At 37.1% G+C, this 288,358-nt stretch overlaps 1 protein-coding gene and 1 long non-coding RNA gene across 3 annotated transcripts; both read left to right on the top strand.

Moving 5' to 3' along the window:
- Window positions 1-31,090: 31,090 nt before the first annotated feature.
- On the top strand, window positions 31,091-207,731 carry ADAMTS20 (ADAM metallopeptidase with thrombospondin type 1 motif 20). 2 transcript variants are annotated; one of them, XM_027591605.2, is made up of 40 exons: window positions 31,091-31,448; window positions 31,999-32,360; window positions 43,959-44,121; window positions 62,018-62,274; window positions 86,198-86,281; window positions 86,776-86,900; window positions 88,228-88,268; window positions 97,437-97,542; window positions 99,374-99,520; window positions 101,541-101,682; window positions 103,269-103,373; window positions 108,228-108,373; window positions 109,578-109,696; window positions 109,857-109,993; window positions 112,154-112,271; window positions 114,514-114,609; window positions 116,021-116,187; window positions 116,339-116,468; window positions 122,499-122,625; window positions 124,133-124,343; window positions 124,475-124,639; window positions 125,122-125,286; window positions 126,087-126,206; window positions 126,797-126,904; window positions 127,824-127,988; window positions 128,097-128,387; window positions 129,058-129,219; window positions 130,653-130,829; window positions 135,503-135,550; window positions 156,416-156,583; window positions 165,060-165,233; window positions 165,309-165,479; window positions 170,404-170,604; window positions 171,157-171,286; window positions 171,501-171,595; window positions 171,681-171,775; window positions 172,292-172,425; window positions 185,305-185,396; window positions 203,591-203,695; window positions 206,191-207,731. In XM_027591605.2, exons 1-40 carry the CDS (start codon window positions 31,358-31,360, stop codon window positions 206,278-206,280), a joined length of 5,730 nt encoding a protein of 1,909 aa, XP_027447406.1. In that variant the 5' UTR covers window positions 31,091-31,357; the 3' UTR covers window positions 206,281-207,731. The 2 variants fall into 2 exon arrangements, with proteins under 2 accessions (XP_027447406.1, XP_027447405.1); XM_027591604.2 differs by lacking the exon at window positions 135,503-135,550 and having other exon boundaries at window positions 109,578-109,759.
- A 45,594-nt stretch (window positions 207,732-253,325) lies between these two features.
- LOC113921373 lies at window positions 253,326-267,780 on the top strand. The gene is made up of 4 exons (XR_003519658.1): window positions 253,326-253,481; window positions 257,747-257,842; window positions 258,481-258,649; window positions 267,693-267,780. It is a non-coding gene; the product is annotated as an uncharacterized LOC113921373 (long non-coding RNA).
- Window positions 267,781-288,358: the final 20,578 nt, after the last annotated feature.

The raw sequence follows: 288,358 nt of genomic DNA on the forward strand, positions 1-288,358 counted from the left end.
AACTATGATCCAAAGGTTAAATAGTGCCAGGCACCTTTGAAGCCGGTGTGCGTTGTGACTGATCTGCTGGCCTGGTTTGTTGGGCTCTCCAGTTCTCCCATGTCTTCCTTCAGCTTCTCTAGGGTCCTGGGCCAGGCAGGTGTGCAGCCCAGTGAAGAAAGGGATGACTCCCTTCTTCAGGTCATCTGCATCTCAAATTTGGAGATGGTGAGAGGCAGATGTGGGGGCTAGTTTGTATTCATGGCTTTCAGGTACCAGTTTGTCCTCAGACATCCCCTCTTCGTGTTCAGATCACCAGAACCTTGACCTATAGTGACTTCGGGCCCACCACCAGAGGCAGAAACAATGGTCATCTATAAACTTTTTCATTAACTCCTAAACTTTCATAAGGCCTCATCTCTGTGATAATTTGCTCATTACAATTATTAATAGTGTTTCTATTTCCCTGATCAAATTTAACTGATAAACTTGGGGAAGACTAGAGAGAGGCAGCTGGGTTGCATGTGTATCCAGTAAAAATGTCTGGGGATGCTATGACCGTCTGTAATTATAAAGAATGATTAATCAACTTATGAATCGTGTTTCTATTATTGTTCCCTTTGAAGGGTAATCAGTTATCATCTTAAATAGGACTATATAGTATATGTGTGAGTCATGTCCAATGATAAACTAGGGACATACTGCATATTCAAATGACATTATAGCATAGTTTTCAAGTTCAAATTCAGATGTTATAATTTAGATAGTCACTAATCACTCTAAAGATTTTAGTTCAGTCCCACAGATGATGAGGGTTCTGGCCTATTCAGTATTTTTAACACATTCTCTATCTAGTATAGAGAGGCACTGTGTCAGATAGTAAGAACTTAATTGTAGGTAAAAAAGACAAATCCCTTGCCCTTAAGATGTTCACTCCCTGGAGGTATTGACTCCTCACAATCCTTTATACTTGCCAGCTTGGCCATCCATCACCGTGACCGGCAACTGAATGTCAGACTTAGAACGTGACACATGTTGAGCTCATTTTCCCAGGCCTCTCTCTGGTTCTTGACTCCCAGGATTTCAAATCCTTGCCTCTACTCTCTTGGATTCCAAAACTGCTTCTGTGGCTTCCATCTATTTGGGGAACTTTGATTTTCAGCTTTTTGGATTTCAACTTTTCATTGAGCTTTGCTCCTTCCTTGCCCCGATACCTTCTGAAGACTTTCGCAGTTCTGGCCTAAGGAATCCAAGGAACAGGTCAGCCCCAACCTCTCTCCTTGCTGAGGAAGTGAGATTTAGGTAAGTGAGGAGACAGAGGTGAAATGCAGAATTGTAATGGAATGAAACAAGTGCTCTACCATTCATGCACAAAGTGTTATACATTCATAGATGGTGATGTAAGCAGTGCTGTAAAGTGTGCCCTCCATCAACTTCCTGCCCCTATAGCTACGTATCTACATCTGCATGCTGTTATTCTTCCATTCATCCTACAAATATTTATTATGCAACCACCCTGAGCCACCCACGCTTGTAGATTTCCCTCCATATTACAGATACCTCTTCTGCTGTTTCAGGCTACCACCCACACTCTGGAGGATCAATATATAGCAGTGATTAAGCAAGTGGAGGTGATCTGCCTGGGTTCAAATCTTGACTCACACTGCTGTATGCTTTAGTTTCTTCAGCCATAAAATGAGGATAATCACAACACTCAACCACCTAGGAGTCTTGTTAAGGTTAATGCAAATAATGCATCAAAGCCCGACCCCAGTGTCCGGAACAGAGAGGTAAATACTCACTGTGTGTAGCTTATTATTATTAATGATCTCATCTTTTCATCTGCTCTCAGAATAGTTTTTCATTTTTCCATATTTTTAATCTTTTTTTTTTACTGGTTTCTTCCACATCATATGGCCTACAAAAATACGCTCACGTCTTATATATCATTAAACATCCTAATTCTCAATATCTCCTGACTTCTACCCTGATGATTCTTTTCTTTATAATTAGAATCAGAAATATTGACATTCAGTATTTTTTATTTCCTTTTATTCAATTCACTTTTCAGACCTTCTAATCATGCTGCTGGTCCTGACTAAGAGCCCTATTAATTTCCAAGTCCAAAGATCATGTTGGCCCTCATTTATTGGACTACAGCATTCCTGAGATCCCCCCCCCCCCCCCGCCTTTGGCTTTGGCAACCTGCTCTTTCTGGTTATTCCACATTTTGAACCATTTTTTCTTAGTCACTTTTGCAGATTCTTCCCATCCATATACAACTGGTTTTAGAGTTCTGTTATTTCTAAGTTCTTAACATATCTTGTATCTTTCCCATCCAGTCTTCAGACCACAGTTGCCTTAGCTCAGATCTTTATTATATCTTATCTGAATCATCACAGTCGTCTTCAAGTTGGTCATGCCACTTAGTTTATTGGCCCCAGTCCTTATTTCCTTTACTGTAATGATCTTTCCAAAATACAAATGTAATACGTTGTACATTTCCCAGGCCAAAGCAGTGAGGAGATAAAAATGGGCATAACTTCAATATCAAAATAGTATTTCTCCTCCCCCAAACTTACAATGCAGTTGTATTGCATTGTTGCAGGTAAGTTGCACCTCCCAATGGTGGGAATGGAAGCTGGTGCAGCCACTCTGGAAAGCACTAGGAAGGTTCCTCAAAAAAGTTGAAAACAGAGCTACCCTTTGACCCAGCAATTGCACTACTGGGTATTTACCCCAAAGATATAAACGTAGTGATCCGAAGGGGCACATGCATCCCAATGTTTATAGCAGCAATGTCCACAATAGCTAAACTATGGAACGAACACAGATGTCCATCGACAGATGAATGGATAAAGACGATGTGAGAGATAGATAGATAGATATAAATGGAATCCTACTCGGCCAACAAAAATGAAAAATCTTGCCATTTGCAATAACATGGATGGAACTGGAGGGTATTATGCTAAATGAGGTAAGTCAATCAGAGAAAGACAATTATCATATGATCTCACTGATATGTGGAATTTAAGAAACACAACAGTGGATCATAGGGGAAGAGAGGAAAAAATAAAACAAGAGGAAACCAGAGAGGGAGATAAAGTATAAGAGACTCTTAACTATAGGGAACAAATTGAGGGTTGCTGGAGGGGAGGAAGGTGGGGGGATGAAGCCATTGGGTGATGGACATTAAGGAGGGCATATGATGGGGCGCCTGGGTGGCTCAGTCAGTTGAGCGTCTGCCTTCGGCTCAGGTCATGATCCCAGGGTCCTGGGATCGAGCCCCACATCGGGCTCCCTGCTCCGCAGGAAGTCTGCTTCTCCCTCTCCCACTCCCCCGTTTGTGTTCCTTCTCTTGCTTTCTCTCTCTCTGTCAAATAAATAAATAAAATCTTTAAAAAAAAAAAAAAGGAGGGCATATGATGTAATGAGCACTGGGTACCATATAAGACTGATGAATCACTGACCTCTACCTCTGAAACCAATAATACATTATATGTTAATTAATTGAATTTAAATTTAAAAAATATTTTGAAAAACAAGAAAAAAAATTAAAAAAAAAAACAAGTAAAAAAAGAAAAGAAAAACCCCATAGAATTCCAATAGAGGGGAATCCTACAATATACTTGGCCAGTCCTCCTTAAAACTGTCAAGGCCATTGAAAATAAGGGAAGTCTGAAAAAATGTCACAGCCAAGAGGAGCCTAAGGACACATGACAACTAAATGTCATGTGGTCTCCTGAATGGAATCCTAGAGCAGAAAAAGAACACTAGAAAAATACTAAGGATATCTGAATAAACTATAGCTGTTAGTTAATAATCATGTATCAGTATTGTTTCATTAATTGTAAACAGACGTACCACATTAATGTAAGATATGCATTATCTTGGAAACTGCAGGGAGTGGGCATCTGTTAACTCTATACTATCTGCTCAATTTTTCTGTAAATCTAAACTATCCTAAAGAATAAAGTTTAATAAAAAGTAGCATTCCTCTTTTTTTTTTTTTACTCCCCCTCCCACCCCGATCAAAGAAACTCTAGTTTCCTCAAATTCTTCTCCAGATATGGGAAGCTGGGGGCCAGTGATGTTTCATGTGTGCTCTAGGTAGTTTTTTTGTTTTGTTTTGTTCTATTTTTAGGGTTGTTCTGTTGTTGTTGTTGTCCACTATTTTTCTTCTCTCTTGTTCTAGCTCCTAAAAAAAAACAATGCCTTCTGAAAGATCTGGAGTCCTTACCAGGGCACTGATGCCAATGCTGGTGTCCAATATTTAAGATGCCAATGTCCTTGCAAAGCAGCCAGTACCTTTCTTCCTGCCAAATCTACTGACTACACTGCTGTTGATTTGATGGTATTGTCTTAGGATCTGAGCCCCATGGGAACCTTGTGAAATAGTCCTTTTAGATTTCCTGCTTATGACTGCAGTTCTTTCTTCTTGGAGCTCAGGCATCAATCCATAGAGGCTGGAAGGAAGGCTAATCAGAGTGACAGATACTGCACTACTACATTTAGAACTACTTCTCAATTCTCTCACTGACTCTAAGAGTCCTAGGAACTCTTGCTTCTTATAGATTGACTTATTTCCCAGGATATTTCTTGACGATTCATGCAAGCCAATTACTGAGGACCTGGGCCACTAGCCCTTAAAACCTGCCCAGACATGCTGAACCGGAGGGTGTAAACAGCACAGGCTCATGTTACATAAATATGATCATGTTGTTGCTGTTTAGAATTCTTTAATGACTTCTTTTTGCCCCTTAACATGGCCTTACAAGGCACTCTCATATCCTGTTTTAGTACCTCTTTCCACGCCCAACCAGAGACAAACCCTCCTCCAACTTTCTGGTTCAGCCACATTGAATTATTTTAAGCACCTGCATTTCATGAATTCATCAAACTTCTCAAGTCTCCATGCTTCACCGTGATGTTCAGATTGGGTTAGACACCCATGCCTCACCATCACCCCAAAGTATCATACTATCTTTACCTATTTTTATCACTGCCATACTCCATTATATGAGTTATTTTTTGATGTTTAACAAATTACCCTGAAACCCAGTGCCTTAAAATGATAAACATTTATTAAATCATCAGAAATTCAGGCATAGCTTAGCTGGGTCCTTTATTTCAGGGTCTTTTACATGGTTACAATCAAGGTGCTGGTCAAAGCAGTGGTCTCATCTGAAGGTTCAACTGTGAGAAGGTCCACTTCAGACCTCACCAACATCACTTTGGGCAGGTTCAGTTTCGTATAGGCTGATATCCTGAGGGCCTCCGTTCCTCCTTGACTGTTGACCGTAGGCCTCCCTCAGTTGCTTGGTATGTGGACTTCATAGGGTACCTCACAACATGGTAGCTAGTTTCCATCAGAGTGAGGAAGACAGCAATACAGCATGAACAAGGGAGAAACCAGTCTTTGCAATCTAAATGCACAGGATTACTTTAATCCTATTACTTAAAAGTGATATGATACATCACTTTTGGCATAAATCTATTTGTTATGTTCAGCCCACATTCAAATGGACGGGATTACACAAGAACATAAACACCAGGAGGCTGGGATCCTTGGGAGTATTTTGTGGTTGCCCTGTGGAGGGCAATAAACCCCTGCTCATAATTGGTTCACATGTTAAGACAGGTGACACCACACATGCACCGAGATGGTTTATAAATATTTATTGCTCACATAATAGGTCTTTCTGAAGAAAGTAGGGCAGGCACAAAAGCCAGTCTGGAATGTCTTGAGAGAAGAGAAAAGAGGACAGTGGCTTTGGTTTTTCTTGTGGTGGAGAGTGGGACCTTAGTGAGGATTCCCACATGAACGGATTCAGGACAGTTCGAACTTTTCCATGAGCAGTAATGATAGAGTCAAGGCTTCTTATATTCTTGCTCTGATATGGAGCAAAAGGGAAAGGAGGAAGTCAGGGCATGAAAGCTGTCAGAAGTCAAATATCAAATGAAGTTGGAGTCATTCTCCTCATCACAGGGGGCTATTTTAGAGGCTGTCTACCAAATCCTTTGTAATATAATTGCTTATTTACTAGTTTGTCTTTTATAAGATAAAGAGTTATTTTATTTTTATGTTTTCAGTACCTGGTGCAGTGCCTGACCTATGGTTGCAATAAATGTTGGTCGAATGTGTAACTGAATGAGTGAATAGACTCTCCCACCTCTCTTGATCGTTGTTTATCCCCTGTTGTGGATCTAGTGTTCTTTCGAGATTCAGCTCAAATATTATCTCCTCTATGATGGCTTTATTGATCCATTTCCCCTCCTCTCTCTGATAGAACTGACCACTCTCTTGTTTGTGCTCAACTGCACTGGGTACAGATTTCTTCTTAGAACTGACAAATGTAGCATTTATTTCTTTACATATTGTATTCTTTACTAGTCTGCCCACTGAGGGTAAGAACTTGTCTCGTTATAAACATTTGTACTCTCAGTATCTGGTATGATATCACACACCCATTTTAGTTAATATCTCACAGAGGATTCAATTAATTCCACTATGGGAAAAGGAGTAAGAGAAAGCTAAATATAGGAGGGGTGTTTAATCTGGGTCTTGAAGAATAAATAAAACCTTGACAGGAGAGGATACAGAGGTGAGGAGGCTTTGGAGGCAGAATATTCTAAATATAATAAGTAGCACCACAAAAATCATCATGGTGCATTCAAATAATAGTAAGATTCAGCTGGCTGGAGATGAGGCTAAAAAGTTAGGTTCACATCCAGCTTGTAAAACTTTGTAGGCTGGTACTTGAAGATTTTTTTAAAAACTTGGGTGCTGTTGTTAATGTAAGTAAATCTATTCTAGAGAAATAATTCTGATGGCAGAACAGAATGGATTTGAGTAGGAAGTAGACTGGAATCAAGCAGGGATGGGAAAGGGGTGGTTTGACTAGGACAACGTGAACTCTCTCTGGAAGAAATCAGAATGTAGAGAGAATGTAAGCATTAGCATTCTGAACACTGCTGAGAGTGATCCAGCAGTCTGAGATTTGGGAGGTATGGAAGCCTGAGAAAAGTCCACCGAGGGAGTGGTGGGGATATGTAGACAAAAGAGATAAAGACAGTGGATAAATAGACCAAAAGAAAGAATTATCAATTATCTTAATAATTAATCAGTTGCTATCCCTGATAAAGACTTTAGCCCACTTGGCAGTTCGGGACACATATATTTTAAAATTAAGACTAATGAAAGGAAAAAAAAGAGAAAAGAAGAGAAAATCTGTCATGTCTAAAGCATCAAAATAGATACAGAAAATAGCTTTTCCTGTCTTTTTGGGACTAACTTTGTAGAAGTATTTTATTTCCCCAATACTACTTTTTTTTTATTCTAAAAGAATTATTAGAAATTTCTCATGTGGCATCTCAAAACTATTTTCTAGCATGGAATTTCATAGTCGAAGTTTTGCATTCAAAGAAGAACATTGAGGTTGTTACAGGCTATGCTATCTCCATGGGTAATTCTGAGAAAGAGAAGGAGACATGTTTCAAGGTCTTTGGTGTGCCTAGCTTAAGTTGGAGTCTGAAGGCATTCTGATTAGAATCCATACTCCTATATGCAGTAATGGTCACCCCTGGCTAGTGAGGCAGAAAATAGGCCACGGGACAGAGAGATGCCCATTAGCTCTATTTTAAAATTCCTATAGCCCTTCTAGAATTTTGTATGGAATTTGTTTTCCAAGGATTTTTAGAATTTTAGAGGTGGCGGTAATCTCGGATTTCACCAAACCTTTTAGGGGGACTGCTCCCATAATACCAGTTGTGATTTTACTGTTGGACAATTAATAAAAATGCAAAGTAACAAAATGCTTTTCTGAATTTGATAAGCCCTTTAAATGAACTCACATTTTACTAACAGCGATAGCACCTGCACACATTTGAAGACATTAGTATTACATGTGTTTGTGTGATAGTATTTATTCTGTTATACATTTGATTTATCTGACCCTTTGTAGCAACTTCATGCACTGAAGGGTTTTTTGACCCATAGGTTAGAAACCGATTTGGCCCAAATTCCTTATTTTACAAATGGGGGAACAAAGGATTTGGAACAAGTCATTTATATGAATTGCTCAAGGTCACACAGAGTTCTAAGGATAGAGTAGAGCCTAGATCTTCTGACCTTAGACCAATTAATACAATCCCCAAATAGCCAAAGGCATTAGACCTGCTAACACAAAATTAAATGATAATCCTCATGCTAAATGGGGTGATGTATCAGTGTTATGCTTCAGAAGGTTCTCTCAGACTTGCAACTTTCTGGCATTTTGGCATATCCTAGGAGGCTTTATATTGCTGCTGACAGTTAAGAATCATTTTCCTTACAGTCATTATTTGAGGCAAACAATACAGAGAGCTTAAGAGTCTGTGTATGCTAGATTCTCTTTGCGAACCCACACGCCCACACACTCAGTACCATGGTTCAGTTTCTTTCACATTAGTGCTCCCCCCCCCCCCCCCCGGGAGTCGGAAAGATGCAAGAAGGAAAATAAAAGCCAGAAAAGTGTGTCATGCAGGAAGAGGAACTAAGGAAGGGTCAGAAGGGTAGACGTTTGCGATGTTGAACCTATGCGCGGATGGCTCTGTTCCACCGATCCAGCTGAAAGAGTGTATTTGAAGTGGCATAATAATTAGGCTCAAACATTTACCCTCACTGTGCCCTTCAAAGAAAAAGTTTGGGTTGAACCTTGGGGCAATTCATTTCAATGATTTTTAGACCTCTATAGAATACAGCTGCAGATGAGAAATCTCAAGAGAACTAGTTTTTTTCCCCTTTGAGAGCTAATACCACATATTTTCTGATGAATCAGAGTGTGGGTGAAAGCAACCTCCTTTAAATTTCCTTTCCGTTACTTATTGTTTGTGATTAAATGATTACTTTCAAAACTACGGAATAAAATGATAGTTAGGCCTTTTTTCCTGAACTTATATATTTCTTAAAATTTTATTAGAGGATATACTCTCTGGAGACAGAAATTTTAACTTATCATACATAGATTCTAAATTTGGCATGTTGTTTGTTTCAAATAATGAAAACCAGGAAAAAGACAATCACATTGCAGAATTAAAATGTAGATAGTTGTCACCTTTTTCATTAAATATATCAGATATTTTTCTTTCCTTGATATGTGGGTGAGTTTTACAATTCATGTGAGTTTGATTCAGATGAAATAAAAGTTTAGACGCTATACTTCTAGAACAAAGTTAACATATAATCTTATATATAACAGACACTCTGTATTGTCAACTGAAAAGACCTTAAATATTTTTAAGGGAGATGGATTTAAACAAACAGCCATTTGCTGACACTTAAGATAAGCACTTTAGAAGTATACAAGAGAGTGTAATGTTATGTTCTGGCACAAAGCCAGAATGTTTTATTTTCTTACCAACATTTTATTTTCCTGAACTCTAAAAGAAGTGACAGGTTATTTTGTCTGTAATGGTGGTTATTTTCAACTTCAAAAACCTTTCTGTGATCTTAAAACCTTATAATTTGTTCACAGTTACAAGTTAATACAGGCACTGAGCAGCATCTGTATGTAATTTTAGCTGAGAGATATAGTGGGAACTTTTAGTCCTTCCAAACTTATTTTATTAGACATGCATTGTCTAGAACAAGTCTGCTGCATGCTTGGTACCTACCAAGTTAGCTACACTCCAATCTGTTGTTGGAAATGTGGACATTTATGTGTCTTTGGGAGTCTTAGTGGCATCCCACGTCAGTCTTGTTCTCTGTTACATGGAGAACTGGCAAAGAAGAGAGGAAGGAAGGAAATACTTGTACAAAACCTTGGTATGCCAGGCTCTGTAGTAGTGCTTTCTTATGTTCTATCACTTCAGTCTGAAGAAAAACTCCCCTCTCCTTTGATGCTACACCCTTTTAGTTATTCCTTTGCTGGGTGTTGCCATGATACTTCCTTTTTTAGGCAGTGACTGGCCAGCTCCAGCTATTCTCCTCCTCTCTCTTTCAGGGATTTCCCTGCAGCATGAATGTGGCTTTACTAGAGATGTGGGATTTCATACAAACTAGTCTGAAGAGAATAAAAATAAGTATGTGGGCAGGGCTCCTCCTCAGAACTCTTCACATCACACAGAGACTAGGACTGCCTTCATGTAAGAAAGAAATCCTATGCATAAGTACTGTTAAAGTGGGGTAGAAAATTAAAAACAAGAACAAGACAAGGGAAGAGTGTCTCTGAAAAGAGGATTTAATTTAGTTTTTTTGTTGATGTTTCAATTATTTAAAAAATGTATGGAGTTAGGAGGTATCCAACTTTGTAATGAAGTTAAAGTTGGAAAGAGTCTATCATTTATGTGATCTTAGCATAACTGTGAGCAATGTCAATTTAAAGATTATAAGTTGGAGAGATAAATGATGGGAATTTTATTCATTTTCCAAAACTATCTGCCTTATTATATCCAGTCTTTATATTTGCAATTGTGCCTAACTGTGGAAAAAAATGATAAAAGCAAGTCTTACCTGGTACATTATTACACAAATGGATTAGGTGCAACTTTAGATGGAGTATCTTCTTTTTAGAAACCTAAAGGTGTGTCTGTCGCTGAAAAATAAAACCAGCGACTCTGCTTGTTATTTTCCATGCAAGATTCTTGCCGACTGGCAACGGGGACAGAGACTGGGGTGCTTTGTGGTGGCAGCAGAAGGCTGGAAGTGAAAAATATATAACAATGCCTCTGTTATCTGTTTCCAATTCTTGCAGCATAGAGCTGGAATCCAGAAAATTTGCCGCCTTGAATAATTCAACTTTCAAATCTGTTGGTATTTTATGACAATTTTGATTTGCTTTTCTTTAACATTTTAGACTTTGCTTAGTTTTCAACCACAGTTTTCCCCCCTCTGCCTTAAATTCTTTTAGTTTAAGAATCAGTGTGGTGATCTCCTTTAGAAATACTAAACAAGACCATCTAGTCAGAAACAGGAGGTACAGAGAAAGATATATGAGAAAAATCAAAAACAACTTCTAAAATAAGGAGAAGTCAGCCTGAATTTTACAAAGCTTTATGATTTTATAATGACTCTCTTACCCCATTCTAACGTTCTAGGGGAGCTTTAGACCTCACTTCTTGCCCAGAATCTCCTTTGTAGATAACAAGCTTGCATGCTTTAAATATTTATGGGGGACTCTGGAGTGTTACAGAAAACAATGCAGCTCCTAGCACATGGACTATGAAGCTAGAGTCTTCATTAGTGTCACACGTGGTGACAGAGTTGAAATAAATAGTCTAAAATAGGCAAGCCTGGTAAGGCTGGATCAGCTAAATGATGATAAACATTCACATGTGTCTTCCCAATATGTATTCTATTGTGTATGTTTGTGTTTTCTTTTGATTTATGAAAATAATTTTTGTTTAAACAGCATGAAAATGTTAATAAAGAAAATTTAAACTGAAAAATGTAATTACTACCTTCCTTATAAAACTTGTTTTTTTCCTCTGCTTCTCTCTGTTACTCTCTCTCGCTCTCTCACACACACAAACACACACACACGCACACATATGCACGCGCACACAAATGCACACATAACCCTAAGCTTGTCTTTGCTGGCTTTCATTCTCTCCTTCAAAACTGGCTTTCTCCGCATGACAGTGAACATGGCTGGTAGTAGCAGCTCATGTTGTAAACATGATAGCTTCATAACTCCAAGGAAAGACCGGCTTTCTCTCTTCTGCTTCTGTATGTAACACTTCTGTGGAATAATGCTGATTAACCAGGTTTGAGTCTTGTGCCAATCCTTTACACAATCCCTGTGGTTAAAACAATGGGACCCTTTGAATGATGAGCCTGGTTCATGTGCCCGGGACTGGCAGCCTCGCTGATGTCAAAAAGTTTAAGCAGGGGAAGACCAGCTTCACAAAAGAAGGGCTTGCATTTACTAGAAGAAGGGGAAAGAGGCATGTTTAGCTGAGGAAGATATAGATGTCTATTTGAAAAAATTTGAAAAAATAATTAGGAAGATGGCGAGAATTGCCAGACATGCTGTTTTGTAAGAGCTGGTAATGACGCACTCTGCAGATGACAGTGTGTTTATTATTTATTCAACAGGCATCTATTAAGTGTCCCTAACCCTTGACGTGCAGTTTCTCCTGAGCTGAGATATAGGAGTGATAAGTAGCCAAAAGTAAAATCCAAACTCCTGTCCCTGGTGAAGTAACTTACATATGCTTCTTGTGACTTTTAGAGTGTTCTCCGGCAGCCACAAAAGGTTTCTATAGTTCCTAATTATGACTCTGTGATTCATCCAAGACCACTGCTCAGGCTGGACATCATGGACACAGCTGCCTTGTTGATTTCACTTCCTCTGTGCCTGCATACACACTAATCCTGCACACTTCATTGTTGGCCTCTCACCTCACTTCTGAACTGCAGGTGGACCCCAAGCAGTCTTTTTCTTTTTCTTTTATTTTAGAGAGGGAGAGTGAGTGGTGGGAGGGAGGGGCAGAGGGAGAGGAAGAGAGAGAATCTTAAGCAGGCTCCATTCCCAGAGCCGAGTCTGACCCAGGGCTCTATCTCATGACCCTGAGATCATGACCTGAGCCAAAATCAAGACTTGGACACTGAACTGGCTGAGCCACCCAGGCATTCCCCCAAACAGTCTTTTTCTGCTGGGTCTTCTTCCTCCGTCAGACAACTTTTTTAGAGGTTAGGTAGACAAATCTCTTAGGCTGAAATCTGACTTACTTCAATGACATTTGCTTGGTCCACCAGGACTCGTGCATCCAGGTTCTGCAAAATTCTGGAAATGCAAGCTGGCCACTTCCACGACTGCCCTCTTTTCTCTCCTCACTTAGCAGACAAAGGCAACTACAGCCATGCACCACCGCCAGACTGCTCCAGGCCAGAGTCAGATTCATAGATTCCTCACTCCAGTCTCCAGGGATTCATTAGATTCCCTCAGGGACTCTCATACCTCACTCTTGTACCCACCTAGGATGAGCTAAGGAATTTATGCAGCTAAGGAAGCATCTGGTTGGGGATGAGATGCCAATTGACGTTCCCTATGAATATGCCACCCCACCAGTCTATCTAAAGATTTCTCTTTGCCCCCTATCACTAGGGAATCATCCTCCAAATTGCCCTAGAAGGAATGCCTCTCTAATAAATCTAGCCTTATCTTCCATAGATTGTTCAAGGATGGCTTCTGGAACAGTTGGTAAACCTATCAGTAAGTCTTGTGATGATGTATCCTTGAGATCGTAGACATGGCACTTTTTATCCATTGACCTCAGATCTGGGGCCTCAGCTGAAATTCCAAAAACCTGGAGAAGTGCTATTCAACATTCTTTTATATTTGTAAATGTGAATATAAAGAAAAGGTTCTCAGGAGGAGTGTGGGCTGTGGAGCAAGAGAGTCAAGATCCAAATACAGAGTCTACCACTTCTTAACTATAAGAGGAACTCTCTATCCTTCACATTCCCCAACTGGAAATGCAGATGCTAATTGTACCCATTTTCTGTAGTACAGTTCTGTGAGTGTTAAATGAATCAATAAATTTGAAGGGCTTAGGTTAATGCTTTCTCATATCTGTCTCTCTAACTCTCATATTTACTCTCGAATATTTGGCTACTATCATTTTTTTCTCTTTTGGGTATTCTCCCAAACTTCTTCTTTTTTTCTTTTTTTCTTTATTTTTCTCCCAAAGTCTTCTTATAGTGGCCTTTGCTTCTTGATCCTCTCACATTACAGGGCGGGGGGAATAGTGAGGGGTATTAAGACAAAATTTTTCTCAAATATCTGAGTTGAAAATATATCCTCTATGTGATCAATGAATTAAAATAGATTCATTTCAGTTTGGTCAGAAGCACTGAGATGGAAAATGGATCCAGTCGCTTGACTAAGGGTGAATTTCATTCATGAAGTCAGTGGATTGGAGTTAAGTTTCAATTACTAGCAATTTATGTATCAGGGCTTATGGTTTTCAAGAATAGAGATTGTTGGGCTGGGGATGAAGACATCCGAGTTCAATTTATGGTTTGACAATTAAAGGATATGAATTCTCACTTTATTCCCTGGGCCTTGGTTTCCATATTTGACAAACGAAGGCGTTCCCCTGACCGGGCAGACAGCATGGAAAAGAGTGTGGATCCTGGTGACAGAGAGAGCTGGATCTATATTAGCCCTGCCACTTCACAATCTGTAATCACCAGCAAGATATTCTGCCGCTCCAAGAATCCTTCCCTTAGGTGCAAGCAGAGGATGCTAATAGTACTTGCCTCTAAGGTTGTTGTGAGGATTAGAAAATTCATCTAAGTGCTGATCTCAGAACATGGCACATAATAAGCATCCCAGAATGTTATTGTTAATGATAAATAGCAACTTTCATTTCTTGTTTTATGATGAAGTCCATGGACATCACTGAAGACTGTGAAATTTGTAGTTGTGCTCACTACCTTTCCTGAGTTCAGCTCTGATATTTGGCTACTAACTCCTTCCACTGCTTACCTGATACGTTAATTAACTACAATGATCTCCTTTTGGTAGCTGTATTTGGGTCTCAAATTTTAAGTACATATTCCTGTGAGAAAGTAACACATTGAAAGTACGTGTATGTCTTTCCATGTGCAATTTGCCCGTAAGTAGTCTACCTTCCATTTCCTTTATACTTACACTTTATACTGGTTTCTTTTGGTCCTGAAGATAAGGGGACCATGCTTTATTTTCACAGCGGATGAAGAAATCCATGTGTTTAGCACTGATTTCAATACATATTTATAAAAATGTATTACGTTTGCTACATGCTTGCCCTGTTAGGTCCTTGGAGCATAATGTAAAAAGACATGATCACTGCCTTCAGGAGGCGTACAGTGATATTACCTAGAAATATGAGAAATCTTGGGTCCCCTTGGAAGTTTCAGTATTTGTGTATTTAAATTGATCTTAAAACCTGGCAAAAGCTATGTAATTTCCATTAAGTGGCAAAATCTCAGGAATCCTTAGAAGTACCATTTTATTTTTCTCAATATCTTTTCTGTGGGGTGGTGGGGTTCTGTTGAAGAAAATGGCCTAAACAGCAGTCTAGTACCACTTCAAACTTCTCCAACCTTAGGTGGCTTCTCCATACTTCCAGGCCATCCTTTAACATTTCCCTCCCTATCTCCCTCTGTGGCCTTAGCAGGACCAAAAGACCTTTCAAACCTTCTCAACTTATCCAAAACCTCTTACCCTCTGCCCTGCCTTTCCTTTTTAGAAGGTAACTTAGTTACATACATCACAGGGAAACTTGGAGTCTAAAAGTGGAATTCCCTCAATTTCCTGCCTCCGCACTGATGTATTTATCGAATTATGACCCAACCTTTTACCAGCTGGTTATCTCTTCCTTCCCTAGACCAAACCATCCACCACTTCCCAGGGTCCCATCCTTGCTCCCCTTTCTCCTCTCAATCCTAACTACCTGCTTTCTACTGGCTTCATCCCACCGGGTTTTAAATAGACTCAGGACACTCTTAACTTTAAAAAGTTTAGAAGACACAAGCCCTTTTTCTACCACATATCTCTCAGAGACCGTTCTCTCTTCATAATGAAGTGACTTGAAAGCACATCTGAGCTCACTGTCTGCACCTCCTCAGCCTCTGTTCCACTTTCATCTACTCCAGTTTCATACCAATGGCTCCAGCAAGGTCATCAATGATTTCCTTTTCGTGAAAGCAAATAGATATTTATCACTCCTCATTTTATTTGACCCCCCCTCCTGGTTGACTACTCTTATTCTTCTGGAAATACTTTGGCTCATAGTTCAATATTCTGTCCCAATTCTTTAAGACACTGTCTTAAAATGAACTACCCTAAAGCTTGTTTCCAATCCCAGTTGTAATAAACAAATCCCCCAGAAGTGGACATATCTCTATTCTTGTTCCTATATTCAAAAAAGGGGCATGGGAGCAGGCTTGGGGGGTGGGGGAGAGAGAAAGAAAGAGAGCATAAATGTCCCTAATATGCATCAAGAGATGATTCTGGGGCCAAGTTTTAAGAAAAGTGGCTGGTGGAGATCTGTGGTTACATGGAACTTAGGGATGACTCTGGAAGTAGTCTCAGTATTGTATTAAGTCAAAATAGGTACACAATGAGAGATAGAGGATTTAAATAAGTTCACATGTGGGGCTTTGTAATAATAATTGCAGAATCATACCTACCAGTTCTCACTGATTGGCCATAGATGTGGTTTCCATGGTGATTTCACACATAGCTCAGGCTCCCCACGCTGCTCCTCCTACCTTCATTGTAGCTTACATTAAATGAGACAAAGAGCTAATAAGAGTTATTAATAAATATTTCAATGCTATAAATTCTTTTTTTTAAAGATTTTATTTATTTATTTGAGAGAGAGAGAATGAGAGACAGAGAGCATGAGAGGGAAGAGGGTCAGAGGGAGAAGCAGATTCCCTGCTGAGCAGGGAGCCCGATGTGGGACTCGATCCCGGGACTCCAGGATCATGACCTGAGCCGAAGGCAGTCGCTTAACCAACTGAGCCACCCAGGCGCCCTCAATGCTATAAATTCTGATACAGATCCTAGAAAACCATTATCAAAAATAGATAATTAGGGGCACCTGGGTGGCTCGGTCAGTTGTGTCCAACTCTTGATTTCAGCTCAGGTCATGATCTCAGGGTCATGAGATTGAGCCCTGCATCAGGCTTGGCACTAGGCATGGAGCCTGCTTAAGATTCTCTCTCTGTCTCCTAAGGCCCCTCCCCGACTCTCATTCATGCTCTCTCTCTGTCTTTAAAAAAAAGAAAAAAGATAATTAGCCTACCATTTCTTATTTTATATTTATTCAAGGAAATGAGTATCCAGATATTTTCAAAGTTCCAAGTCCATATGGCACAGCTCAGTGTGCTTATTAGAATCTTTGTTTCCTTCTAGCAGAATGGAGAAAGGATGATGTTAAGAGATGATAATATATTATTTGCATTTCAGCAGTGTTTCTAATTTGGATACCACAACCTTTGTGTATTCTCAGCATAATCTCATAGGGAAGAGAAACTTATGATAGCACTTATGTGTATTTCTCTAAAACCATGTGAGTGAAGAAAGATTGTGTTAGGCTTTCCTTAATTCCTGAGAGTTTGCTCAATTAGCTATTTCAGGCTGAAAATCATTTTATCCTTTGAATAGTTTTGGTCAAGCAGATTATGTGATAGATTTATAGATAATAGATTATGCTCATAGTTTCAAGAAAGTGTGTAGTATTAATTCAACAAAACAACATTTTGTTTTTACTATGCTATGTGAGAGGGACCATTGCTTTTCCTGAAAACAGATTGAAATTTTCTTTTAGAATTTCTCTTACAGTCATTAGCAAAATATTTGAAGACCCTCAGTGGAGGCCTTGAGGTATTTTAAGTTTTGAATATATTCACTACTCAGTTGGAAGTAAGTATGCATATTGGGCAATGGGTTAAAAAATATGTGGTAATAAAATAGGTAAATAGGTAATAAAATAGGTAATAAACTAAAATGAAGAGAAATTCATATGGTTACTTACATGGCTCATAATTGGGCTCTGAAATGTACACTTTTCCAACCATTTTTCTTGCACTTTTAAATAAAATTAGGAAAAGCGAACAATTGGAAAACTGTATAGAATTATACTTGTTTCATAAGGTGTTTTTCTTACTTTAGTTTTCTGTAAAAAGTACACTCCTTGACATGAAATATATTTTGTTCTCAGTTTGCTTGTGTGCATGTATGAAGTCACAAAGACAATTGTGTTTCTGTTAAGAGTTCATTTCAGTTTTTATCACCTTAATACTTAAGGAATTATTTCTATATTTGTGTAAAAAGATAGAACTGAAGAAGTCAGTGTGCATAAATTTTGTTTCTATAGAACATCTCAAAATAAACCGTGCAATGCATACTTTTCTCTCAACCCTGTATATGGAATCTGGTTGACCTCATGTAATTAATCTGAGCTTCACTGACCTCCTTTGGATGCCAGAATATTTATTTCAGCTTTTGACTCCCATCCTATCTGTTTCATTAAGGAATAAAGAGTTATCTTCAAGTTCCTGTATTATATCCCAAAGTGCAACATCCATTTTTGCTATCTTCCCGCCATAACAAAGAGCCAATATTCATACTGACCTTCTTCAGCCCCACCACTTCTTCTTGTTCTCTGGTGTATCTTAGGTATTTTATACTTTATCTCAAATTATAAAATTACAGACAAATAAAACTTCAGGCTTGTAAATGGCTACAACGTTTTCCAGTTCAGTCTTTGCAGTTCATAGGTAAGAAAACACATGGAGACCTCAAGACTAAGATATTTGACATATTTGTTCTTTGATGTGACAATGTCTTGAGCATCACTCTAAGCAGTCTGTAGTTTTAGAAAATAAATGATTATGTTTTTTAAAAAATGTGGTAATATATATTGAAATGAAAAAGTCTGCATGAATTTTTGCTTGGTGTCATATTCTCCTGAGTGCAGACATTTACTTGACTCTTTGCAGACACCACTAGTCTTATATTTAAACCATTCAATCATCATCATGTTAGTCTGATGGGTTTCCAGGCACCTCCCCAGCTAGAACATTGCTGTATTATTAGCTCCTCCCATTGCTTCCAGAGTTTTGTAATTCAAGCTGGACCTTAGAGAGAGCACTCCTTTCTTCTTTAGCCCTTGGAGTGATGCCATCCTTCCTTCCAACTGGATTGCTAAAGGCTCCTTGCCTTATTTTCACCTCATATTGGTGGTATTGCATTTTATTTGGCAGTCAGTCATATCATGGGGGTCAGCTTCAAGACTGTCTCCTGTGTTTTCTGATCTACCATTTGTTATTTCCTGGCAAAAAATTCTACTGGTTAAATGCCACACTGTCTATTTCAACTGAACACCTTCTTAAAAGAAAATTACTTCTGATTTTCCTAAATACAGTATATCTTTGCCTTAGCATAGAATTTAAAAAAAAAGTGGTAATAATTCTTTTGACCTTTTATCCCCTAGTAGATTTCTAGAATTTTGTCTCATTAACAAAATGAAATGCAAAATATATTCCTTATTAAATACTTGTCTAGAAGGAAACATCTTGTTAATATTGATTTTAGACCATAAACTATCAAGAACTTGTTTTCAAGAGTATTTGACCAAAAGACCGAATTTCAGAATCAAGGCACATCAGTTTATTCCATTATAAAGACCTTTTAAGCAGATAAAAATTGTCAGTGTTTAGAAAAACATTTCCTTTTAAAGTAGTTGACTCTTCCAATTGTATTTCATTTTCATGAAATACTAACATCTGAATAGAAAGTCAATTGATGTATTCAGTGAGAATCCACTGTGTCAAAAAATACTTTTATCAAGAAATCCTATAATATATTTTTTTAAAGATTTTAATTATTTATTTGACAGAGAGAGAGAGACACAGCGAGAGAGGGAACACAAGCAGGGGGAGTGGGAGAGGGAGAAGCAGGCTCCCCGCCGAGCAGGGAGCCCGATGTGGGACTCAATCCCAGGACCCTGGGATCATAACCTGAGCCGAAGGGAGACGCTTAAAGACTGAGCCACCCAGACGCCCTAAGAAATCCTATAATATTTGTATTGTATTGTATTGTATAAATCCTATAATATCGTAGTAAGGTTACGGACCTTAACATGCAGTATAATATAAAAGGTGAAGAAGTTATAAATAAGATGTAAAATGATGATTAAATTCATAAGAATTCTACATTCTCCTGAGAAAACTTAGCATTACATAGTTTAAAAGAAAACGAATGAATTATTCATGAATCCCTTAAAATCGAGAAAAATTTATTAAATTTTCCTTTCCTTTCCTTCCTTCCTTCCTTCCTTCCTTCCTTCCTTCTTTCCTTCCTTCCTTTTCTAACTTATGAGTGAAATACCATGTAGTTAGCAATGTGTTTTAATTAAATACAAATATGTTCTTTGGAGGAAAATATATACCTCTTTCTTTCCTTTTTAATTTTCATTTTTATCATTTTTTGAAGATTTACTTATTTACTTGAGAGAGAGAGTACTGAATGCCAGTGGGGGGCAGGGCAGAGAGAGAGGGAGAGAATCTCAAGCTGACAGCCCCCCCACAAGCATGGAGCCCAACATGGGGCTTGACCTCGCCACCCTGAGATCATGACCTGGGCCAAAATCAAGAGTCAGTCACTTATCTGACTGAATCACCCAGGCGCCCCTTTCCTTTTTTATTTTTAAAAGAAAAATTCAATATGTGGTTAAGTGACAGAAAATAGCCATGGAAGATATTTATTGTTGTCAAAATTTTCCTGATATTTTTGGCTCATGAGATTCTAATTATAGGCTCTGGTTATTGGATTAACGTGGGTCTGGGAGGAATTAAATATTTAATTACCTAAGGGGCGCCTGTGTGGCTCAGTAACTTAGGCCTCTGCCTTCGACTCAGGTCATGATCCTGGGGTCCTGGAATCGAGTCTTGTGATGGGCTCCTTGCTCAGCAGGGAGTCTGCTTCTCCCTCTGCCTGCTGCTCCCCCTGCTTGTGCTCTCTCTCTCTCTCTCTCTGTCAAATAAATAAATAAATAAATAAATAAATAAATAAATAAATAAATAAAATCTTTAAAAAATTAAAAAAAATTTAATCACCTGAAATTCTTTTAAAGTTTTTCTACATAGGGGGATGCCTGGGTATCTCAGTCAGTTAAGCATCTGCTTTCAGCTCAGGTCATGATCTCGGGGTTCTGGGATGGAGCCCCCATTGGGCTTCTTGCTCAGGGGGGAGTCAGCTTTTCTTTCTGCCCTGCCGCTCTCCTTGCTTAATCATTTAAAAAAAGTTTTTCTACATAGGTTTTTCTCTATAGTAAAATATTTCAGTTAAAAATGTTTAATATAGTATTGTACATACACATATACCAGAAAAATGATATATGGCATTATGATATGAAAATATACATCATAAGAGTCAGATATATGAACTTTCACAAACCAAATCTACCTGTGCAACTAGAACCCAGATCAAAAAAGAGAATTTTACTGGCATCTTAGAAGTCCATTCATCTTTATTCCAATCTCTATTCTCTCTACCCCTAGGGTTAGGCACTATGTTGACTTCTAATGGCATTGAATAGTTTTGCCTGCTCTTGTATATTGCATAGAGATTGAATCATGCAGTATGTATTATTTTGCGGGGTGCCGTAGGGGATCTGGGTCTTTCTATAAACAATATTTTTATGAGATCCATTTGTGTTGTTGCATGTCGTTGTAAGATTGTATATTCTCATTCTGGTTAGAATTCCATAGTGTACATATAGCACAATTCATTGCTCTATTGTACTATTGATTGGCTTTTGGGTAGTTTCTAGATTTTGACTATTGCAGAAATCGTGCTTCTGTGAACATTCTTGTACATCTCTTTCTCCATATTTATGGATGCATTTCTTGTGGGGATATGCTCAGGAGTTATACAGTATTTATATATGCAGCAGTTTCCAAAGTGATTGTAGTGATTCGTACTCCCACCAGCAGTGTCTGAGAGACAGCTCCAGTTACACCAAGTCCTTGTCACCATTTGGTGTTTTCTTTTCATTTTTTTCTATCTTTAAATTTATTCATTTTGCCAGTGTGTGGTAGCATCTCATTGTGTTTTTTATTTGCATTTTCTTCTTGACTAATCATGTTGAGCGCATTTTCCTATGTTGGCTATTTTGATATTTTCCTTTATCAAATATATTTTTAAGTCTTTTGACTATTTTTCTGTTTGGTCATCTGTCTTTTTCTGATTTGATGGAGGTTTTTCTAATGTGTTCTGGATACAATTTTTTTTTCAGATAAATGTATTACAAATAATTTTCCTCACACTTTCTACTCTCTTAATTGTGTCTTAAAAAGTTCTTAATGTTACCATAATTCTAAGCTGATTCCTACCTACATATATTTAGAAACTAGGCCTTTGTCATACATATGACTTGCAAATAATTTCTTCTACATTTTTTATTCTTCTAATAAATAATAAATAATAATAATATCTTTTGATGAACAGAAGTTCCTAATCTTACTACAATCCAGTTTATCGTTTTTGGTTGCCATGTATTCTTCTAAAGAAAGTTTTGCCTACTCCAAGGTCATAAATATGCTATCCTGTTTTCTTTAAAAGTTCAGTTGCTTTATCTTTCACATTTAGATTTGCAATCTATCTGGAATTGATTTTTAGGTATGTTGTAAGGTAGGAAATCACATTTTAATTATTATTACTTAAGGCGTATGTGCTCATTGTAGAAAAACATGGAAAATAGACATTGGAGGGGCGCCTGGGTGGCTCAGTTGGTTAAGCGACTGCCTTCGGCTCAGGTCATGATCCTGGAGTCTCAGGATCGAGTCCCGCATTGGGCTCCCTGCTCAGCAGGGAGTCTGCTTCTCCCTCTGACCCTCTTCCCTCTCGTGCTATCTCTCATTCTCTCTCTCTCAAATAAATAAATAAAATCTTTAAAAAAAAAAAAAAGGAAAATAGACATTGGCTGTGATCTACCATCCGAGAATAAAATCACTGTTACTGTGGTGTATCTTTTCACACACAGCTTTTGTCATTATTTATTAATTTCATTACTTTATGGTACTATTGTAAAACTTACTATTCATGTTTTTATTCCTCTCAGTTATGTAAACTGAGAATAAGAAGTCTAGTTCTTTTTATTGGAAATTCACTCATCACCCATGACAAAAAAACAAAACAAATCACAGAAGTTTGTCCCTAGGATAGCATGAGTACCTTTTTTATTTTCAGCTTCACATATTATAAGCTAACTTCTCAAGTGGACTTTGAATCTTCCTTCTCCTATGACAAATTTTCCCACCAAAGTCAGTTAAACACATTATTTTTAGTATAACTAGAAGGCCAATAGGTTTTTTCTAACTCTTTCATTTCTGCCAGTATCTTCATCAGTTCCTTTATTCTGCTTTTTTTAAATCTTTTACCAGTATTTGAATTATTTGCTGAATTAATATTTCATTCCTTTTTTAAAGTGATCTAAAATTTGTTGTATCTCTATCCCGTATGTTCAGATATATAGCTTTTTATTATTGCTGATTTTCTAAACCAATTTTTCAACATATGTTTGCGTTTTCTACTTGACCAAAGACTTTTAAAACTTCCTCTATAACAAACTTTGATTTTTCTGCTTTTGTTATACTTTAGTTTTATTAAACTGTGATCAGAGAATGTTGTCTGAACTACTTTTATTTTTTGGAATTTATGAATGTTACACACTTATACAAAAAGTATATTTTAAGACAGAACTATTTTATTAATTATATTATATAGGTCTTCCCTATTCGCACTTACATTCTTGCCCTTTTACTCTGTTCTGAACTGATAGGTGTGAATTAAAAACTCTTACTACTAAACTGTTCTTTCCTGTCTTCTTATAATACTCAGTTTGTGCTACATGAGGTTGTTACTAAGATACATAGTTATATATTTATAACTGCCATTTATTTTTATCTTTCTTTTTCATTTTACTCTAAATATTTGCATTCCATTATGTTATTCAACATTTATATCAGTCTTAGTTCTAAGTTAAAATTATTCAAAGCTCATTTTCCATCATTTTGCCAAATTCACCCATTCTTTGATTGGCTGCATTTTGGCCACCAGAAAAATATTCTCTGAGTTCTTGCATATTCAAAACTGTTTGTCTATAGTATGTATTTAAAGGACAGCTTGGCTGGATACACTCCTTTGTCTCACATTTTCTTTCCTTGAGTATATCTATCAAGAATTTCCTTCCTTTATCTTCTGATGTTGAATGTTGCAGTGGAGAAATATGAATATAACCTATTTATTTTATGCCCATAAATAACATTTATTTTACCTCACTGGGAAAAAACCAAAAACCAAACCAAAACAAAAACTTCATTTTAAAGCACCATAGCTTTACTATTGTTAGATTTACTATGTCTTGATGTTGACCATTCTTGGTCAATTCTTTGTACCCATTGTGTCTTTCCAATACACAGATTCAGGTCTTTTATTTCAACAAAGACACTTTTGAATTATAACTTTAAAACATGTTCTGTTTATTTGTTTGATTTTTTTTTCTTCAGAGGCTACTCCAAATATGTGTATGTGGATCCCTAATGCATATCTTTTCTACTTTTTTTCTCCCAAATTCCCCCTCCGTCCTTTCCTTCCTTCCTTCCTTCTGTCCTTCCTCCATCCTTCCTTCCTTCTTTCCCTCTTTCCTCTCTTTATTTCCATTTCAATGTCACTTTTCCCATTTTTTCCCCATATTTTCTCCCCCTACACACACACTTTCTATTCTCTCTAATGCTGTTTTCAATTTGGTTAAGATGCTTTTCCTTCTCTACTTCTTTTTTGAATTCTGCTAAATCATATTTTATTTCTTCCTGTTGTCTTCCTATATCTTCCCTGGGTTCCTATACTTCTGATTTAGGTCTGACTTCAAAAGTAATCTCTTAATTTTTTAATAATCCATAACAAAATGTTTGGTCACACTTTTTATACGCTCCATAGCAAGATTTTTCTGGTCTGTTTTCTTCACCTGCAAATAAGTTTTGGTGCTCTTTCCCAATTTCTTTCTTATAATACACTGCTTTGGTTGTGTGTAATCCTTTTCAGAGAAAAAGCAAAAAAATACACCTCATCCTTGAATTAACTTTATTTTCCTGGACCAGCTATTTGTTGGGCTGAGATGTACAGAGTAGCCTTCTAGCTACTCTCTTTCTCTGCTGTCACAGAGACAGGGTGCTTTCTATAGGTCTGGCTCCTCTTTGCTATTATTTGCATAGTCTACTTCCTCTGTTTCTCTGGACCAAACACGGTCCAGGAGGACTTCTGCTAATGGACCTGCTCATGTACACAATCTTCGATGTTCCACACAAGGACTACAGCTTTCACAAAACAGGGTGACCACTCACCATCAGAAAGTTAGTTTTTTTCTTTTCCTGTGTTACTTGATATGTGTCCCTGCTGAGCTGTCTTGCTCCTTTCTGAATATTTTCTTTACTTCCTTCACGTGGCTTCTACCTTACTTGGTTATCATAATTGGTATATGACCTGGGAGTTATCATTCTCTTTTCTTAAATTTCTAGGAGGAGATGGTGAACCATCCTGATGTGTGCAGCAATATTCACCTTTTAAGTTGATTTTCTCACTATACTCAAACGATATCAAATAGTTCAGTCTTGAAATTAGTGCACATACCTGGGAAAAAATTCCAGAAGAATAGGGAAAGATCACCCAACAGAATTAGAAGTAATCCTGCCCCTGGCTCTTGCAGGGATGGGAGTAGTGCACATTCCCACTAACCAGACTGGAAAATCTCTCCAATAATGAGCATTGGGTAAGGTACATAGAATGGCCTTGCTTTGGTAGTGGGGAATGATTATGCTTAGGCTGACCATTGCTTCATTCTTGCTCAATAAGTTTTAAAAGAAAGACCAGGAAAAGATCTATTTCCAGGAAACCTAACTGCATCTCAGCACAAAACTCAAGAAGATTTGTAGGAACACAAATCTATCCAGCACCCACAAAGGTAAAATTAATCCAATCTAAAACTATCGGGGTTTAAAGAAGCAGGAAAGTATGACCGATACTGAGGGGGGAGAATCAATTAATCAAAACTGACCAAGAACTGACCTATATTTTAGAATAGACATCAAAAGAATGATTATAATTGCATTCCATATGTTCAAAAAGTTCAGTAGAGGCATGTAAGATACAAAAAAGGCCCAAACTAAAGTTTTAGAAATAAAAATGACAGTATGTGATATGAAAGATACAGTGAATACAATTAATTACAAATTAGACATTGTAGTTGAAAAGAACAGTGAATTGGAAGACAGCAATAAAAATTATCCATTTGAGACCAAGAAAGGAGAATTTAAAGCAGTAACAGAGTTTCAGAGAGTTGTGGGACAACTGTGTGCTCTCTCATGTATGGATAACTGGAGCCTTGAAGAAGAGAGGGAACAAAAACTTATATTTGAAAAATAAAAAACATACATATTGGTTACAAAAAATAATGCACTATATGTTAACTAACATATTTAAATAAAATCTGAAAAAAAGAAAAAATAATGACCCCAAATTTTACAAATTTGATGAGAATAATAAACTCATAGTCTCCCAAAACTCAATGGACTCCAAGCATAAGAAACATTAAAAAAAAAAATCACATTAATGTATACCATAAATAAATTGAACAAAACTAGTGATAGAAAATCTTAAAAACAGCTACAACAAAAAGATATCTTATGTACAGGAGATGAGGACTGATTTCTTGTTATAAAAAATGCAAAAGACAGTAGATCAACAGCTTTCATATTATAAAAGTAAAATAATCCTTTCAACCCAGAATTCTATACCTGGAAAAAAATAGTTTTAAAAAATAAACTTGATATATGGAAGTGGGGGATGGGGTAACTGGGTGATGGACATTAAGGAGGGCATGTGATATAATGAGCACTTGGTATTATATAAAACTGAACTCTACCTCTGAAACTAATAATATACTATATGTTAATTACTTGAATTTAAATTCGAAAAATACAAGACGAAATTGAAAAGAAGCGTGGTCAAAAAAAGAAAAAAAGAAAGAAAGAAAGAACTCATCTCCAGTAGAACCTGCACTACAAGAAATGTTTAAGAAACCCTTTCAGGCAGAACAAAAATGATACCAGATGGAAATAGCTGTTTAAATAACAATAATATCAATGCAAAGTGGGATTCGTAACATATGCAAAAGTTGAATGTATGATGACAACAACAGCACCAAAGTTGGGAGGGATAGAATTGAATTTGCATACTAGAAGGTAGTCAGAGATAAGTTAAAGATGAATGTTATAAATCCTAGGGTAACCACCTAAATAATGAAAGAGTTATAGCTAACACAGATTAAGTGGGATGACAGAACACATTTAGTTAATCCAAAAGAAGGCAGAAAAAAAAAATAGGACAATAAGAAAACAAATAGTAAGATGATAGACTTGAATTTAAATATGTTAATTATTATATTAAATTTAAATGGTATAAATACCTAATTAAAAGCAGATGGTAAGATTGCCTGGTAATTTGCCTATTCTTTTAGGTTATATAAATTTTAATATTAGTACTTATTTATACAATGAATAATTACTTTTTTTCTATTCCAGGAGGACACAGTGCTGGGGATACTGCCTCAAACAGCCTGTTTGTAATCTCTCCTCACATGACCCTTACAATCTGGTGTAGAATGCAGACAAGTAAATAAAAAATTAGAACAGAGTGTAATAATTGCTTGGGCAGAGGAGCTTGATTCATTTTTGCATACCTGGAAACAACAATGCTTTAAAAATTGACATAATGACCATAGCTTGTACTGTTTTAATTATAATGATGGATAACTTCCCATACCTGCTACAATATATAATGTTTCTACTTAGCAATTGGCCATTTGTAATTAAGAATGGAGCAGCATCTGTGGGATTTCCTGCCAAACCCACTTCTGTGCATTTATCATTTCCCAATTCTATCCCCCTATTAGGTCAGTGGTTCTCAAGTGGGGCCAGTTTTGCTCCCAGGGGACATCTGACAATGTCTGGAAATATTTGGGGTTGTCACAACAGGGGTGAGAGGCTATTGGCATTGAGTGAGTAGAGGCTAGGGATGCCGCTAAACATTCTCTGTTGAATAGGGCAGCTCCCCTCCTCCCATAACAAAGACACACGGGGCCCCAAAACTCAATACTGCCTCAGTTGAAAAACCCTAAACTTGTGTGAACAATTCGTCCCAGTTTGCCCAGGACTTCCCAAGTTTTAGCACTGAAAGCCTTGCATCTCAGGAAACTCCCCAGTCTCAGGTACACAGTGAAGATTGATTACCCTACTTCCAACCTACTAATATTAGAAAAGCAGTCTCTCCGAACCATGAGAGATGATGGACTCTGAAAAACAAACTGAGGGTTCTAGAGGGGAGGGGGGTAGGGGGATGGGTTAGCCTGGTGATGGGTATTGAGGAGGGCACGTTCTGCATGGAGCACTGGGTGTTATGAACAAACAATGAATCATGGAACACTGCACCAAAAACTAATGATGTAATATATGGTGATTAACATAACAATAAAAAATAAAAAAAAACAAAAAAAAAACAACAAAAAAAAGAAAAGCAGTCTCTCTTCAAATAGCTGTTCCTTTTGGTATGAACATCAGTCCCATACTATAATGTAATAAAAATCATAATCAGCATGAACATGAGTTGAATACATTTTGTCCAATATTATGCCAAGTGTGTTACCTGTATTATCTCTTTTAATCACCTTAACAATTGCATGAGATTACTATTATTACCTCCATTTTACAATTGGTTTACAGAGTTTAGGTAAATTGTTGAACTTTACACAGCTGGTTGTGGTAGAATTAGTTAAAAAACAAGATCTATCTTGCGTATAGTGATCATATTCCTGCTTTGCAAGATTGAAAATATTTTCTCTACACTGTACAAACCTCACAGCATAGCTTGAATTTATAATGATGATTGTCACAATTACAAATCAAACAAAATTACATTTAATATAACTATGGCTTTCATTTTTTGAGTTGTTGCTGGTTACAGCTGCACTACATCAGATTTGAGCTGGTATGAAGAGTATAATTTTCTTATAAAAAGTATGGAATTTGAAACCAAAGACATTTGAGTCTAACTTGATATATGATCTGGGTAAATTACTTAATTTCTGAGTTCTGTGGGGGGAATGTGTAAGTGAAATGAGGCAATCTTTCTAAAGTCCCTTGTATAGTACCTATATGTCAAAGAAATTCCATAAGCGGTAACTATAATTATCAATGTGAGGAAATTGCTTGATTCAAACGGCATAGATTAGTTTACTCAGGGCATTTTCATTGGGAGAAAGGAAGAGAGACAGACAATATGAATATCATAACAGTTAAGCCTAATATAATGAAAAGACATTGAAGGCAGAAGGGATTTGTGGAAACCCAGCTTATTTACTTAGATACTGTGTGAAAATGTAACATTTATCTTCTATAAAATGAAGGAAATAATGCTCTTGACTGCACATGGTAAAGATTATAATACCATAGAATTCGCATCTCATACAGCTTCCCACTTCTTTAATAAAAGGTAAAACAGTCCTATTTTTTTAAAGATTTTATTTATTTATTTGACAGAGAGAGACATAGCGAGAGAGGGAACACAAGCAGGGGGAGTGGGAGGGGGAGAAACAGGCTCCTGCTGAGCAGGGAGCCCGATGCAGGGCTCAATCCCAGGACTCTGGGATCATGACCTGAGCCGAAGGCAGATGCTCAACGACTGAGCCACCCAGGCACCCCTAAAACAGTCCCATTTTTAAAACAGAATTTCCAAAAACCTAGAACAGGCTGAAAATCAAATATTCCATTGCAAAAACTACTTTGAGTGACAAATATTCAGTAACAGAAATGAAGTATTTATTTTGCCTTCATTAAGTAGATAGCAGTTCTATTTTGTTATTTGTATGAAGGAAAAGTCATGGCTCCTGATGTAAAGATACATTTAGAGCTGCAATGTAATTAAAATGACTCTAAATTACAATGTACTGAAGGTAACCACTAAATAGATAGGTGTGGGTAAAGTCTGTTTTTGTTTTGTTTAGAGTAACAGTATGGTTAACTTAGGGGAAGAAAAATTAGATGTCTGTAATTCTGTGATGGATGAAATGACACTTGTGAGGAAGGGCTACAAAAAAAGAGGAGTGATTGTGGAAGAATGACCATCACTGAACTGGGTAATTTCCTTGATAAAAGTAAAATTAAACACTCCTTCCTCAACAAGATTTGTTCACATCCGTGGTGAACAACAGATGGACCAAGTGTATGATATAAGAGCTGGAGGCATGCCATGAGAGGTCAATTCAAAGCAAACAGAATTATTTATTGTTGAGAGTTCAGGGGAGAAAAGGCAGCCAGGAACTAAATTGAGAGTATATTCCTCTGTGTTTGTGAAGATTTATCCATATATTCCTTTACTTTTTTTTTTTTTTTTCACATTCTTTCTCCCCCTTGGTTGGATTTCAAGACCATCGGACTCCTTCCTCCTCTTTTTTTTTCCCACACAGGCGACAGAGAGAAGCAATATGGAACCTGCAAATCAAACAGGTGGATTTGAGAAATAAGAAAGTCGTTCTGAAATGACACTGCTTTCTGCTGCTACTGAGGTTTATTTAATTTAACAGACACCAGGTGACACAATGGGATCCAGCACTACAATAATTGTTAAGAATGATGAAGATAATTGTGGATATGTGCGGTCATTTGGATATCATAAAGAGTGGACATATTAATACTGTGAAACTACCAGCAGAAAGTCTTGTAAAATGACATGCAGATACAATGGCAGGGGCAGATACAAATTTTGTGGGGCTTGACGTTTCTATAATTTTGGGGGACTCTTTATACAAAATTAAGTACGAAGATGAATATTAAAGGGAAAAAAATCACAAATACTGGAACTGTGGAGACTGAGATCCTTTTCATCTCGAATTTCTTTAGACAACTGCCAGAAATTCACCCCCACAGTGCTTGCTCACTGCAACCTCACATTCCCCTCTGCCCCTATGATGCTCTTAAACTCCCAACAACTCCTAGAATACACAGGGGCCCTCGCTAATGAGACCTGGTCATTAAGCTTCATTGGAGTTATCCCTTGCCTACAGAACCTTCCCGCTGTAGCTTATTTTATCTTGCTCGAGAAGTCTAAAACTACCGTGAAACATAAATAACAGAAACTTTCCAACCGATGCTTTTCATTTCATTGTAAGAACTAAAAACCTCACACACCTATCACCTATTTGAACCTCGACCTCACACAGCTGGATGATGTCCAGCTGGCCCTCGGACTAGACACACCACGTTGCTCTCCCAGCGCTGGAGCCCGCGGGGACCGCACTCCTCGTGCGGCTGGGAGCTGGGGGCGGGCTGCACGCGGGAGGGCGAGCCCGGGCCGCGCCTCCTGCTGATTGGCCGGGCCCGGCCCCTAGAGGCGGGCTCTCCCCCCGCGATCGCCCGGCCTGGGGTGGCTATATTGGCACCGTTCCTGCTAGGTCGAGTTGCTTCCTCGCGTTGATCTGGACTTAGGGAGAAGGCGTTTGAGGGCAGTGCGGGCGCAGGAAGCGGAGCGAGGCTGCCGAGAGCGAGCCAGGAGCTGTGGGGCTGCAGTGCGATGAAGCAGCGGCTCAGGGAGCGGAGGCTGGTGGTGTGGCGAGACGGTCCGGCCCGGGGCCGGGACTGCTGCTCCGGAGGCTGCTGAGACGCCTCGGCGGTCGGCGCAGAGCACGGCGGGCGAGAGGGAGGAGAGGCTGCGGAGCGCGGGGAAGCCGGGCAGGGCGGCCGGCGGCTCGGGTTGGCCTCCCGGGTTGGGATCCCCCGGGTGGAACCATGCGGGTGGCCAAGTGGCTGACGGGGCTGCTCTACCAGCTCTCGCTCTTCATCACCAGGTCTTGGGAAATTCACTTCCACCCCAGGCAAGGTAAGGTCACTGCGGGACGCCTCCACCAGCGAGGTGGGGGCGAGGGGCCCGAGTGGGACAGGCGGACGGTGTGGGGAGGGTGACTCAGCCCCGTTGTGGGGATCCTGGTCCTGCAGGGGCTCGCGGGACTCCGGGATCAGCCAGCCCCAAGCATCCCGAGAGGTTGCGGCTGCGCCGGGTTTCGAGGAATCGCGCGCGCTGGGACCGGTCTCGCTCCTGGGACCACGCGGTGGGGGCGCGTGGGGAGAGAGAGGCGCGTGCGCCAGGACGGCACCAGTTGGCGGCTGGGAAGCAAAGAGGGATGGGTTGTTCGGGGCCATGAGTGTCAGGGTCTTTGCTTGGAGAGGTTGGAGCAAGTCGGGGGTGTGGGAAAGCAGAGCACGTGTGTGTGTGTGCGTGCGCGCGCTCTCGCCAGCTTGTGTGCATTTGTCGTGTCCCCGGGTGTATTGGGACCTGGGGCGTTTGGTTGAAGTTTGGGGTCGTGGAGTTGGAAACGCGTGTGTGTGTGTGGGGGGGGGGGCGCTCAGTGGCCATATTTCTGTGGTTGTAGAAGCCCTGGTAAGGACGCTGGTCTCCTACGAAGTGGTGACCCCCGCGCGGGTCAATGAGTTTGGCGAAGTGTTCCCCCAGAGCCACCACTTCAGCCGGAGGAAGCGCAGCTCGGAGGCGCTGGAGCCCACGCCATTCAGGACCCACTACCGAATCAGCGCCTACGGGCAGCTCTTCCAGCTGAACCTGAGCGCGGACGCGGCCTTTTTGGCCGCGGGCTACACCGAGGTGCACCTGGGAGCCGCGGCGCGCAGGGCGGAGGAGCGCAGCGTGGTGCCTCCAGATCTCCGCCACTGCTTCTATCGAGGCCAGGTCAATGCTCGCGAGGATCACACAGCGGTCTTCAGCCTCTGTGGAGGACTGGTAAGTGCCCTCGGGCCCCTCCGGCGTTTTTCTTGGGATCCAGTTAAGGGCTGTGTTAATGGAGTTGGTCAGTTGGGTTTTTCCAAGTTGATGGTTGGTGACCCTAGAGGTCAGAGGAGGTTATCAGAGGGATTAGCACCTAGATGAACTCAGGCCGGAGGCCACTCTTTCCTGCAATGGCGGGGGGTGGGTGAGGGTGGGTTGGATGATGGGTTGTCTCTACCTGCTGCAAAACTGACCCCTCTGTGCAAAGCTGGGGAGACTCCTGAAAATGTCAGATCTTGAGGGAGTGAGTCAGGGAGTGGCCCTTTGGGGCCTGTGCCACACGTGAAATGTCTTTTCATTCGGGAGGGCAGTTGACTTCGCTGACACACCAACTCCTGACCACTTAAGCACTCCCCTGAATTAAATCTCCTTGAATTTAGAAGGAAATGAATATATATAAAATGAAAATCTCAAAAGGAAAAGTTGGCTTTCTTGATAGTATGGGGATGTCCATAGAGGCTGAATCTGCCGGTGTTCAAAATGCAGTACATTTGGCAGTATCAATAAAGCCCTAGTGCTAGCAAGTAAGAAATGATCATTAGAGTGACAGGAGTAAAAAATGGAGATTTTGTGTAGAGGAAGAAAAAAACTTTATTGTGGAGAGAGGAAATGAAATAAAATAGTGGGTTCTTTGTGTTTTGTTCTTCTCCCTTGAAGGCAGAGGTTCTAACCTTTTTTTCTCTCCTTAGCCATAAACTTCTTTAGTCCCAGGAAACTTAGGACGTTTTCTCAACGTACTTTAAATGTGTAAAATGTTAATTGGCCTCCATTTTAGTACTAACAGTAATCAAAATGTTACAAATACTACAACTTATGGTTTCATAATACTCTTCATTAATGCATTAAGTGATCTATTGGGGAGGGGTCTATTTACTGTGGTAGTGATAATGAGTATAAACTCTCCAGATAGCTACATCAACTCTGATACAAAGGTATCTTATTGATAACAAAGTTACAATGTCTGTGGCTTTACCTACAATAATAATTAAAGGAAATGTTAAGTATCAGAAGTTAGTGAAAATAGGTCTAACACTTTCCCATCTAAATTTATGAAACCCCAGGTTTTAATAGTTTTGTTAAAATAGATACTTCATTAACTCCCGATTAAAGACCTGTTCAAGAAGAAACAACTAGGAATTTGGTTACTGGATTCTAGCATTCAAATGCAATGCTTCCTCTCAGGTTAATTGATGTAGGATGTCTTCCTGGGTGTGAGTTTTGGTCATTACTAAGTAAATTTCGAGGGTCTCCTTGCTCTTTTTTCATGCTACTTTGAGCTACAGTTACATGGAATGCCTTGAACAATTTCCTTCTTTTCTGCTGTGTTAAATGTAGAAAGCTTGCAACACCAAAATGGCAGAAACACTATTTACACAGCCGCCTATATATCAAAGGAAAGAAAAATATTATTTTCTAGAACCTTTCAGAATGGTTAGCTCGTCTGGAAAATTCTAGATTTACTACCACAATTTGTCATGGTTAATGTTTTCTTGATTTAGTATTTCGCGGCATGGAAAAACATTCCAGATGGGAAGCATTATTAGTGATGTTTCTGCTCATGTTGATTCATAATGCTGGTGTAGTTCAAATTATTATTCAGTATCCCCTTTTTGAAATCAAGAAACAGTTGGAAATGTTTTTAGGTCTTGACTGGAGTTCATCCTCACCCATTACTGTGCCAGTTTGGATATAGTTGTCTAAGTTATACATTATTAATCTGACGCATGTATGCACTTTGCTTTTGAAAGATTTATTGCCCTTATCACACTTAACATTTTAAAAACTTATTTTATACCTATGTGTTTTAATTTCTTTGTAAGGCTGCATTGAGGACATCAGTCATAGTAGAGATAGAATTAGCTATAGATACATAATAGATATTAGCTATGTATTTATGACTGTGTACCTTCTTTCTACCGAATAAATCATTAACTTCCTTTAGAATAATGGTGTCCTCAAATAGCTGAACCCTTGGTAGGTCCTACAGTCCATTTGTCATTATATGCAATTCTTCTTAGTCTTTAGATTTGGATAAAATTGTACCGACAACCTGGACCAGCTGGATTGTTTGCAGATCAACCTTGATACAATGCCTATGAAGTTACTACTGTTAATCTTCTGGCCCTTCTCCTTCTTGCTTCCGGACTGATATTTGACTTTGTGTATGTGACTGTGATCTAGCTTTGACCTCTGTCAGTGCATTAAACATTAAGATTGAAGTTTACTGAGGGATTGTTAGAGCCAGACTTAAAATTTAGAGTTCTTCTCTAGTTTCTTTTTTTGCTCTAAGTTTGCTTTTAATTATAAATGAATATTGTATTTTCCTGAATATATTGAAATGAGCATGTGATTTCCTTTTTTTTTTTTTAAAGATCTTATTTATTTATTTGACAGAGACATGGCGAGAGAGGGAACACAAGCAGGGGGAGTGGGAGAGGGAGAAGCAGGCTTCCCCTGGAGCAGGGAGCCCGATGCGGGGCTCGATCCCAGGACCCCGGGATCATGACCTGAGCCGAAGGCAGACGCTTAACGACTGAGCCACCCAGGCGCCCCGTGATTTCCTTTTTTTTTTCCTGTTGTGTATTATCCCCTACATTGCTAGATTCAAGCATACATTGACTACTGATGAACACTGACCCCATAGCAGGCCATATTGTTTGTCCTGAGGTCATTGTTTGGGAGGAAGGTCGAGAGCTGATCCTTCAGTTCCTCTAGCTGAATTCTAGGCCTGAGAACTTGTGGCCTCCTTCACTCAGTGAGGCTCCTGGACGTCCCTCCTGGGCTCTCACTGGTGCTGCCTCTCCCTGCGAGGTCTGGCTGCAGCACTTACCTGATCTGTCTGGTGGCTGCACTGTGCAGCCCTTATCAGTCACTTTGCTTCTGCTGCTGTGCCTTCACCACACAAGGTGGCTTAGTGATGCTGTTGGTAAACTTCCAGAGCCCTCTACGGGTCTGAAACCCTCCATGGCATTTGAAAGTCAAGGGGGACTTAGTTCTTCCCTTTACCAAATTCTGCCACAGCTCTAACTTTGTGGGGGTGTATATGGGGGGGAATCCCTTTCAGAGGGTCCCTTCCCTGAATCCCAGTTAGCATGCTGAAGCATTTCTCTTGGCAGTTTCCTTAAACTAACATGTCTTCTGTCTCTAGGATCTTAATCCTCGGTGGAGAAGTTGGCCCATGTACATCTTGTCATGTTTCTTATGTCTCCCGTCCCCCTTTTCTTCCGGGAATCCATGAAGTTCCCCTTTCGAATCTTGTTTAGCTGGTCAGTTCCCCTCCCATCTTCCTACTTCAGGTAGCATCTACCCTCTCTTTGGTGGCTACTGAGGAATGTATTTTAGAGGAAGGGAATGAAAACCAAAATGCTTTCAAAATATCTATGTGCAACCATTAAAAAAAAAAAATTGACACATGAATTCCATTTAGTGGAATGCTAGTGTTGCTTTAACCCTCAACATGCAGACTTTAATTTCTATATAGTTATTTCTTTTTTCCATTCTTAGAAGTCTTGGTATTTTCATATTTCACTAAATCACCGAACCATGACTAGTACTTTTAAGTGTTTTGGGCCAAGAACCAGAAGGGTCTGCCAGAAGTTTTGTTTCATGTGTGTATAACTTCTGCTTTTCTGTTTAATTTCTCGTAAGTATAACATAATTCAAACAAGTCTAAACAGATTTATTCATTTGTAAAATCTATAGTAGATATGAAAATGGAACTGAATCCCAAAGTTACCTGTAAGTCATAATGGCTAATCAAACTCTTTTTAGTCCACTGATAAACTGTCACAGAACATATAGTTATCAGGTCTTAATACCTCTCTATTCAACTTTAAGCTTCGTTTTCATGGTCCTATTCTCGATCTTCTCATAATGTTAGCACTATTGCCAAAGTAGAGGTCAGCATTTTAATGAGCTGAATTTTGGGTGCATATTGTCAGGATGGCATGTATAAATTATACAGAGGCTTTTCCCAACAACCTCTGTGCCTACTAAGCCTCTTCTCATGTTACCCATTGGGTTCCCTTCTTCCAAAGGCCCTCAGGGACTAACCCGACTGCCTAGACTGTTAACTTCACTATTTCTTGGTGGGATTTGAAGCAATGCAGTTTTTTTGGTTGAAAGAAACCATTTCCAGATGTCATAAAACCAGACATTGCATCTGGCTTCTACAGTGTTCTCTCTTCTGCAGTAACTTGCAGTGGCGCTGTGTACTTTTTTGAAGTTTCTCCTAACCATTCTGCAGCATGTCAGGCACTAATGCTCTGATTATTGAGTTGCTTTAGTGACTTCTTGTTCAGTTTCCATAAGGTTATTTCCTATCTGTGTCTTTACTGGTTTTTGTCTATTCTGGGAAAATTTTCTGAACTTCCTATTTGCCCACAACTAACACAGCTCCAGATCATTACATATGCCATTCTGTATTCATAATTTTTTGTGGAAAAAATTCATAAGGACCTCTTAGTTATTCACATACTCCATCAAGTACTCCCATACAAGGAAGAATTTCTTATGCCTCTTAAAATTCTAGTCTTTGTCTAGGTCTCCAAGAAGCAGATGACAAGATGGGATTGTGTGTGCAAGCATTTTATTTAGGAGAAGTGCCCACGTCAGAGAAAATAGAGTGGTGAAATTTGAAACAGGGAGGATGAGACTGTTGGGGAGAGGCATCCAAGGCTGCTGGGGAGTCTAAGCAAGGTTCAGCAAAGCTTGCCCTGAGCCAAATTGGGCTGGGAGAAGAATCTCCAGCCTAAGGATGAGTGTACCTTTAGTATTGTCACACTCCATTACTAAATGGGAGTAGCACTTGAGAGAGAGATGGCTGGGCTGCGAACAATGATGGATTTTAAACCCCAGTAGCTGGGGCTCCTAGCCAATTATGCTTAGCATTCTCAGGGCCACCATATACTGACACCAGGCACACAAACATTTGTAGTCTGTTTGATGCTGTTGAGAGGAATGTGGAAAGTGCTCTGTGAACTTTGAGGAAGGAGTAAGGGCATTGAGACCTGTGCTGGAAATAGGACTCTCAACTGGACTTTCAGGGATGACTCCATTTGGATATGGAAAGTCAAGGGTTGCTTTTGGCCCTGTGCAGCTGGAAAAGCAGGTGGATTGGGAGGGAAGGGTAAGGCAGACCTCACCTCAAGGCTTGGACTCACTGTGAAAGAGTGAGGCTGGAGCTGGGATTGTGGGTTGGTTTCATGTGGTAGGAGGGGCCTCCCCTAATGCAGTACTGTGAAGGGTATGGGGGAGGCAGAGTCACTGAAAGGACCACTCTTTTAGTGTACCATGGGTAGGGAAGAGGAGCCCCTTGAAATAAAGTGGTTGTAGCAGCGAAGGGGAAGAGTGGTTGCCTATAGAAGGTATGCTACTGTAGACCAGAGGTTCTCAACTGGGGGCAGTTTTGTCCCTTGGGATTCTTGGTGATGGTTTGGAGACCATTTGGGCAGTTACAATTGGGGGTGTGTATAGTGGATGCTCCTAGCCTCTACTGGCTAGAGGACAGGGATGTTGCTAAACTTACCCCAATGCGTAGAACAGTCTCCTACACAAATAACTCTAAATGTCAGTGCTGGAGTTGAACAGCCTTGCAGAAGACACATTAGAGTTTTGGACCCTAAAAGGAGATCAAAATGATTTTTGGCTTGCTTAAATGACTGCATGATCCTGTGACCATTAACCACAAAAGATAATGACAGAACAGGTGGCAAGTAAGAGCTAATTCTAGAAACACGTGTTTGGTTCCAGAATAGGTTTATATATTATTCACAATACTTTGAGTTTATATTTACTTTGTCTAGAATATCCTTTCTCTTAAACTCTTAATCCTTCAGATCAGTTTTAAGCCTTTCCTTTTCCCTGATCTTCTCTAGACAGAACTGACCAGACCTGCCTTTGTTCCACTACTGGACGACTCCTTATACACCATATATTGAATTGTGGTTGTTCACACTTCTACTTTATTTATAGATTTTAAGTGCGGAGATGATTGTAACACCCAATACAGAACATAAAAATGCTCGATACATACATGGATGGATGAGCTAAAGCAGCTTTTAATGTGCTAAGTAATTAGGCTAGTTCTTTACATCAGTCATGCAATGCAAGAAAATTATTTTAGCAATTTTAGTTGAAATACTTGAACATACATTAAAAAATTGTGCATAGGTTAAGTCTTAGGTATCTAAGTGGTGTCATTCTTATGGGGTTATATCGTACCTTGTTACCTGAGGCTTTATTGTTTTGCTCATACTTCCTGTTTTCTATAAAATATACTTAAGCTGTTCAATTCATACTACTATTCAGGGGAAGAAAGGTTCTTTTTTCAACAAATACTTAGAAAGCATTCATTATATACTAACCACTGTTAGATACTGGTGGTACAATAATGTCATTATAAGAGCATTCAAATATTCATGAGCTACATGAATGCTTTATTACCACAGTAATAGCATGAAACCATTTTGGCTCTTGTCTACCTTAGTCCAAAAGTGACACACTACTTCTATTTACATTCTACTGATGCCTTGCTCTACTCAGATGCAAAGGGCTAAAAAATGAGGGGCAAGTAATAGGACCAGGAGCAAGAGAGAATAGATACTGTTGATCACCACCAGTCTTTACCACAGGCTGTCCTTTTATTCACCCACTGTCCTTTTGTTCTCTTCCTACACATCACAGTCATCTTGTCTACAAGGAGACAGCCTCACAGAGGCACTGTCTTTATCCCCAGCCCTATATACAGCATGACTGCAACCCTAATCTTCAACTTCCTCTGGAAAGAAGAGGCACCTATTAGTAACTGATTTATAGCCATCTTGGACTTCTTCTGCAGAGGGGCTGTGGAGATCTATGGCAAGAGAGTTCCTTGATTCCCTTCCTTGATTCCTCTTTCTGGGAAGTCCAGTCACCAAGGCCTCCGTTCTGCTCTCTGCGAGGGTCTCCATGGCTACATCTAAGCTTCTGGGAGGAGGCTGTCAGGCGGTGGGAGTGGGGACAGTTTTCAGGAATGCTGAGGTAATTGAGGGTCTATGGATTATGTTACAACTAAAGCAGTCAAGGCTTCTTTAGTCTAGGCCCATGGTTTCTTTGACAACTTAATACCTCAAAACCTTAGTTGACTTCTGATGGCAGATCAAGTTTTGGTAATTGCTTCAAGTTAGTTTTCTGTGACAGTTGCCAAAGTCTAAAAGGCATTTATGTTAAATCTGAATGTTAACAATATCTCCTACTGAAAAGCAAAGTATCGTATTCTCACCTCACCAATAAGCTCAGTAGAAGTCCAGCTGTGCTCAAGTAGAACAAAACCACTTCATGGTTTTGGTAACTTTAGGGAAACTTTGGTATATGGTAAACTTTACGGAAAAATACAGTGGGAGATAAGAAAATAAAGAATATTTGCCTAAATAATTGAAAAGTACATATGTTAATTGTAAATCGTAAGAAACTAGAAAAAAGGCTATAAATATGACATGGTCTGGCAGGTGTATGGCATGTGTCCTTCTAGATTTTACATATTTTCAAGGAAACTTGACAATATTTCAACAATTGATCATGAAGATACTTCCATTATACACCTACAAAACAGTTCTGAATGATTTCTTACAAGTTCTTAATTGTTATAATTTTGGGTTTTATGTATCCAGATATTTCAGTAAGAAGTCAGGAGAGACTGTCCTGAGAACCACTCCCTAGATCCCCAAGAATGTTGACCATTCTTTTCACTTTTAATGAGTTCCTGTAACTTCAAAAACACCTCTGTGCCTACAAGAAAGAGAAATATTACAGAATTTATTCCTTGTTATTGATGTTGCTGGGACATTACTTGCATCAGACTCCCTTGGCTACCTAAGGCTTAGGTGGATGAGTTCAGAGTCCTTTTCTTGATGCTTATGAGCAAGGATTGGCGAGAGTGTTCTCTTTTTTGGGGGAAGTATATGTAGCGCATTTTTTCTTTGTTGCCCCTTCTCACTTTTATGCTGGAGATCTGGAGTTCTCCCATGGAAAGGGGAGTACGGAATGCCGCTAGAGGAAAGAAAGACTCCTCTTCTTGAAAACCTTAGAATTTTCTACTTCAGGCTTGTGGAACCAACTAGATTTTCTTCATGTTGTTGATTCATTCAATGTGTGCTTATGTATAATATGCTATTTCCTAGGCTTCATCAGTGGTGTTATAATGAACTGTTTGGGAGAAAAAACCTTATGCATCAAACGGAGGATCCCAAAGCAAAAATGAATCTGAGTTCATCTTCACGATCTTTCATTACATAAGAGTTGCAGTCTGCCTAGGGGAAAAAGGGTGGCTGTAACATTTGTGTTTTTAGTGGAGAATTTTTCATCCCATTTCAAAATCATTGACGTTTTAACACCTTGCCTTTCTCAGGAAATTAGGTAGATTTATTTCTATTTTGTTCTACAAGTCATGGAATTGAGAGTCCGATATGAAGTGACTTGCCCAAGTTTCTGTAAGTGCAAACACAGGACTCCTATTCAGGCTCCTATTATAAATAGCATTAAACTGATTCTCATTGTATGACTTATGAATAACTACCACCATGAAGACTGAAAAATTTAATTGCTGGTGATCCACCCCTGAAATTAAAATCTAATTTTATTAATTGTTGAGAGCAATTTGTTACTAAAATTCTCAGTGGAGGCTCTAATTGCCTTACTCAATCAGACATTATTTTTGAATGTTCTGTAGTTGCCAATACTAATGTGATAACTGTAAACAATTTGGGAAAAGCGTCCAAATGATTTCTATATTCTACTTGTTTTTACTCTTTAATGAAATCTGAGTACATTATTGGTTGTGGCTATAGTACATGTGTTATGAAGTAACATTTTGGAAAAACAATTACATATATGAAAATACTCTAAAAATAAAAATTTTGACCTATGAGAATAAATTGGAACCAGTTGTATATATAATCACTTACTGCCTTTCAGTACAGCTTGGCAAATAGATCATTGCTCCAATAACTGGGAAACCATTGCCCAAGTGAAAACTAGTTTTGCTGCTTTTAATAGTCCTTAAAAGAAAGTGGAATTTGATTGGCATTTCTCATGAATCAAATTGCAGTGGCCCTCTGCAGATAGGCAGGTTGCTAAAAATACGGCATGATCTAAATATAATTCTATGAACCACCTGTTTTAAGTCCTCCAATTTCTTACCAGGTTCCTTTCCAAGTTGAAAAAAAATGCATCCTTAAGAGCCTTTAGGCAAAGCTCTAATACTTTTACTTGAACAGAAAGTCCTCTGCAACAGGGTGGATTATAGAAAAAATGATAGAAGTAACATTAAGTTCTTCATGGATAAACACAGAGGAGCCACTTTGAAGACAGATTATTCTTGAAGTATTCTAAAACATAAGGTTCTTGTTGAAGAAAAGCCTTTGGCTTATAAAGGCCATCTTCTAGCACAACGTAAAAGGAGGTTCTGATAGACTCTGGATAGAGCTGTTCTCACGTCCATGTGGGAATTCAAGTTTGACCCCTGTGTAGTCTTATTGGAATGTTAGGATAGAAATATAGAAATTAGATCTTAATCCAAAAAGAGTATAAAAATTTCCAAGGTAGATCTTCAGTATAGCTTGGGAAAAGTAGTTTTGCATTCAAAGTAGTTTTGTAGATGCATTTAGGTATGTAATAAGCCACCTCATGTCTATTGGTATCTTTTACCAAGATACAATCACATTTCCCTTCTTCAGCATGCTTTTTTAAAAAGGCAGAAAGCAATTTTTCCATGGGTTCAAAAATAGTGTCTTTGTTACTTATAAGCATACTTGAAATTATTTTTTTCTGGGAAGCTACAGGGAGGTGGAATTTTGTTATATATTGAAAATAAGTGATTTGTAGTTAGAGTTGGAAAACAGGAACTGGTAGAATTAGATATGCTAGAGCATAGGCCTCTAGAAGAGTATCCAAGAAATAATGGGAGGTCTTCTTGTACCCTAGATGGAATGTTTATTCTTTGTAACCACAGGATATTCCACTGTATGGCTATACCATTCTTTATGTAAATAGACATGGTCAGTGGTCTTTGAATTGGGTCTTTTTGCAGTTTTAACATTTCTGGAGTCATTTTGATAAATCCTATTTTACCAGAAAATGATCATAAATTCTCCCTCACTGTCTATTTTTTTGCTTTCCTCAGGCATTGGCATCTTGTAATCTTTCTCTTCCAATTGTCATACCATTGCTATCACTATAAATCCAGTTTTGTTACCTCTATTTAAGGTTCCAGCCTTTATCTTAGAACTGCTAGCATTTTTTTTTTTTTTTTTTTGCCACCATCTATAACATACAATATGTATAGGCAAAAGCTCTACTCTTATGGAACCTGATTTTAGTAGTATCGGACAAAAATGAGGTAGTGATAAGTGCTTTGAAGGATAATGAAACTGGGTAAAAAGGATAGATCTAGGAGGTGGGGTGATGAATGTCGAACAGAAACCAGTGGGGGGAAGTGCTTGAGGCAGAAGTTTAAGCGCAAAGGTCCTGAGGTAAGCATTTTCTTGTCGTATGTGAGGAATATCAGAGGCACCAGGAGCTCTAGAATGAGCTAAGGTGGAAATGGGAGAAGTCACAATTGTTGGTCACCTGTGTGTTTGGAGGGACACTGGGGGAAGGGTGGGCACATCAGGACATTGTAGACTATGATAAGGACTTTGGATTTTACTGAATGACTTACTCATGTTTGTTTGAGTGACATGATCTAGACTTGAGAAATTACTGTGACTCCTCCATAGAGACTAGACTAGGGGTTGTTGGTTTATAGAGGAAACAATGTGAGGTTAGATCATGGATGTGGTAGTAAAAATTGGCAGAAGTGGTTGGATTTCAGTTATGCCTCAAAGGTTGAACCATCAGGATTTGCAGATGAATTGAATGTGGGATGTTAGCGTGGGCACAAGAGCCCATCCTTGATTTCTCTAAGAACTTCTGGCCTGAACCATTGGAATAATACTGTTGCCATTTACTGACATAGGGACCATTGAAGAAAGGGCAGGTTTGGGCTGAAAATCAAGAGTTTGGCTTTGGACATGTTCAGGTTGAGAATGCTACTAGTTATGTAAGTGGAGATGTTGAAAGACAAGTTAGATAGTGGATTCTGGAATTCAGAAGGTAGATCTTTGTGAAAACTCTTCAGTGGCTCCGCATTGCTTACAAATTCTAAATTGCTAGCATCACCTTTAAGATCTCTTATCTGACCCCAGACAACCCTTAAGTCTTGTCTCTCGCTCACTGCCTTATATAGACCAAGCCAAACAGGCTTTCTTATTATTAGAATGTGTGATGTTGTTACCTATGCCATTGTTTATACCTGGAATGCCGGTCATCTCAATTCTGCCTATTAGAACACTGCCCAGTCTTCATGACTCCATACATAAGAGCATGAAGGGAACCACAGAAAGGAAATGTTCTAGTCAGTGGATGACACTTAGTGAACAGACTTCTGGAGGTCCTGCTTCTGTGTGTGCTCACTTTAACCTGTGGCACTGCATGCTTTCCCTTAGCAACCAAGTTAATTATTTTCTTTGTTTTCAGATGGGAACATTTAAAGCGCATGATGGTGAATATTTCTTAGAACCTATAATGAAGGCAGATGGGAGTGAACATGAAGATGATCATAACAAGCCACATCTTATATACAGACAGGAATTAAAGAGCAACTATTTTCTGCAATCTCACAAGCCTTGTGAAGTTTCAGGTAAACTATGAAGTAAAACTTTTTTGGTAAAATTATACTATTTAAGTATTTCTCTAGGTTATAATTGACATATCTTCCTTAAATATGGAAGTATATTTTAAACAAATTTTCTTGGCCCATAAGGACCCATTAGAAATTAGTGGCTGTGGGCAATTTTGTAAATTAAATTCAGATCCAAAAAAGTATTCAGTATGGGATTTGTAGCAAATAATCATAAACTTCTTACTTCAATCAGTTAGTCACACTAGTATGCTTTTTCTTAGCAAAATTTTAGATAATTGAGCAAGCTAAGTAACAATAACCCGTTGCTCAATTTTGTACCGTTTCAACTTTATATGCAAAAGAAACCCTTTTATAGTTGTCTCACTCTTGCTCAGCATGGTTTTTGAGGTTTATGATGGTGTGTGTGGAAGTTCATTCTTCATTGCTATGCAGTATTGAGTACATTACAGTTCATCTATCCATTTTCCTATTGATCAACTTTTGGGTTATTTGCAGTTTGTCATTATTATAGACAATGCTTCTGTGAATTTTCTCGTCCTCATCTGCTGTGTTTGAGATTCTCCCAAGTATACACATAGATAGTAGAGAATTCCACATTGTTATGTAAAATGGTTTTTGAGTTTATACTTACACGAGCATGACGTATATTTTTTATTTTTTTCCTACAAAATTCAGACTAAAGATTTATAATGGATTAGAAGGTAGGAATCCTAGGTATCTATAAAGTATAAATCTGTTGGTAGTAAAATATTTGTGCATTGAAGTCCTAGTAAGAGTTGTGTCCATATATGTACATGAATCTTCATATCCTTGTCATTCTCTGAAGAATGGAGAAAGGCACCTGCAGTTATCATCAAAGTACAAAATCTAGACAAAGGAGTGGGATTAGAAAGGATTTATTTGAGATTGTAGGTGTCCATAAACTATAGTTCCAAACACTGCAATGCCATCTGTTTTGGGATATAATGATATGTAGGCCTTTGAAGGTTTTCTCTGGGAATGCACTTCTTAACCTTTGCTATTATAAGAGTGCCATTTTGGAGTGGTTCTCACTGTGTGTAAGGCCGTGTTTTAAATCTATTGACATAATAGATGCCTTTCTTATGCTTTTAATATGAGCATAAGGGTTTCATTTTTATGGCTTCAAAGAAAACACAAATGGGTACAGCTTCACAATAGAATTCTACAGAAGGCAGCTTATGCTTGTTCTGATCGACCATTCAGGAGCAGCTTGTTTAATGAATTGTTTAGCTTCTTAAGAAAACCACCAAGTAGACACTCTGAATGCATAAATGTTTCACATAATGATATGCAGGGTTTTGCATTCACACTCAGTGTTCATTATCAGAAAGAGAATGGTACAAGAAAAGCCAGAGTCTTTTGTTTAAAACATTTTTTATACTAAAGATTTATTATAAAAAACACACAAAAATAGAAAGTTATGGAATTGTTTTTTTTAACCACAATGTACTTTTCCACAACATTTAATTACTAAAACATTGAAGGCAGTATCCATTCTTTTCAATTCTTAAAGTACCTCCATTTTAAAGTATAATTAACATACATATCTTTAATCACAAAGCAATCAATTAATGGCCTAAATAATTAGCTGCTAATCATCATTTTGTTCGTAAAAATGGAGAGTTGTGAATGTAATTAGTAAAATGTTGTCAAAGGCTTTTTCTTCCCCAATTCACACACTATTCAGAAATACTTGCAGGATCTTATATTCTATAGGTGAACATTCATGAGAACCTCTTCAGATAGGTTGGCTTAAAGATTTAGCATATGAACCAAAAAGGTTAAGTGGAAAAGGAAAAGTCATTTTTTCCATATGTCTGTTGATTGTCTTAATTCATTATTGCCCTAAAATGGTGCAATTCATAGCAGTTTCAGCCTTGATGAATTAGGTTGTTTTCAGCATCAGATTTCACCGTGTGCCTTGAGGCCATACCAATTATATTTGGTAGCCAAACCTAGCTATTGTGGATACCAGGCTCCCAGGTAGACCTCAGACATTGTCTAAGTAAAATTGAGTAGAAATGGCAAAACACACAGAAAATCCACAAGGTGAGCAAACAACCCCTGCACCCCCCACAACACTACCACCATCTACCCTAACAAAACTAAGACCTCAGAATGCGGAAGCTCTGAAAAGGTTGACAGGAATGAAAAATCTTCTGGATTTTAAGTGTAGTTCTATTGCTTGTCCTCCAAGGCAGAGCAGAAAGAAACACAGAGAAACTGTGTTTCTCAGACCCAGTAAGCCCTGCTCCCTTTCTTCCACTGCCACTCTGTCGCTCTCATCTCCGTGTCATGGGGTTAGGAGCTTAAAACATTTGTTCTATTAAACAGGACTTGACATGAGTGAAAATGAAATGTCCTTCAATGGGTTTTAGATGATGTTGGCCAGCTTTAAAGTTTCTGTGCTTTTCCTAGTTTTTTTCTAAATTTATTCTTTCTTAGTCTTTGAGTCCCTAATATGTGCAAAGGATTGTACTGGGTAAGACTTGAGTGATTCTCTTCATTCAGGTTCTCAAAGCCCAGTGGGCGTAAAAGAACACAAGAACAGAAATCACAAAACAACCAAGGCAGCCCTGTGTTAGGAGCAATATTGTATGCAGCTCAAGGGGCTGAGAACAACTGCACTGGGTTTTTACCAAGGAGGTGATATTTAAACCACTTAATCTCCATCGAGAAGGCTTTCAAAGCATTTTCTAAGCAAAATAAAAAGGGTGGTCTTGGAGGGGGACTTGCATTAAAAGTACCCAGGATTTGTTTTGATCAAGTATGGTAAAGTGACAGACATGGAGATAACTGCCTTTGAAAGCATTTACTTAAAATTTGCAAGCGAAGGGGACATGCCCCATGACAAGCCACGTGAGGAAGCATCTGGGTTGGTCAGGAGGCAGAAAGGAGTGTGGGGAAAGCATTAGGCAAAAGGGTTTTTTACTACAGTGGTGGGAAGTTGTTCGGTGGGGAGGGCCTCCGTTCGGCAGAAAGTAAAACCGATATTGGGGTTTGTAGTTGGAGGATTTTTTAATGATTTTAGTGTGCCTGTGAAGACAAGTGTGCTGGTAGACATAAGCATTGCATGGTCTGGTCCCGTGGTTGAAGGTCAAATCAGAAATTATTTAATCCATACACGTTAGAACAGGTCTACAGAGTAGCGGGGAATAGTATCGGTATGCTCAGAGTCCTGACGTGTGTGGAGAAGAGCACGGGAAGTAGGGGACATGGGGCTCTGAGGGCCCACAGATGCACATCTGGAAGGACTGTAGGATTTTGTAGGCTATCCCATAAACATCGAGGAGACAGTTTTAAAGCCGAGACATCCTATGATCTTTTAAGGTATCACTCAAATGGCAGCTTTACTTTTTAAAGATAATTTTGGATTTGAACGAGAAGAGACCGAAGGCCAAGGGACTGAATCAAAGCAGCTATGTTGTTGCCAAAGGATTCAAATGTCAAGTACAATGCACATAAAAGGGTAAATTGAAGATAATTTCCTTAAAGCTTTTTTCCTCAGCTTTGAGATGGTAAAAGCTTGATTCTGTGTGTAATCTGTATGGATAATATTCCTGTGAACATGTGAGAATTCTTGTAAATTTCATTTACATGCTGATTAAATCTTTAAATGGGAAATAATCTGTATCAGTTTGGGGGAATATGGATGTCTGTAGTGTCAGCAGAGGCCATAGTTGATGTAGGAAGCTGGGAGTCAGGGAAAGAGTTCTTCTGGCTTTGAGACCTTACCTTTCTGGGTCTTAACCTAGAGTAGGTAGTAAATGGCTAATTTAATGTTTCAGTAAAGGTCAAGTTTCCAGGTTTCTAACTTCAGTATCTCACAGCTATAGGGACCAGGCAGTTATAAGACAAGAATAAAGCAAGGTGCCATTAGGACACTGAGGTATCCACCAGGACATAGGGGCATGCTTCCAGCAAAAGGTGCACAGGGAATGTGAGACCAGTATTACCAGATCTTTTGTATTTTATAATTTGAAAATCTAAGATCTTTGTGTGGGGGGTGGGGAAGAAACACAAGAGCTGCATTTGGCTGGTTAGCCACCTGTTTACAAAATCTTAACTTTCCAAGGTCTCTGACCATGGCCAATATTTTGAGCTAATACATTTGTTAATGGTGTTTTTAACAGTCAGCTCAAGCTTTTAAATACATAAATAACTACAGAGAACTCTTCTGCCCACCCTTTACTAAAACTACTCTCAAAGATCACTTATGACCTACTTGCCAAAAGTAATAATCTCACCATTTTTAGGGAATATTTCTCACTATTGATTGACTTTTTTTTTTTTTTTTAAGATTTGAGAGAGTACCTGAGTGGGGGGAGGGGCAGAGGGAGAGACTCTCAAAGCAGATTTCCCGCTGATCATGGAGCCTGATGCGGGACTCAGTCTCACAGCCCTGAGATCATGACCTGTGCCGAAATCAAGAGTCGGATGCTCAACTGACTCAGCCATCCAGGCACCCCTGTTGATCGACTCTTAATGTAATTATCCTGCACCTTTGGCTTCTCTGACCTAATTTGCTTCCACCTTGGCTTCTTTGTTAGCATTCTTCCCATTTCTGTCCCTGTTGGTTACTGCTCTCCCATCTTCTAAGTATTTTTTTTAATTTAATTTTATTATGTTATGCTAGTCACCATACATTACATCATTAGTTTTTGATGTAGTGTTCCTGAGTCATTGTTTGCGGATAACACCCAGTGCTCCATTCAACATGTGCCCTCTTTATTTATTTATTTATTTTTAAGGTTTTATATATTTGACAGAGAGAGGCACAGCGAGAGAGGGAACACAAGCAGGGGGAGTGGGAGAGGGAGAAGCAGGCCTCCCGCGGAGCAGGGAGCCCGATGCGGGGCTCGATCCCAGGACCCTGGGATCACGACCTGAGCCGAAGGCAGACGCTTAACGACTGAGCCAGCCAGGTGCCCCAACATGTGTCCTCTTTAATAAGTGCTTTTTGTGGCCACTGTTTTAGACCATTTTTAATCGTCTGCATGATTTTTTTTTTCTACTTCCCTAATTAAAGGATACACCCTTTAAATGTTAACTCCACCTTGTTAAGATTAAATCTCAGGCCTACAGTTGTCTGCTGCTCATGTTTTGTTGGGTGTCTCAGTGGCACTTGGATCCAGTACATCTAAATCTTGAAGCCACCACTCTCCTCCACCTCCTTCTCCATCTGTACCCATCCCCACCAAAGAAGCCTTTTTTTTTTTTTTTTTTTTTTTTTGGTGGTGGGGAGGTCCAAATTTATCTAAATCCAAACACCTGCCAAAATGGAAACTTAGCAAGTGTTACTTTTTGAAAAAATCCTATTATCTAGAGAAGTGTATTTGGATAACAAATTATCTGCCTCAGGCATTCACATCTCCCTTTTGCTTTGTTAACTTTTGTACACTTCAGAATATTTTCTTAAGTAGTTATTCTTCAGTCTTATTAGTAAGGTTCTCAAGTTAAATTTTGTCCCCAAAGAAAAATCCTAAATTGTGAAATTTGACACATTGAGCTTTTGAGATTGTGAATCCCCTGCAGTACAGCTGCCTAATGTGGATTAGAAAAGTGCTCTTCATGGTCCCCTTACTGATCCTCAAAGTAACTCTGAGCTACGATCGTTCTTACAGATGTGCTCTCTGAGGGGGAAAGCCTAGTAGTGGTGTGACTGTTGTTCCACCCACACAGGGTTCTTACTAGTGGACTTATTTTGCCAGTTGCCTGCTTTGCCTGTATAACGAACTTTACATGTAGTAGTGTATTCCAAAGAGAAGAATTGATCTGCCATATGTGATACTTATTTTGTGTTAAATCTGTGACAGTGTCCCAGAGATTTAAAGTTCTATTTTGCCCGAAATCTTATATTATCTAGTATTTCTAATGAGGCGGTAATTCCCACATCGGGTGAATTATGTGAAATGGGTAAATGAGGAAGGGAATCAATATGCTAGGAACCAGAGTCAGGTTCATTTTGAAAACCGAACATGGCAAGTAACTTGAATCCCTTACATTTTAGGTGCAGTAACAACAGTTCTTTCTAGGAAGAACTACCTGTCTGCTCTTAAGAATAAAGTTTTTCTAAATCTTTTCTTTATATAAGGATTATTTATACTATATCGTCAAACTGGAAAAATTGGGTAGAAATTCATTGTCAGTTTTGAAAGCAAGGTTTTTTCTCCTTGGTGATTTCTCTGTGCTAGCTTGAAAATGAATAGGAGAGGATTCTGAATCTTAAGGTATAAGAGAAACTATCCTAATCATAACCCTTAATTGGAGAGTAAGATCTGCCAGTGTCTTGAATATAATTGTGTCCTAGTACTTTAAATCAGTTACAATTTTGTCTCCTTCCATGGTTTGTAAAATAAGAGCTTCTCATTTGCTGCTAGTTGTAGGTTTTTGTTTTTTGTTTTTTTTTACTCCTGTCACCTTATTCTGGTTCATGTAATTATCAAATCTGCTGAGGAGGGACTGAGACTGTGAACCCTTTGAAATATACTGTGCATTTATTCTGTTCTACCTCCATTAAGAATTTTTCCATCTTTGCTTTAAGTTGGTGCGCTTCCTGTTTTTGAAATTCCTAGGTAAGATTTCTAGTCCCTTTGCAACTTGGTAAAGTTCCTGTGAGTTTTCACTTGACAGCAATGTAAGCCTCCACTGCTGGGATTGGATACGTTTCCATTTACCCTCCTAGCACTGCTTGTTCTTCAGTGATCTACCACCTTGTATGTCCTTTGGCTTGTTTCATATTTCGTCAGTTAGTCTTTATGCAATATTCCTTAATCTTTTCCTTCCATACCATCTCAAATTTATAAAAAAAAAAAACACAAAACCTTGCTTTACACTAAATAGGAGTTGATTTAAATACTTAAGATGTTCATTTATACAAATAAAAATATGATTAAAAATGCGGTTAGAGTCATTCATTTTTAGGTCTTTCACTAATTGTACATTCTTAGACTCTTGCTTTGTTGAAAATTGCTATTAAATTGTTTTATAATTAGCATCTTAATTATTTTTTTGTGGCTAATGTACCTGCTTACAATTTTGTAAGATTAAGAATGTGGTCTCTGGAATCCCGAGCTATGGAGTAGCTCAATTTAGGGGCTATATTGTTCTGCATGTAATTAACACTGTCTTGCATTGTTCTTAAATTTGTTATATACCTCTGCTGTCCCACCTATTTGAAGATTGTTCCTGAAGGTAAAAGGTGGAATTTTATTCCATTTTTTTTTTTTTTTACATTCTTCACAGCAACTAATACTGCATTATGTATATAATAACTGCTGCACAAACAGATGATGACTTGTTAGTATCAAAATAACCTTTCTGCTCAGTCAGGTGTGTAAGACAAGGTTCATTCAGAAGATGATTTGGGGCCTCATACGAAGATGTAGATCAGATGGGGAAGTCAGAGAAGGCTAACCTGAAAAAATTACTCCTTACCTGAGGCCCAAAAGCTGAGCAGGAATTGGTCAGAAGAAAGGGAGAGGGCAAAAAGTATTCTAGATGGAAGCAATAGCATTGCAAATGCCTGGAGAGGAGACGGTGCTTGAACCACTTAGAGAACTAAAAGTAGTAAAGTGTGGGATACCAGGGGATGGCAAGATGATGTGATGCTGGAGAGGTAAGGAGGGGCAAGCCAATGAAGGTATCTGTAAGCCTTGTTAAGGGATTTGGGCTTTAACCAACACTAATCCAGTGAGTATTGGGAGTCCTTTCCCCCGGTAGTTCAAACTAAGGTCCTGGTATAGGGTCTGATTGTTTTTTTTTTTTTTTTTTTTTTTTTTCCTCCCCTGACCTGACTTGGCCTGGACCATTTGCTGTTATTGGTAGCAGAGCTGTAATCAGCCAGACCCACCCTGCTTGTGGGGTCAAGACAATGCAACTGGAATCATAGGCTGAGTGGCGGTGCAGGTATCCAAATTGAAACTGGGGACTGTTAGAGGAATAGATGCTGGGTAGAGAAAACGAGAATGTGCACCAACAGGTGAAGAATTGCGATTAGTATTGGGAAAACTGAGGTACTTTGAGCACTACAAAAGGAGATGCCCCAAACGTGCAAGTACAGAATGAAGGATATTCTTGACATCAGTAGATTAATAGCTACACTTGTGCTGAGAGGTGGAATGGATACAGGGCTGAGATATTAGTAACTAACATACAGGACCAGTAACATTCTTAGTGTGAAACTGTTTCTCGGGTTTTAGGTTGATTCACTTTTCTACTGTATGCAGTAATTCTGTATATATTTTAGCAAATTGGGATTATCCACTTGGCTTTTTGGGACACACATTCCTCAGTTGGAAGGCCAAGGGTAATATTCAGGTTATGATTTTCAAAATCTTATCTTGCAACAGCAAATAGAAATTTCTGAATTCTCCTTAGTATATCCTCTGCTAGTCCTGGAAGCCTCAATTCATAGCATTCAGCTGGGAAGAAAATTGATGGTGTAGGGTCAATAGTCTGCCCTTTGTCTCCCACCTCCTGGTGGGCTGGGAGAAGGAGAAGGAAAGCAGGAGCAGCACAGTGGTAAGACAGGTTCAGGTTTTCCCTGTTCCACGTGTATAAGTGAAGAAAAAGGCTGCTAAGGGGAGATACTTGTTGTTCTGCATTAATAGCTCTGGAGGCTGAGGCCTCAACCTTGCCCCAACATGGATTTGTTTATTCATTTGTTCCTTCATTTGTAAAATATTTATTGAGTACCTCCTCCACTGAAGCTACAAAGGTGCTGGGGCCTGTTTAATATGTCCCATAACCAGCCTGTACAAGTATGGGGAGGGAGGGAGGGTGTAGGAGATGAAGTCACAGTGGTAGTGGGAGGCTAGACTGAGTAGTTAATGGGTGGATCCAGGTTGTGGGACCTGAAAACTAAACAGACGAGGGGGGTACTTTAAGAAAAATTATGAATGTAAAACCTCGAGGATTCTTTTCAAGGCCTTGGAAAGGGATTTTGTAAGTGAAAGGCCAGAAGTTTAAACTTGCTTTTGGTTCATGGTGAGTCCACCCCAACACATAGGACATTGTAAATCACAGTAAGGATTTTGGCTTTAATATTGGAAGGATTTTGAACAGAAGAGGGACATTGATCAGCCCACATTTCAAAGGGATCACACAAATTGTTAAATGGAGAAAAAGACCAGCAGAACAAGGGAAGAGCAAGGAGGGTTTGGAGGATACTGCAGTAATCATGCCGAGCAAAGATGAGGTCTTGGATTTAGATGTAGCCACATGCAGTATATGTTTTGATGGTCAAGCTGACAACCGGGGCGGGGGGAGAAGGTGACTGTTGAGACTTAAGAGTGGTCAGATTATTCTAAGTAGTTTTTTAATTTTTGCCTGAGCAAATGGAAGGATAGAGTTTTACTGTGAATGGGGAAGGCTGTGGGAACTACAGGTTCAGAAGGAATATCAGGAGTTTTTTTGTTTTTGTTTTTGTTTTACATTTTGGGTTTGAGCTGCTAGTTAGATGTCCAGAGGGAGACAAGTCAAGTAGGCAACAGAAGATAAGTTGGAAGGTTGGTAAGGGGGTCTGGACTTGAAATAACAGGAATTAGAGTATCCTCCTATATTCTAAGGCTGTATGAATTCGCATAGGGAATAGACTAGAACACAGAAGAGAAAGTCTAAGAACTGAACTGTGGGGCATGCCAATGTTTAGCACTTGGGGAGGTGAGGATTAAACTAGGAAAATTTAAGAGAAGAGGCCAGGAAGATAGTAAGAAGACAGGAATGTGTGCCCCAAAGCCATGTGAAGACTTCTCAAAAAAGGTAGGACAGATTAATTGGCTAAATGGTAGGAATTCAAAGAATATGAAAATCTGGAACCAATTATTGAATTTTGCAAAGTAGGATGATTGGTGACCTCAAATGTGCTAATTGAAATGGGTTCAGTATTCTTGGCATGAATTAAACTTAAGTATTGTGAAGAGACTTAGATGAATTATTTTTAGGCTGCCTTTGTTGGGAACTAATCCTGTTGTGAAAACCTTCTTTAAAAAAGTCCTGTGTTTAAACTTTGGGATATAGCAATAGATAAAAAAAACCTATCTGAAAATAAGAGCTCAATCTGTCAATTTTAAATTATTTTTGTCAAAAATCCCGAAATAGTGCACTTTAAAAAGAAAAAAACTATGAAAAGCAATAGTAAATAAAACTTTATTTTGTTAAAGTTAGCAGATACTTCATAGGAACTTTAAAAATGTATCACTTTTATTCAGAAATGTGTCCCTATATGTAGATTTATTTTGGACTTCTGTTGGTCAATGCATTGTGCTACTACCATACTATATTTAAAACAAACTCTAAGGTCTGAAATGTGGTAGAAGAAGCCCTTGACTTGGTCAAGGTTGTCTTGGTTATTTACCCTTTGCATTTACATATAAATTTTAGAATCAGGTTGTTGGTTTCTGCAAAAGGAAAAAAATTTTTAGATTTTATTGATCAAGAGATCAGTTTGGTGAAGTGATATCTTTATAGTGTGTCTTGTAACCCATCAATATGGTATATCTTCTATTTCCCACATAATAGTTTATATATCTTTATAAAGGTGTTGTGTATCTTTTTGTTACTGAGTATTGGGTGAGATTTTTTAAGTGGTGTGATTTTTAAAATTTCATTTTTTTCTATATAAAAATACAGGCAATTTTTGTTTTTAATCAAACTTGATCATATATTCTGATAGCTTATCTGTTGATGCTTTTGGATTTGTACATGAACAATCATGTAGGCAGCTGTTTCTTTCCAATCTGTCTACCTTTTATTTCTTTTATTGCACTGGCAAGGATTTCTAGAATGAAGTTGACTAGACATGGCAATAGTGAAAATCCTTGCCTCATCACCAACTTTAGAAGGAAAGCTTTTGACATTTTCTAACCTGTGCAATGTCTGTGGAAGTTCCCCTACATTTCTAGCTTAAAAATTTTTATTATGAATGGGTGTTGAATTTTATCAAAACTATTTTCCTCTGCATATACCTCGATGATCATGTATTTTTCTCCTTTGTTCAGATAATTGATTTTTTAAAAAAGGTTTTTATTTTTTAGATTGTGCATGAGCCAGGGGGAGGGACAGAGGCAGTTGGAGAGGGAGAGAAACTCAAGCAGACTCCATGCTGAGCATGGAGCCCCACACAGGCTCAATCCCATGACCCTGAGATCATGACCTGAGCTGAAACTAAGAGTCAGACACTTAACCGACTCAGCCACCCAGGTGCGCCCAGATAATTGATTTTCAAATGGCAAGTCCACTTTGTTTTTACCAGACTAGGTTTGGTAATTTCTTTAGAATTTTTGTATGTGTGGGGCGCCTGGGTGGCTCAGATGGTTAAGCGTCTGCCTTCGGCTCAGGTCATGATCCCAGAGTCCTGGGATCGAGTCCCGCATTGGGCTCCCTGCTCCTTAGGAGCCTGCTTCTCCCTCTGCTTCTCTCTCTCTCTCTCTCTCCCTCTCTCATGAATAAATAAATAAAATCTTAAAAAAAAAATTTTTGTGTGTGTGTTCATGAGTCAATTTGGTTTGCAATTTTTCCCTTGCGTTGAAAGCAAGAAGATGGCCTGTTGAAGGGAATGAATAAAATGATGGGTATGTGAGCCGTATAAGGATGTCATCATTTTTGTTTTGCTCGCTTAATATTATAGATCTACTGACTAAACAAGCGAAGATAACTCAATAGACTTGTGGAGAGCAAGAACTGTAAATTTTTCTATCTATAGTTTTAGATTACTAATCAACCATATAGCTCATTTTACAGTTTTCCTTTGGTCTACCAAACACAGTTTAATTGCAAATGCTTAGTAAAGTACATTTTAATCTTTGGCTCTCTACTGCTTACCCATGTGATAATTCCTCATGAAAAGGAAGTAAAGACTTTAATTATTTGCAATTAGAATCTGATTCAGTATTGCTGCCCTATTTAAAGACCTGGAGACGGGAGATTGGGCTGCTCTCGCAATGAGTACAAATCCAGGGGAAACTGCACAAGCATGGTCCATGCTCTTGGCTGGTACCAGCCTGTGTTCTACTGTTTGTGAAGATCATTACTGCTGCAGTAAGAGTTGGGCCCATTGCCAGGTCAGGCGACAGATACACTTTCATGTAGAGAATATCCAGACCTTTGGACCTACCCCCAAGAAGGCTGCTTTCTTGGGCTTTTCTTTCTTGGAAGAGAGCCAGAAAACTGAAGGGCTAAAACTCCCTCATTGTGACCTGTTAGTCTGCAGTCTACAACTTTGTTTGCATATACATAAATGTACCTAGATGTTAGATTAACATCCTGATATCAAGATTGACAAAAATATTCTTTTTAAAACGCAGTGATCGATTAAATTCTGAGATGTACCATAAAATACCTATTTGAAAATAAGAATTTAGTATTCTTATACAGTATTCGGTATCAATGACTTCAAAGTTTTTTTTTCCCATGTATCTCAAACCAAAATTAGTGGACTTAATAAAAGCTGAGAAAAGCAATATGAATAAGTTAATTCCATAATACAGATATTAAGTACTATTATGATTTCAGAGTTTTAATTTTTAACATTAGTCAGTGACTGGCTTTCATTAGACCTAAGTTTTTTAATGTTAAAATTACTTTGAAAAATACCATTAGTGTTTTCTTCTTAAAAACTCTTAAGCAAATATCAAAGATTAGAAGAATATTTCACATGAGAATTCTACTTTCAGTCAAAAGTTATTTCAGGAATGACAGGTCTAGGTGGAATTAATTATAATGGCCAGAGTAGCATTTGACAAGAATGAGTTGAGGTAGAAGGTTAGATTACCTTTTTGATTTTTGGGAGTTATAACTTTATTATCCACAAAAACATTCAAGACAAACTAATAGGAAATACTCATGCTGATATTTTTAACAAGTTAGTGCTAGTGTGGAAAAATAGTATTACAGCAACACTTGAATGGTGATAGAGCAAATAGAGGTTTTAATACTTACAAATGCCCACTTTAATCTAACTGCATTTTGGGAGGTATTAGAATAGTTAGTACTTAAAATGACCTCAGTGCATTTTTGGAATGATTCTACAGGCACGAGGCAGACTGTCCAATAATGTGGGAAATCTTGTAGTTCTGGAGCAACTCCTCTAAAGTTTGGACAACAGTTAAAAGGTTATGTGTTAAATCATGAGAAGTGGTGGATTGGCTGGGCAGCTCAGTCCGTTAAGGGTCTGACTCTTAGATTTCAGCTCAGGTCATGATCTCATGGTCATGAGGTTGAGCCCTGCATTGAGCTCCATGTTGAGTGTGGAGCCTGCTTGGGATTCTCTCTCCGCCTCTTCCTCTGCCCCAACCTGTGCACCCTCTCTCCCTTAAAAAAAAAAAAAAAAAGAAATCATGATAAGTCAATATGGGTTAGAATTGGATTGCCATGAAGGCTCATCTGAAGGTAAGAAGATAAGATTAATAAGGTAGAATTCTGTACTATTGTCAGTTTTATTATGCTATATTCTAACTTTAGCCACACTTGCAAAAAAAAAAAAAAAAAAACGCACTAGAGATCGGTGTTCAACATGAATTCTGAATAAGTGATTTTTCTTCAAAGAATGAAATGTTACATTTATTTGCATTTTCAGATGCTATTTTCAGATAAATTTAACTCCTGAGACTTTCAAACATCCTTCAAGAAGCCATAGAGTAGGAGTTTGGAATATCATAATTGGCATGTATATAGTTGTCCCTTTAAATTCTTACACTTGTGTCAGTTGGCTAATTTATCTTAGTCTCACTTTGCTTAGAATTTCTGATAAGGGACAGGATTTGAAGTTGTGGAAAAAGCACTCAAAGGATTACACAGTTTTTCTATACCCTTCGAGTGTAAAGGTTGGGATGCCAAAAGCTCAAAAGAGACCACCAGTGTATGTTCCTTTCCAAGAAAGATAATCCTAAAGGTTTTGAATTTATGAATGAATGTGTACCTGTATTCAACTCCTGATCTGTGTAAGGATTCTTGATTCAACTTGTTAGGAAAACCTGTCTTCTACATCTTTGGAGTGAACTGATGGGGTGGCTTCTTGAGAATGTAGGTGAAGAAAGGGTATTTACTCTAATGCTTGACTTGTGTGCTCTTTGTCATGTCAGCCCACATAGCAGATGGAACTAGAATTTCTTGCTGGGTGTAGGATTAATGGGTGTAATTTGGGGGTTTCCAGTGTTCTTTTTCTCTTTCAGGGCCTCTAGAGTGAAAGGACAGTACTGGATCTGTTCCAAGTCTATGCACAGTAGAGCTGAATGACTTCATATTCAAATCTTGGCTCAGCTCTGATTCTGTAATTCAAGAGGCACTAGACCCCATATATTTATGAATATGACTAGCTAGTTCCTCTTTTAGTTCTGTAGGAGACATCATTTTCCGTTATGACCCTGGTTACTAAATTCTTAACATTCTACACATATTACCACATATGACCTTTAGAAGAGTCATGTGATCTGGAATTCTCATGTAATATTGAGGAAATCTGAATTCATTTCTTTGTTATGCCATTTATTTGGTGGCTACTGAAATTGCATGTAACCTGTGTCACATGTCTGTTTTAAAATGTGCACTATAATAGAAACTGATTCAGGGATGCAATGAGGACTAGTGATGTAATGATTCTTTTATGTTTCAAGTTCTGACTGGTCATGGGCAAGTCCATATTCTGCACATTTATTGCTAGTGTGTGGGGTTCTAATTAACTGGAGAACCTCTTTGAAATAAAGCTTTATAAAATACTTTATAAGCTATGTGCTATAATTCTATAAGGGTGGTGATTTCTAAAATTGACAAATCATGGAGACTATAGATTTTCATAAGTCTTTGTATTGAATACTAAGATTTTAAAAAATGTTCCAGAGTTATTTTATTACCTGTTACCTGGATAGTTGACTTTAACTTTACTGTTTCCCACTTTCTTCACATATAAAATGAGGACTCTAACAGTACCTACCTTACAAAATTAATAATAAAGGAGATAACTTATATGAAGTATACCAGTATCTGGTACATGGTAAATTACTCCTTAAGTGCTTATTAGGTTTATTATTGTTCATAGTAGTATTAATAATACAACTCCATAGCATGGCATAATAGGACATATAATCCAGAAAAGTTTAAATCCTGAGGAAATAAGTTAGATTTCATAATATCTGATATCACTATTTCAGGGCACACACAGTTCTTTGAACTGAGAGCCCTGTTGGCCATTTAACCAGTGGTTTAAATGCTGATGATCCAGAATAAGCTTCATTTGATTTTATGCTCATGTTCAAAATAGTTACATGCTTTTGGAGAAGTATAAAATTTGTTCCTGTGGTCCAATACAGAGCATTAAGTATCAGTTCTAACCTATGTAGAGACCAGAGTATTTTACTTGCTATCAGGAAAATCAAAAGCAATCTCTCCATCTTTGAATTGCTGCTATTGTACATCACAGAAGTATTCATACCCTGAATTTCTGGTCTTACAAACCTTTTGTCCCTCAGTGTGTTCCTTTCTTCCCTTTCTCTCCCAATTTTCTATCCATCCTTTCTCCTAATTTTTTTTTTCCTCTCCATGAACATTTGTTGAGCACTTACAAAAGGCATAACCCATTGCCCAACAGTGTTCTTGGTGTTTAAAGAGTTTATAGCTTGTGGGTAGTGCTGGTATGACAACATTATTTAGTGGTGGGCTGTGGGGAAGGACTTGGACTTATCAGTGTGGATCAGTGGTAATTTCTCAAGATAAAAGGGATGCTCCTGAAAATGAATTTTGTGGATGTGAATGAAGAATGAAGAGGGGTGGGACAGGGGTTGAAGTTGGTGAGGCCATTTTGGAGACTTTGTTTAATTTTGCATTAATTATTCTAATATTCTAAGGTGAGAAGGACCTAAAAGAGCTTAGAGACCTGGACACTGTTGACAATAGGAACAAAATAAGGAAAGAATTTAAAAGCGAAATGGCAAAACATTGTGACCAGATACAGAGGGTAAAAGGACAGGAAGAACTCAATGGTAGTGCATGGTTTAGCGTGAGTTATGCTTATTAGGAAGTTACTACTCATAATAATAGAGCAAATCTGGGAATAAGAAAAGAAAATTCAATATTGTATAATTTGAATATGAAGTGCCAGTAGGGCGTTTATGTAGAACTATGGGTTTTTAATTACATTGTTTAACAGCAAATTTTTTAGTAGTTTATATTAGGGATTATTTTCAACAATCTCCTTGTGTTCTATGATACACTGTTCTATTAAAAGTGTTATATTTATAGATGTAATTAAATATCTTATGTTCTGGTGGGCAGATTATCCATTGTATGATCTTGATTTGGTGGGTATGGTTTGCTCTAGATTATTTTTGGGTCCTAACACACTTGCTATTAATAAAAGATGGCACATCATTTAGCATTTGACTTGGAATGTAAATAAAGACAAGTATTTCATAAAGATGACGTAATTGACAAATGAGCTTTGAATAATGCCCAGTTGGATATTTGGAAAGGTCATTTTATCATTTGTTAACACTGCTTAATTATGAATATCAAAACATGAGATTAAATGTTTAGCCTATAAAAGTTATAGATGCTGTTTTTAAAAACATGGGTAACTAAAAAATTACAATAATAAAACAAATTTATTGCAATGGCTTAATGGACACGGAGATGTTAAAGAATTAAATAGTTCTACCCACCTTCTAGTCCCCCTCCAATACCACAATGTTAAAAGTTTGAGGTGTAGGTTGCCTGGGTGGCTCAGTTGGTTAAGCGACTGCCTTCAGCTCAGGTCATGATCCCGGAGTCCCAGGATCAAGTCCCACATCGGGCTCCCTGCTCAGTGTGGAGTCTGCTTCTCCTCTGACCCTCTCCTCTCATGCTCTCACTCTCTCTCTCAAATAAATAAAATCTTAAAAAAAAAAAAAGTTTGAGGTGTATACTTACATACATTTTTGGCTCATTATATAAATTTTTATGGCTAAAAACTTGTGTATTCTTCAGAAGTTTCTACAAAAATAAGATCATACTATACATATTACTGACACTTAAATTTTTACTTAAAAACACATGGACATCCGGGCGCCTGGGTGGCTCAGTTGGTTAAGCGACTGCCTTCGGCTCAGGTCATGATCCTGGAGTCCCGGGATCGAGTCCCGCATCGGGCTCCCTGCTCTGCAGGGGGTCTGCTTCTCCCTCTGACCCTCTTCCCTCTCATGCTCTATCTCATTCTCTCTCTCAAATAAATAAATAAAATCTTAAAAAAAAAAAAAAAAAACACATGGACATCCATATCAGACCCACAGACCTAATTCATTTTTTAATAGCTGAATAACATTTCATTATTCAGTTTTTCCTGTGTTGAGGTTGTTTGAAAAGTCATAAAATGAGTCTCTTGGGACTTTAGTTATAAAAGCCATTTATATGCAAAAGAAAAACAATGAAAACTTTCTTCCTAATATTCATACTGTATATTTCATTTTATTGTCTTACTGCTTTAGGTAGCATTACCAAAATAATACTACCTGGTAGTAGTGAGAGATGTCATATTTTAATACTTGTTAGTTTGGTATGTTACTATTTAAGAATTTAATAACAAATATCATGAATATATGAATCAGTATGAAATGCAGGACTTGGAGAGCAACCCATATGCAGCCTCTTGAACAGTCATGCTGTTTAAAAAAAAAAAAAAGACTTGGATTTTGATTTTTCTTAGGGCAATCTATGAAAATGAATATTTTATTACTAGTAATAGTGATCCTCGTGATACTGCTGCATAATAACACTGTTTAACTTCTTTTTATCCTTGTATTTCACATTGGAAGCAGATGTGTATGAAATTTTTGGCTATTTTATGCAATATTTTTAGTCCCATCTGACTTAATGGCTCTGCATTATATTCTTTTTTTCCCCCCAGAAAGTCAAATAAAGCAGACCACTTTACCCCTTCACAACCACAGCAACATGAATGATCTTAATGTAAAGAAGGAAATGGTTTTAGGATATCCTTCAAAAAATAAATCCTTGGAAGATGAAAGAAGTCAGTTACATTCCAGGAAAAAACGTTTCTTATCCTATCCAAGATACGTGGAAGTCATGGTTACAGCTGACGCTAAAATGGTTCATCATCATGGACAGAATCTGCAGCATTATGTACTAACTCTAATGTCAATTGTAAGTAAACTTGTCCTTTAAACTTTCTAAGATGTTTAATATTTTCTTCACAGTTAACTTAAGAATTACTTGAGCAACTTTTTAACACTTGAAAATCTCTGAAAACACTTATTAAAAATACTTGAATTAGGGGGCTGGGGGGATGGGTTAGCCTGGTGATGGGTATTAAAGAGGGCACATTCTGCATGGAGCACTGGGTGTTATACACAAACAATGAATCATGGAACACTACATCAAAAACTAATGATGTGATGTATGGTGATTAACATAATAATAAAAAATTAAAAAAAATACTTGAATTATTCTTTATCATGTGAATGCTTTCTGCCCCTTAGTGAAGGGTAGCACTGATCTTTTGCCCCTTGAATCTGATTTTTAAACCCTCTTATTTCTGAACAGAAGGAAGGGGATACTATTTTGCTGTTGCTACACTTGCCAAATCAGAAATCAGAGCAAATGATACTTTGTTTTTTAAGTTTTTAATTCCAGCATAGTTAACATAGTGTTATATTAGCTTCAGGTGAATAAGTATAGTGATTCAACCATTCTATACATTATTTAGTGCTCATTGTGATAAATGTACTCTTTAATCCCCATCACCTATTTCATCCACCTCCCTCTCTGGTAACTATCAGTTCTCTATTGTTAAGGGCCTATTTCTTGGTTTCTCTTTTTTTTTTTTTTTTCCTTTGCTTGTTTGTTAAATTCCACATGGAAGTGAGACCATTTGATATTTGTCTTTCTCTGACTTAATTTGCTTAGCATTATACTCTCTAGCTCCATCCATGTTGTTGCAAATGGCAAGGTTTCATTTCTAATGGCTGAATAATATTCCATTTGTGTGTGTGTGTGTGTGTACACACCACCTCTTCTTTATCCATTCATGTATTAGTGGACACGGGCTATTTCCATAATTTGGCTGTTGTAAATAATGCTGCCTTAAACATAGGGGTGTGTGTATCTCTTTGAATTAGTGTTTTTGTATTTTTGGGCAAATACTCAGTGTGATTACTGGATTGTAGGGTATTTCTATTAACTTTTTTAAAAAATTTTTTTATTATGTTAATCACCATATATTACATAATTTGTTTTGGTGTACTGTTCCATGATTGTTTGTTCATAACACCCAGTGCTCCATGCAGAATGTGCCCTCCTCAATACCCATCACCAGGCTAACCCATCCCCCCACCCTCCTCCCCTCCAGAAACCTCAGTTTGTTTTTCAGAGTCCATCATCTCTCCTGGTTCGTCTCCCCCTCTGACTTACTCCCCTTCATTCTTCCTCTCCTGCTATCTTCTTCTTTTTCTTTTTTCTTAAAATATGTTGCATTATTTGTTTCAGAAGTACAGATCTGTGATTCAGCAGTCTTACACAATTCACAGCGCTCACCGTAGCACATATCTTCCCCAATGTCCATCACCCAGCCACCCCATCCCTCCCACCCCTGACCACTCCAGCAACCCTCAGTTTGTTCCTGAGATTAAGAATTCCTCATATCAGTGAGGTCATATGATACATGTCTTTCTCTGATTGACTTATTTGACTCAGCATAATACCCTCCAGTTCCATCCACGTCGTTGCAAATGGCAAGATCTCATTCCTTTTGATGGCTGCATAATATTCCATTGTGTATATATACCACCTCTTCTTTATCCATTCATCTGTCGATGGACATCTTGACTCTTTCCACAGTTTGGCTATGGTGGACATTGCTGCTATAAACATTGGGGTGCACGTACCCCTTCGGGTCCCTACATTTGTATCTTTGGGGTAAATACCCAGAAGTGCAATTGCTGGATCGAATGGTAGCTCTAATTTCAACTGTTTGAGAAACCTCCATACTGTTTTCCAGAGGGGTTGCACCAGCTTGCATTCCCACTAACAGTGTAGGAGGGTTCCCCTTTCTCCGCATCCCCGCCAACATCTGTCGTTCCCTGACTTGTTAATTTTAGCCATTCTGACTGGTGTGAGGTGGTATCTCATTGAGGTTTTGATTTGGATTTCCCTCATGCCAAGCGATGTTGAGCACTTTTTCATGTGCCTGTTGGCCATTTGGATGTCTTCTTTGGAAAAATGTCTGTTCATGTCTTCTGCCCATTTCTTGATTGGATTATTTGTTCTTTGGGTGTTGAGTTTGATAAGTTCTTTATAGATTTTGGATACTAGCCCTTTATCTGATATGTCATTTGCAAATATTTTCTCCCATTCTGTCGGTTGTCTTTTGGTTTTGTGGACTGTTTCTTTTGCTGTGCAAAAGCTTTTTATCTTGATGAAATCCCAATAGTTCATTTTTGCCCTGGCTTCCTGTGTCTTTGGTGATGTTTCTAGGAAGAAGTTGCTGTGGCTGAGGTCGAAGAGGTTGCTACCTGTGTTCTCCTTTAGGATTTGGATGGACTCCTGTCTCACGTTTAGGTCTTTCAACCATTTGGAGTCTATTTTTGTGTGTGGTGTAAGGAAATGGTCCAGTTTCATTCTTCTGCATGTGGCTGTCCAATTTTCCCAGCACCATTTGTTGAAGAGACTGTCATTTTTCCACTGGACATTCTTTCCTGCTTTGTCAAAGATAAGTTGACCATAGAGTTGAGGGTCCATTTCTGGGCTCTCTAGTCTGTTCCATTGATCTATGTGTCTGTTTTTGTGCCAGTACCATACTGTCTTGATGATGACAGCTTTGTAATAGAGCTGGAAGTCCGGAATTGTGATGCCGCCAGCTTTGCTTTTCTTTTTCAATATTCCTCTGGCTATTCGGGGTCTCTTCTGGTTCCATACAAATTTTAGGATTATTTGTTCCATTTCTTTGAAAAAAGTGGATGGTATTTTGATGGGGATTGCATTGAATGTGTAGATTGCTCTAGGTAGCATTGACATCTTCACAGTGTTGGTTCTTCCAATCCATGAGCATGGAACGTTTTTCCATTTCTTTGTGTCTTCTTCAATTTCTTTCCTGAGTATTTTATAGTTTTCTGAGTACAGATCCTTTGCCTCTTTGGTTAAATTTATTCCTAGGTATCTTATGGTTTTGGGTGCAATTGTGAATGGGATCGACTCCTTGATTTGTCTCTCTTCTGTCTTGTTGTTGGTGTATAGGAATGCCACTGATTTCTGTGCATTGATTTTATAGCCTGCTACTTGACTGAATTCCTGTATGAGTTCTAGCAGTTTTGGGGTGGAGTCTTTTGGGTTTTCCATATAAAGTATCATATCATCTGCAAAGAGTGAGAGTTTGACTTCCTCTTTGCCGATTTGGATGCCTTTGATTTCTTTTTGTTGTCTGATTGCTGTGGCTAGGACTTCTAATACTATGTTGAATAGCAGTGGTGAGAGTGGACATCCCTGCCGCGTTCCTGACCTTAGGGGAAAAGCTCTCAGCTTTTCCCCATTGAGAATGATATTCGCTGTAGGTTTTTCATAGATGGCTTTTATGATATTGAGGTATGTACCCTCTATCCCTATACTCTGAAGAGTTTTGATCAAGAAAGGATGCTGTACTTTGTCAAATGCTTTTTCTGCATCTATTGAGAGGATCATATGATTCTTGTTCTTTCTTTTGTTAATGTATCGTATCACGTTGATTGATTTGCGGATGTTGAACCAGCCTTGCAGCCCAGGGATAAATCCCACTTGGTCGTGGTGAATAATCCTTTTAATGTACTGTTGGATCCTATTGGCTAGTATTTTGGTGAGAATTTTTGCATCCATGTTCATCAAGGATATTGGTCTGTAATTCTCCTTTTTGATGGGATCTTTGTCTGGTTTTGGGATCAAGGTAATGGTGGCCTCATAAAATGAATTTGGAAGTTTTCCTTCCATTTCTATTTTTTGGAACAGTTTCAGGAGAATAGGTATTAATTCTTCTTTAAATGTCTGGTAGAATTCCCCCGGGAAGCCATCTGGCCCTGGGCTTTTGTTTGTTGGGAGATTTTTGATGACTGCTTCAATTTCATTAGTGGGTATAGGTCTGTTCAGGTTTTCTATTTCTTCCTGGTTCAGTTTTGGTAGTTGATACCTCTCTAGGAATGCACCCATTTCTTCCAGGTTATCTAATTTGCTGGCATAGAGTTGCTCATAATATGTTCTTATAATTGTTTGTATTTCTTTGGTGTTGGTTGTGATCTCTCCTCTTTCATTCATGATTTTGTTGATTTGGATCATTTCTCTTTTCTTTTTGATCAGTCTGGCCAGGGGTTTATCAATCTTGTTAATTCTTTCAAAGAACCAGCTCCTACTTTCGTTGATCTGTTCTACTGTTCTTTTGGTTTCTATTTCATTGATTTCTGCTCTGATCTTTATTATTTCTCTTCTCCTGCTGGGTTTAGGCTTTATTTGCTGTTCTTTCTCCAGCTCCTTTAGGTGTAGGGTTAGATTGTGTATTTGAGACCTTTCTTGTTCCTTGAGAAAGGCTTGTCTTGCTATATACTTTCCTCTCAGGACTGCCTTTGCTGTATCCCAAAGATTTTGTGTTTTCATTTTCATTGGTTTCCATGAATTTTTTTAATTCTTCTTTAATTTCCTGGTTGACCCATTCATTCTTTAGTAGGATGCTCTTTAGCCTCCATGTATTTGAGTTCTTTCCGACTTTCCTCTTGTGACTGAGTTCTAGTTTCAAAGCATTGTGGTCTGAAAATATGCAGGGAATGATCCCAATCTTTTGGTACCGGTTGAGACCTGATTTGTGACCTAGGATGTGATCAATTCTGGAGAATGTTCCATGGGCACTAGAGAAGAATGTGTATTCCGTTGCTTTGGGATGGAATGTTCTGAATATGTCTGTGAAGTCCATTTGGTCCAGTGTGTCATTTAAAGTCTTTATATCCTTGTTGATCTTTTGCTTAGATGATCTGTCCATTTCAGTCAGGGGGGTGTTAAAGTCCCCCACTATTATTGTATTGTTGTCAATGTGTTTCTTTGCTTTTGTTATTATTTGCCTTATATAATTGGCTGCTCCCATGTTTGGGGCATAGATATTTACAATTGTTAGATCTTCTTGTTGGATAGACCCTTTAAGTAAGATATAGTGTCCTTCCTCATCTCTTATTACAGTCTTTGTTTTAAAATCTAGTTTGTCTGATATAAGGATTGCCACCCCAGCTTTCTTTTGGTGTTCATTAGCAAGGTAAATGGTTTTCCACCCCCTCACTTTCAATCTGGGGGTGTCTTTGGGTCTAAAATGAGTCTCTTGCAGACAGCATATGGATGGGTCTTGTTTTTTAATCCGATCTGATAGCCTGTGTCTTTTGATTGGGGCATTGAGCCCATTTACATTCAGGGTAACTATTGAAAGGTATGAATTTAGTGCCATTGTATTGCCTGTAAGGTGACTGTTACTGTATGTTGTCTGTATTCCTTTCTGATCTTTGCTGCTTTTAGGCTCTCTCTTTGCTTAGAGGACCCCTTTCAATATTTCTTGGAGGGCTGGTTTCATGTTTGCAAATTCCTTTAATTTTTGTTTGTTCTGGAAGCTTTTAATCTCTCCTTCTATTTTCAATGACAGCCTAGCTGGATATAGTATTCTTGGCTGCATATTTTTCTCGTTTAGTGCTCTGAAGATATCTTGCCAGTCCTTTCTGGCCTGCCAGGTCTCTGTGGATAGGTCTGTTGCCAATCTAATATTTTTACCATTGTAGGTTACATATGTCTTCTCCCGAGCTGCTTTCAGGATTTTCTCTTTGTCTGTGAGACTCGTAAGTTTTACTATTAGATGTCGGGGTGTTGACCTATTTTTATTGATTTTGAGAGGGGTTCTCTGTGCCTCCTGGATTTTGATGCCTGTTTCCTTCCTCACATTAGAGAAGTTCTCTGCTATTATTTGCTCCAATATACCTTCTGCCCCTCTTTCTCTTTCTTCTTCTTCTGGGATCCCAATTATTCTAATGTTGTTTCGTCTTATCGAATCACTTATCTCTCGAATTCTGCCCTCGTGATCCTGTAGTTGTTTCTCCCTCTTTTTCTCAGCCTCTTTACTTTCCATCATTTGGTCTTCTATATCACTGATTCTCTCTTCTGCCTCATTTATCCTAGCAGTTAGTGCCCCCATTTTTGATTGCACCTCATCAATAGCCTTTTTGATTTCGACTTGGTTAGATTTTAGTTCTTTTATTTCTCCAGAAAGGGTTTCTCTAATAACTTCCACGCTTTTTTCAAGCCCAGCTAGTATCTTTAAAGTCATGATTCTGAACTCTAGGTCCGACATCGTACTAATGTCCGTATTGAGTAGGTCCCTGGCTGACGGTACTATCTCTTGTTCTTTTTGCTGAGGTGATTTTTTTCGTCTTGTCATTTTGTCCAGAGGAGAATAGATGAATGAGAGAACAAAATGCTAACAGGTTTACAACGTCCCCAGCAAATATACTGTATACAAATCCGAAAAGACCTGAAACCAGGGGAAAAGAAAGGGAAAGAAAGAAAAAAGAAAGAGAAAAAAAAAAAAGAAAAGAAAAAGGTAAAAACAAAAACAGAACAATACAAAAAAAGCAGAGTGTGATCAAATATGATCAGGCTAGTGCATAGATCAGTGCCACACACTAGATTTTGGGCGTATTTTGGTCTGTTAGAAAAAAGTGCCTCCTAAAATTTTAAAGGAAGAAAGACATATGTACAAAATAAGGGTTGCTACAATGAAGGGATAGAAGATGACTGTAAAGATGAGAATTATAATAGATTTTATAAAAGGACTTGATAAGATAAGAAGTTTGAAAAAAGAAAGAAGATTAAAAAAAAAAAAAGAAAGAAAAAAGGGAGAGAATGTGATCAGGCAGGAGACTAGAACAGAGCCATACACTAGTGATTTAGGGTATATTTTTATCTGTTAGAAGAAACTGTATCTCAAAATTTTAAAGAGAGAACAACTTATATATATATGCCAAAAATAAGGCTAACTACTATGAAGGGATAAAATATGACTCTAAAAATGAAAAATAAAAAATGTTTTTTTTTTAAAAGGGATTGATAAGATGTTGGTTGAAAAAGGGAAAAAGAAAAAGAAAAAAAAACAGTTAACAAAAATTAACTTTGATGAACTAATGAATCATGGTAAAAAAAAGCCATGAAGTCTATGTGCAGTATTCCCCTAGCGCTGGAGTTCTCCCGTTCTCCTTGATCGGTAAACTTGGTCTTGGCTTGCTGGCTGTTTGTGTTGATCTTCTGGGGGAGGGGCCTGTTGCTGTGGTTTCCAAATGTCTTTGCCGGAGGCGGAATTGCCCCGCCCTTGTCGGTCTGGGCTAAGCAAGCTGCTCGGGTTTGATCTCAGGAGCTTTTGTTCCCTGCAAGCTCTCCGTACAGCCTTGGAGGACCAGGGCGAAAATGGTGGCCTCCCAATCTCCGCCCGGAGGAGCTGAGAACTCGGTGCCCCGTTCCTCAGTGCGCCCCCAGAGAAAAGCAGTCACTCCCTTGTCCTTGGTCTCCGGCAGCACTCCGTGCTCACCCGGCCTGTGACCGAGCGTTTGTATCTCTGGCACCTGACCCCGTGTGGAGTCCCCAAACCCAGCAGATCCCTGCGGTGCGTTCCCGCGCCGCTCCTCCCCGGGAAGGAAGGGGAGTCTCCCCGGATCTGCCGCCTGTTGGGTCCCTGCTGCAAGAGCAGTGGCCCGACCGGGCCGCGGATCACAGTTTATGGCAACCCCGAGCTGAGAGCCCGCGCCTCGGCTCCGTCTCTGCAGCCGTCTTCCCCGCTCCGATACCTGGGAGCTCTGCCGCACTCAGGCACCCCCGGTCTTTCTGTGACCCCAAGGGTCCTGAGACCCCACTGTCCCGCGAGGGTTCCACCCCCGCTTAGCCACTGGAGCGACGTCCCTCAGCGGAGCCGACTTCTAAAAGGTCCGATTTTGTGCTCCGCGGCTCTATCACTTGCCAGAAGCGGCCGGCGGAGGCCCCTCCCCCGCCGTCTATCCTCCCAAATATCGCCTCAGATTCACTTCTCCGCACATCCTACCTTCCAGTAAGTGGTCGCTTCTCTGTTCAGAGTGTTGTTGCTACTCTCCTCTTTGATCTCCTGTTGAGTTCGTAGGTGTTCAGAATGGTTTGATCCCTATTCAGCTGAATTCCAGAGACCAGACGAAATCTAGGTCTCCTACTCCTCCGCCATCTTGCTCCGGCCCCCTCTATTAACTTTTTGAGGAACCTCCACACTGTTTTCTATAGTGGCTACACCAGTTTGTCTTCCCAGGAATGGTGAAAGAGGGTTCCTTTTTCTCCACATCCTCACCAACATTTGTTGTTTTTTGTGCTTTTGATTTTAGCTATTCTGACCGGTGTGAGGTGGTATCTCATTGTAGTTTTGATTTGCATTTCCCTGATGATGAGAGTAATGTTGAGCATCTTTTCCTGTGTTGGCCATTTGGATGTCTTTGGAGAAATGTCTGTTCATGTCTTCTGCCCATTTTTTAATTGGATTATTTTTAAGGTATTGAGTTGTATCAGATCTTTATATATTTTGGATACTACTCTTTATTGAATATGCCATTTGCAAATGTCTTCTCCCATTCCATAGGTTGCTTTTTAGTTTTGTTGATTGTTTCCTTTGCTATGCAGAAGCTTTGTAATTTTTTTTTTAGAAGCTTTGGTATTTTGATGTAGTCCCAATAGTTTTATTTTCCTTGCTTTAGGAGACATCTCTAAAAAAAACTGTTAGTATGGCTGATGCCAGAGAAATGCTGCCTGTGTTCTCTTCTAGGATTTTTATGGTTTCAGGTCTCACATTTAGGTCTTTAATCCATTTTGAGTTTATTTTTGTGCATGGTGTGATAAAGAGATCCGGTTTCATTCTTTTGCCTGTAGTTGTCCAGTTTTCCCAGCACCATTTGTTGAAGAGATTGTCTTTTTCCCATTGGATATTCTTTCCTGCTTTGCTGAAGATTAATTGACCATATGGTTGTGGATGTACTTCTGGGTTTTCTGTTCTATTGATCTACATGTCTATTTTTATGCCAGTACTGTATTATTTTAATTACTACAGCTTTGTAATATAACCTGAAGTCTGGAATTGTGATGTCTTCAGTTTTGCTTTTCTTTTTAAGATGCTTTGGTTATTCAGGGTCTTTTGTGGTTCCATACAAATTTTAGGATTGTTTGTTCTAGCTCTGTGAAAAATGCCATTGGTATTTTGATAGGGATTGCATTAAATGTGTAGATTACTTTGGATAGTATAGGAATTTTAACAATATTTGTTCTTCCAGTCCATGAGCATGGAATGCCTTGCCATTTCTTTGGATCTTCTTGATCCAAAGAATCAGTGTTTTATAGTTTTTAGAGTATAGGCCTTTCACCTCTTTGGTTAAGCTTCCTAGGTATTTGGTTTTTTAGAACACCTGTAAATGGGATTATTTTCTTTTTCTGCTTCATTATTGGTGTATAAAAATGGAACAAATTTCTGTACATCGATTTTTGTATCCTGTGACTTTACTGAATTCATTTATCAGTTCTAGTAGTATTTTGGAGTCTTTAGGGTTTTCTACATATAGTATCACCCCATCTGCAAATAGCGAACGTTTTACTTCTTAACAATTTGGATGCCTATTATTTTGTTTGTTGTCTAATTGCTGTGGCTAGAATTTCCAGTACTATGTTGAATAAAAGTAATAAGAGTAGACACCCTTGTTATGTTCCTGATTTTAGAGGAAAAGCTCTGTTTTTCCCCATTGAGTATGATTTTGCCTGTGGGTTTTACTTTCCTCTTTCTTTTTTTAAAGATTTTATTTATTTGAGTGAGCACACAAACAGGGGGAGGGGCAGAGGGAGAGAGACAAGCAGACTCCCCACTGAATGGGGAGCCCAAGATGAGGCTCGATCCCAGGACCCTGAGATCATGACCTGAGCTGAAGTCAGATACTTGACCAACTGAGCCACCCAGGTACCCCAGCCGTGGGTTTTTCATATAAGGCCTTTATTATGTTGAGGTAGGTTTTCTCTAAACCTATTTTGTTAAGGGTTTTTATCATGAATGGATGTTTTACTTTGTCAAATGCTTTTTTCCGCATCTATTCAAATGAGCATATGGTTTTTATCCTTATTGACGTGATGTATCACATTGATTGATTTGCGAATATTGAACCATCCTTGCATCCCAGGAAAAAATCCTGCTTGATCGTGGTGAATGATTTTTTTTTTTTTAAATGTATTGTTGGATTCAGTTTGCTAGTATTTTGTTGAGGATTTTTGCATCTATGTTCATCAGAGATACTGGCCTGTAGTTCTATTTTTGTGTGCTATCTCTATCTGGTTTTTGTATCAGGATGCTACTGGCCTCATAAAATGAATTTGGAAATTTTCCTTCTGCTTCTATTTTTTGGAATAGTTTGAGGAGAATAGATATTAACTCTTTAAATATTTGGAATTCACCTGTGAAGCCATCTGGTCCTGGACTTCTGTTTATTGGGAGTTTTTTGATTACTGATTCAATTTCATTCCCGGTAATCAGTCTGTTCAAAGTTTCTATTCCTGCTTCAGTTTTGATAGGTTATATGTTTTTAAGGAATTCATTTCTTTAAGGTTGTCCAATTTGTTGGCATATAACTTTTTATAATCCCTTAAAACTGTATTTCTGTGGTGTTGGTGTTTCATTTGTGACATTTGTGACTTTATTTGGATCCTCTTTTGTGATGAGTCTGACTAGAGGTTTATCCATTTTGTTCTTTCAAAGAACTGGCTCCTGCTTTTACTGATCTATTTTTTTTTTAATTTCTATATTTGTGCTCTAATCTTTATTTCCTTTCTTCTGCTGGTTTTGGGTTTTTTTCTTTTTCTAGCTCCTTTATGTGTAAGGTTAGGTTGTTCATTTGACAGTTTTCTTCTTACGGTAGGCCTGTATTGCTATAGACTTCCTTATTAGAACCACTTTTGCTGCATCCCAAAGATTTTGGACCATTGTTTTCATTTTCATTGGGAGAAATGACATTTTAAATTGTAAATGTATTTATGGGGATAAAAGGGTAGGTTATTACTGAGAGCTGCTTTAGCAAATTTGGAACATAAGATCACAGTAGCTGTGAGAGCTCTTGATCTGATATTAACATCTCTGTTGAGCAGGGGTGGTGGCAGTATCCCTGGAACAGAATTCTAGTCCTAGTGAAGGACCTGTACAATATTCTATACATACACCTACTTAAATCTGTTGTCTGGGACATTTCTGGATTTAGGACTGTTCTGGAGTAATTACTAAAAGCCACCCCCCTTTTGTGCTCAGGAGTCTCCTGGTTTAGTTAATGAATTAGTCACTTATTTATATAGAGTTAGGGTATTGGAACTTATCTAATGGCTAGAAGTACCTCTATTCACATTTAGGGAATTCAGGCCCACTTTTTTTTATTTTATTATGTTAGTCACCATACAATACATCATTAGTTTTTGATGTGGTGATCCATGATCCATTGTTTTCGTATAACACCCAGTGCTCCATGCAGTATATGCCCTCCTTAATACCCATCACCACGCTAACCAATCCCCCGTTCCCCCCTCCCCTCTAGAACCCTGTTTGTTTCTCAGAGTCCATAGTCTCTCATGGTTCATCTCTCCCTCCAATTCCCCCCCCTTCATTTTGCCCTTCCTTCTCCTAATGTCCTCCATACTATTATGTTCCACAAATAAGTGAAAGCACATGATAATTGACTTTCTCTGCTTGACTTATTTCACTTAATATAATTTCCTCCAGTCCCATCCATGTTGATGTAAAAGTTGGGTATTCATCCTTTCTGATGGCTGAGTAATATTCCATTGTATATATGGACCACATCTTCTTTATCCATTCATCTACTGAAGGGCATCTCGGCTCTTTCCAGTTTGGCTATTGCGGACATTGCTGCTATGAACATTGGGGTGCATATGGCCCTTCTTTTCACTGCATCTGTGTCTTTGGGGTAAATACCCAGGAGTGCAATTGCTGGGTCATAGGGTAGCTCTATTTTTAAGTTTTTGAGGCACCTCCATACTGTTTTCCAAAGTTGCTGTACCAACTTGCATTCCCGCCAACAGTGTAAGAGGGTTCCCCTATCTCTACAACCTCTCCAACATTTGTTGTTTCTTGCCTTGTCAATTTTTGCCATTCTAACTGGTGTAAGGTGGTATCTCAATGTGGTTTCGATTTGAATTTCCCTGATGGCTAATGATGATGAACATTTTTTCATGTGTCTGTTAGCCATTTGTATGTCTTCTTTGGAGAAGTGTCTGTTCACGTCTTCTGCCCATTTTTTGACTTGATTATTTGGTTTTTGGGTGTTGAGTTCGAGAAGTTCTTTGTAGATCTTGGAAATCAGCACTTTGTAATGTTCAAATGTTCAAATATCTTCTCCCATTCTGTGGGTTGCCTCTTTGTTTTGTTGACTGTTTCCTTTGCTGTGCAGAAGCTTTTTATCTTGATGAAGTCCCAAAAGTTCATTTTTGCTTTTGTTTCGCTAGCTTTTGGAGATGTATCTTGAAAGAAGTTGCTGTGGCCGATGTCAAAGATTGATGCAGAAAAAGCATTTGACAAAATACAACATCCTTTCCTGATTAAAACTCTTCAGAGTATAGGTATAGAGGGAACATTCCTCAAGTTCATAAAATCCATCTATGAAAAACCCACAGCGAATATCATCCTCAACGGGGAAAAGCTGAGAGCCTTTCCCTTAAGATCAGGAACATGTCAAGGATGCCCACTCTCGCCACTCTTGTTCAACATAGTACTAGAAGTCCTAGCAACAGCAATCAGACAACAAAAAGGAAGAAAATGTATTCAAATTGGCAAAGAAGTCAAACTCTCTCTTTTTGCAGACAACAAGATACTTTATGTGGAAAACCCAAAAGACTCCACCCCCAAATTACTAGAACTCATACAGCGATTCAGTAATGTGGCAGGATACAAAGTGCGCAGAAATCAGTTGCTTCCTTTAACAATGCAACTGTAGAAAGAGAAATTAGAGAAACGATTCCATTTACAATAGCACCAAAAACCGTAAGATACCTCAGAATAAACCTAACCAAAGAGGTAAAGGATCTATACTCTAGGAACTACAGAACACTCATGAAAGAAATTGAAGAAGACACAAAAAGATGGAAAAATATTCATGCTCATCGATAGGAAGAATAAACATTGTTAAAATGTCTATGCTACCCAGAACAATCTATACCTTCAGTGCCATCCCGATCAAAATTCCAATGACAGTTTTCAAAGTGCTAGAACGAACAATCCTAAAATTTGTACGGAATCAGAAAAGACCCCGTATCACCAAGGAAATGTTGAAAAAGAAGAACAAAGCTGGGGGCATCACGTTGCCCAATTTCAAGCTGTGTTACAAAGCTGTGATCACCAAGACAGCCTGGTACTGTCACAAAAACAGACATATAGACCAATGGAACAGAAGAGAGAACCCAGATATGGACCCTCAACTCTGTGGTCAAATAATCTTCAACAAAGCAGGAAAAAACATGTAATGGAAAAAAGACAGTCTCTTCAATAAATGATGCTGGGAAAATTGGATAGCCCCATGCAGGAGAATGAAACTCGACCATTCTCTAACACCATACACAAAGATAAACTCAAAATGGATGAAAGACCTCAATGTGAGACAGGAATCCATCAAAATTCTGGAGGAGAACATAGGTAGTAACCTCTTTGACATCGGCCACAGCAACTTCTTTCAAGATACATCTCCAAAAACTAGGGAATTCAGGCCCCCTTGATTGAACAGACTTGGCCAGGATACATCTATTGGCCATTGTAAATTTTTCTTAGCTAGAAATGCCCAGTTAAGTACGTTTTGACTTGAAGAAACTAAGACCCTGTTATTTTCCTTATATATAACATTTCACCTTAAATTCTTATATGTGCTTAAGAAATACATGGCCCCTGTTGCCTAAGCCCAGTGTCTGGTACAAAGTGGGCATCCAATAGTTAATGAAAGATAGAATGAATAGTGATTAAAGTAATACTTTTTTTCAGAATGCATGACATCGTAGTAGACCAAAAAAACAGATGATTCAAAATGATTTCTGAAATTGTACAAAATGGACACTTCTGGCCTTGAAATTTAAAATGAAAACAGCTATACATAGAAATTTGTCCTGATAACATGCTTTTACCTCTGAATCTGAAGTAATTAGATGTGTAATTATCTAGATGTATAATTATCTACGTGTGGGTGTGGCATGCTCATGAGGGGATTCTAATAAGAGCACCGACACAGAGGTTGTTCGTTGATAATATAGGAAATTGAATCAATTGTATGGAACAGTATAGGATAAACTTTGTAATTTTAAATGGTTAAAGGAGATATTCATTAAGAAAATTGTGGGGAAGAGGGTAGGGATACCGAAGGAAAATATTAGATTTTGTAAATGCAACAGATTGTGAAGACTGCTTAATGATGGGCAACTTTGATACCTGTGCTCTGGAAACATGGACTAGAAGGAGGAAAGGAGAACAAGAGGAATGTTTATTGAAAAAATTTTGGGATAGCTACACGCAGTTTTGGTGATAATGGCATCCTCAGAAGAGTTTTTGTTACCTGTATTTCACATAAAAATCAATATAATCACTGTTTGGAAGATACTGTGGCATAACCTGGAGATTACTGAAGTTGTCCGTGGGAGTTTTAAAGCCACAATTCATCAAGGGCAAAACAGATCTTTTGACTTCATAGAAGGTAAATGAGTTTCTCAGATTGCTTGAAACAGTAGCCCAATGTATGCACGTATCACTTTCTAGGTTCTTAGTCCCACTAGGACAGCCAATTTCAGTTGAGGATTAGTTCATAGATCTAGTCAGCTGGTTGTGTTGAGCTCTCATTCCCAAGGAGACGGACCGTCGCGGCGTTAGGAAGAGGGAAGCATTCCAAATGTAGATGGAGAGGAGGAAAAATTTAGAGTCTCTCTTTTGAGGTGGTTTGGGTTTTGTGTATGTTTTCTTTCTTCTTCAGAGGTCAAATTTCAGGTGATTTATAAGTTATCTGGGTTTAATGCTTTCTCCGTTCTTTTTCACTAAAAGAATGTGTGTCATTCAAAAATGAGGGTAGGGATAGAGGCAAACCAGGAAACACTCTTAACTCTAGAGAACAAACGGATGATTACTAGAAGGGAGGTGGGCTGGGGGGATGAGTGAAACTGGTGATGGGGATTACGGAGGACACTTGTGATGGGCATAGTACACTGTGTGTTAACTAACTGGAATTTTAAACAAAAAGTTAAAGAATGTTCAGATAAGGATACAGGAAAGTCAGCAGACTTTCTGCATGTGTGTGTGTGTGTGTGTGTGTGTGTGTGTGTGTGTGTGTGTGTGTGTGTGTGTGAAAAGCCATGATCACAACTATATTTGCTGATATAAACCTGCAGATATAAACCATGCAAAAAGAAACTCTGAGCAAGAGTGACAGACTCTCCTTTTTTTGCCTGGGACTTTCCTAGTTGTGATGTTAAGACTCATGTCCCTGGAAACCCTGTAGTCCTAGGCGAACTGGGACAGTTGGGCACACTTATAGAGCTGGTCAGATTTAGTTCAACTTGTTTTATCTCCACAAATGAATTCCATTTCCAAAATTGCTCTGAAGAGGTAAGAGGAATGCTGTCTCCATGTAAGTGTCCATGGATGTTACCAACTGAGGAAGGAGCCGTTGAGATTTTGCACATTCTGTCCTCATTTTTAAGAAGGTATTAACTGCATTTATTCAAGTGCACACAGGATATCGGTAATGTTCTTGGTGATAGTAATTTAGGAAAAAGACAAGAAAATGTGATTTAGACTTGAAGTATAATTGTGAACCACTTAGAGTTCAAAGTCACGAAGTTTTTGTGTGTTGGCTCCAGATAGGGGAAATAGCTGAATGCTTCAACACTGAGTAAATGGATTATATACACCATTTAGAGAGAGGATTATCTACCCTTAACCACCTTGCACAAAGTAAACATTTGTAGTGTCTTAAACTTTTTCTTTACTTTCAACAATTTAACAAAATTTCTGTATACAATGATAGAGAAATGTGTGATTTAATTCACTAGAGTGCTGTACAAATAGTGTAGTGATCTTTTATTCAAAGTGATTTCAAGGGGCACCTAGGTGACTCAGTCAATTAAGTGTCTGCCTTCAGCTCAGGTCATGATCCCAGGATCCTGGGATCGAGCCCTGCATCAGGCTCGCTGCTCAGCATGGAGTCTGCTTCTCCCTCTGCCCCTCCCCCTGCTCATGCTCTCTCTCTCAAATAAATAAAATCTTTTTAAAAAGTGATTTCAACATTAAAATCGGAAAGAATAGAATTGTGTATAGTTTATCTAATGAAATGAGTTTGTGTTAAATGATCAGAGATGTTCAACTATTTTCTGTACCAGAGCTTTTATCTTTAAAGAATTTGGGTCACAGTATTTGACTAAAATGGCATTTACATATAATTAAACTACCAAAGTAATTGTCATCTAGAGGAGTTACTTTCTTCAACAGACTTACTTTGATATTCAGTGACTTATTTAATAAACCTTGAAAATATTTACTAGGTCAGAGGCTTCTATACTCCATTGGGTTCACAAAGGTTTGACTTTATAATAGTCACCTTCTTACAGATTTAATAGTGTAAATTTAAGGAGCACCATGTGATCATCAGGAATTAGCCCTGTTTATTAAAATAGAGGCATTTATCAACTAAAACCCTCAATTGCATTACACTGACTTAATATCATTGCTTTCACTGATATTATAAGTCCTAGTGGTGTAACACACAGCGTGGTGAATAGTTGACATGGTGATTATTTTATGTTTGAAAATTGATTAGAGTAGAACTGAAAAGTTCTCATCACAAGAAAAAATTATAACTGTGGTGATGGATGTTAACTTAATGTGATCATTTCACAATATCTACATATATCAGATCATTGTATATCTAAAACTAATACATCAGTTATCTCAAAAGTGGCAAAAATGATAAAAATGAAGATAGCCTCTAGGCATATCATATATGTACATTTGCTGAAGCTTTATATACAAATTTTTTCAAAATAGTTGGTCGGTTAATGGTGACAGTAACTTCATGATTTGCATGAAGTGTATTTTGCCTAGAATTTTCTTAATAGTTAAACAATAGAAGGTATATCATTTCTTCTCTACCTTTTTTTGATAAATGTCTGTGAATTACTGTTTTGTGAGACCTGTAAAGAAACATAAACCTGATATGCCAGGAGAACAAACACTTAAAGAATAAAAGATTCAATACATTTTAATTAGATCAATAAAAATTCTAAAATGCGGCACTTTCCAGAGCAAGAAGGGGAAAAAAATGTTCAAGCATTTGTGTGAAATAACACCTCTCACTAGATTATGTGTATATATGTTAGCCTATTCAAGACCCTGAAGATAACTACTTTTTTTACCTAACTTATTTTCTTTAATTTTTTATTGTTATGTTAATCACCATACATTACATCATTAGTTTTTAATGTAGTGTTCCATGATTCATTGTTTGTGCATAATACCCGGTGCTCCATGCAGAACATGCCCTCTTTAATACCCATCACCAGGATAACCCATCCCCCCACCCCCCTCCCCTCTAGAACCCTCAGTTTGTTTTTCAGAGTCCATCATCTCTCATGGTTCATCTCCCCCTCCGATTTCCCCCCCTTCATTCTTCCCCTCCTGCTATCTTCTTTTTTTTTTTCTTAACATATATTGCATTATTTGTTTCACAGGTACAGATCTATGATTTAACAGTCTTGCACAATTCACAGCACTCACCATAGCACATACCCTCCCCAATGTCTATCACCCAGCCACCTCCTCCCTCCCACCCACCACCACTCCAGCAACCCTCAGTTTGTTTCCTGAGATTAAGAATTCCTCATATCAGTGAGGTCATATGATACATGTCCTTCTCTGATTGACTTGTTTTGCTCAGCATAACACCCTCCAGTTCCATCCACGTCATTGCAAATGGCAAGATCTCATTCCTTTTGATGGCTGCATAATATTCCATTGTGTATATATACCACCTCTTCTTTATCCATTCATCTGTCGATGGACATCTTGGCTCTTTCCACAGTTTGGCTATTGTGGACATTGCTGCTATAAACATCGGGGTGCACGTACCCCTTTGGATCCCTACATTTGTATCTTTGGGGTAAATACCCAGTAGTGCAATTGCTGGATTGTATGGTAGCTCTATTTTCAACTGTTTGAGGAACCTCCATACTGTTTTCCAGAGTGGTTGCACCAGCTTGCATTCCCACCAACAGTAGAGGAGGGTTCCCCTTTCTCCACATCCCCGCCAACATCTGTCGTTCCCTGACTTGTTAATTTTAGCCATTCTGACGGGTGTGAGGTGGTATCTCATTGAGGTTTTGATTTGGATTTCCCTGATGCCGAGCAATGTTGAGCACTTTTTCATGTGTCTGTTGGCCATTTGGATGTCTTCTTTGGAGAAATGTCTGCTCATGTCTTCTGCCCATTTCTTGATTGGATTATTTGTTCTTTGGGTGTTGAGTTTGATAAGTTCTTTATAGATTTTGGATACTAGCCCTTTATCTGATATGTCATTCGCAAATATTTTCTCCCATTCTGTCGGTTGTCTTTTGGTTTTGTGGACTGTTTCTTTTGCTGTGCAAAAACTTTTTATCTTGATGAAGTCCCAATAGTTCATTTTTGCCCTTGCTTGCCTTGCCTTTGGTGATGTTTCTAGGAAGAAGTTGCTGCGGCTGGGGTCGAAGAGGTTGCTGCCTGTGTTCTCCTTTAGGATTTTGATGGACTCCTGTCTCACATCTAGGTCTTTCAACCATTTGGAGTCTATTTTTGTGTGTGGTGTAAGGAAATGGTCCAGTTTCATTCTTCCGCTTGTGGCTGTCCAATTTTCCCAACTCCATTTGTTGGAAGAGACTGTCTTTTTTCCATTGGACATTCTTTCCTGCTTTGTCGAAGACTAGTTGACCATAGAGTTGAGGGTCCATTTCTGGGCTCTCTATTCTGTTCCATTGATCTATGTGTCTGTTTTTGTGCCAGTACCATACTGTCTTGGTGATGACAGCTTTGTCATAGGGCTGGAAGTCCGGAATTTTGATGCCGCCAGCTTTGCTTTTCTTTTTCAACATTCCTCTGGCTATTCGGGGTCTTTTCTGGTTCCATACAAATTTTAGGATTATTTGTTCCATTTCTTTGAAAACAGTGGATGGTATTTTGATGGGGATTGCATTGAACGTGTAGATTGCTCTAGGTAGCATTGACATCTTCACAATGTTTGTTCTTCCAATCCCAGAGCATGGAACGTTTTTCCATTTCTTTGTGTCTTCCTCAATTTCTTTCATGAGTATTTTATAGTTTTCTGAGTACAGATCCTTTGCCTCTTTGGTTAGATTTATTCCTAGGCATCTTATGGTTTTGGGTGCAATTGTAAATGGGATGGACTCCTTAATTTCTCTCTCTTCTGTCTTGTTGTTGGTGTATAGGAATGCTACTGATTTCTGTTTTACCTAACTTTTTTACTCAACATTTCTCTAACTGTGGAATGATTTTGTTCTTTAGAAAAAATGCCCTCTACACTCTTCCCCCAACAGCACCTGGTAAATACTAATTAAATACGCTAGGGCATTGTGACCAAGGGTGCTCGGTGCCTCAATATGGTTGCAGGTATTGAGACAAAAAGTAGATAGACCCATTTCTAGAGTTGAGAAACTTCCTTGTAACTAGTAATAGAGCTAGAACTAAAACCACGGTCTCCTGACTATATAACAGTTCTCTGAGGCCATGGTCAAGGGACCATAGCAGGGCAACGTCATGAAACACATCAGGGTTCTGAAAGAGAGTTTTGTACCAAGAGCTAATTAGAAGGGCTTAGAGTGGAATGCTGAAATTCCCTAAGATAGATACAATGGTTAGAGCTAAAGCCAATAAACTTATGAATGTAGTCATGAAGAAGTAGCAAACATGGTACTCTACCATCATGGCAATCTAATATGGGGTGGTAGTTTGGGGATGAGAGAAGCACATTGTACATGCCAATTAGAAAAGCCTCTGAGTAATGAAACGGGCCTTGTCATTCATCTGCCTGCTTCACAATTCCATTTAATTGAATAGTTATACCATAAACCTTTAAATATCCAAATATAGTAGAAGGTATATATATTGAATATGAGCACATAGATGATGGTCAGTACATACATTAGGAAATGCATACAATTAAATAGGATACTCTTAATTACTTCATGATAACCATTTTAGTGTAAAAGCAAAATATCAATCTGAGTTTGGGGTGGAGAGGTGTGTGTGAAGAATTAAGCTGAGCCCTCTGTTTTTGTATTTTTTACCTCTAAAAGAATAAGGTTTTATTATTTTTAAGTTTTCATTTAAATTCCAGTTAACATACAGTGTAATATTAGTTTCAGGTGTACAATATAGTGATTCAACACTTCCATACAACACCCGGTGCTCATTATAGCAAGAGTGCTCGTTAATCCCCCCACTCACCTCCCCTCTGGTAACCATCAGTTTATTCTCTATAGTTAAGAGTTTGTTTCTCGGTTTGCCTCGTCCTACCCCCCCCCCATTTTGTTTCTTAAATTTCACATTTGAGTGAAATCATATGGTATTTGTATCTGATTGATTTATTTCACTTAGCATAATACTCTGTAGCTCCATCCATGTCATTGTAAATGGCAAGATTTCATTCTTTTGTATGGCTGAGTTATATTCCGTTGTAGATATATATGCCACGTCTTATAGAGCTGTTACAGGTGCAGTATCTGGTTCCTTCTGAAACTCAGTATTTTTAAGACTATATATTTTGTAGCTGATACTAAAATATCTGATTGTCATTGTTAGTCAACATCTTTAGGGCAATGAATAGAGAAATTAGCTATGTAGATACTTCATAGCACTTAAGCTTTCTTCTCTGTGGCATAACTGGGAATGCATGGTTTCCTGTGACGTAGAAGTCTTCACAACTGTTCATTTTTAAGGGTGGGAGAAAGAGCCTCTGTGCATACCTTTGAGGTATATTATTTACTTTGTAATGTGACTTAGAAAAACATCCACTTTTAAACTCACTGGATCAGAGGATAACTCTGTAGTTACAAGTATGGGTATACTTTATTTTCCCTGGGAGATAAGTATTTTTTTTAAGTTACATGGAAAATACCAGTTCAGCTACAAATTTCCACAGCTCCCATTTTCAAGTTTGCAATACTGCAGTGTTAACAGACCTGCTTGAAATTGCCAACCATTTGATTGTCCCTGTTTTAACGTACTCTCAACCCCACAAGATGCCCACTTTTGCCAAAAAGTGCTACTGCCAGAGCTGAAGGTACCACCATCGGTAGACCATTGTAAATATTTGTGGCCGTGCAGCTAAAACAACAGAAAAGGTGCTGGAATGTGTATTGAAGTCCATGCTGACTCTACAGTGTCAGCATTTCCAGAGGTGCTTTGGGCTCTGGTTGTGGTTGTACTCCGTGTAGCAAAACAGCAGCAACCATGTATATTATTCAGTTATATTGAAACCGCCTTGGCTGATGGAATTGAGGTCTTCACTGCTAGTACTTCCAGCAAATTTTAAGCTTCAGAAGATCAGGGTCCGTGTCTTCCTTCGCTCTCTGGGTTGCTAGCCAACAAAGCAGGGTGTAGATGCTGAACATTTATAAAAAGATGAGACAAGTAGTACTTCCTCAAGCAATTGCTATCTTGGTTTGGAAAGTGGTCCAGGAGATGGTGATTCAGGTTTCAGAAACTTTAAGCTGGGGTATAGTTCACAAAGTGTACCACAGTGATTCGAGTGATTCTACAACTCTACACGTTATGCTATGCTCACTACAAGCTTAGCTACCATTTGTCACCATGCAATGCTCTTACAACACTGTTGACTGTATTCCCTATGCAGTACCCTTCATCCCCATGACTTATTCCATAACTGGGAACTTGTATCTCCCACTCTCTTTCACCCATTTTGCCCATCCCCCACCCCCTCCCCTCTGGCAACCACCAGTTTGTCCTCTGTATTTACGAGTCTATTAATGCTTTGTTTTGCCTTTTAGATTCCATGTATAAGTGAAGTCATATGGTATTTGTCTTTTTTGGTCTGACTTATTTCACTTAGCATTTTACTCTAGGTTCCTCCATGTTGCCACAAATGGCAAGATATCGTTCTTACGGCTGAGTAATATTCTGTTACGTATATACCATCTCTTAACCATTCATCTATCAGTGGACACTTAGATTACTTCCATATCTTGGCTAGTGTAAATAATGCTGTTGTAATAAACATAAGGGTGCATACATCTTTTTGAATTAGTGTTTTCTTTGGGTAAATACCCAGTAGTGGAATTACTGGATCATATGGTATTCCTATTTTTATTGTTTGAGGAACCTTTATACTGTTTTCCACAGTGGTTGCAGTCACTTTACATTCCCATCCGTGGTGCACAGAGGTTCCTTTTTCTCCACATCTTCACCAACACTTATTTCTTGTCTTTTTGATACTAACCATTCCTGTTAGGTGTAAAGTGTTATCTTGTGGTTTTGGTTTGCATTTCCCTGGTCAGTGATGTTGAGCAACTTTTCACGTGTCTGTTGGCAATGTGTATGTCATCTTTGGAAAGATGTCTATTCAGGTCCTCTGCCCTATTTTAAACAGATTGTTTTTAAGTTCTTTATATATTTTTGATACTAATCCCTATTGAATATATCATTTGCAAATGTCTTATTTAGTAGGTTGCCCTTAATTTTGATGATGGTATCCTTGGTCATGCAAAAGCTTTTTATTTTGGTGTAGTCCTCGTAGTTTAGTTTTGCTTTTTTCCCCTTGCCTGAGGGAACCTATCAAGAAAGGTGTTACTAAGGTCATTGTCAAAAGAGACTACTGCCTATCTTTGGAAAAAATTTTCATTGCACAGGTGGTCCAGGTCCTGAGGGGATTATGTCTCTGAAGGAGGGCAAGACCCTGAGGCATTGGATGTGGAAGAAACCGCTACTGCAGAGGAACCTTTATGATGGCTACAAGTAGAGATGAATCTAGTGAATTAGCACCTTAACGAGGAATCACAAACTGAGCCCATGGAGAGGGCCTCATAGAATTGCTTTTTTCAGTCTTGGAGAATTAAAGACCAGGTTGTGAACTGTGACCTCTTCTAGGGTTCCTTATGTGGTTTTTGGATGAATCTGTTTCCATGGATTCCAGTAGTGCTAACCATTAAAAATTATAAGCATACTCAGAATTGGAAATATACAGCCATTGTGGAAAATATTAGGTAAAACTACCAGAAAAATAGGTAAAACTTATATATTTTTATGGAGAATAATGGTTGTGTAAATTATGGATTGTGACACAGAATGAAGTGAAATTCCTGCTGAATCATCTATTTTCCAAGCTCTCAGTGTTCAGGTTACTTGAGAACTTTGTTAAAATGCAGATTGATTCACTAGTCCAGGGTGGGGCCTGCAATTCTGTGTTTCTAATCAGCTCTAGGAGATCTATATGCTGCTGATCTCAGTAGTAGGTTTAAAGGATACGGGTTCTCAAACTCAGGTTCACGTTGGAATCATTAAAAAATACTGGGGAAATTTAAAAGATACTGATGCCTGCATCTCAACCCTAGAGATTCTGATTTAATTTGTAAGGGATGTGGCCTGGGCGTCTGGATTTGTGAAAGGGTCCAAAGGAGATTTCAGCATGCAGCTGAATCAGAGAATTGATGTTCTAGGACTGGTTTCAATTTATGTTTGAGAAGAAATAACTCATTTAGGCATCTAATCCTACACTTTTTAAATAAAACACTTTCAATATAATTTTATTAGCAGTTATTACATCAAAATTTACATTTACAACATCTAAAAGACTGTCTTAGAAGAGCATATGTAATAAGACTTTAAGAAGATAGAACATATTCTCATTATAGCACAGCACAGTATTAATTAAGTACAGTTCTATTAAGAACTAGAAGTAAACTCCGGTGCTGCTTAACATTCTACAATGCAGATAATCCTACATTTTTTTCTTTGCAGGTTGCAGCAATCTACAAGGACTCAAGTATTGGAAATCTTATCAACATAGTAATTGTAAAATTAGTTGTAATTCATAATGAAGAGGTAAGAAACAGGCCTGAAGTTAGTAATCTTAATTGTAGTAGGCTCCTAGTAACAATATATATAGATCACAAAATTGTTATTGGAAATGAGGTATTTCTAAAATTTACATTTAAAAACTTGATTTGAAAAGGAGTGAGATTAACTTTTTATACTGTGACGGAAACAAAAAGAAAGGAAGTAATAAAAACAACACTAAAACTTAAGGCTTAAAAACAATGAGGTATTCCTTTTATAATCCTGTCATTGAAGGATTTAAAATACAGTTTTTTAGAAGTTTTTTGATCCTCAGTATTGGATGGTTACATTGAAAAGTTCTCACTAGATCCCCTTTTGATCATGTCTTATATATGGCTAAAATATTCCTGAATAAATATGAGGGAGAAATGCCACCTCACTTGCCTCTGAAAATGCTATTTAATAAATTGCAAGGATGAAGGATGCTGACAAGCTTGGATGTTTTAATGTAATATTGAATTGCTCCTTTTTTTGTGTAGGAAGGACCAGTCATCAGTTACAATGCAGCTACCACATTGCGTAACTTCTGTTTGTGGCAACAAACTCAGAATGTTCTTGATGATGCTCACCCTTCTCACCATGACACTGCTGTTCTTATCACTAGGTACAGTTTTAGAGATAACCCTTCCAACTGCCGTTGTTTACCCTTTCTGTCCTGCATGATCACTGATACTTCTTGTTACCTTAATTCTTTATTGATAATACACAGAAGTGTTCTATGAGAACTTGTATTGCAAAAGATACTACTTTCTGAACACATTGTTCTTGCAGACCAGAATGCTAGTTGATTCCTTAGGAAATTAGCAATGTTAGGTTGTTGAGTAATGAAATGGATTGACCGAAACAAAATAATTTCCTTATTTAGGGACAGAATTACGAAAAATAATTGCAAATAAACATAGTTGTGGAACTGAATATAGGTTATATTCATTCCCCACTTGATATTTCAATCGCTTGGAAAGAAGAGCTTTTGAATTTAGTTGGTTGTCCACTTTTTGGACTTCTTGTACTTTAAAAAAAAAAATCTGTGTTTTGATGTTCAATACATGTCTTAATTACTAGACTGCATTTATGAGGGTCTTTCTCAACCTGCTTAAGGAAAACAACTTCTGCTATTATAAAATGATTGTCCATTTTCCAAGCACCACTATATATTGTTAATTCATGCCTTTGCTTCAGCAACACTGATGGCTACCAGGATATTTCGATTTTAGGATTGGCTGGTTGACAAAAGGAAATAATTCTTCCACTTAAGGGTCAGACTCCGAAATCTCTGCTTTCTAGAACTCTGAAATGAAACACTTAGTCCATATGAAATAGTCCATATAAATAGAACTAAAGCAGAATTGACTTAATTTTATACACCATATTATATCATCAGTCCATGGTTCTTCCCTGGATTGTAATTAGAGGCCAAGCAACAAAGATTGGAGATAATGAATTATAAAATGAAAGGTAGACAAAGGAGGCTAGAAGAGGGAGACCATAAGAAATGACAAGAGAACTGTCAAATTGAATGTGTAGAGACTAAGTAATGCAGAAGAAAAAAGTAAGCAATTTGGTAATATCTGAGAACATGTGGTGGAGAATAATAGCTGAAGCTCATAATGATGTTGGAACATCTAGAAAAGCATAAACTATATTACAATAGAGCATAAATAAAGGCAGAGGTAAAAATATACTTAGAAAGTTTATCGTTGAACGTGGTTAAAGCTTCAGCTCTTTTCAGCAGTCACTTTTATATAGCACACATTGCTTATTGGTATATACAAATGGTGTATTATCCTAGGTTCAAATTATTGAGAGCTTAATAAGATCTGGATTTGGAAGTGAGTTTGTGGTAATAGTCACATCATAGTTCAAGCTTCTTTATCTTTGTTTTGACTTGTAAAAATATTTTCTGAAAATGCTTCAAACTTTTTTGTTTTAAGGGAAGACATTTGTGGAGCTAGAGAGAAATGTGACACATTGGGTAAGTTACTTTGCAAATTAAATATAACTTATAGAGATGCCTGGGTGGCACAAGTTGGTTAAGCATCTGACTCTTGGTTTTGGCTCAGCTTGTGATCTCAGGGTCGTGAGATAGAGCCTTGCAACCAGCTCTGCGGTCAGCATGGAGTCTGCTTAAAACTTTTTCTGCGCCTCCCCCCAGCTTGTGTGTTCTCTCTCTCTCAAATAAAAAAATCTTTAATAAATATATAATTTACTGAATTGTTTAAAATGTTTATTTTCCTTTTACATCGTAATCATTTTGATTGTCTTGATTAATGATTGTCATTAGCTTCTGCCTCAATACATTTTAAAGAATAAGAACTGATATTGTGCCAATTACTATATACACATAAAATATATGCAAATCTAAAGCAAAGTAATAAGAAATAATAAAATGAATAGCCATAAATCCACCACCAGATTTAAGAGCCAAAATTTAATACACTCATATGGCCTTTGCTAAGTCCTTATTCTATCCCAGGAGGTAGCCAATACCATGAATTTTATATGTTCCAGTTCCTTTCATCCTACTACAATTGTAGTTGTAGTTCATGGATTTTCACTCCTGTATAATAATTCATCCTCAGTTTACATATTTACATACTATTAGTGGATATTTGGACCAATTCCAGGTTTTCATAATGAACTTCACTTTAAGATCTAGGGTATATTCCTAAAATTGAAATTGTTATTAAATTTGCTGGTGTTCAACTTTGGTATATCTTAAAGTGGTTGTACCAATTTACATCTTTATCAATAATGTATAAACATTGTTTTTGATTATGTCTTTCTCAACACAATGTACCTTCAGATTTATCATTTTTGCCAATCTAAATGTAATATATTTCATTATAGTAGTAATTTTCAGTTCTATGATTATTGAGTTTGAACATCTTTTCATATCTATTGGCCATTTATATTTCCTTTACTCTGAGGAATGAAAGAAATATGACCTATTTTTCCACTGTGGTGGTTGTCATTTTCTTACTGCCCCCTTTTTTTTTTTTTGAATTAAAAATTTTTTTCCAGGGGTGCCTGGGTGGCTCAGTCACCTGGGCATCTGTCTTTGGCTCAGGTCATGATCCCAGGGTCCTGGTATCGAGCCCCGCATCAGGCTCCCTGCTCAGTGGGAAGCCTGCTTCTCTCTCTCCCACTCCCCCTGCTTGTGTTCCCTCTCTCACTGTGTCTCTCTCTGTCAAATAAATAAATAAAATCTTTTAAAAAAAATAAAATAAATTCAGTTAGCCAACTTATAGGACATCATTAGTTTCAGATGTAGTGCTCAATAATTTATCACCTGCGTATACACATCCAGTGCTTATCACATCATGTGCCCTCTCCTTAATGCCCATCACCCAATTACCCCATTCCCCACCCAACTCCCCTCCAGTAACCATTAGTTTGTTTCCTATACTTAAGAGTCTCTCATGGTTTTTTTCCCTCGCTGATGACTTCCCATTAGTTAGGCTTTGTTTGAAAGTCTCGTAAGTATTGCTACCCTAGCTTTTTTTTCCCCCACTTCCAATTGCATGGAATATGTTTTTACATCTCTTCACTTGCAGTCTGTATGTGTCTTTAGGTCTGAAGTGTCTTTTGTAGGCAGCAAATAGATAGGTCTTATTTGTTATCCATTCAGTCACCTGATGTCTTTGGAGCACTTAATCTATTTACATTTAAGGTAATTATCGATAGGTATGTACTTATTGCCATTTTGTTAACTTTTTTTAGTTGTTTGGTAGTTCTCTGTTCCTTTCTTGCTCTCTTTACTTGTGATTTGATGACTTTCAGTGTTATGCTTGGATTCCTTTCTCTTTTTTGTATGTATATCTTTTATAGGTTTTTGGTTTGTGGTTATTATGAGTTTTGTATATAACACCCTATGTATATAGCAGTATTTTAAGTTGGTTTCTTAAATTCAAGGACATTCTAAACTCACTACATTTTACTCCCACATACTCCATGTTTATGTGTTTGATGTCATTTCTTTAATCTTTCATTTTGTGTATCCCTTAACTAAAGATAAAGTTGATTTTACTACTTTTGTCTTTTAATCCTCAGAGCAGCTTTATAAGTGATTGCTCTACTACTTTGTAAGGCCAGTTTAGTGGTGATGAACTTTTTTGTTCTGGGAAACTTTCTCCTTCAATTCTAAATGATAACCTTGTTTGGTATAGGGTATTCTTGATTGTAGGTTTTTTTTGTTTTTTTTGTTTTCTTCCCCTTTCAGCACTTTGACTATATCATGCTATTCCTTTCTGGACTACAAAGTTTTTGCTGAAAAGTCAGCTGTTAATTTAATGGATGTCCCCTTGTATGTTAAGTAGTTTTTCTTTTGCTGTTCTTAGGATTCTTTAACTTTACACATTTTAATTATTATGTGTTTGGGTGTAGACTTCTTTGGGTTCATCTTGTTTGAGGCTATATGCTTCATGGACCTGGATGTGTTTCCTTCCTCAGGTTAGGGAAGTTTTCTGCTATTTCTTCAAATAAGTTTTCTGCCCTTTCTCTTTCTGGGACCCCAAAATGCATATGTTAGTACACTTGATGTTGTCTTAGAGGCCCCTTAACCTATCCTCAGTTTTTAAGTTCTGTTTTCTTTTGCTGTTCAGCTTGGATGATTTTCACTACTGTGTCTTCCAGATTGCTGATTCATTCTTCATCCTCTAATATGTTGATTCCCTTTACTGTATTATTCATTTCAGTTATTCTTCAGTTTTGACAGGTGCCTTTTTATATTTTTTATCTGTTGAAGTTCTGAGTTCATCTACTCTGAAGTCTGGTGACCATTGCTTTGAACTCTTTATCTGGTAGGGTGCTTATCTCCATTTCATTTGGTTCTTTTTCTGAGGTTTTGTCTTGTTCTCTTGCTTAGAAAATAGTTCTGTCTCTTCATTTTGTCCGACTTTCTGTGTTTGTGTATTAGGTAGGTCAGCTACATCTGCTGGTGTTAAAGGTATTGTCCTTGTGTAGCAGGCATCCTGTGCGTCCCAGAAGTGTAGTCCCTCTGGTCACTAGAACTAGGTGCTCTGGTGGTGTCCTTTGTGTGAAGTGCATGCACTCTACTGTTTAGTCTACAACTGCTGTGGGTGCACCAGTGGGTGAGGCTGGCCTGTAGCCTGATGGTCATAATGCCTGGCTCTCTGTGCCATGGGCACACTAGTGGGTGGCCTGGCCCCTGATATGGCTGACTGATAGGACTGGTTGCTGTTGTGTGCTAGTCAGTATGGTTAGAACCCAGTGTGGTTGGTTCTAACTGTTGTAGTTGTGCTGTTGGACAGGGCTAGCGTCCTACACTAGGCTGAAGGACAGCTAGGAAATATTGTCCCCCAAAGCTTGTGTTCCTGGAGAAAGTTCCTACAGATTCCTGCCCCTTTGGCACATGCCCTAAAGTTAGTAAAATCTCCTTCATGTATGGCCCAGGTGCTTTTCAAACTGCTGCCTCTGTGTTGGGTCTTAGAGTGAGTGAGATTGTGTGTGGGTCCTTTCAGAGCAGAGTCTCCATTTTCTATTACCCTCTAGCTCTCCTGGAGTCCTGCTGATTTTCAAAGCCAGACAAGGAGGCTCATCTTCCTGGTGCCTATCTTCCAGGTGGGAGGGAGTGCCTGATGTGGTGCTTGAAACCCTACCTCCTCCGGGAGGAACCCCGTACCTGTGATATTCCTCCTGCTTGTGGGTTGCCTTCCTAGGAATTTGGTTCCCAGTAAGCCTGTTATCAGTGCCCCTTCTACTCTTCTGAATGTGGCTTTTTCTTAATATCTTTAGCTTTGGAATTGCTGTTCCAATAGTCTTCAGTTTGTTCTTAGGGAGTTCCTCTGTATGTAGCTGCAGCCTTGATATATCTGTGGGAGGAAATGAGCTCAGGATCTTCAGTTCCCCCTTGCCCAGGCATGTGCTTTCTTTTCTTAAATGGTTTTATTCTTGCAGACATTGATACGAGTATTTACTTAAAATAATAAATTCCTTTTATAGATTTTCTAATGTTATACCAAACTTGATGAGGAATTTTTTTTTTTTTAACTGTTAGATTCCTTTCCCTGGATGTATTTTCAGGAATGAAGTGACCTTTTATCATATTTGTCTAATTTTGATACCAGGTTTTATTCACCTTTTAGAACTGGTCAGAGTATACTATTTTTTTTATTCTCTGGAAGATTTTATAGAATATTTTAATGATCTATATCTTGAAAGCTTAGGTGATCCCACCTAGTGAACCATCTGTTTCATGGGGGTTTTGTTTTTGTTTTATGGGTTTTTTGGGGAAAATTTTTAACTCTCTAATATCTCCAGTGATAATCAGACTACATTTTTTATCTTCTTGAATCTATTTAAAAAGCACTACTTACTAGATATTTCACTGTTATTAGTAAAATTTATCAGCTTAAATTTTCATAACATTTTTCCTTTATTTTTTACTGAAACATATCTGACACAATGTTACAGTAGTTTCAGGTGTATAACATACTGAATTGACAATTCTATACATTACTCAGTGCTCACCACAGTAAGTGTAGTCACTGTCACCTTAAGATATTACTACAATATTATTGACTATATTCCCTATGCTGTGTACTTACCATCTCTGTGACTTATTTTATAACTAAGAGTTTGTATCTCTTGATCCCCCTTCATCTGTTTCACCCATCCCCTCATCTACCTCCCTTCTGGCAACTTCCAGTTCTCTGTACTGAAGTGTATTTTGTTTTTCAGATTCCACATATTAGTGAAATCATATTTCTCTTTCTCTGACTTATTTTACTTAGCATAATACATTCTAGGTTCGTCCATATTGTTGCAAATGGCAAGATTTTATTTTTTATGGCCGAGTAGTATTCCATTGTATATATACACCACAGCTTCTTTATCCATTCACCTTTCAACAGATACGAGTTGCTTCCATATCTTGGCTATTTTGTAAATAATGCTGCAGTAAACATAAGGGTATGTACATCTTTTTGGATTAGTGTTTTTGTTTTCTTTGGGTAAATACCCAGTAATGGAAATCACTAGGTCATGCGGTATTTCTGTTAATTTTTGGAGCACCCTCCCTATTATTTTACACAGTGATTGTACCAGTTTACCTTTCCACTAACAGTGCATGAGTGTTCCCTTTTCTTCATATTCTTGCTAACTCCTATTATTTCTTGTATTTTTGATACCAGCCATTTTGACTGAGGTGTGAGGTGATACTTCATTATGGTTTTGATTTTCATTTCTCTGACGATTAGTGATGTTGAGCATATTTTCATGTGTCTGTTGGCCATCTGTACGTTTTCTCTGGAAAAATGTCTATTCAGGTCCTCTGCCCATTTTTTAATTGGATTGTTTTTTGAGTTAAGTTCTTTATATATTTTTGATATTAATCCCTGTTGGATATATCATTTGCAAATACCTTATTCAGTAGGTTGCCTTTTCATTTTGCTAATGGAGTCCTTTGCTGTGCAAAAGCTTTTTATTTTGGTGTAATCCCAATAGTTACTTTTGCTTTTGTTTCCCTTGCCTCAGGAGACATGTCCGTGAACATGTTGCTAAGGCTGATATCTAAGAGATTATTGCCTGTGTTTTCATTTAGGAGTTTTATGGTTTCAAATCTCACATTTAGGTCTTTAATCCATTTTGAATTTATTTTTGTGTATGATGTAAGGATGTGGTCAGTTTCATTCTTTTGCATGTAGCTTTCCAGTTTTGTTTTTTTTTTTAAGATTTTATTTATTTATTCATGAGAGACAGAGAGAGAGAAGCAGGCTCCCAAGGAGCAGGGAGCCCAATGTGGGACTCGATCCCTGAGCTGAAGGCAGACGCTTAACCATCTGAGCCACCCAGGCACCCTAGCTTTCCAGTTTTCTTAGCACCATTTACTGAAGAGACTATCTTTTCCCCATTTCATATTCTTGCCTCCTTATAGATTGCCCATAGGAGTGTGGGTTTATTTCTGGGCTCTGTCCTATTCTGTTGATCTATGTGTCTGTGTGCATGTGTGTGCGTGTGTGCATGTGCGTGTGTGTATGCGCCAGTGCCATACTCTTTCGATAACTATAGATTTGTAATATAGCTTGAAATCTGGGATTATGAAACCTCCAGCTTTGTTCTTCCTTCCCTGAAAGCAGTTGTTTTAAGGGAGAGAGAGCGGGGGAGGGACAGAGGGAGAGAGAAAACCTTGGGCAGGCTCCATGCCCAGAGCGGAGCCCAATATGAGGCTTGATTTCACAACCCTGAGATCGTGACCTGAGCCAAAATCAAAGTTGGGCTCTTAACCAACTGAGCCACCTAGATGCCCCATATCTCTGGTCTTTGATGACAGTTATTCTAACTGGTGTGGAGTGTGGTTTTGATTTACATTTCCTTGATGATTAGTGATATTGAGCATTTTTTCATATATTTGTTGACCATTTGTCTTTTGAGATTTGATCCTTAATATTGACATGTCTGTTAATAATATGTAACGCTTATGAATAATTTCACTTTTTGAAGTTGGACGCTCAACTGACTGAGGCACTCAGGCATCCCTGAAATCATTCATTAGGGTAATGATAATAATAGCTGACCTATCTGGAGTGCTTACTGTATATCTTACACGATTGTAAGGTTTTATGTGATTTAACTCATTTAATCTTCACAGCAAACCTATGAAGTAAGAATGACTTTCAGTTTCATAGATAAGACTAAATAATTTGCCTAAGGCTGCACAACTCATATTAACACAAGTATTAGTATTTATTTTCTCTTCTAAAATAGGTGGAAAAATTACTAGGTATCTTGCTATATGTTATCTTCTGTAGATATCATTGTCCCAGTCTCTGAGCCCTTTTTGCAAAGTATGTTGAAAATGATTTTCATTCTTTAAAGTGGCTAGATTGGGTGATTGTGCAGTTTCTTGAACTTCCAGACACAGGGAACCTGTATCAGATTTGGGCCCATCCTACTTTATTCTATCTCTGACTGACCACTTTTATAGAACCCAATATCAGCTTGAATGAATTTAGGCACAAACCATCAATTAGCTTCCTGGTGCCATGTTATATATTCACTTTGATTTGTTGTTGTTCTTGTCTGTTTATGGGCATATTTGAGTTGGGTCTTTAATCATATACAATACATACTTCCATGGATCTGTTATGTGACTAAAACATTTAGCTTGGAATATAGTCCCTTAAAGCATGAAACATAAAGTTGTTTGGGTGATAATGGAGTCAATAGTGTGTTTGAAATATCTACGTAGTCCTGAAAATGAATAGATGGAAATTGAGCCATTTTTAACAGATTGAAAATACTAAAGGTAGCACGGGAATAGCAAGATATTCAATAAAAATGTGTTTAGTTTTAACTTATAGTAAAGGAGAAATATAAAACTGACTAAAATTGGCTAAAGAGCACATACAAGTAGAAAGTCATACTTTAGGAAAACAATAATTCTTTCATTCTTGGGACAGCAGACTGTTAAATAATAATTTTTTCCTTGCTCATTTTTGGCCTTGATTCTAAGAAAATGCTTTTTTGGGGGACCTTTGCCCAAGCCATCCCTTTGGCTGTGGGTTCAGAAAGAGAGCAAATACTTTCTGTTTTATTAAAATAAAAAAAGTATTGGTGATTGAACTTGTTAGTCTGAACTTTTCCAGCATTTTTAGATCCTCAAGTTCAAAGTTTTTTAAAGCACAACAAAAACATTCTCATTGTTAGGAAATTTACCTTAATGCGAGGAAAATGTCCATGCTTTTAAGTTTTATGAATCAAAGAATACAGGGGAGTATAGAGCTAAAGCACAATAGCTGATACAGGTCTACTCTATACTGAGAAATTTCTAAATGCAAAAACTTTCCAGTAAGCAACGGGCTATATATGAAAAATTCTTTTTAATGAAAGGAATTGTCCTAGGAGAGCAGATAATTTACAAGAAAATAGTGAAGGATAATAGTAGCAGAAACAATGCTATTAAGGTAAATAAATGCCACCTGAGTTGATGGACTGTGGATTGTCGTAAGGAACATTTATTTTCAATTTCTTATTCTAGATTATTTTAAAGACTCTACCAGCTGTAATTTTTGTCTTTGCTGTCCAGTCCATTCATACTGTATCTTTCAGCAGCACATTGGCATTGCATGATATTCTTTATATTGAAGAGTGAATAGATCTTAAGAGGATACATTTTCTAAAATATTTTCAAAATTATTGGATGCCTTTAATAAGTGAATCATTTTATTTAACATACATTAGATGCCAGGTGCTATTCTATGCACTTAACATATAATCACTAATTTAATTATAAGTACATAATTGTATACAGCCTCAAAACCTTAAATATTAAAGCAAATTCATTAATCTATAGTGTTCTGTGCTATTTTCTATATTCTGTTACCAATTTAAACATTCATTGCCTTTTCTAGTATCCACACTAATGTTGCCTAAAATTTCATCCTTCCTGTAACAAAAACTTTTTTTCCTCTTCCTTTTTTTAAACAATTATTCACCCCATATTTTGGGTTATTTTCTCCAGTAAAAGAATCCAGGAATTGGTAAAAAGATTTCAACTGCAGATAAATCATTCTGTTCTTTTTTCCTTCACCTTATAAAATATTTGTGATCTTAACAGCCAACTCTGCATCCCTTTCTAAGTAGTAGTAATGGCAATAGTAAATGCTTTAACATTTAGTTCTTTATAGATGTGGTACCTATATACAATGGAATATTACTCAGCCATCAGAGAGGATGAATGCCCACCATTTGCATCGACCTGGATGGAACTGGAGGGGATTATGCTAAGTGAAATAAGTCAAGCAGAGAAAGTCAATTATTATATGGTTTTACTCATATGGGGAACATAAAGAATAGCACAGAAGACCATAGGGAAAGAGAGGGAAAACTGAATGGGAAGAAATCAGAGAGGGAGACAAACCATGAGAGACTATGGGCTCCGGGAAACAAAAGGGGTTTCAGAAGGGAGGGGGGTGGGGGGAACGGGGTAGCCGGGTGATGGGTATTAAGGTGGGTAAGTGTTGTGATGAGCATTGGGTGTTATACACAACTAATGAACTGTTGAACACTACATCAAAGCTAATGATGTACTATATGGTAGCTAACAAATGTAATAAAAAAATAATTAGTTCTTTATGATTTGATGTTTCCCATTTTGAAATACCAACATGAAATTTTTCAGGTTTAGCAGAATTAGGTACCCTGTGTGATCCTTTACGGAGCTGCTCTATTAGTGAAGAAAATGGACTCAGTGCTGCCTTTACCATAGCCCATGAGCTTGGGCATGTGTAAGTACCTTCTGCTAACTCAGTAATGTGCTTTCTATAATCATTGCACAGAATGCCTAAAATTCCATCTTCAATTGAGTAATTAGCAGCTTTATGTCTTTAAAAATATTGTTAGTGTAATTTTCATCCCTGAAATGCTAACTCTGGCTCTTTTGTGATCTATGTTAGGTCAGACAGGCTGCACAGATCAACAGACTAAGCAAAGAACTAGAACTTGGGAATTCTTTTATTTCATTTACTGTATTGGATTACATGACAAGCACTTCTGGCCTCTGTCCCTTGTTATCCCATACATGACCAGGTACTGTCCTCTTCCATCTTATGGGAGGGCCTGCAGGGGCTTCTGGTTCTGGGGAACTCCCGATAATATTTGTAATACCAACTCACTTGTTGCTCTTATAGCTCAGAGCCCCAGCAGAGAACGTGGCATGTGGGAATTTCTTAATCATTAAAAGATTTTTTAAAGTTATTTCTCCAGCTTCATAGTTGTTGTTGTTCTTTGGTTTTGGTTTTTTGTTTTTTGTTTTTTTTTTTGGTAAAAATGAGGGGTTCTATCTGTTCCTGCATTATTAAAAATTCTACTGGGGTTCTATGCTCTAAGAATGGAGGCCATGAGTCCCTGTGATAGCCTCGGAGCTCCCATGGAAAGTCAGAAACCCCTACAAACTCATCCTCTGAAAGGGATTCCATATGTGTACCCCCAGCACTCCTGGGATTTCTTGTTTATATGCTAAAAGGAATTGAGGCTAGAGTTGCCTCTCTTAGTTTGACTACATTTTCTTTTCCTGGTCATGCCTTACATCATTAGAGTATTCAACAGGAATAATTTCAAGTGGAAATCATTTTTATTAAACTAGTGCGTCTTCAGTTCCCTTTTAGCATGATTATGTTTCATGGTTGTCAGCAGGGTGCACACTCAAATTGTTGAAGTGGGGATAGGCTCAGGAGCTTACCTGAGGGCTGTAGCTGCCTAGCAGTGACATCTGGAAAGCACTATTAGCTGGTTTCCAAGGCTACTAACTAATGGAAAACTGTTCTTGCAGAGACTACCATCTTAGCCATTTATTTTCTTCCTGAAAAACTCTTTAGGTGTCTTTAGAATATGGGTAAGTAGTTTAATTAAAGGACTGATTTTTAAGTACAAATCTCAGCAGGCAAAGAGCTGAGCTAGGTGGTTTCAGTGTTCCTTCTAAATGCAAGTTCATACTTAGGTCCTCAAAAGAATGCATAGGCTCTGTTGCTGGCCAGCTAATTATTTAATATCCTTGCTCTTAGGAAGATTTGATTTAGGAACGTTTTTGTTATTCCAGTTCGATCAGTAATCACTTACTGAGTATAGACCAGAAACAGTACTGAGGCTGTTTCATATGAAACAGATGGATACTATAGAATGATAAGGAATTAGGGATTGAAGAAGTTTTGATACTGTAGTAATAGTCAGTGATCTACAAACTAGTGTGGTATCACCTTTATGTAATCTACCTACACACATCTCTTAGGATATGCATGCTGAAACCTGCAAGTATTTATGTGAATGCTATATCCATATCGTGATGAGGTGAGCCAGAGCCCACATATTTTGATTGTTTGGACTCACCAAGTCAGCAGACTGTGCTACCAATCAAAGTTATAATCTGCTGTTTCTCAGATCATGTGCTTCTAAACATGAAGATAACCTTGGTTTTATAATGCTTTATGGGAGAGATCAAGAGTATAAATTTTGATGTGATTGGATTTATCTGTATTTTACCTTTTAAGGATAAGAGATCTGTTACTAATGTTGTATTCATATTTTCATATTCTTTTTTTAAGTGTTTGTTTTTCTTTTTAGATTTAATGTTCCACATGATGATAGTTTTAAATGTAAGGAAACTGGAATTAAACATCAATATCATGTAATGGCTCCAACTTTAAATTACCACACAAGTCCTTGGACCTGGTCAAAATGTAGTCAGAAATATATCACTGAATTCCTAGAGTAAGTCTGAAATTATATTACTGTATTTAAATAATGAAACATTTATTAGACTATAGAATTTGAAATTTATATGTTCTTTTAAAGTGGTTCAATTTCTGTTTAGTTTTTCTGTTTAAATTTAAGTGTACTTTGTACAAATGTGTTTTTAAAAAAAGAAAAGGGCTGTATATACATATTTCACTCCTAAAATATTTTAGGAGGGGGACAGGTCAGACCTAGCTATCTTTTTTTTTTTTTAATAGTTTAGGTGTTTTATTAGAATCACCCCTTTTCAAGGGGAGCCCTACTGAGATTCACAGCTTCCTTATGTATGTTTGCATTTTTTCAGAAGCTACTGGGTAGTATTTTGAGAGGAGTCTGAGTGGCTCATGTTTGAGGTGTCTTTGAAGGACAGACAATAGCTGAAGTCAAACTATGCACATTCCAAATAGCTCTGTACAGCCAGAGAGATGTGGAGTCTATATGTTTACATATTCTTTTGGCGGATTTTCCTAGGTCTGAAGAAAGGAAGCAGATCCAGATTTTTCTTGCCTCGTCTCTCCATCTCCCACCAGGTTTCTTTACTTCCCAGTTTTATTCAAATGGCATTTCTATCCTAGTTACTGAAAGTTGCCAAAAGGCAAGGCCAAGCTCTTTCCGGGAATTTTTTTTGTATAAATATGATATTCATTTCTTCTACATATTATAATCCCTGATCTATGCAGTTTCTGTTTACCTCTCTTTATGAGAACTGTGGGAATGAATGAAACCATGCTTCGGAATATATGTTCATAAATACATCCCTAAATTATCCGTGATTATTTATCCTTGTACGGGGAGTTGATTTAAAAGCATAATACACGGGGGCGCCTGGGTGGCTCAGTCGTTGAGCGTCTGCCTTCGGCTCGGGTCATGATCCCAGGGTCCTGGGATCAAGTTCCACATCGGGCTCCCTGCTCGGCGGGAGGCCTGCTTCTCCCTCTCCCACTCCCCCTGCTTGTGTTCCTGCTCTCGCACGCTCTCTCTCTCTCTCTCTCTCTGTCAAATAAATAAAAATCTTTAAAAAAAAAAAAAAGCATAATACACGGTTGCTGGTCTATACGTGCTTCCATATAGCTTTGTTCAATGGCTGAGTTTTTGATTAACAGTACCAGTGGATGTGCTTATTTTTGAAAGGGGTTAATGGGATTCTCTACAATGAGAATTTTAAAAAATATATATTTTTAATTTATACGTTCATTTTTAGACAAAATTTAATGTCTTTGTAGCCAGTAAAAATTTCTAAATTTTTAAGTTATGGCAATGGAACAAATTGTTTCTACTTTTTTGAAACAAATTGTTTTTAACCCAATTGGAATGGTTGAACATTTTCAGTTTCCTGGACACTAGATACTGCATTACAAACTAGAAGTAATAAACACACATTTCCCCTGCTATTTACCACTTTTCTAAGTCCTTTATACATATACTCTAATAGAAACTGTCAAGATGAATAGTATCGCTGTTAATACAGATGAGAAAAACTCAGGCTCAGGGAAGTTAATTTGTCCAGAGCCGTGCATCCTGGGAAGTGGTAGAACCAAAACTCAAACTCTGCCTTTTTAAAGTGGAGACAACATGACATTTACTGAAATTCCTTTGTTTTGTTGTTTAGAACTATTCATGTACTTTCTCAAATGATTTGAAAACTTTTAACATCTTGACAATTTGGGCATTAAATATAAGGCATTACTATTGGGCAACAAAATAGATCAAAAGTGTAGAGTGATTATATGAATAGGTTTCATAAATTATATTCTGATGAATTTGTCCTTGTTCTTTTTAAAAATTGTATCTTCAAAGCAGTTGTGGGGCTCAAATGAGAATAAACACCTTAAAAGTCCTTTGTGAATTGTGAGGTTTTCTTCCTGACTTTGATATGAATTGGTTTTTTAAATTATGAAAAAATACTGATACTCTTTGAAAGCATAGAACACAGTAAATGTGATAAAGAATCTTATACATCCATACATAGTCACAATATTTTTGGTCATTGGTACAGTACTGGTCATGGGGAGTGCCTTCTTGACAAACCAAATGGGAGAATATATGATCTGTCTTCACAACTTCCTGGATTAATGTATGATGTAAACAAGCAATGTGAACTTATGTTTGGTCCTGGATCACAAGTATGTCCCTACTTGGTAAGAAAAATTCTGTCCTTTTTTTTTGAAAACTACAAAGTTATAGTTAGAATATATTTCAAAAATGTACATTTATTCTCTTGAACAGAAGGTGAACTAGATGTATCTTAGAAGTTTGTAAGTCTGAGAAATTTGCTGTTTGCCAGAAGGGGGTTAAAAAGGAAACTAAAATTTGAGTACTTATATGCCATGTACTGTGCTAAGTGCTTAAAAATATCTTCATTAACCCTCACAAAATCCTATGTGAAGTATTCCCATTTAAAAATAGACACTGAGAGGTTATTGAAAATTAAAAGCATTCAAATATTTATACTCAAATACTATTTTTTGGGGTAGTGGGAGAAAATTTAAGTGTCTTGATAATGAGTTATATTAAAGGCCCCGGGAACTTAATAGACTACATTTTTATTTACATAGATTTGAATCCATAGAAATGAAATTTAGGGCCTAAACTCTTATTTTACAACTCTGAGGATTTTTCATGGGTCAGATACACTCCTAGGTCATGAGGATCATTGGACTGGGAATGCAGCCTCATTCACTCATTGAAATATGTATCTCCAGTGTTCAGGATCTGCCACAAACTAGGTGTCACAAACTAAATGCTCGTTGAATGAATGAATGAATGAATGAAAGTAACAAAACAGTAAGTGCAGAGATAGGCAAAGCATATTCCGCATAGTAGTATTGTTTTTAAAATCTTAAACTTATAATAAAAAATGTTACTAAGCTTTTAAATATCCACTATGGAGGAGGGAAGATTTAACTTAAATTTTTTTTTTATTAAAGATACATTTCTTGGGCGCCTGGGTGGCTCAGTTGGTTAAGCGACTGCCTTCAGCTCAGGTCGTGATCCTGGAGTCCCAGGATCGAGTCCCACATCGGGCTCCCTGCTCAGCAGGGAGTCTACTTCTCCCTCTGACCCTCTTCCCTCTCGTGCTATCTCTCATTCTCTCTCTCTCAAATAAATAAAATCTTTAAAAAAAAAAAAGATACATTTCTTTTTTACCTGACCTACACACTAAATAAACTTTGAATTTAAATTCAGAAAAAGAAGAGAATTATCTTGGATATAGCTCCTGTGAACCTCTGTGGATTTTGTTTTTTGTGAAAACTTGAGAACCCTTTGTTCAAATGTTGAAAGTATGCATTATATTCGCAAAGTAGGAAACCAGTACATTATACAGTATTTCTATGCACATTATTCATACATTCTATCATCTTATCAAAAGAGGCTTTTGGAAACTCATTGTGGATAACATTTTAACAACAAAAAGTCCTTTAGAAGAATGTCTTGCCAAGAGAAAAATGTCTCCCATAATTGTGAATATTTCCACTCTAATTTCTCTCCAGTTGTTCAATGTATGATGAAAATCTAAAAGGTCTTAGAAAGTAAACATTGCCATTTTGTATGTTTAGAGGTAAATAGATGACTAGAACTTAGATTCTTTTGCTGATTATTTCTAGCTCTGACCATGAAAACACGAAAACTGTAAGATCAATGTATAAAAACTAATGCCTTGCACTAAGTCGATCCAGTGGTTGTAGTGTTCTTTTACTCTTGTCTGCTTTTTGTTTCTCTGCAGAAGCAATGCAGACGTCTCTGGTGCACTAGCGCAGAAGGAGTTCACAAGGGCTGTCGCACTCAGCACATGCCCCTGGCAGATGGGACAAACTGTGGTCCTGGGATGGTAGGTTTCCTCAAAGGGTGAGTCTTGTATCAAGAGATTATCCAAGGATGTGATTGCTCTGCATTTCGATGCTCTTCATTATTCGTCAACTTTTGCTGTGCTAGTGAATCAATGTTGCCATGTTGGTTCGATGTAGTACACAGTCAAGTGAATTGAATTTTTAATTTCACCCTTTTTTTTTTTCAAGATCTAGCAGATGAATGTTAAAGTTACAGTTATATAGGTAACTACATGGATAGTTATCTAAGTATATTATAGACTTGTTAAGAGTGGGTATAGACATAAAGGTCCTAATATTTCAGCAATTTCCCTAAATTCAAGGATGTTACCATTGTATACATTTTCTCCCATAAAGTTCAGTTAAGTATAATTGAAAGTTTTAAGTGGCTTCTTCAGATATTTATTGGTTGTAAATGTCTTAAAATATATCCCTAAAATTGCCGAAACATTTTTACTAACATTTTTACCATTTTAACATCAGCATGCACTAATCTAAATCTGCAAACATGATGCTGAGTGATAGGGATCGGTGTGATAAATATGTAAGGATGAAGTCAGGTTGTACTTGGTGCTTCAGGATGAAGGCAACTTCCTTTGGCCTTGGTAGCCAGTGTTGTCTGCACTGAATAAGTTTTAGTCTGTTCCATGCCTTTTCTGAGCTACCTCAGCAAAAATGGAGAACTTGCTTGGTGATGGGTTAGCTACTACTGCCTCTTTTGTTAACTCCACAAGTAGAAACTTGAGATGGATGGGTTCGCTAGCTGACCTTGTGCTTTACCAGCTGTTGCTTATTGAAATGTTTGTACTTACTGCCCTTGTCTCTGATGCCTTCCATCAAAAGGCATGTGTTTTCCATGAATATAGCTTGCATTACAAATGAATTGAATATTTAAGTTGTATTTGGGACTTAAGCAATTTTTGCAGAAGCTGAAGTACTCTGAAATGGTTGAGCACCCCAATTGTTTTAGGACCAAAATTCCAGTGGACTTCTTCAGTTCATAGTTTGGAGCTAGAACTGAATTTTAAAGATTGATCTTTAATATGTGTATCATTTTAAACTCTCGCAGGCAATGTATGAAAGTTCCAGTTGCTCAGTATTTCTTGCCAATTTTTGATATTGTTAATCTTTTAACAGAATAATAGCCATTTTAGGCGCAAAATGGAATATCATTGTGGTTTTAGTTTGTATTCCTGATTATTGTCAGTCTTGAGCATCTTTTCATTTGCTCACTAGCCATTTGAATAATTCCCCCAGTAAGGTGGTTTGAAGGGCTTGGATTTGTTGGAATTCAAGGTAAATGTGCTCAGATACTGGGACTTACTTTAAAGCCTGTGTAGTTTAAAAGCAGAAATGGCATTTGGGGTAAAAGCATCTGGATCATGATAGATATAAACTCCTTATTTTTTATTAATTGAAAATAGCTCCTATGCATTAGCCATTTTTAATACTCAATGGGTCTTTTATTCAAGAGAAATTTTAAATAAATGTCCTATATTTTGCCTTAACACTCTCTTAAATACTTAAAAGTGGTTGTAAATCCATTTGCATGAAAATATGGTGGAACTCACCTGACAATGACTTAATTTAGTACATGGTGAACAATGTAATATTCTATTTTTTTCATTCTTGGATTTATCAGAAATAGTGCTCAAGGATTATTTGAAATGTTTCTGCAGATGCCCCCCAAATTTACATGCACATAGTACATTCTATCCTGAGATTTTCTAATATGGCTTTCTCATTTTGAATGATTTGTTCTAATGGAGGGCACAAAGTATTTTTTCTGCTAATAAGCTTGGTTATAGGATTCATTTTTTCAACAAAGATTTATCAAGGGCCCACTATATGTCAGGCACTATTCTAGGTGATTAGGATACAACAGTGAACAAAAGAGGAAAGATCCCTGACCTCATGGAGCTTACATTCTAGGGGGAGACTACAATATTACAAACAATGAATACTACCATAAAGCTGGTAAGTGCCATGAACAAGAAAAAATAGAACAAGAAAAGGACTGGAAGTTGTGTGGTAGGATAGGGCCGATTACAATTTAAAATGTAGTGGTCAAAGATCTTACGGGAAGTTGCCTAATGAGCTGTCTTAAAGAAAGTGAGGGAGTTAGCTATGGAGGATATTATGGGGGAAGTGAGCTCCAGGCAAAGGGACCAGGTAAGCTCCTAAATCCTGGAGTATTGGTGGAATGTTCAAGGAAGAGCAAGGAAAGACATTGTGGCTGGGGTGAAGAGAGATGTATAGGAAGTAACTGGAGGACTATTATGTAGGGCATTACGAGCCATTGTGAGAACTTTGCATTTATTCAAGGTGAAATAATTGAAGGATTTGAGTAGAGGAGTCACCTAACGTGAGTTAATTTTTGAAATACAAGTTGAAAAGGACCATTCTGATCACTGTTGAAACTAAGTTATAGGGGGCAAGGGTTGGAAACAGGAGATCTACTCAGAGAGGCATGGCAGTGATCGGGATGAGAGAAGATGATGGCTTAGACCAGAGTTGGGATCACTGGGGTGATGATTGAAAGTCAGTTTTGTTTGTTTGTTTTTGAATGAATTAGGTCACTTACTAACATATTAAATGTGAACCATTAGCGTAGAATGACTGTTTTTAGCTAATCAACTCAAATCAACTCGGAATTTTGAGGGGTCAGCAGTTCAGTTTTGGGTATGATGTCTGAAATTTTTATTAGACATTAAAGTGAAGATGCTTAAGTAGCTGTATACACGAGTCTAGAGCTCAGGAAGGGGATCCGGGCTGGGAGTGACTGTTGATAGGGAAGAATAAAGGACCAAGATCTGAGTCCAGGACATTCCAGCATTAAGTTGAGCCTAGAAACCAAGGGGGGCGGGGAAGAATGATACTGCTAAATCAAGGAAGACAGAACCGGCCTTTGGTGATGTACATATGAGCAGCTACATGGAGGGTGGACCATAAGAGCACAGGCATTGAGCATTAGACAATGAGCACAGCTCATTCAGGGAGAAGCAGGACAGTAGCTAGTGAGAAAAGTGGGATCTAAGAGTATTGTTTTTAAAGAGGGAAAATAGGGGCACTTGGGTGGTTCAGTCCGTTGAGCATGTAACTCTTGATTTCGAGTCAGGCCATGATCTCAGGGATAGAGCCCACATCACGCTCTGCACTTACTGGGGAGTCTGCGTGAGGATTTCTCTCCCTTTGCTCCTCACCCTGTTTGTGCGCGCACACACACACTCTGTCTCTAAATAAATGTTTAAAAAATAAAGAGGGGAAATAAATATGTTTGTATATTGCGAATGATCTAGTGGAGTACTTCTCAAATTATCTCTAGTAAAGGACCCGTCTTTTTAAAAATTTCTGGTAATTTAAACTGATACTTTTACAAAATGATAAAAATGACTAGGAAAACAGAAGGAAAAAAGACATTTGAGATGTAAGCCAAATTTTCCTATGGAAAACAATGTGGCAGATCTTCAAATTAAAAATAGAATTATGTGATCCAGCAGCACCACTTCTGGGTGTGTATCCCAAAGAACTGACAACAGAGTCTTGAAGAGGTCTCTGCACACTCCCGTTCATATCAGCATTATTCACAATAGCCAGGAGGCGGAAGTAACCCAAGAGGCCATCCGTGGATGAATGGATAAATGAAACGTGATCTACACATACAGTGGAATATTATTCAGCCTTAAAAGGAAGGGAATTCTGACATGTGCTACAGCATGGATGAACTTTGAGGACAGTATGCTAAGTGAAAAAAGCCAGTCACCAAAAGACAAATGATGCACGATTTTAATTATATGGGATATATAGAGTAGCCAAATACATACAAACAGTAGAATGGTGGTCCCCAGGGGCTGGGGGCAGGGGGAGGGAGAGAATGGGGAGCTAATTGTTTCAAAGGTCTAGTGTTTCAGTTTGGGAAGATGAAGAGTTATGGTGATTGATGGTGGTGATGGTTGCACAACAATGTGAATGCATTTTAATGCCACTGAACTGTACACTTAAAAATGGTTAAGATGGTAAACTTTGTGTATTTTGCCACAATGAAAACAAATCTAAGCCAACGTTTAAATTAACTTTGACAAACATGAAATTGCTGTCAAAATCCTATAAACATTTCTAAATGCTAATAACTTTCGATTTCTGTACTCGCAGGGACTGGCAACAGCGCATGGACTCCTTTTTTGTTAGCTTTGATCTAGCGGAGACTGGAACAGTGATGATGTAGGAGAGATGGGAGAATTGTTGCAGTGCTGTTTTGAGCAGTGAGGGGTTGGGATTAAGTACACAGGTAGAGGGATTGACTTTCCATAGGATCCTTGATTTTTCATGTACACTAACAGGTGGGAAGGCGGAGTATTGAGCACAGGTGCCGTTAGGTGGGTAACAGGAGTACTAGGAGATTGTGAGCAGATTCTTCTGTATATTTCTTTTCTTAATGAAAGTAAGAAAGTGATCACTGAGACTTTGGATGAGATGAAGCAAAAAATTAGCTAAAAGAGTGGGAGAGTGATACACATCTTTGCATAGAAAACCAGAATCACAGATCTATATCATTCACTTAAATTTTCATTTTACTACACTTTACCCATACAGCAGGTCTTCCCTCCAGCATTGAGACTCAAAATCTCAAAGGCAAGGGAAATTTCCTATTCTTTCTTCATTCCACAGATCTTTTTACAGTTACTTAGCAGATATTAAGAAAATATTTATGACTGTCAAATGGAATCAGATTTCTGAATTAATATTGTGCTTTCAGTTGTATACATTTTCTTTGTTGATATTTATGCTGTTATAATTACTGATATTCTAATTGGGTACATACAAATCATTTTGTGTGTTTGTTTCTGTTTTTAAAGCATTGCCACCATGGGCTGTGTGTAAACAAAGAAATGGAAGCACGTCCTGTAGATGGTGAATGGGGACCATGGGGACCATACAGCTCTTGTTCAAGAACATGTGGAGGTGGCATCAAAAGCACAACGAGACTCTGTAATCGCCCCGAGTATGTCTTTTTTATGTCACTGTAAATTAAGATTATCTCAAGGCACCAGAAGGTAAACACCAGTTTCATTCACTTCTAAACTGGAGGTCAGTCTGTAAGTTTCTGAGATTTAGAAAACTTCTGGAATACATTAAGCCATTTTACCTTATCTTGGTAGATTCAAATCTTGAAAAAAATATTCACCAGCTTAATCTTTAGAATATGAATTAAGATAGGATCATTTTCTTTTTTTTTTCTGATTGAGTATAACTGAGAAATAGTTGTAAAAATGACAGTACTGTAATGGCATTTTTATATTTACTGTGTTTCCATTGAAATTCCTGGCTCCTTTAAACATGTCTTGGCTCTTCTGCGTAAAATATGTATTTTCATTACCCATTTTTTTACTGTTTTATGTAATTTGACATGTCCTATTTTCTTTCTCTGCTTCTCATGTTATAGATGCGTCAGTGTGTTTAGCTTGAATAAGTCCTGAAGCATATTTTCCCCCTCTTCAAAATATTTCAAAGCATGTAGAGATTCCATAAAGATTTTTAAATGTCCCCCCAGTCCCCTTTTGTTATATAAATTGGTAAGCAATAAAGAATTTTCAATGCAGAGATAGGACACACTCTGAAATAACTTAGTTCATTTGAATTTCAGAATATCTAAATTATGCTAGAACTCTTTATATTTAAAAAATGCTGACAGTTTTTATTTTCCAGCGTAAGTTGAAATAAAGAGATGGATGGATGTAGATTAATACCATGAAACTCTTTGGAGTGATAAGTAGTATATACACAACAGAGATGCCTATATATTTCTTTAATATGGTATCATCTTTATCATCTATGGTTCACTAGGTCTTTTTTTTTTTTTTTTACCCCCCCCAAAATGAACAAACCCTATTTTGACGTTTTATTTTATTTTTTTTTATTTTGACGTTTTAAAACAAATTCCCACGATTAGTTCCCTGTGAGTTAACCAAGTCATGAATAAATTATCATTTCTGCCCTCCAGACCACAGCGTCCACCCGAAGATGAGTATTTTTACAGTTCATTAGCCATTGAATTGCTTAAGAACCATGTAACATACTTCGGTTAAAAAGTGTCAGTGGGGCAGAGGTGGTTTTCCAGATCCTGGGACACAACGGAACAATTTTAGAAGTAAATGGCAGAAAGAATATTGTACTGATGTGCTTTAAAATGTAATGAATTTGACTAGGCCAAGAAACGGAGGAAAGTACTGTGTGGGCCGCAGGATGAAATTTCGATCATGTAATACCGATTCATGTCCAAAAGGCAAGCAAGACTTTCGAGAGAAGCAGTGCTCTGATTTTGATGGTAAACATTTCAACATCAATGGTCTTTCCCCTAATGTGAGGTGGCTTCCAAAATACAGTGGGAGTAAGTAGTTAGAATATTTTTTGATGTAAACATTTCTTGAGACCGAGGAACATACAGCTGTCTTATGGTATGCCCCAATTTTAACTTTTTCTTACAGTTGCCATAAAAGATCGCTGTAAACTCTATTGTCGGGTTGCTGGAACCACTAATTTCTATCAGTTGAAGGACAGGGTTGCTGATGGTACTCCTTGCGGAACCGAAACCAATGACATCTGTGTTCAAGGCCTCTGTCGGGTAAGTAAACTCAGGTTTAACGCGACTGTCAGAGTATTCTTTTTCTCTCGCCAAGTATTACTTCTGTTACTTCAGAATACATTCCTGTGAATTCCAGTGCAGCTCCCTTTAGTGCTATAACCCTTTCTTTTGCAGTAGGGTCAGGAGACCTTGTTACTAGGCAGCTTTCTGTCATCCTGAGTGACTCATGAAACATTAATCATTTAATCATTCTTAAAAAGATAGAAAATGTTGGGACACAGGGTTGTAAAGCCCTTTGGCTACTTCAAATGCGACCTTCCCTGGTGACCCCTCCCCATTGATTAGTGATGATATCCCCCCCCCTTTCTTTTCCTTTTTTTTTTTTTTAACCATCTATTTATTTGAGCGGAGGGCAGGTAGAGGTAGAGGGAGAGAGAAACCTAAGCAGATGCCATGTGGAACCCGATGTGGGGCTCCATCTCATGACCCTGAGATCATGACCTGAGCTGAAACCAAGAGTCAGGCACTTAACTGTGCCACCCAGGCACCCCTCCTTCCTCTCTCTTTTCATCCTTGTCTTTGGCTTCCTGGGTATATTCAACAGACATTTGCTGACTTACCTACTGAATGTTGGATACTGTTCTAGTCACCTGGATGAAAGACTGCAACAGAGCCATAAACTCCAGGGCGGTCACAGGTTTGTAGGGGAGATAGACACATGAACAACTCAAATGTAGGGCTATGGGGTCATCAGCAAAGTGGCATAGGGATAATGAGGAAGGAGTGTTTTGTGGGGAAGTGTGTAAATGGTTCAGAGAATGCTCATGGAGGGTGTGAGGCTTGAGCTAGTTATTGAGGATGAATAGCTTTTAGAAAGGTGAGGAAGTAAAGGACTGGTGGGACATAGGGGTTAGCTGTTAAATGCACCCTTTTTTCTGAAGTCCTGGAGGTCTCTAGAAGGATTTGGAGTTGAGTGAGAGATGTGATTTGATCTGCATGTTAGAATCTTCAGAATATACTGGGTTAGGAGAGAATTGGAGATAGGTCGGCCACTTCGGATTCTAGGTGAGAAGCAGATGAGACCCAGGATTAAAGCACACACATTGCAGAAGGTGTTCTTAAAAATGGTGAGTTTGAGAACTAGGATAATGAATTCCGTCTAAAGAATACAAATGTAATATTATGAACTCATTCCTTGGGTTAAGATACCAATTTTTCTCTTAGCCAAACATCTATTATCAGTTACCTGGTGATAAAATGCTTTGCACTCAAAGGTCTAATGAGATGTTCAAAGTAAAGGAAACAAGAGACTAGAAAAAGGGTACTCAATGGCCTGAGAACTTAACTTTTATCTAAATTAACAGCACAAAGTCCTACACAATGAAAAACAATGATGATCTGAGCTTATGGGTGCACATTTCTTTCAGAAAACATCTGGTTGAAATTCATTTTGGAAATATTCACCTTGTGTATAAAAGAATAAGACTTATGAAATTTTCTCTTCTGATCATGAAACTTTAGAGGAGTATTTAAAAAAAACTAAGAGTTATTGCAGTGTATCTGCATGGAGAACTGCACTTGTTCTTTTAAACCCCTGAACCAAACCATTCACTTTCAACCTTTATCCAGTTATTCATTCTTGACATAAACACAACTTACTAGGCTGGTTATTAATTTTGGAGAAATAAATTTTCAAATAGACTCAGTTTATTCCCAGAGTTCTAAGATCATGAGTTAAAAAATCATGAAAGACATCTTTTTGAAGTTTTTTTAAATGTGTTACTTACCTAATCATACTTTTTGTCTCTTTGAATTACATTTTCTTAAAGAATGGCTTAAATGGACAGTGGACGTAGGAATTATTGTCCATGTTTGTTGCAATGCAGATTCCTATTTTTTTTTTACCTCCAAGAATTTTTAATTCAGAAAATCTGGGAATCTGCCTTTTAAAATGCCATCCCATGTGGTTTTGATGCAGGGGGTTATGCGGATAACCCTTTGCAAAACACTTTTTTCAACCATGTGATGAAAAGGTGTGTGAAAATATTGATGTACAACAAAACCAGTAGATATTCTGAAAAATCCTGTTGTACCAAATCTCCCATTAATTGAAAGAATATTTGTGAAAAGTTTGTAAAAGCACCATACTTAGAATTAGTCACTTTTATAATACTGATTATAATCATTGTTATTTTGAAGCAAGCTGGCTGTGATCACGTGTTAAACTCCAAGGCCAAGAGAGACAAATGTGGAGTGTGTGGGGGGGATAACTCTTCATGCAGGACAATGGCAGGTGTCTTCAACAGTGCTCATTATGGTAAGCTGTGTATTTGTTTTAATTTTCCCTTATATTTGATATAATAATGGAGTATGTAATGAAGGCATAATAATGGTTTATTGTTTTGCCCTCTCTGTACACTTAGTATTTCAAAATGAAATATATTTTATATCCCTTAATATAAAAAATTATACCAGATGTATCCTTGAATCAATGAATTCATCTGCTAAAGGCAAATCTGATTCTTGAAAATACAGTAGGTACGTTAATTAGAGTAAATCCGGTGCTATTTGACAATGATTTTTGAATAGTCCCCCAATAGTCCCCCCCTTTATTGCTGTTCCTGTAATCTGAAATGTATATACTTATAATTTTTTGAGGAAACTTGCTTTCAATTACTTTTCATTATTTGTACCACTTTTTTCTATAACCTGTCTTAGCTGTTGTGTTTCTTATTGATATATTAAAAATGATTGAAGGTGAAGGATGAAACCATTTCAGTGTTGATTTGGAATTATTTGGTTTTTCAGGAAGTATCTGGATTATATATATAACATATTTGGCCATGAATTCATTTTTCTTTAAAAATGATATGATCGGATATTTTCTCTTCTGAGACTTTTCTAGGAAAACCTTTTGCTTTGTATGGTAACAAATGTAGTCCTTTAGAACTTTCCTTGCAAAATGAAAAATGTATTTTTTACAGTTTTGTCAGCCTTAGATTATGTTCACGTGTGTTTGAACGCAGTTAAGTTAGTATGAATTGCTTTAATTAAAGCAGTATAATTTAAAACACAAAATTTATATTTTTATCTGTATTAAAAGTATACTACATTTATACTCTGGTGACGCTTATGAATCTTAGTTGCTAGCTATGACATTTTTGTAGTTAGAATTCATTATTTCATGGGATCCCTTGTTAAAACCAATGGCACATTTATTGAAGCTTGGGCTCTATTCACTGAAGAACATTTTTTTCTATTTAAAACCACATGTGCCAAATTAGGATCAAATATATAACCTTGCCAAAATTGTATTATGAATTAATCAGTTTGAAAATGGAAAAAGATACTAAACTCATTTGTAGAGTAGCATTTGTCACATTTCTGCCCCCTGGTGGTAGCCTTTGTCTTTCACATTTGTAATGTCTAGGAATTGCTTTCTTCAAAAACCATTATCTGCAAGACATAAATAGAAGGTAGTGGGACTATCTTGTGAAAAAATCATAAAATTCTTGTAGACTGATGACTTACAAGCAATATGCATGTAGTGTAATCAGAATTAGCAGACCATTTATCACTTTATATTTAAAATGTGATGCCTTAAAGGGGGTATAAAGCACTCTAAAAACGTACAAAGTAATCTCACATCAGGGCTGAAAATTTAACCTTTTTTAAAACTTCCTCTTAATTTCATTACATATTTATCAAAGTTAGTGTACAAGAAAAACTCATACAACTCCTTTTACTCATGTATTAAATAGAAGGAAAAACTAATAAGGAAAAGGAACAACGTAGAATAATCACTAGAGGAAAATTGCTGATTAAAATCAGAGTATTTGGAAAACTATGTAATGAGTGTAGTGTAGGGAAAACATTCTTTTTTGTTTAATATGTAGTATTTCCTCATCTTTCAAGCACTGCCAGTGTTGTTGAATTTGGTCTCATAAAATAGAAATATTATTTTCATTTCCTTCACATAAATGCTTTACTTTTCTCATGACAATTTGTTAGTAGACTTTGAAAATAATGTAAAATTTGGGGGTAGCTATAGGAATTCCTGCTTACACTAGAAATGAAAAGCTTAAAAAAATGTTATTAACTTTTGTTATTTTGCTGTTCATTGAATCTCTGTGTAAACATAGCACAATGACCAACTATTTTGGTATCTTTTGGATTGGTGAATAACATTTGAAATCCTCTATTTTTTCCCCACTGCGAAGTATAAAATTAAAAGTATTACTGTTAAATTTAAAAATGGATGTGTTCTTAAATATCTCAGGAACTGTAATATTAACTCCATTCTCATTCTATATTTAGAATTTTAGAAGAAAAAATAAGTATACTTAAGGATCCCAAACTGTATATTTCTAGCAACCATTTTTTCTTCAATCCTTAGTAATTATGTAATGCGTTGATTCAAAAAGAGTAAAAACACTGTATCATTTTTGAAAGATAAAATGAAATTAAATCTGTGCTATTCAGTGTTTGCAGTCATTCAGCCATAATAGCCTCTGGGCCATCAGCTTATGAAAGTTAACATGTATAAAATTATATTGCAGGTTATAATGTTGTTGTCAAGATTCCCACAGGAGCAACAAACATTGATATTCTTCAGCACAGCTATTCTGGAAAACCAGAAGATGACAATTACCTTGGTAAACATTTCTAGTAAACAACCAATATGTGATTCGTGTGCGATTTCATGGAGGTCTGCAGTTCATGTAAATTCTTAGAAGGCAAGAAGAGCCCCTTTAATAAACATGCATTTCAGTTCATACTGAGCTTAAGTCATCTGACTTCCTATACATGTTCTCCTCTTGAGTTATATGCTATATCTTATTTTAAAAACACTGAACAAAATTCTGAAAAATTTGCTTTTTCCCCATAAGAGTGTTTTAAATAACCGAAGGTTATATTCAGTTAAAGTTGCATGTATATTTAGAATAAAATTCTTTCTTTTTATCTAAAATTAGTTATAGACTTCTTTGTGGTTAAATGTTCTTTAAAGAATTGAAGTGTTTTTACTCTGTATCAAAAGTACTTATATGATTTCACTCATATATGGAATTAAAAAAACAAAACAGATAAACATAGGGAAAGGGGGGGAAAAGGAAAGCAAACCATAAAAGACTTAACTACAGAGAACAAACTGAGGGTTGCTGGAGGGGAGGGGGATGGGGGCAATAGGGTAACTGGGTGATGGGCATTAAGAAGGGCACTTGTGATGAGCACTGGGTGTTGTATGTAAATAATGAATCATTGAATTCTGAAATCAACATTACACTCTATGTTAACTAATGAGAATTTAAATAAAAACTTAAAACGCTTCTGTTAAAGCAAGACAAAAAAAATTGATTTCAGATTTTTAAATGTTAATGAATGTGCCACAGTATATTGTCCTCTAGCTACTAATAGGGTGTAGGCTTCATTATGTTTATTTTTAGAAATTAGCTTTCAGCCTTAAGGAATTTCACCTAGGGCCAAAGATGAAAAGAATGCTTTACAAACCTTTCCTTCTGTCTGGGAAATTCTGGAAGGCCGTTGTTCAGTGTATGTCAATAGTGATAGAGTGCCTCTATCATGAAAAAGATCCAAACAGTTATATGGAGAATAGTATGGTCATTGCATGGCTCCTTAGGATATTGGCCCCTAGAATTTTATAGGTTTGTACGTTTTTTCCAAGAGAAGCATAAATGGATTATTGCAGCAGTCTGGGTGGTGTTCTTTTCCTCACCATCAATGACCAGGACTGGTTTAGCTGATGTTTCTCCAGCGTCTCTGAGTTCTGTTTTTCCTCTTCCTACATGTCCCTCCTGAAGCTGCAGGCCTCTTGAAAGATGACCTTCTCAGAAAAGTATAGGGTAAATTTAATATCTTTAGCTGATATGCTGTAGCTTCCCTTTGTATGGATTAGATAACACATTATAGTAAAACACAATTTATTTCCTCAAAAATAATTTACATTTACATTAATTTCAGAAATGGATTTGCATTTTAAAAGTTAAAATACTTTTTGTATTGTTGATTGTACTGTTTTATTATTTCATGAGTCCTGTTCTTTTACAGCATTATCTGACACTAAAGGGAATTTTCTTTTGAATGGGAATTTTGTTGTAAGTATGTCAAAAAAAGAAATCAACATACAAGGAGCTATTTTTGAATACAGTGGTTCAAACAGCTCAATTGAAAGAATTAATAGTACTGATCGGCTGGAAGAAGAAGTTGTTTTGCAGGTAAATTCTCAGGAGTCATTAATAAGACTTAGTTTTAACCCTATTAGTAAACTGATGGTTAAGGACTTTGCATTTATTAAATATAAAAATGATGTCTTTCAAGAATATCTTTTTATGAATTAATTATATGCTCCTGTGTATTTCTATTGAGGTTTTGTGTGTGGGTAATTTATACAACCCTGATGTACGATATTCCTTCAATATTCCTGTGGAAGAGAGGAGTGACCTATTCACATGGGATCCATATGGACCATGGCAAGATTGTACCAAGATGTGTCAAGGTACACTGGTATTAAGTAAAAGAGAAGTTTGCCTTGCATGCTGGTATAACTTGGAGTACTTTGGGGCAGTCTGCCTATGGAGTCCCCCAACTGTCTACACACACACATCACCACACCAACATACAAAGTTTTCCTACCCTTTTTCTTCTACTTTTCTCCCCATTCATTGTTTCTGATACTTAACAGCCTCATTAGTCTCTCCCCTTTACAACATTCTCAATTACTGCTTTTTTTCTCATTCTTTCTTGCAGTTGAAAGAAGTTTCTCTAACTTGTAACACTTGTTGGGGGGGGATACAATCCAAAACCCTCAGTGGTTGCCTGAAACTGTAGATAGTATTGAACCTCATATGTACTATGTTTTTTCCTATATATAAGTTAGGCACAGTAAGAGATTAACAATAACTGATAATAAAATCAAACCATTGTAACAATATACAGTTGACTCTTGAACAACACAGGGGTTAGGAGTATCAACCCCCCGTGCAGTTAAAAATTTCACATATAGGGATGCCTGAGTGGTTCCGTCAGTTAAGTAGCTGCCTCCAGCTCAGGTCATGTCCCAGATTGAGCCCCACATCTGTCCATCTCCTTGCTCAGCGGGGAGCCTGCTTCTCCCTCTCCCTCTACTCCTCCCCCTGCTCTTGCGCTCTCACTTGCTCACTCTCTCAGATCTTTAAGAAAAAAGTTCACATAAACTTTAGACCTCCCAAGAACTTAACTGCTAATAGCCTAATGTTGACTGGAAACCTTACCAATAACAAGCAGTTAACACATATTTTCTATGTTATATGTATTAAATACTATAGTTTTACAATAAAGCAAGCTAGGGAAAAATACTAAGAAAATCAGAAGACAAAATACATCTATGGCACTGAAGTGTATTTATTGAAAAAACCATGTGTGAGTGGACCTGCACAGTTCAAACTCATGTTGTTAAAGGGTCACTGGTACTTAGTGAAAGTTCTGTGAACGTGGTCTCTCTCAGAATGTATTGTACTTGTGATGATGTGAGGTGATAAAATGCCCACGTGAATGAATGAATGAAGTGAGCTGAATTCAGTAGGCTTTTGACAGCATTAGGTTCTATTGACCTTCAGCTGGTACATTAGAAAGTGGATCATTTTCTGGACTGTGGTTGATGCAGGTAACTGAGAGCACAGAAAGCAAAACCACAGATGAGGGGGGTACTAATATATGCTGTTTTCCAGTGAAATAAGTGTTCTCTCACCCACTCCTCTCCATACACTTTCCCAGTAACATATCTCCTCCTTTCAGTAGTGGGGTATCTGACATCTTTTCATTCTCTTATTTTTCTTCCATGACCACAAGAAAATATATTTGTACTGTTGGCATGAATAACTGAAAGGAGCATAGTGGGAAATGGAAAAGCAGGGACATTTATAGTAGAGCAAAAAAAAATGAAGAGACTGGAGTCTTTGGGAAATCTGTAATTATGGATACTTAATTGAGTAATACTTTTCAAGTCAGTAAGTTTGAGAGACTACTTAAGTTTTGAATTAAGACCCCAATTCTGCATTCAAGTTTTAAATTGTGGTGGATAAAACCAGCATGAGTAGATTTTCTTGGCATAAGGTAGCAGATGCAACGCTACAGGTATGCAGGGAGAACCACAGAGAAAATGGAGCCATTTGTTAGGAGATTCAATCTGAAGGTACAGAGAAATTTGGTGCAGTGGACTGGAGAAAAGTTTTGGGAATTAGGGGAGCGGTGGTCCAGAGGAGAGGGTGCTCAGAACCATATGGAAATGAGCTGAAATAAGGTGGGTAGCCAGAGGCAGTGACAATGGATTATGGGAATGTGAGGGACAGACTAACAAACTGACCTCAAGGTGCCAAAGAAATTGTGGTGCCCCATTCAGAAAAAGAAAAAACACAGGCTTGGTCCTGTGATGTCGGGATAGTGGTGCTCAGAATGATTGCATGGGAACAGATGTTTTCACTGGGACAGTGTCTCTGGAGGGAGGCTGCCATAGGTGGTCAAGACTGACTGGCATAAACACTGGAAGGAGGAACAAAGCTTTGGTAATGGAGAAATTCATTTGACAGAAGGATCCTAGATATGCCTCACAAAGGGAATGGAGATTTGGGGAGCAGGGAGCAGTGTTCCAGCACTGAATGGGTACACTGGTCTGTGGCAGTGGATATGGGGAGCCAGGAACAAATCCAAACATCAGATGAGTGAAGGAACATGCAAAAAATATGGGGAACACCCAAAGTAAAGAATAGCAAGCTCCAAATAGAAGGTTGGACATGACATGATGAAATGGTTTGGGAGTCTGAACCAGAAAGAGATCTCTTAAACAATTCTGGGCTGGAGGGGAAAAAACTGTTAGTTGAGTCGCCACATAGTATACTATGGTTATATTACCTCTTTGTATGTAACTTTTTAGTGTCTCTAGAAGGAAATTCCCTCAGGGACACCTGGGTGGCTCAGTTGGTTAAGCATACCAATCTTGATTTCAGCGCAGGTCATGATCTCAGGGTCGTGAGATCAAGCCCTGCATCAGGCTCTGCTCTTGGCATGGAGCCTACTTAAGGTTCTCGCTTTCCCTCTGCCCCTCCCCCAACCCTGTGTGCGAGCACGTGCACTTTCTCTCTAAAAAAATTAAAAATTAAAAAATGAAATTCCCTCAGTTTTGTTATTCTGTGTACTGAATGTAATGAGTTCCCAAACTTTGTTAAGATTTTATTTATTTGAGAGAGAGAAAGAGATAGCAACAGAGAGCAAAAACAGGGAGGGAGAGGGAGAAACAGGCTCCCTGCTGAGTAGAGAGCCCATGTGGGTTTCAGTCCCAGGACCCTGAGATCATGACCTGAGCTGAAGGCAGATGCTTAACTGGCTGAGCCACCCAGGTACCTTATGAGTTCCCCAACTTTGTGAGAGCTATACATTTTATCATATTTTCAAGTGCATTGTCTATTGGTTTCAATTTTCCTTTACTTTTTAATCAGTCTACTGTTAATATGGCCCTCTTTTTTCTTGCTCTAATTTGGTTTTGTTGCTTTTAGTCCTTTTACATGGCTGTTATCTTGAACTTTTCCCTTCATTATTGTTCTGGGGATTTCCTTCTGTGTTGGATTCCCTGTTTTCTACATCCCATGAATTCCTCTTTTTACTTCCCCCACTGGTAGAATAGATCCCTCAGGATATTCCTGAGAAAGAGAAGTAGTTTCTTGTGACCTTTCATATCTGAAAATGGCATTATTCTACTCTCACATTTGATCAGTAGTTTGTAATAAATTCTAAGATTATTATACTTTAGAGGGTTGAAAGTCTTGTTTTCTGGTTTCCTGTGTTTCCACATGACACTTTCCTTTGTGGAAGTTTGTGGCTCCTGTCTTTAATTCTAGTGTGAAATTTTAGGACAATTTGCCTTGATGTTGGTGTGTCTTTCATCTATTTTCCCAGGTCATTAGGATGCCATTCACATTTGGAAACAGATTCTTTGACTTGAGAAATTTTACTGTATGATTTCTTTGGTAGTTTCCTCACATTGAATTTTCTCTTACATGTCTCTGAAATTTGTATATTTTAGACATTCAACCTCCTAGACTGATCACTATTCGCTAATTTCTTTTCTGAATTTACAATAATGTTTTTACCCCTAACATCTTGCTTTTGTTTCATAGATGTGTAGTCTCTGGCAGTATTATTCATAGTCTTTAAATTTTCTTCTGACATAATCTGTTTCGTTTTAGTTTTATTTCATTTTTGTTTATTTTGGTCTTGTGTGTGTTAGTGTATTTCCCGAAATGTCTGTTGATCCTTTGCTATTTGTTCATAATTAAGCCTAAAATGCTGATTGAAAGTTCTGGGTTGGTCAGGTAAGTCAAGTAGGACCTCATTATAGAGTAATTGGATCACTCAGTAGCCCTTTCATATGTCATTGGAGGAAAAGCCCCACATGTCATTGTCAGTTGATCTTTTGGGGATTAAGGAGCCTCTCAAGAGAGGAATCTTTTCATCTTCTAATGGTCAGCAGGGGGACTTGGGAAGCATAAAAGCTTGGAGCCAGAGGGAAATGGAAACAGTCCAGTAGGCCTGGTTCTCATCATTTGGTATGGAGACATTTTCTTAATTCCCCTGTTTTTGGAACAGTGCTTCCCCAACTTCCCTGAGCTGTCTGTGCCTTCAAGTTCAGTTTCTCTAGAACTTTGCTGTCAAGTATGGTAGCCACTAGCCAAATGGAGCTAGCCCATTGAAATATGGTATGAGAGTGAAATGCACAATGGATTTTGAGAGCTCAGTGTGAAAAAAAATACCAATTTTTATATTGATGTTAAAATGATATTTTAGATACTTGAGGTTAAACACATTAATATTAATTTTTTCACCCATGTTTACTTTATTAACGTGACTACTAGTAAATGTGAAATTACACATATGGCTCACATTCTATTTTTATTGGATAGTGCTGCTCTTGACTAGAAGGGTAGGAGTCTATTCTTCATAAATGCTTTTCAATACATTATCCATTTTTTTTCAGGCCTACCCTTCACACATTCACCTCTTCAGCAGAACCTGGTGTTTTCAACGCTGGGATTTTCTTGGATTCTTTGGCATGAATGGTTTATTATTCACTTGTTTCCTCCACAGGCTTAAGTTTCAGCTTTCTTGGCTCTGATTTCCATCTACTTTTCATATTCAAAATCTCCTTTTCTTACTCACTGTGTTTCCTTTTTTATTCTTTTTGCTCTTTTAGGTTTATTCCTTTTCAAAATTCCTTATGGTTTTTTCAGATGGTATTTAGGAAGGAGCAAAGATAAACATGCATGTTCATGTTTGGCTAACTGAAAGTATACAGTGGAACTTTGATGAAACAGAAACTTGATCGTGTCACTGACTGCTTAAATTTTTTCCTGTCTCCTCATTGCAGAAAGTGGAAAGTTCTGTCTACTCTGGCCCTTTATAATCACTTTTGCTTATGCTGTGGTTATGCTGCATACAACCAACCAGTAAATCTCAATGGCTTTGAAAGACCAACATTTATTCTTTGTCCTATGTTTTAGCTGTTAATTGGCTATGACTGTTCTCAGCTTGGTATCTGCATCCATGTCATTTAAAAAAAAATTAAGACTATTTTTTAGAGCAGTTTTGGGCTTATAGAAAAATTGAGAAGGTACAGAAAACACACACATTCTCTTTTTCACCTCCCCCCCACATTCCCCTTTTAACATCTTGAATTAATGAGGCACGTTTGTTACACTTGATGCATTATTAACTACAGTCCATAGTTTACATTAGGGTTCACTCTTTCTGTTATACATCCTACGGGTTTTGAAAAATATTTAATGGCACATATCTACTATTACAGTATCATGCAGAATACTTTCACTGCCCTAAAATTCCCTCCCTCCATGCCCCCTCGAACCTAACAACCAATGATCTTTTTAATATCTGTGTCTTTTCCATTCACGATTCCAGGCTGAAAGATCAACCCCATCTGGGAAAGGCTGTTTTAGAGACAGGGGAAAGGGAAAGTGAGCTGGGCAGAACTATATAGTAGCTTTTAAAGCTTCTGCTTAGAAGTGGAAAGAGTCACATCCTTTTGCAGTTGGTTGGCATAAGCCCAAAGTCAATGAACAGGGAAGTATATTCCTCTCACAGGAAGTTATAGTAACATTGTAGCAAGTGGAGACATGCAGTTCTCTAATGAGGAAAAGGGAAGCAAATAATAGGGAACCCATAACGTACTACATAGCATCAGTGCCAACCCTGACCACTCAGCTCTCCACTAATCAGTCCAGCCAGCTCTAATGAATCTTTTTCTATTCCATATCTGGCCCACCCTCCTTATGTCTCTTTACTAAGTAAACTCCTCAGTCTTTCAGGATTCAGCTTGTTTACTCCAGAAAGTCATTCCTGACTAAATTAATATGCAATTGGAATCCTGTGTTGGAATTTTTTTGCTTTCTTAGCTGAATCCTTTAGGTTATTAGCAGAACTAAATAATTCTAGAACATCTACTTAAAAGAACTTTCCTTATTTTCATTTGACTTTGGCCAAGGTCTTCACAGAAGAAAAATTACCTGCATTCGGAAGAGTGATCACATGGTAGTGTCTGATCAAAGATGTGACCACTTACCACTTCCATTGTTTGTGACTGAAAGGTGCAATACAGACTGTGAACTAAGGTAAAAAAAAAAAATGTGTAATGTAACCAGTGTATGTATAATGTAACCAGGTTAAAATTAATAAGTAAGATAAGATGTAAAGCATCTAGTACAGAGCCTACTTAGATGGATATGTAATTAATGTCTATCCTGTGTCCCTGCTGGTATAAAATTTCAGGCTCACTAATTTATTGTGAGACTTGGCAACTGATTTGAATGTTTGTTCGTAGTATTTGATGAATACCAGTATATAGGCCTCAAAATTTTGTGTAAGAAATGGAAAGAAATTTTGTAAAATATATGGGTAAACTCTAAACTTAAAATCCGTGGTTTAAAGATCTGAAACAAATTTTGTAGAATGATTGTATAATTCCCTTTGAACTTATGAACCAATAAACTTTTAAAAGTTTAAGGATTAAAGAATCAGTAGATTGGTTTCTTGATCTTATCAATATCTTGTCCATTAAACATTAAGAAACATATGATCCTAAATTATGGGGCAGGGAATTTTCCACTTCTCAATTTCCTCTCTTTTGGTGGGGGTCATGTGGGGGGTCTTAGAGCAAAGCTAAGAACAACCCCACCTAGTGAGTGACCATTAACATCGAGGGATGGCCAGAACCTCTCATTCAGCAAGGAAGATCACTTTTATATATTTATGTTGTTTGAAGGCATAGTGGAAGAGCTGCTTGAGTAAGTCTCATCCAGTTATTGCCCTGGAGTGAAGCACAATGAAATCCTCCAGTTGCTATTGGGAATTGAAACAAATTCTGTGAATTCTATGCTCTGTTATACTGTTGCACTCATATTGTTTGATAGATTGCTAGACTATAATTGGGATAATTTGGCTAAAATTAGCAGATTTTTACTTGCAGAAAAAAAAGTTTTCTCTGAAAATATGTCTAAAAATAGATTACAAGAATCAGAAAATGTGATAGGCTCTATAAAAACCTAGTTTTGCCAACTTTTAAAGGCTTGGTCTTAATCGATACAGTCAGATTCCCAGATATTTCCTGATTATGAAATACTTTAGTGTGGTTGCATAGAGAGATAGCACCTGATTGTGAGTCAGATATATTCAGCCCTAAATCTGCCACTAAGTAACGAGGTAATCTTGATCTAAACCAGCTGTTTTCAAAGGCTTTTGGGAAAGCTTGGGGTTCCTTGGACCTACCTCCAAAGGCACCACCAGATGCCAGAGTGCAGTCACGAGGTAATAGTGCTGCCTCCGTATCTCCAACTTTAACCAGACCACCTCCGTTTTTATATATTTGGAGAGCAAGTTAAATTTTATTTTGTCGGGGAGTCAAGCATTTATATTATGTGAACACATCTCTGAGCATTATTTTCTCATCTATAAAAATGAAAGTCTGGGCTTGTGTCAGAATTTTTCATCTAATATATCAAGTATTTTCAGGTGGCTTGTCAATCTTTTCAAAATTGATTCATATGCATGAATTTCTCTGAATCCATATTTTTAAATTGCATTAATTGGCATCCCTAAGTGTAATAACATCCTTTTTTCTAGGTGGCACATCATTGGCAAAAGTGAATGTTCATCCCATTGTGGTCAAGGATATAGGTCCTTGGATGTCCACTGCATGAAATATTCCATTCATAAAGGGCAAACTGTTCCAGTAGATGACCACTACTGTGGTGACCAACTTAAACCTCCCACACGAGAACCCTGCCATGGTGACTGTGTCTTAACAAAGTGGCATTATTCAGAATGGTCCCAGGTACAAATAAACAGTATTGCTTAAGAAAAGTCGCCCCCCCTTTTGTTAAATATTTGTTATTCTATATTTTTGTTAAAATCTTAATTTTTTCATTTGTCACCACTGGTTTTTGTTTTTGTCCTTTTAATCAGTGTTCCAGGAGTTGTGGAGGAGGGGAAAGGTCTCGAGAATCTTACTGTATAAATAACTTTGGCCACCATCTTGCTAACAGAGAATGCCAAGATATTCCCCGAGTGACAACCGAGAATTGCAATGAATTTTCCTGTCCCAGTTGGGCTACTAGTGAGTGGAGTGAGGTAACATTGAACAGATGAGGCTAAGAACTGTTACAATATTTTGTAGGAAAGCTTTGCAATTTAAGGCTGTAAAGAAGTCAAAAGTAATTTGTTCTTACTTTGTAAATAACTATTATCAAGGCAATAACAAATTAATGGTTTGTTCTTAAATTATTTATACTGTCTGGCTAACAATAACATTGATTGGTGTTTAATCACTAACCATTTTCATAAAGTCCCAGTGTCCACAGTAGCCTGAGATATATACTTAAGGTTAGTTTTGTACCTTTGTTTCTAGGACAATTGGATGCTGCACTGGGATTTGGGCAGCAAATTTGGGGTGGCTGATCTTACCTGGTGAATATCTCTGGAGAACTGGAGGGAAAATGTCCTTAGGAATGGTCTTTCATGTGCATTTTAATGTGTGACTTGATCATTGTGTCATTTTTTTAGGCATTTATATTGACTAATATTAAAAATAATGATCATTTGTGTTCTTTCAGTGTCTTGTTACATGTGGAAAAGGAACAAAACAGCGACAAGTGTGGTGTCAGCTGAATGAAGATCACTTGAGTGATGGTCTCTGTAATCCAAGTACCAAACCTGAATCTCTGAGACCGTGTGAGCTTCATACATGTGCTTCCTGGCAAGTAGGACCGTGGGGTTCTGTGAGTATGAGAATGGTTTTCCTGATTTAATTCATCTTTATAGAATAGCACCAGAATTGTGGTGTGTTCACTCTCTTAATGGAGGCCACTAAATTTGGGTTGGTTTTTTAGAAAAGTATCTTTGAAATGTAACCTCTCATCTACAATTTTATCAGTGCTGCTAATTTTGCTGTGGTAAATAGTTCAGCTTTGCTTTTGAACTCACTTGTTAACCAAAATGCTGCAAATATATTCTTCAGCTTTGTTTAAGCTATAAATATTTTTATGCTCTGTGTCTAAATGAGCTTTACTGCATTTAGAGTAGGCATTGTTTTAGAAGTTTTGCCAAATAGGCAGCTAAGAATTTGCAGGATGAGCAGTGGTCAAGCTGGATGAAGATGGACAGCCTGTTAACCCATGGAGGTTGCCACTGTGGATGGGAAACCTTATCTGATCTTCCATTGAACTTTATGCTCTTCCTTCTTCATCTCTTTGAAATTTATTTAGCATGTTAAAAGACCAGGTAGATTTTGAAAAGTATTTAGTCCCCCTAAATTATGTTAACTCTGCCCCCAAAATATCAAGGCTCTATTGACATTTTTACATAACTTTTTAAAGCTACGATAACACTTGTCCATTTTAACATCACTATTATCTGTCTACCTTGGAATAAATGCATATTGATTACACTTGCTAATTTTGTATGGGATCCGATGTAAAGGACTAATGAAAAGATCTGAAAGTATGTTAACTGTATTAAGAAAATTAGGCTAATATAATTTTTGAGTAATGGTGTTGGATACGTGCTTATGTTCTTCCAGTGCACGGCCACATGTGGACGTGGGTATCAGATACGTGCTGTTAAATGTGTCAATGAGCTGCTCAGTGCCGTGTTAGATGATGGAGTCTGCCATGGAGCCAGCCGCCCAAGTGACAGGCAGGTAAAGGACACCTCTTCTTTATGGATTATAAACAAAAAGATTTGTTACAGGAGGATGAATGTGTTAAACTTACTTCATACGTATTTGTCCTACTAATATCCCTTGCAAACACGTTTGTGCACATGTATGTTGGAGAATTTATCTTTTTTAAAGTGTTTCCAGCTTTATAGCTTTATGAACTTTTGTAGTCTTTATCCTCCATTGAATCACTCATTTAACATAGATGTTTTCATCCTTCACACTGCAGAAGGATAGTATCTATTTTGAATACGGCATGTTGTACTTTCTGGGGGTAGTGTTCTGTGTGCACCTCAGGATATTTCAGCTTAGCGGTATATTTGAAGGATTATTGCTCTTTTTCTTTTCAACCACCGGATAGAATGATCCAAACCTTAAGATTCAGATTTGTACTAACCACTTGTAGCCCTCAACAGTACTTTGTACTTCTGAAAAATTTAAACTTTTACATTATTAATTTGTAATTCTGCAGCTATTCTTGAATTAGACATGTGGAAGAAATGAAGTATAGAATTTAATAGAAATCAGAGTGAATTCATTGATGTTTTGAGATGCATTTTTCTTTTGAACAGGACTGTATAGTCATACCTTGCCCAGTTATCCCTAAAATTGGGGCCACTTCATTGTCAGCTGTTCCCATAGGAAAGATAGCCCAATGGCGACATGGTTCTTGGACCCCAGTAAGTGAATTCCTTTAAGAAGTACAGTGTTTGGGGGCACCTGGGTGGCTCAGTTGGTTAGGTGTCTGACTTTGGCTCAGGTCATGATCTCGGGATCCTGGGATGGAGCCCACATTGGGCTCCCCAACTCAATGGGGAGCCTGTTACCCCTCTTCTTCTCCCTCTGCCCACACATCCCCCCCACTAGTGTTGTCTCTCCCAAATAAATACCTTTTTTAAAAAAAGTACAGTTTTTGTATTATGGAGGCTTTTACACATCAACAATGGTTGCTTCAGTTTAGCCAAATTAATGTTATGCATTCATCCTCAGGTAACTTAATGGATTAGAAGTGGTGTAGGGTTCAGAAATAGATAATTTACTGGCTAAATGCTGCTCTATCCTGCTCTACCCCGAGCTCTGTGTCTCTGGGCAAGAAATTGAAGTTTTCTAGGTCTGTTTTCTCATCTACAAAATGGGGATGATAATATTTATCTCACAGGTGGTTATGCAAAGCAGACATGAAATTAGGCTTTTTATCAGTCCTTATTTGGAGTATATGCTTTGCTTTAATCTTATATAGAAGCTATATTAGTAAGCTTCAGGTATTCTCTGAATATTTTAATTATGGGATCATATCGACCCTGTTAGATGTTTAAAGTTATTTAAAATAAGATTGTCTCATAAAATGTTTCTTGAATCTTTATAGCAAATAATAATCAGTATTCCAAGAGGTTGAGTAGTATCTTATTCTCATTGCAAATATAGGATCCGAACTGAGTGGGGTATTCATTGCCCTGTCTTTATTTGACTCAGAAGTGAAACCAAGTGATATCATTTAAAATCTTTTTTCAAGAAACTTCATGTTTTAGAAATTTGAGCAAAAGCTACCTGAGAGAGTTACTGTGTAACACTTTAGTTTAATCCTTTTTTTTTTTTAAGTGCTCTGTGTCTTGTGGACGAGGTAATCAAGCGCGCTATGTAAGTTGTCGTGATGCTTACAATGGAATAGCAGATGAATCCTATTGTGCCCATTTACCCCGACCTGCTGAAGTATCTGTCTGTTTTAACCCTTGTGGAGAGTGGCAAACTGGGAATTGGTCACCTGTAAGTATTTTTATGAGAAAAAATAAATTAAAAAGTTTAAATATACTTGATATTTAGTATAATAATGTAACTTATTACATTATAAATGTTGCCTAAATTTGTGATCAGTGTTCAGCTTCCTGTGGCCATGGGAAAACAACGCGACAAGTTTTATGCATCAACTACCATCAGCCAATTAATGAGAATTACTGTGACCCTGCAGTTCGCCCTTTGATAGAACAAGAATGTAACCTGGCAGCCTGCCCACCCATGAACAGTCACTTTCCAAGTTCCTCTGAGCAGCCGAGCCATTTTCCAGGCAGGAATTTTCCATTAACTCACAAACCAGAAGATCATCAAAATCAGGGGGTCCATCCGTCAATCAGAGGAAACCAATGGAGAACAGGACCATGGGGATCAGTAAGTCATCTTTATTGAGTTATATTAATTCTGTAATTTTGTTATATTATAGCCTTTTAATAGATATGTATGTAATGACATCAAATACTTTTAATGCTAAATTTATCTGAAGATCAACAGTTTAAATCTTAAAAGGATTAAGTGATTTTTGATGCAGATGGTAAGTCCCCAGAGTTCTTATTGAACTATACACTAATGTGATATTATGATTACAGAAGAATGCACTTAAAAACAATCTGATTAGAGTCCATTATAATAAAAAAAGAATTTTTTAAGAGGTTAAGACTGCAAATGTTTATTAAAAAAAAAAACCTAGAAATTACTGTAATAGTGCAGTAGGCGGGTGTAAAACCATGAAACTACAAAAGGTTCAATTGTAGCTCTTATTTTACAGAAAAGTTGAGACAAAGAAAAACAATATCAAAGTTAAGTGACTTCATCTTTTTTTGCTTCCTTTCTACTTAACACTTAGGACAGGGCTGAATTGACTCTTGCAAACTTTACTATTTCACCTTTCATCGACAAATTCTAATACACTCCTGTTTTTGGCAGATTATTCCAATGAGGGGAATTTCAGCAGGGGGAGTTTGCATCTGAGTCCAAACACTGATTTTTTCCCCACTATGTAATTTCATGATGTGGCATCCACAGTTTGTTTTATCCTCATCAGTGTTCCAGCAGCTGTGCGGGAGGCGTCCAGCACAGGGTTGTGGTCTGCCAGGATGAAAATGGACAGACTGCCAGTTACTGCGATGCAGCCTCCAGGCCCCCAGAGGCCAAGCGCTGTGACTCAGGTCCTTGTCCGCGGTGGAACTATGGAAGCTGGGGAGAAGTAAGTCCTAATGTTTTCTAAACTTGTGGAGCTGATGAATCTCTGAAGACTGAAAGTTAAGTACTTCACACTGTTACTGTGGGATAATCTTACTGCATGATACTACACAGAAAGGTTTTATTTTTAGGAAAATCTTGTTCTTTTAATAGACCATCTTGGTATAAATCACTCCTGTGTGATAGGAAACACTCCAGATTTTTTAACAGAATCTAATATGCTGGCCAGTATGTCTGTGAACCCCTAATGCCTCTCTAAAATTAGTATATTATTGTTTTCTTAGAAAATTTGGTTGATATAAAGATAGAAAATTAGATTAATATATAGCCATGCTGATATCCTATTACTGAGCCATTCATGTGGTGAATTTTCTAAGCAGATAGTTGTCAATTATCAAGCACTTCATGTCCTGGCATTCTTCTAGACACTGGGGATATGAAGATAATTTTTAAAGTAGTTCTCATGAATACTAATTCCACCTATACTGTGCATGAGAAAGAACAAGAAAGATTTATACTGGCTTTGGATGAATAAAATCAACTAATTTAGTCAAATATTTTTGCTTAATGATTTTTAGTATATATTTTCTCATAGAGCATTTGGAAATCCTTGTGTAAAGATACACTTCTGACTAGGTGCTATTAAATACCAAGTCCATTTTAAAAATGTTCTTTTACAGTTTCCAAAATGGAAATGACATTTTTACTCCTGAGATTAGGCAAGCTCATTGTAAAAATTGAAATGATACGAAAAATTATGAAGAGATAAGAACTTTTAACATTTGATACATTTCCTTCCAGACTTTGGTCTTGTGTGGATTCCACAAATAGATTCACATTACATAGGCTGCTTTGCCACCCACCGCTTTCATGTAACGCATACTGAACATTTTCTCCTGTTTATCAATTTAGGTCTATCTTTTTTTTTTTTTTTAGATTTTATTTATTTATTTGAGAGACAGAGAATGAGAGAGAGAGCACATGAGAGGGGGGAGGGTCAGAGGGCGAAGCAGACTCCCTGCCGAGCAGAGAGCCCGATGTGGGACTCGATCCAGGGACTCCAGGATCATGACCTGAGCCGAAGGCAGTCGCTTAACCAACTGAGCCACCCAGGCGCCCAATTTAGGTCTATCTTACTAGCTTTCGTGAATACCCAGGAAGCTGTTGATAGGTTATCATAAATTAGGGAGTTAATACTTATTACTTAAGTAAATCCGTTTTATTTGACTTGTCTATCTTACAGATCCTTGGTATCTTACTGAAACATGGTACTAATTCTCAAAATTTTGTGTAGTTTTTTTTTTTTTTTAATAATAGAACTTAAACTTTTTTACCCAGGAAGAAAATTCTAGCATTAATACTTATGTATTAGACATTGAATAAAGCAATATAATACTGTCTTTAAAACCACATAGTTTTGAATTTTCTTATTTTTAGTGTACACAAACATGTGGAGGAGGAATAAAGTCAAGATTCGTAATATGTCAATTTCCCAATGGCCAAATGTCACAAGAGCAAAACTGTGAAATCTTAAACAAGCCACCTAGTGTGGTACAATGTCATGTGCATGCTTGCCCTGATGAGGTGACATGGCATCGGGGACCATGGAAATCGGTACGGTAGTAGTAGTATTTTTGCCTGTTTTGTTTTGTTTTACTGTGCCCCCTTTAATCGCTTGTTTGTAAATTGTGGTACACACTATATCTTCCAATTTTTTTATTTTAAGCAGATTACTGGCCATCTTGGTTCGTGGTATTAAATTTGATAGTTTGGAAGAAGAATCCATTCAATTTCAAGTACTGTACTATAAATAATAGTTTTATATGTATTTATTTTTTATAAGTAATATTGAATCATAGCACTATTCTAATGGATATATTTTTCTCCAGTACATCTTTGGCTTGTCCTCTAATTGTAAATGTTTGACTATACACATTTGTATATAATGTTAACATTGTGCTTGTTACAATGGCAAATTAAGGCTGTGTCTTGTTTAAGTGTATAACTGTATGTGGCTTTTGTCTGTCAATGTCTAGTAACTGATCCAAAAGCAAATAACATTCTATAAAACTTTTTTTTATCATTGTTAAACTTAGTATCTTGTTTGGAAATGTGAAAATATTAAAAGAGAAATTTAAAGTGAATTGTTTACAGTTTGTTACATACATCATGGAAAATATTTATATAGTAATTTATATGAATATTTCTTCACTGTGTGGAGTTACTCTGTTTTGGGGATGTTTTAATTTATTTTTTTGGAGCCATAGACAAAATTCATTAAGTATTGTTCATTATTGATTAATTTAGTATATTTCAAATATCCAGGCTTTGAAGAATAATTAATATATAAATATGTTGACATTAGCTTGTTGGTCACTTTTGATATTTTAAATCCTAAACAACCAAGTACACTTTTTCCATGAAAAACGGATGTCTATTTATAATTTATAAAGTTATACAGTTCTTTATTTGGAAAACAATTATAACTCTGGCTTTATAACCAAACCTGATGCCTGCACTTGGTTTGCTTTTCCCAAGTCAAAGCTTTACATTGTGATGTAAACCTAAGTTTCAAACTCCTGCTGTTTGATGAGTAAGTCAAGTTCTAGTCAGGCTGAAATGCATCTCTATAGTCAGCATGACTGATAGAAAACAAAAGGAAATTGTAACTTTATGGAAGGATCCTAAATTGCTACATCACTTTGTTGGAACTAACAAAAAACATATTTTGCCATAGAAAACATTCACATATTAATAAAATATTGACCATCTATATCCTAGGCACTGTGCTACAGAAATTAAAAAAAAAAAAAAGACCTATTTCTTACTCCTGTGGAGTTTTATAGCCTAGCTGGAGAGATTTTTGAGTAGGAACTCAACTATAAAAAATACCCTTTTTTGTTAGCCATCTTACACTGAAAATTCACTTTTTCTTTACTAGATCTGTTACATTGTCTTTCACTTTTTTGGCTGTAGTTTGCAAACCTGGTTCTTAATAAGGCTATGGATTGCTTTCTTGGAGTTTTATCCCAATTAGGAAGGCAAACTCCTGACCACTTAGAGGATTACATTGTAATGGCATTTGTTTCTGAGCACAAAAGTTTTATTTTCTTACTCATTCATCAATTCATTAATTCATAAAGCATTAAACATTTGTGCTAGGTATCAAAATACCTAAAATTGTTTCAATCGTATTTTCTATTTCAGGAGTCAGCAGACTATGGCCCATGGACCAAATCTGGCCTATTGCTTATTTTTGTAATAATTTTGTAAGTTTCATGGGAACACTTTTTTTTTTTTAGGTATTATCTATGGCTGCTTTTGATACTACAGTTATTGCAATAGAGAACTTAAAGCCTGAAATATTTACAATTTGGCCCTTTTGGGAAAAGTTTGCCGACCCCTTATTTAATAAACATGATGCTTTTAAATTTAGCATAAAATTTAACTTAAAATTATATAAATTTAAATAAATAACTTAAAATTATAGACTATTAGAATTACAAATATTCATTTGGGGTCATTTTTAGATGTTTTTGATATTTTAAAAACATAAGGTTTATCAACCTTCTCCACATATTCACTAGGGTATTTAGACAATTTTTTTCCAGTTTTGAGATATACTTGGTGTGTAACATTGTGTAAGTTTGAGGTGTACAGTGTCACACAATGTTTATATATGGTGTTGGAAGGTATCTAGTACTATATTCGAATATATTCGTGTCATGCTCTTGATATGTAAATGATATTGTAAGTGAAAAGAACCTGAATGTTCAGTAAAGTTCTGTGTATAGATAACTTTTTCAATCTCACAAAAACCAATAACCAAGAAAATGACCGCAGTTACAAAATAGTAACACAGAAGTACACAAGTCTTCATTGTTTACTACATGCCTGTTCCGAAAGGAGCTCATTGAATAATTCAGTCTTTGCACTAGTGAGGACCTGTAATGTCTTTTTTTTTTTTTTTCCACAAATTGAAGGTGAAATTTTAAAAATCACAATGTTTATATCAGAGTTTTTGCAAACTTATTTATTCACTTTTTATAGGTATAAAGTACATATATATTAAAGTGCCTGGATTTTTTTATTATATGAAGAATTTTATTCCTTAAATTAGCCTTTTATATTAAAAGGGTTTAAGGGATCTGAAGTTTTTCTTGTGGTTGTTAAAACTAGATATAACCTTTTACCTCTTTGTGTTGCTACATATTAGCCAAACTTCAGAATACCTCTTATTAACATATCAGATTAATAGTCTTTCAAGGGTAACTTTAATTTCAGCAGATCCTACTCACTAGGTTAGAAAATTACAAATGTGTGTGTATGTATACATATACATATATGAACAACATGAAATCTCAAACATTTCATTTTAAAGCAGAATTATAAAGTGTTAAATCATTAAAATGTAACTAGGAAGAAAGTTGTAAATATACATTTAAATTTTCTCTATCTTGTGGAAAATCTTGTAATAATTTATAAGCATGATTAAGGAAATAAACCTTAACCTATGTCTGTTAACTTAATGACTGTATTTTTGTGATTAGTCAATGTGAAATGACTGTATTTTAACCCTTGTTTATTAATGACATGTGTTGTGGCTTTGTGCTTTGCATAATACATATGTATGTTGTATTTTTACTACTTGGATCAATACCTAAAATGTTTTAAATCCCTCAACAGATCCTGTATTGTAATGAATCCCTCTTTTCTCTTGGTGCTGTTTTTATTAAATTAACAAACTATTAATTTCTTATTAAACATTTAATTGCTGAGTAGTGTGTTTTCATAATTTGAGTATTTAAGCTATTATTATATTTTAAATCCATTAGAAACTAACATTCATGTTTAAAAACATAAGTTCTACTGTTTAGATATCAATTTTAAATACTAGAAAAATTTATATTATATAACAATAAAAATCTATGATGTAAACTGATTTATTGGTAAGGTAAAAGTTCATGACCAAGGTAGTCTTTAAAAGGTGAGTAGAGTGCTTGCTTCGGCAGCACATATACTAAAAGGTGAGTAAAAGTTTTATTTTTCTCTTCCTTCTCATATATACTAAGGAACATTACCTAAGTAATCAAACAGTTCTAGCAAATGCTCATTAAGTAAATTTATAATAATTTATTTTCCCATTAAGTCTCATTTAGCTGATTCATTTTCCTAAATGCTTTTATTCTCTACCTAGAATGCAATCATGTTTGGTAAGAAAATGTGTATTCCATTGTGTTCTGGGGTTAATGATGATCCCAGAGATTTAAAGAGCATTTTTTTTTTCCATTAAGAATTGTTTTTCCTCCAAAAATGAGAAAATTCATTTTAAAAAATGAAAGCTTGATACTTGAATCTTCTGGATTCTAGTGCTTTCCCCAAAGTGTTTCTTTTTAAAATGTATATACATAGGCACTATACTAAATCTCTATGGAATGCAACAAACAAACACTTTTAGCAATGAGCATGTGGTAGCAGCATACACCTGGTAAATCTGCAGTTTGTCACCTTCACAGTTTTGTGTAACAAAAGAACATTGAAGGTCTGAACTCGGGTAGGGAGGCTCCTTCCACTGTAGCTCTCACTGAGGATGAAATGCACTTGGGAAGAAACTTGTTACTGCCTCTGTTGCTCATAGGGCCAGGAGCAGCCAGGGAGGACGGTAATGTGTGGGGAAATGGTTTCAAGAAACTGTCAGTTCTTTGTGGAGTGTAGAACTCAGTAAAACTATTTATAGTAATAAGTTTTCTTAAATTTGGAAAAGTTATACATAACCATAGTAAAAAGCTGGAAATCTATTTTATTCCTAATTTATCATAGTTTCACATACCTTATTAGTAAGTATTGAACTAATGTTTCCACTTATTTGTTACTCTTTCTATAAGTACATCCATTGACTCTCCCGAAGTTGAGCGTCCCTTGCATGTTAGGCATTGTGCACTGGATAAATCAGGCACAATCCCTGTGTACAAGAAGTTTGCAGTTAAGTGATGAATGTACTAAGTAGATGGTCAGAATGCAAAATGGGAGTTCTCTCTGATTTCAGTAACCATATGATTTATAATATTGAGGACTCATAATACTGGGACCTTAATAGGTTGTAATTATCCAAGAATTAGTAATGAGGATGGTATTGACAACACAATAATTCTGCCAGTAGATTTTTCTAGAAAGCCTAAACTAGTAGAATCTATTCCATTTTAACCTGGCAAGAGAGGATTGGTGTCCCGAGTCCCTGTGCTAGAATAGTTTTTTGCATAATTGCAGCATCTTCCTCCTTTATGTAGGTGGATTTCATGTCTCACCAAAAAGAACACGGACCAAGATATATGATGGTATGAAAGTAATTTTGGAGATACAAATGGAACTTGCAGGTTTGAAATGTAAAACCTAGGAAAAATTTAGATAATATACTGATGAGATCATAAGAGACTTGTGTGTTATATTGAATGAAGTTAGAATGTTAAATCTAAAATAAACTCAGTGTGAAATGGCAATATGCCATGTTTTTCTTTATGCATCTATATTAAAATGGACATGTTTCTATGGTAATTCTCTTCCCAGACAATGCTTGAGAATTTTTAAGAATCTCTGGAAATAGATTTTTAGATGTTTTATAACCACATATTCTCAGTATTCTACAATATTTCTGGACTCAGTGATGATCCTATTTCTGTAGGATATATAGGCATTGTTAATATTCATTTAGATACCCTAATTTTTCTGTCACCTTTCAGTAGTTTGAGAAAACCATTTTAGTTCCTATATAATCACAGGAACAACAAAGACTTTGGCATTAATCTTGTGAAGCCTGACATTTTCTAGATAGTTGATTTCTAATCTTTTGATCATAGATAACATTTCTCAACATGTTTTGAACATGTCCCCTTTTTATATTTAGACATTACAAGCTAATATATAAATGATTTATGAAACAAACATGAATTAGAATATTTTTTAATGAATAATTTCTTACTGAACTGTGATAGTCTCATTTTTTAAAAGTGGTAGGATAATGGGGACTAAGGAGTGCACTTGCTGTGATGAACGCTGGGTGAGGTGTGGAAGTGTTGAATCACTAGAGTGTACACCTGAAACTAATAGAACAGTTAACTAGGGGCGCCTGGGTGGCTCAGTCGTTAAGCATCTGCCTTCAGCTCAGGTCGTGAACCCAGAATCCTGGGATCGAGCCCCGCATCAGGCTCCCTGCTCAGCGGGAAGCCTGCTTCTCCCTCTCCCACTCCCCCTGCTTGTGTTCCCTCTCTCGCTGTGTCTCTCTCTGTCAAATAAATCTTTTAAAAAAAAAAACAGTTAACTATACTGGAATTAAAAATTTTTTAAAAAGGTAGGATGGCGTTTCATTAGCTTTGAAAATCTTGGTTCAACACTGTCCTAGCAGTTTAAAAATCTCATTTATCCCAATTTGTCATTTAAGTAGCTTCCATAGCTGAAAAAATTACCACACGAAAATACCTCCATATAGAAAAGTTTATCACTGGGTGTTCCTGTTGTAGATTAGTAACTGATTTTTAAATCCAATTACCAATTATACAAAAAAAATCATTGAAACTTGTGTGACAAATTTCCATTTTCCACGATGTCATTCAGTTACTGAAAATTACTAGAAAGATATATTTTCAGGTTTGTAATTTTTCTTGCTGTATAGTTGACACACAATGTTACATTAATTTCAGGTGTATGGCATAGTGATTCTACAGCTCTATACACTATGCTATGCTCCCCACAAGTGTAGCTACCATCTGTCACCATACAATGCTATTATACCATTGACTTTATATCCCTGTGCTATACCTTTCATCCCCCATGACTTATTCATCCCATAACTGGAAGCCTATACCCACTTCCCTTCACCCATTTTGCCCCTCCCTCCACAGGCAACCACCAGTTTATCCTCTATATTTATAGGTCTGTTTCTGTTAGTTTTCCTATTAAGATTCCATGTATAAGTGAAATCATATTTGTCCTTATTTCACTTGGAGGGACCCAGAGGGTATCATGCTATGTTGTCACAAATGGCAAGATCTCATCCTTTTTATGATTAATATTCCATGTGTATATATACCACCTCTTTCTCCATTCATCTATCAATGGACACTTAAGTTGCTTTTATATATTGGTTATTGTAAATAATTCTGCAACAAAGTTTGGGTGCATATAGCCTTTCAAATTAGTGTTTTCATTTGGGGGGATATAAATATCAGTAGTGGAATAACCAGATCATATGGTAGTTCTCGCTTTAATTTCTTAAGGACCCTCTATGCTGTTTTCCACAGTGGCTGCATCAGTTTACGTTCCCACTAGCAGTGCACGAGAGTTCCTTTTTCTCCATATCCTTAGCAACACTTCTTGTCTGTTTGATGCTAGTCATTTTGATAAGTATAAGGTGAAATCCTATTGTGGTTTTGATTTGCATTTCCCTGATGATTAGTGATAGCGAACATCTTTTCGTATGCCTGTTGGTCATCTTTGGAAAAATGTCTATTCAGGTCCTCTGCCCATTTTTAATCAGATTATTTTTTTTGGTGTGTAACTTTATATATTTATATTTTAACAGATAGTGTTAAAACTCAATGAAACTTTGAAAGATTTGGAAGCCATTTAAATAGTTTTGTTTCAAAGCTTTAAAAATACACATGTGAAAGTTTTGATAGTTGATACATTGTTTATGGTAACAAAATCACATAATACTAGAAACACTTCCAAGTGTTTAAAAATGTTCTAAGAAGTAGTTTCCAGTTTGTTTCCCGGAGTCCATAGTCTCTCATGGTTCATCTCTCCCTCTGATTCCGCCCCCCTTCATTTTTCCCTTCCTTCTAATGTCCTCCATGCTATTCCTTATTTCCACAAATAAGTGAAACCATATGATAATTGTCTTTCTCTGTTTGACTTATTTCACTTAGAACAATCTCCTCCAGTTCCATCCATGTTGATGCAAAAAAAAAAAAACAAAATCTTTCCCAAACCATTGCTGTCTCATCTACTCTTAAGGGTCTCCTTTAAAGAAGATGTTATGGGTCTACTTTTTAAAGTATTAGGTATTACACTCATTATAGAAAAAAATGGAACAAGCCTCTTTTTGTAATGGAAAAGTTAGCAATTCATCTTTATGAGCCCATTTGATAATTTGAACATAACCAGCAAAACTCTGAGCCTGAAACGAAAAAAGTTGTGTCACTCATTAGAGTATTGAGTCTATACATTTAATCCATTTATCTTCCTAAGTGGACATACATTAATTGATTGCAGTTGGTACACAAAGTGGAATGGCAGAGTAATGATCTCAATCAGGATACCTAAAGTATGTGTCAGGTTAGCATAAAAACCCATATGGTAAAGCTTATTTTAGATAAACATAAATATAAAATTCTTTTAAGAAATTCTGTTGGTACTACATTGAATCACCTTGCCACCTCTGAGAGAGACTTTTGAAAAACTGATTTAGAACCTCATAGACTTCTATGAGGCATAAAAGTTTAGTATCCTCTCTAAAACCTCGAGCTACAGTTAAGATTGGAATTATCTAATTTATTTTCATAGATACCATCTGCTTCCTGGTTGTCAAGAGAACAAAGTTGAGAAAAGATTGTTCTTAAATTCCTGCACCAATTTATCTCAATCCTAAATCCAGCAGGATATGTTTAAGGATAAGGTACTTTATCACATCATATTGTAATATGACCTTTGCATTAAGTCTCATATCATGATACACATATATTTGTGAGAATTAGCTGAAATATTGCAAAGTTTTTGGTAAGCCACATAAATTCATTACCAGTTAACTGGGTTCTGAAGTGATCCTCTAAGACCATTCTGAACGACTTTTATTTTCCTGGACTTCTGATATTTTGCAGTTGTGACCCAGAGAAACTCAGACTTTGGAAGTAACTATGAAGGCAATGGTAGTCACTGAACTGCCAAAAAAAAAAAAAAAATCCACCGATCTACTTGAGATCATTAAGAACCTTCCTATATCAGGCACTGGGCTAGGATTTGTAGAAAACTAAAGAATGACATATTCTCCTCAAAGTACTCACAGTTCAGGGGAAATTAAATATACACACAAATAACAAGGCAGAAACATGTCATGGAAGTCAGAGAAAGTATGCCTTCAGTTGCAGGAACTTGAAAAGATTTATGGAGGAGAATGCATTGGCCATGATGGATAGAACTTGAGTTGGGGTGGAAGACCATTCCCTAGCAAAACCAGAGACCAAAAAAGTGGTTCATCTTGATTAATACAAATTGGTTTGTGAGAGACATGGGGTGAGCATAAGTTTAGAAATATGACTTGGGCAGTCAGAGAAAGACAAATACCATATGATTTCACTCACATGTGGAATTTAAGAAAACAAATGTACATGGGCGGTGCGGGGTAGGAAGAGGAAAACCAAGAAACAGACTCTTAACTATGGGAAAACTGATGGTTAACAAAAGGGAGGTGGGTGGGGGTGGGTTAAATAGGTGATGGGGATTAAGGAGAGGTGTTGATGATGAGCACTGGGTGTTGTAAGTACACCTGAAATTAATATTACACTGTATGTTAACTGAAATTTAAATAACTTGAAGAAAAAGTTATGACTTGGGGTCATATCAAGGAGGATTAATAAGGATCATGCTTAAGAGATTTTTAAAAATTTAAAAATTCTGAATATATATTAACCATTAAAATTTTGGAGTGGGTGTTAAAGCTGAGTTTTAGGAAGATTATTAGGCAATTCTCATAAGATATAAGCACATTGAAAATGACAGCCTGGAGATGGGGAGTCCAAGAAGGGTCTCTTCTTAAAGTTAAGGGTGATGATTTAGGGACCATTCAGTTATTCACATATTTATAGTTATAACACTTAAATTGTGGAGTAGAAGCAGCCAGGAGGGGTATTGGTGGGACTATTTTTGGTCAAGAGGTGAGGTGGCATTTGGAGATGGAAGGAAAAGATATACAAGAGAACATCCTGTCAAGAGCTTTATTGTCAAGAGAATAAAGTTGAGAAAAGTCATGATGGAAGCTTTTGAGATCAATTAAGTTTGGACAATGAGTCAAGGTTAATCTGGAGTACTAGCATTACAAACTGCAGTTTGATGGTGCATAAACTGGTTTTACATTAGTATTACATAAGGGAATGTAATCCTGATTTTACCAAGAGAAATGTAAACTTCCGTTTACCAGAAGAATTTGGAGAGAGATCATTATTCTTAAGCCTGCTGCAATATACATACTAAGTTTATCCTAGATCTTGTGGTTAGGAGTAAGCATTGTGGTAGTAGAATGCCTAGGTTTGAGTTCATGGAAGGAACTTTGGCAAATTAATATTTCTAAGATTTTGCTTTCTTGGAATAAAAACAATGACTACCTAAAGAGAACATTTTTTCGGGTTAAATGGAACAGTAGTTAAGGTGGTTAGCATTACGGCCTATTACATAGAGGCTTGGTGTATTTTGCTTATTATCACTTATCCAAGAATTCTCTCTTCAAGGAGCTGAAAACCCAAGTAGCATATTAGGCTGATAACACACTGAACTATCTGAAACAAGATCTACTGAAGAAAGTTATACTCTAGTATAAAGAGAAATCAATTTGGACTGGAGATTTTTTTTTTAAGTAAACTTTTATGGAAATATTATATCCAGCAAAATTTCAAATCAAAGTCACAGTTCAGTGAATTTTCCAAAGTGAACACACTTGTGTAGTCAGCACCCAAACCAAGAATATCAGCACCCTAGAAATTCCTCCATGTACCCCATTGTAGTCACGATCCCCCCACAAGGGTAACCCCTCCTATTCAGCCATCAAATATCATAGATACATTTGCCTGCCTTTGAACTTTATATAAATAGAACTTAGATAATTTGAGAGTCAAAATATTACATCTGTGAAATTCATGTAATTATAGTTTGTCATTGCAATCTAGTAGGAATATACATTGTATGACTTATAAATAAGCAAATATGTTATATGGTTATTCAGTTGAAAAGCATTTAGGATTGTTTTAACTTTGAGACTTACAAATAATGCTGTTAAGAACATGTCTCACATTTGTTTTTTGGCAAGTATGTGTATGCAGATCTTTTGCATATGTAGACAGGAGTTGAATCTTAGTGTATGCATAGGTTTGGGTTTAGTAAATACCCATTTTCTGGGGGTGGTTGATTGAGAATTCTAGTTGTTTCACATCCTTGTCAACACTTGATATTATCAGACTTTTAAATTTTTAATCTCCCTGACTTTCTATTAAACTTACTCAGTAGATATTTACATAGCAGTTACTGTGTGTTAGTGATATTTACAAAGCACTTGGTATGGGGGAGAACAATAGGAATGGATCAGGAGATAAGAGGCATTAGTTATTACATATCGCAGCTAGTAGAGAATAAAAAATACATTTTTGTTGTTTATAGCAGCTTTATTTACAATTGCCAAAAATTGGAAGCATCAAAAATGTCCTTTAGTGATGAATGGATAAATTGTGGTACATCCTGGCAATGGACTTTTATTCAGCACTAAAAAGAAGTGAGTTATCAGACTATAGATGATATGGAGGAAACTTACATGCATATTACATATGAGGCAATAGCCCAAGAGCCGATAACCTTCCCTTGAATATTCCACCAAGACTCTTTGTACTTCCACTCTAGTAGCTGGACATGCCTAGCATCCTGCCAGCTCTGACCTGTTAATAATACCATGGTTAGTTATTTTTTCTGATCCTTTTTTGACTTCTTCCTCATCTCCTCCCACAGTTGTGTAAGGACCAATTCATATAATACAACTCATATTTCATAATATTCATAGTGGTTTTCCTTTCCAGTTTGAAACCTTACAGATACAACATAATTTTAAAACTATGTAGAAAAGGAAGGATATAATTAATAAAAATTAGGGGTTGCAGTAGTCCCTGAAAAAGGAGGGAAGGGTGCTATTGTGAAGGACATGGAAAGTTTTGGACATAATATCTCTGTCTTGACTTGGAAGGTAGATATTTTGTTTCATTTTTGTTTTATTGTTTTTATTTATTTATTTTTAAAGATTTTATTAGAGAAGACAGAGAAAGAACACCAGCAGGGGCAGAGGTAGAGGGAGAGAGAAACAGACTTCCCGCTGAGCAAGGAGCCCAATGTGGGACTTGATCCTAGGACACTGGGATCATGACATGAACCGAAGGCAGATGCTTAACCGACTGAGCCACCCAGGTGCTTGGTTTTATTGTTTTTAAAGCATACATTTTATATATCTTACAACTTGCTGTTCAATACACTGACAGATTGCTGTTGCTTACTATCTGGAAAAAATTTTAATGACTGAATATGAAAGAACCAAGTATAAGGAAAAGCAATGAAAAAACTAATATTGAAGCAAGTTGGAATAATTATTTTAAGACAAAGATTGATTTTTTTAAAGATTTTATTTATTTATTTGACAGAGAGAGTGAGAGAGGGAACACAAGCAGGGGGAGTGGGAGAGGGAGAAGCAGGCTTCCCACTGAGTAGGGAGCCCAATGCGGGGCTGGATCCCAGGACCCCGGGATCATGACCTGAACCAAAGGCAGACACTTAACCAACTGAGCCACCCAGGCGCCCCAGGACAAATAGTGATTTTAATTGGCTCTTAATATGAAGATTTGAAATATAAATGCATTATATTAATAATTAGTAATTATGTAAACTAAATATGAACAAAAAGGCCTTTGAGAATTATAAATTAAAAACATTTTATCAGATAAAAATCTTTGAGTCACATATAAGAATTTTACAGAAGGCTAAAAAAGTTGGCCGTATATAAATGCCTTTCGTTTTTTTAGCTATAAATGTTTTTATTTTTCCTTTCCAAATTTTTATTTAAATTCCAGTTAATATACAATGTAATATTAGTTTCAGGTGTAGAATTTAGTGATTCATCACTTATAACACCCAGTACTCATCACAAGAAGTAGAGATGATTGTCATAATTTATTTTTGAGACAAATGTTCATCTTAATGGATCTTATTTAGTAGCAAATACTATAAATTAGTTCCAAAATATAAATAATTGAAATATTGTATCAAGCAGTTAGATTTCTGTGGAACATAACTTTGGTGCAGTCATTAAAATTGTCAGGAGAACTGAGAGCCTGGGTGGCTCAGTGGTTAAGCGTCTGTCTTCAGCTCAGCTCATGATCCCAGGGTCCTGGGATCGAGTCCTTCATCGGGCTCCCTGCTTGGCAGAGAGCCTGCTTCTCCCTCTCCCACTCCCCCTGCTTGTGTTCCCTCTCTCGCTGTCTCTCTCTCTGTCAAATAAATCAATAAAATCTTTAAAAAAAAATTGTCAGAAGAAGGCCTGCCGAAAGCAGAATCATTTCTGTTACTAGCTTGTAATATTTTTCAAGGTATAAACATATATTTATGGAAGTTTTTTTTCATTATAGATTTTATCTATCATAAACCCAAATATAATATTCGATAGGTAGAACCAGAAAGCATTTTCTATGTTTAATATTCTGTTTGGGATACCATTAAATATAGTGTAAGAATTAAAATGCAAATTATGCTCTCTAAATGGTAATGTACTATATTTTTAGGAGAATGAAAGAATAAAAGTCAATTTGTACTGCCACGTTAAAAAAAATGACTCCCTATTCTGCCACCAGAGAGAGTCCCCATTCTTCCACCTAAGGGAAATTTCTTTAGTGTTGATTCCTGGGCTTTTGGAGGACTTTCACATCTAGTAGTATGGAAGTTAATCAGGCGTGGCTCCTTCCTCACTCCTGAGCATTTCTTCAGTATTAGGGACCAGGCTCAAAAACAGTAGCTCATATGGGCTACTGTCTCCATGCCAGCATTTCTTTGCTGAAATTGGCAAGATTTCAATTTTAGATGAAACTGGGAGGATGCCCTTATCTATGTTGACCCACGGGATACCCCATAGTATCAGAGCAACAACAAAAATTTTGAAGAAAGAGCTCTATTACATGAAGCTTTCCTTTCTGTGTTATTTTTGTAAAACAAAATTCAACTATCTCATTCATATAAAACAGATTGCATATTTAAAAGATCTTTGTATATATTTTCTCATTTTTTTTCTACATGGCATATACTTGTTCAGTAAACATAGATGTGGTTTCTGTTCTTAGGTTTAGAATTCTCATAATTCTTCAACATCTTTAATGTGTGGGTATATTTTGGTAGAAAGTCTAGCTTCTTTTGCTGCCACACAATTTATACATGAAAATCATCCTAATATCCAATTTTGTTATGTTAAGGTATTCCCTTTATTTAGATATGTTAGAGTAAGTCACTTAAGATTATGGTTTATATTGAGAGCTTTGGATATTTTTTTGCATTTTATGAAGTTCAATATAGTCTTCAAATTTGTCATTCGAGCTATGAGAATATTTTATAGTTTGTAAGTCAAAACAGAGAAAACTTATGAGTAAATATCACTTATACATATGGAAATGTTTTTTAATATATTTAATATATTTAATATATTTTTTAATATAGGAAACTTAGGAAAACTCTACAGAACTTTTTAAAAGAGAAATTAGTTGAAAAAATTTTAGCTTGTGGTTAAGATAATAAAAAGATTCTTTCTGGAAGCCTCTTTTCTCAGAAACTAAATTTTTATTCGATAATTCTTAAGAACTAAGGAATAACCTATTTTCCTTCTACCAAAGATGCCCCCATAATCCAGGTATGCAGAAATTAGCAGTTTCTTGGGATGCATGGGTGCCTCAGTTGAGCGTCTGACTCTTGATTTTGACTCAGGTCATGACCTCAGTGTTGTGAGATTAAGCCCCACATCAGGCTCCATGCTGAGCATGGAACCTGCTTAAGATTCTCTCTCTCTCTCCCTCTGCCCTTCTCCCCACCCCCAAGCTCGCTTGCTCTTAAAAAAAAAAAATTACATTTTCTCATTTGAGCAAACAATAGAATTTTTCTAAGTCAACCCATTAAATACATATCTAAAGAGTTAAATTGTGATTCTTAAAATACTTGAAAAACACTGTGGTGTTTCTTTTTTTTTTTCTTTTGGTATCCCATCTTTAAAATTGGGAGAGAATTTCAATTTTCATATTCTACACAAAGCATAAATTCAATTTTCTCAACTGAAGTATACACAGTTTCCATGTCTAACGAATCTTTCTAAAATTGGAGACCATACCACAATACAATATAGCCTACTTCTTTTCAGGAAAACCATATGATTGTTCTTCATTTTGAGCTGAAACCGTTATGTATGAAAGATTCACCTGTAATTCTCATTCTGCACACTGAAGTAAGAATGTATTAAATTCCTCCTCCACAGGACAAATATTTGAAGACAGCTGTTCTTCTGTGTTCCTGGTTAAATATATCTGTTTTAACTCTTTAACCATCCCAAAGTCCTTTGTTATTACTCTCAAAATGTGACATTTAGCATTTCATTTATTAGCAAAATGGTCTAGCTGTAAAGAATATTGCAATCCTTGGTGTGAATGCTGCACCCAATATATACAATATTGCATCAAATTTGTTTTTAGTAGTCACCCAGTTTTTCTTATACTGATCTTACATCAGTATAAACCTATATATGATACTGTCATTAATCATTTTATTTATCCTTAGCAGTAGATAATATTTTTAAGTCAGGGTGTAGAAGTTTGATTTCTATTCTATTTCTTTTCATTGTAGCCTCAATTCATTTACTTTTTAATTCTCATGCCTGACTTTTTTTTGTTAGTTTCAAGTTTTTATTTAAAATCTCATATGTGACTTTTAAATAAGTTCTCTCAACTTCATGTCACAAGTAAATCAGGAAGCATACTTTGTCTTCATAAAATAGCTAATAACTTCCTCCATGACAGGGTGGGCCTAGGGCTTTAGAACATACCTCTAGAGACAACTCTCCAGTTTGACCTTAATCTTCATTAATGAACAAAATATTATTGATTATAATTTTTGAATAGTCTTATTGATGTGACACATGTACATAGTTAAGAGATGGTACTAAAATGTTGATAAAGAAAAAGCTATCTCAGGTTGCAGTCTTTCCTGCCCCAGAAATAATCTTTAAATCCTTCTGTTTTCTGGTATTTGCTTCCATATTTCAAATTAATAGGCTTTTCCTGCTGTTTCTTGTTGCATCGAAAAACATTACCTATTGGTTTCATTTAATAGAGGTTGAGATTTTAATTCTCTTATATAGGCCACTAATCCTATCTTCCAAATAAATTTCAGTTAATAGTGCTCCTTATGCCAGTGTCTATACTGTTGGGCTCTGTTCCTTCCTTATACAACTCTTTAATTTTCCTGGAGTTGATAATACCTTTGTTTAAAAAATTGCTTAGTTTTTTTTAAATGTCCAACCACTAGTGTTCCTTTCAAGTGCCTGAACAGGTATGTAAAATCTCCATGAACATTTTTTCTTAAATACCCAGATATTTCTTTTTTCCTAGATGCCTTGCAGACAGACACCCTCCTCCAAGATAAAATCTTCCTTCTCTGATCTGGCCTGGATGAACTTAACCTTGTTGTCCCATTCTCTCAAAAAGTGAAAGTGGTTTTACTCATCTTCAATTTTGATGACATTTTCTTGCATCAGATATTTCTTTTAAAATTTCCTCTCTCAAACACATTTACACATCTTCCTAAAAAAAGAAAAACAGGAGATAACATTTTTCCATCTTGCAAACCTGAAAAGGTCTTAATCAATCCTCGTATTTGATTAATAATTTGAATGGTTATAGAATTCTAGTTTGAGAATAATTTCCCTCAATTTTTTTCTATAATTTTTATTGAAGTATAATTAGCATACAGTGTTATATTAGTTTCCAGTGTGCAATATAATTCAATAATTCCATACATTACTCAGTGCTCATAACAATAAGTGTACTCTTAATTCTTTTTATCTATTTCACTCATCTCCCCACCCACTGCCCCTCTGGCAACCACCAAGTTTCTGTATTTGAGTGTTTCTTTGTCTGCTTTTTCTTTGTTCATAAATTCCACATAAGAGTGAAATCATATGGTATTTGTCTTTCTGTCTGACTTATTGCACTTAGCATTACATCCATGTTGCTGCAAATGCAAGATCTCATTCATTTTTATAGCTAAGTAAGATTCCATTGTATATATACACAACATCTTTATCCATTCATCTATGGATAGACACTTGGGTTGCTTCCATATCTTGGCAATTGTAAATAATGCAATAAACATAGGGGTGCATACATCTAGTGTGCTATACTTCTCTGTGACTTACTTATTTTGTAATTGGAAGTTCATACCTCTTAACCCCCCTTGTCTCTTTCACCCATCTCCCACTCACTTCCCCTCTGGCGACCACCATTTTGGTTGTATATTTAAAAGTCTGGTGTGGGTTTTTTTTTCTTTGCTTTTTTCTCTTTATCTTTTTTCTTTGTTTTGTTTCTTAAATTCCACATGAGTGAAATAAAAAAAATTTCCCTTGGAATTTTTTAGACATTATCTTCCAGTATTCTGACCTCTTTATTGAGAAATCTGATGATTCTGAATTCTGATCTGTTCTATGTACCATTATCTCTCTATGCTGCTGAAGCTTTTGGTATCTTCATCCCTGTCATTCTAATATTTCATGATGAGGCAACTTTGTGTGTTTAAAATTCAGTTTGCTAGTCATTTTTTAGGCCCCCTTTCATTAAGGAGACATGTTCAGATTTTTTTTTTATAATTTCTATGCAATGGTTTTCTTTATTGAACTCATTCTAGTTGGATATTAGAATTCTTGGATTGATCCTTTCTCATTATATTCTCCTACCTTTGTCATTTGGTTTTACTCAGTGGGAAACTGTCAATATCTAAACCATCTCCTGAGTTATTTTAGTTATGTTTTTAATTACCAGGAGGCTTTTCTTGCATTCTGATTATTTTGGGGTCATAGTAACCTATTCTTATTTCATCATACAGTATTTGCTCTCTTACATTAATTATAGTTTTTGGAGGGGTGATTCTTGATTATCTCTTTAACCTTCATAAGGTGATGGTGTGAATGATTTTCTGCTTTTCCTACCAAAGATTTTCTTCAAAAGTTGATGATTTTCTGCAGCTCATTATTATTTAAAAATAAGGCACTAGAGAATTGATTGGAAACTCTACATTTACATAGAGTTTAGTAACTGATTTTCCCTATAAGTCAATACTTGAAGGTCTGTTCTTTTGGAGACCCAGTTTCTCAGGGAAGGACCCTCTAATACCCTGTCTGCAAGCAAGAATAATATGGGCAGAGAGAGTAAATAAGGGTCAAGAGTTCGATGTGTGGAATTCCACTATTTTTCCTTCAGCGTTCCCAATGCAAAAGCTCCCCCCCCGCACACATTTAACTTCTGCAGAGAAGAAGCCGCTGATCTGGCTAATGAGGAGTGGAAGAGTAGCAGCACCCCTCCTTGCATCCATTGCTGAGCCTCTTGTCTCTGCAGGTGCAAGTTTGTCTTCCTTCATATTGGTCTTCTTCATTCCTTTTATCCTCTTTAGATCTTCCACAGTTATTGAAATCTATTTGATCTGACTTTGTGGGATGAAAAAAACTGATGAAGGGGAGATGAATACATATGGTCACTCCGCCAATTTTACCTGAAACTGGTTAATTTCTTTAACCAGATGTCTATCTGCATTCCCTTCCAGTTTCTCTTCCTTATGCTGACTGTGACTATAATTTAACGTGCATCTGATGTGTTTTTCAGTATCTAGGTAAGCAGAGTTTTTTCCGGGAAAGCAAGATAGACTCTTCCTGGAATTCCATTGGGGTGATTACCATTGAATGAAATCTGAATGTATGAGCCTTGAACAATCCTGTGTTCCATTCAAGTGTTTCATAGAGAAATCCATGTCATTGATTGTATTTTCACCACTTTATATCTCCTCAGGATTAGGAAAGGAAGAAAAAGAAAGGGGAATGGAAGATTAATATTCATTTAGAGAATTGTGTCAAGCACTGTTTTAGGTTATTCATATGTTACCCTTTAATCTCACAACTACCCTGAGGTAGGTATTATTATTGCCACACTCTGAGGAGATAACTGAAGATCAGCAAGGTTAAGCATCTAGCCCAAGGTTGCTCAGCTACTGACAATGGAGATTCAAATGTAGGTGTCCGATTCCAAATCCCATGCCCTTTTATTCTTCTCTGCTTCCAATAGTAAAAGCCAGGAAACCCCACCTGAAACTTGACATAAAGAATTCATTTTTAATCTAATTAAGATAATTTTGAAATTCGCTTAAATTCATTGAAATTAATCCCTAAAATATTCTTGCATCACAACTATTATTACATATGATAAATAGACATAAATATGTCCAATGGATATTGTTCTTTTAATTTCAACTCTGACTTTGTCATATCAAAGCATTCATAGATCTCATTTTTTACTTCTCATCTGAGAATTCTCTGTGCATATTCCTTTTCAGACCTTTATAACCCTACTTGAAAGCAAACTTCTTGGCTTTATTTCTGTTAACTCCCACAACTAGCACAAAAACATTTGTAGAAACTTGAAATGGTAAATCCTGCTAGTCTGCTGGCACTTGATTTTAAGCATTTTGTAAATATTACCATAGTAATGCCTTAAAAGTCAATATTTTTTAAAGGTATGCTTTAGTTGTTTTTCTGATCTTTATCTTTTTATGGTCTACCCACACGGAATAGTTTTCTACTTTGTTCCACCCAGGGAGGCAGATTCTCATGATTCTGGATGTAGGCTCCCAGGGGACAAGAGTGGTGTTTTCATCACAGAATGTGCCGTATGGTCTTACAAAAGTAACGTCCCAGTTGTTGTGATTTGTATAAAGACATTAAGAAAAAGTAAACTTACAATAATGGCCCCAAAAGAATTGTTGAAATTAGTCAAGATTTACATTATTCTCATATTGACAATAACATTTTTTCCTGTTACCATATGATTGCAAAGATTTCTGTTACGCAATGAGTCAAAAACTCTGTTTCAGAACTCTTTAGATGAGTTCCACTTGCTAAACAGATTTTATAGAAGAGTCTGAAGTGTTCATTACCCCTTTATAGTACATACAAACTATACTATTAGAAAGCTAAAAGAATAAATTACACGACTTAAACTAATGACAGTTCTTCCTATTTCTTTTGCTACAGATAGTGTTTACATTTTGAATTAGAATTACTATTTCATACAGCAAAATAAACTCTGGCCATGTTTGTAGTGATTGTTCATTAAATCTTATTACTGAAGAAAACTAACCCAATGATTGAGTATTTTAGTTATCTTTCACTGAGGTGATTTTTCATTCTGATTTTCTAATATTTTATGTGTAGAAAATAATATTATATGATAAGTGAAAATTTCTGTAGCTTACTAGCATTAATTATTGCAACTTTACTTCACGTTTTAAATTTGAAAGTGAAAATAATCACAGAAATTTTCCAAAGCCATAATTTAGAAAATATTAACAATTATCTTATAATAAATTATCTTTAAATAGTACTTCCAATTGAATTAGCCAAATTAATTACACATGAGATAATCATATTAGCTTAGAACTGTAAATTCATTGTGTACATTAAATATATACGTATGTACAATATACATATATATTTAGAAGTAACATTTTAGAACATGAAATAGAAATTAAAATGTTATAATTAGCACAATGATGTGAATGCAAAGAAAGTTTTCTGGATTGGTTTGTTAATAATATATTTCTATGTCCTTTAAGTTGGGACTCAAAACATTTTTGCACATGAATCTGACTTTAAAAAATGTTAAACATCTGGGGTGCCTGGGTGGCTCAGTTGATTAAGCGACTGCCTTCGGCTCAGGTCATGATCCTGGAGTCCAGGGATCGAGCCCCGCATCGAGCCCTGCATCTGGCTACCTGCTCAGCAGGGGGTCTGCTTCTCCCTCTGACCCTCTTCCCTCTCGTGCTCTCTCTCTACCATTCTCGCTCTCTCTCAATAAATAAATAAAAATCTTTATAAAAAATGTTAAACGTCTGAAATTGCAAATTTTAAATTAGAGGCAATGCAATAGAACATGAACTATTTAGGTAGTGATTATTTTTAGGACAAAACGCTATCTTGGTTTATTAAAGCTGCTAGTCAAGAATGTCTGTAACAGGTTAAAAATAATTTTCAAACTCCATTTAACTTCAAAACTCTAAATATAATCTTTCAGGAAATACTATGAATAGGGTCTCTGTTGATAGATTTGGTGTCTTACTTTTTAGTGCACATATGCATTGAATTAAAGGAACAGTAGCAGTACTATTTTACAGAGTTGACATCCTGCTCTTAATATTCATATTTTGTCATTTTTTTGTTTAAACACAGGAATACCCTATTCTAGTATATTCTGGCTATTTATTCTAACCATGTTAATGTTTTACTTCTTTAATAACTGAGGAGAGCTCAATTTAAAATAGTGTTCAACCAATGTGGGGAACACCCCTAATTACTGAGTAATTGTATAAAACTCATACCTAAGGTTTTACTGTAATTGGGCTCTTCTCTTAGATATGGAGGTGTTACTAGCTTGCTGAAGATTTCAAAAACCATGCTGTTCCTGGGGTTCAGATGCAGCCTCTTTATTTTATTTAGAGAATGTTACAGGCTTCTTAGAAGTAAAAAAAAAATAGATAAAACATACATGCATGAATGCATACATACCAGTATTTTATCCCACAAAATATCTAATTTATGGTCTGTCTTGATCTGAAACTATCTTTTCCTTATTATATCATTTCATAGATAAATCTTGTTTTGTAATAGTGTTATAAAGACATTTAACATATAATCACCAAAACATCAAAAAAATTCTCTTGCAAAATAGCTATGGTCAAAATTTTCCATTAAAAAGTTTTAACTTTTTAACTTTACTACAGAAGCATGGGAGCTAAAATGGGAGCTAAATAAACTTCATTGTTCTATTTTGTTTAACAATTTAAGTGTTTAGAATCAACATCTTTCACAAACTGTCAATTCACTCTTCTGTAATATTCTTAACAAACAAAATTATAACCCACACCTCAAATATCAAAAGTAATCTTATTCTGGAATTATGTGCAACTTTAAAAACAAAAATAGACTTGTTCCAGAGTTAATCATATTAGAATGTTTAATTCCAAAACTCCAACTTGGAATTGAAAGTGCCATCCAACCTGCACAATTCTGGAGATTCTACTGCATTTTTAGGGCTTGCAAATTCTACATTTGTTTCAAATGTTTTCTTTTCCTTACAGACACATCTGTCTTTACCTAATTTACAGGAATAGTTCAGGTTACTTGTATTTAACGTTACTACTTTTTTTTTTAACATTTTCTTTTCTTTTTTTTAAAGACTTTATTTATTTATTTGACAGAGAGAGAGAGAATGAGAGAGGGAATACAAGCAGGGGGAGTGGGAGAGGGAGAAGCAGGCTTCCCGCAGAGCAGGGAGCCCAATTAGATTCAGGCTCCATCCCAGGACCCCGGGATCATGACCTGAGCCGAAGGCAGACGCTTAACGACTGAGCCACCCAGGCGCCCCATAATGTTGCTACTGCTGAAGTAGATTGTATCCTATAGCTACCATTCCATGGTACTCATGAAAATATATCTCAGAATTTAAGACTATGTCAACTAAGGACAATAGGGGTTATTATTAAGAGCTCTTTTGACAAGAATGCTGGAAAATATACAGTGTTAATAAAATCTCAAGGGAGTAGGATGGTATCAGGAATATAAAATAGAGAAAACAAAAAAACAAAACAAAACAAAACAAATTGCTGGGGTGCCAGAGAAAAGAATTGTCATGTTTGAATATCCCATCAAGTGAGCTCTTTTGTGGTATCTTTACAACTCAGAATGTATTGTGGTTTGAGAGAAAGAGGGTAGCATTTCACTAGTTACTTACTTTATGACTACCTCATTCCAACTAAAACATTATTCTTTGTATAACATGTTCTCTTTCACTTAAATCCTCACACGGAATTCATCAGACATGATAAAATTATGTATTTACTCCTCTTCAAAACTTGAGGAAATAAAGCTCTACTTTAAAAGTGTGACCAAGCATAATTTATTTTGCAATTCTTTTATTTTGTACTTTTTGTCTATCTTTCCTAGGGAAACTTTGTGTTTATAAACCAATAAATATATTTCAAGGAATTGAAAATGTTTTAATAAATTACTTTAGAGTTTAACAAAAACAAATAAGAATTGCTTACACCAAGGATCAACATCAATTAATCAGCCAATATTTATTATACCTGCCATTTTGTGGGTGATGTGGGTAACCTCTAAAAGGTCCTTGACCTCCAGAAGTCTGGGTAGATAAAGTACGTGACAAAAGTAGAAAATGATGAAGTGCTAAAAAACAGAGTGAGACTCAGAATTCAGAGAAGTGAAAGATTGATATGTATTTACCCTAGACATGGGACTGACTTAGAACTTTAAGGATAAGTCACATTTAGAAAGCACCAGGGGAAGTGACTAGTTGAGGTAAAAGGAAGTAACATGAATTGGGCACTCTTGTTGAGTGAATATAATATGCCCAAGTAGAGCAACTCTACATGTTGAAAAGTAACAGACTATAAGGTCAGAAAGGTATGTTGACTGAAATTTAGTGGATCAAGAAAACAAAGAAGAATGTAAGTTTTGATTTACTATGAAAGATAATAGCCATTGTCAGTTTTTGAGCAAAAAAAATGTTTAAAATTATGTTTAATAATAGTCTTGGTTAAAGATTAGAATAATGAAGAAGAGAAAGATGATCTTGAGTTAGAGTAGGAGACACTCTTCAGTCTTGTGAAGAATAATCTTTGATAGTGTACTACAGTGTGTGAGTTTACATTCCATTCTTAGATATTGCTCATTGAGGAAATACATTGCTCAATTCTAAAGGAGAATCTTCAGTATTCCCTCTTATAGTACATAGTTTTGTAAATGAATTGATCATTCTTATCAGAAATATCAATAATGTACTGCGTACTTACTGTGTGATTCTTGGATTCTTGGCACTGTTAGAACTCTGAGAATTTTACAAAACCAGACACGTGGGCAATGTCCAGATAAGGATATTAAACAAATATATGGCCATCCATCTTTTCCATCAGCAAGCCTACTTCTTCAAAACTGAGTTTAAATACCACCTTCTCCTTGAGTACTTACCAAACATCCCAGAAAGGAATGGCTACTTTTCAGAATTCCTTAAATCCATAATTTTTATTGTATTGTTTTAATGTGCTTTTTCCTGGTCTTTATTGGGTTTAATATTATCTAAGATCTATTTTGGTATTATTCATCTAATCGGTGATATGTGTCATTTAGATTCTAAGCACTTTCAAACAATGAATCATGGTACACTACATCAAAAACTAATGATGTAATGTATGGTGATTAACATAACAATAACAAATTTAAGGAAAAAATAAAATAAAGTAGATTCTGAGCACTTTAAGAATAAATCAAGGGCAAAAGCAAGAGATGTTTAATGAATCTGTGTCTGCAACTCTTGGTATATGGTAGAAACTCAATAATATTCACAGAATGAATAAGATACTAAATATTTTTACATCTTCCATAGAACAACTTGTTGTTCTTAAATATTCACAGTAATGCTTACTTTTTAAAAGAGGCTAACAGGAAGAGTAATGAATGTTCTTCTGTTCTAAAGATCCCAAAGGTTAGAAAAAACAATATATACCTAAGGAGGAAAACATTTTTTCCATGTGTGAACATGTACATATACTTCTTGATGATATATGCTTGATACTCAATAATATGTGATATTTTTGGTGTAAATCATCCCATACTCTTTGAAAAATAGACAGTGAAGACAAAACTGAGAAGAACCCAAGTCAGGAAGAGTAGAGCATATAAGTAGATCCAAAAGAGAAAGTCAATAGGAAGAATGCATGCTTAATACAGGTTGTGAACATCCCTTAGAGATTTTCACAGAATTAAGTATGTTCTAAGTGACATGTAAGGCTGTGTTAAAGAGAACATTTTGGATATGGTAATAAGTCTTAAAAATCAAGGCACTATATTAAATTAATTGCCTACAAAAATGAGATATAGTATTGCAGATAATATAAAAAGATAAATTATACCTTCACTATTTTTTATTTAAAATGTTTTAAGCATCTAATATCTGTATTAGATAGTCTGTCTTTGAACTGATAGATAAAATGTATAATATATTATCTAATGTTCTCTGAACTCAGTATATGTTTCTAAATGAAACCATATGTGAACAGCTGTCTCAGAGGTATGAGAGGAGTTGTCTGGAATCCATGTCTTTGCTTAACTTTTCCCTGGTACATATATCACGCTGAAAATTGCCAACATCCTGAGACTCTGTAAAGGACAGTAGTAGAAGAGGAAGCTAATATTTACTGAGGATGCACCACGTGTAATAGGATTGGATTAGACCTTTCGTATTCTTGATCTCATCTGCATAATAAAGCTGTAATATTGGTGGTTATTATCTCCATTTTATAAATGAGGAAATGGAGTCTTGGACAGGTGATGAAATGTGTCTGGGGTCACGCAAGGAGTAAGAGGCAAACCTGGTATTCAATACCGGAGCCCAAGCTCTTCTCACTACATTGTCCTGGCCTCATTCTTTAAATGGCAACTTGCTGAAAAATGAAGTCAAATTATTATTTCACTTACATCTTTACAGAGATTTTAGTTATTTTTTTAACTGACTATATTGGAAAGTTAATGGTACAGAGAGATATTTTCTGAGATTGATGCAAAAAACAAAGTTGAACTGAATTTCAGCACTTAAAAAAATGACTTTTCTCCTTTCTCCATCCCTGCATTGAAAAATCATTGCACTTTTTTAACATCCAAAGTATACTTTGCAGTGTGGGAAACATGGGGTTACAAATAGAATAGGTGGTGACCATACAAAATTAAAATTTAATCATCATGTATGATAACAAGAGTTAGCTTCAGATAGTCTTTACCCTTAAAAGATCTAAAACATTTACATCCCAGAAGAATCCTTGGTATACTGTAGACAATCAGTACTTTTTATGGAATTAATGAATACCTTATGGTATCAATATCCATTGATGGTCCAGGGCAGATGGACAGATTATAAATTCTTTCTAATTAAAAATATCGAAGTATATCTTAATGAAAACATCAAAGCAATGATGTTTTGATTCTTCATTTTATACATTTTGAAGATAAATTAGTCAAGATAAAATTAAATGTGTTCATGTTTATTTTCTAGTGCTCAGCTTCTTGTGGTAAAGGTTTAAAGTACCGTGAGGTGCTTTGCATTGACCAATTCCAAGGGAAATTAGAAGAGAAATATTGTAGTCATCTACAGAAACCTCGAACTCACAAAGCTTGTAGATCTGTCAGATGCCCCTCATGGAAAGCCAACAGATGGAAGGAGGTATGTGATGTATTTTATAATTATAAATGTATTTTTGCTTTTAAAAAGAAAATCTCAAGTCTATTTTGATAACCTTGAAGATTTTACTCCACTAAAATGTGTTTTATTCTTTATACATTTATTTGCACTATGCTCTGAATTAATGTACAGTGTTAACACTTTTGCTAAGTCTATAGTTAAATAACAATTTAGTCAGTTGATTTTTTTTGTGACTGTAAACTTTACAAGAAATTCTGTTACTGAATACCAGGGGCAGGGGGCTACTGATAATCACCTTATTATTCCAGGTAGTCTACTCCAGGAAACTAACTGCAGATTACAGGAGGGAGGGGGTGAGGGGATGGGGTGACCGGGTGATGGGTATTAAGGGTGGCACATGTTAGGATGAGCACTGGGTGTTCTACGCAACTAATAAATCACTGAACATTGCAATAAACAAAAAAGAGAGAGAGAGAGAAAAGAAAAAAAAGGAAAGTATAGATGATGATATATTTAGTGACTGCCTTGTTTCCACACCAAAGTCTTGGATTTGAGCTAAGCTTACATTTTGGAGAAAGGACTGGTATGTTCTAAACAGGATGATAATTGGAGTTGTTTAAAAGTTAGGGACATGTCAGAACTAGGGAGCCTGGGCTAGCCTAAGGCTAGAGTGGACACACTTGGAAAGACTTAGCCAAAATGAAGCTGATATATACATGAGATCCAGACTGAGAACTCAGTTAATAAAAGAAGGGTGATTGATAGCTGCCCTGGCATACTCAGGGAAGTAAGCCCAAAATCTAAATTGGGGGTGGCATGCGTTTGATTGTGGTTGTCAAACAAAGACCAGCTTGGGAAGTAGTGAAGAGGTAAAAGCCATGAATGAAGTTGGAAATTTTCACTAGAATAATTTCTGGGGGCCCGATCTCAATGGGGATAGGCTTTCAGCACAGCTGTCTGGCTGCTCTCAGCAGGACCTCAGGGGGCTTAGCCATTTCTTAAAGGTCATAGTCCTGAGAAGGGAAGAAAAACCTCTTTTCAGCTGATGCAGCTTCCTTGCTCCTGTGTGGTGTTGGAATGATGTCTATTAAAGATAGTTCAGAGAGGAGCTAGAAGAAGTGGGGTTCCTCTGGGTTCCTAAGTCATCACAGTTTACTCTATGAGGTTAGAGCCTCAGTACAGGGCACCAGCTTTTGCGGGGTGCTGTGTCAGCCCGTCATTTTTACTGAAAAAAAGCTCCCAAATTGAGCATCTCAGGTTTCTTTGTAGAAGAGATAGCCTCTGTCAAGTGCTCACAGGCTGAGAATAATGCTTAATACTTGAGTGAAAACTGGGAGCAAACATGTTTGTTTCTCATCCCACACACAAAAAAACCCATATATTTTAAGCATTTGCTTCGACATTGAATTTTGGTAAAGTAATAAAATTATTTTTCATGCTTTAACAAAGGCTATGATTTAAAAGGTTTCCCATTAACCTGTTTTATTTTATAAATGCCACTACTACCTACTAAGCTGTTTAAGAAAGAAACACTGGATCATTCTGTCTCTTTCTCCCTTGACCTTGCAGTCAGTCACTCAACAGGTTCTTCCAATTCTCCTTCAAAGTCACTCTTGAATCTCCTTGCGAACACTCCAGTCTAATTCATCACCTGTTCCCAAGTGTGCAATGGCCTCCCTGTATGTATTTTTGCCATTATTTACTTGCATATAGTGTGAGCTCTAGAATAACTCAAATATCCTTGTATTTCTTCCTGTCTTCTGTGATTGGCCATCATCTTTACATGGTCAGTCTACAACCTAACCCATACTTACTTCTTCAGCATTGTCTCAGGCCACTGAATCTCAGGGACAAAGGATAACTTGTTCACAAAGCACTTAACTTAGTATCTAGCCGAATACTTCTTATCTTGAATATTGTGATTTAGTTGCAAAAAACACTTTCCAACACTTAATTTATATATTTGTCATATTGTGGCGTTTTGCTTAAGGTTGGGGTTTACCTTATTTTATCTGGACCAGGATGTGCCAGAATTATGGCAAAGTGGCTTTCTCCCAAAGGGTGAAACACTGTAAAGTCACTGAACCCAGCATGTGGCAGGGGCTTCCTAATTCTGACATCAGCCGGGAACTATGGGGCGGTGGGGGGTCGGGGGGATGGGTGTGGAAGTGGGAGAGGCTTTTTGCTTCTTGGCCACCAGCATGCCTGTTGATTCCTCAGAATTCCCTTGCCGCTCTGCAGCTGCTCCAGCTGCTGTGGTCGGTATTCACGGGGGACACTTTCTGACCCTTGGCCTCCAGCCCCACAACAGCAAATCAATCATTGGTGCTAACAAATTGGCCTTGGCTTACCACCAAGTATGAAATTATATAAGACTCACTTACATGAACATGTTTATGGGGTTTCTAAGATACAGATATGAATATTCAAAGACTATTAAAAAAAACACAGATGCTTTTGTACAGTCTGCTTTCTTCTCTTTGAATTGGTTTTCCTTGTCATAGAAATTGGCTTCATACACCCACACAGTCCTCAAATCTCTACCAGAAACAAATGACCATTTGTGAAGTCGTTGTCTTTTGATTTATTCTATAAAAAGTACCCACATGAAGTTAACAATTGCAGGCTGTCCCTGCACTACATATAATAATATATTCAACAGAAGTGTAATTTCAGAGGTAGTTACAAGATAATCACTGGTTGCTACTTTGTTCCGACTGTATAAATTGTAACATTGCTTTAGTAGAATCACTCACTATAAAACAATTTCATTTTATTACTATTTTACATTCTACCTCAAATGGGAAGACTCATTTAGCAAATTGTGACTGCAGAGGTGCTCAAATGAGTTTTGAAGTAACACTCTTCATTTGGTATTTGATACCGTTTTTCAATGAAAGGATTTAGTAATGCAGTTTAGTGACTGGTGCTAAAGAGAAACAAACATTGGTATAGAGGGCCATTTGTCCTCTGCTTCCAGATGTATACCTTCAGAGAATAATTTAAAAGAAAAAATAACTCCCTCCACTTTCTGAAACCAGAAAGGTGTTTTTGTTTTGTTTTGTTTTTAAACTTAATTTTACCTATTTGGGAATACTAGCTTCGTTTGTATATTCAAGTTTTTAAGGCTAGCATGGTGCTAGAGTCCTCATTGTCTCATGCTCCATCTACTTAGTTCTACCATCCAAATGTAGTTTTCATACTCAGGGAAAAAAAAAAAAGTCCAAAATTCTTGCCTCCCTTTGATCATGACAAATCTGCTGGACAACTTAGGAAGATGACCTCAAGAATCTCACTCAACCCTGTTGCATCTAGAGTCACCTGATATCAACCACTTGCCTGGTTCCCCTTCTGTGAGACCCATCATTTTCTTTCTACTAGTTTAAGATCAGAGCTGGAACCAAAGTGATAGAAGTTCCAAAATCTCACCAACCTATTAGCTAGTGCCCCCTTCTCCCAAAGCCCCTGAAAAAAGAAAATTTTTGAAACTATATGCTAAATGTTAGCATTTTAGGTGAATTTGTATTTCTATAATTCCATATTTTCTATATTTTCAAAAGACATAAATCTGTATTTACATATTTTCAGAAATTTCTGATGTATACACATATATCTCTTAGAACCTAAAAAGATAGTAAATCTTAATTGAGTCCCCATAGCCACTGGCCAAGAACCCAGAGCCTCTTCTCTCTTCCCAAGCTATGTTCCTACCATTGACGATAGGCTGGAGCCCCAAGATGGGGAAGATGTCCTTTTTGGCTCTGGGGCTGAGCAGACTATGCATCTCACTGTCTTCTGGCTGGTGCAGCCACTCTGTTCTAACCTTTCTGTGTGCCTGTTCTCTCTCTCCCTTTCTTTTCTTTCCTGATACTTAAGAGGGCCTTTCTTTGAGTGGGCTGAGATGACTCACTCTCTGGTTTAAGGCATGTATCTAGAAATTTTCAAGGCAGAAATAACTTTATCTCTGCAAGAAAAGGGAAGAAATGGGAATAGGAAGGGAGCAACAAGGGACAGTCACTTCCTGACATTGCTTGGAGAGGAGAAAACAGCTAAAGATGCTACATAGCTTGTACAGGTCACAGACCAAAAGTGTGTGTGCGCGCGCACGTGTGTGTGTGTGTGTGCGTGTGTGTGTGTGGTGGGGAAGCACTTGAACACAGGTCTATTTGAGCTTTCCTTACTATAGTTGCTGTCATAATCATTTCATTATTATCATTATACATCAGCTCATCCTTATATTTCCTTAGCAACATACTGTCACTCTTAGGAGGGCACCTAAAGTCAACAATTGTAGATTGCCATTGCATCACACATAGTAATGCATTCGATAGAGATGTAAATTCTATGTTTTACTGAACATAGAATTGCAAGCTGTTTATATTTTTAAAACGTATGTTGCATAAATATAAGATATATATGGATTTTGCAGCTTATGGAATATAATGGTTTAGTTGATCATATATTAAATATGATGTAGTTGCTGAAATTATTAGCAACATATTAGGCTACATTTATGATAGATAGCATTCAAATCTTTGGCACAGATCCTGCTTACATTTTTGGAGCAGTGTCTATTCCAGAGGACCCACACTTTAAGAAAAGCAATGACAAATTTACCAAATCCCCAGAGAAGTACAATCAAAAGGTTACAAGTATTTTGTCGGTTCCATTGTGTTCTATTGCAAGTTGGAAAAGCTCTGATGATTATTGGCTTAAACTCAAAGACATTTCCTCTTTACCTAACAAAACTAGATCACTGGTTTTGGGTTTGATTTGGCCACTTTATAATGGCAGAGTGCTGGACTGGCATTTCTGCGATTTTATTGGTCAACTCCTATTGGTCAGAAAATAGCTCTCACTCTTTTAAAGCCTTCATACCTACCTTCATACTTTCTCCCATGAAAGTGAATATGGATTTGTTCTGTGTTGGGAAGGAAGGCAGATTCTGGAACATGGTAAACGTTTAAAGAAGACTATTCCAGCACAGAATAGCTGAGTATTCGCTAACCTTAGAGTCAACCGAAAATGGAATGACTGCTTTCAGGATGTAGTGAATGTACCCGGGTTGAGGGTAGGAAAGTATGGGTAGGTTTGATGGCCCTTCGTTTACTAGTGCTGTAAAAGGAATTTCAAAATTGAAGAGAAATTGAAGTTACATATTCCTAGAGTCTCTCCTAACTCCAAATGCTCTACTATTGCTAATATTACTGCCTCACTATTGATTCACTTGAAATAAGGCACAGTTACAAATAACTATGAGGCAATCAAGACCTAAATCTTAATAAGAAATAAGAAATAATGCACCCAGAGAGAACATTGCATTTTAAATGATTTATGAAATAGCAGTTTGATGAACCTATTTTGACAATGCACATTCTAACATTTCTTTAAGCCTGCTCTCCAGTAGCTAAAATGTCTATAGTACCTGTGTGTTGGCTAGAATTCACCTTCTCCAATTCCACTGTCCAGTCTTTCAAGTGCCAGTCTGTGCAGTGTTCTAGTATATTACATGTAAATAGGATATTTGGCTGATTTTTCCCGTCTGAATTAAATTATGCAGTGTTGGTGAGTTAGTGTATTCAATCATTTATTTGTGTTGTAATTATAGTCTCACATTGCCTTCACATTAGATATCTGGATTTTTAAAAAAGATAATATGGAACATGCTTATAAGTATGTAGTTCTCTGAAGCTGTTAAATAAGGGTGCATATTTTAGAGTGAGAGGTGTACCTTGAGAATTCATGCTAGTAAGTCACTCGACGAAAGAGAGTAATCATATGTTCACAGCATCCACCACTGTAGGGGGACCTGGCTGGGCAAAGGTTCTGCTTTGGAAATATTGAATTTGAGGTACCTTTGACATATCTATGGAGAAAACACATGAAATTTCTGTAAATACATAGAACATTCTTGTAAACACATGCAAATGTAAATGTCAAAGTCAGAATTAGGATCAAGGCTGGAGAAAACAGATTTAGAAAATTGGTGCATAGAAGAAACCACTCAGAGTGCTCACAGGGTATAAAGAGAAGCAGGTTATAAACAGAATCCCAGGATATGCTAACATTTAAGGCTTAGCTGAGAAAATGGTCAGTTAAGGACTCTGAGAAGGAGCAATCTAAGAAGAGTAGAGTACCCAGAACCTGAGGAGATTTCAATCACAGAAGCCAGAATGGCTCCACATAAAGTGGTCAATGCTGCTGAACGTGTCCATGAAATTAAGAAAAGATTTGAAACGTTTTTGTTGGACCTGGCAGTTATGGTTATTGATGACATTGGGTTAAGAATTATTTCATTTAACCCATATATTCTCTTTTCTGTTCAAATCTAAAATTGCATCAGTTTACTTTTTTGTACTCTTTTAAAAAAACTGAAAAACAAAAAGTTACTTGTTTTCTTTCAAGCAGTAGACCATTTTTTTTCCTTTTATGGAAGAGATCCACAATAGTAGTTACCCATGGTCACAGTAGATTTTTCTAAACATGTGCTATGACCAAAAACTATGGGGATTTTTGAGTTTTAGAAAATTATATTTGTCTGCTAGAACTTCTTGCTAAGCTGTGTTTTGTGAATTATGTTTTTCCAGGAAAATTTTTTTTTCAGGTTTAGAGGCAGGAAGTTTTCCAAATGTAGCTTATATTTCTGAAATTATCCCTGGAAAATGTTTGCAGGAGCCTTATTTTATAGGCTAAACATTTTCACAAGAGGTTCAGATAAGCTAAACTACCTCAGACATTTTAGTCTACTTAACATTGTGCCCTGCATAAAACACATACTAAGTTATTTTTGTCTCCATACAATGGAGCTCTTTTTTGTGAAAACACTCAGTGGGGGCAAAATTCAACTGCCTAAGCATAAAATGAAGGTAAGTGTAAGCTATGTAGATAATACTGTTCTTCATAGGTTAAAAAATATATATATAAATTCTTTCAAGTCAGTGATTACTGCTTATACCCATTGCTTATACCCATTGCTTATACTGCTTGTAATTCTAAATTTTCAAGTGCATTTAGAGTGAAATGCTACAACAGTTTGCATGAGGAATTCAAGTCTACAAGGTGAACCAAGATCTTAGTTATTGCGGGATCTAAATATTTTTTCATTCATGGTAAATCCATATTCTGTCGATATACATTTATTGTTGTGGAAAAAGAAATTCGTCGCTCTGAGACTCCTGCAGAAATATAGAAATTGGTGAAGGACCTGATTTTTTTTAAAGACTTATTCATTTATTTTCAAGAGAGACAGAGAGGGGGAGAACAAATGAGGGGGGGCAGAGAGAAGAGACTCTTCAAGCAGACTCGCCGCTCAGTGCAGAGCTGACATGGGGCTCCATCTCACCTCCCTGAGATAATGACTGGAGTGGGAGTCAAGAGTCAGAAGCTTAACTGACTGAACCACCCAGGTGCCCCAAAGGACCTGATTTTTTACCCTTACAGTATCACGGGGAAAAATGATGAGACCACAGATATTCCTCAGTAGGACTTCCAATCCCTTCTGGAATCACAAGGGGTATAGAAAACCAAACTTGCAAATTAAATAAATAGCCCTGGGTGTTCTCCACACTTTATTAATGTTAGCACCACAGCTTTTGGTTGTAGCCAAGCTCTGTTGTAATATGACCTGGCATTCTAGAGCTGCAAAGGCCCTGAGAGTTTACCAACTCCTTCCCCATCCCCCTCAGCACAATGACAGCTGGGTGTCTGGAATCAGAAAGAACTCAGCTTCATCTTGCTAACCAGAAGCAGGAGCTCAGGCAAGTGACTTACCATCTCTGAGCCTCAGGTCCTCAGCACTGCTTGTCAGAGCTAGAGCTGTTATCAGGAATAAATGTATGGAAGTATTCTATGAAATTTTAGAAATAATACAGAATCTTCTTTGTGCACATAAGAAAAATGAGACCTGGAGAGGCTAAGACAAGATGGTCTAAGTTTACAGTTTATACAACCAGCTTCCCCAAGCACTGTCCATTGACAGATAATCATGAATCAACAGATTAGCAAATATTCGGATCCCCAAACTGTAGTAGGTGCTGCAAGTATAAAGATGAGTATAACACAATCTTGGAAATTATTGTTCCTTCGAGGGAGATTATGCATATAGCCTAAGGATTTAAATGATGTTTTAAAGCAATGTAGCAGAATACTTTCATTGTGCAGCAAGTTGAAAAGATATTAAGAACATTTCAGTCAGAATGGAGAGTTATCGGTTGGGATGGAGGGACTGAGACAACTTGTCATATAACTTGTCATAGTTTCCATAAGGGTTAAGTAGGTATTGCAAAATAAAAAAAAAAATATTTGCACATCTGTATAGAGGCTTCACACTAGACAGTCTTAAAAATTCGAATTGCATAATATTTTCTATCTAGTACCTGATGTAATGTTAGGTTATGTTTAAAAGAAACAAGAAAATAGGCCATGGCACTATTTTGCCATCTTTACGTAATTTGATATTTGTTAGCTAATTGTTCAAACCCTTTGGGCTTCTCTGTAGTGCTCTGTGACCTGCGGCGTGGGAGTTCAGCAAAGGGATGTGTACTGTAGACTCAGAGGCGTTGGTCGGGTGGCTGACGAAGTGTGTGATCCATCCACCCGGCCTTATTTTCAGCAGCAATGTTGGCGTCAGGACTGCAAACAGTACCAGTGGGTAGCAGGAGAGTGGCTGAACGTGAGTACTGACAAGCAAACTTTCAAAGACACTGCTTGAAAGAATGTGTTACTCATTTTGTCGTTGCACTTCTAGTGTTCAACATCATGTACCAAAACAGAGACACATCGGCAAGTGAAGTGCACCGATGCACAAAATGTTCAAGTGAACGAGAGCTTCTGTGATCCCTCAACCAGACCTCTTTCAATCAAAAAGTGCAGGAACCCTTCCTGCAGGTATATTGTGGTAACAGGAGACTCATCACAGGTAAGGCAGAGAAAGTTAAGACATTTTGCTCCTGGAAAAAAAAAAAAAACTGAGTCTCAAATTTGATGCAGTTGAAACTGGGTCTAAATTTACACCCGGGGGTTGGCCGGGGGGCGCGGGGGGTGGGGCGGGGGATGCCTGGCTGGCTTAGTCGGTTAAGCGTCTGCCTTCAACTCAGTTCATGATCCCGGGATCCTGGGATCAGCCCCACATGGAGTTCCCTGCTCAGCGGGGAGTCTGCTTCTCCCTCTGCCCCTCCCCACTGCTCACATGTGCTCTCTCTCTCTCTCAAATAAATAAGTAAAATCTTAAAAAAATAAATTTGAATACAGGGGCAGATAATGGTATGCATATCAATCTAGGGAATGGAACCACTGACAGTGGGATGGTGCAGAGAGAGTAATAGCAACATGTATGTTAAACTCTAGTTCAGTTCTGTTCTAGTTCAGTTCTGAAGTGTTAGTTGGGACCAACTGTGAAATCAACTACCAGGAACAGTTTGGCAAATTGGCCCTGAGGAGTTGCCTGCTTTTTAAAAACAGCTTTTTTGACATATAATTTACAAACAATAAACCACACATATTCAAAATGTATAACTTGCTAAGTTTTGATGGGTGTATACACCCATAAAACCATTTCTATATTCAAAATAAAGAGCATCTCCATCACCCCCAAAAGTTTCCTTGTGCTACTTTATACTTCCTTCCCCTTTCCCCTCTCCCTCCCAACTATAGGTAACCTAATCTGTTTTTTTATGTTAGGGATCCCTCGTTACATTATTTTGCATTTTCTAGAGTTTTGCATAAATGGAATCACACAGTATGTACTATTTTTGGTCATTTTTTAAAAGATTTTATTTATTTGAGAAAGAGAAAGAGAGCATGAGCAGGTTGAGGGGTGGAGGGATAAGCAGACTCCCTGCTGAGCAGGGCACCCAATGCAAGACTCAATCCCAGGCCTCTCAGATCATGACCTCAGCTGAAGAGAGACGCTTGACCGACTGAGCCACCCAGGCACCCCTGTCTAATTATTTTGATGACTTTACGTATTTTGAGATTGAGTCAGGTTGTAGTATGTATCAATAGCTTATTCCTTGTGATTATTAAATAATATCCTAGTATATGGATAGCTTCCAGGGCACTAATCTTCTGTGATGTCTGATTTGCCATTAATTCCCATCTTCTCTACTTTTCTTAATCTCAGACAGTGTAATATTTATCTTTAGAAGTTTGATTTCAGCTTTTGTAGTTCTTTCATGTCTCTACTTTTTGAATATGCTACAATTAGTAATAACTTTTTAATGTCTTTCTCTGCTAATTCTAACATCTATGTATGTGCATTTACAATTGAGAGAATTTTAGTATACTCTCAAGTTTGTGCAACCATCACCGTGATCTAATGCTAGAACATTTTATCACCCCAAGAAGAAACTCCATATATATTAGTAGTAACTCCTCATTTCCTTCTTCCCCTGAGCCGCAGAAAACCACCTACCTATATTCTGCAGCTATGGATATTCCTGCTCTTGGCATCTCATATAAATTGAATCATACAATATGTGGTCTTTTGTATATGGCTTCTTTCACTTAGCATGGTATTTTTAAGGTTCATCCGTGATGTAGTATATAGCCATCATTCATTCCTTTTTAAGGATGAATAATATTCCATTTTAGGGATATGCTATATTTGTTTACTCATCAGTTGATGGATATTTGGGTTGATTCAATTTTTGACTATTCTGAATAACGTTGCTAAGAACATTTGTGTACGAGTTTTTTTATGAATGTTTTCAGTTTTCTTGGGCAAATACATAGAAGCAAAATTTCTGAGTATTATGGTAACTCTTTAATTTTTTGAGGAAATTCGAAACTGTTTTCCACAGTCACTGCACCATTTTGCAATCCTACCTATTTTACACTCTTGGAATAAATCTCACTTGGTCATGGTGCATAATCCTTTTTATTTGTTTCCGGAATTGCTTGCTAGTGTTTTGTCGACGATTTTTGTATCTACATTCATAAGAGATATGGGTCTGTAGTTTTCTTGTGGTATCTTTACCTGGTTTTCGTATGAGGGCTATAATGGCCTTGTATGATGAATTAGGAAGTATCCCTTACTCTTCTTTCTTTTGCAAGAGTTTTGGAAAGGTTAATGCTAATTCTTCTTCAAATATTTGATGGAATTTACCAGCAAAGATTCTGGTCTTGGGCTTTCCTTTGTGTAAAGTTTTTTGGTTATTAATTCAATCTCTTTGTTATAGTTCTGCTCTTTCTCTCTCCATCCTAGAGTGTATTGTTGCTGTTTGCTTGGTTAGTGACTTTTTTTTTAACTCATTGTAAAGTTTGTATCCTTTGTCACATGTAGTCACTGAAGTTTTTGCTTGATTAATTTAATTGTGAGCTAATAATTGGATAGTGATTTCCTTACATACCTAGAACCAATCTCTAGCCACTGCTAAGAAGCTCTGTATGTGTAGGCACGTTTAACACTCAGTCAGGGAATTTACAGCTCTTCCTTAAGCTTAATGTCCTGTCTTTGTGCATAGCTTGGATGTCAGTCAGAGATGAGAGTGTAGGCCCTTCCCAGGTGCTTCCTGGGCACGTGTGGAGTCCTGGACAGGCGCACAACCTTATGCATGTCCACATGTTTCTAGATTCCTATGAATATATTGGAGCTTTTCAAAGCTGTTACAGACATTTCATTTCCCAGATTTTCCTTTTAAGCCTTTTTGACTAGCCTACTTTTTGCTCCATCTGTTATCCCTGCTCTGGAAGCTGCAAAATTAAACAGTGGCCTTTAATTGGGTTCAACAAATGCCCCTAGGGAAACGCTTTTAGCACTGGGCAAACTCTGAGTCAAGTCAAATAAAGATAGTCTTGCAAGCAGGATTTTCTAGAAAACCATCAAACAGTTCAAATTATGACAATTCTATGGAAAAGAGACTTTGAAGGATGTTCAACCCAGTTCCACCGCTCTTGTGGCTGCCAGGCTGCTGGTTTTTGCCATGTTTGCAGGACTGTTGAACCATGAGAGATGATGGACTCTGAAAAACAAACTGAGGGTTTTAGAGGGGAGGGGGGAGGGGGGATGGGTTAGCCTGGTGTTGGGTATTAAGGAGGGCACGTTCTGCATGGAGCACTGGGTGTTGTATGCAAACAATGAATCATGGAACACTACATCAAAAACTAATGATGTAATGTATGTTGATTAACATAACATAATAAAAAAAAGGACTACTGATTTTGAAGGCTACTATGGAGCTAGAGAGGGAAGCATGGGTATAGGGTGAGTCAAAACACCATAAAGCTCCCTCTTCATTCAGAGACAGCCTTGTTTTTTGTTTTTTGTTTTTTTTTAAGATTTTATTTATTTATTTGACAGAGAGAGATGCAGCAAGAGAGGGAACACAAGCAGGGGGAGTGAGAGAGGGAGAAGCAGGCTTCTCACTGAGCAGGAAGCCCGATGTGAGACTCGATCCCAGGACCCTGGGATCATGCCCTCAGCGGAAGGCAGACACTTAACGACTGAGCCACCCAGGCACCAGACAGCCTTGTTTCTTAAATAAATACCTCCTGGAATGCTGCAAACCTTTGGTTAATTTTCAATGTTCTGGGAAAGTTAATTCTGACAAATTTTGCCAGTTTCTTCATTGCTTTTATGGAGGAAAGAATTTTCAGAGGTCCTTACTTAGTTATTTTCACTCACCTTCTTGGTCTGTTTTGAGAGATGGATTTTTCTCCTCATTATGGGTTATATTTTCCTGCTTCTTAGCATGCCAGCTAATTTTTTTTTTTTTGCCAGCTAATTTTTTGATTGCATGTTAGACATGAACTTTATCTTTTTGGCTATAGGATATTTTTTATTCCTATGCATATATTATGAGCTTCATTCTGGAATGAAGTTATTCTTTCTGGAACAGTTTGATCCTTTCTCGCCTTGCTCTTAAGATTTGTTAGGTCAAACCAGTGCATTATTTGGTCTAAGGTTAATTATTCCCCTCTCCTGTGGCAAGACCCCTTTGAGTACTCTACCTATTATCCCATGTATATAAAGTTTTCCAGTCTGGCTGGAGGTAATTGGCACTCTATTTGGTCCCATGTGAGTACCAGATACAGTAATTTCTGTCTTTTGATTGGTTCATTCTTTGACCTCACTTGGTGTCCTCACATGTGTGTATGCACCGGTCAGAACTCTGTTGTCCCCTTGTGTTTCCTTTTCTTGTTCCAAGACCTGGAAGCTCTCTCAAGGTAGCAGACTGGAGCAGTTATAGGATCACTTGTTTTATTTCCATCTCCCAGGTATCACTTTATTGCCTAGTGTCCAGTGTCTGAAAAGCCATTGTTTGATATATTTTTTCCAGATGCTTTTATTGCTTCAGGTTAGAAGACAACTTATTTCTTGTCACTCCATTATTGCTGGAAGCAAAAATCTGTTTGCCCATTTTTTGATCTTTAATTTATTTCTACATCACTTGCCTATTTTAGTCAAATGGTATTATACATCACATTATATGTTTTAAGATAAATGTATGCTAACTTATATATAGTTACTAGTAAGTTAAGGCTAATAACTATTCTTTATTTCAGGTAAGAACTCCTAATATGTTCCATTTCTCTGAAGTTGTGTCTACCAGGAGATAAAGCTTCATCCAATTAAACTATTCTTAGCAGTGTAATGGAAAACAAAACCAAAAAACATAGGCACTAAAAATAGACAGTCTAGCATGAATCTGCATCCTTTCCATTTATTGACTCAACTCTGGAAATGTTACCTAATGTCTCTGAATATTTGTTTACTCATCTGTAAATTGCGCTAATAAATGAGATTATTGTGGGGATGATATAGCCTAATGTATAGGCAAATAGTAGGCTCTAGTTAAGTTTAAGGGCATCTTTTTCTCCCCTTATAATTGTGTATTTTTCAGTGTGCAGGTAACTGTGGATTTAGTGGCCGACAAAGGATTACATATTGCATTGCAATCTGGCCTACTGAGAAATATAAGCTTCATCAACTTTGGCCTATAGACTATCGAGAATGTCCTGTGCTGCCTTCCCCTCAGGTTTACAAATGCAATTTTAGGAGCTGTTTGCATGCGGCCACTTGGAAAGTGGGGAAATGGAGCAAGGTCAGTATACAATTATGAATTGAAAACCTTTTGAATGAGATTCTCTAGGTGTAGAATGCCTGGTAATCTGCATGTCTAACTAGATCTCAGGGTTTTCTCCTATCCCTTCTGTCTATAAAGACCACTATCAGTTACTTGTATAAATATTTCTTTTTCTATGCTTCTTATAATCTGCTTATAAGCAGGGACCATAACTCATAACTTATTTCTGTTCCTCTGAGAGTCTTTCACGGTGGTTTGCATTTTGAGTAGATGCTTAAGAAATATTTATTGGTTAAGTAAAGAAGTAAATAGATCTAACGTATGAGTAATGAAAGTCATCGGCACTATATTCCATTTCCGATCGATAGAAAGCAAGTGAATATTGCTTTGCAATCCTAGCATATAACAATGAGAAAAACTCTGTAGTCTTAATAATCATCATTAATTAATGCATATCAAGGGATGCCTGGATGACTCAGTGGGTTAAACTTCTGCCTTTGGCTCAGGTCATGATCCCAGCGTCCTTTTAACCATTATATACTTCACCGCCAAACTGTATCCTTTTCACAGTGCTCAGTGACTTGTGGAACTGGGACAATGGAGAGAAGAGTAGAATGCATGGCTGAAAGTGGTTGGTCCAGTAACTTATGTTTAAAGCGTTTAAAACCAGATGCTCAAAAGAAATGTTACATCAATGACTGTAAGTAATAGACTTTAAAAATCTACCTAGTACCTAAGTGTTCCTAGGAAGTTTTAATTAAAATTTGAAGGTGAATATTTGTAGCAGTCATATGCTCCATAAAACAAGATGTTTGTTTTTTCAGAGTAGATTAATATTTGTGTGATTGAGCTAAATTCACGCTCTGCTTGTAATTTGTTCATTGTCCATAAGTTGTATTCACTTGTCCTTGAAGGTAAAACATTTACCAGCTGCAAAGAAATCCAAGTAAAAAACAACATTACCAAGGATGGTGACTATTACCTTAACATTAATGGAAGAATAATAAAGGTATTTTGAAAACAGTTTGCATTTGATTTTAACATTGGCTGTTGACTGGAAAAAGCTTTTCTAAATGTTTGCATTTTCCCTTTAGATCTATTGCGCAGACATGCACTTGGAGAACCCCAAGGAATATATATCATTGGTCAAAGGTGAAGAAGACAACTTTTCTGAAGTGTATGGTGTTAGGTATGGGATTTTGGCTTATCTGTGGATTTTTATGGTCCATCAAGAGAATCAGAAGTTCCAGCTTTCAGAGTGACACTTGGGTATCTCACAAGTGGGACAAGTAATTTAGGAGCATGTGGACATATTAGGACCTAAACCAGATGTTGTCCATGGCTGTTGAATACAAAAGACTTGAGTATTAACATGTGTTCACAGAGAGATTGACTAAGAAGAATACTGAAGGTGAGTGTGAAACAAGAGAAGAGTTTAAGAGTTAGGTGTATTTTAATAGAAATGAAGTTAATACCAGTAATAAAATCTAGGAGAACTATAGCTGAATTATTTTCCATAAACCATTCTTGAACTTCCCATTGAGAATTATATGTTAATCTTGAGTGATTTTTACTTCTTTCTCATTTAACTTACTGACACTATCACATTGAAGAGTGTATCTTCTCACTTCCAAAGTTTACCATTTATCTACATGATGGGGGAATTACTACATCTAATACTAAAAATATTCTAATGTTGTTTCAGACTACAAAATCCATATGAATGTCCTTTTAATGGAAGTAGGAGGCAAGACTGTGCGTGTAAAAATGACTACCTGGCTGCTGGGCACACTGTTTTCAGCAAAATAAGAATTGATCTCAATTCCATGCAAATTAAAAGTAAGTGCTGCATCTCTAAAATAGAACGTTTCTATTTGCTAATGAAATTCTAACAATAAGCTGGCATTAGGTGGTAGCCAGGGTATGGAGAAGGGCCTAGCATTGTACATTAATTACTTAATTTTTTTAAAAAGAACTTATTAGGTACATAATTCTTTTGCAATAACGGGGACCCTTAGTAAAAATGTAGTGGTAACAACAGTGATAAGATGCTGCCCTTCTAAGATATAAGCCTCTACCTTAAAATCCCCAATTACATTAAGGACAAGGAAGTTAATATCCTCAACATAGTTGTTAAGTCTTTTGCAGGGTTTAAAGTAATAATTAACAGTAGTTTCAGTTCACAATTTGTCAAGTATTTTCCCATAAATTGTCTCATTTGATCTTTTTTATAACTCTGTACTAGTTAAGGCAGAATTGCATCACATTGTTGCCAGTGATGAAATTAAGATGTACTTATAAAATTAAGTGACTTGTCCCAATTCATACAGTTAGTAATTGGCATTGAGAGTTAAGTCCCACCCACAGATCCCTGCTTCTGTACCTGGTGCCTTTCTAGAAAGTAATTCAGAGGGTACCTGGGTGGCTCAGTTGGTTGAGCGACTGCCTTCGGCTCAGGTCATGATCCTGGAGTCCCAGGATTGAGTCCCGCATCGGGCTCCCTGCTGAGCAGGGAGTCTGTTTCTCCTTCTGACCCTCCCCCCTCTCATGCTCTATCTCATTCTCTCTCTCAAATAAATGAATAAGATATTTTTTTTTAAAAAAGAAAGTAATTCAGAGTATAATAAAATCAAAACATATTTATGGAACCTAATATACACTGAACATGATGCAGCCTTCCATCCTGGAACTTGCATACCTACAAGAAAAGGCAATAAAGTTCATTTCAGAAGCAGAAACTCTATATTGCAATTGAATCACCAGTACCTAGCATGGTCCATAAACTATAGAAAGAAACAAAAAATTTATTGAGACAGGGAATGCATGAGTACATAATCTCTATATCACAGTCACATGATGATGAACTGTTATTGTTAGTAATAATAGCTACCATTTACTGAACACCCACTGTTACTGCATTGGGGAAGCATTATACTGTTGTGTTTATGACTCTGGAGTTAGACCGTCTGGGAGTAAATTCTTTGCATCCATTTACCAGTTACGTGACCTGGGAAATACCTCTTTAAGCCTAAATTCCCCAATCTGTAAAGTGAGAAGCTGCCTCTCAGGTGTTTTTTCTTTCTTCTTTCTTTCCTTTTTTTTTTTTTTCCTTTCTGTTGAGGATTAAAATATAATACTTGTAACATACCTAATAAGTGCCTTGCATATAGTAAATGCTCGATAAATGCTGGTTGTTATTTACTAATGTATGTTGTAGCATTGCTAAGTACATAAGGGGAACTTGGTAACTTATTTGCTGTTTATTAAGCGATTATATTTTGTTATTTTATCAAACAACTCTGCTATTTGCCAGGCATTAGGCTGGGCCCTGAGAATACAATGTATACATTTTCAACTCTCTGGTCTCTCTTTTCTTTCCTCCAGTTTGGGTGGCAAAAACGCAGTCTTGATTAAACATTTCCCCTGTGCTGCACTTGCAACATGAAACATGAGTGTAGCCCCTTATACACTGCCCTTCTGACTGATCTCCCCTTAAATGCATGACTACTAAGCTACATGCTGCTGGGGTAATCCTGTTGCCCTTCCCTAGTTCATTTCCACCCCCACACCCCTAAATGCCTAACTAACATCTCCTCTAGCTTCAAATTTCTAAAATTTCCAACACTTCCACTTTATCTACTCATTGCTGATGATCTTGCTTCTTGTCTCACTAAGAAAATAAAAACTACCAGAAGAGCTTTTCCACAACCTACCACCATCCCGTCTACAAGCTACCCAAATCTTCACCTACAGACTTTTCCTTCTCTCCTGCTTACTGTGGGTGAACTATTCCCACTCCCACCTAAGGCAACCCTCTCTTGTTCTTTAGTCTCATCACTTTGTACCTATTCGAGAACATTTGCTCAGCAACCTGAACACCCACTGTTACTGCATTGGGGAAGTTTTGAGAACATTTGCTCAGCAAACTTTCCCTTCCCTCTTAAATGACCAATTCTACCTCCATTTCGCCAAATCCAGTGACAAGTTCATGGTTTTCATCTTACTTGATTCCTGTCCTGGCCACTTTCTCCTGTCTTTTTCACAGTTTCTCAGCTTGACTGGTTACTCTTCATCTTCCACAACACTGAATGTTGAAGAGGTTTAGGACACAGTCATTCCTTTGGGAATCTCATTCTACTTATAGATTTCAAGGGATGGTCCCAAATGTATATCTTCAGTTTGGAATGTTACTCTAAACTCTAATATTCAGCTCGTGACCCAGCAAATCCACATGAATGTCTAATAGGCATATCAAACTCAATGTATCCAAAACTATACTTTCAGTATTTCTTCTCACATCCACTCTTTCTATCTCAAATTTTTATCATTTCAGGAAATGGCACGTATAATCTCCTGGATACTCCAGCTAAAAATCTAGCAACATCTGGGCACCTGGGTGGCTCAGTTGGTTAAGCGACTGCCTTTGGCTCAGGTCATGATCCCGGAGTCCTGGGATCGAGTCCCACATTGGGCTCCCAGCTCAGCAGGGAGCCTGCTTCTCCCTCTGACCCTATCCCCTCTCATGCTGTTTCCCTCTCTCTCTCTCTCTCTCAAATAAATAAATAAATAAAATCTTTAAAAAAAATAAAAAAAAATCTAACAACATCTTAGCTCCTCCCTTTCTCTCACACCTACATGCAATCCATCATCAAATTCTGTCAGGTGAATCTCTAACATACATGCTACTATGGACTGAATCATGTCTCTCAACATTCATATGATAAAGCCCTAATCCCCAATGTGATGATATTTGGTTATGGGGAGATAATTAGGTTTAGATAAGGTCATGAAGGTGGGGCCCTCCTCATGGGATTAATGCCCTTATCAAAAGGGGAAAAGACACCAGAGCTCTCTCTGCCATAAGAGGAGACAGCAAGAAGGATGACCACCTGCAAGCCAGGAAGAGGGCCCTCACCAGAAGGTGACCATACTGGCCCACTGATCTCCCCCTTCCAGCCTCCAGATCTTAGAGAAATATATTTATGTTGATTAAGCCACAGTTCACGGTGGTTTGTTACGGCAGCCTGAGCTAAGACACATATCAAATATCACTTTCTCACTACCTCATTGCTACCACCTTCATCTGAGTCCACACCATTTCCCCTTGGATTATTAAGCCAACTAAAACTGTAGTATTCCTGTTTCAGTATTGTACCACTTTCCTACCTCCTGACCGACATTCTCAACAGAGAAGCCTGAGTAATCCTATAAAACAGAAGCCACATCATACTTTATACATTTCCACATTTCATCTTTTTAACAACCCTGAATGCTGATCAAAACTCTCCAAACATTTACCATCTAACTCAGAGTAAAATAAAAAATCCTTTCAGTGGTCAACAAAACTCAACATGACCTCCCCACCTCCATCACTTCTCTGCTCCCTCCTTGCACACTCTGCTCCAGACATACTTGTCCCTTTGCTGTTCCTTGAACACATCAAGCTTGCTCTCACCTTAAGGCCTTTTCACTTTGTTCTATTGGCCTGGAACAATTGTGCTACAGTTACCTGTATGGTTTACTCCTTCATTTTTGGGGGGTTTCTGCTTAGTTTCACCTTCTCAATCAGGCCATCCTGGACCACTCTCCACTCTTAAAATCCCTTTCTCTCCTTTTAACTGATTTATTTTTTTATATAGCAATTATCACCCCTAATATAATGTAATATTTACTTTATTACCTGTCTGACTCTGGTAGGACTCAGGTTCCATGTCTCTTTCCGCCACTGATATGTTCTTAGAGTACTTAAAATAATATCCAATTCACAATAGGTTTTATTTATTTTTTTAATTTTTATTGTTATGTTAATCACCATACATTACATCATTTGTTTTTGATGTAGTGTTCCATGATTCATTGTTTGTGCCTAATACCCAGTGCTCCAAGCATAACGTGCCCTCTTTAATACCCATCACCAGGCTAACCCATCCCCCCACCCCCCTCCCCTCTAGAATCCTGTTTGTTTTTCAGAGTCCATCGTCTCTCATGGTTCGTCTCCCCCTCCGATTCCCCCCCCATTCTTCCCCTCCTGCTATCTTCTTCTTTTTTATTTTCTTAACATATATTGCATTATTTGTTTCAGAGGTATGGATCTGTGATTCAACAGTCTTGCACAATTCACAGCGCTCACCGTAGCACATACCCTCCCCAATGTCTATCACCCAGCCACCCCATCCCTCCCACCCCAACCCCACTCCAGCAACCCTCCGTTTGTTTCCTGAGATTAAGAATTCCTCATATCAGTGAGGTCATATGATACATGTCTTTCTCTGATTGACTTATTTTGCTCAGCATAACACCCTCCAGTTCCATCCACGTCGTTGCAAATGGCAAGATCTCATTCCTTTTGATGGCTGCATAATATTCCATTGTATATATATACGTCTTCTTTATCCATTCATCTGTCGATGGACATCTTGGCTCTTTCCACAGTTTGGCTATTGTGGACATTGCTGCTATAAACATTGGGATGCATGTACCCCTTTGGATCCCTACATTTGTATCTTTGGGGTAAATACCCAGTAGTGCAATTGCTGGATCATATGCTAGCTCTATTTTCAACTGTTTGAGGAACGTCCATACTGTTTTCCAGAGTGGCTGCACCAGCTTGCATTCCCACCAACAGTGTAGGAGGGTTCCCCTTTCTCCTCAACCCTGCCAACATCTGTCGTTTCCTGACTTGTTAATTTTAGACATTTTGACTGGTGTGTGGTGGTATCTCATTGAGGTTTTGATTTGGATTTCCCTGATGCCGGACGATGTTGAGACTTTTTCATGTGTCTGTTGGCCCTTTGGATGTCTTCTTTGGAAAAATGTCTGCTCATGTCTTCTGCCCATTTCTTGATTGGGTTATTTGTTCTTTGGGTGTTGAGTTTGATAAGTTCTTTATAGATTTTGGATACTAGCCCTTTATCTGATATGTCGTTTGCAAATATCTTCTCCCATTCTGTCGGTTGTCTTTTGGTTTTGTGGACTGTTTCTTTTGCTGTGCAAAACCTTTTATCTTGATGAAGTCCCAATAGTTCATTTTTACCCTTGCTTCCCTTGCCTTTGGTGACGTTTCTAGGAAGAAGTTGTTGCGGCTGGGGTCGAAGAGGTTGCTACCTGTGTTCTCCTTTAGGATTTTGATGGATTCCTGTCTCACATTTAGTTCTTTCAACCATTTGGAGTCTATTTTTGTGTGTGGTGTAAGGAAATGGTCCAGTTTCATTGTTCTGCATGTGGCTGTCCAATTTTCCCAACACCATTTGTTGAAGAGAACAAAAAACACTATTTGTTTTTTCCATTGGACATTCTTTCCTGCTTTGTCAAAGATGAGTTGACCATAGAGTTGAGGGTCCATTTCTGGGCTCTCTATTCTGTTCCATTGATCTATGTGTTTGTTTTTGTGCCAGTACCATATGGTCTTGATGACGACAGCTTTGTAATAGAGCTGGAAGTCCGGAATTGTGATTCCACCAGCTTTGCTTTTCTTTTTCAACATTCCTCTGGTTATTCGGGGTCTTTTCTGGTTCCATACAAATTTTAGGATTATTTGTTCCATTTCTTTGAAAACAGTGGATGGTATTTTGATGGGGATTGCATTGAACGTGTAGATTGCTCTAGGTAGCATTGACATCTTCACAATATTTGTTCTTCCAATCCATGAGCATGGAATGTTTTTCCATTTCTTTGTGTCTTCCTCAATTTCTTTCATGAGTATTTTATAGTTTTCTGAGTACAGATCCTTCGCCTCTTTGGTTAGATTTATTTCTAGGTATCTTATGGTTTTGGGTGCAATTGTAAATGGGATCGAGTCCTTAATTTGTCTCTCTTCTGTCTTGTTGTTGGTGTATAGGAATGCCACTGATTTCTGTGCATTGATTTGATATCCTGCCACTTTCCTGAATTCCTGTAGGAGTTCTAGCAGTTTTGGGGTGGAGTCTTTTGGGTTTTCCACATAAAGTATATCATCTGCAAAGAGTGAGAGTTTGTCTTCTTCTTTGCCAATTTGGATGCTTTTGATTTCTTTTTGTTGTCTGATTGCTGTGGCTAGGACTTCTAATACTATGTCGAATAGCAGTGGTGATAGTGGACATCCCTGCTGCGTTCCTGACCTTAGGGGGAAGATCTCAGCTTTTCCCCATTGAGAATGATATTCGCTGTGGGTTTTTCATAGATGGCTTTATGATATTGAGGTATGTACCCTCTATCCCTATACTCTGAAGAGTTTTGACCAAGAAAGGATGCTGTACTTTGTCAAATGCTTTTTCTGCATCTATTGAGAGGATCATATGATTCTTGTTCTTTCTTTTGTTAATGTATTGTATCACGTTGATGGATTTGCGGATGTTGAGCCCACCTTGCAGCCCAGGGATAAATCCCACTTGGTCGTGGTGAATAATCCTTTTAATGTACTGTTGGATCCTACTGGCTAGTATTTTGGTGAGAATTTTTGCATCCATGTTCATCAAGGATATTGGTCTGTAATTCTCCTTTTTGATGGGGTCTTTGTCTAGTTTTGGGATCAAGGTAACGGTGGCCTCCTAAAAGGAGTTTGGAAGCTTTCCTTCCATTTCTATTTTTTGGAACAGTTTCAGAAGAATAGGTATTAATTCTTCTTTAAATGTTTGGTAGAACTCCCCTGGGAAGCCATCTGGGCTTTTGTTTGTTGGGAGATTTTTGATGACTGCTTCAATTTCCTTAGTGGTTATAGTCTGTTCAGGTTTTCTATTTCTTCCTGGTTCAGTTTTGGTAGTTGATACATCTCTAGGAATGCATCCATTTCTTCCAGGTTATCTAATTTGCTGGCATATAGGTGCTCATAATATGTTCTTATAATTGTTTGTATTTCTTTGGTGTTGGTTGTGATCTCTCCTCTTTCATTCATGATTTTGTTGATTTGGGTCATTTCTCTTTTCTTTTTGATAAGTCTGGCCAGTGGTTTATCAATCTTGTTAATTCTTTCAAAGAACCAGCTCCTAGTTTCATTGATCTGTCTACTGTTCTTTTGGTTTCTATTTCATTGATTTCTGCTCTGATCCTTACTATTTCTCTTCTCCTGCTGGGTTTAGGCTTTCTTTGCTGTTCTTTCTCCAGCTCCTTTAGGTGTAGGGTTAGATTGTGTATCTGAGACCTTTCTTGTTTCTTGAGAAAGGTTTTTATTGCTATATAATTTCCTCTTAGGACCGCCTTTGCTGTATCCCAAAGATTTTGAACAGTTGTGTTTTCATTTTCATTGGTTTCCATGAATTTTTTAAATTCTTCTTTAATTTCCTGGTTGACCCATTCATTCTTTAGTAGGATGCTCTTTAGTCTCCATGTATTTGAGTTCTTTTCCAATTGTGATTGAGTTCTAGTTTCAAAGCATTGTGGTCTGAAAATAGGCAGGGAATAATCCCAATCTTTTGGTACCGGTTGAGACCTGATTTGTGACCTAGGATGTGATCTATTCTGGAGAATGTTCCATGGGCACTAGAAAAGAATGTGTATTCCATTGCTTTGGGATGGAATGTTCTGAATATGTCTGTGAAGTCCATTTGGTCCAGTGTGTCATTTAAAGTCTTTATTTCCTTGTTGATCTTTTGCTTAGATGATCTGTCCATTTCAGTGAGGGGAGTGTTAAGGTCCCCCACTATTATTGTATTGTTGTCAATGTGTTTCTTTGCTTTTGTTGTTAATTGCCTTATATAAGTGGCTGCTCCCATGTTAGGGGCATAGATATTTACAATTGTTAGATCTTCTTGTTGGATAGACACTTTAAGTAGGATATAGTGTCCTTCCTCATCTCTTATTATAGTCTTTGGTTTAAAATCTAATTTGTCTGATATAAGGATTGGCACCCCAGCTTTCTTTTGGTGTCCATTAGCATGGTAAATGGTTTTCCACCCCCTCACTTTCAATCTGGGGGTGTCTTTGGGTCTAAAATGAGTCTCTTACAGACAGCATATCAATGGGTCTTGTTTTTTAATCCAATCTGATAGCCTGTGATTTTGATTGGGGCATTGAGCCCATTTACATTCAGGGTAACTATTGAAAGATATGAATTTAGTGCCATTGTATTGCCTGTAAGGTGACTCTTACTGTATATTGTCTGTGTTCCTTTCTGGTCTATGTTGCTTTTAGGCTCTCTCTGTGCTTAGAGGACCTCTTTCAATATTTCTTGTAGGGCTGGTTTTGTGTTTGCAAATTCCTTTAGTTTTTGTTTGTCCTGGAAGCTTTTTATCTCTCCTTCTCTTTTCAATGACAGCCTAGTTGGATATAGTATTCTTGGCTGCATATTTTTCTCATTTAGTGCTCTGAATATACCATGCCAGTCCTTTCTTGCCTGCCAGGTCTCTGTGGATAGATCTGTTGCCAATCTAATGTTTCTACCATTGTAGGTTACAGATCTCTTCTCCTGAGCTGCTTTCAGGATTTTCTCTTTGTCTCTGAGATTCGTAAGTTTTACTATTAGATGTCAGGGTGTTGACCTATTTTTATTGATTTTGAGAGGGGTACTCTGTGCCTCCTGGATTTTGATGCCTGTTTCCTTACCCAAATTAGGGAAGTTCCTTGCTATAATTTGCTCCAATATACCTTCTGCCTCTCTCTCTCTTTCTTCTTCTTCTGGGATCCCAATTATTCTAACATTGTTTCATCTTATGGTATCGCTTATCTCTCGAATTCTGCCCTCGTGATCCAGTAGTTGTTTATCTCTCTTTTTCTCAGCCTCTTTATTTTCCATCATTTGGTCTTCTATATCACTGATTCTCTCTTCTGCCTCATTTATCCTAGCAGTTAGTGCCCTCATTTTTTATTGCACCTCATTAATAGCCTTTTTGATTTCGACTTGGTTAGATTTTAGTTCTTTTATTTCTCCAGAAAGGGTTTCTCTAATAACTTCCATGCTTTTTTTCAAGCCCAGCTGGTATCTTTAAAATCATGATTCTGAACTCTAGGTCTGACATCGTACTAATGTCCGTATTGAGTAGGTCCCTGGCAGTCGGTACTACCTCTTGTTCTTTTTGTTGAGGTGGTTTTTTCCATCTTGTCATTTTGTCCAGAGGAGAATAGATGAATGAGAGAACAAAATCCTAACAGGGTAACAATGTTCCCAGAAAATATACACTAAACAAATCAGAAAAGACCTGAAACCGGGGGAAAAGTAAGGGAAAGAAAGAAAAAAGAAAAAGAAAAAGATAAAAACAAACAAATCAGAACAAAACAAAACAAAAAAACCTGGAATATGACCAAATGTGGTCAGGCTGGTGCATAGTTCAGTGCCACACACTAGTATTTGGGTGTATTTTGGTCTGTTAGAAGAAAGTGCCTCCCAAAATTTTAAAGAAAGGAAAACTTATATATGTACAAAAATAAGGGTTGATACAATGAAGGGATGGAATATGACTGTAAAGGTGAAAATTATAAAAAATTTTATAAAAGGAATTGATAAGATAAGTTGTTTGCAAAAAGAAAGAAGAGGATTAAAAAAAGGGAGAAAATGTGATCAGGCAGGAGACTAAAACAAAGCCATACACTAGAGATTTAGGGTATATTTTGATCTGTTAGAAGAAACTGTATCTCAAAATTTTAAAGAGAGAACAACATATATATATATATATATATATATATATATATATATATATATATGCGCCAAAAATTAGGGTAACTACTATGAAGGGATAGAATATGACTCTAAAACTGAAAAATAAAAATGTTTTTTAAAAAAGGGATTGATAAGATGTTGGTTGAAAAAGGGAAAAAGAACAATTCAAAAAAAAAAGACAGTTAAAAAAATTAACTTTGAAAGACTAAAGACTCATGTTAAAATAGTCATGGATTCTATGTGCAGTATTCCCCTAGCTCTGGCGTTCTGCTGTTCTCATTGATGGGTAAACTTGGTCTTGGCTGGCTGTTCTTGCTGATCTTCTGGGGGAGGGGCCTGTTGCTGTGGTTCCTAAATGTCTTTGCCAGAGGCGGAATTGCCCTGCCCTTGCCTCGTCTGGGCTATCTGCTAGGGTTTGCTCTCAGGAGCTTTTGTTCCCTGCAAGCTGTCCGTACAGCTTTGGAGGACAAGAGTGAAAATGGCGGCCTCCCAATCTCCGCCCTGGAGGAGCCAAGAACTCAGGGCCCCGATCCCCAGCGCGCCCCCAGAGAAAAGCAATCACTCCCGTCTCCCCGGTCTCTAGCCACACTCCGTGCTCACCCGGCCTGTGACCGAGTGTTTCTATCTCTGGCACATGACCTGGTGTGGAGTCTCCAAACCCAGCAGATCCCTGTGGTGTGCTCCCATGCTGTTCCTCCTGGGGGAGGAAGGGGAGTCTCTACGGATCGGCCACTTGTTGGGTCCCTGCTGGAGGAGTAGTGGCCCTACTGTGCCGCGGATCACGGTTTATAGCCACCCCGAGCTGAGAGCCCACGCCTCGGTTCTGTCTCTGCAGCCAGCTTCCCCGCTCCGATACCTGGGAGCTCTGCTGCACTCAGGCACCCCTGGTCTTTCTGTGACCCCGAGGGTCCTGAGACCACAATGTCCTATGAGGATTTCACCCACTGCTTAGCCACTGGAGCGACGTCCCTCAGCGGAGCCAACTTCTAAAAGTTCCAATTTTGTGCTCTGTGGCTCTATCACTTGCCAGTAGTAGCTGAGGGAGGCCCCCTCCCCCGCCGTCTATCCTCCCAAATATCGCCTCCGATTCCCTTCTCCGCACGACCTACCTTCCAGAAAGTGGTCGCTTTTCTGTTCAGAGAGTTATTGCTATTCTTTTCTTCAATCTCCTGTTGAGTTCGTAGGTGTTCAGAATGGTTTGATTCCAATCCACCTGAATTCCTGGGACTAGACGAAATCCAGGTCTCCTACTCCTCTGCCATCTTGCTCCGCACCCCTCACAATAGGTTTTAAATAAATATTTGTTGAGTAAAAAGTCTTTAACTTTCCTCAAGAAACTATCTTGAGGAAATCTTGAAGACAAATTTGAGTTAACTGACGTGGAGAAAAGGAGTTTCAGGAGGAGGGAACAGCATGAACAAAAGCCTGGAAAGGTGAATCATCTTGGTTCCATTAAAAAATAAAAAGTCCATTTTTCTGTAAACATAAATTAAATGGATATTGGGGGGTTGCCGAGAAGTTCCCAGAGAGCAGATCATAAAGAATAATGTGTACTAACTACACAATCGAATTTTGTAAGTTATGAGAACCACTGGGGGAAAGTTTTAGCAGAAGAGGAACCAAACTTGGAAGGAGAACAAATTGTATCCATGAAAATAGTTAAGAATCTAACATAATAATCCAGATGGAAATGATACGGGTTTAAAATAGGGGCATGGTTCAGAATAGGGAGCCCTTGAGAAATATTAAAGAGGTACACTCTGTAGGATTTTCAGACAGAAAGAATATAGGGATTAGCAACAAAGAATATCTAGAAAGATTTCCAAAATAACAGGGTGGATGGTGACATAGTTCAGTGAGATGAGAAATATAGCAGAGGAAATAAGTCTGGAGAAAAAGATAATATATTTAGTTTGGGCGTGTTGAGTTAGAGCTATCTGTGAGTTATCCAGGTAATGATGAGGGAGATAGTAGCAAAGGATGCTTGATTTGAAAGTTGTGTCTGCTGTGCCTCAGCCTAACCCGTAAGTGCCAGCATAAGCAGTGATGTGTGGATAAATGTTTAACAACCAGCATTTAACAACCAGGAAACAAAGTCTGATTTATAGCATTTGCCAATGTCCATGGTTATATATATTCCCACCATGCCAACTTTAAGCTACCAACACGAGCTCATTGTACATGATGTTGGGAAGAGACACACCCAGCTGGTTCTCATGATTTGGTACAAGCTGACTCTGGCACATAACTGAAAGCCTCCTAGCCTTGGAAACTGCCCTTGGTGATACGATATCTCTAGGAATGCTACTTTTGGGAATTGCCTGTAGGGAACTGGTGTCATCATGGGGGCATGCAGTGATCTTTCAGTCTTGTTGAAAAGTGAAGTGATTTGAAACAACGTTAGTGGAGGTGAGAGCCACTGACTGGAATACTGTTGGTTAGAATATTATTTGATTCAAGCATGAATAACTTATTGGACCAGTGGACTTTTAGGGTTCCTTCCAACCTGCCTTTAATCCTATAACTCTATTTTTGATACTTCATATAGACTCTCCAGCATTATTGCCAATTAGGAAATTTTGCTAACGATGTTAGCAAAAGTAAGATTCAAAAGAAAATAGTAATATAATGCAGTAATATTAGAAATCAAAATAACAAATATTTTAGCTGGATGTTTTTGTTTTTGAGTTGCCTAAATGAATTGATATATATACATCATATATATATATATATACATACATATATATATATATATATATATATATGGTCTATAAGCACCTATGTGTGGCTTTGTCATGATGTATTAACCTTTAATGTTTTTTTCTTCTATAATTTGCTCCTGAACCCACTTTATTTTAGATATTCACTATAATGTAAAATATAACAAGGTATTTAGTTTTTTAAAACTTCTGGATTAATTTACAAATGTGCCTGCCATTTTTAGGGCAATTTTTGAGATAAACATTTTTGTATTAAACATTATTTATTGAAAACCTGACATAGGTACTGTAATTGCATGGCATATTTGCTTAAAATTTTGAATTAATTATATAAATATATTTAAGAATATAATATAAAGACTGTATGTTTTGCAATGAAGATTGGAAAATATGCAATGCCTCAGTGCTAAAAAGTTTCATTTATTTTTTTAGCCACAGACCTTGTTTTTGCCCAGACAGTATTTGGAAAGGCAGTGCCATTTGCCACAGCGGGAGATTGCTATAGTGCTGCCAGATGCCCACAGGTATTTCATATTTGTTTATTCTTCCCTCACCATGAAAAAAAAAACGGATACTGTTTCTCTGAATTTTCTTGACCAGAATATTTCAAGAAATGTAAGTAAATAGAAAAATGCAAATTTTCTATATGAATTTTATTTCAAAGGTTATAGATAAATTTTGGAGGAAAAATATCTCCCTGCCAATTTTAGGTTTGTTTGAAAGGTGCAATAACAAGGATTTCAAATTGTTCAGAGCCTATTTCTCCTTCCGTCATGCATTTTCATTTTTACTCTTTCCACCCAGTCTATGGAAATGAATGGATATACATAACAAAGTAAAGGAATGGATCATAACCATGTGGCCTCTCCATACACTGCTGCTAAAATTGGTTATATTAGCTGTCTGGGTCTGTACCAATCCCAGAGTAACTTTTATTTGTGAAATAGTGTATTTCCATGTCTTTATTCTTGTTTTATTTTTTTCCAGCATTCTCTTCACACACCCTTTATGCCATCTATGTGATTTCCAGTATAGAGTATGGTTTCTAGAAGAAATTTACTATTTCATCTTTAACAAGAGATTTTATAAAGTCTATGTGAACAACAGTGTTATGATAAGATGGAGAAATGTAAGCTAGATTAATGTGGCATGGTTAGGCAGATTCATCACTAATTGAAAAAATCATGTGCAAGAAGTAATAATTATAATATGGATATTTTCAAGAGAAGTAGCTAATGGTTTGCCAGAGCCCTCTCTTCTTGGGATTTCCCATTCATTAGTTTCATCATATGACAGAGAAGGTATGCTTATGTCGAAAAGAGAGGGCGTTTCTATACTATACAAAGACCCTTTATACTATACAAACACATTAGAACTATGGGTTCAAACGAATAAGAAAAAAATTATCTGGAATAAATTTATGAATTTTAGGTCCAGAAATGCAAGTAGAACCTGGTGATGTCATATGAAAAAGACCTAAGTGTTTTATTCAACCATCATGAGTTCAATATGACTCATGTAGATTATGGAGTAATTTCTAAACCACCCCATACAATCATAAAGTACCCAAACACAATATTGACACCAAAAGATTTTAAATTTGTTTGAAAAAGGTAAGTTTTTAATCTATCTAGGAATAGGAGGCAACAACCAGGAAAGAAAAAAAAAAGCATTTAAATCATGTCACATAAGGAAAATGAAGGTAGCTAGGAAAATAATGGGAGGTTATGGTAACTATCTTTAAATATTTAAAGAGATCCATGAAAGAGGAATGAGGTCAGTGTGTTATTCCAGGAGGCATTAATAGAGCAGAAGATTCCAGCTCAAGATAAAGAAGGTTTCTGACAAGGGAGAGTTGTCCAGTAAAAAGACCCCCCAGATGTGGGACCCAAATAATTCACTAATTTTTACCTGTGGTTTTTAATAAATTGGTCTTGTATCCTGCAACCCTGCTTAACTCATTTATTAGTTATAATAGTTTTTAATTGGATTCTTTGGGATTTTCTATATACACAGTGATGTCATCTACACATAAACATAGTTTTACTCCTTCCTTGGCAATATGGATGCTGTTTATTTCTTTATCTTGCCTCATTACCCCTCCAAAACTTCTAGAGCATCACTAAATAAAAGTGATGAGAATAAAAAAAAAAAAGTTATGAGAGTAGATATACTTGTCTTATTCCTGATTTTAGGGGAAAGGCATTCAGTCCATCATTAAGTGTGTTAGCTGTGAATGTGTTGTAGATGCCTTCAGTCAAGTTGAGGAAGTGCCCTTCTATTCCTAGTTTAAGTGGTTTTATCATGAAAGGGTATTGGTTTTTGAAATGCTTCTACGTGTACTGAGGTGATCCTGTGGCTCTTGTCCATTACTGTACCAGATATACCAGTATAGCATACTGGTTGACTCTGGTATGTTGAAACAACCTTGCATTCCTAGGAGAAATCCCATTTGTCCATGTAATATCATTATTTTTATATGTTGCTAGATTTGATTTGATTTGTTGGGAATTTCTCAACTATTTTCATAAGAGATACTGACCTAGTCATTTTCTTGTGAGGTCCTTATCCAGTTTTGATATCAGGGAAATACTGGCCTTCTAAAGTGAATTGGGAAGTATTCCCTCCTCTTCTACTTTTTTGGAAGAGTTTGTAAATAATTAATTCTTTTTTTTCCTTTTTATTAAATTTTATTCCAGTATAAATAATTAAATTTTTTCCTTTTTATTAAATTTTAATTCCATACAGTGTTATATTTCAGTGATTCAACAATTCTATACAACTCAATGCTCATCATGATAAATGTTTTCTTAATCCCCATCACCTATTTCACCCATTCTCCCCACCCACCTCCCCTCTGGTAACCATCAGTTTGTTCTCTATAGTTAAAAACCTTTTTTTCTGTTTGTCTCTTTTTTCCTTTGTTTCTTAAATTCACATATGAGTGAAATCATATATTCATATGATTGTCTTTGTCTTTCTGACTTATTTCACTCAGCAGTATACTTTCTGGGTCTATCCTTGTTATTGCAAATGACAAGATTTCATTCTTTTTTATGGCTGGGTAATATTCCATTGTGTATATATTTATATACACGACCTCCTTTTTTTATTTTATTTTATTATGTTTTTTTAGTCACCATACAATACATCTCCAGTTTTCGATGCAGTGATCCATGATTCATTGTTTGCGTACAACCCCCAGTGCTCCATGCAGTATGTGCCCTCCTTAATACCCATCACCAGGCTAACACAGCCCCCTTCCCCCTCCCCTCTAAAACCCTGTTTGTTTCTCAGAGTCCATAGTCTCTCACGGTTCATCTCTCCTTCCAATTCCCCCCCCTTCATTTTTCCCCTCCTTCTCCTAATGTCCTCCAGGCAATTCCTTATGTTCCACAAATAAGTGAAGCCATATGATAATTGACTTTCTCTGCTTGACTTATTTCACTTAACATAATCTCCTCCGGTCCCATCCATGTTGATGTAAAAGTTGGGTATTCATCCTTTCTGATGGCTGAGTAATATTCCATTGTATATATATGGACCACATCTTCTTTATCCATTCATCTGTTGAAGGACATCTTGGCTCTTTCCACAGTTTGGCTAATGCGGACATTGCTGCTATGAAGATTGGGGTGCATATGGCCCTTCTTTTCACTACATCTGTGTCTTTGGGGTGAATACCCAGGAGTGCAATTGCTGGGTCAGAGGGTAGCTCTATTTTTAATTTTTTGAGGCACCTCCACACTGTTTTCCAAAGCGGCTGTACCAACTTGCATTCCCACCAACAGTGTAAGAGGGTTCCCCTTTCTCCACAACCTCTCCAACATTTGTTTCTTGCCTTGTCAATTTTTGCCATTCTAACTGTAAGGTTGTATCTCAGTGTGGTTTCGATTTGAATTTCCCTGATGGCTAATGATGATGAACATTTTTGCATTTGTCTGTTAGCCATTTGTATGTCTTCTTTGGAGAAGTGTCTGTTCATGTCTTCTGCCCATTTTTTGATTTGATTATTTGGTTTTTGGGTGTTGAGTTTGAGAAGTTCTTTATAAATCTTGGATACTAGCCCTTTATCTGTAGTGTCATTTGCAAGTAACTTCTCCCATTCTGTGGGTTGCCTCTTTGTTTTGTTGACTGTTTCCTTTGCTGTGCAGAAGCTTTTTATCTTGATGAAGTTCCAAAAGTCCATTTTTGCTTTTGTTTCGCTAGACTTTGGAGATGTATCTTAAAAGAAGTTACTGTGGCCGATGTCAAAGAGGTTACTGCCTATGTTCTCCTCTAGGATTTTGATGGATTCCTGTCTCAGATTGAGGTCTTTCATCCATTTTGAGTTTATCTTTGTGTATGGTGTTAGAGAATGGTCGAGTTTCATTCTTCTGTATATAGCTGACACGATCTCCTCTTTATCCATTCATCTGTTGATGAACACTTGGGCTGCTTCCATAATTTGGCTATTGTAAATAATTTTGCAATAAACATAGGAGTGCATGTATCCCTTTGAATTAGTGTTTTGGTATTTTAGGGATATATACCCTAGGGTGATTACTGGATAATATGGTAGTTCTATTTTTAATTTTTTGAGGAACCTTCATATTGTTTTCCACAGTGGTTGCACCAGTTTGCCTTTTCACCAAAAGTGCACGAGGTTTCCTTTTTCTCCACATCCTCACCAACACCTGTTGTTTCTTGTGTTGTTGATCTTTGCCATTCTGATAGGTATGAGGTGATATGTCATTGTAGTTTTGATTTGCATTTCCCTGATGATGAGTGATGATGAGCATCTTTTCATGTAGCTGTTGGCTATCTATATGTCTTCTTTGGAGAAATATTTGTTCATGTCTTCTGCCCATTTTGTAGTTGGATTATTTGGGGTTTTTTGGTGTTGTGTTATATAAGTTCTTTTTTTTTTTTAAGAATTTATTTATTTGAAAGAGAGAGAGAGAGAATGAGCAGTGGGGAGAACCAGAAGGGGATAGAGAAGCAGACTTCCTGCTGAGCAGGGAGCTCAATGCAGGACTTGATCCCAGGACCCTGGGATCATGACCTGAGCCAAAGGCAGACACTTAACTGACTGAGCCGCCCAGGTGCCCTAGACAAGTTCTTTATATATTTTGGATACTAAACCTTTATTGGATATGTCATTTGCAATTATCTTCTCCAATTCAGTAGGTGCCTTTTAGTTTTCTTGATTGTTTCCTATGCTAGCAGAAGCTTTTTATTTTGATGTAGTCCCAATAGTTTATTTTTGCTTTTTCTCCCTCTTGCCTTAGAAGACATATCTAGAAAAATGTTGCTATGGCCAGTGTCAGAGAAACTACTACCTAGGCTCTCTTCAAGGATTTTTATGGTTTCAGGCCTCACATTTAGGTAATTAATCCATTTTTAGTTTATTTTTGTGTATGATGCAAGAAAGTGGCCCAGCTTCACTCTTTTGCATGTAGCTGTCCTGTTTCCCCAACACCATTTGTTGAAGAGACCATCTTTTTCCCATTGAATATTCATTCCTCCTCTGTCAAAGATTAATTGAACATATATTCTTGGGTTTATTTCTGGGTTTTCTGTTTTATTCCAGTGATCTATGAATTTTTATGTCAGTACCATACTGTTTTGACTGCTACAGCTTTGTAATACAACTTGAAGTCTGGAATTGTGATACCTCCAGTTTTGTTCCTCTTTTTCAAGATCACTTTGGCTATTTGAAATCTCTTGTGGTTCCATACAAATTTTGGGATTGTTTGTTCTAGTTCTGTGAAAAATACTGTTGGTATTTTGATAGGGATTGCATTAGATCTGTAGATTGCTTTGGGTAGTATAAACATTTAACAAATATTTCTTTTCCCAACACTTGAGCGTGGAATGTCTTTCCATTTTTTGTATTGTCTTCAATTTCTTTCATCCATGTTTTATAGTTTTCAGAGTATAGGTCTTTTACCTCTTTGTTTAAGTTCATTCCTAGATATTTTATTGTTTTTTGGTATACTTATAATTGGGATTGTTTTCTTAATTTCACTTTTTGCTGCTTCATTATTAGTATATGCGAATGCAACAGGTTTCTGTACATTGATTTTGTATCCTATGACTTTACTGAACTCATTTATCAGTTCTAGTATTTTTTTGGAAGAGTATTTAGGCTTTTCTATAGTCTCATGTCATCTGCAAATAGAGTTTTGCTTCTTCCTTACCAATTTGGATGCATTTTACTTCTTTTTGTTGTCTGACTGTTGTGGCTAGGACTTCCAGTATTATGTTGAATAAAAATGGCAAGAGTGGACATCCTTGTCTTATTCCTGGTCTTAGGGGAAAAGTTCTGTTTTTCACTGTTAAATAAAATGTTGGTTGTGGATTTTTCACATAAGGTCTTTATTATGTTGAAGTATGTTCCCTCTAGACTTACTTTGTAGAGGTGTTTTATTATTTTTTTTATCAGGAATGGATGTTGTACTTTGTCAAATGCTTTTTCTGCATCTATTGAAATAATCATATGGTTTTTATCCTTTCTCTTGTTGATGTGATGTATCACATTGATTGTTTTATGAATATTGAACTACCACTGCATCCCAGGAACAAATCCCACTTGATTGTGGTGAATAATTTTTTTAATGTATTGTTGGATTCAGTTTGCTAGTATTTTGTTGAGGATTTTTGCATCTGTGTTCATCAGAGATATTGGCCTTTAGTTCTCTCTTTTTTTTTTGGTGGTGTCTCTCTGGTTTTTGGTATCAGGGTGATACCAGTTTCATAGAATGAACTTAGAAGTTTTCCTTCCTCTTGTATTTTTTGGAACAGTTTGAGGAGAATTGGTATTAACTCTTTAAATATTTGGTAGAATTCACCTCTGAAGCCATCTGGTCCTGGGCTTTTGTTTTGGGGGAGTTTTTGATTATTGATTCCATTTTATTGCTGGTAATTGGTCTGTTCAAATATTCTATTCTTCCTGCTTTAACTTTGCTAAGTTATATGTAGGAACAAAGAGACCAGCACTCGATTTTGTTTATTTTCTCTATTTTTTAATTTATTTAATCAATTTTCAGACCATTCTTTATCATTGCTTTATTTCTTCTTGCTTTAGATTTAATTTGCTCTTTTTCCAGTATCTTAAGGTGGAAGGTTAGGTTATTGATATATCTTTTTTTTCTCTTTTAATATAAGCATTTCCCGATTTAGATTTCCCCTTATGTATTTATTTTGCTGCATCCTCAGAGTTTTGGTGTGTGGTGTGTTCATTTCCATTCATCGTAAAGTATTTTCCATGATCACCTGTGAGGTCTTCTTTGAATTATTGGTTCTTTAAGAGTATAGTGTTTGATTCCCACATATTTGTGAATTTCCCAAATTTCCTTCTGTTATTGAGTTCTTCCCATTGTGATTGGAAAATACACTTTGTAGTCTTTATACGTGCTCTTAAGTGCATTGAGTCTTGTTTTATGGCATAGCATATGGCTATTCTGGAAAATGTTCAATATGTGCTTGGAAAGAATGTGTATTCTGTTGTTGGTGAAATATTCTATAGATGTTTGTCAGGCCTAGTTGGTTTGAAGTATTGTTCAACTTTTCCATTTCCTTGTTGATCTTCTGCCTAACTGTTCTATTCACTGAAACATTGCAATTATTATTGAATTGTCTATTTCTCACTTTAATCTTATTGTTTCATTTACTTTGTATTTTATTCACTTACTTTGGGATTTTTTTGTATATGATTATAATTGTCATAATTTCCTGACATATCGACACTTTTATCATTATAAAATGTTCTTCTTAAAAAAGATCTTTAAAAGAAATAAAAAAATGTTCTTCTTTATCTGAAGTAGCATTTTTTGTTTGTTTGTTTTAAAAATCTAATTTATCTGACATTAGAATGGGCCACTCAGTGCACAGATAGTACATGATATATAATTTTATCCCATTTGCTTTTAGCCTATTTACATCTTTGGATCTTAAGAGTATCTTCTATAGAGGGCACTTTTGGATCTCTGCCTTTGAATTGTTTAATAATATTGATATTATGTCTTGATTTATATTTGCCATTTTACTTTGTTTTCTATATGTCTCATGTTGTTTTTTTTCCTCCATTTCTTCTTTACTGCTTTCTTTTTTATCAATTGAATGTTTTTGAGTATAGCATTTTAATTTCCTTAATAACTTTTTCACTATATTTTTAATTGCTTTCTTAATTGCTGCTTAAGAGTTTACAAAATACATCTTAACTTATCAGAATCGACTTCAGATTTATACTACCTAATTCCAGTGAAATATAGAAACATTACTCCTTTGTGTGCTCTATTTCCTCTTCCTTTTGTGGTGTTATGTTTGTTATACAATCTACATATGTAACAAACCCACAATACATTTTTATAATAACTTTATATGATTTTATGTTTCTTAGAGAATATGGGAGAAGTAATGAGAGAAATTACATATTCATAGAGATTTTTATTTGAACCGTTATAGTTAGCATTTCTAGGTTTCTTCTTTTCTTCCTGTGGATTTGAGTTATAAGCTGGTATCATTTCCTTATTCCCAAACAGCTTTGCTTCCACCTGCCTCATTTTTGTCATTATCATCAAATATATTACATTGCTATACATTATAGATCACTAATATAATCGTATACTTATTGGCTTATACAATTGTTTTAAAGTAAGTTAAGGGTAGAAAGGAAAAGAAATGTGCAATTACAGCATCTTTTATAATTACCTACAAAATTACCTTTATCAGTACTCTTTGGTTGTTTTGTATTAATGTGTGGTATTACTTGATTTCAACCTGAAGAACTTCCTTTAGCATATCTTGTAAAACAGGTCTACTAATAAATCTTCTCTGTTTGGTTTATCTGGAAATGTCTTTATTTGGCCTTCATTCTTTTTTTTTTTTTTAAGATTTTACTTATTTATTTGACAGAGAGAGAGAGAGAGAGACAGCGAGAGAGGGAACACAAGCAAGGAGAGTGGGAGAGGGAGAAGCAGGCTTCCCTCTGAGCAGGGAGCCTGATTTGGGGCTCAATCCCAGGACCCTGGGATCATGACCTGAGCTGAAGGCAGAAGCTTAACCGCTGAGCCACCCAGGTGCCTGGCCTTCATTCTCGAAAGATTGATTTGCTTGTTATAAAATTCTCAACTTACAGTTTTTATTTTCCAGCACTTTAAGTATGTCACCCCACTGTCTTCTGGCTTCTAGATAAAAACATGGAAGTCAGCTATTTATTTTATTGGGGTTCTTATATATGTGGTTATTTATCTCTTGATGCTTTCAGATTTTCTTTGTCTTTGACTTTCATCATCTTTAGTATCACATATTTGTATGTGGATCTCTGTGTATCTGCCAAACTTGGAATCTATTGAGTTTCTTGAATGTATAGATTAATGAATTTCACCAAAATTTGGAAATTTTTCAGGCATTATTTATTCAAACGTATTCTCTGCTCCTTTCTCCTTTCCTTCTGGTACTCCCATTATGCATATGTTGGTGCATTTAATGGTGTACCCTTGTTTCTTTGAGGCTCTGTTCATTTTTCTTAATTCTTTTTCTCACTGTTCTTCAGATTATATCTTCGCTATTGATATCTGTTCAATTCTTTCTCTTGCCTGCTCCAATCTACTGTTTGAGCCCCTCTAGTGAAGTTTTTCTTTTTGGTTATTGTACATTTCAACTCCAGAATTGTCCTTTTCCTCTTTTTCTAAATGTAACTGCTATCCCTGTATTGATATTCTCTATTTGATGAGACGTTATTATCATACCTTTCTTTAAAACATGGTTTTCTTTAGCTCTTTGAACATATTTATAATAGCTGTTTGAAGTCTTTATCTGCTCAGCCAGACATCTGAAACCTCTCAAAGGCAGTTTCTAATGCCTTTTCCCCCTGAATATGAGTCATCCTTTCCAGCTTCTTTGCATATCTCAATTTTTTGTTGAAAACTGGGCATTTTAGATCATATATTTTAGTAACTGTGGACACTAAATCTCCCCCTCCCCTCTAGGACTTGTTGCTTGCTTGCTTATTTATTTGCTTAGTTCCTTGGCAGGACTATTTCAGTGACATCTGTCTTCCCTGTGCAGTCTTTGATGTCACTCCTTGGAAGGCACAGCCTTGGACATGTACACGGTCACTCAGATCTCCTGGAATGATAGTGTTTTTAGCTGGGACATCTGTCTCTTTCCCAACTCCCCATTAAGTTTTTAAGCTGGTCTGAATCTACTGATACCATACTCAGCTCTTAGTCTCCCCTAATTGCTAGATGATTGCTCTATTCTTCAATAACATCCTGGAGGAGTAAATTACTCCATGGTCTGATTCAACTAAATTTAAGCCCTTTGGCCAGGGTAGTATTACAGGTCAGTCTTTGAGGTCAGGTAAGACCTCAAAAGGAGCCCTTCTTAGCTGTCTCTTTCCTTGGTTCTCTCTGTTAAACTCCAATTTGATCTACCATTTTGCTTGTTGCTCTCATTGAACTATCACCCCATTCCTCTTAGCTACACACCATTAAAATCTTGTTTTCAATAGCATCTTTAGGCTTGAAATTCTCCCATGTCCTCTCTCAGATAAGCTCATATCCCTTAGAAAAAGCTATGGAACTTTTTGTCCTTACATCTTGACTCTCTCATAAGGAAGAAACATTGTACCAATTCTGTGGATCTAGGGATAGGGCCAACTTCTCAGAGTAACAATCCCACTTTTTAAGCAGAATACTGAGTCACAGCAGTAGCCCCTGGTCTTCTTGGCTTGCCCTTCTCAGCATAGAACCTCTGCCCTACCAGTGATTTTGAACAGGGATGATTTGAGTCTTGTGTTCTTAGCCTACCATGCCTGGGGTAGGTCTTCTGTTCTATGAGTAGGGACTGAGTGGCAGAGCCTCATCTACTCTTGCCTGTAAATAGAGCTTCTGTGAACTGGGTGAGATGAGAATTGCTGGTGGTTTGTCCCTCCCAGGGAGAAAACCTAACCCTAAGAGGGAGCTGGGGAAATAGAGTCTTGTGTTCCCATCAAGAGTAAAACTGTCATCTTGCTGAGGTAGGAGGAGAGGGCAGGTCATGATTCAAATGTCACAGACATTCACTGTTTTTACCTAGATATAATTTTTTTTGAATTAGTGTTTTCCCTTTGTTGTAGAACCTTAGGATAGTTTTCAGAGACCTTAAATCGTTGTTATATTTTATAATTTTCACCAGTTATGGTTGTTTTGCTGGAGAGTGAGGCCACAGGGCTCCTCAAGTTGCCATTCCAGAAATGTTTCCTCTCTTGGCTATATTTTTAAAGGTAAATAACTTGGCAGGGGAGGCTCATGTTCTTATTTGCTCTTTGAAGCTGGTTAGCTCTATCCATGTCCATTCTTCCCCTTTCCCACTTCGTTCATATTGGTCTGTCAGATGATAGGTCTACTTCCCAGAATATGACTCTCTGACCCACATCTTCTATTCAGTTCTCTTCCCAAGACTGTCCTTACCTTGATGAACTCTGAAGTCTTATACTGTGTCTTTTCAGACACCTCTTCTAAAGTCAAGGATGTGTAATCTAAACTTTTTAGCATTCTCAGCAAATTTTTAAAAGATTTATTTATTTATTTTAGAGATAGAGAGTGCACAAGAGGAGGGAGAGGGAGACAGAGAGAGAAGAAGACTCCCTGCTAAGTCGAGAGCCAAACCTGGGGCTTGATCTTACAACCCAAGATCATGACTTGAGCCGAAATCAGGAGTCCGATGTTTAACTGACTGAGCCACCCAGGTGCCCCTCAGAAAAATTTTTACTCATGTTTGGATTTTTTTAATAACATTTCCATTTAAGTAGAGATTTAATAGAGATTAAGTAGAGATTATTCATTCTCCAATGATCAACCCATGTCAAGACTGATCAACTTTGTCCAGCAACCCATGCTTCTTGTAAGCTGTGCCTTCTCGCTGTGCCTTCTCATCAAATACTTGATGTGATTAAGGAGAAGTAAATTGAGAATGCCACATAGAGTTGTAGAAAGTCTGATACAAGGGCTCAAAGATGCCATCACTTTGGAAAGTTTGCCATTTCTGGGAATCCAGTCCTTTTTATTACATGTTGAATTGAGTAACGTCTGGTCACTGAGACATCAACAAAATTCACAAGAGAGCTGATATTCAAGTAAATCATATACCTGTCAAGTGGAATCAGAACTCTTATCTCGTTTAACTTTCCTAATGGGAAATAACAGAAAAGTTAATTATTATAAATAGAATATTTCTTGATGAGCATGGAATCTGAATAAGAGGTGTTAGCACAATCAGGTTTTTAAATGGTAAGATAGCTATTTCCATTAATTTCTAACTCCTTTTCTCCAATTTCAATGTAATCCCTTTTTCCTCCCTATAATATCTTGAGAAAGATGTACACTGGGTAATCCCAGTTTATACTTAGGAGAAAGAGACATTCCATGTTAATAACCTATCCAAGACCCTTGAGAAAGACAGAGGCAGAACCAGTATGGTAATAGAATATTCCTCTCTACTCATCAAGGTGAGATGCCTCCCTCACATAGCTCTCCAGATATTTCTAGAATGCAAAGTTTTATTTCCCATGTTAGACGTTATTGGGCATAGATAGGTATGTGCTGTCAGTAGGAATTTTGCCCATCTATATTCATTCTCTATTCAACTGACTGAGGTTTCTGTTACCAAAAATACAAAATGTCTAATATTCTGGGAAGCCTGGGTGGCTCAGTTAGTGAAGCATCTGCCTTCGGCTCAGGTCATGATCCCAGGGTCCTGAGATCCAGTCCCGCATGGGACTCTATGCTCTGCAGGGAGCCTGCTTCTCCCTCTGCCTCTGCTGCTCCCCCTGCTCGTGCTCTTTCTCTCCCTCTCTCTGACAAATAAATAAAATCTTTAAAAAAATATCTAGTATTCTTAGAGATGTTCTGTCAAATATATAAACCAGATTCTGTGTTAAGTTATACAACATTTGCATGAATACTCTCCAGATGTTTGATGTCACAGAAAGGACTTATTTTGTTTGGGATTCATCAAAACCACATCCTCTGTGTTTGCATATGACAGGGCACTCTGGGACATGAATGCTAAAAAGAGAATGGATACATATGGCACTCTTTAGGGAAAATAAACTTTGCCACATTGCAATATAAGATGAAGTTAAGGAGTGTGATGTGACTTTAGAATACATATATCAAAAGTGAAGTAAAGTAAAATGTTTGGTACTTCTCAAAGAGCCACAAAACTTTGACAATAAAACCTAATGTGTATTTCTTCAGCTGTTTTGTAATTAATGCTGATCACATAAGAGCAAGAGATATAACCACATTCAGCCAATGTCAGTAGATCATGGCCAGCATCTATTTTGAATATTCAGAGCCAGTTAAATATTTTGAACATGTATTTTTTTTACTATAAGAAAATAGAGTTTGATATATATCTGCAAGGTCTACCTTTTTTATTACATTGTTTAGATTATCTCTCTCCTTATCTTTGCCTGCTTGATCTGTCTTGTTACTAAAAGCGGTATATTAAAATTTCCTATTGGGGGTTTCTATCTATCTATGTATACTTGCATCTCCTGTAGTTTTGCTTCATAAAAGTTGCTGTGTTATTCAATTCATAATATTTACGTGTTATTACTTCATTGTAGATTATGGTTTCTTTCATGTTTTCCTGATTTGAGGCTTGAATTCTACTTTGTCCCTTAGGATTGCTGCCCCTCTTCTTTGTTTACATTCATTTTCCTTGTACATTTTCTGCTTATCCTTTTAATTTTAGCCTTTATGAATCACTTTAAGTGTGTCTCTTACATATAACATGTTGTTGGGTTTTATTTGCAAGCGAATTGAAAAATTTATTCTTTAAATAAAATGTTACACCCATTCACATCTTAAAAAAATTTTGTAACATACAGAAAAATTATCCGTTTTAGTATACAGTTTTAACATATGTACAGATTCATTTTACCATCATCATAATTAGCATATAGGACAATCCCCTCGCACTCCCTTCATGGAGTCAACTTCTCCCTTGGACCTAACTCCTGGTAAACACTGATCTCTTCTCTGTTGCTATAGTTTTGCCTTTTCTGGAATGTCATACAAATGTCATATAAATGGAATCCTACAGTATTTGACCTTTTAAGGTTGGCTTTCTTCACTCAACATAATGCCTTTGAGATCCATCTGTGTTGTTGCAGGTGTCAGTAATTTGTTCCTTTTTTATAGCTGAGAAAATTATTCTATCACACAGATGTTGTACCATTGTCCTATAGTTTGTCCATTCATTCACTGGAAGAATATGGGTTGATTCCAGTTTGGGGAGATTATGAATAGAGCTGATATGCATATTTGTGTACAGGTATTTGTGTGAACATACATTTTCATTTCTCTGGGATAAGTACCCTATGAGTGGGATTGTAGGGTCATATGGTACATGTGTGTTTAACTTAGAAGAAACTACCAAACTGTTTTATAGAGTAGCTTTACTATTTTGTGTTCCCACTAGTGAAGATTTAAATTGTAGTTGCTTTGCTTCCCTGTCAGCACTTAGTATTGTCAAGTTTTCTGTCCTTCTGCCCCCCTGATATTCTGTGGAATTTCATTGTGGTTTTAATTTGCATTTCACCCTAATGGTTAAAGATGTTAACTATCTTTCATGTGCTTATTGGTCATCTGCATATCTACTTTGGTAAAATGTGTGTTAGAGTCTTTTGCTCATTTTAAAAATTGGATTGTTCATTCCCTGCTGTTTAATTTTGAGAGTTCTTTACATATTCTGGATACGAGTCTTTTGTTACATTTGCAAATATTTTTTCCTGGTCTTTCTTTTAAGTGTCTTTCACACAGTAAAAATCTTAAATTTTAATGAAATCAAATTTATTATTTTTTTCCTATATGGGTTGTACAAGTAGTTTCATATTGAAGAACTCTTTGACTAACTCCAAGTTACAAAGATTTTCTCCTGTTTCCTTCAAAAATTTGTATAGTTTTATAGTTTTACACTTAGACCTATGATTGATTTTGAATTAATTTTGTGTGAAGTCTGATGGTTTTTACATGTAGACATCCAAGTGTCCGAAAACCATTTGTTGAAAAGACCTTTCCACCTTTGTCAAAAACCAAGTGGACATATTTATGTGGGTCTATTTCTGGACTGTTCTGTTCCATTGATCTACCTACGTCTTACAGCAGTGTCTTGGTTATGATAGCTTTTTGATAAGCATTAAAATAAGGTAGTATGGGTCCTTCAAATTTATTCTTTTAAAAATTGTTTTAACTATTTTAATTTCTTTGTCTTTTCATATAAATTTTAAGAATCAGTTCTCTAGAGCTACAGAAATTCCCAATGAAAATATTTTTTCGAAGATTTTATTTATTTGACACAGAGAGAGAGAGACAGTGAGAGAGGGAACACAAGCAGGGGGAATGGGAGAGGGAGAAGCAGACTTCCCACTGAGCAGGGAGCCCAACGCGGGGCTCAATCACGACCTGAGCTGAAGGCAGACGCTTAACAACTGAGCCACCTGGGCGTCCCCCCAATGGAATTTTTATTATAATTGCATTAGAGTATAGATCCCGTTCATAATAAAATACGTACAACACATTTTAAAATTATAAAAGTATGATGGTGTAATGAGCACCCATGAACCAACCAGTCAATAAGAGAAGTAGAACATTAAAACTTGTATCTACCTTTATGGTTCTTCTCTTATACCCATAAGTACTTTTTTCTTTGATGCAGTTAATAACTCAAGGACAGATATTCCCATTTGTTGAATTATTGGATCTTTGGATCATCTTTCACTCATGATTTTGCTATTAGAATTTTACTCCTTATGGTTGCCTAATCTAAAAAAATGTTGAGAGTAGAAGAGGTAGTAAACCTCATACTACTTTTTAAAAAACAAATTTTTAGTAGCTACATTGAACTAATATTAAGTTAAAGATTAGGTTTAAGGAGGTTTGCATTTTAATCTTAAGTGCAATATGGAACTGAAATAATTAATTTATTCAATCATTTATTACTTCTGAAGTTCCATAGGAACATACCAGTACCTTTTTTATGTTATATGGAAATAAGTAATATGTCCTATAATTCTCTACAGTTCATTACATTTATTTATACACATATGCTATTTTACTTATTTATTTTTCCCCAGTTTTAGTGAAATCAATTGTCATATAACATTGCATTAGTGTAAAGTGTACAAGATAATGATTTGATTATGTATATATTGCAAAATGATCACCATAGGAAGTTTAATTAACTTCCATCCCCTCACATAGTTACAAAATCTTCTTCTTGGGATTCTACTTCTATTCTTCTACTCTCTTAGCAACTTTCAAATATACAGTGCAGTATGTTAACTATAATCACCAGGCTGCACATTACATTCCCAGAATTTATCTTGTAACTGGAAGTTTGTATCTTTTGACCGTGGGTGAGGACTTATTCACCCTGAACCTCCCTGGCAACTACCAATCTGTTCTTCACTTAAAAGATTTAGAGTGAGATATGTCTTTGTACTGCCACAGTACTCGACACCATGTCTGTCACTCAGGTAATTTTGAATGAGTAAGTGAAATGTATTTTTAGGTCTATCAATACTATCTCAAATTTCAGATGAATTGTTTTACCATTTCTTTGAGATTATATTATGTTGCTTTTTAATGAGGACTAAGGACATAAGTAAAGCTCATGAAAATTAGTCTGGAGAAATGGAGCAATAGATATTTCTAGTCCAACCAATTGTGTTAACACCACCTAAGTCTCTCAATAGTCAGTCGGGATTTTTCCCTTTCACTTCCAGTGTATGTACATTTGAATGCTTCCAAGCAACCTTGGGCAGGGCGGGGCGGGGCGGGGGGTGGGCAGGTAAAGGATTAGTGAAAGTGTAGAATGTTAGGTTGTGAAAACACTCTATGGCCCCAGTGGGGTATTCAATAGGTGCCTGGTCATAGGAAACCTACATTACAGAATATATTTCTATTTTAAGGGAACTTTATTTGGTGAGAAACCTACTCATGAGTTAATGTAGGATGAAGATATTCAATGCAAAACTTGTATCAGGTTGGCTATCAAGTATTAGAGTAGTTAGAATTAGTTCTTTTTTTAAGTATTTACCAGTATAAAATACCAATGTGCCTAGTGTTAATGTCATTCATTATCATGGCATATGAAAGGTTTAGATGTGTAATTGTGTATTTATGTGTAATACTAAAATTTAATATTTATAATGTACTTAATTCATTCAAAAACACTGAGTACCCAAGCCCTCTTCTGGACTCTGAGAATACAGCAATGAAATATCTAGGTCATGTTCTAAATTTATAATTAAATGATGTATGTAATAAATTTTTGTTTGGAATTTATCTAAACATTATTTCTCTTATAGGGAAAATTCTCCATTTATTAAAATTGTATTATAAATGTATTGAATTTATTTTGGTTTTAATTAAGAAATAACTTAGATTTCTTAGCAATAAACTAAATTGATATATAATTGTTTTAGCAATAGTAATAATTTACAATATATATATTTGAAATCTATTTTGCTTTCATGACAAGATAAAATTTTCATTCATATAATATAATGTAACCCCTAATATTTTATCACAGTCTTGCTCAAGATTCATGAGGCTTAGGTTGTGGGATATAGTGATGTGATCCAAGATTATCACTCTGAATCTATGTGTATTTCAACTTTGGCAATAGGCTTAATTAGCATTAATTAATTCTATTTTTCAATGTGTAATTCTGTACTGCAAGATCATATAAATGTGCCAGAATTTTACCCATTTTAGTCACACATTTCCTCAATTAACAGACATTTAAGGTTTAATTTTTAACAGAGATAGTCCGAAGAATTTTGACATGAAAATGGGTTCTTGTGTCTTGAAGAGAATTAGATCATAAAGCCACTAGGGGGCTCACACACTGTGTGTAAATCATGTGGCATTGCACATCCCCTATACACTTCTGGGTACTTTAAAAAGAACATAATAGCTGGGACAATAATAATACATTCCGTGGTTTTGTGTGTGGAGTTAAGAAGTAATATTTTTATGGCAACAGAGAAGGGCACGTTGACAGGAGATTCTAGAAAATACATTAAACAGGGGAATTATTATCAGGGAAGTTAGCAAGAAGGGGTCAAAAATAGAAATTGGAGAAATGTTAAGTCTGGTATTAGTCCCTACGAACATCCCTTCTGTTAAGATTTGCCTATTGCTCCAAGAACACTAACTCTAGCTGTCAAGTCTTAGAGTCCTAGGGTTGGACAGAGTTACTTTTGCACAAATCACATTATATGGTATTGATTCAGATACCTCATATGGAGAAGACGTTATTTGTAATCATTTTTTTTTATTTGTAATCAATTTAAAAAATTGTTAGCTGGTCCATTTCCTGTGGAGTGAAGCTGTATCCGTATTCTTTCATTTTGAGCACCTGAGTGGCTCAGTCACCTAAGCATCCAACTCTTGATTTTGGCACAGGTCCTGATCTCAGGGTCAGGAGATTGAGCCCTTCCTCTCTCTCTGCACTGGGCGTGGAGCCTGCTTAAGATTCTCTCACCCTCTCCCTCTGCCCCTCCTCTGTGCCCACTCTTTCCCTCTCTCAAAAAGAATATTTTTTCATTTTTTTAAAGGAAGACCCTTGAAAAGCAATTTGAGGCCTTTCTTATATAATTCAAATTCAGATGTTTCTTTCAAGCATTTTTAAATATTTTATGAATTTCATCTATTTTGTTTTGTTTACAATCTAGGGACAGTTCAGCATTAACTTGGCAGGAACTGGAATGAAGATATCCAGCACAGCAAAGTGGCTGGCTCAGGGGAGTTATGCCTCTGTCATCATACACAGGTCACAAGTAAGTCCTGCTGGACCAAAATGCTTGTTTGAAATACTTCTGTGCTGTGAACTAGAATTAAAGGTCCTTTACCTTAACTTTAGAGTTATAAAGTTAATGACTAATGAGTTATTGCATAGATGAGGCATATTACATATAATGGGGCATAATATTAATCTATGATATAATGAAACTGGGGTAATTTTTATAATATACATAGGTGGTCTTATATGCATATAAATTCACATATACGCTACCGATATCTGAACCTGAAATATCAAATGCCAGGGCATATAGATTCTATCTAGCACAAGTTTGGGGCTAATGACTTGAAATTCATGTACTTCAAAAGGAGATAGTACCGTTAGCTATATTTTAATTATTAAAGAGTTGTTGGTTTTAATATTTCAAAGTGAGGAGTAGGTGTTTGGTTTATTTACCTCACTGCTTGGATTTAGTGATGGGTTGGCCATTTTTCATTTAGCATATATTCTTTATAGTTTCTGTAAGAATTAGGACTATTTTTATGGTTGTGTGCATATTTTCCTCTGCCTTTATGCAGATAACATGGTACTTGGCTTTTACAGGTAGGACACATCTAATTTTGCATAGTGTCCTGGCACATACACTTGACGAGGTGGCTCCTGTTACTGACAGTGACCGTGTCTCGGATAGCTTGACTCCCTCTAGTGTAAATCAGGATCTATTTTCTAAGTGTTCTCTCACCTATGTTGCTCCTCAGTCAGCACCATCAACAGCCCCTGCCCATTCTGTTTTATGGTTTTTCTTTCTTTGGATAAAAGTGACTTTTTTTACACTTGTATCAATATTATTTGTAATTAAATTCAATTTTCTAATATTCATAGACTAAAACATTCTATTTTTGAAGACTACAAAACCGAGTTTTAATTAACAAAGAATTTAAATTTTGTATTATTTCTGTCGTTTGGGTAAGAAGTCAGCTTTTAGGACAAACAGCTATTTTTAAATTTTTATTTGGCATATTTAGGTCTAATCCCTTTTGGTAGAAGAATGGGAATAAATTAACTAAAGTATATTCTGAGCAGGTCTCAGTATAAAAGAGCTCAATGAAATATTTTGACCTTACTTATCCAGCTTTTAGATATCTTTTCGTTAATTATAAAGAGGTCACCAGTAGATATGAATATTCAGTATAATCATTCCTTTTTCTTCTATTTAAGTTCCATTCTAAAGATTAATTAATTATTTAATCTACTGAGAATCTCTAGCTTGATCCAAAAATATTGCACGTGAAAATATTTCCTGAAACCTGTGGCCTGGTATGAAGCGGAGACTGGTGGAGCCCACGTTTACATATGGAAATGCAAACTTCTTTTCATTTCCCAGGACATTTAATCAAGATTAGGTTTTTACTTAAACAATCTGGGAATAGATTGTACATAAATGGGAATTTTTACTGCCATTCCTTTCTTCTCTGTTTACTTAGATTCTTGAGAGCTAAGAAAAATTTTGAAAGGAAAGGCAACTTCAAAAGCCCCTGATCTCAGAACAGTCGTTGTCCCAAAATGTTCTAGGAACTCAGTTTCCTTGTCTGCCCTCTCTCTTTAGATCAAAAACAAAACAAACCCCCAAAACAACAACAAAAAAAAACACCTCACTTTCTCCAGAAATGCATATAGGAGCTCAAACTGTTTTTGCCTCATCCTGTCAAACTGTCCTCAGTCCTTTGACTTTTGGACCAAGGATGGAAAGAAGACTGGAGAGAACATCTGTGCCACCCCTCTCACCGGCCTCTGTCAGCCTATTCCTCAGTGAACAGTTCTGATTTTCTTAAACAAACAAACAAAAATCTCCCTTCTTAGTTCTTTTTTTTTATTTAAAAAAGTTTTTTTAATTATGTTATGTTAATCACCATACATTACATCATTAGTTTTTGATGCAGTGTTCCACGATTCATTGTTTGCGTAGAACACCCAGTGCTCCATGCAGTACGTGCCCTCTTTAATACTTGACCTTAACTGTATACAAGTCATATTCTCCCCCATTAACCTCAAACATCTCATGGAAGCCTTAGAAACACAGCTTGAAGTATAGAATTTGTGATAAAATGGGGGGAGAAAACTGGGCTGAAAGCAGTAATTATATTATAAATTTGTATATTTCTTATTTAGCCTGTGAGAATCTTATATAACATCATGTAAATATAGGACAGCAAATTGGGAGAGGTTTTAACAACCTCACTGAAGCAAATAGACACCTTGATGAAAAATATGTGGATTGAGATGAATTGTCTAAATTATAATGTGGTTTATAATCATCAAGTATCTAATCTGAATCTCAGATTATGTGATTCCCATGACCACCAATTTCAACTAATCCTGAAACGGTATGATCTTTAACCTCAAAGGTAATTGTTATAGAAAACTTTGGCTAATTTCAGCTGCATGATTCAAAGCATTTGCTTTTTCTGCCTATGTACGGTGATACCAGCTTGTGCCCGATTCTCCTATATTTCTGCCTCTTCCTATTTTCAGGATGGAATCAAAGTCTACGGCAGATGTGGAGGGTTCTGTGGAAAGTGTGTTCCTCACATGACTACTGGTCTCCCAATTCAAGTAGTATGAACATTCAGAAGTGGGAAGGATGAGGAGATATTCTCTGGAATATCTGCAGATAATCGGTGCTTGTTTCTTTACTCTTCCCTTCCTGAAATTTCCATGTCCAAAATGTCTGTGCTTTTTTTTCTTTCAGGGTGCTCATCAGGGAATCAAATCACTGCTTAATATTTCCAAAGCCTTCAAAATAAACAACAGATAATGTGACTCTAATTAGGAACTTTTTAAAAGGACAGAATAATTATGGTATAATATACAGAGATATTTGAATGAATTATACCAAGATAATGTTGCTGTTAACAAATGGCTTGGACTGGATCACAGTTATATTATGCCTATAAACACACATATAAATCTCTACTCAGTATTGTACTGTACAATGAATGTTTATTCTACTTGTTAAAATGGAGCAAGTAAAAATTAGGAAAATGAATTTATTTAAAATACCTATAAACATTATTGAATCTGTCAGATAAATAGCAAATCCATAGTCACATCAAAAAAGTACATAGCCATTATACTTTCTACTGATACAGCTTAGATACCTTATTTTATATTTCCTTAAATTTTAAATTGTGGGTTATGGTGCTTCAAATAAAAAAAATCATCCTAAAAATGCAGTACACTTTTATATTAAAAATATATGCTTGGGTTAAATACTAAATATGAAAATTTGTGGATATAAAACAGAAGAAGATATTATATAATAGAATTTTCCTTAAAACACCTACCTCTAATTTGTACTTATAAGAGCAATACATTGTTTTTATAATGTTTATATTCTGTCTCTATAACTCATGTATGTATATATTTACTCTTAAAAAAATCTATTTTCTCAAAGTTATGTACTGTATTTTATTAATCAAGTAAAGAAATTAGAATTATTGAAATTCTGGAAATCTTATTTTGGTAGACAAAATTATGTTTACATAAGCAAAATTTTTGTTAGAGATGTTCAAGTTATTTTATATCTGAGGTTTCTCAAAGCCAAAACATAAAAGATAGTATAAAAATTAACTATTCATGGGCAAATTCTCAGGTTGGAAGAGATTTTTTTTCAGGTGAATAATTTGTGTATTATATAACAATATGATTTTTTAAAAGAATCATAGACAATTTTTTTCTAAGGCAACTTACTTTGTAAACCAAAAAATGAATCTACTAATAGATTTTTGCCAGTAAATAGTAGTATACTAGTTTTATCCACAAAGTTTTTTTCTGATTTATTATTATTTATTTTTCCCCAAACATTTTTTCCCCAAACATATATTGTGCCATGTAAGGTACTAAAGTAATTTTGTGCCAATGTGGTTAGATAAACATTTAGGGATCTCTGTATCAGAAATGAAGTATTTTGCACTATGTGCCTTAAACCAGTTACAACCATTAATACAAAATGTGTAACATTTTCTAGAAATGTTTTCATTCATAAAGTCTTATAGCTTATAAACATTTAAATAATAAACATATTTGTGTGATACATTAGCATTTTGTTTTCATTTTCCTTACATGTAAAAACAAAGAATCCTTTACCAAAAAATTCTATAACCCTAAAACCACTCCAAAAATTCAAATAACTTTTTATTCAAATTGTTGCAGTTGGAATGGAAATGGCTCATGTCTTCTGTACACCCTTCTCATGGCAGAGGGAATATGGGCAGGAGGCTGACAAAAACTTGCAATGCTTTTAAAAGCTTCTGTTTATATAAGGGATACTCATGTCATTGAATATATACTCATATTCAACTGGCCAAATGAAATCATATAACCAAATCCTAGTCATTGGGTCAGGGAACTATATTCTTCCTACAGGGAAGGATTGCCAGGCCTGGGGAACTGGGTGAGGACTTAGAATTCTCTCCTAAGGGGAGGGAGCATATTCTTGTAAACAATAATATGTTTTACCCATCCATCTTCAACTTCCCTAGAAATTGTCAAAGTACTATCCAAAGCAGTTAAATCAATTTAAATTACTGCTGGTAAGGTGTAAAAATTTTAGAGTATCCAAATCCTCAATGGTACATGAATTTTTTAAAAATCTGCTGCTGGGGTATAGCATAGTATTGCATTATTTGAATATTTATATTTATCTGATTACTAGATTGGATGAGGATTCTTATATATATATATTTTGCTATTAGGTTTCTTTTTCTGAGAATTGCTTGATCATTTTTTATTCTCTTTGCCTCTCTGCTCCCCCATCTTTCCCATACCCCCTTTCTTATACCCCCCATCCCACTCCTCACTTCATTAAAAAAAAAAAAGAAACAAACATGAGGGAGTAAGGCATTTTATGTGAATGTGATTTAAAACATTTGAGAATCTCTTATCAAAAAGCATACTTTTGATTCTACCTTAAATTAATTGCAAATATTAATATGCAGTACATAGTAATTTTCTATATCTGTTTATCATTTAAGATGAAGCATTCTCTACATGTATTTTATCTACTTTTCCCACTCTTTAAGGAGCAGGATTTCTCTGCTCATGTTGAAGTCCAGTCCCCCAACCTCTGCTCTTGATTTCTTCTCACCCTCAATTCTCCAGGACCTTTCCCCAGAGATTATTCTCTCTCCCTCCCTTTCCTTTCTCTCCCCACTGGCGCCTTCTCTTCATCCAAAGCACAACATGTTCAGTTCTCTCCATTTTATTTTATTTTTTACTATTTTTTAAAAATTTTATTGAAGTACAGTTGACTTACAATGTTTATGAGTTTTAGGTACACACCATAGGGAACCCACAATTCCAAACATTACACAGTGCTAGCCATGATGAATGTAGTCACCACCTGTCACCATATAATCTTATTACAATATTATTGACTGTATTTCCTAAACTATACTTTTCACCCTGTGACTTGTTTATTTTATAACTAGGAGTTATAAAGTATATTTCACTCATTCCCCCATCTGCCTCCCCTCTGTGGGCCACTAGTTTGTTCTCTATATTTATGAGTCTGTTTCTGTTTGTTTGCTTGTTCTGTTTCTTAGATTCCACATATAAGTGAAATCATATACTATTTGTCTTTCTCTGTCTGAATTATGTCACTTAGCATGATACACTAGGTCCTCTTCTATTTTAAAACAAAAATATGTCTCCCCCCTCACCCATCACTACTCACTGTTCTTCCTCTTATTTTCTGAGAGAAACTGCTGCTCTCATGGTCTCTTCATCTTCACCTTTCATTCAAGCATTGGTCCATTATAACATGACTTCCAACCCTCAATATTTTATTGATACTGCTTTCACTAAAATCACAATGAACTCCTAATTGCCAAGCACAATTACATATTCTTTTTTTAAAGATTTTATTTATTTATTTGACAGAGAGAGACACAGCGAGAGAGGGAACACAAGCAGGGGGAGTGGGAGAGGGAGAAGCAGGGGGCTCGATCCCGGGACCCTGAGATCACGACCTGAGCGGAAGGCAGACGCTTAGCTGACTGAGCCTCCCAGGTGTCCCCAATTACATATTCTGAGTTGTTGTTGGGTTTTTCCCTTTGAACTTCTGAATAGCATTTGGCAAGGGAGAGGGAGAGTTCCATGAAATGCTGTGATTTGTTTAATGGTCTAGTGTATGATCTAGCTCGGTGCATGTTCCATGTGCACTTGAAAATAATGCATATTCTGTAGTAATTTGGGGTAGATTTATGTAAGCAAATAATGTCGTTAGTTTATTCTATTGTTCAAATCTTTTCTATATTTTTATTATTTTTCTAACTGCAGTATCAATTATCGAGAGATACAATTTTTAAAATTGTAGTGTCAATTATAGTATTGAGTTTTTTCTAATTGTAATATTGATTACTTTTCTAACTATACTACTGATAAATTATTCTATTAATATAATGCTAATATTGATGTTCTATTATACTAATGTTAAATTCTTCAACTATAACTGTGGATTTGTCTTTCTCCCTTTAGTTCTGCCAAATTTTGTCATGGATTTAGAAGCTCTGTTATTAGGTATCTATATGCTTATGAGTGTTATTTCTTTTTGATGAATTGACACACTTCTTTTTTTTAATTGATTAATTTTTTTATGTAGTGTTCCATCTTTCATTGTTTGTGTATACTTTGACACTCTTCTCCTTATGAAATGTTCCTATATATCTCTAGTAATACTCCTTCCCTTAGAGTTTACATTGGTAGTGAAATAACTACATCAGCTTTCTTTTAATTAGCATTTGCATGATATATCTCTTGCCATCCTTCAATATTAACCAATATATATCTTTATATATTTAAAATGTCTTTTGTAAATGGCTTATAATTGTTCTGTGCTTTTTAAATTTTTTTCTTTAATTTTTTTATTGTTATGTTAATCATCATTACATCATTAGTTTTTTTTTAAATTTTTTATTGTTATGTTAATCACCATATATTACATCATTAGTTTTTGGTGCAGTGTTCCATGATTCATTGTTTGTGCATAACACCCAGTGCTCTACGCAGAACGTGCCCTCCTTAATACCTATCACCAGCTAACCCATCCCCCCACCCCCCTCCCCTCTAGAACCCTGAGTTTGTTTTTCAGAGTCCATCGTCTCTCATGGTTCGTCTCCCCCTCCGATTTACCCCCTTCATTCTTCCCCTCCTGCTATCTTCTTTTTTTTTTTTCTTAACATATATTGCATTATTTGTTTCAGAGGCACAGATCTGTGATTCAACAGTCTTGCATAATTCACAGCGCTCACCATAGCACATACCCTCCCCAGTGTCTATCACCCAGCCACCCCATCCCTCCCACCCCCCACCACTCCAGCAACCCTCAGTTTGTTTCCTGAGATTAGGAATTCCTCATATCAGTGAGGTCATATGATACATGTCTTTCTCTGACTGACTTATTTCACTTAGCATATTTACCACAAAGATACAAATGTAGGGATCCAAAGGGGTATGTGCACCCCAATGTTTATAGCAGCAATGTCCACAATAGCCAAACTGTGGAAAGAGCCAAGATGTCCATCGACAGATGAATGGATAAAGAAGATGTGGTATATATACACAATGGAATATTACGCAGCCATCAAAAGGAATGAGATCTTGCCATTTGCAACAACGTGGATGGAACTGGAAGGTGTTATGTTTTTTAAATTTTTGAATCCAGTTTGAAAATTTGTTTTTTTCTTGAAGAATATAAGGCCATTTACATTTAATACAACTATTAATATAGTTGGACTTAAGTCTACCATTTTGTTATTTGTATTCCATTTGTCTCATACATTCTTCTATTATTCTTCCTTTTCTGTCTTCTTTTGAATTAATTGATTATTTTTGTACTCAATTTTATATTTTCTTTTTATGTATCCCCCTTTTGCTTTTTTTTAGTGTTTGCTTTAGGGATTCCAACATATATCCTTAACCTATCACAATCTACTTCGAATGTTATAAATCCAAAATACATTTTATATAAAATTTTTGTCTTAGCCAAGTGTCTTTTAAAATAAATATTATAGAATTATTCTTTATATATATCCACATATTTATTATTTCCTGATCCTTATTCTTTCCTATAGATGTGAGTTTCTTTCTATTATAATTTCTCTCCAGCTTGAAGAACTTTGTCCATAATTTCTTACAGTTTGAGTCTGCTGGCACAAATTTAGCTTTCATTTACCTGAATGTCTTTAATTCACCTTCATAGTTTTATTTTTTTATTTTATTTTTTAATTTTTTTTAAAGATTTTATTTATATATTTGAGAGAGAGAGAATGAGAGATAGAGAGCACAAGAGGGAAGAGGGTCAGAGGGAGAAGCAGACTCCCCGCTGAGCAGGGAGCCCGATGTGGGACTCGATCCCGGGACTCCAGGATCACGACCTGAGCCAAAGGCAGTCGCTTAACCAACTGAGCCACCCAGGCACCCCTCCTTCATAGTTTTAAACTTCATCTATAAATGTTGACATAATTTAAAACTTACAAATACTTCCCAGAATAGCACAAATAGTTCCCATATGTCCTTTAGCTGGATTCACTAATTTTTAACATTTTGCCACATTTGCTCCATCATTCTTCCTCTTTTAATATATACACACCAACATATATATACACATATTATTTATTCTTAATAAGTTGAGAGTAGAGTGAGTACCTCATGACTTTTTATTACATAATACTTTAGTGGGTATTTGTTAAGGAAACAGGTAATCTCTAAAATAACAATAATATAGTTATGAAATTCAGAAATTTCACCACTTAATTTCTAAACAGACTTTAAAATACACTATTTTGGATCTGCTAGTAGGAATGATGATTGGGTTGAGTGCCATGCTTCATTGGTTGTTCTCTCATATTCTACTCTTTATCTTAAATTAAATTATCTTGCATTATTTTGCACTTTAAATGCTTGATTTTCTCTCAAGTATGAGCTCAATGTGACCTCATTCATAAAAGTTCCTGGACTGTTCTGTCTGGAATATTTTATTTTATTTTGTTAATATTTATTTATTTATTTATTTTGGGAGAGAGAGAGTGAGACAGTGGTGGGGGAAGGGCAGAGGGAGAGGGAGTCTTAAGCAAACTCCCCGCTGAGCACAGAGCCCAACTTAGGGCTCAGCCTCATGGTCCTGAGATCACAACCTGAACTAAAACTAAGAGTCGGACGCTTAACTGAATGTACCACTCAGGTGTCCCTGGAATATTTTAATTTTAATTTTGCATATATTCTATCCCTTATCTCCCTTATTATTTGCTACTCTGTATATGTTTAGGGTTTTGACCACTCATCCTACCTGCTCTCCAACACTGTTATTTGAGCAAAAATTAGCACTTATTTATCTACTATTTTGTGCCAGGTATTGAGAGGCACTTTATATCCTTATCTAATTCAGTCTTTATAACAATGGTATGCAACATCACCATTTTACAAATCATTTTGTGTGATGACAGAAGCTTTAGCAAAGTGCAGATCTGTTTAAACACAAAGGCTTTCTTTCACTCCACCTTATTATTTGCTTAAGGACAGAACCTATGTTTGTTCTATTTTGAATCCCTCATAGCAACTATTAGAGTGTTGACTCTACAGCATAGATTTGATATTTCATTGTGAATGAATTAAAATACTCAAGAATTCAATTCCATATGAAAATATATGAGAAAATCTATATGAACTCTAATTAACAGATATTTGGTGGGATTGATATTCAAAAAAATGATGAAGAGGCATCCCAAGAATATGTTCAGGAAAATACAGGTATTCCTAGAGAGTTTAACCAGGTGCTACTGTGAAATTTGTGAGATCATCCTTGAAGTGAACAAGAGCCACCATGAATATTTTTTCCTCAAGGAATAAGCTATGTAGGTCTGCCTTAATTTATATGTTTTAAATTATTTTAAAAAGACTTAATACGTACAAACATTGATGGAAATAGAAGATAGTAACATAATAAATTTGCAGTAACAACTCATTTTCAATTGAGTATAGGTTTGATAAATACAAAACTGTTTTACAATGCAAAATAACAACAGAAGTTCTTTTTTTCTTTTTTTTAATTTTATGCTTCTTTGTTGTCACTTATCAGGATACAGTATATCTTTGCTATCAGATACAGCCATCAATTAACATTGGTCATCCCATCAACTTCTAATTTTTAAGCATGAGCATTTTTTTAAACAAAGAAGACTGTTTTCTTTTATTTTTTATAATAATTTAGTTCATGTCTTTTAGTTGCCAAGTGTCTAACTAAAGGTAAACAAAAAGATCCAATTATGCATGACTTTTGTCACTTGTTTTTTTAAGATAACATGATCATTTTTGTTACTTAACCTATTTCTTTTTTTCTGTAATGACTCATCTCCTTTATTTGAAATGTAGAAAATTATTTACAACTGACAACAGTGGCATCTGCTGGCCACTTTTAGCTATTTCTCAGTGGAATAAAGAAAAATGTCAAATGGATTTTCCTCTGCCATTTTCTGAAGAGATTGAGGAGCAACTGCTTGCTATGCACTGGCCAAACTGTCTTTGAGTTTTTCTTTTGTTTGTTTGTTTGTTTGTTTGTTTGTTTTTAAGATTTTATTTATTCATTTGTGAGAGAGACAGAGAGAGCACAAGCAGGGGGAGAGGCAGAGGGAGAGGGAGAAGCAGACTCCCCGCTGAGCAAGGAACTCGATGCCGGACTCGATCCCAGGATCCTGGGATCATGACCTGAGCCGAAGGCAGACGCTCAACCATCTGAGCCACCCAGGCGCCCGAGTTTTTCTTTTTTTTTTTAATTTTATTATGTTATGTTAATCACCATACATTACATCATTAGTTTTTGATGTAGTGTTCCATGATTCATTGTTTGCATATAACACCCAGTGTTCCATGCAGTACGTGCCCTCTTTAATACCCATCACCAGGCTAACCCATCCCCCCACCCCCTTCCCCTCAAGAACCCTCCGTTTGTTTCTCAGAGTCCATAGTCTCTCATGGTTCGTCTCCCGCTCCGATTTCCCCCCACCTTCATTCTACCCTTCCTACTATCTTCTTCTTTTTTTAACATATAGTGTATTATTTGTTTCAGAGGTACAGGTCTGTGATTCAACAGTCTTACACAATTCACAGCATTCACCATAGCACATACCTTCCCCAATGTCTTTGAGTTATTAACACAATTTAACAATGATACCTCTATCCATATCATATCTCTATCTATATCCTTGTCCTATAAATGTGCATGTATTCTTTTCACTACTTCAATCTGACATTCTTAACAACATAAAATCTTCCTTGGCTTCCAAGAGCAAATAAAGAAATTGTTTTTGAATGCAATAATTTTTGGGGGGAGAATCTTCATGATATAAACAGAGGAAACTTGAAATGGGATCAAGGGTTGGGGGATACCCCAGCTTTCTAGACCATACTCTAATATTAATAAATAGTGTAACATTAAACTTTAGGTGTGTTTGGTCAGCTATAAAAAAAGGGTTTTGAAATAAATAACTTCTAAGGTGCTTTTCAGCTCTAAAAGTTTATATATATAATTTGTGTCTGATATATTCGTTGGCAGTTACTCTTTGTTATATAGATAAAGCTATTTAGTATTTAATGTGAGTTAAAAAAACAGTTCTGTGTGAGGGTAATCACCTCTCTACTCTTCCACTTTCATTATACAAAAAGTGTTCAAATTAGCAAACAAAGCAAAGATAAGCTCCTTTCACAGTTTAATACCCAGTGTTTCATGGTTAAGACTGAGTTTTTGACATGCTCTGCTCGTTTCTAGTGGTGGGGTTTCATAACAAAGCCCAAAATCTGAACCTCAATATTGTGAAATGTAAAATGGTTAGAAAAAAATTGCTTTGCTTATATTCCTAACATAAAGATTATGAGGTCAAATGAGCTGTTGTTTGTGAAAATGTTTTGAATAGTAGAAAGTACTAAGTTAGCTTCACCGCCTCATTTTAAATAGAGAAGATAGCTCTGAAAGTACTGTAGTGACTAGAAGGCAGGCTCTGAGGGGGGTCTAAACTCCAGCTCTGGTTATGTATGCTCTGTGACATTGGAAAAAATCACTCAATCTTTCCAAATTTCATGGTAGCAGCTATAAATTTGAGATATTAATAGTATCTTTCTCATTTTGTTGCTGAAAATATTAATCTGTAAAATATTGGTACTAGGGCATGCACTTGAGTTGGTTTTTTTTTTTTCCTTTAGATTCTTGTTTGGTAAAATACACATAATATTTACCACCTTAACCATTTTTTAAAAAATATACGGTTTAGTGGTATTCAGTATATTCATATTTGTGCAACCATTGTTACCATCCATCTTCAGAACTCTCCATCTGGTAAAACAGAAACACTATCCATTAAATAATAATGCCCTAATCAAGTTTCATCCATGTTGTAGCATATGTCAGAATATCCTTCCCTTTTTTAAGGCTAATAATATTTCATTTCATGAATATACCACATTGTGCTTATCCATTCATCTCTCGATGGACACTTAGGTTACTTCCATGTTTTAGCTGTTGTGAGTAATGCTGCTATGGACATAGGTGTACAAATATTTCTTTGAGACCCAGCTTTCATTTCTTTTGAGAGTATACCCAGAAATGGAATTGATGGATCATATGGTAGTTCTGTGTTTAATTTTTTGAGGAACCACCATAATCTTTTCCATAGTGGTTGCACCATTTCATAATCCCACCAACAGTGCAAAAGGGATCCAATTTCTCTTCACCAACATTTATTTATTTTTGATAGTAGCCATAGTAATGAATATAAGGTGGTTTCTCATTGTGGTTTTGATTTGCATTTCCCTAATGATTAGTAATTTTGAGTATTTTTTATGTGGTTTTTGGTCATTTGTATATCTTCTTTGGAGAAATGTCTGTTCAAGTACTTTGCCCATATTTTAATTAGGTTGTTTGCTTTTTGTTTTTGTTGAATTGTAGGAATTCTCTATATATTCTGGATATTAGTCCCTTATCAAATATATGATTTGCAAATATTTTCTCCCACTGCATAGACTGCATCAGTGTTCATAAGGTTATTGGTCTGTAGTTTTCTTTTTTTTTTTAATTTTTTTATTGTTATGTTAATCACCATATATTACATAATTTGTTTTGGTGTAGTGTTCCATGATTCATTGTTTGTTCATAACACCCAGTGCTCCACGCAGAATGTGCCCTCTTTAATACCCATCACCAGGCTAACCCATCCCCCTACCCTCCTCCCCTCTAGAAACCTCAGTTTGTTTTTCAGAGTCCATCATCTCTCCTGGTTTGTCTCCCCCTCTGACTTACTCCCCTTCATTCTTCCTCTCCTGCTATCTTCTTCTTTTTCTTTTTTCTTAAAATATGTTGCGTTATTTGTTTCAGATCTGTGATTCAACAGTCTTACACAATTCACAGCGCTCACCATAGCACATATCTTCCCCAATGTCTATCACCCAGCCACCCCCTCCCTCCCACCCCCGACCACTCCAGCAACCCTCAGTTTGTTCCTGAGATTAAGAATTCCTCATATCAGTGAGGTCATATGATACATGTCTTTCTCTGATTGACTTATTTCACTCAGCATAACACCCTCCAGTTCCATCCACGTCGTTGCAAATGGCAAGATCTCATTCCTTTTGATGGCTGCATAATATTCCATTGTGTATATATACCATCTCTTCTTTATCCATTCATCTGTTGATGGACATCTTGGCTCTTTCCACAGTTTGGCTATCGTGGACATTGCTGCTATAAACATTGGGGTGCACGTACCCCTCCGGGTCCCTACATTTGTATCTTTAGTTTTCTTATAGCATTGTTGTTTGGCTTTATTATCAGAGCAGTGTTGGCTTCAAAGGAGGAATTAGGAGTCAGGAAGTGCTTTCTCCTCCTCAATTTTTTGGGGAAAGTTTAAGAAGGATTGGTGTTAGTTCTTTAAATGTTTGGTGGAATCCACAAAAGAAGTCTTCAGGTCCAGGACTTTTCCTTGTTGAGTTGTGTTTGATTACTGATTCAGTCTATTTACTAGTTGTAAGTCTAATCAGGTTTTCTTTTTAATTAATTAATTATTTTGTTATTTTATTTTATTTTTTTATGTCAGTCACCATACATTACATCATTAGTTTTTGATGTAGTGTTCCATGATTTGTTGTTTTTATATAACACCCAGTGCTCCATGCAATACGTACCCTCCTTAATACCCATCACAAGGCTAACCCATCACCCCACCCCCAAAACTCTCAGTTTTTCAGAGTTCATAGTCTCTCATGGTTTGTCTCCCCTTCCGATTCCCCCCCTTCATTTTTCCCTTCCTACTTTTTTTTTTAACATATAATGTATTATTTGTTTCAGAGGTACAGATCTTTGATTCATCAGTCTAACACAATTCACAGTGCTCACCATAGCACATACCCTCCCCAACGTCCATCACCCAGCCACCCCTACCCTCCCAGCCCCCATCCCTCCAGCAACCCTCAGTTTGTTTCCTGAGATTAAGAGTCTCTTACGGTTATCTCCCTCTCTAGTTTCATCTTGTTTCATTTTTAACTCCCTTTCCCTATGTTCCTCTGTCTTGTTTCTTAAATTCCTCATATCAGTGAGATCATATGATGCTTGTCTTTCTCTGAAGTCTAATCATGTTTTCTATGTCTTTGAGACTCCATCTTGGTAAGGTTTTGTGTTTCTAGGAATTCACTTCATCTAGGTTATCCAAGTTGTTGGCACACAGTTGTTCAGATTTTTCTCTTATAATCCTTTTTATTTCTATAGAATTGGTAGTAATGTCTCCATTTTCATTTCTGATTTTAGTAATTTGAGTCTTTTCTCTTTTTTTCCCTTAATGTAGCTAAAGGTTTTCAATTTCATTGATATTTTTGAAGAACCAACTTTTGGCTTTATTGATTTTTCCCTGTTTTTCTATTGCCTATTTCATGTATTGCTGCTTTGATCTTTATCTCATTCCTCCCGTTACCTTTGATTTTAGTTTGTACTTTTTCTAGTTTTGTAAGTTGTAAAGTTAGATTGTTGATCTTTTTTAATGTAAGTGTTTTGCTGTAAATTTCCCTCTTAGCACTACTTTTGCTACATCCCATAAATTTTGACATGTTCTATTTTCATTTTCATTTATCTCAAATTATTTTCTAATTTCTCTTGTGATTTCTTCTTTGCTCCATTGGTTGTTTAAGAGTATGTTTAATTTCCACAAATTTGTGTGTTTTCCAGTTTTATTTCTGTTATTGATTTCTAACTCCATCCCATTGTAGTCAGAGAAGATACTCTGTATGGTATCTGTCTTCTAAAACCTATGAAGACTTAGTTTGTGGCCTAACACATTGTCCTTGCTGGAAAATGTCCCATGTGCACTTGAGAAGAATGTATATTCTGTAGTTAGGTAGTGTGTTCCATATATGTCTGTTATATCTAATTGGTTTATTGTGTTAAGTCCTCAAATATCTTTTGCCTGGTTTTTCTACCCATTATTAAGAGTGGAGTATTAAAATCTCCAGCTATTATTGTAGAAATGTTTATTTCTCCTTTCAGTTTTGCCAATATATGCTTTATGTATATTAACGGTCAATTATTAGGTGCATAAATGTTTCTAAATATTATATCTTGCTGTTGAAGTTCTTATTAATGTATAATGTCATTGTCTCATACACTTTTTTGATTTAAAATTCATTTTGTCTGATATTAGTATAGTCTCTCCTGTTCTTTTTTGATTACTCTTTTCATGAAATATCTTTTTCCATTATTTCACTTTCAACCTATTGGTGTCTTCGGAGCTAAAGTGAGTCTCCTGTAGATATAGCAGGACAACATGTTTTTTTAATCTATTCTTCCAATCTCAGTCTTTTGACTGGAGAGTTTAATCCACTTACATTTAGGGTAATTACTGATAAGGACTTCTTCTATTTGCTATTTTTTCTATATACCTCATAGCTTTTTTTGTACCTCATTTCCTGTATTACTGTTGTCTTTTGTATTCAGTTGATTTTTTTCTTTTTTGTAGTGGATATTTTAATTTTCTTCTCATTTTCTTTTGCGGTATTTTATAACTATTTTCTTTGAAGTTACTGTGAAGATTACGTTTAACATCCTAAAGTTATAACACTCTAATTTGAACTTATATCAGCTTAACGTCAAATAACATACAAAAACCTGTTCTTTTACAGCTCCTTCCCACTACTTTCAGTTACTGATGTCAGAAAATTATATCTATACATTGTGTGTCTTGAAACATAACCTGATAATTAGTTTTTATAATGTAGTAGGCTCTTGAATCATGTAGAAAATAAGTGGAGTTACAAACCATTGTGACAATAATACTAGCTCTCATAATGTATCATTTATTTACCTTTACTGAAATTTTTATCTCTTCTTATGGCTTTGAATTACTAGCTAGTGTTCTTTATTTCAACCTTCAGGAGTCCTTTTAGCATTTTTTAAAAATTTTTATTTATTTATTTATTTGCAGGGCAGGTCTAATGGTAACAGACTCCCTCAGCTTTCATTTATCTGGGAATGTCTTAATCTCCCTCACTTTAGAAGGATAATTTTGGCCAGATGTAAGATTCTTGGCTGACAGTTTTTGTTTTTTGTTTTCTTTTAGCACTTTGAATACATCAGCCCATTGCCTCTGACTTCCAAAGCTTCTGATGAGAAATCTGCTCATAATCTTATTGAGGATTATTGTACACTATGAATTGCCTCTCTCTTCTACTTTTGATGTTTCTTTTGATTTTGGCTTTGAAAAGTTTGATTATAATGCATGTCAGTGTGGATCTCTTTTAATTCATCTGGGAGTTTATTGAGCTTCTTGGATGTTTTTGTTAATGTCTTTCATCAAATTTGGGAATTTTTCTGCCCCTTATTTCTCTGCCACTTTCTCTTCTCCTTCTAGGATTTGACAATCTATATGTTGGTCCACTTGATGGCATCCCACAGGTCACTTAGGCTCTATTAATATTTTTTATTCTTTTTTTCTTTGTTTTTCAGACTTAATAAATTTTATTTATTTTTTCTTTTATCTTTTTTGTTATTATGTTATGTTAATCACCACACATTACATCATTAGTTTTTGATGTAGTGTTCCATGATTCATTGTTTGCGTATAACACCCAGTGCTCCATGCAGAACGTGCCCTCCTTAATACCCAACACCAGGCTAACCCATCCCCACACATCCCTCCCCTCTAGAGCCCTCAGTTTGTTTTTCAGAGTCCATAGTCTTTCATGGTTCGTCTCCCCCCCCCCAATTTCCCCCCTTCATTCTTCCCCTCCTGCTATCTTCTTCTTCTTCTTCTTTTTTTTAAGATATAATGTATTATTTGCTTCAGAGGTACAGGTCTGTGATTCAACAGTCTAACAAAATTCACAGCGCTCACCATAGCACATACCCTCCTCAATGTCTATCACCCAACCACCCCATCCCTCCCACTCCCCACCACTCCAGCAACCCTCAGTTTGTTTCCTGAGATTAAGAATTCCTCATATCAGTGAGGTCATATGATACATGTCTTTCTCTGATTGATTTATTTCTCTCAGCATAATACCCTCCAGTTCCATCCACGTCGTTACAAATGGCAAGATTTCATTCCTTTTGATGGCTGCATAATATTCCATTGTATATATATACCACAATCTACACATTCAATGCAATCCCTATCAAAAAACCATCAAGTTTTTTCAAAGAAATGGAACAAATAATCCTAAAATTTGTATGGAACCAGAAAAGACCCCGAATAACCAGAGGAATGTTGAAAAAGAAAAACAAAGTTGGCAGCATCAAAATTCTGGACTTCAAGCTCTATTACAAAGCTGTCATCATCAAGACAATATGGTACTGGCACAAAAACAAACACATAGATCAATGGAACAGAATAGAGAGCCCAGAAATGGACCCTCAACTCTATGGTCAACTCATCTTTGACAAAGCAGGGAAGAATGTCCAATGGAAAAAAGACAGTCTCTTCAACAAATGGTGTTGGGAAAATTGGACAGCCACATGCAGAAGAATCAAACTGGACCATTTCCTTACACCACACACAAAAATAGACTCCAAATGGTTGAAAGACCTCAATGTGAGACAGGAGTCCATCAAAATCCTAAAGGAGAACACAGGCAGCAATCTCTTCGACCTCAGCCGCAGCAACTTCTTCCTAGAAACATCGCCAAAGGCAAAGGAAGCAAGGGCAGACTTCATAATTTTAATTGTCCTATCTTCAAGTTCATAGATTCTTCTGCCTAGACAAATCTGCCATTGAATCCCTCCAGTGAATTTTGTATTTCATAAATTATATTTTTAAGTTCTAGAATTTCCTTTTTTCTTTTCAGATTTTTCTCTTTAATGATATTTCCACTTTGTTTATACATTGTTTTCTTGACTTTATGTCATCTTTTAGTTCTTGGAGCATTTTTTTTTCTGAAGATTTTATTATTTGACAGAGAAAGAGAGAGGACAAGCAGGGCATAGTGGCAGAGGGTGAAGGAAAAGCAGGCTCCCTGCTAAGCAGGGACATGGGGCTAGATCCCAGGACCCCAGGATCATGACCTGAGCCAAAGGCAGATGTTTAACCCACTGAGCCACCCAGGTACCCCTCTTTGAACATTTTTAAGACAACTGTTCTAAAGTCTTTATCTAGTAGGTCTACCATCTGGTCTTTGTCAGGGGCAGTTTCTTGGGTTTATTTTTTCCTTTGAATGGTCCATACCATCCTATGTTTTTTGTATGTCTTTTTGTATGTCTTATGATTTTTTTGCTGAAAACTGGGCATTTGAATTATGTGATAATTCTGGTAATCAGATTCTTCTCTTTACCCAGGGTTTGTTATTTATTTTTTTCTGTTTTGATCTTGATTGACATAGGCTGTCTCTGTGCCAAGGATCAGCCTGGGTGTAAATTTAAAGTCCTCTCTGGTCTTTTCTGAGTCTGTGCCTTTCCCTGATCATGCACGCTAGCTTTGTAAATTCAAAAGCGGGTGTTTGTTGTTGTTGTTGTGTTTTGTTTTTGTTTTTGTTTTTGTTTTTTTTACTGTCCTGCTTTTTAGTATCTAGTTCCCAAAAGGAGAAAGGAACTGGCTTTTTAAATCTCCTGGAAATTGCTTTGCCTGAGGAGGAAGGAGGGCTTGAAACAATGGGTGTGTATGTAAGGGTGTGGGCAAAAATGGCTGGCTGCCTCTCTCTCTGTACCTCTGTAATCAGAAGCAGCTCATATACAAACATGTGTAGGGAGGTGGTGGGTATGCTTCTTTGGTAACCTCAAGCCTTAGAGTAGTGGAAGGCTTTTTGCTTTTTCATATGTTGTTTCCAGTTAGATCTCCATGGGCAATTTGACCTAAATCTGATGCTTTCATCTACTCAACACCACTACTTATATTCCTGATCTGTTCTAAATTAGGTACCACCCCTCACTTTGGAAATAATTGCCACAGTCCAGTTTGTAGATTAGATTTCTCAATATTGGTCTCACTTAGCACTTGCCATTTCTGTCCCTTCTAACTCTACACTTTCTCCTATTCATCTGCTCTTTTCCCTTGCCTGATTTCTATTCCTTTTCAACATACCATATAATGAATGCAACAGTGTGACCTATTATAACACCATCTTAGAAGGTAATGCTGAGTGATTTCTCAGCAGCTTCATCAAACCTGGATGACAGAAAAAGATGATCTCAGTATGATGACTTTTAAAGTGCCAGCCAAGCCAGAAGATAGTCAACTTCTTTTACACTAGCATAAAGACTACCTTTAGAGGGAGACACTTATCTATCCCATAAGTTAGTATTCATTTTTCCTTTTGGTTCTGTCTTTACATCATTTTATAAAAGGGGTCTTTTGAAGAAACCCTATTTTGCTTTGAACTAATAAAATATAAAATAATAATAATAATCTCTCTATATCTATGCCAGAGATGGCAGATACCAGGAAATGTGCCAACACTCTTCCATTTGGTACACCCAGTAAGCATTAATCATTCAAGACTTTTCTACTAATCAGTCCAGATGTATCCTCAAAATTCTCCTTGGTATAGTTCCATGGGTAACCACTACCAATTTATCACATTTGCCACATAATGGGATACCTCTCTGTTCTCTCTAAATAAGATGTAGCTAGCCAGGAGGAACTGAATTTTCCAGAGCCTAGCTTTGTGGTTTAATTAGGCAGAGAAAAATTTCCCGAAGCCATTATGCATATATTTATAGAAACCAACTCTGGCCCAGACACTAGGCTAAGAATGGTTGCATAAATAGACCCAGTCCCTGCCATCACACAGTATGTAATTTGGTACATAGATTTTTCAGAACCTTCTAATAAGGTAAGTAGTAGAGATATTTTTCCGTGTGTGTTTTCTTCTGCTTCCCTTTTGTTTTAGTTAGGACTGGCCATAAAAAAATATGAATCATTGTGTCTTTGGAGTATAAGGAGGGCAAATCCTAGACTTGGGGTTTTGGGTGAGATATGAGAGGAAGAAACTGAAAAGGAAATTTGCACAGAATCTAGAGCAAGGATAGTTTACCTTAAAATCTTTCCAGAGACAGACTCTGGAGGACAGTCATCATTTATTTTGGTGCACAGCCTCTAAACTAACTTTTCTATGTTCCATGAATGCCCCATTTTACCAGGTGGACCGTGTTTCCCTGTGTAGAGACTGAAAATATTTGCTTTCCTGACCTTTCTTGCAGCTAAGACTCAGTCATATGACTCTTACTCTATCAATCAGAAGCACCATCTCTGATTTCAGTGAGAAGTTAGTGACTCCAGGAAGTAGAGGCAGTGCAGAATCCAGATCAGTAACAAGTGGTGATATTGGTGATGGCTACCATCAAGGCCCAGGGGCAGCAGTGGGAGCTCTTTTGGGAGCATCCTATACCCGTAGAGCAAGCTGAGGAGACCAGTGCATTGCTGTTATGTCAGTGAATCTTCAATACACCAACTATGGGAGTGATTTTGGCCATTTTTCCTGACTTCAACCAGATACACTTTCTTTTGTCTTGAATAAATCAGAATCAGTTTCTGAAGCAAGGAGGAACAAAACACAAAATGATTACTATGCAGGCCGATTTAGTATCAGTCTGTTGCTAGAGATAGTTCTCTGAATAGTGTAGAGGGAGAGAGAAAGAGAGAGAGAGAGCTCTGTTTCTAATTCTAAGCTTATGTCAAATCATAATCCACCAAAATAGTTAAATTTATTTTCTTGGGCATCATGGTTTTCTTGAGTCTTTTAGATTTTTTCTTAAATAAAATTTGAGGATAGAGATAAGAGTTTCACAATTAGGCAAGATAAAAGACCCGAGTCTCTGAAAGATTTTTAAAGTTAAAAATACACAAGTCTCATTTAAAAATAAAAACATGATCTCCAATTGAAGAGTTTTAGTGGGACATATCTGCTGCCAATCTTGTCTGTTCCAAGGATAGCTTTTCTACAGCTACATTTGAGGATGAGTATCAAATGTAAACACAATATAAATGTTCCTCATGAAGTGCTACAATGTTAGTTATACTGTTACTACAGTTATCAAGAAGGTTATAAATAGTTTCTCTTTATTGAGTTAAACATATATCTGACAATGGCAGAACTCTATTTTATTGAGATTCTATTCTACACACCTTAATAAGAAAGTTTGGGAAATGTCTAAACTATAATTAAATTTCAGAAGTAGACTGAAAACATGTCATTTATTCAACTATTCTCTCTTTCAAGAAATATTGCTTACATACTTATTATGCTGTAGGTGCTATGTGAGTTTACTTTGGCCCTTACACTAGGTTATGTGACAGTCTGACATCTCTGAATGGATCCCAGAGCAGAGAGAGCTGGGAAAGTAACCCTGCCACTTGGGCCATGTGATCCAACAGACTCTATAGTGTTGGAGGTATCAGTGGTGGAGGAAAATATGTGAATTTTGTAACAAGACTTAGTGGAAGAATCACAGTGCAAGGCCCTGAGGTTCTGGAGCAAGACTATGCCATCTGGAGAGAACAATTGTTTGCTTTTCAAAATCATTGGTATGCTGAAAACAATTATATTTCACTGTTCAAAAGCACTCTTCTTTTCAGATAGTTTGTTGTTAGTGTATAGCAATACAACCAAATTTTCTATGTTGATTTTTGTATCCTGCAACTTTCCTGAATTCATTTATTAGTTCTAGTAGTTTCTTGGTGAGGTCTTTAGGGTTTTCTATATATAAAATGTCATCTTCAAACAGATAATTTTACTTCTTCCTTTCCAGTTTGGATATCTTTTATTTTCTTGACAATTGCTAAGACCTCTAGTACTATGCTGAATAGAAGTGATGAAAGTGGGCATCCTTGCCTTGTTCCAGATCTTAGAAGAAAAGTTTTCAGTGTTTACCTTTGAGTATGATGTTATTTGTGGGTTTGTCATATGCGGATTTTATTGTGTGGATAGAAGTGCCTTCTATACCTAATATATTAAGAGTTTGTATCATGAAAGTGTGTTGGGTTTTGCCAGATGCTTTTTCTGCAACTATTGAAATGATCAAGTGATTTTTATCCCTTCTGTTAATGTGGTGTATCAGACTGATTTGTGCACATTGAACTATTCTTGCATCTCAGGAATCAATCCAACTTGATCATGGCATTTTTTTAATGGGTGGTTAAATTTGATTAGCTAATATTTTCTTAAGGAATTTTGCATCCATATTCATTAAGGATATTAACCTGTAGTTTTTTTGTGGTGTCTTTTTCTGGGCTTGCTATCAGGGTGATACTGGCTTCATAAAATGAGTTTAGAAGTGTTTCCTCTTATTTTTTTGGAAGAATGTAGGAAGGATCAGCATTAATTCTTTAAATGTTTAGTAGAAGTCACCAGTGAAGCCATATGGTTCATTGAAACATTATTCATAGTAGTTAAGATATAGAAGCAACCTCAATGTACATTGACAGATAAATGGAAAAAGAAAATGTGGTATATAATACAGTGGAATATTATTCAGTCTTGAAAAAGAAGGAAATCCTGCCATTTGCAATAATATGGATAAACCTGGAGGGCATTATGTTAAGTGATATAAGCCAGACACAAGACAAATACTACATGATGCCCTTATATGAGGAATCTAAAATAGTCATAGAAGCAGAAAGGAAACTGGCAATTTCCAAAGGCTGGGGGAGGGGGAAGTGGGAGGCAATAGTCAAAGAGTACAAAGTTTTAGGTATGCAAAATGAATAAATCTTAGAGATCTACTGTACAGCATTGAGCCCATAGTTAACAATATTGTATTGTGCATTTAAAAATTTGCTAGCAGGGCAGATATTAAGTATTCCTATCAATAATAACAATAATAATAATAGGACAGAAGGAAACTTTTGAATGTGATGGGTATGTTTATGGCATAGACTGGTGATGGTCTCTTGGACGTATACTTATCTCCAAACTAATCAAGTTGTATACATTGAATACATACAGCTTTCATATGTTAGTCATACCTCATACCTTTAAAGTGGTTTAAAAGATTAAATGCCAACATTTCATTTTCAAATACCCCATAAAATAAGAAAATAAAATCTACTAATACACGCACTAAAGAAGGAATGATCCAAGCTACACTCAAATAGTAAAGTGAGTTAGTGCCCCTTGTTGACACTTTGAGCCGCTGTCAGTAGAGGATGCTGTTGCATCTTTTATAAAGAGTTCTTTTCAAAGAAAGCTTCCCAGGGCTGTGACCCTCTAGGAAGGGCAGGAAGGAAAAATGAAAGTGAGTTGCAGGGATGGGGACTGCCTGGTGAAAATGATTCATGCAATTTGACTTCCTGCTGAGCAAAACAGCAAGGACTGAAAAAGCCATGAAAACGCTAGGGAAATTATAAGCAGATGGAGGCTTTGGTGCCAAAACTGTCCTGAGAATAATACTGTAAGGTGATTTTAAAGACAAGGAAATTGTATAATTGAGGTACTTGCACACTGCTATCTCCTTCAATATATGATTTAGTCATCATAAGAATTGACCATTCCTGGTTTTCTGAAAGCTTGAACTTAATTAAACAAAGCTGTTTGAAAGTGGGTTAGGACAACTTTTGATTTACTCCACTGCTTTTTGACTTTTGGGGAAGGTCAATGTGTGTACTGTAGTTTGCAGCATTTTGCCTAGAGGCCCAGATTATATATTTCTTTCGCTTATGCAGGGAGATGTGCCTTGGAATATGTTTGCAAAAAAAGAAGAGAAGTCATCATTGATGCAGATATTTGAATAGGGCTGGAAGCCCCTCAAGGTGGCACAGTTATGATTATAAGGCGTGTAGGAGCAGGCACCTACTAGCTGGGACTGAATACCAGTTCTGCCCTTCACCAGCGTGTTATGTGAATTTGAACAAGTTGTTTCGCCTCTCAGAACTTCTATTTGTTTGTAAATTATTCACCATTATGGTTTACATGGAGTAAACCCTCAATACATGTCAGCTATTATTTATAAATTGTTTCTGTGGTCTCATTGATTTTCCTAACAGTTATAAAGTGGATGGAGAAAGTATTTTTGTCCCCACTTTAAAAGATGAAGAAAAGGAGGTTTGGAACACTTGAATTGCATGCTGATACTCCCACACCTAGTAAGGAAGACTGAGATTCCAATTCAGCTTTGTGTGAAGTCAAAAGCCGTTCTCTTTCTTTTAAATCTACCCCAGTACTTCTGGTGTAATCACTGACGAGCATGAAAATCATCTGTGGGTCCTGGTGAAATGCAGCTTCCAATTTAGTGGGACTGCAGTGGGGTCTGAGGTTCTGCATTTCAAACCCTTTCTGTCGTGGCCAATAAGCCAGCAGCATCTCCTAGGAGCTAATTAGAAATAAGAATCTTGAGCCCAGATCCACTGAATCTGACTCTGTATTTTTTTAAAGATTTATTTTTTGGGCGGGTGGGGTGGGGAGGAGACACGGGCACATGTGAGTGGGGGGAGGGGCAGAAGGAGAGAATCTTCAAGCAGACTCCCCGCTGAACTGAGCTCAGAGCCTGACCAGCTGGGGCTCTGTCTCACAACCCTGAGATCAAGACCTGAGTGGAAGCCAAGAGTTAGTCTGGTGCTTAATCTACTGAGCCACCCAGGAGCCCCTCAAATCTGCATTTTAACAAGATCCCTGGAAGATTAATTTGTTGAAGTTTAAAAAGCACTGATCTAGAGCAGGAGTCGGTAAACTTCTGTCGATAGTCAATAGTAAATATTTTAGGTTTTGCAGTCTCTGGTGATTCCCTTTCACATGCAAATCTTACACGGTCAGGTTTAATCCACACTTCCCTGCTCCATGAGGGCAGAGTGGTGTTTGATGAATTAAGGTCTCAGCACAGGTACTTCGTTTTTCCCTGAACAAGCCCTGTAAACTTCAAGGTTCTCAATTTTTGCCTGACAAGTTACCTACTAGTGACAAAACACCTAAGTCTGTAGCAACTGAGATTCTGAGGGGAAATGTCTGATATCATATGAGTTTTAATGACCATTTTGTGATGCCGCTTTGTAAACTTAAGTACACCACAAATATACGAAAATGAGCATCTTAAGCAGCAGTGTTCATAAGAACAATATGGAACTCTTGATAGAACACAGAGGGGATCTACCACAAGAGATGTGTGGGAGGCCTGGGGCAGACCCAAGATTCCTCTTCTGAAACCGGCTTCCCAGGTGATCCTGAAGGTCCAGTCCAGGGATATCTTGGGGATCCTTGCCCTAACCAATCTAGTTAAAACTGGATTTGGCACCCCTGATAGAAGAGTTTGAGTGAAGTCTCAGGAAAACTTGACTGTGGAATTCCGAATGATGTCCTTTTATTTTGGTGATTGAATCCAATTCCGATTGTCCCACAATTGCTGGATGTATCCACTAGGGGTCAGGATTGAGTCTATAGCAAAGCCAAATTACTATTAGAGTAACAGTTCTCATGCTTTTCGGGTTGATTTCTTTAAACTCTTAAAAATTAGGGAAGACTCCAAACAGCATTGGTTTAGGTGGGCTTATATATACTGAGGTTTATATATATATATATATAGATAGATAGATAGATAAATATAGATATAGATAAATAATTAGGAGTAAAAGTGACAACTTAAAATATATTTATTGTCAACTATAATAAACCATTACATGTTAATATAAATAATGTTCTTATGAAAAATAACTATATTCTCCAAAAATGTGGTTATTGAGAAGTATGGTACATGTTCATCTTTTTATAAATCTCCTTAATGTCTGGCTTAAGAAAAGACACCTAGATTCTTATATCTGCTTCTGCATTCAATCTTTTGTGATGCCACACATTGTGGAAAACCTCACAGTAAACTTGTGAGACAATGGGAGTGACAGAGGGCTACTAAAGTCTTAGTATTACAATGAAAATAAATTTGAAATGTTGATTCTCTGAAAGTCTCATGGAGGCCCCCAGTGTTCCCTAGACCACACCTTGAGAACCACTACATAGAACAAAGATAATGCCAGGATTTCACAGGCTGGGGAACAAAAGTCCAGCCTGTGTACTGCAGCATTCTCAGACTTTCACAATCTGGTTGCAACCATCCTAATACTTATCTCCCATTTCTCCACCACCTGAACTGTGTAGACTAACTGCTATTAACCTTCCTATTTGCCTACTCTTGAGTCTCTGCTCTTGTGTTCTTTTGTCTCTTATTTTAGTTCCTCCCACTGAATTACCCTTTGTCAAATCTATATCCTTACTTATAAGATTTTCAAGTTTGTACTTTCTCTGTATAGAATAAATTGCATTTTCAGAAATATCTTTCTTGCTTTGCTCCCACTGCTCTTGGGTTACATGACGTCCTTAAATACTGATTTCTGTTATAGTCACTTCAGCATAAATTCTATTTCCCTTTGCAAAATTGAAAGTTCTTTAAGGATGCCTTTGTACACCAACCACACTTAGTGCAGGTTCTTTTCTTTCTGCATGTGACTGCTAGCCTATTTTAATGAGTGAATAGAAGAAACACATTGATTTTTTCATATGAAGATGCTGATACTTAAGTATTTTAAATGAAGTTCCAAAAGAACAGTCAAATCGTTTACATAATTTCTTTAAAATGTCAGAAGTTCAAAAATCAATGAATTGTAAGATATGAATGAGTTTATAATACTTATATAGAATCAAAGCTGGTGATTTATTTAAAATGTTATTTAATTCTCAAGATCACATTCATATGGCAAAAGGTGATGGGCTAAAAAGCAGAACTAAATTCAACTGTGATTTAGCAGAAATGTGGGAACATTTTTTACAGAAATATTTTATACAGGAATAATTTAGGTGAATATTTCATAACCTACAAAGTATCATTTGGAAGTAGGTTCACATAGGCAAACCAAATAGTCCATGGTGGTTTTCTTTTTATTCAAACCATATAAGCAACATGTTTGTAGCCAATTCCATGTTTATGTATATTTCACGACATGCTGAAGGAAGACATCCATAAAGGGTTTTTATCTGTTTTGTACTATCATCCATTAGTCAGTCTGAAAATTACCAGTCTAAACATATTTGAAACAACAAAATATTCCTTTAGCAGCTAATAGAAAGCAAGATGGAAGTTTCCATCTTCCATAACGTTACTATCCCTCCCTATTGTACCCTATTCTAAGGTTTTCAATTGCAAACTTTCAAATATGAATTTTCTGTGAACAGAATATTTCTAACTAAAACATTTGAATCATTTGAGCTCTTTTCCCCAGGGTTAAGCTACAAGGAAAGAACGGGATCTTCACTAAGCTGTTTATTCATTCCAGCTGAACTTCCTTTAAAAAGTCCATACTAGGGCGCCTGGGTGGTTCAGTGGTTAAGCGACTGCCTTCGGCTCAGGTCATGATCCTGGAGTCCCGGGATCAAGTCCCGCATCGGGCTCCCTGCTGAGCAGGGAGTCTGCTTCTCCCTCTGACCCTCTTCCCTCTTGTGCTCTCTATCTCTCATTCTCTCTCTCTCAAATAAATAAATAAAATCTTTAAAAAAAAAAAAAGTCCATACTAATTTTCTTTTAGACTGGAGAAAACTTTGGCATTTAATAGATCAGGATTTAAAGCTCAACTTCAAATCTTTGACAAGGTAGTACACATTTCTGAGACTGTTTCCTCATTAGTTTCAAGGGGGAAAAAAAGAATATTTACCTTGTAAAATTTTGATCACTTATTCAAATGATACTAGTTTTGATTTGTGGGGCATTTTATATGCATTATCTTATTTAATCTATACAACAAACATATGTAATAACTGCTGTGATTTTTCCCTTCCTACAGGAATGCTGTGTTCTAACTTTTTTCTTTTTTATTGAGATAAAATTTATGTAAGATAAAATCTGCAGATCTTAAGTGTTCAGTTAAATGGGTTTTAATAAATGTGAACACCCAGTAACCAACATCCCAGTCAAGGCAAGCAGTATATAGGAACCTTGATTCTAATTAACTTGCTGAAGGCTACATAGCTAATTGTTGATCTGGGAATTTGAACCTAGGCAGTCCTGTTTCAGCATCCACACTCTTGACCCTTCTGCTCACCCTCAGCTGCTTTTCAATTTAATCCTGAAATTTGGAGATGAAGGTACTTGGTTTAAAATTATACAAATTACGGAACATATATCTTGTTTTATTTACAGGATTTACATTATTAAATATAGGCTGCATAGCTTCTATTATCTATTAATTTGTCTATTTTTAAACCAAGTTACTGAATTAAGTAGTTTTATTTTTTCTTATGTAGACACAACCAAAATAGCTTATACCAGAATATGCAGTGATAGGAAAGAACTCTCCTTTTGTAATCTCTCTCAACTATGTTATTAATCATTTCAAACTTGAGACCCTTGTGCTTATTTCCCCCAAGTCCAAGTCCACATAGGCTGATGACAGGCAATGATAAGTGCTTGTTGGCAACTCATAACTCACGGTTTTAGAGAACATGACAGTTGATACTCTGCAGGCGATAGACAAAAGGAGTTTAGCTGATGCACAAGTAAATGTTTCTCTGCCTCATTTATAAAGTTTCTCATCGATGTTCCTTTGTTCCTAGTGGAGTTTAACGGATCATTTTACCCAGTTTCATCATTTATTTATTTTTACTTTAAAACTAAGGATCTTCACTTTGAATAGTTTTATATAGGGTGGGAATATTTCTGGGAAGGATTTGTAGAAATGTGAAGTATCCAACTTCATGAGTAATAGGCATGACCTCATAAACTGGGAAGCTGAAGATAACAACATAATGGTGCTTTGTATTTGGATTATGTTACTCCTCTGAGGTGCTGAAAGCACTTTGCGGACAAATACTGAATTTTTAAACTTTGACTTTTAAATTAAGACAAACATATTATGCTGCTTAGAGCAATATTTTGTACTTGTTCCAAAGCATGCTTCTAACAATGGCCTGAAGGTGATCAAGCTAAAAAGAAAAGTCAAGCAAGTTTACCTTGGTCCAAGCACCCACTGCAGATAATCTGAATATGTCCCACACCCAATATCACAGAGATATGGTGGAAAAAAAACAAAAACAAAGTAGAAAAGGGGGAGAATGGGCTCCCACATCAGAAAAATCTCTCTATACAATTAGACACGAGCTTATTTTTCATCACCCATGTGACTCTCTTGTTCCTTCACAAATGCTGATTATTCTATACAATATACAATGTATATACTATACAATTAGACACCAGCTTATTTTCGATCACCCATGTGACTCTCTTTTTCCTTGACAAATGCTAGTTATTCTTCGTTGCGCAAAATGTGTTTAATTAATGTGTATTTTATACAACATAGTACAAATACATCCCTGACCTTGAAATTTTACATTTTAGTAGTGGAGATACACAGATATAAGGTAAGACAGATTTAGTAAGCACCAGAAGACAAGTTAAAAGTAGATTAAAGGAAGATTTAAAGGAAGGCAAAATCAGGAGAACCTGTTGGCGCATAAATGAAGATTTCATGGGTGAGGCAGCATTTAAACAGTGGCATGAATCATGGGGAGGATTTCTATAAGCAGATGTTTAGAGGGAAAATGATTAAATATAACTTGTTGAGTAGAGAGAGTAACATGGACAGAGGGCAAAGAGTGGCAGTTTGTGGAGCATGGTAATGGAACCCTAACTAGTCTGGTTTGAGTGAAGCATGAGCAATAGGAATCATAAAAAAAGAGAGATCTTGGGGCAAAATTCTAGCTGGAAGTCAAAATCATTAGATCTGTGTTTAACAATGCTTAGTCTACAGAAGAATCTAGGGAGGCATGCAGGAGAAACTGGTGTCATTGGTAATCATCTGCGAATGACCAAACTAAAGTGGTGGCCACAGAAAGAAAAAGACAGGACAAGATTCAAGCCACCTTGGGGAAACAGAATCAATGGGACTTGGCAGTGGAATGGATCAAGAAGGAAAATAATGATATTAAGATTTATCAGTAACTGGGACTTCCACTTTGAGTAAGATGTAGGAGGTAACAGCAAACCGATACTCCTGCTGTAACAACTAGAGAAGCTGGATAATTTTTAAAAATCATATTTTTAAAGTCATCAGACAGCTGTGTAAGTACAGATTATTAGAACAACTGAAATTCCAAAGAGAAAGAACCTTCTTGAGGTGAGCTGATGATCCTCGCTGTTTTCTTTTTTACCTGCTTGGAGATTTTGCTGATTCTGAGTGTGGGCATAGGCCAACTTTGAGCTTACCTAAGCAGAAAGAATCTCTGCTCAGGGAATAGGTAATCAGCAAAGCTTGTACTGGTTTAGGGGTCTGGTGTGATGACACAAATTCACTGTGTTCCCCCCACCCCCCGCCACAGATTTGCAGAATCCTGCTATGTGCAGGAAGCCAGGAGTTAGGCCTGCAGGCTTTATAGGCAGAATAACTGTATTGTAGTACTTAGGAAACACAGACCCATCTCAAAGCATTCCACAGGCCCCCTTTCAAGAAATTTGACAGATTTGAGCTCCTTTGCACGGAGGTTAGAAACTCTGAAGAACAGAGCTGGATCTCCAACAGACAGGGTTGAGGTGACAGAGATCTGTCAAGTTTCCATCACAGGCCATGGCTTAGGAACAGGGGAGACTCAGAGGTAGGTGAATAGGGCAAGAGGAGAGGATGACTGAAATTCAGGCCCAACAAATTCTCTGCCAACTGGCAGGGGGCTCTGGAGCATGTATAGCCAACAGAGTTGTCTAGTGTTGGATTGAAATGGCCAGGGCCTTTAGAACTTGCTCAATCACCAGATGCATGAAAGAGCAGACACTAGAAAGAGCAGAAGGACTTGGGTGAAGTGCTTCTCTCCAGCTGAGGCTGACACTGAAGGAGCTAACAGCAGGAGGCTATCTGCTGATAATGCTCCCTGTAGCAGGGCAACAAGACCTTTCCTGAAGATCTATGTGTCCACCAGCAAAGGGACTAAATAGTTTGAGTAAAAGAATAAGATTGCCATGGGGTGACTGGTTGGCTCAGTTGGTAGAGCATGAGACACTTGATCTCGGAGTCATGAGTTCAAGCCCCACAATGGGTGTAGAGATTACTTAAAAAAAAAAAAAAAAAAAGAAAGAAAGAATAAGACTGTCAGACTGGGTAAAGAACCAAAAGATAATTACAGGCAACTTACAAGAGACCTCTTAAATATAAGTAACCAAAAAGCTGAAGAAGAAAATGATGGGAAAAAACAATATCATACAAATTATAACCAAAAGAAAGCAGGTGTGTCTATACTTACAGAGAAAATGTAGACTTTAAGGCACAAAGCATTATTAGAGATTAAGAGGAACATTTCATATTGATAGCTTCCAGCAGGAAGATATCACAATCACAAATCTGTATGAATACAATAGCACAGTTTCAAAATATGAATAACACAAACTTGCAATCTTATGGGAGATTTAATTCACCTTTCTCAGTTGGATATAGAAAGTACAGAAGATCTAATTAGCACATGTATAAAACATAATCACATTGTTTTTCAAGTATACATGGTACATTTATCAAAATAAAATCAAATGGAAATGCTAGGAGTAACAGGGATGGTAACAGAAAGGGAGAATGCTTTGTTGGGCCCATTTGTACACTCAACAAGCTAAGGAAAGCATTAGTGAACTTGAAGACAGGTTAAACGCTATTGCCCAAACTGAAACACAAAGACAGAAAAGATTGAAACGAGGAGAACAGAGCATTCAAAAGCTGTGGGACAACATCAGTCAGCTTAATAAAGCTAGAATTGTTATGCCAGGAGAAGAGAGAAAAAATTGAACTAATGTTATATTCCTTAACCACTCTTGGTCATAATATCTTAATTTTTTCGGTTACTAATCAGATTTTTTAAACCAATATTGTATTTATAAATTGTGCTGTGAATTAAAAAATGAGATTGACCTATAGTTTTTTCTCTCTCCCCCTTTTCTCTCTCTCTCTCTCTCTGTCCTTCCCTCCCTCCCCCCTTCTCTGTCCCCCTCTCTCTCTCTCTCTCTGCCTCTTTCTTTTTCCTGCTTTCTTTGTTGCTATAGCAGTTTTTGGTATTAAGGTGTCTGGTTTGATAAAATGAACTAAGAAGCTTTACATTTTCTGCTATGGTCTAGGAAAGATCCAATTTATCCTGAAATTATCTGTATGTAAGATTAGGGAAAATCAACTGTGAAACCTTGTATTTGTGCCCTTTATGATGAAAGAAATTTAATAGCATTGGTATGTGTTCCCTTTTACTCAGTCATGCTTGCCCAGCACACCAACCCTACACTTAGAAATTTAAACAACAGTGTTTTATTCTCAGAGTTCTGCATGTCATCTGAGGCAGCTCTGCTTATCTCAGGATAAGAGATCTTGCTTATTCATCTACACATGTGCTGGGGATCACTGGTTTCTGCTGGGCTTGGCTGGCACCTCTGTCTCATGTGTCCCTCACATCCTCCCTAGAGATATGGCTAGCGAGGCCATATCCTTTGTGGTGTGTGTCAGAGGCAAAGAGAGAAAGCAGAAACAGCTGAAGCCTCTGAAGGGCTAGGCTCAGGGCGCCACATTTTCCCTTCACCCACATATTCATGGTTAAAGAAAGTCTCACTGCCAAGCCTAAAGTCAAGAGGTGAAAAAATGCACAATGACTAGGGTGTGGATGTAGGTACTGTGAGGAATCTACCACGTGTTGTAAATCTTTTCTCTTGTAATCAGTTTATATAAGCATTCTACTCCTTCTTGGGTTAATTTTTACATTTTGCAAAGAAATCAGTTTCCTCTGGGTCTTGAAAATGCTTATCATAATTTGTAGATGGCATTCTTTTATAATTCTTATATTATCAACTGCATATCTTCTCCTCACTTCTAAACTTGTTATCATTTTTCTTTCTGTATTTTTCCCTTAATCAGTCTTGCTAGGAATTGTTTCCTTGTTGGCCTTTTCAAATAATGCAATTTGGGTATATCTATACTCTCTTAAATATTTTTTTTTCTATTTCTGCTTTTCCAACTTTTGTTATTAACTTTGCTTATGTATTTTCTTTTGGTTAATTTTGGTGGTCTTTTTCTAATTTTACACTGTGCAACTTCTTTAAATTTGAACATATTCCCACTTTAGCTCTACCCTATATTTTGGTATAATGTTATCTCTTTTTACACTATACAGCTTTGAAATTTTAGTTTTTAGCTTGTGATTTAAAGTTTCTTTAGAAAGATAATTCTTAATTTCCAGATAGTTCTATGTAATTAAGTTCCCCATTACCTTTTTATATCTTATTGATTTATGATCAGTACATTTATGATTTATGATCTGTAAAATCTCTACTATTTTGATTTCATCTAGGCTTCCTTTGTAGCAAAATAATTGATTTTTCATTTATATCAGCACAATTTAAAAACTGTAAGGAGAGAAATTAATCTCGATCACTTTTAGTTTTTCAGTTGAAGGGGTACAGTATGAGACACCCAGAATGTGCCACTTTGGCATAATGATTATTTTGAGTTAAAAGTAATAAAAACCCAGCAAATGCAGGAAAAGCTCTCTGCCTCTTCCTCAAGACCTAAATTTACATGGAAAAGAAGAGCCTGTACCAGGAAGAGTCTCCAATCTAAGGGACTTATCTGCATAATAGGATAATAGGATAGCCTTTGTTCTTCCAAAGGCCTCCTTTCACCTTCCTGCTAACGGCCTTTCTCCCCTTTGAATCCGCAGGCCCTGCCCCTCTCCATAGCCCTTATAAACTTCATGTTGCCTCATTGTCTTTGGAATCTCATGTCTGTGTGGATTCCCTGAATATTTGCCTATTAAATTTCATTTTCTCCTGTTTATCTCTTTCATGTCAATTTGATTCTAAGTCCAGCTCGAAAGACCCTGGGAGCAGGGGAAGGTCTTCCTCCCCAACATAAATAATGTATATGATTTTATTTTTGCCCTCTTTATATTGCTGTATATTTTTTGCTACTTAAACATTTTATTCCGCTTGCTAATTTAGAATTTAATTCTGGCATCCACTCCACGTGTCATTAAACTTTATCATGTTTGTTACAATGAGGTGATGGTGTTATTGATGGAGAGATGCCAACAGAAGAAGATGCAAAACGTTTTTAATGACAAAGGATACGGAATGTGAATATGGCTAACAAGGAATGAGGATTCTACTGGACAGAGAAGCTCCTTTTGTAATTCTCATGGAAGGCTTTATTTCTTGAGCTCCCTCACACCTGGCTGTTGGAAGACTGGCCGGCTCATGAGAAGCAAGTGGCTGATGTAAACAATTCTAGCACATTCCAGAATGTTTACTGAGATATTGGGTGAAACAAAGATCAATTTCCCAAAAAACCCAGAGCATTCCTCAGCAGATTCAGGCTTCAGTTTTTCTGCAGTCGGCTGCTGTTACCCATTCCAGTCCCTAAAATTCCATCTATATCAACTCAACAGACCTCATCTTCTCTTCTTCTTCTTCTTCTTTCTTTCTTTTTTGGGTTGTTTCCTTAATGTTTTTCACATCACAGCCAGAGTATAAGGAGGAGGATGTAATTTATCACTTAAACATATCAAAGTTCAGTTGACCCTTGAACAACATTTGTTTGAACTGCGCAGGTCCACTTATTTACGGAATTTTTTTCAATAATACAGTACAGTACTATAAATGTAGTTTTTCTTCCTTATGATTTTCTTAACATTTTTTTCTCTAGCTTACTTTATTGTAAGGATACAGTACATGATACATGTAACAACAAACTATGTGTGAATCACCTCTGTTATTGGTAAGGCTTCTAGTCAATAGTAGGCTATCAGTAGTTAAGATTTTGGGGAGCCAAAAGTTATATCCAGATTTTTGGCTGTGTTGGGGGTTGGTGCTCCAACTCCCACGTTGTGTTCAAGGGTTAAGTATATTTGATCATTGTCATTAATGGAATGATTTATCTTCTCCGAACCTGCTCCATTTTTAGTAGAAATCAATCACTGACCACTTGACTCTCATCAGTAGGTATGACTTTTTTCTAGCATACTTTATATTTTTTGTCTTTTTCAAGCATTCTAATGTACATGTAGCCTATGGCAGGCTCAATTGATTTCAATTAGCCCCCTTTTCCCAGAAGGTCATAAATCATATTACTATTTCCGATTCAAGTAACTTTCTTTTTTCACTCTGTTTTAATATAAGAGTTTATTAATACACTTCTCTCTCTTTTCACTAGATTTGGTATACCACGCTAGAATAAACATATCAAACAGTGTGTTCAAATTAGTATTTTCCCTATTTTTTTTTAGATTTTTTATTGTTATGTTAATCACCATCTATTACATAATTTGTTTTGGTGTACTGTTCCATGATTCATTGTTTGTTCATAACACCCAGTGCTCCATGCAGAAAGTGCCCTCCTCAATACCCATCACCAGGCTAACCCATCCCCCCACCCTCCTCCCCTCCAGAAACCTCAGTTTGTTTTTCAGAGTCCATCATCTCTCCTGGTTCGTCTCCCCCTCTGACTTACTCCCCTTCATTCTTCCTCTCCTGCTATCTTCTTCTTTTTCTTTTTTCTTAAAATATGTTGCATTATTTGTTTCAGAAGTACAGATCTGTGATTCAACAGTCTTACACAATTCACAGCGCTCACCATAGCACATATCTTCCCCAATGTCCATCACCCAGCCTCCCCATCCCTCCCACCCCCGATCACTCCAGCAACCCTCAGTTTGTTCCTGAGATTAAGAATTCCTCATATCAGTGAGGTCATATGATACATGTCTTTCTCTGATTGACTTATTTCACTCAGCATAACACCCTCCAGTTCCATCCACGTCGTTGCAAATGGCAAGATCTCATTCCTTTTGATGGCTGCATAATATTCTATTGTGTATATATACCACCTCTTCTTTATCCATTCATCTGTCGATGGACATCTTGGCTCTTTCCACAGTTTGGCTATTGTGGACATTGCTGCTATGAACATTGGGGTGCACGTACCCCTTCGGGTCCCTACATTTGTATCTTTGGGGTAAATACCCAGAAGTGCAATTGCTGGATCGAATGATAGCTCTAATTTCAACTGTTTGAGGAACCTCCATACTGTTTTCCAGATTGGTTGCACCAGCTTGCATTCCCACCAACAGTGTAGGAGGGTTCCCCTTTCTCCACATCCCCGCCAACATCTGTCGTTCCCTGACTTGTTAATTTTAGCCATTCTGACGGGTGTGAGGTGGTATCTCATTGAAGTTTTGATTTGGATTTCCCTGATGCCAAGCGATGTTGAGCACTTTTTCATGTGCCTGTTGGCCATTTGGATGTCTTCTTTGGAAAAATGTCTGTTCATGTCTTCTGCCCATTTCTTGATTGGATTATTTGTTCTTTGGGTGTTGAGTTTGATAAGTTCTTTATAGATTTTGGATACTAGCCCTTTATCTGATATGTCATTCGCAAATATTTACTCCCATTCTGTTGGTTGTCTTTTGGTTTTGTGGACTGTTTCCTTTGCTGTGCAAAAGCTTTTTATCTTGATGAAATCCCAATAGTTCATTTTTGCCCTGGCTTCCTGTGCCTTTGGTGATGTTTCTAGGAAGAAGTTGCTGCGGCTGAGGTCGAAGAGGTTGCTACCTGTGTTCTCCTTTAGGATTTGGATGGGCTCCTGTCTCACGTTTAGGTCTTTCAACCATTTGGAGTCTATTTTTGTGTGTGGTGTAAGGAAATGGTCCAGTTTCATTCTTCTGCATGTGGCTGTCCAATTTTCCCAACACCATTTGTTGAAGAGACTGTCTTTTTTCCACTGGACATTCTTCCCTGCTTTGTCAAAGATGAGTTGACCATAGAGTTGAGGGTCCATTTCTGGGCTCTCGATTCTGTTCCATTGATCTATGTGTCTGTTTTTGTGCCAGTACCATACTGTCTTGATAATGACAGCTTTGTAATAGAGCTGGAAGTCCGGAATTGTGATGCCGCCAGCTTTGCTTTTCTTTTTCAATATTCCTCTGGCTATTCGGGGTCTCTTCTGGTTCCATACAAATTTTAGGATTATTTGTTCCATTTCTTTGAAAAAAGTGGATGGTATTTTAATGGGGATTGCATTGAATGTGTAGATTGCTCTAGGTAGCATTGACATCTTCACAATGTTGGTTCTTCCAATCCATGAGCATGGAACGTTTTTCCATTTCTTTGTGTCTTCTTCAATTTCTTTCCTGAGTATTTTATAGTTTTCTGAGTACAGATCCTTTGCCTCTTTGGTTAAATTTATTCCTAGGTATCTTATGGTTTTGGGTGCAATTGTGAATGGGATCGACTCCTTGATTTGTCTCTCTTCTGTCTTGTTGTTGGTGTATAGGAATGCCACTGATTTCTGTGCATTGATTTTATAGCCTGCTACTTGACTGAATTCCTGTATGAGTTCTAGCAGTTTTGGGGTGGAGTCTTTTGGGTTTTCCACATAAAGTATCATATCATGTGCAAAGAGTGAGAGTTTGACTTCCTCTTTGCCGATTTGGATGCCTTTGATTTCTTTTTGTTGTCTGATTGCTGTGGCTAGGACTTCTAATACTATGTTGAATAGCAGCGGTGAGAGTGGACATCCCTGCCTCGTTCCTGACCTTAGGGGAAAAGCTCTCAGCCTTTCCCCATTGAGAATGATATTCGCTGTAGGTTTTTCGTAGATGGCTTTTATGATATTGAGGTATGTACCCTCTATCCCTATACTCTGAAGAGTTTTGATCAAGAAAGGATGCTGTACTTTGTCAAATGCTTTTTCTGCATCTATTAAGAGGATCATATGATTCTTGTTCTTTCTTTTGTTAATGTATTGTATCACGTTGATTGATTTGCGGATGTTGAACCAGCCTTGCAGCCCAGGGATAAATCCCACTTGGTCGTGGTGAATAATCCTTTTAATGTACTGTTGGATCCTATTGGCTAGTATTTTGGTGAGAATTTTTGCATCCATGTTCATCAAGGATATTTGTCTGTAATTCTCCTTTTTGATGGGATCTTTGTCTGGTTTTGGGATCAAGGTAATGGTGGCCTCATAAAATGAATTTGGAAGTTTTCCTTCCATTTCTATTTTTTGGAACAGTTTCAGGAGAATAGGTATTAATTCTTCTTTAAATGTCTGATAGAATTCCCCTGGGAAGCCATCTGGCCCTGGGCTTTTGTTTGTTGGGAGATTTTTGACGACTGCTTCAATTTCCTTAGTGGTTCTAGGTCTGTTCAGATTTTCTATTTCTTCCTGGTTCAATTTTGGTAGTTGATACATCTCTAGGAATGCACCCATTTCTTCCAGGTTATCTAATTTGCTGGCATAGAGGTGCTCATAATATGTTCTTATAATTGTTTGTATTTCTTTGGTGTTGGTTGTGATCTCTCCTCTTTCATTCATGATTTTGTTGATTTGGGTCATTTCTCTTTTCTTTTTGATCAGTCTGGCCAGGGGTTTATCAATCTTGTTCATTCTTTCAAAGAACCAGCTCCTAGTTTCGTTGATCTGTTCTACTGTTCTTTTGGTTTCTATTTCATTGCTTTCTGCTCTGATCTTTATTATTTCTCTTCTCCTGCTGGGTTTAGGCTTTATTTGCTGTTCTTTCTCCAGCTCCTTTAGGTGTAGGGTTAGGTTGTGTATTTGAGACCTTTCTTGTTTCTTGAGAAAGGCTTGTATTGCTATATACTTTCCTCTCAGGACTGCCTTTGCTGTATCCCAAAGATTTTGGACAGTTGTGTATTCATTTTCATTGGTTTTCATGAATTTTTTTAATTCTTCTTTATTTCCTGGTTGACCCATTCATTCTTTAGTAGGATGCTCTTTAGCCTCCATGTATTTGAGTTCTTTCCGACTTTCCTCTTGTGATTGAGTTCTAGTTTCAAAGCATTGTGGTCTGAAAATATGCAGGGAATGATCCCAATCTTTTGGTAGCGGTTGAGACCTGATTTGTGACCTAGGATGTGATCAATTCTGGAGAATGTTCCATGGGCACTAGAGAAGAATGTGTATTCCGTTGCTTTGGGATGGAATGTTCTGAATATGTCTGTGAAGTCCATTTGGTCCAGTGTGTCATTTAAAGTCTTTATTTCCTTGTTGATCTTTTGCTTAGATGATCTGTCCATTTCAGTCAGGGGGTGTTAAAGTCCCCCACTATTATTGTATTGTTGTCAATGTGTTTCTTTGCTTTTGTTATTAATTGCCTTATATAATTGGCTGCTCCCATGTTCGGGGCATAGATATTTACAACTGTTAGATCTTCTTGTTGGATAGAACCTTTAAGTAGGATATAGTGTCCTTCCTCATCTCTTATTACAGTCTTTGTTTTAAAATCTAGTTTGTTTGATATAAGGATTGCCACCCCAGCTTTCTTTTGGTGTCCATTAGCATGATAAATGGTTTTCCACCCCCTCACTTTCAATCTGGGGGTGTCTTTGGGTCTAAAATGAGTCTCTTGCAGACAGCATATGGATGGGTCTTGTTTTTTAATCCAATCTGATAGCCTGTGTCTTTTGATTGGGGCATTGAGCCCATTTACATTCAGGGTAACTATTGAAAGGTATGAATTTAGTGCCATTGTATTGCCTGTAAGGTGACTGTTACTGTATGTTGTCTGTGTTCCTCTCTGATCTTTGCTGCTTTTAGGCTCTCTCTTTGCTTAGAGGACCCCTTTCAATTTTTCTTGTCGGGCTGGTTTCGTGTTTGCAAATTCCTTTAGTTTTTGTTTGTTCTGGAAGCTTTTTATCTCTCCTTCTATTTTCAATGACAGCCTAGCTGGATATAGTATTCTTGGCTGCATATTTTTCTCGTTTAGTGCTCTGAAGATATCTTGCCAGTCCTTCCTGGCCTGCCAGGTCTCTGTGGATAGGTCTGTTGCCAATCTAATATTTTTACCATTGTAGGTTACATATCTCTTCTCCCGAGCTGCTTTCAGGATTTTCTCTTTGTCTGTGAGACTCGTAAGTTTTACTATTAGATGTCGGGGTGTTGACCTATTTTTATTGATTTTGAGAGGGGTTCTCTGTGCCTCCTGGATTTTGATGCCTGTTTCCTTCCTCACATTAGGGAAGTTCTCTGCTATTATTTGCTCCAATATACCTTCTGCCCCTCTCTCTCTTTCTTCTTCTTCTGGGATCCCAATTATTCTAATGTTGTTTTGTCTTATCGAATCACTTATCTCTCGAATTCTGCCCTCGTGATCCTGTAGTTGTTTCTCCCTCTTTTTCTCAGCCTCTTTACTTTCCATCATTTGGTCTTCTGTATCACTGATTCTCTCTTCTGCCTCATTTATCCTAGCAGTTAGTGCCCCCATTTTTGATTGCACCTCATCAATAGCCTTTTTGATTTTGACTTGGTTAGATTTTAATTCTTTTATTTCTCCAGAAAGGGTTTCTCTAATAACTTCCACGCTTTTTTCAAGCCCAGCTAGTATCTTTAAAGTCATGATTCTGAACTCTAGGTCCGACATCGTACTAATGTCCGTATTGAGTAGGTCCCTGGCTGACGGTACTACCTCTTGTTCTTTTTGCTGAGGTGATTTTTTTCGTCTTGTCATTTTGTCCAGAGGAGAATAGATGAATGAGAGAACAAAATGCTAACAGGTTTACAACGTCCCCAGCAAATATACTCTATACAAATCCTAAAAGACCTGAAACCAGGGGAAAAGAGAGGGAAAGAAAGAAAAAAGAAGGAGAAAAGAAAAAAAAAGAAAAAAGATAAAAACAAAAACAGAACAATACAAAAAAAGCAGAATGTGATAAATATGATCAGGCTAGTGCATAGATAAGTGCCACACACTAGATTTTGGGCGTATTTTGGTCTGTTAGAAAAAAGTGCCTCCTAAAATTTTAAAGGAAGAAAGACATATATGTACAAAATAAGGGTTAATACAATGAAGGGATAGAAGATGACTGTAAAGATGAAAATTATAAAAGATTTTATAAAAAGACTTGATAAGATAAGAAGTTGTTTGAAAAAAGAAAGAAGATTTAAAAAAAAAAAGAAAAAAGGGAGAGAATGTGATCAGGCAGGAGACTAGAACAGAGCCATACACTAGTGATTTAGGGTATATTTTTATCTGTTAGAAGAAACTGTATCTCAAAATTTTAAAAAGAGAACAACTTATATATATATGCCAAAAATAAGGGTAACTACTATGAAGGGATAAAATATGACTCTAAAAATGAAAAAAAAATGTTCTTTTTTAAAAAGAGATTGATAAGATGTTGGTTGAAAAAGGGAAAAAGCAAAAGAAAAAAAAAGTTAACAAAAATTAACTTTGATGAACTAATGAATCATGGTAAAAAAAAGCCATGAATTCTATGTGCAGTATTCCCCTAGCGCTGGAGTTCTCCCGTTCTCCTTGATCGGTAAACTTGGTCTTGGCTTGCTGGCTGTTCGTGCTGATCTTCTGGGGGAGGGGCCTGTTGCTGTGGTTTCCAAATGTCTTTGCCGGAGGCTGAATTGCCCCGCCCTTGTCGGTCTGGGCTAAGCAAGCTGCTCGGGTTTGATCTCAGGAGCTTTTGTTCCCTGCAAGCTCTCCCTACAGCCTTGGAGGACCAGGGCAAAAATGGTGGCCTCCCGATCTCCACCCGGAGGAGCTGAGAACTCAGAGCCCCGCTCCTCAGTGCGCCCCCAGAGAAAAGCAGTCACTCCCTTGTCCCTGGTCTCCGGCCGCACTCCGTGCTCACCCGGGCTGTGACCGAGCGTTTGTATCTGTGGCACCCGACCCCATGTGGAGTCTCCAAACCCAGCAGATCCCTGTGGTGCGTTCCCACGCCGCTCCTCCCCGGGAAGGAAGGGGAGTCTCCCCGGATCTGCCGCCTGTTGGGTCCCTGCTGCAGGAGCAGTGGCCCGACTGGGCCGCGGATCACAGTTTATGGCAACCCCAAGCTGAGAGCCCGCGTCTCAGCTCCGTCTCTGCAGCTGGCTTCCCCGCTCCGAAACCTGGGAGCTCTGGTGCACTCAGGCTCCCCCGGTCTTTCTGTGACCCCAAGGGTCCTGAGACCCCACTGTCCCGCGAGGGTTCCACCCCCGCTTAGCCACTGGAGCGACGTCCCTCAGCGGAGCTGACTTCTAAAAGGTCCGATTTTGTGCTCCGCGGCTCTATCACTTGCCAGAAGCGGCGGACGGAGGCCCCTCCCCCGCCGTCTATCCTCCCGAATATCGCCTCGGATTCACTTCTCCGCACATCCTAACTTCCAGAAAGTGGTCGCTTCTCTGTTCAGATAGTTGTTGCTACTCTCCTCTTTGATCTCCTGTTGAGTTCGTAGGTGTTCAGAATGGTTTGATCCCTATTCAGCTGAATTCCTGAGACCAGATGAAATCCAGGTCTCCTACTCCTCCGCCATCTTGCTCCGCCCCCAGTATTTTCCCTATTTTTGAATTGTCCACCTCCCTCCTCAATAATCCTGGAGTTGGATCTAAGTGCACTGTTTCCATTAAGTATACTAATTCTGTACAAAAAGTAAAAAGGAAATTCCAACTCTTCAAGGGCACTCTAAATACTACACAAGCATAGAATGCATGATAGCTCAGCATCCTGTTCAATGGATAAGGGAAATTTAATGGACATTAGAGACAAATACAGTTCTTTGGATTTTACCTCAAATTCTCTTGTAACTATTCATGTTCATTAGCATTAAAGTCATATTTAAATTTTTATCTCAAGCAGTTTTAGTAGTGTGCTCTAGTTTCTTGAAGACTTTTGGAAATTTGTAGATCTAATTAAGACTACTGTAGTCATCAGTATGTCTCAGTCCAGTCAAAACCAATTAAGAAAGAATGCTAGAAAATACAATCAAATTGACATCAAGAAATGTCAGCAATGTTTACAACTTTGCCTAGAGTTCAAAGTGGGGCAGTTTCTTTAGGTCACAATTTTTTTTACGTTGTTGTGTTCCACCAGAGGCAGCTCATAAAAGACACTAGCATATTTAGATTATATACAGCTGTGGATGATACCACCCACAGAGCGAGGCTCTGACCAGGTGTGAGAAATTCCTTTTTGCCATTTCCAACGGGCTTTGCAAAGGGTGGGGTCCTGAACACCCACCACCCTTCCTGAACTGCCTGTTCTCCAGACTCTAGCTACATGCCTGCAGTGAAGGTCAGTTCCTCAGAAACACCCTTCCTTTTTTGATGCTTGTAATCAAACACATATTTCTCCCCTTTTCTGCAAAAATAAGATACTAACCCAGTGCCTACCGCACTAAGGCATTCTTGTTCCCAGCTGTGTGTCTCCTCACTAAGCTAAAACCTGAGCAGTTTTACTTCCCCGTGCCTCCTCGTTGACAGGGGAGACCTTTAAGAATAATTCACTTCTGCCATCTCACTCAGCCACATCTTACTAACTCTCAGATCGTACTAAAATGCCTGTTTTTAATTCCGAACTACTATCTGATTTTTCCTTTGAATATCTATTTCAAGTATCCTGATTTAATATTTGATTGAACCATTTGAAATTGTTGATATGCAGACATTTCAAGATATAAAAATGGCAATTTCATATGGTGCAATCTGATACTTACATTACCTGTTTCCATTCACTTTATTACTATTCATTTACATTTAACTATATATTCCAAGATTTTTTGAGTAACTTATTTTATCTTGGCATCTCTATTTCATTTATTGTTGGATTTGAGTCCTTTCTTGGCGAGTGCTCTTCTCTATTAAGATATAAATGACACAAACTAAGGTAGCACAATGTTGTGTAGTGTATGAGGACACAGTCTCTAATACCAGGATTCAAACCCCAGCTCTGCCAAATCTAGGTGTATGATATTATACAAGTTTTTGAACTTTAACAGAATGAGGATAATAATAGAATCCACCACTTTTGGGCTAATACTGGTAAAGTGCTTAAACAGTGTCTCACATGGAATATGACTGCAGGACTATTTTCAATTCATATAGAACTGCAAGTTATCTTTCTTTTAACCCACAGGTAAAAAAAAAAACAAACCCAAAAACATTTAAAAACATAATTATTGACAGGTTATTTGTCTTCTCTGACCTCTCTGATTAGATATCTAGACCTATGGGATTTTGGACACCCCTTGAGGATGGCCCTGGCAGTGACCTACTTTATTCCAAAGCTTTTGGGAAATGTAGAGTATGTCTAAGGGTATACTTCATTTGCTACTCATACTCAAGGGAAAAATGACTTTTCTGATGAGGTTTAGCCAAGAATTCAAGACATCATTAATGTAAAGGAAATGGAAAATGCAAATAAGGGCCCTGAGAAATTCAATGTTGTTTATGAGCAGAAATAAGACAGATATAAAATTTTAATTAAATAAAGATTCCCTTTAATCATTAAGTTGTAGAATGTAGAAAATTCCCTGTTACATGTCCCTGCTGGGTTTTTTTTTTAGCACTGATGTCTCACTGAGTGGGGTATTAGGATAAAATCCTAAGCAAATATTTACACTATTTCAAGAACTACTCTAAGTTAGTTGGGAGAAAATGGATGATGTCAAGAAGGAAAGAAATTTAGGCTTTCATAACCTGTCTCTGCCACAAACCTATAGAGATTTGAGAATGAAAGAAGAATACAAGGACTGCTCAATTGAAAAGCTTTATCATGGGTAGGCTACAAGCTTGGTGGGTGGTCCATTAAAAGTGAAGTAAACATGGAAAATAGAGATAAATAGCAGAGAAAAAATACAATTGGGAAGATGTAAAAGTTGAGAAAATAAATATGCAATGAGTAATTTGGTGAATCCCACCAAATAAAGAGAGAGAGATTAAAATTAATTTTAAGCAGAAACTTGGGAGAGCAGGGTGTACACCTAAAACAGGGACAAGAATGAAGGGTAATGTGGGAAAACAGGTCCTGTGGAATTTCTTAAATCTCACTACAGTCAAAACCGGCCAATTTCTCTCCTGTTCGTTTTTATTGAAAGCAACGACCAGGAGTTTATTACTTCCAACTTTATTATTTGATGTTGTAGGTCAATGGCCATAGTAAAAAGGAAAGACTATGGTGTAATGGAAACATAAAGAATTCTTGGAATCTAGATGTTCATGAATGACCAACACTGAATAATTGAGTGTCTAGTCATGTTGGGCTTACCAGTAATTAAAGGAGTTTTTTTCTACTGGAGTAAAGACAGTATTTCAAATAAGTCCAAGTTGAAGTCATAGATTCAATAATATCTTCATAGTTTGAGAGATCAGTTTTTAGGTAGGGAGTTCTATTTCTTGAAATGATGGACTAAAACTCTACCAGAAAAAAAAATCTATAGAAAGTAATTACAACATCTGGAAGTAATGCATAAAATAATTACCCAAAGGTACTGGGCAGTGAACAGAAGACAGACCTGGTGGGGAATCCTCCTTAAAGGAGGTAACACAGGGAGCTCTCTTTAAAATAGCTCTTATCCAGGACTAAGTGCTATCCAGGGGATACAGAGAGAGGGGTGGGGATCCACATGGAAAGACCTAGACCTGGCCAGCTGAATTAGAAGCATGTATCCACAAAACCTGATCCACACAGGTAAGAGCCAAAATTGGGATCCCCAAATTCTGTCTGTCCAAATTTCTGCCTCCCTGAACCATGGTTGCGTGAAGTAGACTCAAAGCAGCCCAGCTAAAGGCAGAAGTTCTAAACTGGACTAGAGGGGCCATTCAAGAAATCCAGAAGAGTATGAAGTTCAAGCCCAATGGAGAAAATTACTTGCTAAAACAGAAGAAGAAATGCTCATCAGAGAAAACAGAATCCAGAACCTCCAGAAATTAAAATTCATAATATCCAGATACAATCCAAGATTACCCAAAATATGCAAAACCGAGAAAAAGAAACACATTCTCAAGAGGAAAAAAAATTACTCTGAGTGAAGATGAACTACATGTTAGAACTACCAGACAAGGTTTTTTAAAGTGATATAACAGTCCTCAATAAAGTAAACAACAACAACTACAACAACAAACAGACCAAGAAAGAAAGAAAGAAAGAAAGAAAGAAAGAAAGAAAGAAAGAAAGAAAGAAAGAAAGAAGGAAGGAAGGAAGGAAGGAAGGAAAGAAAGAAAGAAAGAAAGAAAGAAAGAAAGAAAGAAAGAAAGAAAGAAAGAAAGAAAGAAAGAAAGAAAGAAAGAAAGAAACATGTTTTCAATGGATGAAAGTCTTGATGGAAAAAGGGAAATTCTGTTAAAAAGAAAAGGAGGGGCACCTGGGTGGCTCAGTCAGGTAAGCGTCTGCCTTCGGCTCAGGTCATGGTCCCAGGGTGCTGGGATTGAGCCCCGCATTGGGCTCCCTGCTCAGCGGGGAGCCTGCTTCTCCCTCTCCCTCTGCCTACCTGTCTTCCTACTTGTGATCTCTCTCTCTCTCTCTGTCAAATAAATAAATTTTAAAAAAATCTTAAAAAAAAGGAAACCATAAAAAGAACCAAATGGAAATGATAGACGGAAAAATAAACTTTATAAAATAAAGATGACCTAAATAAATGGAGGGATTATTTCATGAATTGCAAGGCCATTTTTATGAAATGGAAGATTCAATTTTGTTAACTTGGCAATCTTCCTTAAAGTAATCTGTAGATTCAATGCAATCCTATTTAAAGTCCTAACAGGCATTTTTGAGGAAATTGATAAACCTATTACAAAAAACTCAGGTGGAAAGGAAAAGGATCCAGAATTCACGAGGTAGGTGGGATAACACATGCTCTCTACTATTTTCTTCACCTTTTTTTTTTAAGATTTTATTTATTTGAGAGAGAGAAAGAGAGAGAGCAAGAGAGAGAAAGCATGAGCAGGGGGAGAAGGAGAAGCAGTCTCCCTGCTCCCCGCAAAGCAGAGAGCCTGCCGTGGGGCTTGATCCCAGGGCTCTGAGATCATGATCTGAGCTGAAGGCAGATGCCCAACCGACTGAGCCACCCAGACTCCCCTTTCTTCACCTTTCTAAACTTCAACTTCCCAATCCATAAAATGAAGCAGCAACTACAACAGCAACAGCAAAAAACAAACAAAATGAAAAACCAAACCAAAAAATCCCACAAAAACCTTCCTTACTGAATTATTGAGAAAATTATGCAATATTTATTATATAATGTTATCTTTCTACATATAATACACTATGTGTATACTATGTACACTATACATAGTGTCTGGAATATATTAAAAGCTCAACAAGAGGGAATTTTATTGTTATTGCCAGTGCTAATAATATATTACAAGTCAAAGGGAACTTCTAAGCCTAGTTAACAAAAACCGTTGGTTGAAAATCGACAACATACAAGCTTTCAGACAATGTGTTAATGGAACATATAAAACAGCTGATTCAATATTCTATCTTCTGTCCACCATTTCCTTCTTATGTTTTGTTCTTTACTATCATTGCATCACTAATTTAAGGACAAAAATGTGAATCCATGGATTTTTCATTCAAGGCTCTCCCTTGTGGTTATGTTTTACAACTGATTTAGGAAATATAAGCAGTGTACTCTTTATTTGTAAAAAACAATAATAATACTAGACATACTCTTTCACATAAATTGAGGAAAGATAATTATATTTTTGAGTACCAAATAACATTTCAATAAATTAAAATTAATATTGTCAATGTATTTCACTCCAAATAGTAATAGTATAGATATATGTGCATATATTTATTTTCTCTTATTCCTGTTTGCTTAAAAAATATTTTTGTTGAAGAAAACCCTTTTTGCTAAATTATTCTGATGAATATTGGCAGTTATCCAGAATCTTGGTATCTTACAAGTAAGGAATGAGAGGCACCTGCACGGCTCAGTTGGTTAAGCCTCTGCCTTCAGCTCAGGTCATGGGATCTCAGGGTCATGGGATCGAGCTCCCCATGGGGCTCCCTGCTCAGTGGGGAGTCTGCTTCACCCTCTCCTTCCGTTCCTCCCCCCAGCTCGCGCTCTCTCTCTCTCTCTCTCTCAAATAAAATAAAAAAAAAAAAACCAAGTAAGGAATGAGTATGCCATTAAGTGTCATATGTCACCTTGCTTGTTCATTCTTGGGGAAATTTCCTACAAAATAATCTCTTGTCTACTAGCAAAACGGACAAACATGAAGTTTAATTTGGCAGTTTTGCAACAAGACATACTTTTGAAGTTACATGCAATATTTTGGAAAAAGATTTTAGTTATTTACAATGAATGTATTCCTTCCAGAATGCATAAACATTAAAAAGAGCACATTTTAGGTTCTAAATTATTTATATACTTCTGAGGACAAACATAGAGATAACTCAAAATCAACATCTATAAATCACAAACATATCATGTTGAAAGAAAAGTTTTAGAATTCAATGTAAAATATGAAACCTATATATTTGTATAAAACAAGGAAGTCAGTACTACACAATGTTTATAGATGCATTCAGTTCTAGTAAACGTACAAAGTCATGCAAGGGAATAATACACACCAAATTTGCATTAGTGTTGACCTTCATATATGTCATGGGTGGGGATTTCAGATGGGTTCTAGGTGGGTGGCATGATGAGCTTAACCATATCTATTCTGTGTTTTAAAAAGGAAAGAGAGGGTGCCTGGGTGGCTCAGTTGTTAAGGGTCTGCCTTCAGCTCAGGTCATGATCCCAGGGTCCTGGGATCGAGTCCCACATTGGGCTCTCTGTTCAGTGGGAAGCCTGCTTCTCCCTCTCCCACTCCCCCTCTTTGTGTCCCCTCTCTCACTCTCTCTCTCTCTCTCTCTCTCTCTCTCTCTGTCAAATAAATAAATAAATAAAATCTTTTAAAAAAATAAAAAATAAAAAGGAAAGAGATCTGAAGAAAATATGGCAAAATATTGAGATTTCATAGGACTGGTGGTGATTACACACAGATATTCATTACATCATAATTTACTGTATGTTTGGGATAGTTCTTTTAAAATGAGGTGGACACAGCTCTCAGTCACTCTTTTCTACCACACTCACATCTCATTGGCCAGGAGCTGGGTAGGCAAGCCACTGATGGGTCATGGCAGGGAAGTAGCCACTTGACAAAACTCTAGAGTCAAATGCACCAATGGGTGGGCTTCAGAGACACTGCTCAGGCCCAGTGGGGAGAAATCAGATCCTAATCCAGTTATTCTGCTGGGTGACTGAGGAATCTTAGAGTAAATGGTGTGTGTGTGTGTGTGCGCGTGTGCGTGCGCGTGTGTGTCTGTGTCGGCATGGGGTCATAGGGAGAGGGACCAAAGAGGAGGGTCTATTTATGACGCATGTCTGTGGAAGCAGGAAGGAGTGATGATGCTCCAGTGATATAAAGGAGGCTCCACATGGACCTCTCGGGAGTGGGGACACCAGCAGATGGAATGTGACCTTTCTCTTATTTTCCGTGTTGGGAGAAGTGGCGCTTTTATCTGAAAACTAACATTGTCCAAGTGTGTGGAAGAAAAGAATGACTTAAGATATGGTCTTGTCTTCCTTCGTGGAGCTCACAGTACATAGGAAGTGGGTAAGGACAGACAAGCAAATAAGCCATTGTTATCAGGTGTTGTCGGTGTTATGCTGGTGGGCGTGGCACTAAGCAGGTGTCAGAAAAATCCTTTGCATTACCATAGATTGCATGATTTTTCCTTTGACTTGAAAGAGTGTTTTACCTTGTAAATTTGCAAATTTTCTTTCTCTGCTAGCAGCTTTCAGTCTTTATTGTTGACACAATACTCTGAGTGACAATAGATTGAGAGTAAAATAATCAAATCAGAAAATGAACACACACAAATTATACAAAATATAATTTAAAAGCTTCCTCTGAAAATATTTAAGTCTTTAGGGTAATCTTCCCCCCCTCCAAGTTATGATGCTACCATTTATCTATGGCAATAAAAAGAACATCTTATTTTATAGTATAAAATTCTTTCTAACATTACTTCATGTATTAATTTCAAGTTTATGGGGGGGAAAAAGGACTTTTCATTGCTCCATAATTTTCTTCCCTTTTCAAGTTGTTCTCCTGTTATATTTTTCTGTATATGTAATGACATAAAATATGTACTTCTAAAAATTATGTTACACAAATGATATAGATATGTATCAAAGAGATTTTATAATTTTTGAAGGCCTATAAAAGTTTAGCAAGTATCCACTTTTAGACACAGTGTGGAATACCTTAATTATCCAGGCAAAGATTGCAACAGCAAATTCTAGTTTTTAGTCCTCTGTTTTCATCATATGACTTAAACTAATAATGGCCAAGTTACCAGAGTGAGGTTAAAAGGACAGACTAAGTTGTCTTCTTTGGGTCTTGAACATTGTTAAGTCACCCATGATTCTCAATATGATTTATTGGGTTGACAAGAAAACAAAACAAAACACTTCTTCAAAGTCCAAACTTATGTAAATAAAGTGTAGCATTTCAGTCTTATGGATATCTCTGTGTTGGATTCTTTTAAACAAACCCTTTAAAGGAATTGTTTTAGGATTTTCATCAAAACAAGACTACCTTCTAAACAAAGTGTGCAGTTACTTTGAAGGCCTGCTCTGAAGTTTTAATGGGATTTTCCTGGAGGGAAAACCTGGGGAGAGGGAAAGGAGGGTTTGAGATGTGAAAATCTTGGCTGATATAGTGTGAAAATGAGCATTATTAGTTAGACCATCCATTAGGAAAATTCATTTGAATGAATTTTGCTTTACAAATAAATTATTTTACCCAGCATGTAATGTGAATGATTGTTCTTAATTAGATTAGGCCAAGGAGTTAGAATTTAAATAAATAAAGCAATTAGCAAAATTCCCTGTTAGCCTTTTTTTTTTTTTTTTTTTTTTTTCTGAGGCACTCCTCAAATTTCTGGGTCATCATAGCTGTAAAACAAATTCTAAGACTCTAAAAATCTCTGTGACCTTAGGTCTCAGATTTGTCATTTTTATTCTGTGCTTTTTGTATCATGCAGAGAAAAACATCTTTCTGGGAATTATTTTGCATTGGACTATACCATAGAAGCAGCAGTTTTGTTTCAAAATAAACTTTTTTTTTATAGAAAAGAAAAAGGTTACTAGTCTATCTTAGGAAAGGAAGCTTACTGGCAAAAACAGCAATGATCCTCTTTCATGAAGCGTTCTTTTCTAGAGTTATTAGCTTTAAACATAATGGCAATGCTGATACTGACAGACAAGCCAGAAAACTCTAGCTCTACTCTTTAATTTCATAGAAGACAGTCCTATCTGACTTTAATATCTGACAATATTTTTATGAATAAATAAGGTGGTTTTCTTTTGTACAATGAAGTTTATTTTACAAGACCATAGCTTGATAGGCCCATATTGGTTTTGTTTATCCTGGCTCTGGGGAAAGGGTCTGTGCTCTGTTTCTGATAAATTTCCCCTTGTTTTCAGTTATGACAGATATTCCTTTGAATATGGTGTATGAAAATATTCTAGCATCAAACCAAGGATATCTAACCTTATTTATGTCTGTATTCTGTCCTTAAACACAAACAGCTGTGCACACATACATCTGTCTCGCGTCTGACCAAGTACTGCTGTCCAGGACTTCATATACACAAATAAATGTTCCCCCTTTTATGGGAAATCGTGGCTGGCGCAGCAGGAGTTTTAAAACCCACATGCATTTTTCAAATCTTACTTGCACAAACAAAAAGAGGAAAAATACAGACAAACCAGGTTTGGAATTGCTGACTTTTAGAGTCAGTACCAAATGGCTGAAGAATCCCTATTTTGATCAAGAGAGAGAGAGAAAGAGAGAATGTTTAAAAAAATTATAATTTGTCCAATCTTTTAGAGCCTAACTTATGCCTTTGAAAAAGAAAAGTGATTCTAAAGTCTTCATTAGGGCAGCTTTCTGTATGATTATGAGAAAGTAACTTATTGACTGATCATTAGTAAGACTAGATGAGCAAAATATCTGAACCATTTCTTGGCATCATTATTAAACACGTTGAGAAGTCACAGGTCAAGCAGAGATTCAAGAAATTCTTCATTCTAATGATAGAATTAGGAGATATTTTTGTTTTTATTTCATTCATTATGCTTGTATGTGTTCCCCAATTTTCTCTAATGAACATGAACTACTCTTATAATCAGTAAAAAAAGTTACTAAAAATAATTTCCTATACTTTGCCTTGAGGTTGATAGATCGAACTAGCTATGTTAAAGGCTCTGGACAGATTTTTAAAAATATACATTGCTACTTTAGTATATTTTTAGAAAAATGTTTTATTCTTTGTTTCACCTTTTCTGGATAAAGGGAACTCACACCACCCTTTAGAATTAATTCCAAAATAAAATGAGCAAATGAAATCAAGGGGCAGAACGTATTAGAAGCAAGTGGGAAGTCACGAAAATCTCCTGCAAAATATTACGTAGTTTGCAAACTTTGGCATACTTCTAGTTATGTTATAGTAGACAGCTCTATTTTGTTTAGGGTATTCATTTATAAATTAATTTTTCTATACTTGTAAAAGTCAAATGACTCATCTAAGGAAATTTGAAATCTTTCTCAAGGATTTATAAGTTGATCGCCAGTTCAAGATGGCAGATGGAGCACATGTGTTTAATTTACCATGCCCCTCAACCTCATTGAAGTACAGTAAAGATGCACTAAAGAAAATAAGTCTATAACAGCACAGGGATATCAGTGGCCCAGAGATGATGAGGAATCCCAACGGAAAGATAGGCATGAGATTTTAAACTTTCTGAAGCACAAACCAGTGGGAACTCATTCTTCCTGATAGAACCTCCACTATTTCTGTTTGGGACAGTGATGGGAGGGGAAAAAAAAGGCTATAAATTGATTAAGGGACTGTATGCTTGAAAACAAGATATTATTTATTTTCCTTTTTTAAATTTAAATTGAATTAGCCAACTTATAGTACATCATTAGTTTCAGATGTAGTGTTCAATAAATTATCAGTAGCATATAACACCAGGTGCTCATCACATCATGTGCCCTCCTTAACACCCACCACCCAGTTATCCCATACCCCCACCCACCTCCCCTCCAGCCACCCTCAGTTTGTTTCTTACAGTTAAGAGTCTTTCATGGATTTTCTCCCTCTCTGATGACTTCCCATTCTGTTTTCCTTCCCTTCCCCTATGATCCTCTGCCCTGTTTTTTATATTCCTCATATGAGTAAAACCATATGATAATTGTCTTTCTCTGATTGACTTATTTCACTCAGCATAATACCCTCCAGTTCCATCCATATCAATGTAAATGGTAAGTATCCATCCTTTCTGATGGTTGAGTAATATTTCATTGTCTGTGTGTGTGTGTGTGTGTGTGTGTGTGTGTGTGTATTACATCTTTTACCTATTCATCTGTCGATGGACATCTCGGCCCTTTCCACAGTTTGGCTATTGTGGACATTACTGTTATGAACATTGGGGTGCAGGTGCCCCTTCAGATCACTACATTTCTATCGTTGGGATAAATACCTAGTAGTGCAATTGCTGCATCATAGGGTAGCTTTATTTTTAACTTCTTGAGGAACCTCAAGATACTGTTTTCCAGAGTGGCTGCACCAGCTTGCATTCCCACCAACAGTGTAAGAGGTTTCCCCTTTCTCCACATCCTTGCTAACATTTGTTGGAAAACAAGATATTAAATACAAACTAAATCTACAAACTCCAACCCCAACTCTTAATGCATACAAAGACCTTAAGAGCAGGCTAAATAAATATCCTCTAAAAGAGATGAAAAACTATGCAGGGGAGGGCAAGTTAGGGGGGTTAGTGGTGGTTAATCCTGATTTCACCTGCCAGCTGCCGGCCCATGCAATGCAAAAGGAAGCTTATCAGTTGAACACTTGAAAACATCTGCTCTGGAGGAAACAGGTAATTCAGAGAAGAGAAGAAAAGGTAATGTATATCTGTGCATGTGTATGTGTGATACTGTTTAATATAGAGATTCTGAAAGAGGGAGGATCTTTCTTCCTTTAGGATTTTAAGCCATAACTGTGCAGGCTTGGAGAGGCCAGCTCCACAGTTTCCAGGAATGAAGCAAGATCCATCCCCTGAATACCCCCTTATGTAATTAATAAATTACCTTTATAAAAGTAATATGATTAGAAATACATTTTAAAGTATAGAATCAGCAATGTCTATATAAAATAAGTTACAAACACAGACTTTAAATTTTCTCCTTTCCCCAATCCAAACTGCCTGGGTTCACATCCTGTTCTAACCATGCAGTAGCTGGGTTACCTTGGTCAAGCTGCTTCAATTCTCTGTGACTTAGTTCCCTCCTCTATAAAAAGAGCACATACACCATGGTATTTTTGTGAGGATTAGATGAGCTAATATACTTACAGTATATATAGAGCAGACCCTGGCCCATAGTACTCACTATATTAGTATTAAGGTTGTTATTATGGAATTATTATATAAAGGAAGAAGTTGTTGCAAATACCAGGGAAAACTTTGAAAAGCATGAAAGAAAAAATAAGAAAATCTTCACCTGCATGAAAAGTTAAGTATCTCTGTTTGATAAAATACAGGTGGGATGCAATAAAAATGAAGCAATTAAGACCAAACTTGGAACTCTTCTTTCTGAGGAACAGCAAAAACAAAAAGAAGTAAATTGAGAAGGCATCTGTAGAACCCCAATAATCTGCCCAAATCAGAAGAGTTGAGAACTGGACATGCAGGGGGCCAAGGCAAATAAAGGTCAGACCATTTGACTTCATATTTTGGCTCTATTCTAATATTAATTTATTCTTCCACGAATTTATCCATTTATTCAACAAATATATATTGAGTCTCTACTGTGTGTCGGGCACTGTGCAAAACAGAGTCTACCATGCAGAACTTAATGTCTAATGAGGAAGTTAGACGTTACACATAAACATTTAATTACAAATTATAGGTGTTTTGAAGGAAAGGAATAGGGCACAATGATGATGAAAACAGTGTAAATTAATGTATATTAGGAGAAGACAGGATAGAATCAAGAACCAGATTCACACATCTTTAGAAACTTAATAAATGTCAGGTAAAGGGATGGAGAAAGGAAAGACTATCCAATATATTTTATCAGAATAGTTTGTCATTCAGGGCACCTAGATGGCTCAGTTGGTTAACCATCTGACTCTTGATATCAGCTCCGCTCTTGATCTCAGGGTCATGAGTTCGGGCCCCGCATTGGGCTCCACGCTGGGTGTGGAGCCTACTTAAAAAAAGAAAAGAAAAGAATAGTTTGTTATTCAGATTGGGAAAAATGAAATCATATCATTACCTTTCACCATACACAAATATAAATTGCAGGAGATTAGTGGTGAAACTGTAAAAAAAGCAAAACTTAGTATTAGGAATAGAAGAAAAATAGAATATATTTCTGACCTTTATATAAGAAAGAATTTCTTGGGTCACAAGGATTGTATACCATTAAAAAGATCTATAAGGATGACTAAATAAAAATATACATATTCAGTATAATAAATGAAGGTTTTATCTCTAGAAAATATAAAGGACTATAAATATATAACATAATGAAAAAATAAGGCAATAGAAAAATGGTCAAAGGGCATAAACAGACAATTCAGAAAAAAATCAAAACAAAACAAAAGTAGACCCTAGAGAGCTTTGGCCTCTCTGATTACCTTGGAGACAAAATCAACTTGCACCTCTGATGGTTATTCTGATCAGTGTAAGTGTGAAAAGATGTTCAGCCTCATTAGTGTTCATGCTCTCCAGCCTCAGGCCACCAGGAACATACCCAAGGTTGAACAATTTGGGTTTCTTACTTGTTGCACGAAGGACGATGCTCACTTTGGAGAACCGGGAGGTGCTCAAGTAAGAGGGGCTAGAAAGACCTTGTGGATTTAGCCTTGTGTTAGGTGGTTTGGGAGAGGGCTTAAAGAAGGGTGGCTTCACTCTGAGTTGTATAGGAATGGGACAAATGAATGATCACGTATTTTATTAAGTCTTATTTAGAAGGAGAGAAGTCTAGAATGAGTCTAAAGATATAATTGATAAAGAAGAAGCTGTCAGTCATATTAGCTGGAGAGGGATGTTTGGTCATTTTTGTTGACCAGTGTTCATGTTTTTGTCTATATTCAGGCATGAATTACTTAACTGTGTAGTAAGCACTGCTAGTTGTGGTCTGATCCATCACCACCATGGAATGGCCGTGTTTGATGTTGACATTCTGTGAAATTGTTTGCGTTCAACTTGAAAGCATCAAAGTCAAATTATTATAATAGGAAAAAGTTGGAAACTACCTAAATCAAATTATTATAATGGGAAAAAGTTGGAAACTCCCTAAATGTCTATCAGCAGGGGAAAATGGGTATAAAACAATATGGAACATTAAAAACATACCAACCGAAATTATATATATGGCATATAATTTTAAGTATACAAAGATTATATATGCAGAATAGAATTTTTTAAGACATACAAAAGATACAACATATTGTTAATGAATGTATCATTTGTGATGAAATTATAAAATATTTATGGGCATAATTGGCTACAAATTTAAGATAGTGGTTACAACTGGGAAGGAAAGAAAGTAAACTGGGGAAAGGGTACACTGTAAGCTTCAACAATCTGAAATACTTTATTTAAAAAAAGATTTTAAAAAATTAAGGCAAAAATGCCAACATTTGATAAATTTCAGTTGTGGGTACATGAGTGGCTATTTATTATTTATATTTGATGCTTGATTTTTTTCATAATTATAGAAAATCAAATCATAGTTTCAGGAACTTACACAACAAAATCTTTTGGAATCTTTCTTCATCCTCTGGAGAAAGTCTACTCACAGCTCCCTATAGTAAAAGTTGGAATCACCCGTAAAATAATATCCTTGCAAGAGGGGTCTGTCAACCTCATGCCAGCTTTAAAAGTAGGCTTTCGGTAGAGTTTATATGGAATGAGTCTGCTCCTATCCTTGAAGTTCTTGAAGAAAAAGAAGAGGAGGAGAAGATCCTGAAGTCTAAAAACAGTTTGGTAAGTTAACTGCCAGAGGCCCTAGCTGAGTTATGCAAGCCTCTTAGAATTACAACCAACACATCCTGTTTATCTCATTAGTAGTTAGAAATGCCCCCCAGGTAGTAATTTTAATGTGGCTTAGGACCCTTGTATGAGTGATCTGAACAATCAGATTAAGGAGATTAAGGCAGGAAAGTGGAATGATAACAATTCCACTGGTCTTCTCCATTCTCTGGGTTTGGTCCATCGGGTTATAACCTACCAACATGTATTTTCAGAAAGTAAGAAGAAAACATGAAAATCTATTCTAGTGAAAGGAAATATTATTTTTTGGTATGATTATAATAAGTCTCACTTTCTGGATTGAAATACAGTTTTCAAAACATCTTTATTATGTGAAAATTTCTTAATTTAAAACTACTTTAAGAACAATGTCATGTTGAAGAAAAATGGCATAAGTTTACAAGTTGATCGGAGCCCTAATATTTCTTTTCCAAATTAAAGATGCTCAGCTCTTTTACTTGACTTTGAGTTTACTTACAGACCATTTTTTTTTTTACACTGTTGAGTATTACTTCTTTATCAAAGAAAACTGACAATCATTATGGGTTTATTTGCAAGCTTAATTATGGGACTTGACAGATTTCAGACCATTATTTATAAAATATTCCAAGCAGCTTTACGAGATAAAATTCTACTGAGTCTGTATTTTTAAAAATCAATTTCTTTTGGTTCTGTGAACATTTGGAAAGGTAATGGTATGAAGTTTAAAATTCTGCAGGAACACATGGCACAGCTGTCACAATTAATCAAAAATTCACAAAAAGTGGTTGATTCCAAAGGATATTTTTAATGAAACAGAAGAAAAGCATTAAAAAGTGTTAACGAAAAATTTTTCATGATACTTGCTAAAGATGGTAGGAAATATTTTTGTCAGGGAGTTTTGCATTAGGGCAGAGAGATTGGGTTTATCTCTAAATAGGACAAGGATAAGTAGAGATTTATAACCAAAGTACAGGATGGGGGACAGTGGATGGAAAATTACTAAGAGGGAATACCAAAGCTAACGGGGTTTTGGGTCACCTGACAGGACAGTATTCTTGGGGAAGGTAAGCCAGAATGATTAGATATCATTAAACTGACCCAGTAGGATTCTTGCTAAGACTGGCCTAAGTCGGCCAAGGACGGAGCTTATAGGGTTGGGACCTACTCAAAAAGTGTCTCTGAGGAATCTGATGCAAATTTGGCCAAGGGGAGAGAGACTTTATCAAATGTTAGTATAAATATGTGGCTAGCCCTTGGGAAGAAACCATGTTAGAGTGTCAAGCATTTGGAATAAAATGATATAAAATATAAATTCTAAACTCTTCAGCATGGCCTGCAAAGCTCTTTAGTATCTGGCCATGATTCTAGGCTTTAACTCTCTAGTCAACAGCTCCAATAACTGAAAAGAAATAAAAACATTACCAATCATGGACGGAATTGCCCAGTAGTCCATAGCTACCTGTCTCTCAGGGAAACCTTTTTCAGTCGGGTTGATGACAGTCCAGTGAGAAGCTCCAATGGTAACACATTGGTGGGAGGCGAAGTAGTATGTGACCCTACACGGCAGCATCTACAGTGGTAAAGGAACAACAAACAACAGCCGTTGTTTCCTTTACTCTGGGGCCTTAGTCAACACAAGTTATAATAAAAGACCCAAGGTCACACAGTCATGGATAAGATGCTTCTATCTGTTCTGCTGCCTTATAATAATAACTGGAGAGTAACGGCTCCTATACTGCTCAGTGTAGGCCGCTGAATGGACTGAGCCACCTAGGCGCTCCCAGAGAGGGATTTTTAAATTCGTGGGCCAAGAACAAGCAGAAACAGTCCTAAATAAATAAAATTACTTATTTGCACATCTATTTCATCTCTAGTCTATAAATGTGTGTGTACATGGAGTGGTCAAAGTGAGGACCCTGGATTCAGATTGAAGTCAAAATTAGAATCTAGCTCCTTCACATATTAGCTGTGTGATTTTGGATAAGTTATTTCACTGTGCCTCAGTTTCCTCATTATAGAATGAGGTAATAGGATCATCATAATATAATTATAATGTTATGAGGATCAAATGAAATAAATAAATTTTTAGTGCTCAGCATAGAAAGAAGTAAAAATAGTAACTATTACTATTATTATTATTATTATTGTTTGTTCTTGTATCTCCACACCCTACCACTTCACTTTGTGTATAATTTATGTTTAACAGATATTTGTTGGATTAATTCCAAAGTCAAAGTAATAATTGTCTGTTAAGTTTTAGCTAAATCTGGATAGAGACCAGTGAGTGAGATGTCCAGGCTCCCTTTTTGTAACTCTTGGCACCACTGCTCATAAAAATCATAGCTGGGACATAAAGAAAGCTGACAATGGTGGCTATTTAATCTCTCCCAGGAAGCCGCTGACTGGTTTAGAATGATATAGGACAGTGGTATCTGCATAAATCTCCAGTCTACAATTCAACTAAGCTTAAATAGCCGAAGGAGGGCTAAGTTGTATGTTGCAAATGCCTGGCACAGAATTGTCACTTTTCAGAGCCTAAGGATGAGTTCAGTCATTTTGAGAAATTGTTATAAAATCATTTGGAATGTTCCTAAACATAAAAACTCATGCCCATGGGGAAAAATGTGTCTATAAGACACTCCAACATATTGTATATTGGTTTATGGAACTGTCAATATTCAATTGATTCTAGGTCTCCGGATTGTTTTATCTCAGCTGCCGAACAGAGAGAAGCAGATCCTAAGTGTGTTCTGAGAGATAAGTCACATTAGACATGTGAAGCAAAGTCATTTTTCTGATATGAGAGGAAGATCCAAGAGCCGAATAGAACAAATATAATAGTGTGACATATGAATAAGAGCCAAGGCCAAGAACAACCAAAAAGTAGCACATCATCACAGAACGGGAATTTGGGAAGGACATACAGATGGCCCAACATGCTTCCAGCAAGGCAGTAATTTACTGAGATTTGGCTCTTTTCAAAGGGTGGAGGATAGCCTTGAATGCCTAAGCAGCATCTTTGGCTTTTCAATTTAAGAATCTCTTAATCTGCATGCTGGAAGGATGCAGTGATGACTAAAAATGGCTATTACTCACTGAGAAGATGGACAGTGAGATGGTTGATGTCGTGATCTTCTGAGCCAGCAGTGTGGGTTTAAGTCCTGGCTCTGCAGGGGGCTCGCTGTGTGTGAGGACAGCTACTTACATTCCCTGTGCCTCTGTTTGTTCAGTTCTATACATGGGGGGATAACGTTAACATGCCTCCATTATAGAGCTGTCACGAGGATTAAATGAATTATCGCCACTATCTCAGGATGTCTTTTTTGACATATTGTAATAGTATTATCATCCGAGAAAATCAAAAATTTTCCCAATACTCTAGGTAGATAGCACTGCAATTTTTAAAAAGTCAATGTTTACCTAGAAGGTCTTAAAAAGCAGTATTGGAAGCTGATGTGACCTACATTTGTTTCTCAGTGCAATTGCATATGTAACTGGCTTCTGTCCCAATTCATTGGACATTTATAGATGTATTTGTTTCTCTAAAAATGTAGTCAAATGTCTAAACAAGATACCGTCAAACTACTCATATATAGTCTCGGTGGACTAGAATAACTGGGTCAGATTATTGTGGACCCTGTGTTTTGGGGAACTTTTGATGTTCTAAGACTTTCAAGTTTATAATTGTTAGAAATTTAACATTATCCTGGGTCTTATATTGGATATATTAGGTATGGAAGAGTGTCCAGCGCAAAACATCCTTTTTAGAACTTCGGACCTTTCACAAGTCTTCAATGTGAGCTCTGTTGATAAAAGATGACATTTATGGGGAATTAATATTGTTTTAACAGAAGGTTTCAGTTCTTGCCTTATTCCTCTTTCCCTGCCCCCAGTTCCTGTTGGATCTACTAATGGGCTCTTTAGCAGGTTTTGGCCTGTTCTAGTTCTTGAGCCAAGTCTGACTGGGGCAGGAAGTAATGTCAGCCAAGTCTTCTGAGGGGCTTTCAAATTGAGTCATGCTGGAGGCCAGCCTGGTTTACTGGACCAAAGTGGGAGTCTACATAGCTGCATCCCCTCTGGGCCTTTCCCTCCTCCCTCCCACCCTCTCTCATGTTAGATCAGACTTCTACCTCTTATTCCACTATTCAGAACACTTTGTGAAAGCAACAGAGACTTAGAAGTTTTTATAGTTCCTGTCACTATACTCACGTTAATAAATGTATTGATGTAAGATGCTCTATTAGATGATTAACTCTCAGGTTGTGTGTGTGTGTGTATGTGTATGTTGGGGCAAGGGCATTGCAGGAAAAATAGGAAACAGAAGTGCCTAGAAAAACTTTGAGTCTTTGGTTTGATTTAGAGTAAGCTCATCAGGGCCTATACCTAACTTCTCGTGAGTGGCATGATATAATAGCCCAAATAGTCACATGACAAAATTTGCTTTCATGTGAATTTACTATTCTCTCTGGGATAACTGACAATTCGGTACGATATAAGATTTCCTGAAATCTCTCTGAGCATTCACTGTTAATGCCACACTCAAAACATTTGTTATTCACGCAACTTTATTTACATATCTGCTGAGCATGTCCTCTGTGCTAGGCATTCGGGAAATACAAGTGAGTGAGGGTAAAAGCATCCACGTTGTGGAGACCAGAGTGATGGAGAAAGTGCTACTGAAGTACAGATAGGAGTTCCTCACTTTTCCCAGGACAGGGACTGCCAGGGACATTTCCCACACTAAGGCCTGGGGGAATGAATGAACACTGTCCAGTCATTCAGTGGATATTTACTCAATGGATAGAGTCATGAAGTACAACATCTGAAGCCCTTGACTTAATGGCACTTACATTCTAGTGATGGGAACAACAACAAAAATAATAAATAACATAGGTGTTTTCAGTGGTGATAAAGGCAGCAGGGAAAAAGGAATGGGAGTTTATGGAGTAGATAGAACAGAGCTGGGCTGGCCGGGAAGGGGTTAACTGAAGGGAATTCAAGGAGAAGGTGTGAGCCTCCTTCCTATCTAAAGAAAGAGCCGTCCAGGCACAGGGACACTGGAAGCTGGCCTGCCATTTTGGAGGAGCAGTGGCGGGGCCAGACTGGCTGGAGCAGAGCACAGGTAAAGAAATAGGAGATGAGGGCAGTGGTGGGATGTGGTGCCCTTTGGGCCATTTGCAGTCAGTTTGGCTTTTACTTGGCGTGAACTGGAAAGACAATAGGTTCAACAAGATCTAATTTGTACCCTTACAAGATCACTTTGCCTACTGTGCTGAGAAGAAACCTAAGGGGAAGAAAGCTTGCAGAAATGTACTGTTTTGATGTCTATTGCATGTCAGGGGCTGGGATGGTAACCCCGCCTTCAGGAACTAACCTTCTTGTCATGAGAGAGAAACTTGAACTGATTCTGTAAATAGTATGAATGTCTAATGATAGACATTGATTGTTGACTCCTCTGGCAGTCACCCCTGATTTTCGTTTAGGGATCCAACTCTTTCCCCCTCTCTGACTAGGTGGTTTGATGGACCCCATTGACCAGTTAAGGGAGGGATTGTAACCTAGGCCTAAACCACTCAACAAAGGCCACCCTTCTAGCACAAATTCGGGGATGAGTTCGTGACTCAAACCCATCCATGAAGCTCTAATCCAAATGGATCTGGGGACTTTGTACATTGACGTCACTCTTCTGCGATGAAGATGAAGGATCTGGATATGCTGTAGCCATCTTGTGCCTACATAAGGGCTGACAATGAAACCACATTAGCTTGTAGTTTGCATGTTTTGTTTGCTTAAGTTTGGGGAGAATATAGCTAGTACTTTTATTTTTATGTCAAATTTTTATTATTTTTCTATAGTGTTCAACAAAGTAACAAGCTTTAAAAAAATAGTTTCTCAGGCTCAGGTGGTGCTTATCACCAAAGAGTATTGTGTTGAGTAGCAGTAAAACCAAGAAAAGACAAGAAAGACTTCAAGAAGTCCTCCCTTATTGGGACAAAATCATGAATCATTTCAACACTGACCATAGTTCAAAGGGCCAAAAATCAAGAAGAGGAATTCAAAAGAATCAAAAGGAACATCCAGAACACAAAGATATGAAAATTACTTTTTAAATTATAAAGTATTCTGCTTGACTAACTCAGAACCCGAAAGGAGGAGTTTGTGCCTTTTCTATAATGTGGAGCTTTTGAAGATACCTTAAAGAAATCATTTGGATGTCTGACCTTTGAAAACAGCTTCTCGTCTAGGACTGTACTTTGACTGCTTCTGAAAAAATTTAAGCTAAAATAACGGGATTTATTTAACTATCTTCCTCATTCAAATACACATCAACATTGCAGAGGTACAAGTTCACTTTCCCTGCTGCATTTTGGCTTTGCAAGAGCTCTTTTAAAAATTGTAGAGTAAAATTTAAACATAATACGCTATATACATGCATGGTATATGTTGCAGAATTGAGACTTGCTTAATAGTAATCACAATTACTATTTATTAAGTCCCTCCTAAATGCCAGAAATTTTTTATGTTTCCTAACCCTTAAAACAAACCCTTAAAATTTGTATTGTATTTCCTATTTTTACATGAGAATTGAAATTGAGACAGTATGTAAAGTATGTGAATTGCCCACCTTCAAATAGCTGGCAGATGGGAGGTCTGGGGGAGGGTTGGAGAGTGTTCGGCCAGGCACTGTATTCAGCACTTTACATGTGTTCCTTCTTTTTAATTTTTACAGCAGTCCTTTAAAGATGAGGAGACCTAAGAAGAGTTTCAATAAAGAGAGAGGCAAGACTTATCCAAGGATGGTCTGACTCCAGAACCCATGATCGTACCAGTGTGTAGTTTGTCTTTCTAAATGACTTCTGAATTTTCCACTTGAAAGCATGTCTGAAGCTCAAAATAGGTTGTATTTGATTTCTCATTTGTTATTTTTCACCCAAGAGTTCAAAATTGGACCTAAAGAAATGAGCATTGCTTACGTCTCTCCTGAAGAACTTTGGCTTCAAAAATTGATGTGTGCCAAAATTCTGGGTTATTAGTTTGTTAAGGCCTGACAGTCTTCAGATCCTTTCCTTTCCCACAGAACACTGTTTGGATAGTCGGACATTGGGACACATGTGGAGTACTTAGTACTGCAGCATTGGGTTGAGATGGCCTTGGGATGACTCTTAGCTTCAGAAATTACTAGTTATGTGACTTTGGTCAATTAGACAACCTCTCAGGTCTAAAAGGAATTCTTACCACCATAAAGGATAATATAGTTAAAATCAATTCCCATTTGTCAGGTTTATGGGTCCTCAACACAGTAAATGTGAGAAAATTTAGTTGTTAATTCAACACATGGAATGATTTCACTGATAATATCAATAAAGGGGAGAAAATAGATCTAACCAGATCTAACTTTATCTCTTAAAAATCATTGAAAATATTTAGGAGTTTGTTTTGGACTTATACTTTTTTGTGTTAAGTCCTCAAAAGTACCAACAGAAATTAAAGAACCATGGCAAAGAATGGGTTTTTATGTTTAGGAAGAACTAGGCTTATTAGTACTTGTATCTGACAGTTCTCAGATGGCTAACCTGGACAATGTTGTATAAACAAGTTCTAAATTGCCAGTCAGTTGAAGGACAATCTAGGTGAAGTAATCAAAAATATATTTTTATCAAAGAAGATTTTCCTTTTGTAAAATGCACAATTATTTACAGTAATTTGATTCATTCCGGAGACAATCCAGACCAAAAGATGAATGGCAATTCAATTATTTTCTGATTTGTAATTTATTTTACCCATTTGCTGAATATTTGGAACCCAAATTTAGAATCTCGTGTTCTAATATAGCTTCTTAAATGGGTCTCTATTATTCGTATTTGTTGTTGTTTGTGATTTTCTCTCTCTTATTCTATCAAAATCTGTTATCCTTATGGGACCAATAAACAAATTCATGAGTTCAAGTCAAAAATCATAGCAGTCTACCCTTAAGATTCATATTACTTGGGGATTGGAAGGCATAAAGCTAACGAGAGAAATAATCATTGTGCAGTTTTAGGAATTATACACTCTTCCTACAAATATTTATTGAAACCCTAGTAAATGCTAAGAATGAACAGAATGGCTAAGAGTGCAGACTCTGGAGCCAGACTGTCTGTGTGAAAATCCAGGCCCTACCACTCACTCTCTGTGCATGACCTGGGGCAAGTTTCTTCATTTTCTTGCTCCTATTTCCTCACCTGTACAATGGGGATGGTAATAATAATAACATCTCATGCATATTGAGGGTAATTGAGATCAAACAAATCAACATAAGTGAAAGATTAAGAACAGTGCCTGCCACATTATGAAGCTTGCATGAAGTAGTTAGAGTATGATTGTCATTATAATTATGGCAAGGAACCAGATCTGGGCAATTGCTTTCACAGCGCTGACAGGCATTGTATTTAGACTGTAGAACTGATATTCATCAAAGACTTTTTATGTTCCAGGTACAATAGAATTATGATATGAATTATGTTATCTAACTCTTATAACAACTGTTTCAAGGAAAGTTTTATGCTTTTTAGTTTAGAGGTGAGAAAATGGAAGTCTACAGTGATGCAATAGTGTTGCTAATGGTTCAACCAGTAAGCGATGAGACCAGAGTTCTGTGCATTTCACCACACAGAGCTGGTCCTTTAGAGAAAATGACTTTACTTACTAGGAAGACAGTAGAGCCCAGTGGTTAAAAGCACAGACTTGGAAGACACGTCATGAGAATTTTAATTCTGTCTTTTCTCCCTCCAGGGTACTGGTCCTTGGGCAATTTCATCAACTCTTCTGTGCTTCAGTTTTCCCACCTATAAAATGATCATAATGATATCTCAAAACAGAGATGATAGAAGGATTAAATGCGATAAAATATAGCTAGTTCTTGCTTTGTACTAAGCACTTCTTTTTATTTGATTCATGGAAATTGGACAGTGTAAGTAGTTGTCTATTTTGCCCTCTCCTTTCATGTTCATGAGTGTCAAAGCCAAGTTTCTAGAAATTATTATGCAGGCTCTAGATGATTACTTGGCTAATTTAAGAAAATTAGACTTTCACCATGGAGTTACCTATGAAGACCCGAGCCTGCTGGGCAGTGCTGCTATTCAGCTGGTAAGCACCTCTACAAACATCCTGGCCACACGAGTAGTGAAATACAGGGCTTCCGTACCAGATGGTAAATGATGTAGGATACTGAGCCCCGGTGTTCAGTGCCTGCAGGTGAGGGCAACTCTCAGCAGCTGCAGAGTGGACTGAGATGGCCAATGACAGAAACATCCACGTCACTCATCTGCTGCTCTGGAGTGGCCCAGAGTTGATGAGGGTGGCAAGGCACATAACCGAGCAGACAGTAGTGAGTGACGCTGGTTGGGTCAGGTGTCTGGATGTAGACTCAGAGTGCCCAGCCCCTCACCAGCAGCAACACAGTACCAGCAGGAACCGAATACTACCAATTTAATGGGGAGAAATCAGGCTCCCTCTGTCCAATTGTAGTTTGGATAGCGGCATCTTTGAACTAGTAACAAAGACATCAAACAAAAGAGCCCACCAATAATCTAAAATTCAACAAATGATTTGAATTATTAGAATGCTTTGATGATCTATGGGCACAATGACTCATATCACTTAGTAAGGAATTCTATATTATCTGTACCTTGGTTTATTCCAAAAATAAGAAAGATTTCAAATGTTTTTGATTTAGCAATTGCTTCTATATTACATTTTTATTTCCACTTGTTAAATATGTTTAATTACAAGCAAGGATAGACATTAGAGAGACCATGGTACAAGAGTAGCAATGTCCCACATAGGTTCTTAAAATATATTTCTACAAAGAAGGATGGAATAATCTCTCCCAAATAACCCAAAATGTTGTTTTCTAGGCAATCTGTAGTTGCAGTGCCCAAAAAGGAATATAGGAAGGTGGGGAAATCTGCTAGCCTTGTCAGATATTCTAAAAATGACAGTGTAAGAGCTGACAGTTTATAAAGATTTTTCACATTAGGGGCGCCTCGGTGGCCCAGTCAGTTAAATGTCTGCCTTTAGCTCAGGTCATGATCCCGGGGTCTGGGAACGAGCCCCGGGTCAGGCTCTCTGCTCAGCGGGAGTCTGCTTCTCCCTCTGCCCCTCCCACCTGCTTGTGCTCTCTCTCTCTCTCTCAAAAACAAATAAATAAAATCTTAAAAAGAAAAGATTTTTCACATTACTCTTTTTTGTTTAATAATATCATTCCCTCCTTCTTCAGTTCATTTTTCTTAGCTGTTTGTTTCCTCGTCTGTTTCTAAGGAACATCTGCAGTTCTGAAGTGGTTTAATGCCCCATTCAGGGCAGACGCGTTTGTACTCACTTGATAGTGTTGTCAGAAAATGGATCATCACCCAAAGACATGAGAATCAGCATTGGAGGGATCCAGTTTTCAGAATCTAAATTTTTTTTAAGATTTTTATTTATTTATTGAGAGAGAGAGAGAATGGTAGAGAGAGAGCATGAGAGGGAGAAAGTCAGAGGGAGAAGCAGACTCCCTGCTGAGCAGGAAGGCCAATGCGGGACTCGATCCTGGGACTCCAGGATCATGACCTGAGCTGAAGGCAGTCACCCAACCAACTGAGCCACCCAGGCACCCCCAGAATCTAAATTTTAATACTTGGTCAGACCATGCTTTCTCAGTTCATAACATACCTACTTAGGTCTAGCCCATGCTGTGCACATGGGATGCAAATGGGGCAATAATGCCACAGTCTTCAGGGAATTTTATGGTGACATCTGATCTGGAGGCCAGGTTGCAAAACAGTAACACACCCATAACAATCGCTTGCTACAATGGTAGTGAGAGGGAAGGCAATCCTCTACCCTTTGGGAGAAGGGAATGTGATTTGAGGATACTCTCAGTCTGATGTCGGAAGAAAAGCATTTCCTTAGCAGGCAAGTGCTGGGATTGTGGGAAGGGCATTCTGGGCCAACACAGGCATGCAATCAGGAACTACTGAGAGAACGTAATCTACAACACAACCTTCTCCAGGTACATGCACCTTCAAAAAATATTCATTTGGAAGCTTTGGGATTTGATCTGTCTTGATGTCGTGTTGTGTTTTATCAACGTGCCTTAGTTCTCCAAGTAGGGGATGACTTCAGCAATGCAGTTTACTGGGACAACTGATAGCTTCAGATGAGGAAGGGAAGTGACTTTGTCCTTTCGCTTGTTAACGTAAATGCCATCCTTGCTTCTTTTGTGGGACCAAACTTCTTTAATGTATCTTGGGTTAGATACTGAGGATTTTCTCGGTAGGCTACCTTTGGAAATAGGCTTGGGGCTGAATCACAGCAATTACAAGCCTGAGATGAAAGGAGCCACATGTATACCGAGGCCTCTTAAAGACTCAGCCAGGCTTCATTTCCTCTCACAATGGGAGGCTTTGGGCCTCTACTGACTAGGATGTAACCACAACAAAACAGTATCTCTCTGTGTGGGTTTTAAAAATAAACTGAAGTGATTTGTATGTACAAATGGCAACTTAGAAGAAGGAGTGTAGAAAAGCCAAGTTAAAAAAGAAAACAAACAAAGCTTGAAATCCTTCCCTCTCTTTTCCTACAGGTCTTCTTCCTCAGAACTGTTGTCTGGAAAACTCATCTACTATCGCGTTGCATGTTGAGCAGCTCACTCACCCAGGTTTTGCTTTGGGATTCTAATGCAATTATTATAAATACTATTCTAGATGATCTATAGTATGGGCTCTTCGCAAGGATAACTGAAAGCCTTCAGGCTTTTAAAAGGAAAGACACAGAATATGCTTTATTGTCTTGGCTACATTATTGACAACATAAATGATTCTTTGGAAGCTTGAAAGGTGGGGTCAGCGCTGTCAGTTTGCATTTTAGGACAGTTTAATCAACTGATTAATGACACAAAAGAATATATCCACTCACCTGATGTTTCATTTGCATTGTCAGTAGGAGATTTTTCTGGTAATTTGCATACCCTACTGTTTTCACAATTATAATAATGAGAAATCATCAAACTCTATAAACGATGACTACCAGCTAAATCTAAGTATAGAAGGGAAATTAGAATTTATCTAGACTACTATCATTAGCAAATATATATTTTTAATTTTTATAATTACTAGCCAGTAGAAATTGACCAAGTCATACAGCCTTTAAATTATTTAGATTTTATAATTATCTTTAAATAGAATCAGTATTCCTAATAACTTAGGGAGATTGAATCATGAGGCCAAGAAACTAGTTAAGATATATTTTATATTCAAATTAAGTTTGTATCTGAATGTCTTTTTACTTGCAGAATCCCCAAGTCCATGAAAAGTTACAATGAGAAGGCATTGATATTAAAAAATGATATAATTAGAGAGGATAGTATTGCATAAATCTAAAATACTTAATTAAAAATAAACACTTCAGGGGTGCCTGGGTGGCTCAGTTGGGTAAGTGTCTGTCTTCCTTTGGCTCAGGTCTTGATGTCAGGTTCCTGGGCTCCCTGTTCAGTGGGGAGGCTGCCGCTCTCCTGCCCCCACTCGTGTGCTCTCAAATAAATAAATAAAATCTTAAAAAAAAGTAAAAACATAAAAAAATAAAAACTGTAGCCAACTGTCATTTGTTCTGTCTATAAAAATATCAGAACGCTGACAAACAAATGAATATCTCTCCAAATATGTAGATAATTAAGTTTACAATTATCAAATAATATCTTTGGAATAGTTTTAAAGGAATAAGTAATGACTTGAGAAGTCAATCTACCTTTAAAATCCTGCTATCATTTCTGATGTTCTGAAGTAGTTTTAAATATAGGAAAGAAAAGGAGCTTTGATAAAACTCAACAAAACTTCAAGAAAATCAGATCCCAAGGCTTTCTTCTTTTTTTTTTTAATCTTTATTTTGTTAATGTGGTGATTACTTTGATTTTTTTTTCCATGATTCATTGTTTGCCCAAGGCTTTCAAATGATTTTTTTTCTTTTAAGGTACATATTTTAAGGTTAAATTATGTGTCGGAGTGTGCTTCCCCCAAAATTCAAGATTTTGTGTTTGTGTTGGCCCAGGATGTCTTTCCCACAACCCCAATAATTTGCTGCTAAGGAAACACTGTCTTCTAAGACTGGGTTAAGAGGTTTGACTCCTTTACCCGCAAAGGATGGATGAGTCTCTTTCTTGCCACCTGTGTTGTAATTAGTGCATTTGTAATAATGTAGCTATGATATTGTGTCTTCCAGAACTGACTTTATAAGTCATTGTATTTTTAAATGAAAGATTTTACCAATTCGTAATCTTCTTCGAGTTTAAGGAATATAGGTGCGTGTAAAAAAGGCATTTTCCTATGAACTTTTATGTATCTTTTTGAGTGGATCCAACAAAAAACTGAATTTTGATTGGACACAAACTTTCTTTTAAAAACACATTCACGGGGGCGCCTGGGTGGTTCAGTCGGTAAAGTGTCCAACTCTCGATTTTGGCTCAGGTCATGATGTCAGGGTCCTGAGATTGAGCCCGGTGTCAAGTTCCCTGCTCAGTAGGGAGTCTACTTGAGATTCTTTTCCTCCTGCTCCCCCTCCCCACCCGACTGCCCCTTGCCACTTGCACAAGTGCACACACACGCTCTCTCTCAAATAAATAAATAAATAAATCTTAAAAAAAAACACAAACATGTTCAGGAATACTACCGAGTAGTTAAAAAACACTCTAGAGAGTCTGAAAAAGTGAAGATGACATTTCCAAAGATTTCTGTTTTCCTATATTAAAATTGGTAAAATAGAGCTAATCTTTTAATTGACTTATAACTGACATGTAACAATTTATTAGTTTCAGGTATACAACAGAATGATTTGATATTTATATATATATTGTGAAAGATCACCACAATAAGTCTAGTTAACATCTGTCACTTTACATAGTTGTAAATTCTTTTTCCTGTGATAAAGACTTCTAAAATTTACCTTCTTAGCAAATTTTATTTTTTATTTTTAAAAAAGATTTTATTTATTTATTTGTCAGAGAGGGAGAAAGACGGGGGGGGGGGCAGGCAGAGGGAGAAGCAGGCTGCCAGCTGAGCAGGGAGCCCGACATGGGGCTCGATCCCAAGACCCTGGGATCATGACCTGAGCCGAATGCAGACGCTTAACTGACTGAGCCACCCAGGCGTCTCTCTTAGCAACTTTAAATATGCAATACAGTATTATTAACTATAGACATAGTGGTAGACATTACATCCCAATGACTGATTTATTTATTACTGGAAGTTTGTACCTTTTGGCAAACTTCAAAATCAAGCTAATTATAAAAGAGTAATTATAAACATTTCCTTTATTTTTTTGTTTGTTTCAAATGGAAATATCTGACAGATTCACTAAATGTATAAAATCTTCATATAAAATCACCAGAGTGAAGATTTTTTTTCGGTCTACCTGGTAAAAGTAAGCGTTACTGTAATGTCTTCTGGAAACTAAATAGAACTCGTTTTTCCCTCACACCATTTACTTCCTCCAAGTTTTCCAGTCTCCGTGAATGGCCAATGTCATACCCAGTTGCTGAAACCAAACTCCGTGCAGCATCTTTGCTTCCTCCCCTCCCCTACTGTCCATGCAGGAGGACGCTCCCTTTGCTTGGAATACTCTCCTTGGCACATCAAGATCCTTGGAGATCTTGATGCTTCTTTGTTGCCATTCAGCTCTTAGCTCAAAGGCCATCTCCCCCGTGAGCAATTCCTGACCATTCCGTCTGAATTAGCCCTCCTGCCCCTCAGAGTCACTCCCGGGCCTCAGATCACATCATTCTGTTCTACTTTCTTCACATCTTTCAGCACAACCTGGAATTATATTGTTCATTGCTGTGCTGTTTTTTTGCTTTTTTTCCCTCTTTTCTCTACCAGAATATAAGCCCTCAAAGGCAAGGACCTTTTCTTTCTTGTTCTTCCCAGTATTCTCGTACTTAGCGCAATGCTTGCACATAATACACACTCAAAAATATATTTCAGATGAATATTTGAGAACAGATTTTTACAAACGTGTCTCATTCAATAAATACCGCATTGTGCTAGGCAAAAGTAAGGAACATATATTGAAAGACAGCCATTTTATCACTTTCCACTAACTTGAAGAAATGAGGTAACTCGGCATTCTCCCCCCCCCCCCCGCCCCCCGTCCCTTTCATTTCTACCTCCCTGGACCTGACTCACAGGAAGAGAGCCTGGTGAAATGGAAGACCACGGAGTTAGACAGGAGGTGATGGGTTGTGACTTTCAAATGTGTGATCTTACACGAGTTGTGTTGGCTCATGGATGTTGTGTTTCTTCACCTGAAAAACTGGGATAATTGTTCCTATTTTATGGGTTGTTGTAAAAACTGAATATAATGATGAATGTGTGTAATAAATATCTTAGCACATTATTGGCTTTCAATAAATGGAAGCTTTTATTGCTACTATCTCATGAAATGATCTGAGGTCAGTCATGCACCAAGCCAATTTACTGCTGAATTGTGCTTACATAAGACCAATTTCTGAGAAGATAATTGGCAACTAGCAAGCATACGAAAATACAATATGTATCATATTTTTAATGGTCTGACTCCTTTCCTTTCTGTAAGAATAAAGCAAGAGATAATTGTGACTGATTCCTGTTGCTTCTTGATGTGGCTGCCAGATTGCATGGCAAGCCTGGAGGCAGTAGTCTGTCAGTCATGGCCTGAGTGAGTAATAAGGTGCAGTAATGTCAGAAGCACGATGCATCATCTTATAGTTGGTGGGGACGGGGTTGTAAGGTCAAGTGGCTGGCTGAGAAGATAGCGTTTGGTAGAGAAAGACAAATAGTTCTTTCCATCCAAGAGGCAATATGAAGTATATCCGACTGTATGTTATTCTAAAAAGTAGTCTGGAGCTAGAGAATATGTCTCTGAAGCCAAAAGACAGATCAAATATGGGAGCTTAAGTCAGCAGTGAAGTAATAAATTTTATCATAAATGATTAAGTATCTGGAAAGACTAATTTTATTTATTGCTTGATAGATAGCCTCTTTTTAACCTAAAACAAGCTCAGATACTAAGTAGGTGCTTTGGCAAAAGGATCTAAAGCATTTTCAGTCCCATTTCTGTCTAGGCTTAAACCACTCCTTTACTTGAGCTCCTGATTAGAACTCTCAGCGAAAAACCCATGTCTGGCATATGTCACCCGCTCTGATAGAGACACCAACACACAAAGGGAAGTGTGTGTATGTGCCTGCCTGTGAGCATATATGTGCCTGTGTTTCCATTTTTGTGCATGTGGGTGATGTTTCCTACAATTACTGCTCTGACCTTGGGGAAGACTTGACTCCTCTTCCCTTTTATGTCACTGAGATACCAGAGGTTAATCAGCCTTTTCATCTCACCTCTAACTGGGACTAAAGCAGAGCTTGGGACCCACCATATCTGATGGGTTGCAGGGTAACCTGGGACTCTGCTCTTGCTTGAAATGACCCAATGCTGAATTATTTCTAGATTGAATAACCCAGTAGAATACTTTGGTCTAAGAACTCATCCAGGTCTATTTGGGGTTGAATCTAATTGGAGTCTATTTTGGAGTTGGTTTCTTAGAGCTACTTTATATCTTCCTTGGAGCCACCCCAGAAATATAAGTCTTCTGTAAATTGGAGGGGTTCTCAATATAACTACAACAGAAACAAATTCCCTAGGCTTCCTAGACTGATTCATACCAAAATCTCTCCAAAGGCAATGGTAGAGAAGACAAGTTTCAGAATCCTCTCAGCCCCATGGGAATTCTATGCTGTCAAATATGGTAGCTACCAACCCTCTATCACTATTAGAATTAAATTTTAAATTAATTAAAATTAGATAAAATAAAAAATTCAGTCCTTCAGTTACATGGAATTCAATAGTCACATGTCTATTTTTTAACACAGATATAGAACATTTCCAGAAAAGCAAGATAAACATTTTCAGTAAACTTTAAAGTTAGTGCTTCCTGTGGCCTTCCAATAATCCTGTGTTGAATAGTTGAGTAAATCCTCTATTCTCTATACCTACCTGCTCAAGCACCTGCTGCCCCTTCTGTAATGCTCATCAGGCTTCTGAATATTTATGCGATCTCCATCATCTCCATTAAATTGTGAGTTCGGTGAAGGAAAACACTCTGTCTCATTTATCATTGTATCCCCAGCATCCAGCATGACACCTAGAACATGGTTATATTGCACAATAAATATTTGTTGAATGAATGGTTGGATGGATGGATGGATGAATCCTAACTTTTCTATATATCACTCATGGATTGAAAAAGCGAATTCCTTGGGGTGAGTGTGAGAGCTAAATGGCATAGCATAAATAAAGTACCTGGCACGTGCCCAATACATAATAGGTGTTCAAATACTACTTTCCTCTCTCACTCTCTGCTTAATAGAAACCTTCAGTCACTTGGATCCACAAGTCACAGAGACTTCTGGTCAAGCCAACAATTTCCCTGGGTCTCAGCTGTTGTGCTTCCTTCCCTTTGATCACAAGCTTGGCTTAAGTTATTAACTACAAGGGAAAAAGATCAGAGTTCAGCTCTGCTATTTGGCACCAAGGGAACAAAGTACTAACTCAGAGCAGTTAGCTTCATAATTCATTCTAGAAATCTCTTCCAGACTAAAATTCTGGCCTTTTACCAACCATCCGGTTCATTCAGCCTTCTCCTCTGCTATCAGAATTTTGAATACAAAACGGTGCCAGCAATTAAGTGTCAACACCATTCCTAGAGCTTCCTAGACATAAATTAGCACTGCATGGGCAATTGGAAGGAGAAATTTGGAACGAATAGTACTTTAGGATGAGCATTTGAAGTCTTTTTCTTTGTCCTTGCCCTCTGTTTTCAACCCTCCACCTAAAATGCTACCTTTGTGGGGTTTTTTAGAAGTAGAGACAGATGGCAAATTTTTGTTTAGCTTAGAGGCAGTTATTGGAAAAGCCAATCTAAGATGTACAGAACTAAAAAGGGAAAGGAAAAGACCCTGAGTGTTTTCCAGGGTGGTTCTAAGTATTATGGAGCATGTTGTGGAAAAATTTCTTAGCCATCTGCTAACGGATATTAGTAAAAGTGGAGACTGTGCTAAATAATAAAGTGTTGGGTTGTCCTTTGCAGAAAGTTAATAAAAAGAAGGAAGTGAAAGACTGCTCATTATTTTTAATGACTGTGCTTTCCAGCAGAGTGCCCATGTCTCCCTGCCTTTACTTTCTGCCTTCCTTCAGTTCATTATAACACACTAAACTACTCCTTAGAATGATAGCTTTGTTCTAAAGCTCAGAGTTCATTAAGAGGCTCACAGACCCAGGCTGACCGGTTGTTAATCACAGGTCCAGTGCCAAGGTGATGATAAAAAGATGAGCCCAGGACATTGTCCATGGAACCGTCACCAGCCATGACTGCCCTGGATTTCCTTCGGAGCAGATCCTCATCGGTTCAGGGATTCGGCTCCCAAATGCTGCATTGTACTTGATGGGTGACGTAAGTTTCAGCCATCCATAAAAGCAGTTGTTACCAAGATAGTTCCTCTTATTTTGGTAAACCAGGAGAGACGATGGTGTGGTTAGAAGTAGTCTTGGTTTTTGAAAATTCCGCATAGATGTAATATTTATATCGCACTTGCCATTCGAGTTTTATTAGCTCCCCATACACCATTTGGATGCATAAACTTCATGCTGTACACTTAGAGCAAGTAGCTTTCTGTGCTAATATCTTCGGCTATCAACCACCTGAGATCCCCCAGATAAATTATGGAAATGTGGAGAATAAATTCAGTAATAGATAGAAAAAAATAAAAGTAACCCTTTATTTTACCATGATGCTAAAAGAAGGTAAACTCTTTAATCTAGGCACATATATGTTTCATGAAGCTGTAAAATAATGTAAGCCAACAAGGAATACAAATAAAGATACTTACACACACAGAGACGGGATGAAACTTCTAGCTCTAAGCTCTATGTTAGGCATACCTGCTGTCTTTGTTAGATTTTTTTTTTTTTTAACCGTGTTCCGTTTTCCAGTAAGGGCTAAATGGCTCCGCTTTGGAAAGCCCTTTGAACTTTGTATTCACAAATTCTTGTGTTTTGAAAAAGAGCTAGGCGCTCCAGAGAGTGCCTGAGACGGGTAAATGACACCAGGCTCTTGAGCGGTGGGAATGGTGCGGAAGCCCCACAGCAGTGTTTTCTCTGAACAGAACGGGACTTAGTCCCCGACATTCTTCAGGCAAAATCATCAGACATTGACTTACTTCTAGACTCAAGAATTGGAGTGATACTCTCTGCCTGGTTTACTTGCGTTTCCATGTGAGCATATGTGTTTTTTAAACAAAATAAATGGGTCTTTTTGCCAAAAAGTATTCAGGCACCGTATCCTTAAAAAAGACTTGCTAGAAATAAAGTATATGTTTATTCATTAGCTGTCAAGCACTTTTGGGCTCAGTACCCACACACACATGCTGTTTAATGTGGAGTTTAATAACATTTACATAGAACCGAGCTGAGGACTATCTTGGTGGAGAAAAATCCATACTGACAAAGCATGCTGTTTTGTTTGTCTTTGTTCAGAAGGGGAAAAGTTTGACTAGGGTTGCCCTGCTTTATCTAAGCACCACCATGCTGTTGATTTAAAAAAAAAAAAAAATATATATATATATATATATACACACATATATATATATACACACACACATATATATATATAATGCACTTTACTGTCATGCTAGAAACAAAGAATGAAGCCAGCCAGTCAATTTGAAAGAAAAATGAGCATATTTTAGTTTTCTCCAAAGCCCAGCAGAGATTTAGTTAGAACTATTTTACCTTTTCCCCAAACGATTTAACTTTTTTGTCTCTTGACAACAATCTCGCGTTGTTTGATCTATGCCATTTTAAAAGAGACAACGTTGATAAGCCGCTGAGCACAAAGCAAATTAGGAAAGAAAGAGCTCATTGGGTTGCTGGAGAAATACCAAAATGAACAAAGAAAAGAAAGCAAGTGTTCTGTTCTGTCATTGACGGGGCTTATACTGTGTGGAGGGAGTTACCAGTCATTTCCCCAAGGCCAGGCCTGCTCGACCTGACTTTTTATTAGAATCCATAGGAAAATCATCCAGCCTGGCTGGGACAACACACTCGAAGAACTGGTGATGTGAGAGGGGTAGGGATGGCTCCCATGCAACGCGAGCGACAAGGGGACAAGGCCTAACGTGAGGGGGTGAAGAAGTACCATTGGGGGCAGTTAACTGTTAATCACATTGAGAGTCAACTGCTTTATTAGGGGTTACAAACTGAGATGCTTAACTGCATTTCCATTTCAGGATGGTAGGCTTTCCTGAGCCTTGTGGGTATAGGTCTACAATTTTCTAAGCGTGTGCACGCACACAAGTGTGTCTTTGCGTGCGTCTGGGAGAGCAACTGAGGAGGGGGAAGAATGGAGAAGAGAACTGTTTCTATTGCATAAATCTCTGCTTGGAATTGTAGCATTTAAACAGATAAAAACTATTAACAATAGATTGGAATGCACTGTCCTCTTAAAAACTCAGTGTGCTCATTTATAAGAGGCAGTATTAACTGACTCATGGCTTAGTTATGAGCATTGAATGAGAGGATGTATGTAAAGCGTACTTTAATATCTATACAGGAACAAATAAATATTTCTTTTTCACCTCTCCACCCTGAGACCTTTCCTGATAGCCATCCCCTTTTGCAACCTATCCAGGACAAAACAAACAAGAAAATAATCCACAGTAAACTACTGAATGGGAGAACTAAATGCTTACCCTTCCTGTAATAAAGAAAGAAATATAGAAAGAGGATTGGGTGGGGTAAAATAATGGAGGTATTTAGCAGATTATTGGTTCTCAATTTAGTTTCCTATCCATTCCACTCTGATTATTTTGGATGCCTCAGGGTAGCAAAATAGAGACACATTGCTACAGTAATAAACCCAGAGTTGGACTAAAAATAACTTTTAAACAGTTCTACCTCTTTCATCTTTTTTCTTATCAAGACTATTGAGCTCATTAGCTTAGAGTACCAGCATGAATAAGAATTCCTAAAAACAGATAATGTTATTGGAAGCCTTGGGGAAATACTCTACTCTAATTTGCTTTCCAGATAAATTTTTAAAAAATGGGTACCCAAGGGCGCCTGGGTGGCTCAGTTGGTTAAGCGACCGCCTTCGGCTCAGGTCATGATCCTGGAGTCCCGGGATCGAGTCCCGCATCGGGCTCCCTGCTCAGCAGGGAGTCTGCTTCTCCCTCTGACCCTCCCCCCATCTCATGTGCTTTCTCTCTCATGCTCTCTGTCTCTCAAATAAATAAATAAAATCTTTAAAAAAAAATGGGTACCCAAGAATTATTGCTCAATTATAATAAAATTCTTATGAAATTGCATGCTCTATGTTCATCAGTGTGAGCTCATTTTGGCCCACCTGTTATTGCAGTGAACACCCCAGTGTTTCGGTGAAGGGCCAGACATGACAGAAACAGAGGGTGTAGGTAACCAGGAAGCCAAAACCCAGAGCGGAGAAACTAAAGACAACAGTGGGTCTCCACTGAGAAAAAGGACTGAGGCTGGGGGGTTGTGCAATAAAACTTCTTTGTACTTTAAAGTTTCACTTTCTGAAAATGTTGCAATACCATCACCATCTCCAAAAGAGTAAAGTTCTAGGCTTGGTAAGGAAGGAGTAAATGGAAATTGCAGAAAGATCATTTTCTTCCCAGAACAATATAAAAAATTTGGCTGCCTTTTCTGGCAGAGAAATGTTGAATTATATTTCTTTTTCATATAATAAATGGCTTCTCTATGAGATAAGTCTTTAGGGAAATGAACCAACATCCTTTCCCACCCTTACAAATTGTCAGATTATTTTGTTTTGCAAATTTGAATTTGCTAGAATTTATCCATTGAGATGGGCCAAGCAGAAGAAATCAACATGTGTACCACACACAGTCATAACCACGTCAACATAACCAATTTCTCATGGACCTCAGACTGTCATTTTCCAAATCTCATCCATCAGCAGTCAAAACAACTTGAGACTACTCGGTTTAATTTTATCTGATAAACAGGATTGGGTCTGGACAGCACCTTAAAGAAGAGTTCTTTTGGCGGGGGAGCTTCACCCAGAAAGGAATAATGTTAAATTCCCAGTCAAATTGAACCCATAGAGGAGGATATTTGATCTACTGGATGAATGAAACAGAACTGGATCCTGGTTCATTTTTTCTTAAGAGCTCCAGGTCTCCGCATGCTTTCTGCCAGTTTTTTACAATATCATCTGAAGCTCATTTCCAAGTGGTTATCCATATCTTAACATCAGAAAATTCTATATTATTTGCACTGTTGTTCCATTGCTATTGTATAAATGATTTGTTTCCTTTTTCTGTCTATATCGCCTCTAAATTTTATACTAAAATTAAAACTAAAACGACGCTCCTTACATACAATGGACAATCTCTCAGTTACTCTGTCGAGAATGATATAAATTCAATCAGCAAACTACTTTTCTATTAATAACTAACCATTAGTTAAAAAGGTGCATTAATGGAAGACCTGTGTGACTCAAAATCTTGGAACAGTTAATCCATTAGTTATATCATAAAAGCTCATCTGCAGTTTGACCTGTCACTGTAACCCCCTAGAAAGAGGTCTGCCATATCATTGGATCTTAATAAATATTAGTAGAATGAATGAATAGACCGATGAGAGCTTATCAGTCCGATAACTTTATTTAAAATGCTGTTTGGTGAATTACCTACCCGATTTGTAAGTGTCTTTTCCTACAAAAATGAATTACATGTGGGTACTGCCCTGACGACCTTACAATGTGGGTGGCAAGCAAAGACATAAATGAATAAACAATAAAACCACCAGACGCAAGTTGGCTTTAGAGGAAGACCATGGATAGTGTTAAAGAGAGTTCCAAAGAGAGAGATGATGCTCAGCTAAGAGAATCGAGAAAGCTTCTGAGAGGATGTGGTGTTCGGGCAGAGCCCTAAAGAGTAGCTCAGTGGGGTGCGAAGAGCTAAGGTATGACATAGACACTGGAGCTAGACCGCTGAGGTCAAACTCTAGCTCCATCCACTGGAGTTCGCCATGTGCACTGGTGAAGTTACTTAACTACCCTGGGTAAAATGGCGATAATTAGTTCTGCTTTCCAGGGTAGTTGTGAAGGTAACTCTAGTCACTGTGTGGATTTTCCTGATAACGGCACAATAGCAGGCTCACCTCTCCTACTGGTGGTCTCACTTTTACCATAGTTGGCAGGCTTTTTTTATGAAGTGGAATATTGAAATGACTCAGGTAACACCACTAGCAGCATATTCTAGAAGGAAATGAACGTCCCATCATTTTGAGCATGTAATCATGGACTCTGCCAATGGCTACTACAGCCAGCTACTGAGGGACTCTCTTCTTCAATGCAGTGTGGGGAAATCTAATCCTCAGCAGGATTTTCTATAACCTGATGGAAGTCATCACAACATTCGCAGTGATAGTAGCACTATGATACCTCATTTGGCACCTGGCATACTTGACAGGAGTGTAAAACTATGGGGTGGGGGGGATGAGAGCTGAGAGGGGTCTAGATTCCTAGATTTAGAAACCTGCGCTGCTCTTTCGAAAAAACCTCTCCATTAAATACAACTTCCCTTCATGCCTTCAGGAAATGTGTTTCATAGGATGTGAAGAATTTATGATGAAAGTTATTTCATCTGAGGCCCTAGGAGGCAACTAAGCAGGGCCCAATGTTCTTTTTACTTACTCAAAACGTTCAAGGAACTGCCGTTGAAATGGCTTGATTCTTGAAACTGCCGCAGAACATTCCTCATTACCCTCACTGACTGTAGAATGAATATTAGTCCTGGTCATTGAATTTCTCCTGATCTAAGATCCTTTTATCCTGAAATCTCTACCCCAGGTCGGCCTTCCATACCAGGCACAAAGACCTATGTACATTTTGTCCACTTCACTAACTTCTTGGGAAGACTGCAGGGCTATAGAAATGGGAAGTAAACTTTAAAAGTAATAGCACCATAGCATGTCCTTTTGTGCAGCTTCGTTACTGAGCAGCAATATAAAAAATAACTGGCTCCAAACAACCGGCTTATTTGTTGCTTTTCCTTCAGTTGTTAAAAAAAAAAGTGAAAATCAGAATATGACTGTTTATAGGTTTAACATTCTGGGAAATTAGAACTTGCTTACAGTGCAATCGTTTCAGTCAAAATGAAAATTAAACTCATTTTAAAAGCCAGGTTAACTTGAATTCAGAATACCCTGAGACTGAAGAAAGAAAAATGAAAACTGGTACCAGTGTTGTTTAATAGAGGCTAGCATTTTAACTTCTCATAAAAAATGTTGTTTACTTTAAAATTCATTTTCTTCCAATAAGTTTCACTCTTCTTCATGGAATATGTCGTGCATTTATAGATCAGATTTTCAAAGAAGGAAGACAAATAACTTAGCTTATATTAGAGGGGGCTGATTTTGTTTCCTGCCACTACAGAGAGAAAGTTCTCTGATTACTAAAACTGTTTTACTTTGAAGTGGACAAGAGAGGGCACTCATGTATTTCATATATAATTGTGCATAATTTTTTTCAGCTGTTAAAGGATTGACTAAACATCCCTATTGCATTTTTAAAAATACATTTTAAAAAGGCTTGGAAAAAATGAAAAATTAATATATGACAGTGATACAAACATACTATTTTTTATAAATAAAAGCGAGCAGGAAAGGAGAATTTTTGGAAGATTACTGTATATGTCACTTTAAAGGGATTTTGACAAACAAATTCAAAGAAGAACAAACATTTTTTGCTACTAAACTTGATTTTAATTCGATCTGAAATGAGCATGCCTTAAAAAAAATACTACTTGAAAAGAATGAGAAAGACTTCTGTTTCATCAAAATTTGGCAGAAGCTAGATTTGGACTTGAAAGGAACGATGGCCTCTGACTGATAACATGGAATCAAAATCGCCAAAATTTGTAACTGAAAAGAATGAGGTCATCTCAACTCAGTTGCAAAGAGAGGACCTTACCCTTTCCAAAGGGCAGCCTAATGCTGCCTTTGAACCAGCCCACTGAGGGGCATCTGGAACCTCCCGGCCCAGGCCAGGAGGGAGGTGAGGGGCAGAGCCGGCGCTGAGCCCTTGCTGTAAATGTCATTTCTCGCCCCCGGTGCCGCTCGAGTCCATGTCCAGGCCATCTTTCCGCAGAGGATCACAGAGCTTGCATGTGAGCGGAGGCTTACACTTCACCTGAAATCATTTACCCGCCAAGTGTTAAATATAAAATCCCAGTAAAAGCCTTCAGACAGACATTCCTGGTGGACCTCAGAAGGAGAGGAGCCCGGAGGACAGCATCCTTATCCAAAGATCAAAATGTGAGGCAAACAGCCAGAACTCATCAGAGGCTTCAAAGAAGAGAAAGAAATCAGACATTTTTCCCCCTAAAGATAAGGGATTATTCATTATAATCTTTTCCACAAGTATTTGGTTCAGAGTTGGAGAACAAGTCATAACTTTTGCTACCTTTAAATATTCTAATGTTTTTACGTTCTTAGTCTTGCCTCTTACAATGTAAGACGCTCAAAACCACAGGGAAACAGCACTGACTCCCCAGTTAATTTCAGCTTTTATCAAGAAAGAGATATGGATGCATTTGTGAATTTGATCTTGTTTATTGATTCTTACATGATTCTCTTAAATTGTCCTAATAGCGGTTATTACTTCTGGCGCATTGTCAATGGGAAATGAGGATTCAGGACAAATAGAGGCTGGTAGTGATGTGAAAGCAAGATCCATTTATTCATTCAGACTTACAACAATGGGCAGTTAGACACAAGGAGTGAGTGAATGGAAGAGAAGTGACTCAACATTTATTGATGGGCTTACTGAATGTGCATCAATCACGCAGGGTCAAGAAGAGAAGAGATCTCAGACATGAAACAGAATCCCTGTGACACTCTCTGTGGCCCTCATTCTCAAACTTTTAGTCTCAGAATCTCTACTCTTAAAAATTACGGGGATCCTAAAGAGCTTATGTGGGTTACATCTACCTATATTAACTAGATTAGAAATTAAAACTGAAAAAAATTGAATATTTAATTTACTTAAAAAATAATAACAGTAACAAACATTTTCTTATGCAAAACAACTACATCCCTTCCCCCTACACAAAAAAATTACTTGTAAGAGTAGAATTGTTTTATACTTTGAACCTCTTTTAAAGGTCTGGTTTAACAAAATTAGCTAGATTGTCATATCTGCTTCTTCATTCAATCTGTTATGATCTGTTATTTTGGTTGAAGTATATGAGGAAAATCTGGTCTCACACATAAAGAGTTGGAAAAGGAAGGAGTATTTTAATAGCCATTTTAGATAATTATGACTATCCTTTCAAAATTCAAAGAGTGGGAGTTTCTTAAAGGTCAATTGTCACTAGAATCTGAAGCCATATTTGTAATTTTTTTGGTAGTCTGTTACATTGGCCTATCTTGCACCTTGAATATATTTTTTTTATCCATGTCTGGTTTTTTTAACATCATGACTTGTTATTTGGAACATATTGGTTCATTCTTTTATGTATATCTGCCAAATGTACAGTAGAAAATTCCACAATACACTCATAAGAAAATGAGCTTTTATAGGCAAATAATGTACTAGCATTATTATAAAAATTACTTGACTTCACAGAATCTCTGAAAGTGTGTCAGGGAGTCCCAAAGGCCCATGCTCGTGGACCACAGCAGCCTTATGCCTTTTATTTCCTCTTCAGAGTTTAAACTCATTCATTACGCCTTCTACTCTCACAGGTTCCATACTATCACCACTTTGAACTTCCTTCAACTATATCACACTTTTTTCTCATTTCAGAATCTTTGCTAACTCCTACTTGGCCTTCAATAAAATTTTAGTTTAGATGCTACTTTCTCTAAGCATTCTACTCTGACTTTCCTTAACCTGAATGAGGTGCCCTGTCCTCTGGGTATTGCTCAAAACAGGACTTTTCTACTTTCCCAAAATTTCTAAATAGATTAAAACCCCTAACAGGCAAGAATCGTGACTGTCTGGATCATTATGTAACTTATATTTTTAATAAGGCTGGGATTTTTTTCCCATTTTGAAGAATAAAAACCAAGAAATAATGGTATGGGATAGAGGTAGAGAGATGTTTTTTATGCTACATTATATTCTACTTCCTTTGGTCTAGTATTAGATTCTTGAACTAATAAAATCTAGTATTACATTCTTCAGATAGAGCCCAAGTATGTTGTATGGAATTTTCTCTTTGTAGGCAAAAATAATCTCTCTCCCAAATCTTGCCATTCTGCGAGGCACAGGTCGGCTTACAGGGCCTCTTGGAAAAAAAAAAAAAAAAA

Source organism: Zalophus californianus, chromosome 9 (genome assembly GCF_009762305.2).
Source record: "Zalophus californianus isolate mZalCal1 chromosome 9, mZalCal1.pri.v2, whole genome shotgun sequence".
Taxonomy (NCBI): domain Eukaryota; kingdom Metazoa; phylum Chordata; class Mammalia; order Carnivora; family Otariidae; genus Zalophus; species Zalophus californianus.

What these genes read in the sequence shown, in the direction of transcription:
- ADAMTS20 (XM_027591604.2), top strand. Translation starts at nt 31,358, where the DNA reads ATGCGGGTGGCCAAGTGGCTGACGGGGCTGCTCTACCAGCTCTCGCTC. An exon ending in ACTATGGAAGCTGGGGAGAA is followed by an intron (nt 129,220 to 130,652) that starts GTAAGTCCTAAT and finishes TCTTATTTTTAG; the next exon opens with TGTACACAAACATGTGGAGG. An exon ending in TTAATGGAAGAATAATAAAG is followed by an intron (nt 171,596 to 171,680) that starts GTATTTTGAAAA and finishes TTTTCCCTTTAG; the next exon opens with ATCTATTGCGCAGACATGCA.